The following is a 218,232-nucleotide window of genomic DNA, read 5'->3' on the forward strand; positions in this document are numbered from 1 at the left end:
GCTACAAAGACAGACAAACAGAGGAAGAAGGGGCTGAGCACAGGGCTCCCGTCCACACTCGGAAGCCGTGAGGACTCAACCTCGGCCAGTTCAGTCCAGTCCAGTCCAGTTCAGTCGCTCAGTCGTGTCCAACTCTCTGCGACCCCATGAATCGCAGCACGCCAGGCCTCCCTGTCCATCACCATCTCCCGGAGTTCACTCAGATTCACGTCCATCAAGTCCGTGATGCTATCCAGCCATCTCATCCTCTGTCGTCCCCTTCCCCTCCTGCCCCCAATCCCTCCCAGCATCAGAGTCTTTTCCAATGAGTCAACTCTTCGCATGAGGTGGCCAAACTACTGGAGCTTCAGCTTTAGCATCATTCCTTCCAAAGAAATCCCAGGGCTGGTCTCCCTCAGGATGGACTGGTTGGATCTCCTTGCAGTGCAAGGGACTCTCAAGAGTCTTTTCCAACACCGCAGTTCAAAAGCATCCATTCTTCGGCACTCAGCCTTCTTCACAGTCCACCTCTCACATCCATACATGACCACAGGAAAAACCATAGCCTTGACTAGACGGACCTTAGTCGGCAAAGTAATGTCTCTGCTTTTGAATATGCTGTCTAGGTTGGTCATAACTTTCCTTCCAAGGAGTAAGCGTCTTTTAATTTCATGGCTGCAGTCACCATCTGCAGTGATTTTGGAGCCCCCAAAAATAAAGTCTGACACTGTTTCCACTGTTTCCCCATCTATTTGCCATGAAGTGATGGGACCGGATGCCATGATCTTCGTTTTCTGAATGTTGAGCTTTAAGCCAACTTTTTCACTCTCCTCTTTCACTTTCATCAAGAGGCTTTTTAGTTCTTCACTTTCTGCCATAAGGGTGGTGTCATCTGCATATCTGAGGTTATTGATATTTCTCCCGGCAGTCTTGATTCCACCTTGTGCTTCTTCCAGCCCAGCGTTTCTCATGATGTACTCATGGTCAAATTTACACACATATAAATAAATCACTCAGTCTATCCACCCATAGGCCAACTACACCTCCTTCTCCTATTATATGTTGTTATACAACAGCAATCACCTAAAATTGTGCCAGGTGAAGTTAAGGTGTTAGGAAACCAAGAAAACCTACAGTCCCACCTTCAAAAAGTCTACAGTCCCACCAGTGCAACGATGATAAAGAAAGCTTACGTAAAGAAACCAGTCATCAAAGTACAAAGTAAGTGTTCTGACAGAAGACAGGGTGCCCGGAGTCAGAGGGGCTCCCTCAGAGGCCGCAGACCCCGGCGCACCGCCTGTTGCTGGAGAGCCTTAACGCCAAGGGTGGCTCCGTGTTCTTAAATGCAGTAAAGGCCACGTGAGACTCAAACCCAGGACCCACACACAGCAGCGCACAGCCAGCTCCCACGCCAGACGCACCTAGGGCTGCCTTCATCGCAGGCAGAGCTCAGCAACAGCAGGCAAACGCCTCCCGCCGAGCGCCACCGGGTCACCACGCCAGCTGAATTCATCATGTGAACACGAGGGGAGGCGCGGCTTCAAACACCGAGCCCCAAGCTCCAATCCCTCGGTCGCTGTGTGTTTCTTGCAAAGACATTAGCCAGGGTGAAACAGGGCAAGGCACACACCACAAAATTCACAACTCAAAGGAAAACAACCAGAAAAACCAGCAAATTCAAGAAGCGCAGCAAACTCCAAATAAGATACACTCAAAGAGATCCCCCCTTAGACACAAGATCTAACTGCTGAAAGCCAAGGCAGAGAACCCCAAACGCAGCCAGACAGAAGCGACCCCACTCTGTGCACAAGGGGCCTCCACAAGACTGCCGCTGACTCCTCAACAAAGCCCAGAAGGCAGTGAGATGACTTCTAAAGTATCAGAAGAAGAGACTGCCAACCAGGACTTCTACACACACCAAAGTCTCTTCATAAATGAGACAGAAAACGAAGCGCGCCAAGATGAACAAGAGGGAGTGCGTCACTAGCAGGCACACCCTACGTGAAATATTAAGGAGTTCCTTCACACTACACAAAAGGACTCAGGCAGCAACACAAATCCACACGGAAGAGAGGGAGAACGCCACACGGCACCCACACAGGCAGGCGTGAAGCCAGCATGCGCGCACTCCGAGCTGCCGCGCTTTGCGCCCCCACGTGACTCAGAAGCCAACCGTGTGAAGCAGTCGCCGCCAGTCTGTGCGGATGGGGATGCAGAGCGCAGAGCTGCGGGGTGCATGACAGTGACAAAGCAAGGGCGTAAGAAACGGGGCTGGAGGACGGTGACGAAGGCTTCCAGTCGCTCAGTCGCGTCCGACTCTTTGGGAACCCAGGGACGACGCAGTCCATGGGATCCTCCAGGTCCAGAATACTGGAGTGGGGAGCATTCCCTCCTCCAGGGGATCTTCCCAAACCAGGGATCGAACCCAGGTCTCCCGCACTGCAGGCGGATTCTTCACCAGCTGAGGAACCAGGGAAGCGCACTTTTCCTGTATCTTATTTTTTACTGGAACAGCTGATTGACAGTATCGTTAGTTCCAGTTATATATCAAAGTGATTCGGTTATACACATACATGTGTTTATTCTTTTGCAAATTCTTTTCCCAACTAGGTTGTTACATAACACCGAGCAGAGCTTCAGGTGCTGCGCAGCAAGTCCTTGTTGGTTATCCAGTCTAAACACCAAGCAGAGCTTCAGGTGCTGCGCAGCAAGTCCTTGCTGGCTTTCCAGTCTAAACACCGAGCAGAGCTTCAGGCGCTGCGCAGCAAGTCCTTGCTGGCTTTCCAGTCTAAACACCGAGCAGAGCTTCAGGCGCTGCGCAGCAAGTCCTTGTTGGTTATCCAGTCTAAACACCGAGCAGAGCTTCAGGTGCTGCGCAGCAAGTCCTTGCTGGCTTTCCAGTCTAAACACCAAGCAGAGCTTCAGGTGCTGCGCAGCAAGTCCTTGCTGGCTTTCCAGTCTAAACACCGAGCAGAGCTTCAGGCGCTGCGCAGCAAGTCCTTGCTGGCTTTCCAGTCTAAACACAGCAGCATGGCCATGTTGGTCCCAACTCCCTAACCATCAGTTCTCCATACCCCTAGGAGCAAACTTTTTGATATCTACTATTTTAATAGCACTAGTATAATACAAAGTAGATTGTTATAAGTTAAAATATTAAATAATAATCCTCAAGGAAATAAAGAAGAACTACAGTCAGACAACAAGGGAATTAAAACAGCACACTGGAAAATACCTAACATCAAAAAAGAAACCGATGGAGGGAAAGAGGAACAACAGATGGAAGACGTTCAGAAAACAGGCGCCGAGCAACGCAGACCTGCCTGTTCAGCGACTGTGATGGACGCACACAGACTCTTTTAACGGAAATGAACTTGTTCATTCATTTGGCTGTGCCAGATCTCAGCTGCTGCCCACGGGATCCAGGCCCCTGTACTGGGCAGAGCCCCAGCCACGGACCGCCAGGGAGTCCCCAAAACCGCCTTCAAAGCGAGAAATGCTGCCGGAGCCAAAGAGGGACATTCCACACAAAGACAGGCAGCAGGCAGATGTGGCAGCGTAAACGTGCGCACAGCTAACAGCGAAGCGAGAGCGCGCCAGAAACACCCCTACTTCTGCTTAGTGACTATGCTAAAGCCTCTGACCGTGTGGACCTCAACTGCTTAAAGAGACAGGAATACCACACCACCCGACCTGCCTCCTGAGAAATCTGCATGCAGGTCAGGAAGCAACAGTTTGACCCGGACATGGAACAATGGACTGGTTCCCAATCGGGAAAGGAGTACATCAAGGCTGTATATTGTCACCCTGCTTATTTAACTTCTATGCAGAGTACACCATGTGAAATACCGGGCTGGATGAAGCACAAGCTGGAATCAAGACTGCTGGGAGAAATATCAATAACCTCAGATATGTAGGTGACACCACCCTTATGGCAGAAAGTGAAGGAGAACTAAAGAGCCCCTTGATGAAAGTGAAAGAGAAGACTGAAAAAGCTGGCTTAAAACTCAACATTCAGAAAACGAAGATCATGGCATCCAGTCCCATCACTTCATGGCAAATAGATGGGGAAACAATGGAAACAGACTTACCATTTTGTCTCCAAAAATAAAGTGACAGAGTTTATTTTGGGGGGCTACAGAATCACTGCAAGATGGCTCACTGCAGCCGTGAAATTAGAAGACGCTTGCTCCTTGGGAAAAGAGCTATGACCAATCTAGACGGCGGATTTAAAAAGCAGAGACACTACCAACAAAGGTCCGTATGGTCAAAGCTGCGGTTTTTCCAGTGGTCATGTATGGATGTGAGAGTTGGACCATAAAGAAGGCTGAGCGCCAAAGAATTGATGCTTTTGAACTGTGGTGTTGGAGAAGACTCTTGACAGTCCCTTGGAGTGCAAGGAGATCCAACCAGTCCATCCTAAAGGAGATCAGTCCTGGGTGTTCATTGGAGGGACTGATGCTGAAGCTGAAGCTCCCATACTCTGGCCACCTGATGCGAAGAACTGACTCATTGGAAAAGACTCTGATGCTGGGAAGATTGAAGGCAGGAGGAGAAGGGGACGACAGAGGGTGAGATGGTCGGGTGGCATCACCGACTTGGACATAAGTCTGAGCAAGCTCCAGGAGCCGGTGATGGACAGGGAGGCCTGGCACGCTGCCGTCCATGGGGTTGGAAAGAGTTGAACACGACTGAGCGACTGAGCTGAACAACAAAGTCTCAGAATATGTGATGCGAACCCTGACATAACTGAAAGGAAAAGCAAGGCCAGCAGGAACAGTCGGCGACTCCAAAACCCTGCTGTCAGTAACCGACAGAACTGCCAAAGGAAAACGAGGGCGTGGGGAGAGAGGGTGAGGAGACTCGAGACTGGGCACCCCCACCCGACACAGCGCAGCTGCCTGGACAGCGCGGGCCACGCTGAGGAGGGCAGAGCAGACTCTGAGCCATTCGGAGTCTAGCAAATTCAAACAGACTGATGGGAAAGTTCATCCTCTGGCCACAATGGAACTAGAAATCAAGAAGACGGGGTAGTCCAGGAAATACCTAAACACTGAGAAATTAAACACTGCAATTCTAAACAGCCACGGGTCAAAGCAAACAGAACACATTTTGAGCTACAAAAAGAGAAACCACGATGCATGGAAGCTCACAGGAAGCGTCTTGCTCGTTTCCGAGGGCTGCCATAACCGGACACCACAGACTGGGCTGGTTATGACACGAGAGACTGTCTCACAGGCCTGGAGGCCAGAAGCCCAGCTGGGCCACGCCGGCTCTGATGACTCCAGGGGAGCTGCCTCCTGCCAGCCAGAGATGCTGGGCACTCACTCCGGGCAGACAGTCGCCTCCCCCAGGACTCCCCCCGCCCCGCCCCGGTCCTCGCTCCGCGCAGGCCTGTGCTGGCGGCGCACTCTCCTCTCTGAGGAGACACCTGGGCCCGCCCTGCTCAAGGCCAACCTCATCTGAATTCACTTGCTATGACCCTATTTCCAAACAAGGTTGCATTCTGAGATACTGGGAAGTCAGGACTTCAATATACCTTTTGAGGAAACTTAAGTCAACCCAATAACACAGGAAAGAAACACTTTGAGGGAAATGATACAGTTTTAAACCCCTGTATCAGAAAAGAACTCATGCCAAGATCCTAAGCTTCCACCTTAAGAAACTAGAAACAGGGGGCCCTCCCTGGTGGCCCGGCGGCTGAGACTGAGCTCCCAGTACAGGGGGCCGAGGTTCAGTCCCCGGTTAGGGAGCTAGATCCCTCATGCTACCACTCAGACCCAGAGCAGCCAAATAAACAAATAAAATTTTTTTAAAAAAAGAAACTTTCTAGTTTCTGGGAAAACGAATCCCAGAACAAGCAAAAGGAAGGAAATCAAGACCAGAGCGCAAGTAAAATAGGGAGCAGAGCGACAGTCAGGAGCCAGTAAAATCCGGAGCTGCCTCCTCACACCTTCGACCCACTCACACCTCTGACTAGACTGACCGAGAAAGCAAGAAGCCTCAGACACTGAAGTCGAGCAGGAAAGCGGGCAAGAACCCACTGCCGATGGCGGGGACGTGCGCCCCTCCCCGGTCTGAAGGCCCCATGAGCCACGAACTCTGAGCCCGAGGTCTGAGCCCGTGCTCCACACCGAGAAGTCCGAGCGCCAAACCCAGGGCAGCGGCACTGCCACGACGAGGGAAAGGCCACAGCAGCCACGGAGACCCGGCACAGCCAAACAAGGCAACAAGTAAGACCATTTCCTTACAAAAAAGCAACTGGAGACTCAGCAAACGGAAACATCACCCGAATTCATGGACTGGAAGCCTTCAGATGGACACACGCCAAGCTGACCTACAGTCACCACAGTCCTGATCACAGTCCCACAAGGCTCTTCTGCAGGCATCAACCTGCTCCGAAATTCATAAGGAAGCAGGAGTCTGGAAAAGGCTGAAAAGACCTTGAAAAAGAAGAACTAGGTCAGAGGACTCACCCCTCCCCATCTGTTTCACTTATGACATGAGCACAGAGGTCAAGACCAGGTGGCACCAGCAGCAGGGCAGACACACAGCTGTGCAAACCAGGCCTGAGACGCCAGAAACGAGCCTCACATCTGTGGCCAACAAGGACACCTCCACAACTCAGTGGGGAAAGAAGAATCACCAATGAACAGCGGGGGACCAACTGAGAGCCACACACGAAAGAATCAAGGTGTGCTCCTGCCTCGTATCAGATACCAAAGCACCCCCGAGTAAAGACCTAAACGCCATAAAACCCTTAGAAGGCGACAAACGGCAAGACACGATTCTGCAATTATATGGTGCCAAAAGTTCAAGCAAATAAGGAAGAAAAGATTAACTGCACTTGTCAAAACTAAAACCTGCTGTGCTTCCAAGGACACCAAAAAAAAAAAAATCAGAAAATGAAGACAACCATAGAATGGAAAAATTTTTTTGCAAATCATTATTACTCAGTAAGAGACTTGGGTCAGAATACAGAAAATCTCTTACAACTCAGTAAGTGAAAGACAAGCAAACTCAAAGTGGGCACAGGGTGTGAAGGCAAGGACGTGGAGACCCGGGATCTGCCCTCCGCTGCCGGGAAGGAAGTGCAGTCAGACAGCCAAACGCTGAGTTACCGCCTGACCCAGCAACTCCAGCACTAGGCACCCAAGAGGGCTGAGTGAAGAGGTCCACCGCACAGAAACGTGTGCTCAGATACGCACAGCAGCCAAAAAGTGGAAGCAGACCCAAAGCCCACCCACTGCAGACCAGCAACAAGCGCGCTACACGCACACAGCGCCCCCTTCCTCGGCCGTCAAGACGGCGTCCGGGGCCAACACAGCCCGCATGGCGGACGCCCCTGTGCTGACGAGGAGGCAGCCACGCAAGGCAGTCACGCATGATGCCATTCATAAATTCCCGGGTAGCTCAGCTAGTAGAGAATCTGCCCGCAACGCAGGAGACCCCGGTTCAATTCTTGGGTCAGCAAGATCCCCCAGAGAAGGGACAGGCTACCCACTCCAGTACTCGTGGGCTTCACTGACAGCTCAGACAGTAAAGGATTCTCCTGCAACTGGGAGACCTGGGTTTGATCCCTGGGTGGGGAAGATCCCCTAGAGGAGGGCATGGCAACCCACTCCAGCGTTCTTGCCTGGAGAATCCCCATGGACAGAGGAGCCTGGCGGGCTGCAGGCCGTGGGGTCGCAGAGAGTCGGACACGACTGAGAGCGTAAACACAACCACGTATGATCCCATTCACGTGAAGCCCCCAGAACGGGCAGGTCCGCAAGGACAGAGAGCAGCGCAGCAGCTGCCAGGACTGTGGAGAGGGAGCAGGGAGTAGCAGCTCATGGGTGCAGGGCTTCCTTTCAGAGTGACAGAAACGTTCTGGAATTAGTAGCAATAGCTGCAAAAAGCAGGAAAAAGTGCTAAACAATACACTCTTCTAAACAGACATTTCTCCAAAGAAGACATACGGATGGCTAACAAACACATGAAAAGATGCTCCACGTCACTCATTATCAGAGAAATGCAAATCAACACCACAATGAGGCACCACATCACACCAGTCAGAATGTCTGCGACCCAAAAATCTGCAAGCAATAAATGCTGGAGAGGGTGTGGAGAAAAGGGAACCCTCCTACACTGTTGGTGGGAATGCAAACTAGTACAGCCACTTTGGAGAACAGTGTGGAGATTCCTTAAAAAATTGCAAATAGAACTACCTTATGACCCAGCAATCCCACTGCTAGGCATACACACAGAGGAAACCGGAATTGAAAGAGACACATGTACCCCAATGTTCATCGCAGCACTGTTTATAATAGCCAGGACATGGAAACAACCTAGATGTCCATCAGCAGATGAATGGATAAGAAAGCTGTGGTACATATACACAATGGAGTGTTACTCAGCCGGTAAAAAGAATACATTTGAATCAGTTCTGATGAGATGGATGAAACTGGAGCCGATTATACAGAGTGAAGTAAGCCAGAAAGAAAAACACCAATACAGTATACTAACGCATATATATGGAATTTAGAAAGATGGTAATGATAACCCTGTATGCAAGACAGCAAAAAAGACGCAGATGTGTATAACGGACTTTTGGACTCTGTGGGAGAGGAAGAGGGTGGGATGATTTGGGAGAATGGCATTGTAACATGTATACTATCATGTAAGAATCGAATCGCCAGTCTATGTCCGATGCAGGATACAGCATGCTTGGGGCTGGTGCACGGTGATGACCCAGAGAGATGTTACGGGGAGGGAGGTGGGAGGGGGGTTCATGTTTGGGAACGCATATACACCCGTGCTGGATTCATGTCAATGTATGGCAAAACCAATACAGTGTTGTAAAGTAAAATAAAGTAAAAATAAAAATTAAAATAAATAAATAAATTTTTTTTAAAGTCAATAGGATTCCAGCTAAAAAAAAACAAACAAACAAACAAACAAACAAAACAATACACTCTTCAAATGTGGAGCTTACGGTACGAGTAATACCCTAAGTTCAAAAAGATCATGTTTCTGGACTGACTCTGGCATCTGGCAGAACCTACCAGCATGGAGACATTTTCGAAGATGAGGAACAGAAAACAGATCTTTGCTCAAGTTCAGCATCAGCCGATGAGCATTTCCGACAGATCCTGATGACAGGGGACCAACTCCAAACCCAAGCGCGTAAAACATCATCCAAAACGGTCACTGTTATGGATCACCAGGAAGGCAGAGAGAAGCAGTCAATCATCAATATCGAATTTTGACTTTGGTCAATAAAAAATTACGAAATTATCTTTGATTTTGCTCCGTGGTGCCCAAAGCCTAAAATATTTACTATCCAACTTTTCCAACCTCTGAAACCAACCATGCCTGGAGCTGACCTCAGCCCTGTCCGTGCCTGTTTCAGTGACTGGCACCACCCTCCAGTCTGGAGCTCAAGAGGAAGCCAGCGTCCGGCGCAGGCCTGGGGCCCAGGAACCATCCTCGGCCACCTCAGCATCCAAGGAATCAGCTCTCACAGGGAAGGGCCTCCCCATCTCCCCAGGACTGCTGCCCCCACTGCTGCGGCTGCTCCACAAGCCCCTCTGCGCACAGCGGCCAGGAGACCTTCCCACCACGCACACCTGCGCCCGCCACCCACTCCCGAAGCTCGCCACCGCCCTTGGGACAAGGACAAGAATCCCTCTGGGCTTCTGATCGTGGACCAGCCACCTCGACTGCCCGTGCGCCGTGCTGGGCTGTGCCCAGGATGAGGAAAAAACTCCCACAAGGCATTTACACGAGTGTCTCGCACCATACACACTCGTAACTGCCCAGCTGCTCCCAATTCACCCCGCTATTCCCACACAACGTCTTGCTGGATTCTCAAAACCAGAGGGCAGAGCACCCTGGCCCCCAGTGAGGGCTGGCGCCGGGGTCAGGAGGACTCCCTGCCCGCCCGCAGCAGCTCTCTGAGCTCCACCGCGGCAGATTCAGTTTCGTCCTGGTGACTCAGCTTCTCTGTGTGTTCCAGGACCAGGGTGGAGGGTGACATCCCGCTGGCATCTCCAAAGTACCCTCTGCAATTTCTTCTTGACCTTGGGACGCCCTGCACAGCACCTTCCCACATGGGCAGAAGAGGCTCCAACACCCCCAGTCACGTGGGGGAGTCCCCGAACATCCAGAGCAGGTGACAGGCAGCACCCGCCACGCACAGGCAGCGCCGCAGCCGCGCCACACTGTGCGCCCGGAGCGCGCCCAGACCACGCCCACCCCAGGGGCCCAGCGCGCGCGGCGGCCCCGCAGCCCGGCCGCCCATCTTTCCGCGCCGCTGCAGCCCCGCCCTGGCTTCCCGGCCCGCAGCCGCCTCCGCAGCAGGCCGGCCTCTCTCCTGGACTCTGCACCACCGTCCCGCGCCCGACCTTCCCCTCTCAAAGTCCAGCAGGCACCTGGCCCTCCTGTCTCAAGAAAGGACAACTGTGCTCCTGTGGGTGCTCGCTTCCTCCACACTCCCTTCCTGCTCTTCTTCGAGACGCACACAGTCGGGCCTATTCTTAGCACCTCAGCTGTTCCCGCCCTCGCCTGAGCCCTACCGCTCACCAGCCGCCTCCAGCGTCTCCCGGCTGCGCCGCGGCCCCCACCCCAGCCCGCCCCAGGCCCCCCGTCCTCCTCCCGTCTCTGTGCCCCAAGGCCCCTCCAGAGAACATCTGGCTACCGAAGGCCTTCAGGACGGTGAACAACGAGCCCCGTCGGGAGCTCACATCGGCTGCTACACGGAAGGGCCCGCTGCCCAGAAGTGCTAAGCTCCTCACGTGCCGTCCACACTGGAGCGAACAGATGGCAGCGCCGCCTGCAAAGTGTTCACCGCCTGGATGTGGCAAAGAGCATGAAGCAAGAGCAGGCCAGCAGCGCTCCAGGGCAGAGCGCGCGCAGACCCACGGGGACAGCTCATTTGCTGACTCCCTCAACACGCTGGCAAACACTTCACACTCGTTCCTGAACGTCAGGATCTGGAAGTTCTGGTCTTGATCTTAAAGTCCACGCCAGGAAGTCCTACCTCCACTGGGGCACCCAAGAGTCTGCACGCGTTGACTAACTGCTCTTAAGTTGACGCAGGTCAGAACGAGGCAGTCCTTACATCATCGACGCTGCCAACAGAGCTTCTGTCCCGTGAAATCCACGGCGTGTGCACACACCAGGCGGGCAGTGTTCCACGGCTCCAGGGTCCATCCTAAGACACGAGGCAGGGAGGCGGACCTGGTCCCGCACGCCCAGCCAGCCTCTGTCCGTCCTCCCTTCTGCTGACCAGTCCCTGAAGCCTCGGGGCGGACGGAAGGGCCCCTGCCTTCGCCTGGGCAGTGGGAGGGGTCAGGCGTGCTCCCCCTCAGCCCACTGTCCTAAGTCCTCGTGAGACCCCCAGGTGCCGGGCCTCCACTGCACTCCAGGGACAGCGAGCCCCCACCACTGGGGGCTGGGCACAGTCCTGCTTTGGGCCTGAAGGCTCTCGGACCCCTGGCTCTCTGCCCAGCAAACATGGGTTCTTTCAGGTCCTGTCCAAACGACACCTCCCAGCAAAGTCCTTGCTCACCGCGGCGTCCAGCACCCCCGTACAGAGGACACACATGACCCCTGCCCCCTGACCCTCTGGAACACCCGCCGTGCCGCTCCGCCCTCAGGTGCCGGCGCCCACAGGGAGCGCCACACCAAGCCAGGACTCTGAACCAGGCGGGGAGGCCGCCCTAAACCTCAGTTCAACACGACGAGGGATGACGGACAAAACCTACAGAAGCAGACACACACCCAGAGCAGAGGCCTGACCCAAGCCAGGGGAGGCGGCCCACACAGGGCAGGAGAGCGAAGCGGCCACGGGGCGGACCGCACCCTCACACGGGGGCTCTGCCCAGCCCGCCTCAAGGGCCCTGGGTACTGCTGTCCCACCTCCCCACAAAGAGCCCAGGCTGGGCACAGGCAGGAGGCACCGTGACTCTGCAGTCACAGCCATGTCCACCACCAACGGGGCTCCCTGAGCAGAGACTCAGGCCAGCTTCTCATGGTGGGTGCTCCGCAGAAGCTTCTCTGCCCCAGAAAGGGGAGAGACGAAGAGACGAGAGCCACCCATTTCCTCCACACAGAGGTTACAGGGCCAAAGTACGTGATCTGAAACAAGAGACCCAGAAACATAGCAGGGATGGATAAAGGAGAAGCCTGTGTCTGACGGCACCGAGTACCGGGAGCGCTCTGCACGAGGCTCAGACAGCTCCCGGCTGGAGGCCAAGACACAGCCAGACACGAGGAGACAGACACGGGGCAGCAAGGTCGGGGCGCTGCCACGCGTGCAGGCCCTCACCCCGCGTGCAGCGACACGCACGGCACGGACTGTGCCCCCTCCGCTCCACGCGGCTAGGACAGCGTGTGAGCAGGCAACTTGGATTTAACTGCTTCTCCAAGCTTCAAAGAGGTCTCACCGTTTACTGACCTTTGACCAAACTCCACAGCATCTGGCAAGACGCACAGACAAGACTCCTCTGTGAAGTGGAGAAAGTGGGACAGTGGCCCCAATCTGACGAAGAAGCCGTTGGGACGGAGTGGAAAACCCCACGGAGCTACTCAGTAGAGGCTGAATTCCTAACGCACACTAGAAAAACAATGCTAGACACTGCCAAAACGTGTCCCCTGCTTCGTCCCAACTAAAACCTTCTGAAAAGGTCAAAGTGCATTCACGTGACCAAGTAGACCCTTGCAGGCTCAATGACAGGACCCACCCGATCACACAAGACTCACTTCCAGGAAACAGCAACTCCACCACTGCTGGCACCTGAGACGGGCCAAGTTGCCCCACTGTCCACTGGGCCCACCAAGCAGACATCCACTGCGAAAATTCCCACATGCCACAGCCTCCTCCCAGCCCTACCGCCCCCTCCTATGGGCACCTTAAGGCCAGGGTGCTTCTCCCACAGGCGTCTCTTCACCAGAACACCCCTCAGCCCAAGCACTGGGCCCTGCACACTGCAGGGAAGCAAGCGCCGTGTGTGGAAGGGCAGACCAGAGGAGGGGGTGTGATCGTCCACACACCTGCTCTGAGCCAAGTGCCTGGCACGTGCAACCACCACAGACCCCGAGGGGGGGCTGTCCCACGTGGCGGGGACCAGACGGCGGGGGCTGTCTCACGTGGCGGGGAGTGGAAGGCAGGGGCTGTCCCACGTGGCGGGGAGCGGATGCCGGGCTGTCCCACGTGGCGGGGAGCGGACGGCGGGCTGTCCCACGTGGCGGGGAGCTGTCGGCGGGCTGTCCCACGTGGCGGGGAGTGGAAGGCAGGGGCTGTCCCACGTGGCGGGGAGCGGACAATGGGCTGTCCCACGTGGCGGGGAGCGGACGCCGAGCTGTCCCACGTGGCGGGGAGCGGACGGCGGGCTGTCCCACGTGGCGGGGAGCGGACGGCGGGCTGTCCCACGTGGCGGGGAGCGGACGGCGGGCTGTCCCACGTGGCGGGGAGCGGACGGCGGGCTGTCCCACGTGGCGGGGAGCGGACGGCGGGCTGTCCCACGTGGCGGGGAGCGGACGCCGGGCTGTCCCACGTGGCGGGGAGCGGACGGCGGGCTGTCCCACGTGGCGGGGAGCGGACGGCGGGCTGTCCCACGTGGCGGGGAGCGGACGGCGGGCTGTCCCACGTGGCGGGGAGTGGAAGGCAGGGGCTGCGCCGTGCGCCAGCGGTCAGCGTGCCGCTGGGGTGGCCACCAGCCACCTGGCAAACAGCCCACCATCCCCACACGACATGGGGCCTCACTCCTGGGGCGAACACCCACAGCACCATGCAGGTGGGGCCGTGAGCGGCCCATCCACCTTCCCTGCCTCTGCACCCCATTACATGGGGGGGCCTTCAACCCTGGAGAGGTGAGCATGGCGGAAGGCACGAAGGAGGTGCTGCGGGAGAGGCTTCAAGAGCCGCACAGCTTGCTTTTCCTCATTTCTGCCAAGGCGGCCGTGGGCTACGAGGAGCACAGGGTGGCCTTCCCCGTAGATGGCGCTGTTCCCGTGCACAGCCACACACGGGGTGAGGGGTCCTGACCCCTACACGTCACATGTTACACACGCAAAGACAATTCCACCAAGGGCAAGCTAGACCCGAAAGAGGCAGGAGTAACAAGGGTCAGAGTGAAACTTCGAAAATAGAGGCTACCAAAACCGACCGGGTTCCCTGGCGGTCCACTGGTCGGGATGCCGAGCTTCCCGTGTCCAGGACACGGCTTCGGTCCCTGGCCGGAGAGCTAGGATCCCACATGCTGCACGGCAACCGCCCACCTCCCCCCAAACAAAACTAGAGAAGAAAATCGGAGACTGTCATCAAAATCAAAAGCTGATTCTTTGAAGAGATAAAACTGACATAAATTTAGCTAACCTGAGGAAAAAAAAAGACTGGAAGAAGATAAAGACCTAAACAGACGGAAAGACGCGCTGTGTTCACGGACTATCAGACTAAGTATCAGGAAGCACCTCCCTGACGTGAACCACAAAGTCCAGGCGATCCCTACAGAGCTCACGGGAGGCCTTCTGCATCTGTGGACAAGCTCACCCTAAACTCACAAGGGACTGCAAGGGACCCAGAGGAGCAAGAACCGAGCTGGTGGACCCACGCTTCCAAGGTGCAGTACGCAAGACGGTGCGGTACTGACATACAAACCAGTGAACAACCACTCAGAGTCCAGAAAGGAGTCCCAACGTCTGTGGCCCGCCAACTCACAGCAGAGGTGTCCAGACAATCCTGGGGGAGGATTCCAACCGCTGGTTCTAGGACAGTTGCATCTCCACTGGCCAAGAATAAGGTTGGACACGCTCCCTCACACCATGCACAGCGTGTAAGTCAGAATGGATCCCAGACCAAAGTCTAAGCCTTAAAACTACAACAGAAAACTCAGAGGAAAGCGCAGCGCTAACGTCCTTACCATGGATCTGGCAATGGGCTCCCAGACACGCCACCAGAGAGAGGCAGCAAAGGGAGGGAACACAGACTCACCTCCCGCAACAGCGAAGCCACCTGCACCTCAAGGAGCCCTCTCAAGGGGCTGCCCTGCTGGCCCAGGGTCGGGGTCCGCCTGCCAACGCAGAACACGTGGGCTCGGCGCCCGGTCCTGGAAGAGTCCACGTGCCCCGGGGAGCTAAACGCAGGAGCCACACTCCCGAGCCCACGTGCCCACCGCCTGTGTTCCACGCGCGAGGCCACCGCGATGCAGAGTCCACGCGCGAGGCCACCGCGATGCAGAGTCCACGCGTGCACCAGAGAGGAGCCCCGCTCACCACACCAGGGGAAGCCCATGAGCTGCAGCAAAGGCCCAGCGCACCCACAAATACACACTTTTTCAAGAAGATACCTACAAAATGGAGGGAAGCGTTTCCTAGTCGTTTATCAATAAGGGGTTTGTATCCATAGTCTTTAGCGTATAGGAAATGTTTACCACTCACCACGGAAACAATCTAATTGAAATGGGCAAAGGATTTCTGCAGATATTTTTGTGAGGAAGATAACACAAACGGGGAAACCCAAATCAGTAGCAGCGTGAGAACCCCCACCAAATCCAACAGGGTAGCCGTGATCAGAGACAGTTAACAGCAAGTGTCTGCAGGCACGTGGAGAAGCAGCGAGCCTCGCACACTGCTGACAGCAATGACGGTGCCACAGCTGCTGTGTAGCACAGGTGAGCGGTTCCTACCCAGAGTGACCCCACGCCCAGCAATTCTGCTCCTCGACAGACACCCAGAACAAGCACACACATCCACACACACACACTTGTTCATGACCATTCGTGGCAGTGCTAGTCACCACAGCAAAGAACAGGGGCAACGGGTCAATGCATGAACAGAACATGGCTCACCCCTACAGTGGGGCATCACCCACCAGATAAAGGGACAGAACATGCCCCAGCAGGAAAAAGTTTACAGAGGCACATTCCAAAAGCGTCTCAGCAGCACAATTACCAAGCATGCGGGGACCAGGACCACCCTAAGAAAGTGCCTGCCAAAGGAGGGGACGCGGGTGCAACCCCTGGTCCAAGGACAAGGAGTGCGGAGGGCTGCATACTGTCACCCTGCTTATTCAACTTCCATGTAGAGGACATCATGAGAAACACTGGGCTGGAAGAAGCACAAGCTGGAATCAAGATTGCCGGGAGAAATTTCAATAACCTCAGATATGCAGATGATACCACCCTTATGGCAGAAAGTGAAGAGGAGCTAAAAAGCCTCTTGATGAAAGTGAAAGAGGAGAGTGAAAAAGTTGGCTTAAAGCTCAACATTCAGAAAACGAAGATCATGGCATCCGGTCCCATCACTTCATGGGAAATAGATGGGGAAACAGTGGAAACAGTGTCAGACTTTATCTTTTGGGCTCCAAAATCACTGCAGATGATGACTGCAGCCATGAAATTAAAAGACGCTTACTCCTTGGAAGGAAAGTTATGACCAACCTAGATAGTATATTCAAAAGCAGAGACATCACTTTGCCGACTAAGGTCCGTCTAGTCAAGGCTATGGTTTTTCCTGTGGTCATGTGTGGATGTGAGAGTTGGACTGTGAAGAAGGCTGAGTGCCGAAGAATGGATGCTTTTGAACTGTGGTGTTGGAGAAGACTCTTGAGAGTCCCTTGCACTGCAAGGAGATCCAACCAGTCCATCCTGAGGGAGACCAGCCCTGGGATTTCTTCGGAAGGAATGATGCTAAAGCTGGAACTCCAGTAGTTTGGCCACCTCATGCGAAGAGTTGACTCATTGGAAAAGACTCTGATGCTGGGAGGGATTGGGGGCAGGAGGAGAAGGGGACGACCGAGGATGAGATGGCTGGATGGCATCACGGACTCGATGGACCTGAGTCTGAGTGAACTCCGGGAGATGGTGATGGACAGGGAGGCCTGGCGTGCTGCGACTCATGGGGTCACAAAGAGTCAGACACGACTGAGCGACTGGACTGAACTGGATTGAACAGGCGTAAAGAAGAGGCCATGTTTTGTCCCCAACTTGAAATAAGAAATCCGATCAGTGACTGAGCGTTTACTGCCTGAAGGAATACTTGCTCTAACTGAAAGAGTCACATATGAGATACAGCTAAGAACTGCTTAAAAATACTTAAGGATGGACTCGGGGGTGCTCATGAGGAGACGACAGCTGACTCAGGGGACAGGAACATGGGGTGTGTCTGACCACCACGTCTACATCTCAGCAGGTCGGAAAAAGGTCCACAACAGAAGTTCTAGCGTATCGACGTGTGCACGTGTCTGCATACACAGTAACTGCAATGCTGGTGGCCTGCCAAGAGAAGGACCGAGTGCCTGGGGGACAGGAGAGTGGGGTGTCTCACTCCATACTTCTAGAATCGAACCATGAAACCTACTCAGCTACTCAGAACAAACTCAAACACATGTGCCTGGACTCCACCCACCCCGGGGCCAAGCGTGCTCACTGGCCCCCTGCTCCCCTCCAGCTTTCACCCAGCCACTCTTCACCCAGCAGCCAGGGTCGTCTTTTTAAAACATGAGTTCCTAAAACAATCCCCCGCTGATGTCTACAGCACTCCGGACACCACCAACATGTCACCACAGTGACAAGGCCCTCAATGACCCAGCCCCCGCCTGTCCAGCTTCAGCTCATGCCGCTCGCCCCTTCTGACCAGTAGTATCACCGTGAACAAAGGCTGCAGACCCACCCAGCTCATAGCCGGGGAAGCTGCGCTGTCTACAGAACAAGCACCGCCTGGCTACGGAAAACGCTAAGCGGCACAAGCCCACGAGATGGTCTGTGAAAGGGAAGTGCTCACGACACACACTCACGGATCACCACCACTCGAGGCACAAACTCACACACTCAGACCAGAAGCAAACAGACGGCAAGCGTCCGGCACCCGTGTGCTTCCAGGCCTCAGCTTCTCTCGTCGCTGCTATTGCTGCTGAGTCGCCCAGTCCTGTGAGACGTGCTGCGGCCCCAGGGACTGCAGCGCGCCAGGCCTCCCTGCCCCTCACCATCTCCTCAAGTTTGCCCAAGTTCACGTCCATTGCACCAGTGGTGTCTTCCAGCCATCTCATCCTCTGACGCCCTCTTTTCCTTCTGCCCTCAATCTTTCCCAGCATCGGGGACTTTTCCAATGGGATGGCTGTCTGCATCAGATGACCAAAATACCGGAGCTTCAGCTTCAGCATCAGCCCTTTCAACGAGCATTCAGGGTTGATTTCCCTTAAGACTGACTGGTTTGATCTCCTTGCTGTCCAAGGAACTTTCGGGAGTCTTCTCCAGCACCACAGTTCAAAGGCATCAGTTCTTTGGCATTCTGCCTTCTCTACAGCGCAGCTCTCACCACCGTATGTGACCACAGGAAAGGCCGAGCCTTGACTATACCGACCTTTGTCGGCAGAGTAATGTGTCTGCTTCTCAACGCGCTGTCGAGGTTTGTCAGAGCTTTCCTGCCAAGCAGCAGCCGTCTCCTGGTTTCCTGACTGCAGTCACCGTCCGCAACGATTCTGAGCACAAGAGGAGGAAATCTGTCGCTACTCCCACCTTTTCCCCTTCTGTTTGCCATGAGGCAGTGGGGCCGGATGCCATGATCTCAGTGTTTTCAATGCTTGCTTTCAAGCCGGCTCTTCCACTCTCCTCCGTCATCCTCATCAAGCGCTTCTTTAGTTCCTCTTCGCTTTCTGCCGTTACAGTGGTATTTTTCTAAGTTTGCTAAAACGCCTATTTTTTTTTCTTCCGAGATGTACAGCCGCACTTTGCCCTTCCATTTCACATCTCACCTCCTTAGGACCTTAGGCGAGCTCGTCTTCCTCAAGGAGCTTCTCCCAACCAAGTCTGCCTCCGGCAAGCAGCACACAGCCAGGCCTTTTCTTGTTTACTCTCAACTGACTCCACCTCACTTCCTGTTTGGTATTTGCTGTTACACTGCTAAATTTTGTGAAATCAGACACCAACCTCATCAACTTGCATGTCCTCTTACACAGCGTCTAGACGAGCACCTCACGGCTCAGCACTGCCTACAGGCCCCCTGGAAACAGCACTTTAAACACGCCCTGATCAGAACTTACAAATCCATTAAGAGTGGGATGCAGAAAGCAGTCCAAAAACTGTTCCAAAGTAAAGTATCAGCTGACAGTTATGTTAGTGGCAAAGTGACTTATATAGGAAATGCCACCTTCAAAGAGTTAAAAGAACCACTTCAGTTTTTGTTCTTTAAAATCCAAAACCACTGAAGAGTTTTTTGTTTCTGTTTTAATAAAGGAAAATACCAGAAGTTAAGTAAAGTGGGATGGCAAGTGGGCAGCTCTGGAGCTGATGCCCTCTGCAGCACACCTGCGAAGCCGGAACAACTGGGCCCCCCTCGCCACTGCCTGTGTGGTCCGCTGGGAGCAAGGCCAGCTGGACCCAGACCGCCCGCCCACCGAGACAGCGGCATCCATCACACGTGGAAAGTCCAATGAAAGGCAGAGAACGTAACGTTCCTAAATGGTTCCCATAAGCTAAATTATTCTAAAAGGCGAACTCCATTAAAACGTGGTCAAATATACAAACCGGCTTTGTGATACAGCGGGAAGCAGAGGCAGGAAGCAGGGCTCTGGCCCTAATGCAGTGCTGACCACGGTGGGGTCTCCAACAGCTAAGCCACCCACAGACGCCCTTCTGGGCCTCGGGGCTGGGGTACGTGCACTGCCCGTGCCAACCTCTGTGATGACCCAGAGCCGCAACCTGCACAGGAGGACCCGAGACGGGCAGCCCTTTCCGCAGGAGAGCGGTGCTGTTAGTGCAGTGGAACTTCTCAAGACTGACTGTAACTGTTTCTGGCTGCTGGATGCAGAACAGACGCCCCACTCCTTCTCTTATCAAAGACCACCAGAAGACAAGAGCAGGAAAGAGAAACATGCACCCCACCTAGGGGACACTTGGAACCGCTACACAGAACATGGCTGGGAAGAGGACGGAGGCAGCAGGAGCCGGAGCCACTCCCCAGAGCAGAAGAGGGGGACCCGCTGCCAAGGGGCAGGCTGGCCGGCGGAGCTGCGGGAAGGGTCTGAGAAGGGGTACGGCGCAAGCCTCCAAGTACAGTCCGCAGCCCCTCCGCACATTCAGACGAGCACTTCTGCACAGCCACAGGCACCAGACGGCACCACACTTGGGGTGAGCGGCACAAGCAGAGGCAGCGGTGGATGCCTCAGGGAAAGCAGGGGCGTCAGGCAAAGGGAAGCCCCTCCCTGCCTCCCTGCCCCTTAATCTGGCTGCAACAGCCATCCAACCAGGCAGACAGAAGGCTCCCCTCTAAGGAAACTAAACCAGAGGACAGCAACGTTTGGAGAAGAGCCAACAAAAAACATTAGTCATCACCCTCCAGTGAAAGCAACAAGGAAACAAGCCCCCCGGTAACTCAGGTTTCCATTTTTAGTATTTTATTCATAAGGACGAGTAATCAGCCAAGGAGCACCAGAGACTGGGAGAGGGCTTCCAGCACGAAAGAAAGAAACCAGGGCACACGGGCTCAAAGAGGAGGGCACGGCAAACAGAAGACGCGCAGGGCAGTCTCTTTAGCTTCCAGAATCTTACCTGCAGTTTTAAAAACCAAAATTAAGAGATAAGCAAAGATGCTGTATACACAAAACAAGAACAGGAGGTATTTAAAAAGGAACAAAAAACAGGAAAGAACACGATAACATGAAAGAAGTTAAAGATTTTTAACAAATTGGAAAATTGTCAAAAAGACTCTCAAAAAGAACAAAAAGACCAAGATATGATGAAAAGATTTTAAAAATTAGAATATGAAGTACAGGAAGTCCAACGTTCAAAGAAACTGGAAAAAGAGAGCTGGTAGAGAACTATCTCAAACACATAACACAAAAACTCCTGTCAATTCAAGGACCTCGGTCCCCAGATCCCAGGCCTACTGAGTGCTCTGCAAGGTGAATGAAAATGCACTACAACGAAGGCATTTCATGAAAACGAGGAAAATCAAGGACACAAGGATCCTGAAGGTTTGATGTGGGGATACGCTTACGAACAATCAATAACCAGGCTGGCGCGTTCCCCGGCAGTCAGGACTGCATGCTCTCACTGTGGAGGGCTTGGGTTCAATTCCTGGTTGGGGAACCAAAATCCCACAAGCCATACAGTGCAGCCAAAAAAAAAAAAAGAACCAAACTACAGAGTTCTCAACAGCAACAACAAAGACGATGAGATACTGAGACGCCAAGCCCAGCCAGACTGACTCTTTAAGTGCGGCGGCAGAATGGAAGCACTTTCAGACAGGCAAGTCCCAAAGTCTTGGTCCCAGCAACTACTTACTGGAAGGTCCTGCAGACTGCTCACCGCCTCAAACAAGTGGGCGCACAGGGAGCGCCAGAGGCAAGGAGGTGGGCAGAGCCCCAGGGCGGCGGCGGCGGCGGCGGCGTGCAGGCCCGGAAACAAGGCCCTCGGCTGGGCTGGAGCGCTGTGGCAAGGGCTGCTGAGCCGCCAAGGCTGAGGGGTAACAGGTTAAATTAAGGAGCACTTTACAGAATGAAAGGAAACGCGGACTGAGCCACAGCTAGACACACTGCACACCTAGGGAATCAGGCAAGTGAAAAGTCAAGCGATCATTAACTCCAAGGAAATAAAAATGTCTGTACAAGGAAAGAGATCGAATTGTGTGTGGTCCACCGTCCAGCTCAGCAAGGCACAAGAACCACCCGAAGATCCTGACAGGGATTTAACCACAGCTGTGCGTCACCTAAACCAGAGAGAGTACAAGGAAACTGAAACCTCAGCGGGAGCCAGCAGATTACCCATAAAATCGGTGAAAAAAGATAAGACAACACAAGCGTATTGCTTAGTAACACAAAGTGAAAGTGAAAGCCGCTCCGTCGTGTTGACTCTGCGAACCAGAATTCTCCAGGCCCGGGAATGGGTGGCCATTTCCTTCTCCAGAAGATCTTCCCAACCCAGGGATCGAACCCAAGCCTCCCACACTGCAGGCAGACTGTTTACCAGCTGAGCCACCAGGGAAGCCCCATAAGGTAAATGCCACAGAGAGTCAAGGGGCCGCTGCCTCTAGAGGGGACGCAGCTTCTTTGCCACCTTCAGGCACTACCTGACTTTCAACCATGCACGTGTGCATATCTCTTAAGAAACACAAGAGAAGAGACTCGCAGCAGCCACCCTGCTAGAAACGCAGAGGATTTTCCTGGGAAGGCCCTCCTGCTGAAAGGCAGCATCTTGCTGGGTCAAAAGCCTGAGGTGACCCTGAACACACACTAAACCGAAGGAGCACCCACTCAGTGATCCACAGAATGGAAGACAAATTCCAAAAGCGCGTTTCAAAATCCACAAAACGGGGGGGCCTCTCTTCAGTGTGAGAAAGTGACCTTTTTCCAGGTCGAGGAAAGAAGAAAAAGCAAGCATGCAGGCAGATAAATTCCAAATGCCCACCTTCCGGCGTAATCATCTGGCCATTAGAGAACCCTGACACAGTGCCCATTTCCCTGAGTTAGTGGCGACACCTGACCCCATGCCTAGCCACTGTCCAGCAGTCCCTCCCACCTCCACAAGAAGCTCTGAGGACCACCCACCGAAGCCGAGCTTTGATCAGCTGAAAGTGACCACCACAGACACAGCCCACGGGGCTCTGCAGCCAACACTGCGTCCGTCTTCTGCACAAGCGCTGTGCCCTGGGGCTTCACCGTGCCTGTTCCCTACTGTGCCAACGGGCATGTAACTGTACCAACCTCAAAGATGACTGTCAGACTTCAGTGAAGGAATTCAGGCAGCTAAGGCAGGGCTGGACACAGGTAAGGGCCTAGGAAACACAGGCTTGTCACTGCCACTGACTCAGGCAAGCCCTCTAGTCAAGGCTGCCTTGACTAGAATCAGTGATGTCTGGGCCAATGTGTTCATCAATTATTAATTAAAAACCTACTATGTGCCAGACACCAAACAAGGGCTTACTGGAAAACTGGCTGGGCCAAGTCACCCAATCGCCCCAAATCTCGCTTCCCATGCCAGTTAAACAGGAAATGGCAGCACCAACTGCACAGAGCAGAGAAAGCAGGAGAGGACTCACCTAAGGGCCTGCAGTGCCTGGGACCCAGAGGACGCTCAAGCGGCACCGCGATCACTGCCCCTCTTCTCTCCTGCAAGTGACTGGCGGCTATCTAACTCACCTTCTCCGTTTTGCTCAGCCTAACACACTCCTTGAGTGCTGCAGGTGCTGACAGACACTCTTCACGTTTAACTCAAGAACTTTCTCGCACGTTCTCAGGTTACTTACATCCACACCCACCAAAAATGCGAGAGAGAAATAAAGAAACGTTAAAAGACTGTGCATTACCTGGATAGAAGTGCAGGTCCTACACACCAGACTACTGTAACAGAGTCTCGTCACACACCTTGGCTGCCTGATCTGTAGAAGTCCCCGCGGTTCTTACTACACAGAAAACCTGGAGTAATTCCACAGGAAAACTGCTAGGTCATCACTTTCTTCCAAACTGGTCCCTCGTGTCAGCCCGGATAGCGCCGTCCCTGCCTTTCCCCAAGGAACACCGCCTCCCGCCGGCGTCTCCCTTCTGCGGGAAGCTAGTGGCCCATCTTAGAGTTTGCTTTCTCTGCTGCCACGAGCCAGGGAAAACTATTCTCGAGAGCGAGCAAAGGGGAGGCCAGAAACATTAACAAAGGGAGGGCAACTTTTTACATCCAAAGCCCGCGTGAGCGGTTTGCCTGGAAATCCACCGAAGTCGTGCGACCGTACTCCTGACAGCCACGGAGCCGGCAGCTTTGTCCGGGGGGAAGCGCGCCGGCCCGGCCAACTTTTCCTTCAAGACCCAGCCATCCTCCCCGGAACAAAGTGAAAGGTCAGCGGGCGCAGGAGCGGCGCCGGGAGCGCACGGCTTCGCGTCGCCCGCGCCGCCAACTTGGCGGGCTCGCCCCACTTTCCCTTTTGTCCTCCGCCCCTCCCGCGGAGCTCCCGGTCGCGGCCCGAGGCCCGGGGTCGCGGCGCGCCGGGCGGCGGCCCTCCCCGCGCCCCCGCGCCGCCCGCGCGCGCCCCGCGCCGCCCGCCCGCCCGCACAAAGCGCGCCCCGCGCAGCGCGGCCCGGACGCCCGGCCGCCTCGGCCCGGCCTCGGCCCGAGGCGCGGCGGCGGCGGCGGCGGCGGCGGCGGCGGCGGGGAGGCGCCCGCCCGCGCGCCCCGCGCCCGCCCGCGCCCCTGCCCGCGCGCCCGCCGCGCCCGCCGCGCCCGGCCCGCCGGCCCGCGCCGCCCCCGCCGCGCCCGCGCCCGCCGCCGGCCCGCTCCTCACCTCGGCATCGGCGGCGGCCATGGCCCGGGCCCGCAGCGTGGCCCCGCCCCTCCCGCGCGCCATCGCCCCGCCCGCCCCTCGCGGCCCGGGGCGGGGCGGGGCCGGCCGCCCGCGTCTGCGCCTGCGCGCGCCCCCGCGCCTGCGCGCTGCGGCCCGGCAGCGGCGTCCGCGGCGCGGGCCTGTGCGGGCCGGAACCGGGCGGACGGCGGCCGCGGGGGCGGGGCCGCGCGGAGCGGGCTTCCGGGGTCGGCGCGGCTCCGGACGCCGGCCCGTCGCGGTCCTCCTGCCCGCGCGGTCCCCTTTCGCTCTGCGTAGGCGCTCTGGCGGGCCGGCCGGGGGTGCGGAAGGACCCCTGACCTCTCACCCCGGACACACATCGGTTCCGTCGGCCTTCGCAGAAGGCGGACCCCGGCTTGCGTCCTAGGGCGGTGCCCGCGCAGGGGGTTGTGCACGGGTGGGAGGGGTGCCCCAGTTGCGGCTGCGTCCGGTTAGGGAGAAGCGCCCGGCTCCGGGCCGGGGGTGCTCCGGTGGCGGGGCGCGCCTGTCCTGACCGCGAAGGCGGCCCTGAGCGGGAGGGATGAACGCCCCCTGGGGAGGGCTGCCCCCGTTGGCGGTGCTGCCTTGCGGGAGGCGTCTCAGTTAGTGTGAATGCCTTTGCGCCGGTGCTCGGCCGGGGGCATTTCCGGACTCTGGGGAAGATTCCCTGATTCAGGAAGATGCCCCGTATACGGCTGCGCTTTGGCTGGGGACAGTGTCCCATTGCGGGGGGGGGGGGGGGGTGATTGTCTCTTTGGAGGGCGCCTGGTTAAGGAAAATGCCTGGCTTGTACAAGGGAAGTGGGATTCTCCAGTGTGGAGGTGGTCCCGGTTGGGCAGCCTCTCGGATCACCCTAGCCTTCCTGCAGGCCACCCAGCTATGCACAGGGTGAGACCTTTCCCGCGCACCCAAGCAGCCTTCACTGGACAGCGCCCCACAGACTGGCCTGGGCCACCCGCTCCGCATGGTTCCACCCGTTTCTTCCATCCCTTGGGAGTTGAGAGAAGACTCAGACTGAAATTGCGGTTCTCTGGCCGGGCTGCACGACAGGAACTGAGGAGGTCCCAAGTCAGAAGCTAATCTGAGTCTGGGCCTCGGGGCTGTGAGGGTTCAGTCTCGTGGAAATCTGGCATTGAGAGGACCCACAGCTGCAGAGGAGGCAGCGAACGACCCTAAGTACCAAGGAAGCCTTCCCCAGGTTTAGGGGGTGGGGGGCGACCTAAGCCAACTTCTGACAGGCCGGGAACCCCAAGCACTGTCTGGAGCCTCAGGAGAGGCGGCTCAGGGCTGTCTTCTGGCCTGCACAGCCAAGCTAGCCTTCGCCTACACCTGCCTATCTGGTGCCATCTCCGTCTCCACTCCTGCCTTGGGCCCTAGTCTGCCCCTTCTCTGAAACACTTTTTTCTCAGCTATCTCACTTGTTGACAATCCTTAGGTCTTAAATACCACCTCTTCAGGGAAGTGTATCCTTGCACCTGCTTGAAAATACTACTGCACCCCAAAACTTCCTTATTTCACTCCGTAGCATTCCATTGCCATATTGTCTGTCTTCCCCACTAGAATTCAAGTCCCAAAGGTCAGGGATTTTTGTTTGGTGTGCCCTAGTACCGAGAACAATGTTTGGCAGGCAGGAGGCAAATATTTGTTCAAAGAAGAAAAGAGTTAAGATGTGGGAGAAAGTCTCTTACCAGGCAAATATCGACCGTAAATGAATGTGTCAGAAGTAGGCAATGCTCCCATTTTGCAGGGTCAGCCCAGCCCACCCTAGGCTAGTATTATCCCTGCTCACTGATGATGCATTACGTTTTGTCCCTGTGACTATCAGGTCAATCCTGAGAGGTGGATGTCATTTTTATCCACGGTCTTGTCGGTGTGCAAAATAAAAGGGGGTGGGGGTGCCTTCCACGTTACACGACTGTCAAGAAGCAGAGATGGGATTTGAAACAGGCTGTCTCGACCGTGAGGCTGCAGCTTCTAGCGGATTTTCACAGGCCACCCTGCCTGCAGCATGCTTCGTGCTCTTCTCCAGTGTGCATTTTCTCCTTGTCCCACAAAGAGAGTCAGGTTTTAGGGTACATGGCTGCCTGCACATTCCCAGGTAGGGTGGCCAGTGGGATTTGCAAAAGCGATACTGCTGTCCCCCAGAAAGTGGGAGGTGCAAGCCTGGCGACCCGGATGGCAGAACTGCCCGCCTGAACCAGCCTGAACAGGTGTCGCCCCCGACTTGAGAATGACAGCTGTGCCATCTCCGGACTATTAAATGTGCAAGAAATAAACCTCTTTCATGTTCTGGCGGGGGGTGGGGGGGGGGGAGGCACTCGACTTGTCCCCTTATAGTCCCATGAGCTTATCATAAAGTTAACTGGCACACCTAGCCAAAGTGACTCCTTCACCACACGGCAGAGCTGGATTTTGAACCTGAAGTCATAACACCACCTCCAGGGTCTCCCAAAGCACACCAGGATCCTGGCCCTGCAAGACTTTTACAGGTGCTCTGGAACTCTGCAGAATGCCTCTTTGAGAAACCCTGCCTTTTTATTTGTCCCTGGGTTCCTTGCATCCTAGACGACAGTCCTTTGCAGACCTCGGGAGCAGGCTTGTGTGTTCACACATGGATGCGAGTGGAGAAGCTGAACCCCTCCGAACTAAGACTTGGCTGTGGTGCCAACAGGGACAGATTTTGAGGGCAAGGGACTTGGGGAAGCCTCACCCTGACTGGATTTCCTCTTGCGCACGAGGTCTAAACTGCATTGCCTGGAGTGATTGGTGCTAACAAAATGGAACAGGGGTGGCCTTCTCGCCTTATCACAAAGCCACTTTAAGTTAACGCTGAGGCTCCAGACATGTAAGCTGCCTCCGAAGTCACATCCTGAAGTAGAACCGGGAGGCCAAACGCCAGCCCCAGCCCTTGTTAATCGCCACTGCTGCTTAGCCCGAAGCGACCAACAGCCACCGTCTGGACCAAGACGCCCGGAAGTATAAGTGACCCAGAGAGGAAAGACGGGGCACGGATGGCGAGGGTGGGGCCAAAGAGGGGCGTGTCGTGCATGGAAAGACAGGTGGGCGGACCCGGGGGGAGGCGTGGTGACGAGGGGCGTGTCCAGCGGGAGGGGCTGGGCACACCCCCCAGGTCCGGGGCAGCCAACTCTTCACGACCCTGTATACTAGCCCACCAGGCCCTTCTGCCCGTGGGAATCGCCAGGCAAGAATACTGGAATGCGTTGCCACGCCCGCCTCTAGGAGATCTTCCCAACCGAGGGATCAAGCCCATGGCCTCTTGGGTCTCCGGCACTGGCAGGTGGTTCCTTACCGCTGGAGCCGCCTGGGAAGCCCGATACCCGCTGCTGGCGGGAAACACAGACCCCACAGAGGAGGGCCCCGACAGGCACTGTGCCCAGCGCTACAAACGAAGCACTTTATTTACACCGCGTCTCTCTAGGCCTCCACCCCTTGGGAGAGGCCGACTGCTGGGGAGCTGAGGAGGCTGGCCGGGGCAGAGGCTGGTCCAGGGGTAGAGGCCGCGGGAAGAGCGGGCAGCAGCGGGTCCTGAGTGGGCCGGGCCAGGCCAGGAGTGAAGGCACGAGGTCCTGGGCGCCCAGTCCCAGGGCAGAGGGCCGCCCGTCCAGAGGAGCTGGCGTGGGGTCAGCTCCCCGGGGTCAAGCCGGGGTCCACACCACCACAGCTCTGCTCATAGGACGGCGGGGCCTCTGCAGGGAGACAGCCAGGTCTGCACAGGGCCCGGGGCACTCCCTCCCCACCAGGCCCCAGGCCCCCACTCACCATAGGGGTAGCCCCACGAGCTATACTCCGGGGGGAGGATCAGGGTGCTGGAGGTGGGCACCGGACCTCCAGAACCCTCTGCAAAGTAGGGCACAGTGGCACCTGTGGAGATGCACAAGGGAGGTGGCAGAGGGTGCGGAGCAGGGCTGCCATCCTGAGGACGGGGTTCTGGGGCACCGTGGGGCACAGAGCCAAGGGCTGCATGTGGCTGCTGCTGCTGGGAGTGGCTCTTGGTGGAGAGAGAGACAGGATCCGAGAAGAAGTGAGGGCCACTGGCCACAGCCTCCGCCTCCTCCTGGGGCGGCGCCGAGGGTACCACCAGGCCGGGGCCTGGCCGGGGGCTCAGTGGGACGTGGTTCACAGCGATGTTCCCGATGAAGACCGGGAGCGTCACGACAGCTTCCGGTTGTTTCAGGGAGACCTAGGGAGGTTGTGCATGTGAGGAGCCAGGCCGCGGCCCATCCTCCCTCCCCACCCCTGAGCCCTACCACCTGCAGATAGTAGTCCACGTGGATAAGGCTGCAGCCCGGCAGGGCGGACTGGGGCAGGGCGGGCACCAGAACCTGCTCCTGCCACTGAGCCCGCCGCCAGGCCTTGACGCCGGCCCCCTCCACCTCGGCGATGGTCCGCACGTCGTAAATCCAGCGCTTGGCCTTGTAGGACACTTTCTGGGGAAGGGCCAGCGTGTGAGCCTGGCAGGCCAGCCACCCGCCCCTCCTCTGCCCCATGGGGATGGGGCCCAGCAGCCATGGGGACACTGACCTGCAGCAGACTGGCCACCACCGGGCTGGTGTCCTTGCCGGACTGGTTCTCAATGTCTGCCTGCAGCCGCAGCACCTGCCCTACCACGTAGCCTCGGAGGTCGGTGCTGGCCGTGAGGACCACGCTGCCCGTCTTCACCAGCTTGTAGGAGAACTTCTTGGTGGTGGAGGCCACATTGGGTTGCTTGGGAAGAGAGCAGGGAAGGGGTTTGGCGGGTGTGAGCAGACAGGATCCCCAGGGTCAGCTCAGAACTGAGGCTGCTGCCTCCACAGGCCGCCTCACCTGTGCTGGGGACAGGGCATCAGACAAGGGTGGCAGCCACCCGGGAGGCCACTGCCCCAGGCTCACCTCGATGTCTGGGATGCTGTTCAGATTCAGGGGACTCAAGATGTAGAACACGCGGCTGCACTGGTGATCCTTGGAAAAACGTGGTGTGTCGATGGTGGCCCGCACCTGGTGTACAATCTTCCCGAAAGGGCCCTCAAAGGACGTGGGAGCCGTGGCTGGAGAGAGAGCAGGGACTAAGGTCCCACTGTCCCCCACCTCCCACCCGCCCTCACCAACTGCCACCGCCGGGCCGGGGCGGGCTCTCACCAGGAAGCAGGAACTGGAAGGGGAAGCTGTGCTCTCCAGCAGGCAGGCTCCCTGAGGACACGAGAGAGGTGGGGAGAGGGGACAAGGCGCCATCACAGGGCCCAGGGCAGAAGCAGGCCCTGCAGCCGACAAGCTCCCACTGCACCCGTCCAAACCTGGGAGGAACTGGCCCCTTCAGCCCCAAGCCCCCAGCAGGCAGTGCCCTGTTCCTGCCACAGAGAGAAACCCTGGGAGAGGGCGGACCAGCCACGGGGAGGCCAGAGGCAGGTGGGAAAGTAGGGGGACAGACAGACCCATCTCAGTGGGAGGAGGTGAGGGGTGGGTTCCAGACTCACCCTTGTCGGCCAGAGACAGGGCGCTGTTGAAGTAGCTCTCCTCCACCGCCCAGGCCGAGTCGTTGGCCTTGTTGGAGACCCTGCAGGACCCCGTGCAGGTCACGCGGATGGCTGCAAGGCGGGGACCGTGTGAGTCCCAGGCAGGTGCTGGCGCTGGGCCCTCCCTAGCCCCAGCACAGGCATTCAGGCAGGACTGATGAGACCCAGGATCACCCAGCTAGGCTCTGGGAAGGCCAGTGCGCAGCCGGCTGCCCTCCAGAGGACACCGCCTGCCTCTTCCACTTCCCGCGGTGCTCCCACCGAGCCGGGGTGCTGAGGCACAGGGCTCCACCGGCCTGCAGTCCAGAACAGGAAGTCCCTGACGGTCACCCAGTTGACCCCTGGGCAAACCCCGGCCCCTTGACCCTGCACCAGACCCTAGAAAACCCCTTCCCTACAAGGGAAGCTTAAGAACCCTTTGGTGGACAGAGGCGGGTGGGGCAGCTGACCTTCAACCCCACCTTCCTGCTGCCTCGCAGGCATGTCAGTGAGGCTGGGAGGCACCCCTCCAGGCACCAGGAAGCTACCTATTAGCCCTCATGCTGCAGGAATGTGGTCAGACTCGCCTGAGAAAATAGGAGACCAGCAGTCTGGCACGCCAGAGGGTGGGGACACCTTGGCTCCTGGGCCAGAACTGCCCAGGAGCGCTGATTTCTGCATTGAGGTGGCTGGGCCTTCCCTCTGCTCCCAGGGGAAGCCCACAGACGGGAACCAGGCAGCAGGTCACTGCCCCTGTCCAGGCCATGCTCAGGAACTCAAACTGCTCAGTCCAGAGCCCCCTACCTCAGTCAGAAGGCTGTGGCTGGACCTGCCGCAGCCAAGGCTGGTCACCGGAGGGGGCACCACAGCTGGAGGCCCGCAGGCCAGGGGGTGGGGACACCATGACAGGTAGCCCCACGGCTCCCTCCTTTCCTTCCTCTCCCTGCAAGCTGAGTCAAGACCAGAGATTTAGCCTGTCTGCCAGCCGCCCTTCCTCCCCTGAACTGAGGGATTAGTGAAGGAAGGCAGCTCGGAATCTGATACCTTCCTGACGTAGCCACCAGGCAGAAGGCGGTGTCTCGAGTGCCCGGGCTGGGGGAGGCAGTGGCACCAGCTCTGTCCCCGGCTCCCCAGGTGGGCCCCACCTTGCTGACAGGGGACAGGCCTGCTGCGGGTCACCCACAGTGCGCTGGGCTGCCCTCCACGAACCCCTGGCTCCCCCTCCGCCCCGTCGGCACTTCCAGTGACTGGCCTCAGCCTCCATGCCAGCGCAGAGTCACTGCCAGGACCTCAGCCCTAATTTCTCATCTCTGCTCCACCGGCCATCCCCTCCGAGGGCCAGACCTGGAACTGTTCCCTCTGGAAGTCCGAAGGCGCACCAGCAGCGCGCCTGCAGACCAGCACGGCCCAGGAGACGCAGCAAGGAACAGACAGAAAAGCGGAAGCCGGCCTGGAAGACGCCCTAGCGGAGTCCAGCCACTGTACTGCTTGAAACTCCCCGTGGAGAAGGCGTCCCCCCCCACCGGCAAATCAGGCTGCCCTGGAACGGTGGGGACGGCAGAATATGCTGGAAGAAGTGCAGTGGTCCCTAGGCTGGCCTGGTGCCGGCCGGGCACTGTCAAGTGACCCCAGTGGATGGACACGGAGCTGAAGAACCACCCAAAGACTTCGGCCCAAAATCTTGACTCACAACAGCATGAGTTAAAATGGTTGCTTTAAACCACTTAGGTTAGGGGTGATTTGCTACTTAAGGGTGACTGTCGCATAGCAGCAGATAAAGGAATAGCTGTCTAACCTCACTAGAACTCAAGGAAACTCAGGTGACTTCCCATTCTAACCCATCAGGTTGGCAAATGTTTGACGGGTTACAGACGGGTCTAATAGAGAGACCTTTGCTTACGGCGGTCAGACTGTCGGCCAACACGGGGGCCTGGAGGCGAAGCCGACAGATCTCTGCAGATTTTACACACAGGTTCCAGGGCCCAGCAGTTCCCCTTAGACTCCCACCCTGTTTACTCAGGTGCCCCCAGCAATGCTCCTCATAACGGCAAACCAGCTAGGCACAGCCTCCAGGTCCAACAGCAGGGCGGATAGACCAGGCAAGTGCTCAGCCAGAACCCAGCTCCAGCATTAAGGTGAACAAACCACGGTGGCACCTGGCCCCAGAAAAACAGACCGACCCTTGGTTATCCCAGGCGGGCATGAACTGCTCAACCTTCCCCATGATCGGGCCACAGCCTCCTCTGCAAACAGGCTGAGCCCTCTTCGGGGACCCTACCTGTGGGAGCCATCACCAGCCTGGGATCAGACGGCCCAACCCTGCGCGTGCTCTCCTCCGCAGGGGAGCGGTGGAGACGCAGGGAGAGCCTCAGGTCTCCTCGGTCCTCCAAGGAGGACCGTCACATGGATCCTGTGCCAGAGTGACCTCTGGAACTTCTTGAGCCAGCACGCTCACCTGCCAGCAGCCCTCCTCCCAGGCACCACCTGCAGTCTGACCATGACGATCTCTGTGTCCCCACCTCCGCCAGCTCCCACAGACCTGGGTGGCCCAGCCTCCGCCGCATCCTCTCACTGCGGCTCTGGCTGGAGAGCTGCTTCCTTCTGTCCCGTTTCCAAATCTGTAACACCTGAGGAATGACGACGCCCACCTCCCAGTGTTCCCGGGACTCAAGGACTCGTGGGTTGGTCCTTGGGAAGTGGGAAAGGCCTCTGGCCCAGGATGAGAGCCCAGTGAGTCGCCAGAGCCAGGGGCTGGCTGCTGCTGTCGTCCAGGCATCGCCCTCCCCTGTTGAGAGCAGAACACAGGCCAGCCCCGCCTGAGCCCCACCTGACCCCCGCCTGACCCTCGGACTGGGCTGGACCCAGGCTCCAGGGAAGCACCTCCTTCCCCAGCTCTCTTCCACATGAGCCCCCAGGGCTGACTGCAGATCAACAGGAGTCTCCTTAGCCAAGTGCTTAGAGGCCTGCCGCCTCCCAGCCTCCGTGTCCTGCTGGGGGCCTCCCTGCTGCATCACTGGCTGGTTGCAGGAGCTCAGTTCAGTTCAGTTCAGTCGCTCAGTCATATCCGACTCTTTGCAACCCCAGGGACTGCAGCATGGCAGGCGTCCCTGTCCATCACCCACTCCCGGATCCTACCCAAACTCATGTCCATTGAGTCAGTGATGCCATCCAATCATCTCATCCTCTGTCATCCCCTTCTCCTCCTGCCTTCAATCTTTCCCAGCATCAGGGTCTTTTCACCTGAGTCAGCTCTTCGCATCAGGGGGCCAAAGTATTGGAGCTTCAGCTTCAACATCAGTCCTTCCAATGAATATTCAGGACTGACTTCCTTTAGGATGATTCCGTTTAGGAAGGAAACCCTAGGGGCCCTGCTCCTATGGATGCTGGAGCGCAACAAGTATCTTTTGGGTGAAAGTTAAAAACAGCCATGGGGGCTTCCCTGGTGGCTCATCTGGTGAAGAGCTCACCTGCAAAGGCGGGAGACGAGGATTCAATGCCTGATACAGGGAGATCCCCCCTGCCTCGGAGCAACAAGCCTGAGCACTGTGACTACCAAGCCTGCGCTCTAGAGGCCGGGAGCTGCAGCCCGTGTGCCCCCGGAGCGTGCGCCCCCAAATCCTGCGCCCCTGGAGCCTGCGCCCCCTGGAGCCTGCGCCCCCGGAGCATGTGCCCCCGGAGCCTGTGCCCCCGGAGCGTGCGCCCCTGGAGCCTGTGCCCCCGGAGCCTGTGCCCCCTGGAGCCTGTGCCCCCGGAGCGTGCGCCCCTGGAGCCTGTGCCCCCGGAGCCTGTGCCCCTCAACAAGAGAAGCCGCCGCAGTGAGAAGCCCAAGCACCGCAACCAGGGCGCAGCCGCTGCTCGCCACAAGCAGAGCAAAGCCCGTGCGGCAGTGAAGACCCAGCACAGCCACAGACCAACACGAAAGTCAAAATTAAAAACTCACCCTGTCCTCTCTCACCCCTCGGCCTACCCCTGGGGGCAGCCTGGATAAAGCCCTCTCTGGCCCAAGGCCCCCACTCCGCTGGGAGCACCTTACAGTCACGACCATCAGCAGGGTCTCCAGCCTGCTGCGACCCAGCTGTCCATTTACCCACATCCCACCCACCATGTGGAGGCTGGAAGGCTCTGCCCAGCCCAGGTTAGTCGTGCACAGCTCAGGCCACTCCTCCACTATAGTTACCCTGGACCCCAGCTACGGGGGACGACAGGTCAGCAGGCGGACAGCAGGCGGTCAGCAGGCGGTCAGCAGGCCAGGTGGGGAGCTCCGCGTGGAATCTCATAGGGTCTGTCTGTCCTCAGGCCTGCCCCTCCTTTCTGTGCCCCGCCGGCTGCACTCACCTCTCACCACCAGCTTGTGCCCCAGAGAAAAGATGCGCCAGCTGCGGAGCCCCTGCCAACCACACCTACCCAACCAACTCAACCCCAAACTCCAAGTGTGGAGACATTAAAAGGGGGGGGGGGCCCACCTGTCCAGGATGAGGCAGTAGCTGCCCAGAAAGGAGGACAGTGGCTCTCTGTCCTCAGGGGCACCCCATGTGCTGGACGGTCAACCCCACGGGCGAGCCTGGGGGTCCAGAAGGAAGCGCCTGCAGCTATGGTTCTGGCCAATCAGCCCCGAGGTAGAGAAGCGCCCCAGGACGGACACGCCACACAGCCTCACTCACCCTTAGCGCGGGGGCTCATGAAAGAGGCCCAGCCCCTGACTGCGTCCTCGTCCACCGCCCGGGTGTGAGGTCCCCCAAAGTGCCCCGTCCACACCTCAGGCAGCAGACCAGGCTGGCGCCGTCAGGGAGACCTAGCAAGGGCCGCCGCAGCAACCGGATCCCGGGTCTCAAAGTCCCAGCTGTCTGCGCCAGCAGAGAGACCGGATCGGAGGGCTCAGGTTCGGGTCCCAGATGCTCCCTGGGTTGGGCCCTGCGGCGCGCGGTAATAAGCAAGACCCTCTCAGCCCTCAGGGCCTGGCTGGGTATCAGCAGGGCCCCGCGGCCCGGCCGGGGACCCGCACACTCGGGGGGCTGCCTGAGTGTCTGGGGGAGAAAGCGAGCGCGAGCCGGGCTCGAGGGGAGGGCCCAGCAGGTGCGGGGCGCAGTGGATCGGAGACCCGACAGGGAAAGTCAGGTCGGAGGCGTCGCGGGTCCAGGTCAGAGCGGCCTTCGGCAAACCAGGAGGGCTCGAAGCCGCGGCCCCGAGTCTGGCCGCCCCTTGGCGGAAGGACAGGAAGGGCAGATGCGGAAGGACTGGGCCACCCTCGCTTCCCTGCTCCGCCCCGCCCGGCGCCGGCCTCCCACCCCGCGGCCCGCCGCCCGCCCGGCGGCCCCAGAGCCCTCCCCCCAGGTCGGACGGGAGCCCCCGGCCTCAGAGGTCCCGCGCTCCGCGCCCGCTCGGCCGCTCCGGGGCGCCGCCCGCTCGCCGCAGGTGCGGCCCTCCCCGGACCCCGCGCCCACCTCGGAAGGGCAGCGGCGCCGCCAGGCGCACGCGCACGGCCCCCACCAGCGGCTCCCCCGGGCTGTAGACGACGCGGCCGTGGTTCAGGCGGACCTCGAAGAGCTGCACCCGCCCCATGCCGCGGCCCTGCGGGGCGGCCGCACTGAGCCTCCCTCGCCCCCGCCCCGCCGGCGCCGCGGCCGCCGCGCTCCCAGCCCCGCCCTCCGCCAGCCCCGCCCCCGCCAGCCACACCCCCCGGCACGCCCCGTTCGTTCAGGCCACGCCCCCACCGCCCCGCCCCGCCCCCTCCAACGTTCGCCCCCCGGTCCGCGCGCCCCGCCCCTTAGCCGGCCCGGCCACTCCCCGGCCGTTCCCCCTTCTGGTCCCCAGCCCTCCCTCCGCCCGGGCTCCGCAACGCCCCCGCCCGCTCCAGCCGTGCCCCCAGCCGCGCCTGGGTCGGCCCGCCCGGCCTCTCCCCGCCCACCCCCCGGCCCGCCCAGCGCCGCTCCGGCGCCGCTCGCGGGAGCCCGGCGCACCTGCGCCCCCTGCCGCCCCACCTGTCGAGGGGCGGCCCGGGCCGACCCCCATCCCAGGCTCCGCCCAGGGGTCGCCCCCGCCCCGCCGGAGGTGTCCAGGCTGGGCTCGTGTCCCGGGCGGTGGGGCGCTTGGTCGGCCGCGAGGAGCGGGGCGTGGTGAGGGGGTGAGGACGGATAAGGCGGTGCTGGGCGCCTCCTGGCTGCGTAAATACCGGGTTGCTGTAAGGAGGGCGTCAGGATGATGCCAGGTGTTTGTCCAGAACAGCTAGGCGGAACGGGTGGCATTTTTTGATGGAGACACCGGCCTCGGTACAAGCTATTTTGGAAGAAAATCATGACCGGCAGAGGCAGAGGCGCCCGTCAGGCACCTGAGTGAACTGGCACTTCTAGGCATGAGTCGGGGGGGCACGAAGGACGAAAGATTTGTCAGAGACATGTTTGTACCTGGTGACTCTATTCAAGACGCTGAAGGCATCAGAATCGGGGTTGAGAACCGCAGAAACCTAATCTAGGCCTCCAGCGACAAACAGAGGCCTTAGTCTTATAGGCTGAGGGGTCCCGGAGGCCAGGGCAATCCTGAGACCAGGGCTCTCCAGGGCTCTCTCAGGCTCCAGGCCCACCTGGCCCACCTGAGACTCTGATGAGGCAAGAGGGAGCCTCTGATTGGCTGGTCTGACACTTTGCTGTCAGGGGCGTGCAAATGGGGGAACCTCTGAACCAGGAGTTTGGGATGGTGAGGAATTGTGGGAAGCCCTAACATGCTGAATATCCATGGCAGAGATCAAAGAGGAAGTGTTTGAGGAAACAGGGCGAGAGAGTGTGCTGGCTGCTGCAGAGATGGAGGCAGAAACAGGGGCCTTTATCCCAGGTCACCTCTATTTCCCGCAGTTGGCCCCTGGTAGGGCTCTGCACACGCCTTACTCCGACCCTGCCCCACCCGTCCCCCTCCAGAAGCTCTGCTGCTACGTCCTCCTGTCCGCCGTCACCACCTGACATCCCATTTCTCTAAACATTCCTTTCCTCTTGTTCTCAGAACCCAGGCTTCTCCTGGCAGCTCTAAAGTATAAATGCTTATTTGCAAACAATGCGTCTACCCCTGGGCCTGCAAGTGGGGTGAACTCCTGGCTCTTTATGACTGCCTCCAGACCATTTGCCCCTTCACCCGACTAACTTCCAGCTGTAGCTCCCATTTTCCCAGAGGAATATTCCATCCCCCACCCCTAGCACTGTTACTGTTACTTTCAGAGTTGAGGCCCACCTCCCCTTACTCTTCGGGGAGTTCAGCGCCTGACTCACTCCCTGTCGCTCTCTCCCCAGTACCACCGGTGCTGGAATTCTGACCTCAGAGTCCGCATAGCTTCCCTGCAGTTTTCATTCCTGGCCTATATCTGAACATCTGGGATATGTTGTAATCAGCTATGGTAAGGTGACAGACACAGAGCCAACTGCCTTGAAAGAAGAATTCAAAGCTTACACTTCCCAAGAGGGGCAAGCCACTCAATGCAGGGCCGCCTGGGGAAGCACCAGTGTCAGCTGGGAGCGGGAGGAGGGACGAGAGCTTGGCCAGAGCCTTGCCTGTGTTTTCAGTGGGCAGGAGGGAGGCGGGCAAGTTTCCGCAAGCTGAGGATTGGGTAGTGAATAATTTCAGTGATCTACTGTTGTCCAGTACCTGGCCCTGGGTGATTGGCCTGGTGTGCAATGAAAGGAGGTGGTTGGGGTGTGGGCTCTGGACCGGTCGGTGTGCATGTGAAAGCTGTGTTGGCAGGTGAGTTGTTTGCTGTCTCTAGGAATTAGCCAGCCTGGGAGGGGCAGTCTCTCCCCAGCCAGCAAGGCCCTCAAGATGTCAAAGCATCAAAGATACAGAAAATAAAAAGCATGATCGATGCAGTGCTCATCCCCCCGAGCCTGTCCTCCGAGAGCCCTCCCCAGCAGCCTCTCCTGCAGCTTAACTTTTGTCTGAACAGCGTCTCCCAACAGCTCCCCTCACCCCTTCCCACTCTCACTGTGGCTCCCGTCAGCAGGTGGATTCCATCGCCTCTTGTTGAATGGGTCCGGCCCCTTGACTTGCTTGAACTGCCAGAAAGAGAGATGCCGCGCGACTTTCAGGCTCTAAGGAGGGCTCGCAGCTTCCGCTTTCATTCCCCGAGGGTCCTGAGGTCCACGTGACACTATCTGGCTACTGCTCTGGAGTGATCCCCTGGGGGTGGGGGAAGCCAGGACGTGAGAGTCAGACTTCCCATCTCACTCACACACCCTGACTGAGGCTGCAGCAGGGACCCCGACTGTCCCAGCCGTCTAACGAGCCACCCCAATTCACTGCTTACTCTGGAAACGAATGGTGGCCTCCTGCAGAAGGTCCCAGGCATGCGCGACTGCACTCAGGGCCCCGACCCTGCAGCAGGCCAGCGCACGCCCACAGCTCCTGCTGGACCCACACAGGTAAGCCTGGGTCCGTCTCCTGTGGGGTCACGGCCTCTTCCTCCCGGGGCCTGGTGTGCACAAGCGTTTGTCTGTGCCTCCAAGAGACTGTTTCCGAGTCCTGTGTAAGTTCTGTAATCAAATCCCACTGGCCTCTAAAGTCAAATTCCCTGGGTGTTCTGAGTCCTTTGCCAGATTCCCGGGTTGGGAAATCTGTTGTGGGTCCTAGAACTTTCTGAACAGTACGAGAATTTCTTCGCTATAATTGTTCTACAGTTTGTGGGTCGTCTGCTCGGTGGCTCCGCGGTGGGTTAATGGTGACCCCCCGCAAGAGGCTTATGCCACAGGCCGTCTGGCCCAGGGCTCCGGCACCCGGAGCCCCCACCCCTGTGGCAGGCCACTGATGACCTGCACTTCTGCAGGAGACACTCAAACACAGTTCTGGCTCAGTCTCTGGGGTCTCTGGGTCCTGGTGCGCATATGGTTTTGTTTGAGTCCTCCGAGCGTCTCTGGCGGATATGGGGTTTGATTCTAAATGAGATTTCACCCTCCTATCATCTTGCTGGGGCTTCTCCTTTGCCTGTGGATGTGGGGTATCTTTTTTGGCTGGGATCCAACATTCTCCTGTTGACGGTTGTTCAGCACTTCAGCTCAGTCGCTCAGTCGTGTCTGACTCTGTGCAACCCCATGGACTGCAGCAGGCCAGGCCTCCCTGTCCATCACCAACACCCAGAGTTTACTCAAACTCATGTCCGTTGAGTCTGTGATGCCATCCAACCATCTCATCCTCTGTCGTCCCCTTCTCCTCCTGCCCTCAATCTTTCCCAGCATCAGGGTCTTTTCCAGTGAGTCGGTTCTTTGCATCAGGTGGCCGAGTATTGGAGTTTCAGATTCAGCCTCAGTCCTTCCAATGAATATTCAGGACTGGTTTTCTTTAGGATGGACTGGTTGGATCTCCTTGCAGTCCAAGGGACTCTCAAGAGTCTTCTCCAACACCACAATTCAAAAGCATCAATTCTTCGGCTCTCAGCTTTCTTTATAGTCCAACTCTCACATGCATAATGACTACTGGGAAAACCATATCTTTGATTAGATGGACCTTTGTCAGCAAAATAATGTCTCTGCTTTTTAATATGATGTCTAGCTTGGTCATAACTTTTTTTCCAAGGAGCAAGTGTCATTTAATTTCATGGCTGCAGTCTCCATCTTAGGTGATTTTTGAGCCCCCCAAAATAAAGCCTATCACTGTTTCCATTGTTTCCCCATCTATTTGCCATGAAGTGATGGGACCAGATGCCATGATCTTCGTTTCCTGAATGTTGAGCTTTAAGCCAACTTTTCACTCTCCCCTTTCACTTTCATCAAGAGGCTTTTTAGTTCCTCTTCACTTTCTGCCATAAGGGTGGTATCATCTGCACATCTGAGGTTATGGATATCTCTCCCGGCAATCTTGATTCCAGCTTGTGCTTCCTCCAACCCAGTGTTTCTCATGATGTACTCTGCATATAAGTTAAATAAGCAGGGTGACAACATACACCATTGACGTGCTCCTTTCCCTATTTGGAACCTGTCTGTTGGTCCATGTCCATTTCTAACTGCTGCTTCCACAGTCAGAACTGGCTCTTCAGCACTGAGCCGTAATTGTGGCATTCTTGCAGCAGAGGACGCGCGCAGCTCCTTCTGCTCTGCCGCCTTAAGGGTTAACCTCGCCTCCACCACAGTTTGGTCTCAGGTCAGACAACAGGGAGGGACACAGCCCCGCCCATCAACAGAAAATTGGATTGGAGATTTACTGAGCAGGCCCTGCCCATCAGAACAACACCTGGTTTCCCTTGAGTCAGTCTCTCCTAACAAGAACCTCCTTTATCTTAACCCTAAGCCTCTTATGGGGTTCTCAAGGCAAGAATACTGAAGTGGCTTGCCATTCCCTTCTCCAGTGGACCACATTCTGTCAGGCCTCTCCACCATGACCCGCCTGTCTTGGGTTGCCCCGCGGGCATGGCTTGGTTTCACTGAATTAGACAAGGCTGTGGTCCTAGTGTGATTAGACTGTTCAAGTCTATACCCCAACCAGTAATGCTGAAGAAGCTGAAGTTGAACGGTTCTATGAAGACCTACAAGACCTTTTAGAACTAACACCCAAAAAAGATGTCCTTTTCTTTATAGGGGACTGGAATGCAAAAGTAGGAAGTCAAGAAACACCTGGAGTAACAGGCAAATTTGGCCTTGGAATGCGGAATGAAGCAGGGCAAAGACTAATAGAGTTTTGCCAAGAAAACGCACTGGTCATAGCAAACACCCTCTTCCAACAACACAAGAGAAGACTCTACACATGGACATCACCACATGGTCAACACTGAAATCAGATTGATTATATTCTTTGCAGCCAAAGATGAAGAAGCTCTATACAGTCAACAAAAACAAGACCAGGAGCTGACCGAGGCTCAGTTCATGAACTCCTTATTGCCAAATTCAGACTTAAATGGAAGAAAGTAGGGAAAACCGCTAGACCATTTAGGTATGACCTAAATCAAATCCCTTATGATTCTACAGTGGAAGTGAGAAATAGATTCAAGGGATTAGATCTGATAGAAAGAGTGCTTGATGAACTATGGAACGAGGTTCGTGACATTGTACAGGAGACAGGGATCAAAACCATCCCCATGGAAAACAAATGCAAAAAGGCAAAATGGTTGTCTCATGAAGCCTTAAAAATAGCTGAGAAAAGAAGAGAAGCAAAAAGCAAAGGAGAAAAGGAAAGATATAAGCATCTGAATGCAGAGTTCCAAAGAATAGCAAGAAGAGATAAGAAAGCCTTCTTCAGCGATCAATGCAAAGAAATAGAGGAAAAGAACAGAATGGGAAAAACTAGAGATCTCTTCAAGAAAATTAGAGATACCAAGGGAACATTTCATGCAAAGATGGTCTCGATAAAGGACAGAAATGGTACAGACCTAACAGAAGCAGAAGATATTAAGAAGAGGTGGCAAGAATACATGGAAGAACTGTACAAAAAAGGTCTTCACGACCAAGATAATCACGATGGTGTGACCACTCACCTAGAGCCAGACATCCTGGAATGTGAAGTCAAGTGGGCCTTAGAAAGCATCACTACGAACAAAGCTAGTGGAGGTGATGGAATTCCAGTTGAGCTGTTTCAAATCCTGAAAGATGATGCTGTGAAAGTGCTGCACTCAATATGCCAGCAAATTTGGAAAACTCAGGAGTGGCCACAGGACTGGAAAAGGTCAGTTTTCATTCCAATCCCAAAGAAAGGCAATGCCAAAGAATGCTCAAACTACTGCACAATTGCACTCATCTCACACGCTAGTAAAGTAATGCTCAAAATTCTCCAAGCCACGCTTCAACAATATGTGAACCGTGAACTTCCTGATGTTCAAGCTGGTTTTAGAAAAGGCAGAGGAACCAGATATCAAATTGCCAACATCTGCTGGATCATGGAAAAAACAAGAGAGTTCCAGAAAAACATCTATTTCTGCTTTATTGCGTATGCCAAAGCCTTTGACTGTGTGGATCACAATAAACTGTGAAAAATTCTGAAAGAGATGGGAATACCAGACCACCTAACCTGCCTCTTGAGAAATCTGTATGCAGGTCAAGAAGCAACAATTAGAACTGGACATGGAACAACAGACTGGTTCCAAATAGGAAAAGGAGTACATCAAGGCTGCATATTGTCACCCTGCTTATTTAACTTATATGCAGAGTACATCATGAGAAACGCTGGACTGGAAGAAACACAAGCTGGAATCAAGATTGCCGGGAGAAATATAAATAACCTCAGATATGCAGATGACACCACCCTTAGGGCAGAAAGTGAAGAGGAGCTAAAAAGCCTCTTGATGAAAATGAAAGAGGAGAGTGAAAAAGTTGGCTTAAACCTCAACATTCAGAAAACGAAGATCATGGAATCCGGTCCAAACACTTCATGGGAAATAGATGGGGAAACAGTAGAAACAGTGTCAGGCTTTATTTTTGGGGGCTCCAAAATCACTGCAGATGGTCACTGCAGCCATGAAATTAAAAGACGCTTACTCCTTGGAAGAACAGTTATGACCAACCTAGATAGCATATTCAAAACCAGAGACATTACTTTGCCAACAAAGGTCCATCTAGTCAAGGCTATGGTTTTTCCAGTAGTCGTGTATGGATGTGAGAGTTGGACTGTGAAGAAGGCTGAGCGCCAAAGAATTGATGCTTTTGAACTGTGGTGTTGGAGAAGACTCTTGAGAGTCCCTTGGACAGCAAGGAGATCCAACCAGTCCATTCTAAAGGAGATCAGTCCTGGGATTTCTTTGGAAGGAATGATGCTAAAGCTGAAGCTCCAGTACTTTGGCCACTTCATGTGAAGAGTTGACTCATTGGAAAAGACTCTGATGCTGGGAGGGATTGGGGGCAGGAGGAGAAGGGGACGACCAAGGATGAGATGGCTGCATGGCATCACGGACTCGATGGACGTTGAGTCTGAGTGAACTCTGGGAGTTGGTGATGGAGAAGGAGGCCTGGCGTGCTGCGATTCATGGGGTTGCAGAGAGTCGGACACGACTGAGCGACTGAACTGAACTGAACTGAAGCCTCTTATCCTTCTCTGTCAGAGGGCAGACAGACAGAATGAAAACCACAATCACAAAACAACTAATCAAACTGATCACATGGGCCACAGCTTTGTCTAACTCAATGAAACTATGAGCCATGCCATCCATGTAGGACCATCCAAGATGGGCGGGTCATGGTGGAGAGGCCTGACAGAATGTGGTCTACTGGAGAAGGGAGTGGCAAACCACTGCAGTATTCTTGCCTTGAGAACCCCATGAACAGTATGAAAGGCAAAATGATAGGATACTGAGAGAGGAACTCCCCAGGTCAGTAGGTGCCCAATATGCTACTGGAGGTCAGTGGAGAAATAACTCCAGAAAGAATGAAGGGATGGAGCCAAAGCAAAAACAATACCCAGCTGTGGATGTGACTGATAATGGAAGCAAGGTCCAATGCTGTAAAGAGCAATATTGCACAGGAACCTGGAATGTTAGATCCATGAATCAAGGCAAATTAGAAATGGTCAAACAGGAGATGGCAAGAGTGAACATAGATATTTTAGGAATCAGTGAACTAAAATGGACTGGAATGAGGGAATTTAATTCAGATGACCATTATATTTACTACTGAGGCAAGAATCCCTTAGAAGAAATGGAGTAGCCCTCATAGTCAACAAAAGAGTCTGAAATGCAGTACTTGGGGCTATCTCAAAAATGACTGATTTCAGTTCATTTCCAAGGCAAACCATTCAGTAGCTCAATAATCCAAGTCTGTGCCCCAAAGAGTAATGCTGTAGAAGCTGAAGTTAAAAGTTTCTATGAAGACCTACAAGACCTTCTACAACTAACACCCAAAAAAGAGGTCCTGTTCATCATGCAGGACTGGAATGCAAAAGTAGAAAGTCAAGAGATACCTGGAGTAACAGGCAATTTTGCCTTGGAGTACAGAATGAAGCAGGATAAAGGCCAATGGAGTTTTATAAAGAAAATGCACTGGTCATAGCAAACACCCTCTTCCAACAACACAAGAGAAGACTCTACACATGGACATCACCAGATGGTCAGCACCGAAATGAGATTGATTATATTCTTTGCAGCCAAAGATGGAGAAACTCTATACAGTCAGCAAAAACAAGACCGGGAGCTGACTGTGGCTCAGATCATGAGCTCCTTATTGCCAAATTCAGGCTTAAATTGAAAAAGGAGGGAAAACCACTAGACCATTCGGGTATGACCTCAATCAATCCCTTATGATAACACAGTGGAAGTGAGAAATAGATTCAAGGGATTAGATCTGATAGATAGAGCGCCTGAAGAACAGTGGACAGAGGTTTGTGACACTGAACAGGAAGCAGTGATCAAGACCATCCCCAAGAAAAAGAAATGCAAAAAGGCAAAATGGTTGTCTCACGAAGCCTTAAAAATAGCTGAGAAAAGAACAGAAGTGAAAGGAAAAGGAGAACAGGAAAGATACACCCGTCTGAATGCAGAGTTCCAGAGAATAGCAAGGAGAGACATGAAAGCCTTCCTCAGTGATCAATGCAAAGAAATAGAGGAAAACAACAGACTGGGAAAGACTAGAGATCTCTTCAAGAAAATTAGAGATACCAAAGGAACATTTCATGCAAAATGGGCTCAATAAAGGACAGAAATGGTATGGACCTAATGGAAGCAAAAGATATTAAGAAGAAGTGGCAAGAATACACAGAAGAACTATACAAAAAAGATCTTCATGACCCAGATAATCACAATGGTGTGATCACTCACCTAGAGCCAGACACCCTGGAATGCACAGTTAAGTGGGCCTTAGGAAGCCTCACTATGAACAAAGCTAGTGGAGGTGATGGATTTCCAGTTGAGCTATTTCAAATCCTAAAAGATGGTGCTGTTAAAGTACTGCACTCAATATGCCAAAAAATTTGGAAAACTCAGCAGTAGCCACAAGACTGGAAAAGGTCGGTTTTCATTCCAATCACAAAGAAAGGCAATGCCAAAGAATGTTCAAACTACCGCACAATTGCACTCATCTCACACACTAGCAAATGCTCAAAAATCTCCAAGCGAGGCTTCAGCAGTACGTGAACCATGAACACCGAGATGTTCAAGCTGGATTTAGAAAAGGCAGAGGAACCAGAGATCAAATTGCCAACATCTGTTGGATCATTGAAAAAGGAAGAGAGTTTCAGAAAAACATCTGCTTCTGCTTTATTGACTATGCCAAAGCCTTTGACTGTGTGGATCACAACAAACTGTGGATAATAGCAGACCGCCTTACTTGCCTCCAGAGAAATCTGTATGCAGGTCAAGAAGCAACAGTTAGAACTGGACATGGAACAACAGACTGTTTCCAAATCGGGAAAGGAGTACGTCAAGGTTGTATATTGTCACACTGTTTGTTTAACTTATATGCATTATATATCATGAGAAACACTGGGCTGGATGAAGCACAATCTGGAATCAAGATTGCCGGGAGAAATATCAATAACTTCAGATATGCAGATGACACCACCCTTATGGCAGAAAGTGAAGAAGAACTAAAGAGCCTCTTAATGACAGTGAAAGAGGAGAGTGAAAATTTTGGCTTAAACCTCAACATTCAGAAAATGAAGACCATGGCATCCGGTCCCATTGCTTCATGGGGAAGCAAATGGAAACAGTGAAAGACTTTATTTTGGGGCTCCAAAATCACTGCAGATGGTGACTGCAGCCATGAAATTAAAAGATGCTTGCTCCTGGGAGGAAAAGTTATGACCAACCTAGACAGTGTATTAAAAAGCAGAGACATTACTTTGCTGACAAAGGTCCATCTAGTCAAAGCTATGGTTTTTCCAGTGGTCATGTATGGATGTGAGAGTTGGGCCATAAAAAAAGCTAAACACCAAAGAATCGATGCTTTTGAACTGTGGTGTGGGAGAAGACTCTTGAGGGTCCCTTGGACTGCAAGGAGATCCAACCAGTTCATCCTAAAGGAGATCAGTTCTGGATATTCATTGGGAGGACCAATGTTGAAGCTGAAACTCCAGCACTTTGGCCACCTGATGCGAAGAACTGACTCCTTGGTAAAGACCCTGATGCTGGGAAAGATTGAAGATGGGAGGAGATGGAGGTGACAGAGGAGGAGATGGCTGGATGGCATCACCTACTCGATGGATGTGAGTTTGAGTAGACTCCGGGAGTTGGTAGTGGACAGGGAGGCCTGGCGGGCTGCAGTCCATGGGGTCCCAAAGAGTCGGACAGGACCGAGCGACTGAATGAGCGGAGAACTCGGCTGCGTTCAGCCAAGAGGCTCTTCTACTTTGTGCGGTGTCTGTCCAGGTTAAAATGACCTAGATATCGCTTTTGCTGGTGCCTGACACCTTGACCCGTGTGGCTGGGATGGCGGTGGCTGGTCAGGTTCCCCTTCCCTGAGGCCTCCCCATATGATTTGCTTCAGGGTCTGCACAGAATGAGGATTTCCAGGTAGTGAGACTGTTTACCTGTGGGCAGGCCCCCGAGAGGGAGGAAGATGCAGCTGTCAGTCCTCAGACCTGGCCTCTGAAGCCCCAGACCTTTCTACCGGTTTATGTGTGTCAGAACAGTCAGAAGAGGGAGATCCCTGGCCGGGGTTCAGTCCTGGTCGGGGAGCTAAGATTCCGCAATCTGTGAGTCACAGCATAGGACTGTTACAGGAGGGAAGGAACTGGATTGACGGTGACGGTTTGAGACAAACGGGCATGCCAGCCTTCAGCAGGAGAGTCAACCAGCTGAGCCCGATCTCACCATGGAGTCAGAAAATCAAAGGCTGTGTTAGGCCGCTGAGTCCTGGGGTTGTTTGTTACGCAGCAGCACGCATCTGGGCCAGACAACCCTGAAATGTGGCTCTTTGGAGCCAGGCAGCAGGCGAGCCTGGTAGTGAGGACTTCCATCCCCAGTGAAGGACAGAGAAGGGCAGGGCTGGGTCAGGATCGGTGGGGAAGTGGAAGACCACCGGCTGTGCTAACAGGGCAGACAGAGGCCAACTGGTTTCTTTCAGTCATTTATGCGAAAGTAAAATAAAGGAAAGACAAATGAACTAAACAAGTAATGTCCCATGTCCCACCAGAAGCTGGAGGAAGTATTTCAAGTCAGGTCTTACAACTGGAAAATAAAAATATTTCTCAATCCCAGTCTTTCCAGGTAGCAACTGTCCTCAAGGTAAGGAATGGCATGCTGCGGAAGATTAAACCCAGGGCACTGCCAGCAAAGCACAACTTCAGGGTTAGAAGAAATCAAGGATGTGGTATATGACCCTTTGTTAAAATTGCTGAAAGAGCCCCGGGGGAGTGGGCCCTCACATACGCTCTGAGCCACACAAAAGGGCTTCCAAGTGTCTTGAGGGACGGAGCGCACGGCTCGACCTTGACGTTCACAGCAGAAAGGAGCCTCTCAAAGATATTTGCAGGGTGGCTTTTGTCTAATAAAATCTGTTCTAATTTGATACCTAGAAAATCTGCAGTTTTTTTTTTAAGAGTTGTATCTGCTTAAACTAAAATGGATGATGTTCAAAATAAAAGAGGCTTCTGGGCCCTCAACTTTCTCCAGAAAAGAAGCAGGCTGAAGAGACTACTTAGGCTGCAAACATTTCCCCGTGGAAGAGGGTGCCCGAGGGGCAGGGCAAACAGGCAGAGAGAGAAGCCCACCCCAGGAGAGGGAGAGGGAGGGCATCACTCGCCCTTAAAGGAGCATTGTGTCTGCTGCGTTTCAACCCTGCCGCGTGCGCGTGGCTGCAGGGAGCACGCGCCCCTTTTCCTTTTTGAACCGGGTGTCTATTTACTTTTCCTGTGCTTCCCCATGGAATGTGGGTCTTGCAGGGGCAGGTAACTTGCTCCTGGCTTTGCTGCATGTCGTAAGCCAAGAGCAGTAGTAAGGTGTGGTTCTGGGGTCTTCATGCAGGAGGAACTTGAATCATTAGGGGCCAGAGTGTGGACCGGTGGCGCCTGACCCCCACCCGCCATAAGCTGTGCTTTCCAGAACTCGTGCTGCTGTGCACACCCTTCCCACACGGATTCCAGGCCTGCCTGCAGGACTTGCTGTGGCCAGCGGATACTAGCAGGAGAGATTCAGGCAGATGTCCAACAGGACCTGTCACGTAGAGTAGAGCCTCCACGCGGTGAGCGGTGCAGCTCTCCTGGCTAAACAACAGGACACCCCGCCCAGGGCAGGCCACAGGGAAGAGAAATGTGCCCCAGGTGAGTTCTCAGCTGGCTCCAAATGAAGGAAGGGCCCCTGACACTGGGTGGCACAGAAGATCCCCTGTCAGTCACACAATTGTGCAAAGTAATAAGCTGATGTGGTTGGAAGCCAAGAAGTGTGTCACACAACAGCAGATCACAGAGACGTGAGCGTCCCCGGCACCTGTAGCCTCTCGCGAGTCTGCGCGGCTCTGAACCCCTTTCCATCTTTGCTCACCCCTAGATCAGCGGTCCCCGAAGCCCCCTGAGTGCCCTGGGCAGGCACGGGACCAGACTCTTAGGCGTCTCCCTCTGTGCCCGCACCTCTCCACACTCGCCGGGGTCGCCTCCGTCTTGGCTGCACCCAAACCCTCTTTCGCCTTGCTTTCTCAGGAGCAGCCTGAATCGACTGGAGAAACGCAGTTACCCTGACTGGGCAGATGACACTGCCGGGCCCGCTGCTGTCTTCTCCTAGCTCCATCCTCGTCCTCTCTCCTGGGACCAGCTCCGTTCTCACCTTCAGCCGATGGCCTCCTTCTCATCAGAGGAGAACCCCCCAGCTTCCTACATCCACACTCCCTTGCCTCAGACTCCCCTTGGAGCTGGGGCTGAGCGAGCCGCCTGAGCAGTTCGGGGCCAGCCCTCACACTCTCCTCTCGGCATGGCTCGCCTCTTTCTCCTCCACGGGCTCGTTCCCGCTGGTGGGAAGCCTGCTGTTCCCTTCCCACTATAAAACCAACAGTTTCTCCGGACTCGCCTCTTCCTGCACGCTTTAGTCGCTTCTCTGCTCCCTTTCAGCCAGAACACCTTGAAGAGTAGTTGGCCCCGAGGCATCCCCTTCCATTCCCCCTCAGCCCCCTCAGTCTGGCTTACTCCTCCGCCACGGACACGTTAAGGTGGCGGGCGCCCTCGCTGTGCGCTCTGTGCAAATCCGGGACCTCTCAGCAGCACTGGGCAAGGCCGATCTCTGCTTCTCAGCCCAGCACTGTCATCACTGGGCCCACTGCCCTCTCCCGGCTTCCCTCCTACCCGACATCCTCATGCTCTGGACCAGCTCCTCCTTCCAGCCTCCCTTCCCCCTTAGCACGAGAATACCCAGGGCTCAACCTTTCTCTCTCTATTTGCATTTCCTCCTATGGTGAGCTCGTCCAGTTGTACAGCTTTAAGTAGGAGAAATATGCTGGTGAGCATCAGTCTATACTCAGGTATCCGATTGCCTTATAACCTTAGCCTGTGGCATGAGGAAGAAATATATTTTTATCTCGCTAAGCCGCTGAGAATTTAGGGTTGTTTGTTACTGCAGCATAACCAGGGCTATCCTGACTGCTACAAAAGACTGCCATCAAAGGTGGCCCCAACACCATCATTTCTTAGTTGGGTAAGCTTGCATTCGCTTCCTAAACATCCTGCCTGCTCCCACCCTTCCCTCACTGTCTGCATCAGCTGCCATGATGCACTAAAAAGCTCTTCCTCCTTTCCTATCCTCCAATGGCTCCCTTTTCTGAGTGTACAAGTCACAGTGCTCCCCAGACCCCGCACCCTTGCCAACCTCCACCTCTCTGGCGTGTGCCCTGTTGCTCTGATGCGCTCATTGGCTCACAGAGACCGCCTCCGCTTTTCAAAAACGCCCAGCTGGGGCCAGATTAGGGCCTTGGCACTGGGCTCTCCCCGCTGCCGGGGATGCTCTTCCCCTGGAGCCCGCGTAGCTCACTCCCTGTCTCCCTCCCAGTTTGCTCAGGTTCCTTGGCAGTGAGATCTGCCCCGCCTCCTTTCCCGGGGCCTCCAACTCCCTGATGCTGGCCTACTCGGTTCCCCACGGCGTTGATCACTTTCTAACAAGGCGAGTAACTCGCTGGTCATGGGCCTTTTCTGCCTCCCTCGCTAGAACAGGAGCAGGGGTTTGCTTGGTGCACTGGTGTAGAGCGGTTTCATTGGGGGTTGGGAGCGAGAGCCAGATGGAGTGGTTGCCAGGAGACAGGTATACCCCTCAACCCCCGACCCCGAATCGTCAGGTCTGGGAGTTCCTGTTCAGGAAGGATTTGGAGCAGGCTTTTCAGCGCCCCTTCTCGAAGCCCAGGGAAGGATCGTGTCACACAAGCATGGGCTATGGGATCCTGATCCCGGCCCATGCGCGGAGGCGGCCAGGGAGAAGGGCCGGCGCAGTTCCCGGTCAGCCAGCAGCGCTCGCTGGGCTCCCACGTTCCGAGGGCACTGGACCCAGCCACGGAGTCATAGGAGCCCCGGGACTCCGGATCCGCGAATCCACCCCGACCTCCAGCCCTCTGTCCACGGACTATTCACAGGGAGCCGCAGCCAGCCCCGACCTGCAGGGCCCGGACGGCCCAGGGTGCCGAGGCCGGGCTCGGGGGTCCGCGCTGCGAGCGGGGGGCGCACCCTCCCGCACAAAGCTTCCCGCGAAACTGACGTAGCGCCGGGCGGCCGCGCAGGCTCCGCCCCCGGCCGCGCCCCTCCCCCGCGCGCTCGCCGCGCCCCAACGCGCCTGCGCACTCGCCCTCCCGCCACTGGCTGCGGCGTGGCGGCGCGCGCCGGCCGGCGCCCTGCGCGCCGCGCGATTGGCCGGGCCGCGGCGGGCGGGGGTGTGTCCGCCGCGTGCCCCGCCCCTGGCCCCGCTCGCGGAGGTGCGCGCGGCGGCGGTGGTGGCGGCGGCTGCGGCGGCGGCGGCGGCGGCGCGTGGCAGGTCCGGCGGGCGCCCGGCGGCGGCGGCGGCGGCGGCCCGACCCCGGCCCAGCCTCGTCCCGCCCGCCCGCCCGCCTGGCCCCGTTCCCGGCCCCCACTCGCCCGCCCGGCGCGCCGCGGCCCCGCCCCGGCACCTCCCGAGGGAGCGGCGCCGCCGGCCGAGCGCAGGCCCGGCCATGACCGACTTCAAATTGGGCATCGTGCGGCTCGGCCGGGTGGCCGGAAAGGTGCGCGGCGCGGCTTGGGGCCGGCGTCGGGCGGGAGGCGTGGGGCGCCGGGCCGGGGCCGAGGGCCGGGGCTGGTGTGAGGCTAGGGGCTGAGCGGCGCTGGGGGTCGCGGGCGCGGGCTGGGAGTCGGAGTCGGAGTCGGGGGTGCGAGGCTGGGGGCGCAGGGCCCGGCCAGCGCGGCGGGACGCACGGGCACAGGCCCGTAGGTTCGCCGGCGGCCTGGTTCCCGGGGCAGCCTTGGTCCAGTGCCGGCTCCGGCCGTGCGCCGTGGGTCGGGGGCTGCGGCTGTGCCTGCGGCCGCGGGGAGCGCAGGCCCTTCCGGGGCAGCGCGCTCGGTCTCCGTCGGCCCCTGCGGGTCCGTAGTGAGCTTCGCGCAGGGCTCGGGCTGCTCGCGGCGGCCCCGTCGGGCTGAGCCTCAGTTGGCCTCGGCCGAGCGGGGCCTCCCTCTGCTTCTCTCCCTTACCGGGCCCCGCCCTCCGCGTGTTCGAGGCTGGGGCTTCCTGGCACCTGTGGGCATTGAGGCTTGGCTGTTTCCAGGAGCCGGCCGGCCGTGCAGCTGAACCAGCCACGGACCTTACCCTGGATGGGAACCCTGTTCCCATCACCAGCGGCGGAAGCTTCTGGTGGGAGAGAGGAGCAGAGGCAGTCAGATGAAGGTAAAGCCGGTTCAGATAACTAGTAAAAAGCTCTCCAAGCGAAAGTGAGACTGGTCCATTTCGGGGACCGTTTCCTGCCCTCCCGCAAAGGGCAGTCACTTTCTAACTACGGAAGGGTGGGCTCCTTATTAGCCTTGCGATCTCTGCAACTCAGCGGTTGTCTGCAGTAATGCTATCCTTTAAAACTTTAACTTGGAACGTGTTAGACGAAGAGATAGGAGAGACAGTTCCGTGAGGACCTGTGTGCTGCCTGCCTGATGGTTGGAACCTTCCAGATATTCTGCTTCAATCCCGGGGCCCTGCCTCTATTCTTGTGACACCGTGGTCTCGGACTGGGCTTATCGACACATTGAAACGCACAGCTTAGTGGATGAGCAGTTCTCAGGCACTTCTCATGGCTTGTCGTGAGCAGACGGCAGGTGGGGCCTGGTGCCACAGCTGTGCACCGTGCTAAGTGGGGAAAGAGCAGCCTTTGGCACATCTGCCTACCTTCAGGGTGGATTGGCCTCTCTGAGCCCGTGAGGGCTGCTCCTGCTTACTGTTAGTGCCCTGTGCTGATTCCAAATGTAACGTCTTCAAACGTTAATTTCCAGACCAAGTATACGCTGATAGATGAGCAGGACATCCCGCTGGTGGAGGGCTACTCGTTCGAGGTAAGGATTCTGTTCCTTTGCTGGCCTGCCTACGGTCGTGCCAAGGGGGGTCATGAGGGGTGGGTTTTCACCCCTGTGATGTGAGGCAGGCCCTTGCATGTGAGCTGCTCAAGCAGGCCGGTGAAGCCCTGTCCAGGACCCTGGCCAGTCTCCAGGGAACCTGTCTGTCAGCGTGGACCCCCCCCTCCCCACCGCCTCCGTGATGCTTGCTGTCTTACTCACTTCGACGTTGCTTGCAGGCTCTTCCCGAAAAAGAGACAAATGGTGCCATGTCTGTGATTGAGTTCAGTCGGATAAACTGCTGTGCCCCGGGAGACTGTCCAGGGCTGCCCCACCTCCTCTCCAGCCTCGGCCTCCTGCAGGGCCGGGTGCCTTTGCTCTTACCTGGCTGTTTGGGCTCCAGTCGTCACCTGCCTGCTGCTCCCTCCACCCTGTAGACCCAGCCCACTCCTGTCTCACCCTTCACCCTTTGATGCTTGCTTGTTCCAGGGCTTACCTTCTTTTTACTGGATTAGGGACTTTTTTTTTTTAAGGGTAGGGAGATTTATTTCCCTGTGTCCACGTCCACAGTATTTTGCAGAGAGTGGTTCTTAAGTGTGTCTTGCCTTCATGTAGGCGGGTACTTCTCCATGCCACGTGTCTCGAAGCCTCCAGAGACCACCAAGGTCCCAGGAACAGGCCTGGCCTTTGTCCCTTTGGCTTGTTTGTTTCCTTCATTTTTCTGAGAGGAATTTGGAATGTTGTGGAGAATTGCAGGCTTTTTAACAGAGCTTTTTCTTGTTTCTTCTCAGGCCCGGATGGAAGTAGATGCAGATGGAAATGGTGCTAAGATATTTGCATATGCCTTTGACAAAAACCGAGGAAGGGGGTCGGGAAGGCTCCTTCATGAGCTGCTGTGGTAGGTGTTTCCAAGCTGCTGCTTCCCTTTCTGGGTTAGCACCAGCCTTGTGGTGCGAGGGACTTGGGCAGCCAGAGACCCTTCTGCCCTCGTCGACAGATAATACCTTGCCCAGGCCTCCCAGTCACTTCTTTGTCATTGCCACTACCTGGGAGGATGGCTGCTCTGCGTCCCCTGGCACTGGCAGGGTGGCCTGAGAGTCTGTAGGCCATGTGCCCTTCCTGCTCCCAGCACTCAGGCCACAGCGCCTCTGGAGGCGGGTGGAGTCTGGCCCCTTCTAGGTCCTTTTGAGCTTGTCGGTGGGACCTGGGGAAGAGCCGTCCTCCCTTCTGTGTGAACGCTGAGGTTCCGAAGTACTTGGGCCCACTCGGTGGTGTCCCCCAGGCTGTGTGCGAGGTGACTTGGGGTTCCACCTTGGCTCCTGGCAGCCTAGCGCTCAAGTCCAGGGGCTGGCCTGTCCCCTTTGGGCCACAGACCGGCAGACTTGGGTTCCCCTCAGCAGCCATGCTCCCGATGGGCCAAGGGCCATTCAGTGCGCATGGCTGAGACGAGAGGTCAGGGAGCCTGTCTGGAGCACTGTCTGTTTCCTAGGGAGCGGCACAGGGGAGGCATCGCCCCTGGGTTTCAGGTGGTGCATCTCAACGCCGTCACTGTGGACAATCGACTGGACAACCTGCAGTTGGTGCCGTGGGGCTGGCGGCCCAGAGCCGAGGAGGCCTCCAGCAAGCAGAGGTAGGTCTTCCTGGGGCCTGGCAGTGCGGCCCCGCCAGGCTCGCTGCCAAGGGAGGCCGGCTCGGCTCTGGCTCTGCGGCTTCTGTGGGTCTGGGAGTGCTGGTCACCTCCCTCCAGGTGTGCAGGCAGGACAGTGCCTCCGAGGTCAGCTGGGCAGTCTGCGCCCCTCCTTGGTCCAGACTCCAGTGTTAGAGCCTGATCCTGACTAAGAGGTCCTCACACGGCTCTTGAAGGAGGCAGAGCCTCCTGACAGTTAGGGTTCTTATCCTCCTGGGGATTACGGTAGTCTAGACTTGTGGTTGCAAGTGACAGAAACTGAGCCCAATTTGGCTGAAGCAAAAATAGGACCCTTGCTGGCTCCCCTGCTGAGATGTGGCAAGCCACAAAACCACCTGGAGGTCTCAGGAGCGGCCGCCGGGGCTGCACACTGACTGCTCAGCAGTGGCCGGTGGCACTGAGGAGTTGCTTGTTTCGAAGCACTTTTCTGCTCTGCTGGGGATAGGATGGTTGTTTCATCAACAAAAAGGAAGGTTGGGGATTCTCTGGTGATCCAGTGGTTAGGACTTGGCACTTTCGCTGCTGTGGGCCCAGGTTTGAACCCTGGTTGGGGAACTTAGAACCCGCAGGTTGCGTTCTTGTTGTTTACTCGCTAAGTCCTGTGTGACTCTGTAACCCATGGACCCCACACGCCAGGCTCCGCAGTCCTCCGTTGTCTCCCAGAGCTTGTTCAAACCCACGTCCATTGAGTCGGTGATGCCATCCAGCCATCTCATCCTCTGTCGCCCCCTTCTCCTGCCTTCAGTCTTTCCCAGCATTGGAGTATTTTCCAATGAGTTGGCTCTTTGCATCAGGTGGCCAAAGCATTGGAGTTCAGCTTCAGCATCAGTCCTTTCGATGAATATTCAGGACTGATCTCCCTTAGAATGGACTGGTTGGTCTCCTTGCAGTCCGAGGGGACTCTCAAGAGTCTTCTTCTGCACCACAGTTCAAAAGCATCAATGCTTCATTGCTCAGCCTTCCTTAGGGTCCAACTCTCACATCCATACGTGACTATTGGAAAAACCATAACTTTCACTACAGACCTTTGTTGGCAAAGTAATGTCTCTGCTTTTGAATATGCTGTCTAGGTTGGCCGTAGCTTTTCTTCCAGGGAGTCAGTGTCTTTTACTTTCGTGGCTGCAGCCACTGTTGGCAGTGGTTTTAGAACCCAAGAAAATAAAACCTGTTACTGCTTCCACTTTTTCCTCTTCTATTTGCCATAAAGTGATGGAACCGGATGCCATGATCTTAGTTTTCTGAATGTTGAGTTTTAAGCCAAAATTTTCACTCTCCTCGTTCACTTTCGTCAAGAGGCTCTTTAGTTCTTCACTTTCTGCCATAAGGGTGGTGTCATCTGCATATCTGAGGTTATCGATATTTGTCCCAGCAATCTTTCCAGCTTGTGCTTCCTCCAGCCCAGCGTTTCTCATGATGTACTCTGCATATAAGTTAAATAAGCAGGGTGACAATATACCGTCTTGACGTACTCCTTTTCCTAGTTGGAACCAGTCTGTTGTTCCATGTCCAGTTCTAACTGTTGCTTCGTGACCTGCATACAGATTTCTCAGGAGGCAGGGAAGGTGGTCTGGTATTCCCATCTCTTTCAGAATTTTCGCGTTTGTTGTGATCCACACAGTCAAAGGCTTTAGCTTTAGTCAATGAAGCAGAAGTAGGTGTTGGTTTGAAATTCCTTTGCTTTTTGTATGACCCAGCAGGTGTTGGCGATTTAATCTCTGGTTCCTCTGCCTTTTCTAAGTCTGCCTTGAACATCTGGAAATTCTTGGTTCATGTACTGTTGCCTCTCTTGAAGGGTTTTGAGCATTACCTTGCCAGCATGGGAAAGGAGTGCAATTGTATGGTAGTTTGAATATTCTTTGGCATTGCCTTTCTTTGGGATTGGAATGAAAACTGACCTTCTCCGGTCCTGTGGCCGCTGTTGAATTTTCAGACTCTGCTGGCATATGGAGTGCAGCACTTTAACAGCATCATCTCTTAGGACTTGGAATAGTTCAGCTGGACTTCTCTCACTTCCACTCACTTTGTTTGTGGGGAGGCCCACTAACTTCACACTCCAGGATGTTTGGCTCTAGGTGAGTGATCACACCATCGTGATTATCTGGGTTGTGAAGACCTTTTTTGAATAGTTCTTAGGCGTATTCTTGCCGCCTCTTCTTAGCCTCTTATGCTTCTGTTGGGCCCTCGGCGTTTCCGTCCCTTATCGAGCCCCCCTCACACGGATGTTCCCGCGGCGTCTGCAGTTCCCTTGCCCAGCTCTGCAGTCCCTGCCGTTTTGTTGGGTTCCTGTTTCTTTGCATTGTTCCCCTAAGAAGGCTTTCTTGTCTCTCCTTTTCTCGGGAACTCTGCATTCAGCTGGGTGTATCTTTCCTTCTTTGCCTCTCACTCCTCGTCTTTCCTCAGCTCTCCGTAAGCCCTCCTCAGACGACCACGTTGCCTTGCTGCATTTCTCTTTCTTGGGGATGGTTTTGGTGACTGCCTCCTGCGCAGCGCGGCAGACCTCTGTCCATGGTTCTTCAGGCTCTCTTGTCTATCAGATCTGTTTCTCACTTCCACTGTACTATCATAAGGGATTTGATTTAGGCCATACCCGAATGGTCTAGTGGTTTTCCCCACTTTCTACAATTTAAGTGTGAATTTGGCAATAAGGAGCTCGTGATCTGAGCCACAGTCAGCTCCCCATCCTGGTTTTGCTGTCTGTATAGAGCTTCTCCATCTTTGGCTGCAAAGACTGCAGTCAGTCTGCTTTCAGTGCTGACCGTCTGGTGGCGTCCATGTGTGGGTCAGCCTCTTGTGTTGTTGGAAGAGGGTGTTCGCTGTGACCAGTGCGTTCTCTTGGCAAAACTCTGTTGCCCTTTGCCGGGTTTCATTCTGTACTCCAAGGCCAAACGTGCCTGTTACTCCAGGAATCTCTTGACTTTCCACTTTAGTACTCCAATCCTCTGTGATGAAAAGGAGCTTTTTTTTGCTATTAGTTCTAGAAGGTCTTGTAGGTCTTCCTAGAACTGTTCAAATTCAGGTTTCTTCATCATTCCTGGTTGGGGCATAGACTTGGATTACTGTGATGCTGAGTGGTTTGCCTTGGAAACGAACAGGTCATTCTGTTGTTTTTGAGATTGTACCCAAGTACTGCGTTTCGGACTCTTTCGTTGACTGAGGGCTACTCCATTTCTTCTAAGGGATTCTTGCGCACAGTAGTAGATACAATGGTCATCTGCATTCCATTCGCCTATTCCTATCCACAGGTTGCGTGGCACAGCAAAAAAAAAAAAAAAACCCCAAACAAAAGGTTGTGTCATCAGGACAAGTGTAGGGGCGGCTGAGCGGTCGGCAGGCAGGTGGCTCAGCACTCGCACGAGACCAGGGTGGGCCTGGGCCAGCTCTGCCGCAGACCACTGCAGCCGCCGGGGGACGGCCCCATTCTGCCTCACAGCGCTCTGGGGCCCTGCCCCGAGGGCCCTCCCTGTTGGTCATCCCAGGAACCAGCTGGTCAGGGTTGCTGTGGCTCGCCAGCGGCGATCAGCCTGTCCGCAGTCCCGCCCGTGCTGGGGCCCCGCTGTCCTGAGGGCGGCCTGAGCTCCCCGCCGCCCGGTGCCACGTGTCCTCCCACCTCGTCCGTGGCCTCTGCCCGGTGGCTCGTGGTGGGAATCGGCCCGTTCGACTCGGGGGTCCCCGGACCCCTGGTTGCTGCCCCGGCATCACCCCGGTGGGCACAGGGTGGCCCAGCCAGGTGGAAGGTGCTCTAGGCAGAGGGGCAGTGTCCTCCCTTCCCGTCTTCAGACGCGGGCTGGGGCTGAGCCTCCCCTCCTGTCGGCCTTCCAGGGCCTCTGAGGAGCTGGGGAAGCACCAGCGTTCTCCCCCACCCTGACTCTCACCCCTTGCGTCTTTAAAGAAACCTTTGTATTGTGGTGGAACACGGATGACGCCGTTTAACCACTTTCGAGTGTGTTTCTGTGGCGTTGAGCACACTTGCAGTGCAGTGCAGCCGCCGCCACCATGGCCTCCGGAGCCATCTCCTCTTCCCAAAGGCAGCTGTGCCCTGACAGAGCGCTGCGCCCCCCGCCCCCAGACCCCCGAGCCCCGCCGCTCCGCCAGCCGCCGGGCCTTGATCTCGGCTGAGCGGGCTGGCGGCACTCGTCCTCGGGGCTGGCTCCCTCACGCCTCCTCACTCACGTCCTCAAGGCTCGTCCGCGTCACGGCCTGGGTCAGAGCTCCCTTTCTAAGGTTAGGTAACACTCCACTGTGTGTGTGTGTGTGCGCGCGCGTATGGGTGTGTGCACCTGTGTGTGCGTGCACACACTCGGTTTATCCACTGCCCCTCGTCGGGCACTTGGGCTGCCTCCTCCCTCATCTGCTGTGGACCCACTTGCACAAAGAGCTCTTCTGGCCTCTGCTTTCGGTTCCTGAGAGGGCGCCCAGAAGTGGGATCGCAGGATCGGGTGGCAGTTCCGTGCCCTCTGGAGGAGCCGCCAGGCTGCTGTCCGCGGCGTCTGCGCTCTGCCCCCTCCCACCGCGCGCGGAGGCCCTTGGCAGCACGTGGTGCTCTCTGTCGCTCGATAGACGCCGTCCCAGGAGTGCGAGGTGGCCCCGCTGCAGTTCTGAGCTGTCTTCCTGATGGTCAGTGACGCTGAGCGTCGTTTCACGTGCTTTTGGGGCCTGTGTGTGTCTCCTGTGGAGAAATCTCTCTTCAAAACTCGGCTTTTCAGGTGAGCTGCCGAGCTCTCTGTTCAGGGTGATAACAGGGTCTGCAAATGCTTCCTCCCCTCTGTAGATTGTCGTATTCTACTGGTTTTCTTGATGCACAAGATACTTGCATTTTCACACCTTTTTTCACAAAACCTTTTCTTTCTTCCGTCACTGTGCCCTTGTTGTCGCGTCCCAGATCATTGCATGTCTGATGCTGTGAAGCCCTGTCCTGGGTTTTCTCTGAGAGTTTTGTTGTTTAGGGTCTTACATTTAGGCCGTTTTTTTTTTTTTTTTTTTAAACTCTTTTTTAAACTGAAGTATAGTAGGTTTACTGAGGTGGTTTAGTGGCAGAGAAACCACCTGCCAGTGCAGGACACACAGGTTCAGTCCCTGCCTGGGTCAGGAAGACCCTCTGGAGGAGGGCCTGGCAACCCACTCCGGTATTCTTGCCTGGAGAGTCCCATGGACAGAGGAGCCTGGCGGGCTGTAGTTCATGGGGTCGCAGAGTCAGACACGACTGAGCGCGCGGGCATAGCAGATTCCCAGTGCTGTGCCAGACCATTCTGTTTTTATCCAAGTCCCTCTCGGCCTGGCCTCCAGAGACAGCAGGCACGTTGGAGGGGATGGAGTACCCACCCCATTGCTTTCGCGGGGCAGCAGGTGCCTCCTCTGAAGGCCGGCCCCAGGGGTAGGCTGCTCCTTGCTTCGGGTTTGACCTGTCCGCTGGTACCTGCGGTGGTGGGGCAGGTGTGGGCAGCTCTGAGCTTCTGGCCCCGTCCAGGCAGAGGAGCAGTCGGGGGGTGGAGAGTAACTGCAGCACCTAGAGGGTGGGTCACCCAGATCCCCAGATCTCCCCAGGGGCAGATTTGCGCACCTCTGGGGCTGCGAGCAGGAAGAGAGGCGGCCTGGTGTTGCCCAGGCCGGGCTGAGCCTGCAGCTGAAACCACGTGGTCTCCAAGCCTGTCGTGTGCCCGGCTCTCACGGTGTTGGGAAGACTGAGGGGCAAGACACACACAGCCCTTCCTGTGCCTTTTAGTGAGAAGAGGAACAGGCTGAATCCTGGGTGTTACGGGGAGGTGAGCCAGTGGGCCAAAGGACAGTCAGACTGCTGGTCACAGTTGGGGGGGGTGTCCTGCGAAGGGGCGGCAGCTGGTCCACCCTGGGGTCACCTCCTGTAACCTCCGTGCCTTGCCCCTTCCTGGCCAAGGGGACCTGAAACCCCGTTTCTTTTGTTAAGGGAGCAAAGCTTATACTGGCTGGCGATTCAGCAGCTGCCCACAGACCCCATAGAGGAGCAGTTCCCGGTCCTGAACGTGACGCGGTACTACAACGCCAACGGGGACGTGGTGGAGGAGGAGGAGACGTCCTGTACCTACTACGAGTGCCACTACCCCCCCTGCACGGTGATGGAGAGGCAGGTGCGTGCCGGCCGCGCCCGGGGCGGCGCTGCTCCCCGCGGGCCGCCCGGCCGGAGCCGGGCCCTCCCGCCTCAGCGCGGGCGCCCGGGGCCCCCGGGACCGTGTGTGACCGCACCGGGCTCCTCTGTGTCCTTTCAGCTCCGGGAGTTCAACATCTGCGGGCGCTGCCAGGTGGCGCGCTACTGCGGCTCGCAGTGCCAGCAGAAGGACTGGCCGGCCCACAAGAAGCACTGTCGGGAGAAGCGGCGCCCCTTCCCGCACGAGCTGGAGCCCGAGCGATGACGCGGCGGCCGCGCGGCTCCCGGCTCCCCAGCGGGGGCGCAGCAGCCGGCCGGCGGGCCCGGGGTTCACCCTGCACCGCCCCTGCCCCCGTCCGCAGCCAGAGGCTCCCCCGGAGCAGAGACAGCTGGGAGGGCCTGCCGGACGCTTCTCATTATTTATATGTTAATATGTTTGTAAACTCATGTACAGTTTTTTTGGGGGGGAAGGCGGGAGGGTTCAGAAGTACAAATAGGGTCGTTTGCTGTAACGCTCACTGGGCGGCCGGGCCAAGGCGGGCGGGGGACAGCAGGCACAGTAAAGTGGGGCCGCCCGCACCCTGGCCGTGCTCTGCTCTCTGCCTCAGGCGGCGTCCGTGGGCACAGATGGCGAGGCTGCCCCCGGGCTCGGGAGACACAGACCCGGCGGCCAGCAGGGGCCGCCGTTGTCACCCACACCCCTGGGCACTCAGGGCGGGGGCCCCCGTGACTTGAAGCTTGCCTGGGCGCCCAGCGTCCTGTACACCTTGCTGAGCCCCCCCAGGGGCCGCACGCAGCTGTGGCTGCACCCTGGACTGCCCCGGCTCACCCCCAGCCCCACACGGCCCCCCAGGCTCCCCGCTGTCTGCCGGGACGCTGTGCGCGTGCCTTCCTGACCAGGGCCAGCTCCTGGGTGGCCTTTGGTCTGTGAGCTGAACTTTCCATGGCTGCCTTTGCAGAACTTGGAGGCTTCTTGGACAGTGTGTCTGGAGAACAGGACTGAGGAGATGGGGAGCAGGCGGGCACCTCAGTCCCAACACCGAGGGAGGGCTTTTCTTTAAGGGAAGGGGCCCAAGTGCCCACGGGTTTTTGCTGAGAAGACCTGGCTGCCGTGGAGGTTGGCCGTGGTGCCTCTTCCAAGTTCAAGTCTTTGCTGCGAGGGGGTCTGCTCCAGGTGCCCCAGACCGCCAGGGGGCTTAGCAAACTGTTGGGGAAGAGGATATCTGTGATTCTGAGAGGCAGTCCTGCAGACCACAGCTGGCCTGAGGTCCGCTCTGGCCAGGGCACAGGGTCGGGGAGTGCTGTGCGGCCAGCATCCTGGGGTCATCCTGGGGCCGCATGTGCTCGATTCACCTTCAGAACCAGGCTCCTGGGATGAGCGCTGGTCTGCAGGCTGTGTGTCCCACCTGTGTGCCTGGGGGAGTGGCCAGCTTGGCCCTCCAGCTGGTCTCTCTTTCCCGACCAGCACTGACTCCCCTGTGGTTAGCTGCTGCTGCTGCTAAGTCACTTCAGTTGTGTCCAACTCTGTGTGACCACATAGACGGCAGCCCACCAAGCTACCCTGTCCCTGGGAGTCTCCAGGCAAGAACACTGGAGTGGGTTGCCATTTCTTTCTCCAATGCGTGAAAGTGAAGTCACTCAGTCATGTCCAACCTTCAGCGACCCCCATGGACTGCAGTCTTCCAGGCTCCTCCGTCCTTGGGGTTTTCCAGGCAAGAGTACTGGAGTGGGGTGCCATCGCCGCCTTGTGGTTAGCTAGTCCTCAGAAAATTCCACTGGAATGGAAGTGCTGGAGTCTGCTGACCTGGAGGGCGTCATGCGGGTGTTGACCTCGGGTGCTCGTTGCTGTGACTCCTGGCTCACCTGGAACTGCCGTGCTCTGGGGCTCGCTGGCAGCTGTGGGGGGGTGTCGGGGGTGCGGCGGCATAGCTGGTGGCGGTCCCCTCCTGGTGGTGCTGTGTCTTGTGTTGCTTGGCAGACTCAGTCTGGGCTGGTGCAGGGCCCTGGGTGGAGCGGCTTGCTCTCACTGCCACGGCCCCTGGAGCGGCCGCCCCAGGAAGGTGCCCCGGCACCCACAGGCTGGCTGTGTCCCCTTGCTTCCCCTGCCCTTTATTGGGTATCTGGCCCCTGGCTCTGTTCTGACGGCCCCGACCTCTTGACTTGCAGCCACACGTCTGAGAGCGACTGAAGGTCCACCATCGACGGCTCTTGCCTGTTAGGAGTGAGGCAGGGGGCTGCCTGGCCTGCCTTCTGCGCCAGATGAGATCGAGGCGCGCGGTCCAGCCACTTCAGGGCGCCCTTCCGGGTCCTGACCGGCCTTTCTCCTCTGCTTCAGCGGCCATCTGAACAGCTGACCTTTTCTAGTCACAGAAACCACCTCAGAAACCACAGGCTGACCACCCAGGTCTCCATATGGATTTCAGTCTTGTCCCATTTCCTGCAGCTGCTGTAACACAGGAACACAAGCTGGGTGGCTTAAAACAATGTAGGGTCTAGGTCCTGCACACCAGTGTGTGGGCAGGGTGGTGCTCCCTCTAAAGGTTCCAGGCTCTTCCAGCTTCCAGTGGCCTCAGGCAGCCCTTTCCTTGTAGAGGCTTCATGCCTTGCCAGGCTTCTCCTGTGGGTGTCTGTAATAGACCACATCTCCTCTTAAGGCTGCTAGTGAAACTGAATTAGGGGTACACTAATGGCCTTAACTGGATGGCCTCTGTGAAGACCCTGTTTCTGAAGGTCACATTCTGTGATGTTGCAGATAAGACCTCAGCATATCTTTGGGGGAGGACACAATTAATTCAGTCTGGGAGAGAGTGAAGGACAGGGAAACCTGGCAGGCTGCAGTCTGTGGGGTCGCAGAGACACAGCTTAGCCACTGGACAATAACAGCATTCAGTTCATAACAGCATCTAACACTTGCCTTCCCCAGACTTGTGCTGTAGAGTTAGGTTTTGTTGAATGGTGCCAGCACATAACTCAGTTTTCCAAGTCAGAGAGTGAGTGTGCTGGGTGCCCTCCCCTATACCGTGTGTCTAACGGGCACGGACCCCACCTGCCCCTGGGGCTCAGACACTCTCTGCTCCGCGCCCTCTGTTCACCTTCCTGCTCGCGGCTGGGCCCTGGCCCACCCTGTCTCCGTTCTCTGCGGTCCTGGCAGGATTCTGCGTGCGCGGATGCGCTGCACTTAACTGCCCACAGGCAGGTAGCTCCCTGCGGAGGACATGACCAGGGAGAGGGAGGGCAGCCTGTGCCCAGGCTCTTTGGGTCAGACCCTGGACTCTGCTCCCCTTTCACAGTCCGGCCCTCAGGTGACTCCGTGCCGGACGCTCGGGTGCCCGATCCCGGGCCGGCCTCGCCGCCGCGCGGGGCACGCGGGGCGGGTTGAGTCTGCCGGCCAGCAGGGGGCGCGGGAGCGTGGCCTCGCGAGCGTGTCATTGGGGCAGGAAGTCCCTCCCCGGAAGAGGCCTGGCGTCGGCGGCGGAAGTGGGAGCCGCGCCGTGCACCCGGCTGGGCGGCCCGCGTCGCCGAGCGCCCGCGCTCGGTGCTGTCAACGTGGCTACCTTACTCAGCCTCTGCCGCGCGCTGCCCGCCACCACGGCCGCCGCCGCGTCCTCCGGGGGCGCGGGAGCCGACGGCCGAGTCCAGCTGTTGCAGGCGGTGGACACGGAGCACACCGTGGACTCGGTGGAGTGGTGCCCGCTGGCCGGCTGCAGGCACTTGCTGGCGTGCGGCACCTACCAGCTGTGGAAGCCGGAGGGCCGGCCCGCCGACGGGGCGTGCCAGGTGCGCGGGCCTCCTTGCTTCGGGCCTCGGGCGGTCTGTGGCCCCAGGTGGCCGTTCCCAAGCGGCTCGAGTCCCCGACTTGAGCTTCTCTCGAGAAGGGCGAGGAGAGGCTCCTGAGAGGCAGAGCCGACCGCAGGCATCGAGACCTCTCTGGTCTGCAGCGGTGAGGCTGGAGTGGAGACATCTCGTGTGGAGCCACACGGGGTGGACGCGACCTTGGCCTGTGGCCGGAATGTCAGAAACGGCGTCCTGAAAGCGGGATGTCGTCTGTTTGCCGGCGTGGCCCAGGTTGTGGGTGAAGTCTAGAGCAAAGAGAAAGGGGGATGTCATAGGAGCTCTACCTAATGCCTTGAAGGCATCCGCTTATGCAGATCCAAACCTAAGCATTTTTAAGAGTGAAAGCTGGCACTGGGACCGTCCTAGGCAGGCAAACTGTGTCCCAAGGGAATCCTAACCACAGCTCCTTTCTGTCGGCCCCTTTAGAAGAAGCATTGTATCCTAATCCACCTACTCGTTTATCACATACAAGAGATAAGACATTTCTCCAGCTCAGAAAATCAGTTCCCGAGTGTTGGCAAACCTCTTCTTTCCCTGTCCCTTTTGCCATCCTTTGGGTTCCTCAGTGTCTGTTAAGGTATTCAAAGAACACGTGCATTTTTTTGTAGAGTGAACTGGGTGTTGCCGAGCCTCCAGTTCGTTTCGGCCGTCTCTACCTGTACAGTTGCAATGAGGACAGGTCTCCCTGCCCCCTGGTTGAGGTCCAAAGAAGAGACACTTCTGCGATCCTGGACATGAAATGGTAGACATTTGGTAACAGTCCCCCTTGGGTGGAATTTGTCATGAAAACCTGATTGTTTAGTCAGAGGAGCCTGATGCCTGGTGGCATCCGACAAGACGGGGAGGCATCTTCGTGAAGTTGGGGTTCATTTCCTGTCCTGTCTTTCCTGCCTGTGGAGGCTGCTGTAAACTTGGGGTTCATTTCTTTTTTCAGTTTCCAAGCCATACAGGTACTGTCGGTCTGTTTGGGAAGCAGTGCTGATTTTCTGCTTCATAAACTGGAGGACCTTGTAGGAACAGAACTGTAGGCTCCAAACTGGTTTTGGAACTGAAAAATCTGTAACAGTGAGTCACGGGGTGCCTGTCGTTCCCCTGCACTCCGGGCACATCCTGTGTTCTGACTGGCACGTGTATTCTCTCCTAGGTGTCACATTCCAGTGGCTGGCCATCCCATCTTGGGTGTGGCGGATGCTTCTGGGTCCATAGAGCTCCTCCGCTTGGTGCCCTCTGAGGTCAGTGACTGGGCCAGGCTTAGTGAGGGGTCCAAGGAACATGGAGGGAGGCTGTGCTGAGGCTATCTTTTTCTAGGATGATCTGTTCGGTGGTGAACTTTATCGTGAAATGTTCTAAGGTAGCACACAGTTCACGGGTTTTAAGTTCACGGGTTCTACGTCTAACTCCCAAGAGGAAGACACCTTGTGTGTCGCCAGCAGAGGAGCTGAAGTGACAGGCAGGCCCTTTAACCTGACAGGGGGCCTGAACGCCCTGTTAGGGAAAAGCCTGGGCAACATTCTTGGGCTGGCAGTGCTGGGCAGGAAGAGCAGTGTTTCCTGGGGCGAAGTGGTGTTTATCATCAGTAATTAAGAGAGCATAGGGTTCCTCTGGGCTTCCCCAAACATGGCACAGTGGGTAAGAAATCCGCCTGCAATTCAGGAGATGTGGGTTTGATCCCTGGGTCAGGAAGATCTCCTGGAGGAGGGCATGGCAACCCACTTCGGTTTTCTTGCCTGGACAATCCCACAGATAGGAACCTGGCAGACTGTACTCTGGGGCCACAAAGCGGCAGACACGGCTGAGCAGCTTAGTGATGTGTTGTCCCCCGGGCGTCTGACAGCAATCCCATGTCGCGCGTCTGTAGAATGCCCGCATGCTGGGGGCGGGGGCAGGTGAGAGAAGGAGCCCTGACCACGTCTTGGCTCAGCGGGCGAGGGGAGTGGAGGGGGCGGCGCTGACGCCGGCAGTGCGCGTGGGCCTTGGGGCGGGCCCAGCTGGCCTCGGGCCCACGGCGCTGAGCGCTGGTGAGGACGGCCTTGCTCCAGGCACGCCGAGAGCGGCAGCCCTGTCTCAGGAAAGACGGCAGGGGTTCCTGAGGAGGGCTGCGCTCAGAACCAGAGTTGCAGGCAGGGGTAGGAAGACCTGGGAGGCAGCATAGCTGCCCTGCAGAGAGAGCCCAGCCCAGAGAAGCGGCGTGCCCATGGCTGCCTGTGTCCGGGCGAAGTCCCCTTTGTCCTGTCCCTGGCGGCCCTGGGCAATGGGAAGCCGCAGCGGCAGCGCTTCCAAGAGGCTGCGCGGGCGCTGTGCTCGTCCCAGGAGGGCTTGGGCAGCAGAGAGGCCCGCTTCCCCTGAGCTCTCGTGTGTGGGCAGGCCCTCCTTCAGCGGTGAGGGCTCCTGGAGTGGGCTTGGCAGTGTTGCCAGGCTCTGCTCTGCAGGGTGCCTGAGGACACGTCCACCGGAGTAGACAGTGGTCTCCTCGGGGCGCCGGGGCCGCTCGCCCCCTGTGACGTCTTCCTTCTCTCTAGCAGGACACTTGGACGCTACAGCCCTGCTCCCGCTTGGCCCTGGAAAAGCAGTGCCTCGCCTTGTCCTTGGACTGGTCCACTGGGAAAGCTGGAAGGTGAGGGCCAGCGGAGGTGGGCCTGAGTCTTGGCTACTTCGTGTGAGAGACAGAAGGAAAGCCACCTTGCCGGCCGTGACTGTGGCTCTCACGCCTGGGAGTGTCACGGCCAGCCCTTATCCTGAAAGAGAAAGGGGGCATGTTTTCACCAGGCGAAGCCGACCCTAGTTTATGTTGACAAGCTCATGGCAGCTTCGGTTTCTGCCCAGGCACGTCTCTTAGGAGGCTTGTTCACATACCAGGGCCTGGAGAGCCTCTCTCTGCTGTGTCTTGGGGGCATAACGTGTCCCTGCTTGGGAACCACAAGAGGTGAGGAGTTTAGGGCAGTGAATCGATTTCAGCCAGATTCTCCATTGGTTCCCTGTGTCCAGGGCCAGTGACCAGCCCTTGAAAATCATTAGCAGCGACTCCAAAGGGCAGCTCCACCTCCTGAAGATCAGCGAGGCAGGGCCCGGATTGCAGGCTGTGGTCACGTGGCAGGCCCATCAGTTTGAGGCCTGGGTTGCTGCTTTCAATTACTGGCAGACGGAAGTCGTGTACTCAGGTTGGTATCCTCCCTTGAAGACTGGCTGAGGGTGAGGGGCGGGAGGGAGCAGAGGAGACACGGGTCACCGGGCGATTCCTCTGGCCGTTCGTGGAGAGCGTACTTTGGGGCGGAAGCTGAGCTGGTGCTCACAGAGCTGTCCTTGTAGAGCGAAGCGCGGTTTGCCCGGGCACCGTGGGCTCTTGGGGGGCGCTGCTCCCCCGTGGGAGCCCCCCGACGCTCGTTCCCCGGGAGGGGTCCTCGCCGTCCTCCAGAAGTCCGCTCGGAGACGCTTGCTGCCTGATCGCCTGGGTCAGTGCTGAGCGGTCCTGTTGGGTCTTAGGCTTGCATGTCCCCTTTCGGAATGGCTTCCTTCCCAGGGCAGGCCGGCGGCAGGGAAGGCCGGCTTCCTGGTGGTGTACGTGGCGCGTCTGGACGGGGTGGTGACGTGGGCACCGGGAGCCCCTTCCACCCTAGTGGCCGCGGAGGGCATGGGGCTCTGAGAGAAGACAGCTGAGGGCTGCAGAACCCGCAGAGGCTGGAGAGCGGCCGAGGCCTCGTCTCCTGTCTGGGTGCTGGTGGCGTGCCATGCTCACCGCGAGCGGTGTGGCCTGGAGCCTCGTGTGGAGGAACAGCGCGCCGCCCAGCCCAGGGGGCAGGTCCACGGGCCTGTCTGGTCGTACCCTGCGTCCCTCCCGGGCATCAAGGCTGTGCGATCCGAGCGCCGCTTCTCCCTGCGGCCACGCACCCTCCGCCCCGCAGGCTCGTCCCCGCGCCAGCCCGCCCTCTGCCCAGCGGGCTCATCCTGCACCAGCGTGCCCTTTGCCCCGCAGGCTCGTCCCGCGCCAGCGCGCTCCTGGTCCCGCCCGCGTCCTCTTCTCGCTCCGCATCATCGCTCTCCTGACTCTGTTACTGCGTCTCCACAGACACTGCGCTTTGCTGGTGGGAGCAGACCTTGCTTCTGAGCTCTGGCTGTGTTGTCTTGCCAGCTCCCTGCGCTCACGCTGGGGTGCTCGCCAGTGCTTCCCTCTGCGGGCTCCGGCCATGCCTGGGTTCCCGTGTGGCCCTGCCCCGCCCTGTACTCCGGGACAGGGTCTGGGCACCCAAATCAGGTGTCTCTGTCCGCTCGCCCCTCCCGAGAGTCTGTGTCTTGGTTTTGTCTTCTGAGCATTTCTTGGAATTGGCTGTATCTCTCTTACTCTCTTTCCACTTGTCACGACCACAGTCCCACTCTGTGGTCACGGCAGAGCGCCGAGCAGTGGCCTGCGTTCTCCGTGGTTATAGCAGAGCGCCGAGCAGTGGCCTGCGTTCATGCTCAACCTCTCCTGCCCAGCCTCCCGTTCGAGGAGAGAGCAGGCGGTTGAACACGCGAGCTTCTCACTCGCGCGGTCCTGAGCCTTCTGCAGCTCCCACCCAGGGTACCCAGCAGGGCCCCGGGTGTTCTGTGACTGGGTCTGCGCCTTCCTGGCTGGCCCTGTTTTGAGTGATTTCTGGGTTTGAGTGGTGACTGGGTCTGTGCCTTCCTGGCTGGCCCTGTTTTGAGTGATTTCTGGGTTTGAGTGGTGACTGGGTCTGCGCCTTCCTGGCTGGCCCTGTTTTGAGTGATTTCTGGGTTTGAGTGGTGACTGGGTCTGTGCCTTCCTGGCTGGCCCTGTTATTTTGAGTGATTTTTCCTTGCTCTGTCTTCTTTTCCTCAACTCTTCTATGTTTCCTCTAATCTTAGTTAAATTTTTCACGGGTTAATTCTACTTTTCTGGCAGGGCCCAGCTTAAAGTCTCGTCTTTAGAAACACTGTACGCTCAGTCCCTCGCCGTTGGCCTCATGGCGCCCTGTCCTCTTCCTGTTTATTAATTTTTTGCCACATCGCAGGGCACATGGGCTCTTAATTCCCCGACCAGGTATCGAACCTGCATCCCCTGCATTGCAAGGCAGATTCCTAACCACTGGACGGTCAGGGATGTCCTGAAACCACTTTTGATTTTGTGTTTAATGCTTATTTTCCCCTGAAAGGGGATCTCTTCTGGAGTTTTTGCTGTTGCACCCTTGAACAGACTCAGGGAGAACAGTAAAGACTTGATTTTCTGAGCTCTCGCTCATGGATTAATTCTTCTGCTTTGAGGCTTAGCTAATTCAAGCCACAGTGGAGTGAGACAATGTTTTAACAATTCGAGATCAATTCATTCATCCAACAAGTGTCTGTTGAGCACCAACCACGCGCCGAGCACTGTCCCAGAGGCTTGGGAGATTCCTGTGAGGAAGATAAAGTCCCTGCTTTCACTGAGCTTCCAGCGCTTGGCGGAGACAGACCAGGAATGCCAAGTGTAACACGCTTGGTGGTGAATACACTTTGGAAGAAGGGAGGTCGGACAGGCAAGGGCATCGGGTGCCGTGGGCGGCACAGACTGTCCTGTGGAGCCTTGTGTGTCTCGAGCAGTTAGTGTGGAGCAGGAGGCGAGGGGTCACAGAGACAGGGCGCTGGGCTGAGGCCCCAGGAGCGCGCCGGCGTTTGCTCAGAGTGGAAGGGAGCCGTTGCGGGGTGTTGGACAGAGGAATGTTTTCTGGCTTAACATTTTAAAATTTAAGAGGATCCTTATCATTCTAATGAAAGAAAATGAAGAGGAACTACAGAGGCTGTTGATGAAGATGAAAGAGAAGAGTAAAAAAGCTGGCATAAAACTCAGCATTCAAAAAGCAAAGATCATGGCCTCTTGGCCCATCGCTTCCTGGCAAATAGATGGGGAAAGGGGACTCGTGGCCCATCGCTTCCTGGCAAATAGATGGGGAAAGGGGACTCTTGGCCCATCGCTTCCTGGCAAATAGATGGGGAAAGGGGACTCTTGGCCCATCGCTTCCTGGCAAATAGATGGGGAAAGGGGACTCGTGGCCCATCGCTTCCTGGCAAATAGATGGGGAAAGGGGAGCAGTGACAGACTTCATTTTCTTGGGCTTCAGAGTTGCTGCAGACAGTCGCTGCAGCTGCAGAATTAAGACACCTGCTCCTTGGAAGGAAAGCTAGGGCAACCCTAGACAGCGTATTGAAAAGCAGAGATGTCACTTTGCCAACCAAGGTCCGTGTAGTCGAGGCTGTGATTTTTCCAGTGGTCATGTACGGATGTGAGAGTTGGACCATGAAGAAGGCTGAGCGCCAAAAATTTGGTGCTTTTGAACTGTGGTGTTGGAGAAGACTCTTGAGAGTCCCTTGGACAGCAAGGAGAGCCAACCAGTCCATTCTAAAGGAAATCAGTTGTGAATATTCATTAGAAGGACAGATGTTGAAGTTGAAACTCCAATACTTTGGCCACCTGATGCAAAGAACTGACTCATTGGAAAAGACCCTGATGCTGGGAAAAGCTGAAAGCAAAAGGAGGGGGCGGCAGAGGATGAGATGGTCACACAGCATCACTGATGCTGGGCATAAGTCTGAGCAAACTCCAGGGGATAGTGGAGGACAGAGGAGGCTGGCGTGCTGCAGTCCATGGGGTCACGGAGTCGGACACGACTTGGTGAGTGAGCAACAGCCTTAGCTACTGTGTTGAGTGTAGGCTGCAAGGGCTGAGGGTGTAGGCTAGGGGACGGTGAGGGGTGAGGTGGGGGCAGTGGAGAGGAGGAAGGGTGGGAAACTGCTGCGTGCAGGCCGATCAGTAGGAGCTCCTGGTGGAGCACGTGGAGTGTGAGAGAAGGGAGCCCGGCATGTAAAGAAACCACAGCCGGCTCTCTTTATGGCCCTGCCACGGAACGGCAGCTTGTATTTGAGGCTCACCTGCAGCTCAGTACCGGGATGGTGGCTTCTGCTGGTCCAGGGACACAGGTCGCGTTCACGGCCATCCCCGTCTGCGGTGCGCCCAGGAAGTGCTGGCGGGCGGGTGCTGGGAGGCGGGGGGCGGGTGGCGGCACGCGCTCAGCGCGGGTGGCTCTGCGGGCAGCTTGCTCCTCTCTGCCCTCTCTGCCCGCCTCCCTTGGGACACTGTGCCCGTCGACGGTGCTGCTTCTGCAGACTGGCTGTGCGCCGGGGCACCGACTCCCCTCCCGCTTCTGTCGCTCCAGCTTCCTCAGAAGAAGCCCTTCTGCGAGGTCGCCAGGGACCTTTCTCTTTAGAACCCACGGAAATGTGTTGCCAGGTGCAGGCGTCTGCGGAGCCTCCTGCAGACACGTCTGTTCCGGGCGCTCGGACGCGGCCATGCTGGCTCCTGGCTGCGCGAGCCGGAAGGGCTGAGTGTGTGGCTGGTCGCTCTGCGCCCGTGCCTGTCTGCCCTTCGGGTGAAGGCACGGTGGCGGCACAGCTGGCTGCCTCTGGGGCTTGCGTGCCTGTGTGGAAACACCCTCACAGACGTGACTGCGCCCTGAGAAGCAGCTGGTGCCCGTCCTCAGCATGCCTCCTGGCCAGCGGGGGTGGTTTCCATTTCCATGCAGGTGGGGACGATGGCCTTCTGAAGGGCTGGGACACCAGGATGCCCGACTCTGCCACCTTCAGCAGCCGCAGGTGAGTCCTCGTGGGGCCAGCCCCGCCCGATCCCATCCCCGTCCCGCCCTGGCTTCTGTTGGGGAGCTGCGGGGTGCCTGCTCAGCCCCCCACCCCACTCTGGGCTTCTGCTGGGGAGCTGCGGGGCACCTGCTCAGCCCCCCGCCCCACCCCGGGCTTCTGCTGGGGAGCTGCGGGGCACCTGCTCAGCCCCCCGCCCCACCCCGGGCTTCTGCTGGGGAGCTGCGGGGCACCTGCTCAGCCCCCTGCCCCCCGCAGACACTCCATGGGCGTGTGCAGCATCCAGAGCAGCCCCCACCGTGAGCACGTCTTGGCCACAGGAAGGTGAGTCCCAGCTGTGGTGTCTGACCAGCCCGCTCTTTGAACCAGAGTGTGGGCGTTGAGGGCTCAGGGAGGGAATTTGTCCTGGAGGGGCAGGTCTGGGTCTCCTGTGAGGGGTGCCCTGCCTGCGGAGCCCCCGTTTCCCGCACGCTGGCTGAGATCTGCGGGTTTCAGCTACGACGAGCATGTTCTCCTCTGGGACATGCGGAGCCTGCGGCGGCCGCTGGCGGACGTGCCCGTGCAGGGCGGGGTGTGGAGGCTCAAGTGGCACCCGTTCCAGCGCGACCTGCTCCTGGCGGCCTGCATGCACGGCGGCTTTACGATCATCAACTACCAGACGGCAGCAGGTGAGCGGCCTGCCCACCAGGCTCCTCTGTCCTGACACGTTCCCGGGTTACCCGGCCTTGCCGTGAGGGCGACTCCAGAGTCTCAGCTTCAGCCCCTGCTCTCTAACTGCGGTCCTCGCCTGACCGGCTCTGTTATCTGGGTGCCTCTGCACCAGTGACGCCCAGCCCCACCGGGGCCTGGTCACTGCTGCAGACAGTTTGGGCTCAGCGGCCTGCACTCCAGACACGCTTCAGCCACTGCCCCGGTTCTTTCTCCTGCTCCAGGCAGAACCAGCAGGCGGACTGGCCTTCCTCTCATCAGGGGTCCCTCACGTTTTCTTCTCTTGAAGCCCCACCCTGCCTCTGCCCCCATCCCCCCTCCCGGGGTCGTGTCCCCTCCTCCGTAGGAGCAGGTGGCCGCCTCACCCTCACGCATTCCCGACCGTCTCCGCCGGCGGTGGCCTCCAGGCTTCCTTGTCTGAGCCCTGGGCTCTGCTCCTGCCGTGTCGCTGCCCTTTGTCCTGTGGGTGCTCTGGCGGTTCTCTGGCCTCTCTCCTCTCTCAGTGTCGGCTTCACAGTGATAGGGCGCCTTCTAAACTCTGCTCTCACTGTGTCCCATGAGTTTGGTGTGGTGCATTTTCATTCATCTCCAGCAGTATTTTCCAGCTTCTCTGCGATTTCCTCTCTGACTCACTGGTCACCGTGGAGAGTGCTGTTTAATTTGCACATTTTCCAGAGCATCCTGAATTTCTGTTACTGATTCGAGTTTTGGGGTCACTGGGACTCACTGTGGCCCGTTTGCGGTCCGTCCGGGGAGGACCGTGTGCTCTCCCCGTCGGGGGCGGGCACCGCCTGTTCTTGGTGGCTGTCTGGTCGTTCATTTCTGAAAGTGGGCAGCCAGTGTCTGCGGTGCTGTTCATGTTTTAATTGGACCACAGTTGCTTCAGCGGCCTTGCTGGTTTGTGTCTGTGTCCCCCCTCATTTCTGTCAGCTTTTGTTTCAGAGACGGGGGGGCTCGTTAGCTGCGCGTGTCCGGTCGTGCTTGCGTGTGGTCCTGCTGTGTCGACTCTTCTCATCACAGGACGACACTGCTCGTCTCCAGTAGCGCTTGCTTCAAAGCCTCGGTCGTCTGACCCCAGGAGAGGCGCGCACGCCTCCTCCTGGGTGCTGGGTGCTGTCAGCCTGCCCGTGGCTGCGAGTCTGTAGCGAACGCACCGTAGCTTACGCGCTGCTGTCGGGCCTCCCGGAAGTGGCGCTCTGCCCTCCGAGTGGGGGGCTCAGCAGCCACGAGGTGCCGCTCTGTCCCTTTATTGCCGATGTTGCTTTTGGGCTTGTGGTTGAGGTGGCGCCTCCCTTTCTGGTCACTCCGGGCTCGTTTTGGGCTCGCCCTCTCCCATGCCCTGGACAAGCTGCTTTTCCAGGAAGTCCTGGATCCTCTTAGTAGTGAGTGCATGTACACATATGTGTCTGCGTGTCTGCATACCTGCACGTACACGTGCGTGTACACATTTGTGTGCACACGTATGCTCATGCCTGTGTATCTGTGTATGTGGCTTTCCGTGTGCACACACGTGTGTGTCAGAACCTGAGTTCATGCTGACACCTGTAGCTCATTCCGGCAGCACAGCTCTCCCTGCCGCCCCTGTTCTGCGCGTCCCTGGCTGCCAGCAGGTCCTGGCTCTTGTGCCTGAGCCTGTGGAGCGCTGTCGGTGCCACGCCACAAGCAGCCCCACGCACCTCAGGGCTCGGGACGCTCTCGCCGTGCTGTGTGTTCGTTGGCTTGGTGCAGGATTCACTGGACTGTGTTCAGGATTCACTTGGACTAGAGCTGCTTTTCTTGCTGTGTGGCAGTCATGTGTGAAACACTGTTCGGTTTGTTTCTTTTTTTGAAGGATGTTTTTATTCATCCTCATTGATTTAGTTTTCCTTTTGAATGTGTGAAAACATTAACAGTGTTCTAGAAATGAAAATTCCGTTAGGAACTTCCTGGTGGTCCAGACTCCATGCTTCCACTGCAGGAGGCGTAGGTTCAGTCCCTGCTTGGGGAGCAGAGGCCCCGCACGCCATGGTGCAGCCGAAAAGAGAAAAGGGTGTGTTAGAGGCGCGCTCAGCCTCCGGGAGGCGGCGACGGGCAGGGACGCCCGGGGCGCTGCAGTCCGGGGGTCAGAGTCAGGCGCGACTGGGCGCCTGGACAGCAGCAGCAGCAGAGAGGCCCGGCCTCTTCTCACGCTGCTCCCACTCGCCTCTTGCAGGCAACCTGTCCGTTAGGTCGGGGTTACAGTTCTGTGTCTCTTCGCAAAAAGTAGCATGTCTGTTTACATATCCATGCTTCTCCTTTGGTACAGAAAAGATGTTCTGCACGGATTCATGTTTGTTTACTTCACTCTTAAAGCACACCCTGGAAATCACTCCTTATGGGTTCACAGAGTCTTGGGGTTTTTTGAGTTATATAGCACTCCACTGAGTGGGTAAACTCTAGTTTCTTCCAGTTTTCTATAGGTTATTTGGGTTATTTCTAATATCTTATAATTACAAATAATGCTTCATATATGTTGTTTTGCGTATGTGTTTCTGCTTGTTGGAGGTGTATCTTTAGGGTTAGTGCCTAGATGTGGGATTGCAGGGTCCACAGACTGATATCTGTCTGATTTCATCATCTCACCAGCCACGGATGAGAACCCTGCTTCCCCACAGCCTTGCCAGCAGAATGTGTCACCAGCTTTGGAATTTTGCATCTGATGGGTGTGAAATGACATTGCACAGTAGCTGAGATTTGCATGTCCCTAATTAGGAGTGAAACTGAATACATTTTCGCTTGCCTGAAGGGCTGGTTTCATATTCCTGTTTTTCTGAGCTCTCTTTGGCTTGTTTTCTCTCTGACTCCTGGTCTTTTTCTCCCTTGGTTTAAAGAGTTCCTGTATTAGCCCATGTATTAGTGTCATCAGCCCTTAATGTGTTTTATGTTGGAAATAATTTTTCTGTTTCTTACCTTGATTTTGCGTATAGTGTTTTTCCTCCCATACGAAAGTTGGGGTTTTTTCAAAAGTGCAATCAGATTTATAGGTTTTTTCATTGAGTCTAGGTTTTTGAATCTCAGTTAAAAAGACAGCCAGGTTCTAAAGGAATTCATCACTGTTTTCTCGTATTTGTCAGACGTCATCTTTCTATAATTAGGACTTTGACCCGAGTCCTCCTGTGTGACATGTGGAACTGTCCCGACGCTGTTCCTGGAGAGCCCGTCCTCCCCCCGCCCCCACCCCTGGTGACTCGAGACGCCAGCTCTCGTGTGCAGGCACCTCCCGGACGGACGCTGCGCTTTGCGCCTTCTCTGCTGCCCCCCAGCTGTCTCAGTGTGCTCACACCTGCTCTTCAACCACGGAGGCATTCAGGGCGTTTGTTAGAGTGGGCTGCCTGCCCCCTCTAGGTCTTTCTCAAGGGCTTCCTGACTATTCTTTTTTTTTTTTTTTTTCTGACTATTCTTACGTTTGAACTTGAGTGTTGACTTAGCTTGTCCCAGAAAAAATTGTTTATTGGTTTTTTATAGGGATTGCATCAAATACAAACTAACTTTCCAGCTGACTTATTTGTCATCTGGGATCTTATTCAAGAAAAGGGATGCCTTTCCGTTTGTTCAGATCTGTTCTTGCATCCTTGTAGCTGTTCATCCTCTAAGCCGTGTCTGATTCTGCGACCCCATGGACTGCAGCACGCCAGGCTCCTCTGTCCTTCACTGTCTCCCGGAGTTTGCTCAAACTCGTTCATTGAGTTGGTGATGCCATCCAACCGTCTCATCCTCTGTCATCCCCTTCCCCTCCCGCCCTCAATCTTCCCAGCATCAGGGTCTTTTCCAGTGAGTCAGCTCTTGGCATCAGGTGGCCAAAGTATGGGAGCTTCAGCTTCAGTCCTTCCAGTGAACATTTAGGGTTGATATCCTTTAGGATTGACTGGTTTGATTTCCTTGCAGTCCAAAGGACTCTCAAGAGCCTCTTCCAGCACCACAATTCAAAAGCATCAATTTTTTGATGCTCAGCCTTCTTCATGATCCAGCTTGACTACTGGAGAAACCACAGCTGTGACTGTATGGGCCTTTGTTGGCAAAGTGATGTCTCCTTTTAATACACTGTTTAGGTTTGTCGTAGCTTTTCTTCCAAGGAGCAAGTGTCTTTTAATTTCATGGCTACAGTCACCATCAGCACTGATTTTGGAGTCCAAGAAAATAAAGTCTCTCACCGTTTCCATTGTTTCCCCATCTATTTGCCACGCAGTGATGGCACCAGATGTCATGATCTTAGTTTTCGAATATCGAGTTTTAAGCCAGCTTCTTCACGCAGCCCTTTCACCTCCATCCAGAGGCTCTTCAGTGTGTCTTCACTTGCTGCCTTTACAGGGGTGTCATGTTCACACCTGGGATTGTTGATATTTCTCCCAGCAATCTTCATTCCAGCTGGGATTCATGCGGCCCACCATTTCGCATGATGCACTCTGCATATAAGTTAGATAAGCAGGGTGACAGTGTACAGCCTTGATGTGTTCCTTTCCCGGTTTTGAACCAGCCCACGAGAACTAACTTTTCTTCTGTCAGCATACATCGTACATTTCTTGCTAACTGTATTCCTCAGTAATCTAACGTTTTTGTTGCTCTTGTAACATTCTCTTCATTCTATCTTCTAACTAAATTGCTGTCTATCTGAAAGTTGTTGGGTTTTTGTCGGTAGGTTCATATTCTGACAATTATAAACACGTGTTTCCATTAGTCTTGCTATTGATTCCTTGGGCTTTGCAAGTAAACAGGGCGTCATCTGCAAAAGATCATAGTTTCGTTCTTTATTTTCCCAACTGAATGCCTTTAGTTATCTTCTCATTTAGCTTCATTTACTGGTGTCTCCAGTACAACTTTTAAAAAGAGTGGAGGACATCTTGCCTTATTCCTGACCTTGAAGAGGAGCCCTGCTAGTTCCCATGTAGTTTGATGATATATAAGGACTAAAGTGTGTCCTTGGAAAGAAGGTGAAAGCGTTAGTCATTCAGTCGTGTCTGAATCTTGGCGGCCCCATGGTCTGTAGTCTGCCAGGCTCCTCTGTCCATGGGATTCTCCAGGCAAGAATACTGGAGTGGGTAACCATTCCCATCTCCAGGGGATCTTCCCCACCCAGGGATCGGACCCGGATCTCTTAATCGCATGCGGACTCTTCACGTCTGAGCCACCTGTCCTTAGTATTCATCAATTTCTGTTTTCTTGAGTATTTTTTAAAATCAGGAATTGTTGATTTTTTTTGTCAAATGCTTTTATACTATCTGTTGAACTGTATTATTTTTCTCCTTGGATACATTTATATAGTAAATTTTGTTTATGGGTTTTCTAATATGGAATATATATTCCTGGAATAAATCACGCTTGGTTATGGTTTCGTTTTTAGTTGTCAAAGTAGTTTGTTTTTTTTTTTAATTAAAAAAATTTTATTTTATTGAGGTATAGTTAACTTACAATATTATGTTTCAGATATATAATATAGCCGCACTCCAGTCCTCTTGCCTGGAAAATCCCACGGACGGAGGAGCCTGGTGGGCGGCAGTCCATGGGGTCGCTAAGAGTCGGACACAGCTGAGTGACTTTCCTTTCACCTTTCACTTTCATGCATTGGAGGAGGAAAGGGCAGCCCACTCCAGTGTTCTTGCCTGGAGAATCCCAGGGACGGGGGAGCGTGGTGGGCTGCCGTCTACGGGGCCGCACAGAGGTGGACACGACGGGAGCCACTTGGCAGTGGCAGCAGCAGAGAATGCAGTGACCCACAGCTCTAAGAGTTGGGCCTCGTTCACAGTTGCTCTGAAACTTTGGCTTTATTCTCTGGGCTGCACAGTTCAGCGCAGCCGCTCAGTCGTGTCCGACTCTTTGCGACCCCGTGGACGGCAGCCCTCCAGGCCTCCCTGTCCATCACCAACTCCCGGAGTTCACTCAGGCTCACGTCCATCGAGTCAGTGATGCTGTCCAACCATCTCATCCTCTGTCGTCTCCTTCTCCCCCGCCTTCAGGGTCTTTTCCAGCGAGTCAGCTCTTCGCATCAGGTGGCCAAAGTACTGGAGTTTCAGCTTCAGCATCAGTCCTTCCAATGAATATTCAGGACTAATTGCTTTTAGGATGGACTGGTTGGATCTCCTTGCAGTCCAAGGGACTCTCAAGAGTCTTCTCCAGCATCACAGTTCAAAAGTATCAATTCTTGGCTCTTAGCTTTCTTTATGGTCCAACTCTCACATCCATACATGACCACTGGAAAAACCATAGCTTTGACTCTGTGGACTTTTGTCAGCAAAATAATGTCTCTGGCTTTTAATATGCTGTCTAGGTTTGTCATAACTTTTCTTCCAGGGAGCAAGCATCTTGTAATTTCATGGCTGCATTTGCCAACTGCAGTGATTTTGGAGCCAAGAAAATAAAGTCTGTCATTGTTTCCCCATCTATTTGCCATGAAGTGATGGGACCAGATGCCAAGATCTTAGTGTTTTGAGTGCTGAGTTTTAAGTCAGCTTTTTCACTCTCCGCTTTCACTTTCACCAAGAGGCTCTTTACTGCCTCTTTGCTTTCTGCCATAAGGGTGGTGTCACCTGCGTGTCTGAGGTTATTGATCTGTCTCTTGGCAATCTAGATTCCAGCTCGTACTCTATCCAGCCCTGTATTTCACATGTATGTTTTTTGAAGAGATCCTTTTCTGGGGCGGCTTTTGTTACACGTCATGCGGGAACTTAGTTCCCCTACGAGGGATCGAGCCTGCACGCCCTGCGCTGGAAGCGCAGTCCTGACCGCTGGACCGCCAGGGAAGCCCCTGCACAGTTATCCTGGTAGTGCATTTGCTTCCTCTGTGATAGTGTAGCTGTGACTCGGCTTACCAGATTGCACAGTGGGAAAGAGGGATCGAACCCGGGTCTCCTGCACTGCAGGCAGATGCTTTATCCTCTGAGCCACAAGGGAAGCCCCTGTACGGTATATCCTGGTGGCGTATTTGTTTTATATGTGATAGTTTAGGTTATGACTTGGCTTACCAGATTGCACAGTGGGAAAGAATCTGCCAGTGCAGAAGACGGAAGAGGCGTGTGTGGGTTCAGTCCCGGGGTTGGGAAGGTCCCCTGGAGCAGGAAATGGCAGCCCACTCCGGTATGCTTGCCTGCAAAATTCGCCTGCACAGAGGAGCCTGGTGGGCTCAGTCCAGGGGGTCACGGAAAGTTGGACACAAAGGATGCACATTGCTTGTATCTTTTAACCCCCTCTCCTCCCGCCTTCCCTCTCCTCACTGGTAACCACCGTTCTCTGTGCTGTGCTTAGCAGCTTAGTCTTGTCTGACTCTTTGCAGCTGTAAATAATGCTGCTGTGAACATTAGAGTGCTTCCTCGGTGGCTCAGATGGTGAAGAATCTGCCTGGAATGCGGGATATCCAGGTTCAATCCCTGGGTCGGGAAGATTCTCCTCAAGAAAGGAATGGCACCCCACTCCAGTATTCTTGCCTGGAAAATTCTATGGACAGAGGAGCCTGGCAGGCTACAATTTGTGGGGTTGCAAACAGTTGGACACGACTGAACGAATGTCTGCCTTCTGTCTGAGCATTAGAGGGCTTCCCAGGTGGCAGAAGCTACCTGCCAATGCAGGAGACACAAGAGGCGTGGGTTCCATACCTGGGTCGGGAGGGTCCCCTGGAGGAGGAAATGGTCACCCACTCCAGCATGCTTGCCTGGAAAACTCCATGGACAGAGCAGCCTGGTGGGCTGCAGTCCATGGGGTCTCAGAGTCGGGCATCCACACACATGGACATTGGGGTGCCTGTATCTTGAATTTTTTTCACTTTCTTAGGAATAGAATTGCTAGATCATATGGTGGGTAGGTCTGTGTGCAGTTTTTTGAGGACCCTCCGTACCATTTTCCAGCGTCTGTGCCGGTGTTCATTTCTGCTGACAGTGTAGGAGAGCTCTCTCTCTTCCACGGTCTCCCTAACATTTGGCATTTGTGGTCTTTTGGACGATGGCCATTTCGACAGGTGTCAAGTTGTCTCACTGTGACTTTTATTTGCATTTCTCTGATGATTAACAATGCTGAGCATCTTTTCAGGTGCCTTTGGACCATCTGTGTGTCCTCTTTGGAAGACAGGTTATCTTTTCCAGTGTAGTCTTGCATTCTGGTGCAGACCTTATTTGGGGCTTTCAATAATGTTCAAAGATGACACAAATTTTCTTTTATGCTATTTTTCAGCACTATGTTTCGTTCATGTGAAAATCAAAACAAAAATGTGAAAAAAAATTTTTCATCGTCTCGAATAATTTATATGTCATTTGGGTTATCGTTATATTCAAGATGCGGTGAAAATTCTCCTGTGACTATCTGGGCCTGATTTATTTTTGAATGATGATTCTGTGTTAACTTTCTCTGTATTTTTCTGTGAAAGTTGCTTTGTTTATGCTTTATGTCTCTACTGGGGTCAGAATTTCCTAACAGGTATTCGCTGTATCGTGTCTCCCTTTGTATAGCGATACAAACACACAGACGTTCACCCTAGTTAGCAGTGTGTGCACTTTGTCTCTTTTAAGAAGCCACTTTGCTTTCTCGTTTTCGCCGTGTTGTCGCTGTTCCCCACCTCGTCAACTTCTGTTGCCTTTGCTGTTTCTCTCCTTCTGCCTCCTTAGTTCTTTTTTTAGCATTTTGAGTTGGGACTACAATTCACTTACGCTTGTTACTTTGCTTTGTATTAAGTATTTTTATGTCTGAATTATTCTCTGATTTAAGCATAGTTTTAGGTTCTGATACATGGTGATTGTGCTTTCATTTTTATGAAGAACTCTGTGATTCCAGCTTGTACTTCCCCGTCTATCCGAGTGTGGTTTAGTAGGTGGTTTTAAGCTTCCAGCTGGAGACGCTTCTTGTGTGTTTTGACCACATTACTGACTTTGTTTCGGTGTGTTCTGATCAGCGTTGCGTATACTCTCTCCTTCATGGAAGCTTCCGGCCGCCTGCTGCCCCGCGTGCTTGCTTAGCACTTGCCGCAGTGCCCTGAGCAGCAGGCGTGCTGTGTTACCGTGTGGAGCTGCCTGTGGCAGGAGGCTTTGTGTCCGCCTGGACCACGAGTGGACACTGCCTGTGGTTGTTGGATGTGAAAGTATCACTATGCCAGTGACCCTGCCTCCCAGGCCCCCAGATGTTCACAGCGAGGGGCAGGCGGTCTTCTTGGAGCTTCCTTCTGTGGTGGTGCCAGGTGCCTCTCTGTGCTCCGGGAGAGCCCAGCACCGGGCTTCTCTCTGGAGCCCCTTCTGCTCAGGCAGAGCCCTGGCTTGGGGAGGAGGGTCTCTGGTGCGTCGGTTGTGTCCTTGGTCTGTTTCCTGACGCCGGCTTTGGGCTCTCCTCTTCACCGCTCACTCTGGTCACGGTTCAGAGGCTGATCACGACTCACTGCTGTCGCTTTGATCCGTGCACCAGGGCCACCGCTGTGGTGTCCAGGCGACTGAAGACCGAATGGCTGGGCCGTCCAGCTGGTGAGTTTTTCCACCCCCAGCTCACTGGCCAGTCTTCTGCAGCTGCTTTTACCAGCCTCAGCCTTGGCCTGGACCCTTGACCAGCTCAGGTTTGCTGACACCGCGTCATGTTTATTTTTATAATTTCTATTTATCCATTTTTGGCTGTGCTAGGTCCTCACCACAGTGCAGGCCTCTCTCTGGTTGCGGAGAGCAGGGCCTTCTCACCGTGGCAGCTTCTCTTTTTGCGGTGCACCGGCTCTAGGGCACGCGGGCTCAGTGGTTGCAACGCTCGGGCTTAGCTGCTCCACGGCACATGGGGTCCCCCAGATCAGGGACTGAACCAGTTTATCCCGCACTGGCAGGCAGGTTCTTCGCCACAGACCACCAGAGGGCCCCTCGTCATCTCTCTCCCTGGTCACGGGTCCCTTTTCACCCTTTCTCGGCCGAGGCCTGACATTTTCCAGTCTTGCCCTTCATCTTCAGAGTTGCCATAGCAACTCACCACAAGGACAGCTGCTCAGGCAGTGAATGACTCCTTTCCCAGTCCAAATCCAGACTCTCTAAGGGAGCTCTGTGTGCCGGGACACTTCTGACATGTTGCCAGTTCCAGATGACAGCTCAGCCACGTCCACGCTTGTGGTTTCTCACACACACCAAGCTTCCCTGTGGTGTGCTTCACGTGTTCCTGTTCCCTTCATTTCTGATGCGCCGCATTCCCTCTGTCTGGCTCACGCTGAGTCCTCAGGCGCCCTGGATGGGAGCTCCGTGGCGCAGGCTGCCTCCTCTCGCAGGCACAGAGTGCATTCACTGCAGGATGAAGGCCTGCCCTTCTCTGCCTGTGCCTCAGCAGTCCTCTGCGTGACACACGGTGGTTGTTGGAAGTTTCTCTTTGAGGGTGGGCAGGGTCTGTTGGGGGTGGGTGATGAGAGTAACTGGCTAAGTTTCCTGTGTCCTCCCATCTCGCTCCAGAGGAAGAGCAGGACGCAGTCTCCCTGTCCTACCCCTTGCCCAACTCGCTGGTGTATGGAATCGACTGGTCCTGGCTCCACTTGTGCCGTCTGCCACAGACCCAGCTGTCCTTCCCTGGCGGCGACCCAGAAGCCAGAACAGCAGACCAGGACCCTACCATGAAGGCTGCAGACCCATCACCAGCACCCTCTTCAGAGCGTCTAGCTGACAGTGATGGAGTGGGTGGCACCACACACCAGAATGGGAGCAAGCTAGAGGCTCCTCTGCAGACAGAGGACGAGGATGGCCGGCTGCCCACTCCAGGGGTCAAGATCTGTGACTGCGACCAGGATCTGGAGGCAGCAGGCTTTGACACCAACCTTCTGGCCACTTGCTCTTTTTATGATCATGTTCTTCACCTCTGGAAGTGGGAGGACATCTGAGCTGGGGAAGACCTTGCTTGGTTTGACGTGGTAAAGACAATTTCCACAAATAAAACCTAGAGTACATCTTTATCTTTCTTGAGAATGAAGTGACCCCAGACTATCTCACTGTATGGGGCTCAGTGCATCTGTGTAATTTTCTCAGTAAATAGAAAACCTCTTGGCCTCTCAGATAAACCTTATCTGCTGGGCCCTTCAAAATGGTGTCTCTGTGGCAGCAGGGGGTGGGGTGGAGGAAGGGCTTGGTTCCCAGCTCTCAAACTTGTCAGTTTCCTGTGTTTTGACTTTCAGTTCTTAGGACTTATATAAGCAACTATTCACATTAACTAAAGATTTTAAAGCTACTTTATAATACCAAAGTTGTTTGTTTTTGTGTTATATTAGTAGTTTTATGTGAACATTAAAAAAAGATCATGGCACCAGAAGTGCTTGCATAGCCTCCTGTGCAAATAACCAAAAAGAAGGGTGTATTGCTTTAGCATACCATAGACTGGAAATGTTAAGTCGTATGGTGGATTAGTCACGCTTCCTCACTGTGGCGTTAAACCTGGACACAGCTTAACTCCAGAAGTCCTGGGCTTGTGACTGATTGACTCCCACAGGCCATTCCTCCTCTCTCCGGAGGAGCAGATGTAGAACTCCAGGCCACTGTGGACTCTGTCAACTCCGCAGCACCCACTGATAGGATAGGTAGGTGTTCTGAATCAGAAAACACAAGCTTCTGCTATTTCCTGATAGAACTGTCAGCACAGGTTAGAATGTATTAATGTTGAACCCTCCTCCAGTTTGTTTTAGGATATTTCACTTAAGGATCAACAGAATTAGGATCTGAGGAATTATGCGCTGAAACAGAACATAAAGAGAGAGGCTACAGATTATTAGGGAAAGAGCAGTTTGGCAGCAACTTCCCGTGTGGCCTCATCTTTAGCTTTGCCCCAAGGCGGGGAGGTTCACCAAAATAAACTGCTTTGGGACCCATAAATGTGCTCATTGGTTGTTCCCTGGGGTGAACTCGGGGTGAATGACCTAGTGCGGTCACGTGGCTGGATCTGCCTTGTGAACTCCCTCCCTCCTGCAAGCTGAGCCACAAATTCTTGCCTGCTTCCCTCTCGGTAGGGGTTCTGGTTTGGCTGGAACCTGAGAACGTCGCCTAGGTCTCTACGCCTTAACCTCACACGTGGCGTGCTTCCTTTACACAGTGGCCAGATGCCCAAACCAACACGATACGGTAGGCAAGGTCTTTAATAGAAGCGAAAACGAGGGAACCGCCTCTCCACCCGCCACCCCGGAACTAGGCTGGGCGAAGAGGGTCCAAGTCCTCGGTCGCAGGCACATCCGGCGCGGCCGCCGACCACTCCTAGCGCGGGAAGTTCTTGGGATACAGCTGGAAAAGCTTGCCTTCCTGCGTGGGCTCAAAGCCGTACCGTTCTAGGTGCTCGGGGTCGAAAGTCCCGGCCCTAAAGTCCTTCTCGATAGCCGGCGCCGCCGTCTCCAGAAAGAGCTGCTTGGCCGTCAGGGGAACGTCTGTGCCTTCCGGGGCGCGGTAGTTCACGTAGGGCTTGAGCTTGAAGCCGGCCAGCTCGGGCACCACCAGCTCCGGGACCATTTCCTTGACCAGCACGAACCTGCCGCCGCGACCGTGGAAGCCGACGCCCTTGGCACCGCGGCTCTTGTAGAAGGTGCGCGGGCCCCGCTTGCTGGTCCACTTGCTCATACGGTCGGCGCCCCGCACCAGGGCGCGAGCCGCCCCGCTCAGGAGGCCCATGGCGAGGCCTGCGCACAGCCACCACGCCGCTGCCGGTTCCGGCCGCCTCGGATTCCGGCCCCGCCGCGCTGCGCTTCCGGCGCCTTCGGCAGCTTCCGGCCCCACCGGTCCCCGCGCCGCAGGAAGAGCGGCTCCGATTGGCTGCGCCGTGTCGAATGTGCAGCCTCGGCCCTGGGAGGGGGCGGGACCGGCGGTGCCTCGGCCAATGCGCGGGGAGATCCCTCGTCCGGGGGTGGGGCGCCAGGAGCGCGGCCGTCGGGGGCGGGCTTCGGGGAGGCGGGACGGGAGCGCGCGGTGCCGGTGAGTCGCCGCCTAGCGCCGCGAAGTGGCCAGCTTAGGGGTCTGAGTCTGTGAGGAGAGGTAGCCGTCGTCTCCCCCAGCCCGCGCCGCGACGACACTGCCCCCTAGGGCCGCCGGCGCCCCCAGCCCGACGTCCGTCATCTCGACCCCCGCTTAACTCGACGCCTCCCAACCCCGACGCCCCTCAGCTGGACGCCCCTAAACCCGATGCCCCCAACCCGGGTGCTCCTCAACCCGACACCCCTAAACCGAGTGCCCCCTCCACCAGACGCCCCTTCAACCTGAGAGCCTTCAACCGGACGGCCCCTTAACCCCTACCCTCCAACCCTACGCCCTCCCTTAACCACGCCCTCCCTCAGCTCCATGCCTTCAGCCCCGCTGCCCCCGGCTCCCCAGTTCTCCTGGACTTAACCACCTTCCCTCTGGCTCCACGCTGTGGAGCAAGCGGAGCAGCTGAAGGCGCTTCCGTCGTGTGGCAGGTGCTGGGGGCTTGAGCTTTTGTCCCCCTTGAGCCTGGTGGGCACCGGGAGATGGGACTGGGCAGGGCTGGGCGGTAGAGCTGGGGCCTAGGAGCTGCTGGTCCTTGAAAAGACGTCTGAAAAAAAAGTTTCCCACAGGGCACAGACCAGTGAGCAAATGCAGGTGACTCTGCACCTGCCTTCTGCTCCCTGACTTGTCTGGGTGGGATTTTGGAAGAGATAAACCCTCCCTTGCTGTGGCCCGTCTAAGAGAGCTGGGAGCCACAGGGTGAAGGCCCTAGACATGGCTCCTCCTCCTGGCAGAGAGGTCAGGTGTGCAGGGCTGCTCCTCTCGTTCAGCGCAGCCGGGACCAGCACACCCACCTCCAGGGTCCACCACCCTGGGTGGAAAACCCTGTGCCCAGCCCACTAGGGAGGGTCTGGCGCACAGCCTGCGGTGGCCACACACCCCTACCCCTACCCAGCCTCAGCCTCCTCGCCATGGTCCTGGAACTCCCGCCTGCACTAGGCCTTTGCCCAGATGCCCACACTTGTCTTTGACTGACTGGGAGAGGAGCCCCGGGCTTGGCTGCAGTTCCCGGTTCCTTGGGCAGCCACGCCAGGGCTGTTTACAGGGAGGCAGGTGGCTCCCTTTGTTTTCTCCATGGAGAGCACAGTGCTTCATCAGAGTTTTCCTGTCAATAGACGTGTAACGTAACGTGGACAGGAATTCAGGGAAGGGCTGGGAGGCACCGCATTGCACGTGAGCCTGAGGTGGGACAACCTGTGCCCTCCTTGGAACCAGTCTGTCTTCTTTTGTTTCACTTTTTAGCCATGGAGCAAGAGGAGGACACTGGCCCAGAGGTACAGAACCTGAGGAGTCCAGTGAAGAATCAGCCTGAAAATTCCCAGTGTGGCCGCTTCTGGACAAGGAGAAAGCTGCCCTGCAGCAGCTCCTTGAAGTCGGCTGCCTGCGGGAGTGGCGTGCGGGCCTCTCTTCCCCTGTCAGGACTGAACCCCTCCCTCTGTTCCTCAAGGTCACACTTGTCAGTTCCTGCTTCCTTTTAGGAAGCCTGCTTGCTTTGAGGTAGGGCCTTTTTCCCGGGGAACATCTGTAGCCACATCACAAAGACTTTTATTCCTAAACCAGAAAATTAGATGCATTAAAACAGCAGTGAAAAGCTGACAAGTCGGGGACGTCAGCCACTAGAGGCTGTATGAATAGGTCTGGGTCACTCTCCGGACTGTCCCCCTGGCTCCTCCCCTCCCCCCGCCTCCGGGGGTGGCTGAGCTCAGCGGACACACTTACGAGGAGGGTGCTTGTCTGCCACCCAGTGGAGGTGGTCTCTTGCCAAGCACACAGCCTGGGCCAGGAGGGCCTGGGCACCTCACTCTGAGGCAGAAGCTCCCACTGCTTCCTCTGCTTTCTGAGCCAAGTTCAGGGGGTTGAGTCTTTGGATCACTTCCTTGTTCTGTCTTGATGTAACATTCTGCTTTTGAAACGCTTTTCTGAGTGCATTGATCTCCTCGGGTTTTCTGGCATCAGCACTGTCTGTGATCCTGGCTCTGAAGGATCAGGCAAGCTGCTTTAGTCCTTGGCACTTGTGTAAAAGCTTGACAGAATTCACACACACACCGCCCCCCTCCCTCAATCCATCCTGTTCCTGACTGCTTGGAAGGATGTGAGTACCGGGACGAGTGGAGCGTAGTTGCTTGTTTGACTGGTTTCTTGTCTTTGCAGGGAACCTGCCAGCATCCCTGTATAGGAGATCCAGGCCGTCTGCCCACTTACCGTTCCACACTCACTGTTCTCTCTTGCATCCCTGTCTTTCTCCTGGGGTCTGGCTTCTGAATCTCCTTGTTAACTCCCTCCCTGGGAGCCCTTTGCTGTTCTGTGCTGGATTTAATGTTCTCAAGATCCAGCTGGCTCGTTAGGGTTTCTCAGCACTGCTGCTGTGTGGGCGTGCGTCCGCCCTTGGGCCAGCAGCATGAGGTCCTGCTTGTGATGCACAGGCACTGGAGAGGAGGCCTTTGCACGCCCCCGCCAGCCAGGTTTGCTCCTCTGGACTTGCATCCCGAGGAACGGGGAGGCTGAGAATGCAGGGCTCAGATGCCCGGAGCGTTTGCGGTCAGTGCAGCGCAGCTGCTGGCCTTGCCCAGCCGTCCTGTGGGCGCGTAGCCCTTCTCCAGAGCAGAGCGGGACCCGGGCCCCCTGCCTCCCGAAGGTCCACTTCACTGGGGAGGTCTCCAGGGCTGCCAGCGTTTCCCTGACCCACAGCTCTGTTCTTGCTCCCTGAGAAGCCGGGGCTGTGCCCGTCCTGGGCCTTCCTGACTGCAGGCTTCTCCCGCAGGTGGGCTTCTGTCCGGCCGCCCTATGGTCCTGGGGTCTGGAGCTGATGGAGCAGCATTCCCAGTCCACCGCGGTAACCACCTCACTGCTCCCGGGTGACGGGCGGGCCCAGCATCTGTGGCCCCCTTCACCCTTGGCCGCCCGGGGCCCTTTGTGTCCAGCCTGTGTTTGGGTTTGGGGGGTCTTGGTGCCTTGCTGATGGGTGTGCTCTCTATGACCTCGCCCAGCTGCTGGGGATTGTGATTGGCGTCTTCCTGGCCCTGGCCCTCATCGGCACCGCCATCTTTTTTGTGTACAGAAGGGTTAGCCAATTCCGTGAGTATCTTGCATGAGGCTGTGGCTCCAGTGGGGGAGGGAGAAGAGGGCTTGAGAGGGTGGTAGGTTCAGGTGACTTTCCCCATGTTTTAAGCTCCCACAAATAGCTCTCAAGGCATAGTGCTTTTGTTGAAAACTTCCGGCCTGTCAACAGCTCGTCAGACCCATGGAATTTAACTGTCCTGACCTCTCTCGGCTCTCATTTGAGACCCATGGAATTTAACTGTCCTGACCTCTCTCGACTCTCATTTGCAAGAAGAGATGAAGTCCCGCTTCCTCTGCCTGGGTGTGTCACAGCCCAGGAACAAGATGCTGTGTGGCACAGGGTGGGCAGGACGAGCTCAGTGTGCACGGTGCTGGCCCCCCTGTGCTCAGGCAGCCCCTTGGCGCCCCTTGCAGGACAGGTGCAGCCCCGTCCTCAGTACAGGTTCCGGAAGAGAGACAAGGTGATGTTCTACGGCAGGAAGATCATGAGGAAGGTAACTCACGCTGCGGGCCCCTCCTCCCCTAGAGGGGTCGGCCTCAGACTGTGCCCAGGGCCACGCAGGGCCCCGGGGCTTGGGGAAGGCCTGGGGCGGGCACAGCACCCGGAGAGGAAATGAGCCAGGAAGGAGGGCAGAAGCCCCTCCCAGGAGCATCCCCGAGTGGAAGGTCCTGGCTCCGGTGTAGATTGGTGGGCCTCCCATGACTTGGGGCCGGGCCCTGCAAGGCGGAAACTCCCAGGCCTCACTTGCCAGTGCCACAGCCGTCTTGGGGATGAGCAGCCTTTGCTGGCGGGCCCCATCCCCTCCCACCCACTGAGGACAAAGGGCTCAGCAGGCTCCCAGAGGCTTACTGTGCCACAAAAGCATGCTGGAAACATTTGCTGACATGTAAAAATATTCTGTTTGTTACTTTTCTCTAGATACACAGTTAGTGTGTGTTCTTTGTAGAACTTCTTGAACTGTCAGACGAGGAGTCATGGGCGTCCCTGGGTGGCTCCTTCTCTTCAGGGTCAAGTGCTGTGAGAGGGAGGTTGGTTCAGGCTGCCGTGTCTGCCGGGGATGGCCCTGGGACGTGGTGTGCAGGCTGCTACAGTCTCGTGTGGGGCCGCACAGAATGACCTGCAAGCAGGTCTCAAGGCAGTCGTCTGTGGCTGGACCTGGGGCTGTCCACGGATGACCCCACTGAGGACTCTGTGGTGGCAAGCTGGATTTGGTCTGAGGAAGACAGGAACGTGGTCTGGTGGGGCCGGAACCCCTTGGGGGCAAGGAGGAGTCACGGTGACAACACCGACAACCGCAGCCAGCACCTCGGGGCAGACACGGCTTGGGAGCTGCCCAAGGGGGTCGGCTGGCGCCTGGGTAGGAGCCAGGCCCTTTGTACTCCTTGGCAGCGCTGTTTGTGGCGGTCTGGTGGGCCTGGACTGTGAGGGGGACAAAGAGCTGTCCAGGCCGGGAGGGTGTGCAGGCGCTGGGGCTGCGTGTGCCAGCGTGACGGGTGTGAGGAGGAGGGCGCCGGCCTTCCAGGAGAGGGACGCAGGGCCGAGGATGTCGGAGCTCTCGGGGCACCGGCTGTCTGGGGGTGTGGCCCTGTGTCCTCCCTGTCAGCAGCGCCAAGGAGGTTCCCTGTGTCCTGGGCAGGCGAGCAGACGGGGCCAGGCCGGAATGCTGGGGTCAGGCCTGCAGGGGCCACATCCTGAGGGCTGGAACCGACCCTGAGACTGGGAACTGGATCCCACAGGTCTCAGAGTCCAGACTTAGCCGCCCCCTTTCATTCTGCAGGTGACCACGCTTCCCCACACACTTGTGGGGAACACAGCTGCCCCCCGGCAGCGGGTGAGGAAGAGGACCAAGGTGCTGTCTTTGGCCAAGAGGTACTGGGAATGCCCTTCAGACCAGTCAGGTCCCAGCTGCCCTCCCCAGTGGGCTGTCTGTGGCTTCCCTGCTATGGGGCTCACAGCCTAAATGCTCTCTGCTTTATTTTTTAATTTTAAAAATATGTAATAGCTTAATCTGGCTGCATCAGGTCTTGGTCGTGCCACTCAGGCTTTGTTGCTCTGTGCCATGTGGGATCTTAGTTCCCCAGCCTGGGGTCAAATCCGCATCCCCTGCATTGCAAGGTAGATTCCTAACCATTGGACCACCAGGGAAGTTCCTTGCTGTCTGCTTTTGAACCCCTCTGGGCCTCTGCTCCAGGTGTGTGCTTCTTGGCTTTGTAGGATCCTGCGGTTCAAGAAGGAATATCCTACCCTGCAGCCAAAGGAGCCCCCGCCCTCCCTGCTGGAGGCTGACCTCACAGAGTTTGATGTGAAGAATTCTCACCTGCCGTCAGAAGTTCTCTACATGCTGAAAAACGTCCGGTAAGAGAGGTGGGCCTGGAGGCTTTCTGTGTGCTTGCCTGGCCTCCGAGGTGTCCTTTCCCTGCGGCCACCAATGGTTGTGTCGACAAAAAAGAGTCAGTAAACAGCCTGTAACAGGAACAGTAAAGAGTTTTATTTGAGCCAAACTGAGGACTGTGACCTGGAAGACAGCCTTTCAGACAGCTCTGAGGAGCTTCTCCAGAGAAGCATGGTTTTCAGCACAGTTTTATATCTTGTCTGAATGAAGAATGTTAAACTAGTAGGGATGCGTTCCTTCAGGGTATCAGAAAGAAATCAAAACCAGGTCCGCACGCGCACGGCGAGTCAGTGTGGCATCGGCACCTGGGAAAGGAGTCTCGTCGTGAAAGGAGCACCAGGATTGGCGGCCCAGGGTGGGAGGCACTGAGCCCTGACTTTTAGCCTGGGCGTTCCTTACTTCTGCCAAGTGTTCAGTTCAGATCAGTCGCTCAGTCGCGTCCCCTTGGACTACAGCACGCCTGTCTGTCACCAACTCCCGGAGCTTGCTCAAACTCAGGTCCATTGAGTCAGTGATGCCATCCAACCATCTCATCCTCTGTCGTCCCCTTCTCTTGCCCTCAATCTTTCCCAGCATCAGGGTCTTTTCCAGGGAGTCAGTTCCTCGCATCAGGGGGCCGAAGTGTTGGAGTCCCAGCTTCAGCGTCAGCAGTGTGCCCTTCAGTAATTAAAGCGGATGCACAGTGTGTGTTTGATCAGCCACAAACAGGATGCTCTGTCTAGAGAGCATAAAGCGGGTGTTCACACATGGAGCAGTCGGAGCGGCCTCGCATGTGATGACCCCTTTCGTCGCTCGGCAAAGCGTCTGTCCTCCGGCTGTCACTGCCCCCCTGGTGGTGAGCAGAGCCTGCTCGCCGGTTCCTTCCCATGTGCGTCTGCCTCTCAGAGTCTCTTCCTTCAGGACGATGCAGAGCGAGTGTGGGAAGTGAGTGGCCGGATGGAAGATTGACAGTCTGGCTCCCCGTCTCTCCCTGGAAGCCCCAGCTCCTCTTTGCAGCCCTTCACTCACTGCGCTTGGTTACAGACCTGCCTGAGAGTTCTCTGAGCTCCTGGGACAGCAGCTGATGGCGATCCCTAGACCGCGGGCTCCTGCCCTGCTGGCGACCAGGCGCTAGTGCCGCGGGCTCTGCGGCCCTTGGGAGCTCTCCCTGTGGTCTGGCCAGCAGGGACAGTGGCCTCTGTCCCTCCCCCCCTTCCTGAAGGTGTCCCACGTGTTCTGTTTTCTGCAGGGTCCTGGGTCACTTTGAGAAGCCGCTATTCCTGGAACTTTGCAAACACATGGTCTTTGTGCAGCTTCTGGAAGGGGAGTACATCTTCCGGCCGGGGGAGCTGGACAACAGCATCTATGTGGTGCAGGACGGGCGGCTGGAGGTCCGCGTCCAGGACTCGGTGAGCGCCCTTGGCGGGGCGGGGGCGCTGCTGTGTGGGCACTCAGTGGTCTGCTCTCTTGAACATTTCTCAAGTTTTCCATTGAAAAGTTAGTGCAAAACGTGTTTTATGTAGATAGGAGAGTCATATGTTATTTCCCCAGCAAAATATATACAGTTGAATAAAGTTAAAGGCCAGCTTGCACAGCAAAACCGGGTCCTTTGGGTGGTTCAAAGAGCTAAGGCCTTCAGCTGGCTCACATGAGAAGTGTCCACTCCTTGGCCCACCTTTTGGGATTTTTGCCAGTCCTGAGTCCATCAAAAACTTCTTCCATATTCTGAGGTGGCAGGGCCTGTAGTGGTTGCCGTTGAGTGGGACCATTGGTCCATTCATACAGGTCCCCAGACACTCCAACTAGGAGTGAGAGGCTTGTCATGAAGCCGTCCCCCTGCCTTTCTGCTGGGCATTCCCGAGTGATCTGCAGGATGCTGGCGGAGTTTTGAAGCGTGAAGGTGGAGTAGTGCAGCCGTGAACACGGCACTCTGCAGCTGGCTTTCGAGTCTGTGTTGTGTGAGCAGCTGCTGCTTCACGTACTCCCTGTGGCGGCGCTTGTGAGCCTCTGCGCCTGTCCACAGTGGGGCTGCGCAGCCCCCCTTCTGTCTTCAGGCTGGAAGCGGAGCTGTTGCTCTTTGCCCTTCCGGGTAGTTTTCTACGGTTGCTTCTGTCCTTTCTAGTTTTTTTCTGGTGCAAAATCCAATGGAGCATCCGGGTTATTCTCAGGAGTGCCTCTGGGCAGACTGAAGGCCTCTCCAGCTCCAGTCTGCACAGCTGTCTTCTGCAAATTCCTTCACGCCTTCCCCACTGGGTGGTGAGGCTGGCTTTGTGGGCCAGAGCACCTCAGAGCGAAACGCGGAGGGCCAAGCTGAGGGCCTTCGGAGTGCAAAATCTCTTGAGTTGTTCGGAGGAAGACACATTGGACCACAGCTGCCCTTGACGCGGCATGTCAGCCTCCGGGACGCAGGGGCTGCATGGTGGCTCACAGCACTCCCACTGCCTGAGGGCCCCTCAGTGGGTAGGCACTGATCTGTAAGCTCAGCTGCGTGCTTGTCTTATTTTCAGGTTTCAGGCTATAAATAATTTTAACTGTAAGAAAATAATTAAGGTATTAATTCAGCTGGAAGCTAACTCCTTGCTGCCTGCCTCTGTTGAATTATGTGCTTAAATCACAGTTGCCGGGTGAGGGGGGATCTTTAGACCAAGACTTCTGGGTACTTGGTTTATTTGCCTGGTGGTAGGTGACCCAGGCTTCCCACCATAGACAGTGAGCCCTGGACTACATGGGGTTGTCCCCATCCCTGGCCACGTGAACTTCCCACCTGTTGGGCCCTGGGTGGACCTGACCTAGGACGGCTCCTGCATGTCCTTCCAGCTTTTAGATCACAGTGTTGTCGGGGTACAGGTCTCATGTGTAGCTTTGTCTGTGAGTGACCTGGGGGGATAATCAGAAAGGACATGCTTTCATCCAGTCTCCTCTGGTGGCGGGGGGGCCTCCATGTCATCTGCCTGGCAGGCCTTCCCAAGAGGGCCAGAGCCTTTGGCCCAGATGGAAGGGCTCCTGGACTGTGACCTGTGCCAGGTTTGAACAAGTTCCAAGGTATTTTTCTGGGTCACCCTGAGATGAAGTTCCTATCCTAAATCACCAGCATTGCCTGGTTTCCTTTCTCCTTTAATCCAGTGGGGAAAAAATATGTCAAAATGCTATCATTTATACTGAGAATAACTGCGTTTGGTTCCCACAGCCTTTTAGTTAGGCCCACCAGCTCTCTCAGGCAGATCGTCCTGGTGCTGACAAGACACAAGGCTGAAGGCCAGGCTGGGCCTCCCTGCTCCTCTTAGTCACCCTCGTCTTCCTGCTCTCGTTCCGCACTTCGACAGGGTGCAGCCTCTGCCCTGCACGCCCAGTGGTGGGTGGCGGCTTGCCTGGCCGGCCTGGCCCCGCCATGGGTGGCTCTCCTCTGCTCCCCAGGCGCAGGACGGCACTGAGGTGACGGTCAAAGAGGTTCTGGCTGGAGACAGCGTCCACAGCCTCCTCAGCATCCTGGACGTCATCACCGTGAGTGTCTCCTCTCCCCGGGTCTGCCCGCACTCGCTGGACGGCAGGTCCCTGGGCGCCCAGGCCAGCTCTCCAGTGACGGGAGGGTCCCCCTAGTGGGCGGGGCCGTGCCTGGAGCGGCCTGGGAGCGGCTCTGACTAAGGGTCTGCGGGGGCTCGGTGTGGGCTTGTGGGCTTTGGTGTCTCTTGCGTGGTCAGTTTTTGGCCTGAGCAGCATGTGCTCGGGCTCCAGGCGTCACAGGCATGAAGGCGACGTCTCCTGTCTTCAGGCCCTAAGGCCCCTTCCCAGGAGAGGCCCTTTCTGGATCTTCTGTGCTAACGCGTGTCCGTCAGTGATTTCTTCAGCTCTTGTGCTCTTCATCAGAGCCGTGAACGGCCTTGTGTGGACACTGTTTCCCGAGTTTGAAGGCCAGTCTGTAGGGCGGATCCTTAGGAGACTCACTGGATCCGAGGGCGCTGCCTCCAGCCACAGACACCGGAGCCCAGGCCCGTGAGGGCGCCTCCCCGCCAGTGAGCGTCTCACAGCTGGTGCTTGCTGGTTGTCTCGCTGTGTCCCACGGTTTGCTGGACCCGGGGTGGGCAAGGTGCAAGCGGGGAAGCTGAAAGAAGACGTGAGGAGGAACTGCAGACTTGTGTGTTCTCTCTTGACCGGCGTAGGTGTAGCAGCAGACATGCTGTACTCCTCTTTTCAAGGTTGGCCCGGGGGACCCAGCCGTAACGCACCATAACACGGACATGATGTGGCCTTAATGCTGCCTCAAGGGCTTTTCAGGTGGAGCTTATGTATGTTTACAGGACAGAAGTGGCCTGTGGCCAGGTGGGTGCCTCGTGACGTGCCCGCGCAGTGCTGTAAGTGATCTCAGCTGTAGCACAGCCGTGCCCTTACAAACCGTGGGGCGGGAGTGAGAGGCCCTGGGCGTGAGAGAGCCTGAGCCCCGCCATCTTGGCGAATCGGATCTTTCTTTACATCCCCCCTCTTCAGGGTCTCTCCCCTCGTAGTCTATGCACAGTCGTCTTCTGCAACATTCCTGTGGGTGAATAACACTGACTCTTGGTTTATATCTTGCAACAGTAGTAGGGGCTGCCACAGGAAACAGCGCTTGTCACCCAGGATACAACCTGGAACTCACATTACTTGTAAAACCCCCACAGGCGCCAGGCCATCCCCTTCAAGAAGGAGGTTTCTGTGGCACTCACAGTCCACCCTCATGATTACACTTCTGTAAATCTGAGGACACAGCCTTTACAGCACATTGTTCTGAATCTACAGCGCAGGACACAGCCTTTACAGTCTGCTGCCCTAAATATACATCATTTGGCCACCAAGCCATCGGTGTATGCACTGGGACCAAGAGACTGCTCCAGCTTGCCGTGAGTAAGGCTGCGCTCGGCACCAGTGTCAGCCAGGACCAGTGCTCTCTGTACACTAGCTGGTGGCCAGTGGATTGCAAGCTCTGCATGGGGCCTCCAGTCCCTGCTTGCGCTCTTTGGGTGGGCAAGATGATTTGAGCCCTGTTCAGAGCACAAAAGGGCATCTGAAGGAACACCCTCGGGTGCCATACAATCTTCTGAGCCGCCCATGTCTCTTGCTGTGGGCACTTAGACTGCTGTCCACTCTCAGTTGCACGGGTGGCCTTGCTAACAAGCAGGGACCTGAGTCTCAAAAGTTCGACACCCTTTGTCTCAGTGAGGGGTGAGGGGTTATAGATGCCAACTGTTCTATTTCGTCCCCGGAACAAATGATACCATCCACCCCTGTGTCCCAGAGTCGCAAAAGCCGTGCTGCCAAGGGTTCCCCTTGCTTCTGCTAAAGCTGCTTCCCCAAGTCCAGCACCTCGGCCTGAGTGTATGGTGGATGCATTGTGAACTCAGTCACACTGGGGGCCCCTGACGACGCCCCCGCCGGGCCACAGGCTGCTCATGTTTCACTGTCTGCTGCACACCGGGCCTTGCTGACACGCAGGGGCCCGTGGTCTCATATTGCTCATCGTCACCACCTCTTCTGTGATTGTGGCTTTCATTCTGTCTTATCTCTGATGGATGAGGTTAAGAGGCTTGTGAAAGCTTCCTGGTGGGAGGGATTGGTTGTGGGTAAAACTGGGTCTTACTCTGGTGGGCAGGGCCACGCTCAGTTCAGTTCAGTCGCTCAGTCGTGTCCAACTCTTTGCAACCCCATGGACTGCAGCACGCCAGGCCTCCCTGCCCATCACCAACTCCTGGAGTTTACCCAAACTCATGTCCATTGAGTCAGTGATGCCATCTAACCATCTCATCCTCTGTCAACCCCTTCTCCTCCCACCTTCAATCTTTCCCAGCATCAGGGTCTTTTCCAGTGAGTCAGCTCTTTGCATCAGGTGGCCAAAATACTGGAGTTTCACCTTCAACATCAGTCCTTACAATGAACACCCAGGACTGATCTCCTTTAGAATGGACTGGTTGGATCTCCTCGCAGTCTAAGGGACTCTCAAGAGTCTTCTCCGACACCACAGTTCAAAAGCATCAATTCTTCAGCACTCAGCTTTTTTTATAGTCCAACTCTCACATCCATACATGACCACTGGAAAAACCATAGCCTTGACTAGACGGACCTTTGTTGACAAAGTAATGTTTTCTGTTTTTTAATATGCTGTCTAGGTTGATCATAACTTTTCTTCCAAGGAGTAAGCGTCTTTTAATTTCATGGCTGCAGTCACCATCTGCAGTGATTTTGGAGCCCAGAAAAATAAAGTCAGCCGCTGTTTCCACTGTTCCCCCATCTATTTGCTGTGAAGTGATGGGACCAGATGCCATGATCTTCGTTTTCTGAATGTTGAGCTTTAAGCCAGCTTTGTCACTCTCCTCTTTCACTTTCATCAAGAGGCTTTTTAGTTCCTCTTCACTTTCTGCCATAAGGGTGGTGTCATCTGCATACCTGAGGTTATTGATATTTCTCCCGGCAATCTTGATTCCAGCTTGTGCTTCTTCCAGCCCAGCGTTTCTCATGATTACTCTGCATATAAGTTAAATAAGCAGGGTGACAAGATACAGCCTTGACGTACTCCTTTTCCTATTTGGAACCAGTCTGTTGTTCCATGTCCAGTTCTAACTGTTGCTTCCTGACTTGCATACAGATTTCTCAAGAGGCAGGTCAGGTGGTCTGGTGTGCCCATCTCTTTCAGAATTTTCCAGTTTATTGTGATCCACACAGTCAAAGACTTTGGCATAGTCAATAAAGCAGAAATAGGTGTTTTTCTGGAACTCTCTTGCATTTTCGATGATCCAGCAGATATTGATCTCTGGTTCCTCTGCCTTTTCTAAATCCAGCTTGAACGTCTGGAAGTTCACGGTTCACGTATTGCTGAAGCCTGGCTTGGAGAGTTTTGAGCATTACTAGCGTGTGAGATGAGACATAATGTAGCATTATTGCAGCCACAGGGGCTTTCCAGGTGGAGCTTATATATGTTTACAGGCCAGAAGCGGCTGGTGGCCAAGTGGGTGCATCATGACACACGCGCGGTGCTGTCGGCGGTCTTAGCTGCTCCATGACCACGTCACAGAGTGTGGCGTGAGAGCGAGAGGCCCTGGGCTGGGAGGCCGGACCACCGCCATCCTGGCTGATTTGCTCTTTCCGTACACTACTCCAATAGGTTAAAAAAATAGCATCTCGTGTTAGCTTATGATTTTTAAACTTTGTATCATGGAATATTTCAAACATGTTCAAAAATGGAATAGAAAAATTAGTTTATCTCTGTCACTGGCTGCAAAGGCTAAGCTCAGTGTGCCCCATTTCCTCCCAGCTAACTGGAGTTGCGTGTTTAATCTTTTCTTCTGGTCAAAGCCTACTTACAGGAAGCAAACCTGCCGCGTACGCGGCTGCTTTGATAGATGCGTGCACCTGTGCCACTGGAAAGGTGTGTTTGATTTTAATCCTATCCTTGGAAGTTACATCTTTTGCTCTTTTTAGCTGTGTACTGAGGCAACCGTGCTTCAGTTTCCCCAGACACTGCACAGAGGGGTCTCGGGGGCAGTTCAGCAGAACCGTGGCAGGGCTGCTTCTGTGCGGGCCTGGGAGTCTCGGGGCTTGTGTGATGCTGGCCCAGCCCTAAGCTGTGCATGGTGAGGGTGACAGGCTCCAAATGGAGGCTCCAGGGGTGTCCGCTGTGCTCAGCCTGCCCGTCAGACCAGTACACATGCGTTGAGCTATTTGGGGCCGGGGGGGAGACATGCGTGGGACCCGGGTCTCTGTCTGCTCCCAGGACCTGACCTGCCTTTAGCACATGCTTGGCCAGGCCTGAGAGGGACCCCACCCACTCTGAGCAAACCTGCCTGCTTCCTGCCTGGGGGCAGCCCCTGCCTGGAACCTTGTGCTGGGAGAGGGCAGCTGGGTGTGCCCGTTGGGCCATAGGACGGTGGTTCTGTGGGGTTCGGGCTTGAGTGTCTGAGTCTGTGAGGTGTGCTGTGGGCCTGGGAGGTCTAGACAGGCTGGCTGTCATGTGAGGGGGGCTCCTAGATAAGAATGGAAGAGGGGCGCTGGAGGCTCATGTCTTACCTCTTGGTCTTGATCCCGATCCCATTGTGACTTCTGGGCTGAGCACCCTCTGTGGCAGCTCCGCAGGCTGTGTGCTGAGAGCAGGGCCAGGCACCTGCTGTCTCCCAGGCGCTGGGTCCCCTCGGCCCGGGCCCCCGCGGGCTGCTGTCCTGTCCGCACAGTGCCCCTGGGGCAGAGAGCGGGGAGGGGAGTGTTTGGAAAAAACACGTCTGTACTGAGTTAAATGCTCATTTGGAAGGACATCATTTTCACCTCACCAAATGTGTATTTGTGATTTAAAATTCTTTTTATTTGTTCTTATCAAAATAACCTGAACAAATTCTAAGAATATTGCTGATGTTTTGTGAAGTGCAGCTGTCCGCTCCGCCACCCTCTCCCAAGAAAGGCCGCCTCCAGCTCTTTCAGTCCCCTGGGCACAGCTGCGGCTCTTGCTGTTGTGCGATTCTTCTGTCTCGATTTTGTTCTGACTTACTGCTGCAGGAAATGTCCTGCTTGCCTCACCGTCCTGCTCCTCTCATCACACCTGTGGGCGTGGTTGGCAGCTGAGCCTGTGGAGCCTGGAGGTGAAGTTCTTTTTCGTTCCCCTGGAGTTGACAGTCGCCTCACTGTCGGTCACTTAGTTTTCTGTGCGTGGCGTGCGCTGCTGCCCTTGTCCAGGAGTCTGTGAGTCGGGGAGCGACCTCCGGGTCCGCAGGCTCTGTCCCCTGTGAACTTCTGGGGCACTCGGCCCAGCCCCCGCCCCGGGCAGGGCTCCTTCCTTCCTGGGCAGGGCTCCCACCTCCTCTCCTGAGCTGCCTGTTCAGGTGGAGCAGACCCTCTGTTGCTTCCTGAGAAGCGTGCAGGGAGGGTGGGCTTCGAAACCTCACAGACCTAGAATTGTCTTTATTCTGCACTCCCTTTATCTTTCTATTGTACTTTTAAGGAGATTTTGTTAACTTTACTTTCCAGATTTTCCATTGAGATTTTAATTTCTGTCATCATTTTTTATTATAGAAGTCTAGTTGACTTATAGTGTTGTTTTAATTTCACATATACAGCAAACTGATTCAGCAATACATATATTTTTTTTTTCAGATTCTTTTCCATAATGGTTTATTACAGGGTATTGAATGTACTTCTCTGTGCTATAGAGTAGGTCCTTGTTGGCTACCTATTTTAAATATGTTGTTGTTCAGTTGCTAAGTCATGTCCAATTCTTTGTGATCCCATGAACTGCAGCACGCCAGGATCCTCTACCCTCTGCTATCTCCCAAAATTTGCTCAAATTCATGTCCATTGAGTCGGTGATGCCATCCAACCATTTCATCCTCTGCCTCGCCCTTCTCCTCTTGCCCTCAATCATTCCCAGCATCAGGGTCTTTTCCAGTGAGTTGGCTCTTTGCATCACGTGGCCAGAGTATTGGAGCTTCAGCTTCAGCATCAGTCCTTCCAGTGAATATTCAGGGTTGATTTTCTTTAGGATGGACTGGTTTGATCTCCCTGGAGTCCAAGGGACTCTCAAGAGTCTTCTCCAGCACCACAATTCAAAAGCATCAATTTTTTGGTGCTCAGCCATCTTTACGGTTCAACTGTCACACTCATATGTGACTGCTGGAGAACCATAGCTTTGACTATACAGGCTTTCATTGGCAAAGTGATGTCTCTCTGCTTTCCTTCCAAGGAGCAAGCGCCTTTTAATCTCATGGCTGCAGTCACTGTCCACAGTGACTCTGGAGCCCAAGAAAACAGAATCTGCCGCTGCTTCCGCTTTTTCGCCCATCTGTTTACCACGAAGTGATGGAACCAAATGCTATGATCTTAGGGTTTTGAGTGCTGGGTTTTAAGCCAGCTTTTTCACTCTCCTCTTTCACTCTCATCAAGAGGCTTTTTAGTATCTCTTTACTTTCTGTCGTTAAGAGTGCTATCATCTGCATATCTGAGGTTATTGATAATTCTCCCAGAAATCCTGAATCCAGCTTTTGGTTCTTGCAGTCTAGCATTTTGAATGATGTACTCTACATATAAGTTAAATAAGCAGGGTGACAGTGTATAGCCTTGAGATACTTCTGTCCTAATTAGGAACCAGTCCATTGTTCCATATTTGGTTCTAACTGTTGCTTTTGGACCTGCATACAGGTTTCTCAGGAGGCAGGTACGGTGGTCTGGTATTACCATCTCTCTAAGAATTTTCCACAGTTTGTTGTGATCCACACAGTCAAAGGCCTTAGCATAGTCAATGAAGAAGAAGTAGATGTTTTTCTGGAACTTTCTTGCTTTCTCCATTATCCCGCGAATGTTGGCAATTTAATCTCTGGTTCCTCTGCCTTCGAAACCCAGCTTGAACGTCTAGACGTTCTCAGTCCATATACTGCTGAAGCCTGGCTTGAAGAATTTTGAGCATAACTTTGTTAGCATGTGAAATGAGCGCAACTGCAAGGTGGTTTGAGCATTCTTTGGCATTGCCCTTCTCTGGGATTGAAATGAAAACTGACCTTTTCCAGTCATGTGGCCACTGTTGAGTTTTCCAAACTTGCTGGCGTACTGAGTGCAGCACTTTCACAGCACCATCTTTAAGAACTTGAAATAGCTCAGCTGGAGTTCCATCACCTCCAGCAGCTTTGTTCATAGAGGTGCTGCCTCAGGCCCACTTGACCTCACACTCCATGGTGTCCAGCTCTAGGTGAGACCACGCCACTGTTCACCTGGGTCATTGAGGCTCTTTTTTTTTTTTTTTAATAGTTCTTCTGTGTGTTCGTGCCACCTTTTCGTAATCTTTCCTGCTTCTTTTGGGTCCCTACTGTCTCTCTCGTTTATTGTGCCCATCTTTGCGTGAAATGTTCTCCTGGTATCTCTAATTTTCATGAAGAGATCTCTAGTGTTTCCCATTCTATTGTTTTCCTCTATTTCTTTGCATTGATCACTGAGGAAGGCTTTCTTATCTCTCCTTACTATTTTTTGGAACTCTGCCTCCAGTTGGGTACATCTTTCCCTTTCTCCCTTGCCTTTCGATTCTTTTCTTTTCTTAGCTGTTTGTATACTCTCCTCAGACAGCCACTTTGCCTTCTTGCATTTCTTTTTATTTGGAATGGTTTTGGTCACTGCCTCCTGTTCAGTTCAGTTCGGTCGCTCAGTCGTGTCCTACTCTTTGCGGCCCCAGGGACTGCAGCACTCCAGGCCTCCGTGTGTTAGCACCAACTCCCGGAGCTTGCTCAAACTCATGTCCATTGAGTTGGTGATGCCATCCAACCATCTCACCCTCTGTCGTCCCCTTCTCCTCCTGCCCTCAATTTTTCCCAGCATCAGGGTCTTTTTAAATGAGTCAGCTCTTTGCATCAGGTGGCCAAAGTAGTGGCGTTTCGGCGTCAACATCAGTCCTTCCAGTGAACACCCAGGACCGATCTCCTCTAGGATGGACAATCTCACGAACCTCCCCATAGTCCTTCAGGCACTCAGTCTGCCAGATCCAACTCCTTGACTCTATTCGTCACCTCCACTGTGTAGTCATAGGGATTTGAGTTAGATCATACCTGAATGCTAGTGATTTTCCCTACTCTTTTCAGTTTAAGCCTGGATTTTGTAATAAGGCGCTCGTGATCTGAGCCACAGTCATCTCCCAGTCTTGTTTTTGCTGACTGACTGTATACAGCTTCTCCATCTTCAGCTGCAGAGAATGTAATCGGTCTGATTTCAGTCTCGACCATCTGGTGATGTCCCTGTGTAGGGCCATCTCTTAGGTTGTTGGGAAAGGATTTGTTATGACCAGTGTGTTCTCCTGATCAAACTTATTAACCTTTGCCCTGCTTCATTTTGTACTCCAAGGCCATACTTGCCTGTTATTCCAGGTATATCTTGACTTCCTACTTTTGCATTCCAATCCTCTGTGACGAAAAGGAAATCCTTTTTTTTTTTGGTGTTAGTTCTAGAAGGTCTTCTTTGGCATCAGTGGTTGGGGTATAGACTTGGATTACTGTGATGTTGAATGGTTTGCTTTGGAAACAAGCAATCATTCTGTGGTATTTTAAGTATAGTAGTATGTATATGTTAACCCCTGGCCCTAGCCCTCCGCCTTTTCCCTTTGGTAACTGTAAGCTGTTCTCTGTGTCTGAGTCTGTTTCTGTTTGTGACTGAGCCCGCCTGTGGCATTGTTTGGTTTCACGTGTAGGTGATGCCGTGCGGTGCTTGTCTCTCCCGCTGACTCACTGAACCTAGTATGATCGTCTCTGGTTCAACTGTGTCGCTGCTAATGGCAGTGTTTTGTGCTTTCTTGTGACTGAGCGACACTCTGTTCGTGTGTGTGCGGACACGCCACGCACCGCGTCTCCTGTAGCCGTGCATCCGCTGATGGACAGTCAGGCTCCCCGTGTCTCGGCTGTCGTGCACAGTGCCGCTGTGAGCACTGCGGTGTGTCTGTCTTTGCTGACCAGAGTTATCTCCGGGCCTTTGGCCAAGAGTGGGCTTGCTGGGCCACATGGTAGCTCTATTCTTAGCTTTTTAAGGAACCTCCATACGGTTCTCCATAGCGGCTGCACATTTACATTCCCACCAGCAGTGTGGGAGGGCTCCCTTTTCTCCAGTCATGTTTTTTATTTCGAGAGCTTTTGTCCTCTCAGTATTTTTTACGGATGAAGTAAGACGAGATTTCCCTTGCTCCCTGTGTCACCTCTGGCTCCGCTGAGTGTCTTGTCTCTGCTCATTTGTTTCCGTCTCTCGGGGCTGGGCCTGTCGTGTTACCAGCAGTCCAGCTATGTGAGAGGGAAGTCCACGCCTGACCTGGCCGCACAGCCGGTGCGCGTGAGCTGTGCGGGCGTGTGCTGCTCGTTGGCCGTGTGTCTGGAGTTTTGTCCCTTTTGAACACTTTCCTGCAGTCCTACCTGCCCCATTGTTGTAATTTTTACAGATTTGTTACGAAATATTTCAGATATACAGGAAAGCAGGCAGGAAGCAGACGTGTCAGCTGTGAGCCGGGTGAGGCAGCAGTGGCCCTGTCGCTCAGGCTGGCCGTGGGCTCCTGGTGCCACCCCGCTGCCCTCCACCCTTTCCGAGGAGGCAGCTGCTTTTCTGCCTTTCCTCTGATATTCTGCAAAGTGTGGCGCCATTGCTGTGGCCGGCTCGTCCGTGGTGTCGCACCCTGCGCGGCTCTGCAGCGCCCTGCTGTGTGGGGGTCACCGGCACGAATCCCTCCATGGAGGCGTGTTGCTGCAGTTCCGTTGTCCACTCGCTGCCCTTTGATCTACTCGTTGTTGGCTGACAAGTTTTTGTGATTGTTTGCTCTGGTGGCCAGGGCCACAGAGAGCATTTGTAGGCGTGTAGGTGTGTGCCAGGCCTGTGCACACCCCTGCAGCTGTCGCACCTGCGCTTTCAGAGTTTCTTGGTGAGGTTGAGGGCACTATTTTCCTAAGTAAACAAGTGCGTCTGAGCTGTTTTTATTGTCAGCTGTTGAGTTGTCATTTTCTCTTCCCACCCTGCCCTTAAACACACAGACATACTCACAGATACAGACACACACACGCTTTTCTCCCCGATTCTGGAACTGATGAGAGTTGCTGTCTGTCAGGGCTTCTGGGGTGGGGTTGTGGGGGTGTCCACCCCTGTTTCTCCCGGGGTCTCCTGGCCGCGTGGCTCCCTGGTGAGCGTGAGACATACCGCCAGCACAGGTCTTGTAGAGCTGGCCTGGAAGCGGAGTGGGGTCGTGTCTGAGAGCGACCCTCACCCCTGTCAGCCCACGAGGAGTTCGCCCGCGCCCCACAGAGCAGCCGGGGGTGCGTGCGCATCGAGGGCCGAGCCGTGACCTGGCTTGGCCTCCGCCTCTGCCTCCCGGGGCCTCTGGAGCTGGCCCCCAGGCCCTGTGTTGGGCGCCTGGCAGGTGGCTGCTCTGTGTTGCTTGGGGCTCCTGCTTCTTGTGGTGTGGTCGTGGGTCTTGTATGGATCCGCCTCCTCTCTCTTTTATTGTTTTGAGCCGAAAACTTTTTGGCTGTTAGGGGTTTCAAACGTTGGATTGTAGTTAGTTGGTTCACAATGCCACGCTAGCTCTAGCTGTGCGACAGAGTGGCTGGGCTACACGCAGACGCGCCGCTTTTTCTGGGGCCTCGCTCACAGGTTATTGGGCCGTTTGAGGACTGCTCCCTGCGCCACAGAGCCGGGCATTGGTTTGTCTGCTTTATACACAGGGGCGTGTCCGTGTTAATCCCAAAGTCCTGATTTATCCCTCCCTCCGTTTGCCTTTCTGTGATCGTAACTTTGTTTTCTATGTCTGTTTTCTGTGAGTCTATTTCTGTTTTGTAAACAAGTTCATTCGTATAATTCAAATAAAAATCCCACATACACGCGGAATTCATTCACCTGATTAATTCCGTGGCCTCTGTCTTTGACTTACTTCACTTAGTAATCCCTATGTCCATCCATATTGCTGCACGCGGCATTACTTCCCTCCTTTTCATGGTTGAGTGGCATTCCATAAATGCTTCCCAGGTGGCTCAGTGGTGAGGAATCAGCCTGCCAAGCAGGAGACGCAGCTTCACTCCCTGGTCTGGGAAAGTCCTTGTCAAGGAAATGGCAAGTCACTCTGGTATTCTTGCCTGGGAAATCCCATGGACAGAGGAACCTGGCAGACTACACTCCATAGGGTTTCAAAGAGTTGGACATGACCCAGCAACTAAACAGCCACAGTATCGCATTGTGTATGTATACTCCACTGTGTATATATGCTCCACATTGTGTATGTATACTCCACTGTGTATGTATACTCCATTGTGTATGTATACTCCATCGTGTACGTATACTCCATTGTGTACGTATACTCCATTGTGTACATGTACTCCCCTGTGCATATATACTCCAGATTGTGTATGTATACTCCACTGTGAACATATATTCCACTGTGTACATGTACTCCACATTGTGCACATGTACTCCACTGTGTATATATACTCCATTGTGTACATATACTCCTCATTGTGTATATATACTCCACATTGTATACATATACTCCATTGTGTACATATACTCCATTGTGTATATATACTCCATTGTGTATGTATACTCCATTGTGTATGTATACTCCATTGTGTACATGTACTCCACTGTGTATACATACTCGACATTGTGTATATATACTCCACATTGTGTATATATACTCCATTGTGTACACATACTCCATTGTGTATGTATACTCCATTGTGTATGTATACTCCATTGTGTATGTATACTCCATTGTGTACATGTACTCCACTGTGTATACATACTCGACATTGTGTATATATACTCCACATTGTGTACATATATTCCATTGTGTACATGTACTCCGCTGTGTGTATATATATATATATATACACTCCACATTGTGTATATATATTCCGTTGTGTACATATACTCCACTGTGTACGTATACTCCATTGTGTACGTATACTCCATTGTGTATGTATACTCCATTGTGTACATGTACTCCCCTGTGTATATATGCGCCACACCTTCCTTATCCATCCATTTGTTGATGGACACTTAGGTTGCTTCTATGGCCTGACTCTTGTGAATAGTAATGCCATGAACATTGGGGTGCATGTATCTCTTTGAGCTTTGGCTTCTCTGGATTCATACAGGGACAGCCTTCTCAGTATAAAGGATCTGAAGCAGGCAGAAAGGACTTCCAGGCAGGAGCGATATAACTAAGCCCAAAACACACCGAGGACCCCTTGAGCGGGAGCCCAGTGTTCCCAACAGGCAGGGCTGTTTGGAGGAAGGGGCATTTTCCATGTTCACTCATGGACAGTCAGGTCAGGAGACTGGACATCCACTAGGTTTTATCTGTGTGAGTTCTCTTTTGCAGGGCATTGCATACAACTAAAGCAGGGCTGTCCAACAGCAGCAACAGTGAGCCTCACCACACAGGCGTGCTGCTCTCTGTGGCAATTTAGTAAGCTTCTTCATTCTGGCTTTCAAAGAAGAGAGACATTGAGATTTTATTTTTAATAAGAATGAAATAGAATTCCTGTTCTGCCGTGGCAGAGTGATGCTACCATAGCCTCTCTCTCCTGCTGGTTACAACAGAAACTTTGGGTAGAATGCAAAGCAGTTACCCAGGAATCTGAAAATAAAAGTGGGCAGATCGCGGATGGGAGCTGCAAACAGGAAGAGCAGCCCAGGGACGGTCGCTTCCCCTTCCGTCTCAGTGCTCTGTCTCAGGGCAGCCCGATCCCGGGCTCTCGGTGTGGGAGAGAGTGGGGGTGGCTCTTGAGAGTCTCAGGGCGGATAGACAGCAGCATGGCACAGGCCAGGCACGGCCGTGAGAACCCGGCTGAGATGCAGCCTCAGCCCAGGTCTCGGACCGAGGGGCATTGGTGCCAGCAGAGCCAAGCACTTAAGGCATCAACCCAAAAATCAGAGATGCGGGCCCCCCCAGCCCCACACAGCAGTGGGATGGGCCAGGGAGTAAGACAGAACTCATGGTCTGAACCCAGTCAGCTTGATAACTTGCTAAAAATTTCAACATTCCCCAGAAAATTGGAGCCTAACCCTAGATACATCAGTAATAATGTTGAATGCATCAATTAAATGGTGATCAGTTTAGATAGAAATACCAATATCCAGCTACATGCTGGCTTCATAAAACTACTATAGCCATAAAGACTTAGGTAGATTAAAAAGAAAAGAATATGATAGACTATATCATGAAAACTCAAAACCGAAAGGCTGCATTAATGTTAGACAGAGTAGGCTTCAGACCACAGAATGTTTCTGGGGTGAGGAATACCACTCGTCAAGAAGATGGAGCAACCCCACATGTGTATTCTCCTAAGAATGGAATTTCAAAAGTGGAGCAGAAACTTATAGATGTGAAAGGAGAAATGGATCCCTAGTTATAGCTGATGACTTCACTCTTTCAGTGATCAGTAGGGTAGGTAGACAGAAAGTCTACAGAGATGTAGCGAAGCTCAACAGCACCATCAGCCTCCTTGCTTAATTAATTAATTGAACATTTATTGAACACTCATCCCAACAATAGCAAGTACATTCCTTTCATGTGGACATGGGGCACTCACAATACATACGGTTAATATATTCTGGGTCTTAAAGCAAATGGTAGTAAATGTCAGCAAATTTGGAAAACAGTAGTGACCAAAGGACTGGAAAAGGTCAGTTTTCATTCCAATCCCAAAGAAAGGCAATGCCAAAGAATGTTCAAACTACCCTACAATTGTGCTTATTTCACACACTAGGAAGGTAATTGGAGAAGGCAATGGCACCCCACTCCAGTATTCTGCCTGGAAAATCCTATGGACGGAGGAGCCTGGTAGGCTGCAGTCCATGGGGTCGCTAAGAGTCGGATACGACTGAGCGACTTCACTTTCACGTTTCACTTTCATGCATTGGAGAAGGAAATGGCAACCCACTCCAGTGTTCTTGCCTGGAGAATCCCAGGGACAGGAGCGCCTGGTGGACTGCCGTCTATGGGGTTGCACAGAGTCGGACACGACTGAAGCGACTCAGCAGCAGCAGCAGGAAGGTAATGCTCAAAACCCTTCGAGCTAGGCTTCACCAGTACATGAATCAAGAACTTCCAGATGAACAAGCTTTATTTAGAAAAGGCAGAGGAACCAGAGATTAAATTGCCAACATCTGTTGGATCATAGAAAAAGGGAATTCCAGAAAAACATCTACTTCTGCTTCATTGACTATGCTAAAACTTTGACTGTGTGGATCACAAAAAAACTGTGGAAAAATTCTTAGATAGGAATACCAGCCTACCTTACCTGCCTTCTGAAAAACCTGTGTGCAGGTCAAAAAGCAACAGTTAGAACCAGACATGGAACAATAGACTGGTTCCAAATTGGGAAAGGAGTACATCAAGGCTGTATGTTGTCACCCTGCTTATTTAACTTATATCCAGAGTACATCCTGTGAAATGCTGGGCTGGATGAATCACAAGCTGGAATCAAAACTGCTGGGAGAAATACTAACAGTCTCAGATATGCAGATGACACCATTCAAATGGCGGAAAGTGAGGAGGAACTAAAGAGCCTCTTGATGAAAGTGAAAGAGAGTGAAAAAGCTGGCTTAAAGCTCAACACTGAAAAAACCAGGACCACGGCATCCAGTCTCACGACTTCATGGCAAATAGAAGGGGAGAGTAGAAGCAGTGACATATTTTCTTTTCTCGGCTCCAACACCACTGTGGATGGTGACTGCAGCCATGAAATTAAGAGCCACCTGCTCCCTGGAAGAAAAGCCATGCAGATCTAGGCTGTATTAAAAAGCAGAGGCGTCCCTTTGCCAGCAAAGGTCCGTGTAATCAAAACGACGGTTTTCCCGTGGTTGTGTACCAATCTGGGCTTCCCTGGTAGCTCAGCTGGTAAAAAATGTGCCTGCAATGTAGGAGACCCTGGTTTAATTCCTGGGTCAGAAAGATTCCCTGGAGAAGGGAACAGCTCTCCACTCCAGTATTCTGACATGGAGAATTCCATGGGCTACGTAGTCCCTGGGACACGACTGAGCAACTTTCACTGTCATGTACCGAAATGGGAATTGGTCCATAAAGAAGGCTGAATGCCAAAGAACCAATGTGCTTGAACTGTGGCACCAGGGAAGACTTTTGAGAGCAAGAGTCTTGGACAGCAAGGAGCTCAAACTAGTCAATCCTGAAGGGAATCAACCTTGAGTACTCATTGGAAGGACTGTTGCTGAAACTGAAGCTCCAATACTTTGGCCACCTGATGCAAAGAGCTGACTCATTGGAAAAGACCCTGATGCTGGGAAAGATTGAGTGTAGGAAGAGAAGTGGGCAACAGAGGATGAGATGGTTGGATGGCTTCAATGGACTTGACTGACTCAATGGACTTGAGTTTGAGCAAACTCCAGGAGATAGTGAAGGACAGGGAAACCAGGCAGGCTGCAGCCCATGGGGTCGCAAAGTACTGGAGCTTCAGCATCAGTCCTTCCAATGCATATTCAGGGTTGATCTCCTTTAGGATGGACTGGTTGGATCTCCTTGCAGTCCAGGGGACTCTCAAGAGTTTTCCAGCACCACAGTTGGAAAGCATCAGTTCTTCCATGCTCAGCCTTTATGGCCGGAGGATAGGTAGAGGCAAATTCCCATCCAAAATGCAGGCAGAGGCTTCTTCCTCTTTCGGGTAACTGACAAGGGTGGTAACTGACATGGTGGTATGTGTGAGTGCTCCCCCTTACAGGTCAGCCCCCACTCCAACTCCAACTCTAGCTGCGGTTTTGGTAAATAATTCCACAAAATTTAGCAAGGAAGATGAAAACTTTGTTCACACAAAATCCAGTATGGAAATATTTAGTTTTATCTGTAATTGCCAATACTGGGAACAGGCCAAATGTCCTTCACCTGCTGGATGCATAGGGCTTCCCAGGTGGCTCAGTGGGTAAACAGTCTGCCTGTGAAGTAAGAAGCGCAGGCAGGTGGGAGCTTGATCTCCAGTTCCGGAAGACCCCCTGTGGGAGGACAAGGCGATCCGCTCCAGCATTCTTGCCTCAGAGCCCTGTGGACAGAGAATCTGGCGGGCTACAGTCCATGAGGTTGCGGAGTCAGACATGGCTGAAGCAGCTGAGCACACAAGCACGCATATGCCAGGTGCACGAGGAAACTGTGATGCATCTGCAAAACAGGCTGGTTCCCGCCAACAAACAGCACAGACTCCTGGCATACCAGCAGCAGGGTGCCCCTCAAGTGTGCTGTCTCAGTGGGAGCAGCCTGGCCCAGTGTGATTCCGCTTATGTGGTACTTTGACAAAGGAAAACATCAGTTCAGAAAAAAGCTGGTGGTTGCCTGGAAGTGGCTCTCAGAGGAGAGGTGGTGGCATGACTCAGAACTGCAAGCCAGAAGGGGCCAGGCCACTGCCTGGGAATGATAACAGGCTGAAAGGGGCAGCCTTGCTGCCGCACACCCGCCAGTTCTCAAGTGCCGCCCAGCCGGTCCTCGGCCACCGGGAGCTGCGCTGGTGGCCAGGCAGGGCTCAGCGGGCTCGTTGGGTGGGTGATCCTGGCTCCTCGGCCTTGCCAGAGGCCTAGGAGAGCGGGGAGCTGAGAGCTGTGATGCTTGAGGCCGCACGCGGGCTGAGGGAGCCAGGCTCCGGGCCTCGGGGCGGCCAGCACGGGCTGACCGGGGCTGTTGTTGCAGGGCCATGCCGCACCGTACAGAACAGTGTCCGCCCGCGCTGCTGTCCCCTCCACCGTCCTCCGGCTCCCGGCTACGGCGTTTCAAGGAGTTTTTGAGAGATATCCTGAAACTCTGGTGAGGGTGGTGCAGGTGAGCCACTTTTCCAGGCAGTCTGTCTGGTGCCCTGGCCGTCTCAGGGAGGGGCCCAGGGTCGAGGCCCTGAGTATCTCATCATCGGTGTACTGTGTCCCGGGGCCACGAGGCATGTCCCCAGTAGTGGAAGTGCCTTCACCGGCAGGACTGAGTGCTGGCGACGTGGGGCTCATGGTGGGTGTCGGAAGAACTAAGATTTTTTTTAAAACCTTGTAGTACGTATTTTGCTGTAAAAATTAATATTGGTAGCTTCAATGCCGTTTTCAGATTGCCCACCATGTCCCAAAAGAACTCTTGTTATTATTAAATGTCTTGATTTGAAGTAATTTTAGAAACTTGCAGAAGCAATGCAGCTTCCTTCTGCCCCGTGCCCACACCTTGTGTGCAGGCTGGGTTGTCTCCACCAGGGGCTCTCCGGCTCGCGAGGTTGGCAGGCTCAGCCCCTGGGGAGGCCCGTCCTGCTCAGCTGGCTCGCCTCTCTGCAGATCATCATGGTGCGGCTGCAGAGGGTCACCTTTCTGGCTCTGCACAGCTACCTGGGCCTGACCACGGAGCTCTTCAACCCCGTGAGTGTGCCAGCCTCCCACCATGGGTCCTCGGGACACCCGCTTCTGCCTCAAGGGGCGGGCCAGCAGACAGGCCGGGGTGGGGTCTCCTGGGACCCAGTGCTGAGCCTGTCCTGGGGACACGCTGCCTGTCTGCGGGCCCCGTGTCCACACGGCTCCCCTCTGGGAGGGCCTGTGGTTTGGCCAAACTCCGCTTCTCTGGTCCCCCTGTTCTGTGCACGTGGTTGCCTTCCCATCTTCTACCTGACCTGTGCCGAGCCGACACCCAGCAGCGGAGCTGTGTCCCTGGCCTGCCCCTTGCCCTGGGCCCCTCTGAGGGCACCTGGGGCAGCGTGCCCTGCCCTCGACCCTGCCTCAGTCGAGGCCAGTGGATTGAGCTGATGGCTGTGGGGTGGGGGAAGCTGCTTCACCCCCTCAATTCTGGTGAGCGGTAAGTGCCGGGGTCCAGCCCCAGTGATTCCAGGGAATTCGAAGGTGGGGACAGCGTCGGCGTCCTTAGAGATAACTTATTTAATTACAGATAGAGGGGGATTAGAAGATGAGCAGAGAAAAAGAGGCTGAATAACTTGGTTCACATGGGATACCAATCACCGGAGAGGAGGCACTGAGGCCCCCCCGCCCTGCCCCGGTCCGATCTTAGAAGCCCAGGCAAAATTAATAGGCTTGGTGGGCACCCATGCACCAGATGAGAATTCGGCCAGAAAATAGTAGGAGAGAAAAAGAGGCTGAATAACTTGGTTTACATGGGATACCAATAAAATTCCAAGACACGGAATTTGCACCATCTACGTTGGGCCACCGGTGCCACTTGAATATCGGAAGGTGCCCCTCCTTGGGCTCCTCCTCGCGTGGGCTTGAAAACCGGGGCAAGTAAGTAGACGTGGTGAGCACCCACACTCCAGATGGGAATTCAGCCAGGAAAACGGGGAGCAGAAAAGAACGACATGGGGGAATCAGTCTTTCCGGAAACTGATCCCATTTCTTTATTTTTGGGTTTGCTTATATGCCTTTTGTTACACATAGGGATGAATACAGACACACGGGGGGGTCAGCAGTCCTGACCTTTATCAAAATCAGGTGCTTCACACAAAAAGGTCTTAGGGATTTTACATCATCTTCTCGCCATGAGGCCTGCTGACATTTTACGACCCTTTCTTTCTGATAACCAAAAAACTGATTTCTTCCAAGGGTGTTTTTTTTCTTAAACCAGGCACCATCCTCCAAATAAAGTTACATTCCTATAGGGTGAGGGTGTAGTGAGTTACAATCAAGAAAGGAATTTACTTAACCCAAGGTTAACATGATTAATCTTAAAGGTTAATACTTATTTCTCCTATATGCTTAAAGGTTAATACTTATTTCTCCTATATGCTAGTTATATTCATTATAAGGGCAGGGAACATGGAGATTTAGCAGCAAACATCAACCCAACAAATGAAAATCCTTTCACCAATGTTCCCCTTAAGATCTATTTAGTCTTAAGATAGTGATAAAGTTACATTTTTACATAGCAAGGACACAGTGATTTATAACAAAGTACAGTGATCTATTCCAAAAGAGAAAATTCATTCACTCAAAAAGTCTAGTATTGCTAACCTTAAAAACTACTATATTTCCTTTTCTATATTCCAAATAGATTGATTAATATATTCCCAGGTGCCTAAGGATATGGTGGCCTGGTGGCAATCATTGACTCAACAATGAGAAAAGCCCTATGCTAATTAAGACTTTAAGAATACTCCAAAACTCTCTGTGCTGTTTATGGTTGAGAGGTAGTAAACAATCATGTGGGTAGTGGCAGGAGTATGGATAATCCTGTTACGCAAGCTAGTCTGTCAGCAGAGAGGTTTGTCCTAAGACACCCTTGTCACACCCAGGGCAGGGAATTGGCAGCAATTATTGGCACAAAAAATGAAAAACCCTTCACCAATATAATTCCTAACCAACCCACTATACTAATAATTTCCAACTCCCCAAAATAATTTGCCTTCAGTAAGAATAAAACATCTCGTGCCTCTCAGATTGGGAGGCTGTAAACGATCACATGTGGCCGGACGAACCTATACAGGCGGGCTAGATAACCTTCAGAGGAGTCCGTGAGCTGAAACACTCTTGTCACGCCCAGGAATTTTTGTTGCCTTGGAGCTGCATGTTTACTCCTCCTCCGAGAGAAACGGTTATGGGGGAGAGCCCCCCGTAAAGTCAGAGGTGTAGGTGAGAGCATAAAACACACTCTGGTTTTGGGGTTAGATGCTCGGGAACAGGGGCTTTCCTGAGGCTTGATCACACCTTTGCGAATGCCAAGCCTCCTTCCTCATGACCTTTGCCATGGGCGGAGTTCCTCACGCTGGCTCCCGGCAGGTAAGCATGATGTGGGGGCCAGGAGGGCCCAGAGCCTCATGAGCCACACTCCAGCGGGCCTGAGGGCCTGCAGGCTGAGCGAGTGTTCACTCAGCCTCCGCACCACGCTTGGAGCGCTCCCGGGTCTCCCGTCTTCCTTTGCTGATGCTTTAGGGCATGTCCTGTGTTTCCTACATTGCCTCATCTTAATGAAGTATATTGAGGTTCTGACGGTTTTGACCGCTATTTAAACCTGATGGAGTTTGCAAGACGACAGCAAGCTGGGCCTTTCTTGCCTTAAGCCCTCCTCTTTCTGAGTCCCCGGTGCCCTAGTAGGTCACTGCCTCCCTTCCAGTTGCCGAAGCCCGGTGTCTCCCCGCTCAGGGTGCTGCCCCAGGAGCGCTCCTGAGGCAGCCCTGCTTCTCCCCGTCTCAGGAGAGCCAGGCCATCCCGCTCGTGTCTGTGGCCAGCGCGACTGCCGGGAAGGCCAAGAAGCCGACGTGCTGCAGTCTGGAGGAGAGGCTGGAGAGGCCACCTCGGTCCCAGGAGCCCTGCGGCCCAGGTTCTGCCCGCCCCGGGGCCAGCCTCCTGCCCTCAGTCACCAGCTGTCCCCCCACACACATCCTGCCCCTACTCCTCCTAGGAGAAAACCAGCCAAGGGCGGGCCCCCAGCTTTGCCCTCTGCGTGCACTGCTCTGAGCACTCGGGGAGCGTGGGTTTGGGGAAGGAAGCTGTTGACTGGGCTTGTCTCCTGGGAGTCCCCTCTGGGATGACGGTGACACACAGGCACACTGACTGCCCTGGGCTCTCCCTATCCGTTTAAGAATGAGGAGCGGGGGCTGGGGAGCAGGCTGGCCAGGCTTTTTGAGGGTGCTCAGAGCTGGGCAGCAGACCTGGGAGGGCAGCCGGGGCTGCTGCTCACTTGCCACTTGCCTGAGCAGGCGGGCACGGGTGATGGGCCAGACAGGTGCAGGTGACGAGCAGCTGGCCTGTGGGGGCAGGTGGCAGGGTCCGCCGGGAGCTGTCCCAGGCCTCCAGTCGTGCGGCCTGTGCTCTCTGGGAGCAGAGACCTTGCCTCATTCTGGCTCCTCCCAGCAGATCGTGGGGGCAGCCGCGCCGCGGTCTGTGGGCCTCTGCCCAAGAGGAGCCACCCCGCCCTGCTGCCTTCTGTCCACGAAGAGGTGGCGGCCAAGCTCAGCCAGGCCCAGGCTGGCATCCAGGCCTCTTCGGCTCCTGCAGGTAAAGGGGCCTCTGACCCACCCAGATGGCCAGCACGCTCTGGGTCTAGGGGCCCCTGCACCTGCGTCCTGGCCTCCGTGGAAGCCTCAGTGGCCCTGCATCCCTGCCCCAGCCTCCGTGTCCAGGGCGTTTCCCCAGCTGGGCCCCGCGCAGCCCTGCTGTGATCGCTGCCTGCTGCCCTCCCTTTGCCCCTGAGCCGGGCTGTGCTAGCAGGCTGCTGCCTCTGCTGTCTCCCTGGCACCCCAGCCATTGCCCAGCTTTCCTCCCTGTGAGGTGCCTGCACCGGCCCTCCCTGCTGTCTGCTTGGTCTTCCTGTCGGGTCTCGGCTGCAGAGAGGGCTCCTTGTGACCTCTGGTCAGGTCACAGCCAGCTCTCTTCCCTCTCCCGGGCACCTCCCTGACGGGGACCTTTGCTGTGACCTCAGCTGGCCAATGAGACCTGCAGTGCGTGCTTGCCCTCGGTGTGTCCCGGCTGTGGGACGCTGTTGGTGCCTCCCGAGGACGGCTCTGTCTTGTCTTCACCTGTGTTTCCTGGGTTGCTGGCAGGTTTAATCGTCTGGTGTGCCCGAGAGCTGTGTGGGTTCCCTCTTTAAGAATTACCTGCTTATATTCTTTGCCCATTTTCTGCAGGGTTTCCTGAATTTGTTTTGTTGGTTTGCATAAATTTTTCGTATGCTCCAGATAGAGATCTCCCATCAGTTTTAACGTCCACGTCCCTTCTCCCGGCCTCTGCTTTTGGGACAGAGACCCTTGGTGTCCGTATCGAAACCAGCTGTTGCCCTGTGGCTATGTTCTGGGTCTCACTTGCTTCTCCTTCTTATTGGATGTTAACACACTCTTCTGGATTCTTGTCTGGTGGCTTTTCAGCTTCACTTTCCATGTGGAAGTCTTTCTTTCCTCATGGCTCCCTCTTACATTATATTCAGGGTAGGAAATTCAGCTTTTTCTTTCTCTGTCTAGTGGTAATTTACCCAGCACCACTCACAAAACAGTCTTTCAGTTTTCTGGTGCATTTTCTAGGGCTATCTTCATTCGGCATCACCTTTCCTTTCTGTTATCTACATAGATTTTTTTTTTAGTCAACTTTCTTGAGGTCAAATTAACTCACCATAAAATCCACCCTTTTAGTTATTTAGTTTGGCCGTGCCACGTGGCTTGCAAGGTCTTAGTCCCGAGCCAGGGGGTCTGAGTCTGCACCCTGCGCAGGGGAGCGTGGAGTCCTGAACACTGGAACGCCAGGAACGTCCCAGACTGAACCCTTTTAAAGTTCACAGCTTTGTTGGTTTTCAGTATTTTCACGGAGTTGAACGTCAGCCTCCACTACCTGATTCCAGCACATTTTCGTCACCTGGTAGGGAGACCCCCGGCCCATCAGCCGTCACTCCCCAGCCGCTTGCCACCACCTGCTTTTGTCTGTGGCTATGCCTGTCCTGGCTGTTTCATTACTTGGAGCTACTGCTGAGGGATCTTTATGTCCTGTTTGTGTGTTTATCTGTTTCTTCCCAGTTAGCAACCAGCAGTCATTCTTCATCTTCACAGACTGTTCACGGTTGTGTAGTGTGCATACAGAACGTGCGAGCCCTCGGGGACTCCGGATGGATTTGCATAAACCGAGCCCCCCGTGAGGCCAGCACCCAGAAGGGACCCCGGCTGGGCGCCCCGCAGTTCCTGTCAGCAGTGGTGCGGTTATCATCCTGTGCCCTCGCGTTCCCCTGACCTCTGAACCCTGAGACTGGCTTTGAGTCTGGCTTCTGCTCAGCCTTGTTCGTGGCCTCCAAGTGCCATACGGCAACACACCATTCTCGGTGTGAAGCGTTGTCTCACTGTGAGCATACACGGCACCCGTGTGTCTGTGGGACGCGTGTTATCTGTGTGGAGCTGCCGAGTGACGAGGGCAGGTGTGTTGTGTTTAACTTGGGAGGTGCTGCGGGGGCTTCCTAGTGCTCGCCTGGTTATACCCTCACCAGAGTCACAAGACTGTCTGGTTGCTCCAGTCCACACAGTCCAGGACACGGCCACCTGCCACGTGTGGTTGTTTGTATTTAAATTCCAGCAGTCTGATTCTCAGCCCCACTCAGGTGCTCACTGGCCTCGTTTGTAGGAGGGTCACCACACTGGCACGCCCCTGGGAGCCATGCGGCTCGGCGGCCCCGGCGCCCCCAGGAAGCCTTCCTCTCTCGTTCGGCCCCCGTGTGCCCTGCACCCAGGCCTTGCTGTGGCTGTCGCCCCGTCTTTCTGGTGACTTGTGAGCCTGAGGATCCTCCATCTCCTTGGGGGTGGGGTTTTTATTGCCTTTTGGCCTTTTTCACTTAGTTTTCCTTTCATTTTCTTATGGATTTGTACGAGTTCTTTAGATATTCTCTGTATGAGCTCTTTGTTGCATGTATGTATTAAAAATATTTTCTGATCACTTTTCTCTCTCTCAATAGTATCCTTTGATGAATAGAAATCTTTTAAGAATCCCATTGATCAGATTTTTCCTTTTGTGGTTAATATATTTTGTGTCCTGTCTAGGAAATCTGCCTGTAAGATTTGACATTTTTTCTTTCATGTGAAAGTGAAAGTTGCTCATGTCCGACTCTTTGCTACCCCATGGAATTCTCCAGGTCAGAATACTGGAGTGGGTGGCCTTTCCCTTCTCCAGGGGATCTGCCCAACCCTGGGATCAAACCCAGGTCTCCCGCATTGCAGGTGGATTCTTTACCAACTGAGCCACAAGGAAAGCCTAAGAATGCTGCAGTGGGCAGCCTATCCCTTCTCCAGCCAGTCTTCCCCACCCAGGAATCAAACCGGGGCCTCCTGCATTGCAGGCGGATTCTTTACCAGCTGAGCTACGAGGGAAGCCTTTATCTTTCATACTCACCTAGAACTGAGTCTTTTGCCTGAAGTGGGTGGGGTTGGGGTATATTTCTTCTATGTGTTATCCATTTGCTCCACCATATTAAAAACGTGTGTAGTGATTTTTTTCAAATAAAATAAATAACAGATAACTAAAAATAATAGCAATCCATATATAACAAAATCTGCGTGTGACGTATCCAGTTACATGAATATATCTAGTTAACATCCACATAGGGACAGACTTACCTTTCCTCTGGTCTGTACAGATAATGCTCTCTTAGAGGACATGATTCTGGCAAAAATCTGAGATATACTCAGTCATCCCTTGGCTTTCATAGGAGATTGGTTAAAGAACCAGCAGTGGGTAGCAGACCCAGGGCCCTCATAGGAAAGGGTGCAGTGAGGTCAGATGGCCCCTCAGATGGGCCCTCAGTTTCCACATCCACAGATTTAACCAACTGCAGATCGAATTCCATAAACTGGCAAGCTGTACTCAACATTTTATCTGTATTTTTTTATTTTTATTTTTTTATTTGGCTGCCCTGGGTCTTAGTTGGAGCACGTGGGATCTAGCTCCCTGACCAGGGATCAAACCTGGGCCGCCTGCACTGGAGCTCAGAGTCTCGGCCACTAGACCACCAGGGAAGGCCCTATACGCAGCGCTGTAAAGTCTCATAGATTGTGTGAGTGTGACAGCAGGCCAGTGAGGAAGTGTATCACTTTCCGTATATGCATGTGTTTATCACGGGGAGCGTGGTTGGATTTTTCAAATAGATACTGGTATCATAATGCTTTGACATTAATAATAATAATATAATAATATAGCATATTGGTATATATATAATATTATAATAAAATATTATGAGTGCATATTTCTTAGGATGGACAAAAGTAGTTATTAACTGCTGTGTTTATTTTAAACATTTCAAAACCTTATTAATATAAGAAAATCTCAATACAGATTTAAATATTTTCCTATGAAACATAATGTTTAAAAAATTAGTGGATATTGGTCTTTGTAGGGGGCTTCCCTGGTGGCTCAGATGGTAAAGAATCTGCCTGCAATGCAGGAGACTCGAGTTCGATCCCTGGGTCAGGAAGATTCCCTGGAGAAGGGAATGGCTGGTTCCTGTTAATAATCCATTTTCTACTTTTTCATACGAGTACAAACTGCATTCATTTGCCCCATGAAGGGCGGTACTGAGGCAAAGTGAAGGTGAAGTTGCTCAGTCATGTCCGACTCTTTGCGACCCCGTGGACTGTAGCCCACCAGGCTTCTCCGTCCATGGGATTCTCCAGGCAAGAATGCTGGAGTGGGTTACCATTTCCTTCTCCAGGGGATCTTCCCGACCCAGAGATCGAACCTGGGTCTCCCGTCTTGGAGGCAGATGCTTTAACCTCTGAGCCACCAAGTTGCTCTCAAACTGTAGGCAGACCCACAGCTGCTCCTTCCCGCCTCCCAGGTTCCGCTGGCCCCATGGGAGTGGCCCGCCGTGCTCCTCCAGCTGTGCCTGGGACTGGGCTTGGCCGTCCTCTGCATGGCGTGCGGCTGTGGCCGCAGCTTTCTGCGAGTGCCTGAGGCTGCTCTGTGTCTAGGGTCACCTACGGCCGTGCACTCAGCCAGCCCTGCCCTGGGTGGGTGCTCAGGACCTGGTGTGCACAGGGCACCAGCGCGGCATCCTGAGTCTCCCCTCCATTTGCAGGTGCCACCTCAGACCTGAGGATGGTGTGTGACCGAGCCCGGGTCCCGCCACCCACAGAAGAGCGCCCCGGTGGCGCGGTGGCCAGCAAGGTAGGCAGCTCCCTGCCCCACCCCTGCGCTGGAGCTCCCTGCTGGCCCGTCTTGGGTCAGGTCCCGGGCTGGCCAGCTACCCGCACCCTTCTGATCACGCTGCCTGTGTTCTTCTCCAGTCCAAGAAGAATGTGGTTGTTGCAGAGACCCCATCGGCTGTCTTCCCCAACTCGGACGGTACCTTGGACGAGTCTGTTGCCAGCAAGAAGACAGACTCCATCCTCAGAGCTGCCACACAGGACCTGCTCACCCTGATGAAGCTGGATGTGCGTGACCCCGCTGCCTCCTCTGGCTGGGGTGGGATCGGGGAGGCTTCTGCCTGTCCTGGAGACCCTGTCCACAGAAGTCCCGCTTCTTCAGGTGACCCCACTGCCGCCTCTGGCTGGGGTGGGATTGGGGGGGCTTCTGCCTGTCCTCGGAAGTCCCGCTTCTTCAGGTGACCCTGCTGCCGCCTCTGGCTGGGGTGGGATCGGGGGGGCTTCTGCCTGTCCTGGAGACCCTGTCCTCAGAAGTCCCGCTTCTTCAGGCAGCTGTTCCAGGGTAGGGGTGGCAGTGGCTGCCCCTTCCCCCGGGCAGGGCTCAGGACGGCATCCTGATGGTCCTGATGCTGGTGTTCCGCAGACCCCCTCCCAGGGCAATCTGGGGTCCTTGCCCTCTGGGTGTCCACAGGGAACAGGGCGCCACTCAGGATGCTAACAAAGGGTTAAAAACGTGCGTTCATCACTTTCATGGTTTTATTGGTCTTTTCCCTTCACATAAAGAGTTGTGCATGCCTTCTAAACAGAAATGTATGAAGCCACCTCGTCCCAGACTAGACTGTTAGTGCTCCCAGCCACGACCCCTCTTCCCCACATGTGCGCTGGGTAAGAGGGACGCGTCGTGTGTGTCTTCCGAGTCTGCGCCCACACTGCTGCCTGAGCCAGAGGCTCCGTCCATGCCAGTGCTGAGCTCAGTCACACGCAGGTCTGTGTCCCCTCCAAGCTGGTGGGTGAGGGCTCTGTGCCAGCAGTCAGAATTTGGGGGCTTTTCCATTTTAGAGAAAAGCAGGGGTGTGGGCTTGGGTTTCAGCGTTAATGCGATCTCCTTGGTGCTGGTGGGACTGCGTCTCACATCTCACTGTCTCTGCCTCTGGTGGGGGAGCATGTGGAGCCTGCTGCCCGTCTGTCTGTCTTTCACTGGTAGGCGTCTGGGGTTTCTTTCCAGTTTCTGAACGAGAGTCCCGTGCTGCGTAGGTCTTGCATGTGGCCGTCTCTGGGATTTGCCTTTCTGCCTTCTGAATGGTCTCTGGTGGACGGAAGTTTGTAACTACAGTGCAGTCAGCACCGCTTTTTTCTTTTATGGTTAGTGCTTTCTGTGTCTAAGAAACGTTTCCTTACTTTGGGTTCATAAATATTTTTATATATTGTCTTCAAAAAGCTCTGCTGCTGCGCCTTTCTCAGGTTTTAAAGCGGATGGGATTAATTTTTGTGCGGGATGCAGGGAAGGCCTGGATTGATGTGCTTTTGCTCACGACTACCTGGCTGGCTCAGAGTCATGCTGTCTCCAGTGTCTCTGTTGGGATCTGGCCTGACTCCTCTGCGGTTTCTGTCTCACTTCTGGCGCCACGCAGGGCAATGTAGCTCTGCAGGGCAATGTCCTCCTTGAGCCCCAGAAAACAGGGATAGATGGGGCCTCCCACACCCCTCAGCTCATGGGGCCTCCCTTCCTGGCCTCCCAGGGCGGGAACTGGGAACTTTCATGAAGGTTTTGCCATCGGCACCCATGCACAGCACAGCCCCTGAGTGGGGCAGCTTTTGGGCCAGCATTGGGGCACACGGCGCCTCCGCCAGACTGGTCCAGATGCTGCCGCGTGCCAGTTCCCGGGCGGGCAGAGGGAGGCCACGGCTGGCGTGCGACTCCCCCCTCCTGCGGGGCTCAGCCTCCTGAGGGGCAGCTCGCGGCTCCTGGGCTGAGTCCCGGGGCAAGGCAGCGGCAGTGCTCTGCCTCCGGCCTGAGCGTCTGCGGAGGAGGGCGTGCTCGTCTTCCCTCCTTTGAGGAGAGCTGTCTCCTTGGTGCTGTCAGGATAGGCTCTCTCGGATCACGCGGTGTCGCTGACAGAACTGAGCACGGGTTTCTTGTTACCCGTCTTGCACGAGACTCTGTGGGCTTCTTTGGTCTGTCCCTCTCAATCACTGTAGGCAAATTATCAGCAGTATCTCTCCAAGTATTGCCTCTGTCCATTTCCTCTCTTAGCCCTCAAGACTCGAACGAATGTATGTTCTCATTTACCCATTATGAATCTTACCCTTTCTTCTGCTGCTGCTGCTGGTAAGTCGCTTCAGGCGTGTCCGACTCTGTGCAGTCCCACAGACGGCAGCCCACCAGGCTCCCCCATCCCTGGGGTTCTCCAGACAAGAATATTGGAGTGGGTTCCATTTCCTTCTCCAGTGCGTGAAAGTGAAGTCTCTCAGTCGTGTCTGACTCCTAGCAACCCCATGGACTGCAGCCCACCAGGCTCCTCTGTCCATGGGATTTTCCAGGCTAGAGTACTGGAGTGGGGTGCCATTGCCTTTTCTGCTTTCTTCTGCATTTTCGTTATAAAAGTCTTTGAAAGAAACATAAATGTTGATGTTTTTATTTAAGTTCTAACAGAAGCAGGTCTGCTGTTAAGCCTGGGACTGAGTTCTTGAGGCTGGCTCTCCCGTCACCATGCTGGCAGGCCTGCTTCTTGGCTCTGCTGTCTCGAGCCCAGCTGTCACGCGCCTCGCCCGTGTGCATGCCTGTTGCTGTGGAGTCCCTCCCTTGGGGTCGCTTGGCCTCCTCTGTCCCCTCTGGCCCTGGCTTGGGGTGTCTCACCTCCAACTGGACCTGGTTTTCCTTGGCAGCTGTGTGCTGTGTGTAGTGTTTATTTGTGGGAATTACAGGAGACCAAAGGTGGCTTTATTTCCTTCAGAAAGGCGTTCTCTTTCCTTTTGCCAGAAGTCTGGGCCAACCAGATGCCCCAAAGCTGGACTTTAGAATTCCTCAGTTATGCTTAAAAGTTTATTTATTCTATCTAATCCATCAATAAAATTTTCATATTATTTTAGTTGATATTTTCTTAGTCTCATTTTAATAATTTTAAACAAACTTATTTGTATTATTTTATTTTTCCTATTCAATAATTGGTACATCCAGGATTTATTTTTTATGCTCTTATTCATTATAGAAAGCTGCAGACATGTAAAAAGGTAGTGGAAATAACCTTATGCACCCCCATGTACCTGTCACCCAACCAATAATCCTCTGCTCACAGCTGGTCTCTTTACTACTTTGTTCCTAACCCCTCCTCCAGTTATCTTCTGCCTGGAAAATTTCAGACACTGTATTGTTCCACATTGTCCCTCTCTGAAAGTTAAGGACCCTGTTTCAAAACAGACCCATATCATCCTCACAATTCAAGTGTTGAAAGGCCTCAAAACATAATCCACTCAACCAGTGTTCATGTTTCCTCAACTGTCGTCATGAAATGTTTTTTTTTCCACTATTAACAGTTTTTTAAAGCGGATTTTATTTTTTAGAGAAGAGCAGTTTTAGGTTCACAACAAAATGAAGCAGGTGCAGGGGCCTCCCGTGTCCCTGCTGCCCCCCGAGAGCGCGCACCACCTCCTCTGTGATCACCGGCCGGGACACCCGTCACAGTTCGGGACCCTGCCTGGCGATGTCGGCACCAAGCCCAGGGTCTCCCATGGGCTCACTGCGGCCGTGCCTTCTGTGGGCTTGGACACCGTGGGCTGACACGTGCCCACTGTTGCGGCTTCACACGGAGCGGTGTCGCTGCCCCGAGGCCCCCGTGCTCTCCTGCTCATCCTCCTCCCCAGCCTCCAGCGACCCCTGCCCTTTTTCTGGTGCCGTGTTTCGGCCTTTCCCAGAAGGCCGCGGAGCTGGAATCCTGCCAGGCACAGAGCACGCAGCGTAGGGCACCTTTCCAGATGGGGTCCCCTCCTTAGGAGCTTGCATCCGAGCTGCTGCCGTGTCTTTTCATACTTCGACGGTTCACGGCTTTTCCGTGGTTAACAGTGTTCCATTGTCTGGACGGGTCAGAGGTCATTTGTCCATTCATCAGCTGGAGAACATCTTGCTTCCTTCTAACTTTAGGCAGTTACGAGTGAAGCTGCGGTATGTGCCTGTGTAGACCTGAAGTTTTAAACTCATCTGGGTAAACACTTGGCGTGTGGTGGCAGGATCGTGTGGTAAGAGTGTATTAAATGCTTAGTTTTGTGAGGAACTGCCGCACCGCCTTCCACACTGGCTCTGCCGGGGTCTCGTTCCTGCCAGCAGTGAGTGAGTGGCCCCGCTGGTCCTTCCCCACCAGCTTTCGCCGTTGTCAGTGCTGCAGATCTTGGCCGCCTCTAGTAACCGGGTAGTGATAGCTCACCGTTTTAATTCACATCTCTCTGATGACATATGATGGGGAGAATCTTTCCACGTGCTCATTTGCCATTTGAGATTCTTCTTTGGTGAGAGGTCTGTTAAGGTCTTCAGCCCCTTTTTAAAACATATTGTTTCCTTATTGTTGAGTTCTGCGTATTCTTTATATTTTTACATAAAAGTCCTTTATCAGATGTGTCTTTTGCAAATGTTTTCTCCCCGTCAGTGGTTTGTCTTTTCATTCTCTTGACAGTGTCTTTCACCAAGCAGAAGGTTCTAATTTCAGTGAAGTCCATCTCATGAATTCTTTCTTTCATGGACCATGGCTTTGGTGTCACACGTGTGTTGCCCATCACACAATCCCAGGTCGTTCAGATTTGCTCCTATGGTCATCTCCCTAGGGTTTCTGTAGCGTTCGATTTTACATTTAGGTCTATGATCCGTCCTTTCACGTTCGCTTTCGTGACCCATTCTGAGCTAACTCTGTAAAGAGTCAAGTTCCGCTCTGTGTCTGGATTGGTCTTCGCATGTGGATGTCCAGGTGCTCCAGCACCATTTGTTAACAAGGCTTTCTCTTCTCCATTTAACCGTTGCCATTGTTCTGTGTCGAAGGCCACTTGCCTGCACTCACTAGGGGTCTGTTCGGGGCTCTGTGTTCTGTCCCGTTGACCTCTTTGTCAGTGTCTCCCCAGTACCCCCAGTCTCGGTAACTAGCTCTGCAGTAAGTCTTGCAGTTAGATGGTGTCAGTCGTCCAGCTTTGTTCTCCTTCAGTATTGTGTCGACTGTTCTGGGCCTTTTGCCTCATGTAAACCTTGCAATCAGTTTGTCAATATCCACAGTATAACTTTTCCAGTGAGTTGGCTCTTTGCATCAAGTGGTCTGAGTATTGCAGCTTGAGCTTCAGCGTCAGTCCTTCCAAGGAATATTCACAGCAGATTTCCTTTAGGATTGACTGGTTTGATCTCCTTGCTGTCCATGGGCAGGAGGAAAAGAGGGTGACAGAGGATGAGATGGTTGGATGGCATCACTGACTCAATGGACATGAGTTTGAGCAAACTCTGGGAGACGGTGAAGAACAGGGAAGCCTGGCGTGGTGCAGTCCATGGGGTCCCGGAGTCGGACGTGACTCAGCAATTAAACAGCAACGATAGAATAAGTGATTTCAGTTGAGATGGCACTGACCTACAGAGCAAGCTGGAAGAGCTGACGTCATGACAATATTGAGTCTTCTTTTCCATAAACGTGAAATATTTTTCCAGTGATTTCGTTGTTCTTGGAGTTCTTTCATTGAGTTTTAGTTTTCTTCATAGAGATCTTGTACGTGTTTTGTTAGATTTATACTTAACTGTTTCATTTTGAGGCATGCTAATATAAATGTTATTGTGTTTTTAATCTCAAATTCCACTTATCCATTGCTAGTATATACAGAAACAATTGGCATTTGTGTGTTAACTTTGCATCCTGTAACCTTGCTAAAATTGCTTATTAACCTCATGCACAAAATTCTTAGTTATAAGAATTTTTTGTTGTTGTTGATTCTTTTTAAAACTTTTTCCTGTAGACAATCACATTATCCATGAGCAAAAACAGTTTTTATGTCTTCCTTGCCAGTCCTTATGCCTTGTATTTCCTTTTCTTGTGTTACAAGAAATGTTGTATACTGTTGGCAAGGAATGAGCAGAGAGGACACCCTTGCCTTACACCTGATCTTAGTGGGAAGGCTTTGATTTTCCCACCAATGAGCATGCTGTTAGCTGTAATTTTTTGGTAGATGGTCTTTATCGAGTTGAGGAGATTCTCCTCCATCATATTCACTGGGAGTTCTTACCATGAATGAGTACTGCATGGGTGCTTGCTCAGTCGCTCAGCCGTGTCTGACTGTGTGCGACCCCATGGACTGTAGCCCACCAGGCCCCTCCGTCCATGGGGTTCTGCAGGCAGGAATGCTGGAGTGGGCTGCCGTGCCCTGCTCCAGGGGGTCTCCCCACCCAGGGGCTGAGCCCGCGGCGCCTGTGGCTCCCGCACTGGCAGGGGCGCTCTTCCCCACCAGGGCCACCGTTCATCAGATGCTTTCCCTGCATTTACTGAAAGGATCTTGTGATTTTCCTTCTTTAGCCTGTTGACGTGATGGAGTCACTGATTTTTGACTGTTGGACCAGCCTTGCGCACCTGGGATAACCCTGCTTGGTTGTTGTGTATAACCCTTTCTGCGTGTTGTTGGGTTCGCTGTGCCAAACGCTCTGCTGAGGACCTTTGAATCTGCTCATGAGAGAGCTTGGTCTGTGGTTTCCTCTTCTTGGGACGTCTTTGTCTGGCTTTTGTGTGAGGAAATGCTGGCCTCATAGAATAAGCTAGGTGGTGCTCCTCCTGCCGCTGTTTTCTGGAAGAGTTTGCAGGAACTGGTGTAATTTCTTCCTCGAATGTTTGGTAGAAGCTGCCAGAGAACCCTTCTGGGCCTAGTCCTGTCTGGTTTTGAAGGTTATTAATTATTGACTTAATTTCCTAATAAATATAGGCCTACTCAGGTTGTCTCTCTCTTCTTGTGTGAATTTTGGCAGATTGTGTCTTTCAGAGAATTGGCTGATTTGATCCAGGCGGTCCGCATTGTGGGCACAGAGCTGCTATGGTGTCCTTTACGGTCCTTTAATCTCCACGGCATCTGTAGTGATGCCGCTGTTTCGTGCATGAGGTTAACAATTCGTTACCAATCTCTCTTTTTCCTTGGTTAGCTGAGATAGAGGTTGTCGCTTTTTTTGGTTGCCCCACTTGGCATGTGGGGTCTTCATTCCCCAGCCAGGGATCAAACTCGCACCGCCCACATTGCAGGTGCAGAGGCTTAGTCACCAGAAGTTTGAGGCTTCAAACTCCCAGGGAAGTTTGAGGCTTATCAATTTTATTGATCTTTTCAAAGAACTAGGTTTCAATTTTGTTGATTTTTCTCTATTGATTTCCTGTTTGCAGTTTCATTGATTTCTGCTCTCATTTTTACCATTTCCTTTTTCCTACTTACTTTGGATTTAATTTGCTTTTCTTTCTTTGGTCCCCTAGCCGGAAGCTTAGATTACTGACATCCGCTCTTTCTTCTTTTCTGGTTTGTGGTCAGAGCTGTAAATTTCCCTCTAAGTATTGCTTTCGCTGCATTGCACACACTAAGTTGTGTTTTCATTTTCATTTAGCTCAGTATTTTAAATTTAGCTCAATTTTAAATTTCTCTTGAGAGGTATTCTGTGACCCATGCGTTACTTGGAGCTGTGGTGTCTAACCTCCAAGTAATTGGGGGTTTCCCAGCTACCCCTCTGCGCCTGGCCTCTAGCTCACTTCTGTCGTAGCCCAGGAGCAGACACTGCATGACTTCTGCTCTTTTAAGTCTGTGAAGAGGTGCTTGTGGCCCAGAACGTAGTTTCCGTTGGTGAGTGTTCCATGTGAGCTTGAGAAGACGATATAGCCTGCCGTTTTCGCACGAACGAGTCTGATGATCCGTGGTGTTGTTAAGCTCGGCTGCATTTTTGCAGATTTCCTGTCTGCTGGGTCTGTTGCTGGTAGCAGCTGTGGAAGACTCCCGCTGCATAGTGGATTCATCTGCTTTCCTTACAGCTGGATCAGTTTTTGTCTCATGTGCTTTGATGGTCTGTTGTCAAGCATTTATGCATTATGTTTTGGACTGTTACACAATGGAGATAGTGACAGACTTTGTTTTTTGGGGCTCCAAAATCGCTGCAGATGGTGACTGCTGCCATGAAATTAAAAGATGCTTGCTCTTTGGAAGAAAAGCTGTGACAAACCTAGACAGCACGTTACAAAGCAGAGACATCGCTTTGCCAACAGAGGTCCATGTCGTCAAAGCTGTGGTTTTTCTAGTGGTCATGCCTGGATGTGAGAGCTGGACCATGAAGAAGGCTGAGTGCTGAAGGATTGACGCTTCTGAACTGTGGGGCTGGAGAAGGCTTGACAGTCCCTGGACTGCAAGGAGATCCAGCCAGCCCATCCTAGAGGAGATCAGTCCTGAATACTCATTGGAAGGACTGATGCTGAAGCTGAAGCTCCAATACTTGGGCAACCTGATGTGAAGAGCTGACTCATTAGAAAAGGCCCTGATGCTGGGAAGGATTGAAGACAGGAGGAGTAAGGGGCCGACAGAGGGTGGGATGGTTGGATGGCATCACTGACTCAATGGACACGAGTTTGAGCAAAATCTGGGAGAGAGTGAAAGACAGGGAGGCCTGGCGTGCTGCAGTCCACGGGGTCAGAAGGAGCTGGACTCGACTGGGGCCTGAACGGCAACATTGGGTCGTTATGTCTTCTTGGAGAACTGACTCCTTTATCGTCGTATTAATATCATACCCTTCTTTATCCCCACAACGCTCCTCTTCTGAAGCCTGAATGTTCCTGCCTGCAGTTCCTGTGGCTCCTCCTGCTCTCTTTTGACGAGTGTTAGTGTGACGATCGTTCCCTGCCCACCCACGTTTCCTGTTTTGAGTTCACTTTTGTATCTGGCTGTGTCGGGTCTTAGTTGCAGCGCTTTGTGTCTTTGGTTGTGGCGCGTGAACTATTCGGTGCGGCCTGTGGGATCTGCTCCCTTACCAGGGCACAGAACGGACCCCCTGCATTGGGGGCACGGTCTTAGCCACTGGCCCACCAAACAAGTGTCCCCGACCCACTTCAGTCCAGTGCAGCCGCTCAGTCGTGTCCGACTCTTTGTGACCCCGTGGACTGCAGCACGACAGGCCTCCCTGTCCATCACCAACACCTGGAGTTCACTCAGACTCATGTCCATTGAGTCAGTGATGCCATCCAACCATATCATCTTCTGTCAACCCCTTCTCCTCCTGCCTTCAATCTTTCCCAGCATCAGGGCCTTTTCCAATGAGTCAGCTCTTTGCATCAGGTGGCCAAAGTGTTGGAGTTTCAGCTTCAAAATCAGTCCTTCCAGTGAACACTCAGGACAGATTTCCATTAGGATGGACTGGTTGGATCTCCTTGCAGGCTAAGGGGCTCTCAGGAGTCTCCTCCAACACCGCAGTTCAAAGACATCAGTTCTTTGGCACTCAGCTTTCTTTATAGTCCAACTCTCACATCCATACATGACTACTGGAAAAACCATAGCTTTGACTAGATGGATCTTTGTTGACAAAGTAATGTCTCTACTTTTTAATATGCTGTCTAGGTTGGTCATAGCTTTTCTTCCAAGGAGCAAGCATCTTTTAATTTCATGGCAGCAGTCACCATCTGCAGTGATTTTGGAGCCCAGAAAAATAAAGTCTGCTACTGTTTCCCCATCTATTTGCTGTGAAGTGATGGGACCAGATGCCATGATCTTAGTTTTCTGAATGTTGAGTTTTAAGCCAACTTTGTCACTCTCCTCTTTCACTTTCATCAAGAGGCTTTTTAGTTCCTCTTCACTTTCTGCCATAAGGGTGGTGTCATCTGCATATCTGAGGTTATTGATATTTTTCCTGGCAATCTTGATTCCAGCTTGTACTTCTTCCAGTCCAGCGTTTCTCATGATGTATTCTGCATATAAGTTAAATAAGCAGGGTGACAATATATAGCCTTGATGTACTCCTTTTCCTATTTGGAACCAGTCTGTTGTTCCATGTCCAGTTCTAACTGTTGCTTCCTGACCTGCATACAGATTTCTCAAGAGGCAGGTCAGGTGTTCTGGTATTTCCATCTCTTTAAGAATGTTCCACAGTTTGTTGTGATCCACACAAAGGCTTTGGCATAGTCAATAAAGCAGAAATAGATGTTTTTCTGGAACTCTCTTGCTTTTTCAATGATCCAGCAGATGCTGGCAATTTGATCTCTGGCTCCTCTGCCTTTTCTAAAACCAGCTTGAACATCTGGAAGTTCACGGTTCACGTATTGCTGAAGCCTGGCTTGGAGAATTTTGAGCATTACTTTACTAGCATGTGAGATGAGTGCAATTGTTCAGTAGTTTGAGCAATCTTTTGCATTGCCTTTCTTTGGAATTGGAATGAAAACTGACCTTTTCCAGTCCTGTGGCCACTGCTGAGTTCCCCAAACTTGCTGGCATATTGAGTGCAGCACTTTCACGGCATCATTTTTTAGGATTTGAAATATTTACTTTTTCTTAAAGATTTTTTTGGGATGTGGACCATTTTTTAAAGTCTTTATTGAATTTGTTACAATATTTCTTGCTTTATGTTTTGCTTTTTTGACTGTGAGGCATGTGGGGTCTTAGCTAAGAACATGCAATAGCGTTGCACATGAGAACATGTCAGGGCCACGGGGCAACTGCTACAGGTGCAACACGGGTAATGGGGGTGCCAGAAGGAAAAGCGACGTTCACCGTCTGTGTCCACCGTATCCACCCAACCGCAGATCATGTAGTATTATATGTATTTATTGAGAAAAATCCACGTACAAGTGGACCTGTGCTTCAAAGCCATGTTGTTCAAGGGTCAGCTGTGTAATGACCTAGTAAACATTAGTGTTTTCCTGAGTTACGTGAGCCACTCTGGCAAATTACACTTGTGGGAACTCCTGGTTTGTTGCCAGCTTGGCGGAACCGTGGGCAGCCTGAGGACCCTCTGCTTCTGGTTGGTGTCTGGAGAGGGGGCAGTCTGGTGGGACTGAGCGCTCGCCCTGTGGGTCTGGTGACAAATGCAGGTGGTTAGTGTCCGAGTTGAGCCGGGACACTTGGTGTCTGAGGAGTTGGAGGAGGATTTGGTGTCAGAGGCATTCAGTGTGCAGCCAGAAAGAGTTTCCCTTTTAGGCACTGCACTGCTTTGTGGATAGTGTGAGTGCCTATAACAAAACAGTCCCGCTCTCCCTCGCACCCCTGTGCGTGTCCCGGCGGCGTGCATTCCACGCTTGTATGAGCCACGTCATCGAAAGCACTGTTGCCAGTGTCACTTTAAACAAGCTTCCCTGTGAGATGAAGAGCGACTCGGGTCTCGTTTTGCCTTGACTTTTCCTCTCCCAGAGCTCTCCCTTCTGTATTTCGCAGGTCTGAGTTTCTGACCTCCATCATTTAACTTCTCTCTAAGGAGCTTCTTCCAGCATACCTAGGTCTACAGGTGACACGTTCCCTCAGTTTTTGTTTCCCGAGAACATCTGCTTTTCCTCACTTTTGAAGAACAGCTTCGCAGGGCACAGACTTCTACGTTGATGGGTTTTTCTCTCAACACTCTACCTTTCTCTTCCTGCCGGCGTGGTTTCGGAGAAGTCTGAAGTCAGTCTCACCTTTGTTCCTCTGCGCATCCAGTGCTGCCTCTGGCTTCCTCCAGGGTTGTCTTCTTCTTGGTTTGCTGTAGTTTGCGTCTGGGATGCCCAGTGTCATTCTTTGACGTCCATCCTGGTCGGTGTCCTCTGAGCTCCCTGGATCTGTGGTCTGGCCTGACACTAGCTTCATGCACCGTTGCTCCAGACGCTTCTCCTGCCCCTTTCTCTCCCTTCTGGCGTCCCCGTCACGCCCGCCGTCCCTTTCATGGCTGCTCCCTGGCCCTTGCATGTTCTGTCCTGTTTTCATCAGCCGTTTCCTGTTCCTCTTCTGTTTGGAGCTTGCTGTTGGTATATCTTCGAGCTCAGACTCTTCCCTCAGCTGTGTCAAGGCTGCTGATAAGCCCAGCAGAAGCACCCTTGGTTTCTGTTACAGTGGTTTTTGCCTCTGGCGTTTCCCTCTGTTCTTCCTCACAGTTTCCATCTCTCTGTTGACAGTGCCCATCTGTTTTTACATGCTGTCTCCTTTTCCATTAGAGCCTTAGCATGTTCAGTTCAGCTCAGTCCAGGTGCTCAGTCGTGCCCGACTCTTTGCGACCCCATGAATCGCAGCACCCCAGGCCTCCCTGACCATCAGAACTCCCGGAGTTCACCCAGAGTCATGTCCATCGAGTTGGTGATGCCATCCAGCCATCTCATCCTCTGTCGTCCCCTTCTCCTCCTGCCCCCCAATCCCTCCCAGCATCAGGGTCTTTTCCAGTGAGTCAACTCTTCACATGAGGTGGCCAAAAGTATTGGAGTTTCAGCTTTAGCATCAGTCCTTCCAGTGAACACCCAGGGCTGATCTCCTTTAGGATGGACTGGTTGGACCTCCTTGCAGTCCAAGGGACTCTCAAGAGTCTTAGCATAGTACCCATGGTTGTCTTAAATCCCGGTCGGATAATTCCAGCATCCTCGCCATGTCTGGCCCTGGTGCTTGGTCTGTCTCTTCACATTATTTTTTCCTGTTAGCATGCCATGTGACTGTCCCTTGATAGAAGGCACGTTGTGCCAGGCCTTTGGTGACGAGGTGCTGAGGCGTGTGGGCCTGGATGAGGTCGCGGTCTTCGTGTGTCTCTGCTTCTGGACTGTGACCGTCCCTGGTGCGTCTCGGCTTCACCCCTGAGCTCTCAGGGAGACGGGGTGGTGGGCGTAGGCTGGCACTGGCGTTCTCCCCTCACCGGCGGTGAGGCTTAGGTGGGCGCCAGCACGCGGGGCTCTGGTTGCCTAGTTCCCCCTGAGGGCAGGTCTTGTTGGCCAGCTCACAGTGGTTCCTTTCCCCTCCCCTACTGGAGGCCCAAGGCAATTTTTCTCGGCTGTTTTCTGGGGAACCTGGTCGAGCGCCTGGAGGAGAACCTCACAAGGCTGAGGGCCTGTGACCTATGCGTGGAGTTTTCATCTCTCAGACTTGTTCCTTCAGCCTCCACACTTGGGGCCCATGGAGGTTTCCCTCCGTGGGTTCGTTACTGCACCCCCACCTCTCCACAGGGAGAGGCGAGCACGTCTCTCGTGGGTCTGAGAGCCGTTGACAGGAGAAGGCAATGGCACCCCACTCCAGTACTCTCGCCTGGAAAATCCTGTGGACGGAGGAGCCTGGTAGGCTGCAGTCCATGGAGTCGCTGGGAGTCGGACACGACTGAGCAACTTCACTTTCACTTTTCACTTTCATGCATTGGAGAGGGGAATGGCAACCCACTCCAGTGTTCTTGCCTGGAGAATCCCGGGGACGGGGGAGCCTGGTGGGCTGCTGTCTCTGGGGTCGCACAGAGTCGGACACGACTGAAGCGACTTAGCAGCAGCAGCAGCAGCAGTTGTTAGGAGGAGTGGAGTCTTCCCAGCTCCCTCCTAGCTAGACCGGAAGCAGCGGAAGCAGCGTGTCTCCGAGTCGTCTCCAGCCTCCTGTTCCTGGCTGCGGGTCAGGGTCTGCGTGAGTCCACGTGCTGCTGGCGGTGCTTTCTCTTCAGTCTCTCTGGAAAAACAAAAAAACGCAACCGAATTTTATTATGACATCGCACAGGACAGGGGCAGAGGAGAGCAGGGCGGGCCGCCTCCCGCAGAGCCGGGAACTCGCGCAGCCGTCTGCCCCCACTGCGCCCCCTGCGCAGCCACGCCCAGCGTCCCTGCACAGCCACGCCCAGCGTCCCGTTTAGCAAGGCTTCGGTATTTCCTCCCGAAAAGACACAGGCTGCTTTTAAACGCAAGGCAGTGTCCTGTCCCCGCCCCCAGATGCAATAACAATTCTTCAGTCTTTTCCTGTCCAGGTTGCTCCTGAAGGTGCCGAGTGGTGGGGGCTGGTGGGCTCTCAGGCCTCTTCCCTAAAGCCCCTGTCGTCCTTTATCCAGAGACTTCGTTGTCCTCGTGTCTGACAGCTGGGCTGGCCCCCGCCCCCCATGGTGGGGGAACCGGGGCGCAGGTCTCGCTCTTGGTCAGGAGGCACGTGGCATCCATCTTTCTCTGTGGGTGTCGGCTGGCAGCCCCAAAGCCCGGGCTTAGACTCCCGCCACCTTGGCTTTGCAGGGCTGGAACTAGTGATGTAGGTACCGTACCCGTCCTCTTCCCAGGCGGTGCTAGTGGTAAAGAACCCGCCTGCCCATTCAGGAGACATAAGAGACGCAGCTTCAGTCCCCAGGTCGGGAAGGTCCCCTGGAGGAGGGCGTGGCACCCCACTCCAGTATTCTTGCCTGGAGACCCCCACGGACAGAGGAGCCTGGCGGGCTATGGTCCATAGGGTTGCAGAGTCGGACACAACTGAAGGGACTTCACACGCACGCACGCCTCTTCAGAGGTGACTAGTGAGTTTTCTTGACGTTTCTGTTCCATTGTGGCTGTGAACTGTAAACACAGCTGGTGTTTCCACGCCCTTGGAACTCACTTTGCGGGTTTTTCTCCTCACAAGACCCTGGGTGTGCTCCTGGGTGTGCTGTGAAGAGCCCCTAGCGCAGCTAGCAGGGAAAGGGCGCCCGGCCGGGACGCTTGCCCGCCAGGCCTGCGCCCCGCAGCCAGCCAGCCGCCCCCTCGCGCGGCTTCGCAACGTGGCGCGCGCGTCTGCGTTCTGCTCTTGCACTGATTCCGTCTGTCCTGTGCCAACGGTTCCAGCTTGTCGCCACCCTCTAGGCCTGTCTCCACGGGTGGTCCTCCGAGGGCTGGCGATACCCTGAGGCTGTGCGCCTGCCTGGGGGGCCATGTGCAGCCTCCTCATAAGCTTGTCTCTCTGCGCTCCCTGTCCTGACCCCGTGTTTCCGTTTTTAGGACCCTTCGCTGTTGGATGGCCGGGTGGCACTTCTCCATGTCCCAGGGGGCACAGTGGTGTTGAAGCAGGGAGACCAGGTGAGGGAAGGCGGAGTCTGCAAGAGCAGCCCACCCAGGACCCAGACCACCCACACCCCAGACCACCCAGACCACCCAGGACCCAGACCACCCAGACCCAGCACTGGCGCTGGCACTGGGCAGACTCAGAGCAGGCAGCCTCCGTGTGGCCCTCTGGGCCCAGTGGACACACGGCGTGCGTCCCGCTGTCGCAGAGCGCGGAGGGGCTCTTGCCCTCAGGCCTGTGCAGCCCTCTGCAGGCCTATTGAGGGTCAGTGAGCCCGCCCTCTTCCTGGGGTGGCTTTGTCCAGCCCAGTATGGGCGCGCCCATCTGCGCACCCACGTTGCTGTTACCAGTCTCACTCAGGAAGTCAGGTACAGGCGGAAGCACTGTGTGTGCCCAGTGCTCAAACCTGATACAGATGGAAAATAATTTTGTTTCTCATAAATGAACGTGGGGCTTCCCAGGTGAGGCTAGTGGCTGGGTCAGTGCAGCAGATGCAAGAGACCTGGGTTCAGTCCCTGGGTCGGGAAGATCCCCTGGAGCAGGAAGTGGCAACCATTCCAGTATTCTTGCCTGGAAAACCCTATGGACAGAGGAGCTTGGCGGGCTACAGTCCACGGGCCTGCGAAGCGTCGGACACGACTGAGCGACCACAGATGCGTGTAGTTTCTGATCTCTAGAGCCCTGCTCTGCTGGGTGGCAGAGGCCGTCTCTCCGGCCTCCTGTGGTGAGGCCCTGTGCCGGCTGGGAGCAGGAGCCCTTCGTCTGCTGGTCGCGCAGCAGTGGTGAGGAAGGCCTTCCCTGCTGTGTGAGCCACTGGCCTGGGTCCCCTTCCTGGGCGGGCTTTCCCTGGAGCACGGCCCCCCAGGCCAGCGCGGAGGAGGGAGACCGCCTCGCAGCCTGGAGGGCTGGGTCGGGGGCAAGGAGAGCCAGCCTGGTGGGGACCCTCCCAGGCCTCTTCCCCTCCCTTCTGTCCTTTCTCTAATTCTCTGGGGACAAGACAGGGGAAAGGCCTGTCCTTTTCCTGAGGGAGGCGGGCTGCTGGCTGGCCCCCGGCCATCGGGCCCTGTGGGAAAGCCTGTCCTGGGCCTGCCACAGCACCCAGTACCCTCAAGAGGCTACGCTGGAGCAGGGGCCGCCTCCGCCTGCCCCCAGCTCCTAGAGCCCTGCGGGGCCTGGCACAGCCTGCTTTTCACTCTTTCCATTTCTGACACACTGACCCTTTTCTGCTCAGACCAGGGAGAGGGTCCCACGGGGTGGGGTGAGCAGATGAGGCAGGGTCCTGACGGGTTGCATCAGGCTGGTTCCGCAGGCACATCTGCTGGATGCTGGGCCCTGAGAATCTGTGCTGTGTGCCGGGGGAGGGGGGTGGGGGAGGCTGTACCGCAGGCTGCAGCCGCTTTCAGGGCCGAGCGCGTGTCTCCGCCTTGCGCGGTGCTGAGCTGCTGGTGTGTTTGTGTGAAACAACTCGAAGTGTAGGTGCCTCCGGGGCTGGGCGGCTGCCGTGGGCCGGAGGCGCAGAGGGGGCTCGTGCCCTGTGGCTGGTGACGAGTGACAGGACACTCCCAGCGAGTCTGGGCCGGGGCCGGTTGCCGGAGCCGTGCAGGCGAGGGCAGCGCGGCGGCCTGCCCACTGCTGGCCCGGGCTCGGGCGCTCTGCCAGCTCCGCCAGCGTCTGCGTTTTGTCAGGACACGAGCATCCTCTTCGTGGTCTCGGGGCTGCTGCACGTGTACCAGCGGAAGATTGACAGCGAGGAGGACACGTTCCTGTTCATGGCACGGCCTGGCGAGATGGTGGGCCAGCTGGCGGTGCTCACGGGCGAGCCCCTCATCTTCACCATCAAGGCCAACCGGGACTGCAGCTTCCTGTCCATCTCCAAGGCGCACTTCTACGAGTGAGTGCCCCACTGGCCACGGCTCCGCGTGGCTCCCTCGTGGTCCTCGAGCGTGTGGCCCTCGAGTGTGTCTGTAGTGCGTGTGCACACCTCCGCGATGTGATGTTGTCTGTGCCATGTGCCTGTGTGTCCTTATGTGTCTGTGTGTGTCCGTGTGAGCGTCCACGTGTGTGCAGTCACAGTGGTGCCTTGGCTGATGTCGCGAGGGACCCTGTGCACTAGTCCCTTCCCTCTGAATGTGAGGCTGGTGTCAGCTGCTGTCCTGACATCCCCTGGGGTCCTCGGGAGCTCCCACATGCCACCCGAAGCAGAACTTTATGTTTCCCTGACCTGTCTCAGACACTGGTGACCTCACCTGCCCATTGCTTGGCAGAGTCTCAAGCCCCCCAGGCCAGCATGCTCTGTGGCCCAGTGCAGCCAGGAGCTGAGCACGCCCCTGGCCCTGCCCTCCAGAGGCCACCACACCATAGCGGGTACCTGCGTGGCTCCACACCCCCAGCCTGGTTCACAGTGGCATCAGGAGACAGTGGCTGACGTTTCTGCTGGACCCGGTGGCTTTCTGGGCTCCAAGCCTCCACGGTCTCTGCCACTGACCCCTCAGCCACACCCTCCCCGTGCACCCTCACTGCTCTAGTCTTCTGGCACATCCTGGGGGGCTGGGGTTTTGACCCACTGCGAGCACTGGGCCCTTACACGTGGCATGTGCCCCCAGGACACTGTGGGCGGTGACGACTACTGTGGAGGGGTTCCGACAGCCCTCCCAGGGTCGCTGGCCACTGAGCGTACCCAGGGGGCTGGGGAGCAGGTAGCTGACCAGGGTCTGCGCTCTGGCTTCACCCTTGGCTCAGTGGGCATTGTGATAAGTGGGGACTGGGGGCACCCACGGCCTGGAGTGAAGGGGTGGAGGCCGGCGGGACCAGCCGGGGAGCTGGGGCAGGGAATGACTCCGGGATGCCCGCAGCATCATGCGGAGGCAGCCAGCCGTGGTCCTGAGCGTGGCGCACACCGTGGTGAGGCGGGTGTCCTCCTTCGTGCGGCAGATCGACTTTGCCCTGGACTGGATGGAGGTGGAGGCCGGCCGCGCCATATACAGGTGAGGCCCGCCTTCTGGCCACACCGTGTACAGGCGAGGCCCGCCTTCCGGGCGCACCACGAACGGGCGAGGCCCGCCTTCCCGGCGGCGGGTGCAGAGAAGGGCCGCTCTGCTCTGCCTCGGGGGTGACAGAGGCAGAGGCCTCGCGGCTGCTTCCTGACGTCCATGCCCACGCTGCCCTCAGGCGCGCGCCCCCTCTTCACCGGCACAGTCTTCTGCAGGGCCCAGCGGAGCCGCGTGGAGACAGCGTCCGTGGAGATGTTTGTGTGCCAGGTGTGGGCTCAGATGGGCAGCCTCAGGCCCGTGTCCTAATGGCTGAATTCAGGCGTCCACGCTTGCTGGGTCAGACCTGGCTTCGGTTCAGTTCAGTCGCTGGGTCGTGTCTCTTTGCGACCTTATGAATCGCAGCACGCCAGGCATCCCTGTCCATCACCAACTCCCGGAGTTCACTCAGACTCACGTCCATCGAGTCCGTGATGCCATCCAGCCATCTCATCCTCTGTCGTCCCCTTCTGCCCCCAATCCCTCCCAGCATCAGGGTCTTTCCCAATGAGTCAGCTCAGACCAGGCTTAGAGCTACCAGTCTTGATGGTAAACTAAGATCATTATTTAAAGTCGTTTATTTAAAAATCACAATAAACCCTTTACATGTTAGTCTACATATTTTTAAATGGAAAATAACGATTTTCCAAAACAGAAAAATGTAGTGAGAAGAATAGATTCCTTTTTTTGTTTTGCTAAGTTTCCCTGGTGGCTCAGACGGTAAAAGCAGCGTCTGCCTGCAATGCGGGGGACCCAGGTTCTGTTCCTGGGTCGGGAAGATCCCCTGGAGAAGGAAATGGCAATCCACTCCAGCACTCTTGCCTGGAAAATCCCATGGACGGAGGAGCCTGATAGGCTACAGTCCATCGGGTCCCAAAGAGTCGGACACGACTGAGCGACTTCACTTCACGTTTCTGTTTCGCTGCCTCTGGTGGCCAAGGGCTTCCAGCCAGGTCCCCCGCCCGCCCCCACAGCCTCTGTCCCGCAGGCAGGGGGACAAGTCCGACTGCACCTACATCGTGCTCAGCGGCCGCCTGCGCTCTGTGATCCAGAAGGACGACGGCAAGAAGCGCCTGGCGGGCGAGTACGGCCGTGGAGACCTCGTGGGCGTGGTAGGGCCGCCCCGCCCTCCTCCTCCTCGCCCCTCCCCTCCCCTCCCCGCCCTCCTCTCCCCTCCCCGCCCCGCCCTCCTCCTCCTCGCCCCTCCCCTCCCCGCCCTCCTCTCCCCTCCCCGCCCTCCTCTCCCCTCCCCGCCCTCCTCTCCCCTCCCCTCCCCGCCCTCCTCTCCCCTCCCCGCCCTCCTCTCCCCTCCCCTCCCCGCCCTCCTCTCCACCTCCCCTCCCCTTCCCGCCCCGCCCTCCTCTCCCCCTCCCCTCCCCGCCCCGCCCTCCTCTCCCCTCCCCTCCCCGCTTCTCCCCTCCCGTCCCCACCCCTCCCCACACCGTGCCCTGCTCCTGTCCCTCCCCGCCCCTTCCCTCCCCTCCTCTTCTTTTCCCTCCCCCTTTCCTTTCCTGCTCACGCTCCTCCTCCTCCCCACCCCTCCCCCTCCCACACACCGCCCCCTCCTCCCGCCCCGCCCACGCCCCTCCCTTCCTTGCTCCTCCCCCTGCGCCCCGCGCCCATCCCTCACACCCGTTCTCTGCCCGCCTCGGGCGCCCATCTGGGCAGAGGCACAGGCAGCAGAATACACAGGAGTCGCTTCCCACAGGCCGCCATCCAGGAGAGCAGCCCTAGGGTGGGTTCGGCAGCCACCTTTCTGACGGTGGTCCCTCTGAGACCCCGAGGCCCTCGCGGGGAGGATGAGGCCCTGGCCTATCTGGGCTGCTGGTGGCAGGCCCACAGCTCTCGCTGATGCTTTCTTCCCCAGCGCAGGGTGCTGGGCGAGCCCCGTTTCCTCCTGCTCTGGAGGGGCCCTGGGACCCTGCTCTCAGGCCTGCCTCCAGGCCCTGGGGTCAGCCTGTGGCCATAGCACCAGCTCCCGTTCCCAGGTGGAGACGCTCACCCGCCAGGCCAGGGCAACCACAGTGCATGCTATTCGGGACTCAGAGCTGGCCAAGCTTCCTGAAGGGGCCCTGAACTCCATCAAGCGCCAGTACCCGCAGGTGAGGGCTGTGCAGTTGTGAAGTCAGAATGCCAAAACCCGGTCAAGACCAAGACTGCTCCCATCAGGCAGGCTGCCGGAGGGGGGCCTGCCCCCGCTTCCCCAGACAGCCATCCCCGCCGGCTTCAGGGCAGGACCGCAGTGCCTGGCAGTCAGCCGGGAGGCAGAATGAGGGCAGCCTGCCCTGCTTCTGGTTCCTGATGTCACTTCCCTGCTTCTGAGTCATGAGAGTGCAGACAGGGAGTGGAGAGCCTGCGCCTTAGCGCTTTGGAGGGAGAGGCAGGGCTGCTGCTGGAGGGTCACAGGAGTGGCCTTTCTGAAGGCTCAGGCCTGATCCATCCCCATGAGCCCATATGTGAGCAAATGAAGCAGCCCCCAGGTGATGTATGAAGCTACTGGGACTTTAATATCAAAACATGATAAAAATAACACAGAAAACGGATCATTTCTTTTAGTACCATAGTTATAGCAGGTCAACTATTAATGCGATAGATATGTGATGGGGTAAGCTGACAACAGCGTCTCTTTCCAAAACTGACTCTGCACGGTGCGCAGGAGCCACAAAGGCAGGTCTCCTGCGCGGTACCTCCTCTGCCGCCTTGCCAACTGCAGCAGTTAAAACCTTCAGCTGACTTTATCCTCACACAAAAGCGCTTAGAAGTGAATTATACATACTTTGACATTTCAACTTTATTTACTTGAGTCTGCAACTCAAAAAAATTAGAATTAATATAACCAAAATAGCATTATTATATTTAAAAGGCAATTCTTCATGGATATCAGGTAATACCAGCCCATGTCAGGCCAGAGCCGGCACTCAGCACCGCACAATGCCCCTTGGCTCTGGGGAGGCCCCTTGTGGTCTGCCTTTGGGGACTGTGGCTTCCCCATTTGTCCTGTTTCCTGCCTGAGGAAGACAGGGGCAGCCAGCCCGGGCAAGGTTGCAGGCCACGTGCCTGCCCACCTGCCTGTGACCAGACAGTGGCTGTATCACCATCTGCTGCCCAGAGCAGTTTACAGCCGAGGCAGTTTTGAAACCATGGGTCTAAAGTGCTTGGCTTTATGGTTTACAGTGTGTGGTTGAAGCCTCTGTTCTTTCTCTGCCCCCAGGTTGTGACTCGACTGATTCGCCTCTTGGGTGAGAAGATCTTGGGCAGCCTCCAGCAGGGAGCTGCGGCAGGTGCGTGCCCAGGCCTGGTACCTGGGAGCCCCCTCTCCCCGCCTGGAGCCCCTGCCTACCTTGAAACTCCCCCTCACGCAGTGTTAGTTAGAACTTTTGTTTTCAGCTGTCAGACAGGATGTTTGAAACTATTCCCTCGTCCTGGTGTTCCAGGCTTCCTCCTGGTGTCCTCTCCTTTCTGTGTAAAGAGTTCCTTTAATAATGGTTCTTAAATTCTCTGAATTTTCCTACATCAAAGGATGTCTTTAAATTGCCTTCTTTCTGAAGAATACAGGTTGCTGGATGTACTATTCTGTCTTAACAGCCCTTTTATTTCAGCACTTGGAACATTTGCCACTTCCCTCTGGCCTCCGTTATGTCTAAAGAGAAACCCAGACTTCAACTTGCTCTCAAGTAGCCGTGCGTTGTTTCTGTCTGACTGTGTTCAAGATTTCCCCTCATCTTCAGTGTTTAGAAATTTGATTCTGGAACGTTTGGGCATGAATTCCTTTGAGTTTATCTTGTTTGGGGGTTTGCTCATCTTCTTGAATCTGCAGGCTTATTTTATATACATATGTATGTATGTGTGTTACTGCCACGTTTGGGAAGGTCTCAGCCTTTATTTCTTCAAATGCTGTCTCAGCCCTGTATTCTTTCTTTTCTGGAAACTCCGAGATGCAGATGTTAGACACCTTGTTATCATCCCCAAAGTCTCTGGGGCGTCACTTGTGTTTTAACTGTTTTTCTCGTCTGATGCTCAGACCAGGTGGCTTCTTTCGATCTGCCTTCAGAGCCTTCGGCTCTCTCCTCTGTCTTCTTGACTCTGCTCCTAACCCACCCAGAGAGGTTTCTGTTTCAGTTGTTTTATTTCTACATTTGCTTCAAGACTGCCCTGATGGCTGCTTCTGGCTAGCTGTGAGCCCCTGTTTCAATGCCTTGTCAAGGGCCTCCAGAGTCTGTGCCCTGTTGTCATCTTTGTCTTCTCCTGTTTAAGTCGCTGTCTTCCTGGCTTTTGGTATGCCTGGTCATTTTGGATTGCATCCCGTACTTCTGGTATTATGGTGATCTGGTTCACTCTTGCAGACTCTCAGTGTGCTTGCATTCAGGGCACGTCCTGGCCCTCCTCCCGGCTGTGTCTGAGTGCTGACCTAGTTCCCCAGGCCTCTGCCTCGCTGCACTGGCCTGCTGCACTTGTGTGCTCCCCCGAGCCAGCGTGAAGGCTGGCGGGTGCGCCGCTGCCTTCTGTCCTCAGAGCCTCTGCCGTGCGCGTCTGGCCAGTCTCCCGGGTGGGCTCCTTGGGGGTGAGCCCAGGGCCTCGCCCAGGGTTTAGAGGGCTCTGTTCTCCATGGCCCCTCTCTGGGCAGGCTGCTGCTTCTGCTTGCTAGTGCTGGTCTTGGAGAGTTGGGGCTCCACCCTTTGTGTCTAGAGCCCAGGCAGGGTTTGCTTAGGGCAGAGAGCCCTGGAAAGTCTGCTGGGAGGCAGCCCCATTGGGGAGGGGAAGAAGGTCTCGTGTGGCGGTGGCTGGGTCAGGGCGTGACACTGCCACTCTACCCCTAGTGGGGTGGTCCTCCCACAAGCTGAGGTGTCCCTGGCCAGTTTGCCCTCCTCTCAACGCTCCTCTGGGCCTCCTAAGAGCTGCGTCCAGGGGCTTCTCGTAGCTGGTGGCTGCGGGTAGGTGGGATGTGCTGGCTCCATCCCCTTGGCCAGAACCAGAGCATCTCGCAGCTTTTCTTAAAAGCTAGACGAAAGCTATCAGGAGCTGGCGATAAATTCCTCCTCTGGGCCTATTGCAGATGGAAGGTTCTGATGTCACAGGTCACTGGGAAAGAGAGAGAGGAAGGGACTCCCCACAGAGAAGCTTCGGGAAAGCCAGGGACGGGCCCTCTGCTGCCTTGCGTGCAGCCAGCAGTGGGCTCACAGCTCTCCCTCCTCCTTCCCTGTCCCACATTAGCTCTTGGGAGCCCTGTCTCTGCCTCCTGAGCCTCCACGCTGGCTTCTGGGTCATGCCTTGTGGGGGACCCACCCTCCTCCCTAGGGCCAAGACCAGCAGTCAGAAATGGACAGAACTGGGCCTTCCTGCATGGCCATGCCCTGCCTGGTGAGGTCTGTGTGGGAGCTGGGCTATGGCAGCGGCCGGGCAGGGGAGCCAGGAGGAGAGCCCTCAGCGTGCCCAGGCCCCAGAAGACTGGAGCCTGGCTGGGGTGTGGCCGGCAGGAAGGGGGAAGCTGCCCCCTCAGCCACCTCCAGGAAAGCAGGAGGTGCCGCCAGCCAAGAAGTGCTTGGAAATGAGCCTCAGCCAGGGATGCGCTGGTGGAGGGTAGTGACCTCGTGCACATGCGTGCCTGCGGGTCCATCGCTGCTGCTGCGGGGCCTCCTGGCCTCGCGACTAGAGAATGGGGAGCCTGTGGCCCTGAGGGCCCAGCCCTGGCCTCCGGCGGGCGGTTCTGTGCCTCACCCCTGGGTCTGGAAGCCTGTGCAGACGAGGCAGTAGGAAAGGGTCGTTCTCTGAAACTCAGGCCGTCGCTGCCTCTGGAGGAGGTGGTGGGAGAACTCCAGGAGAGGGTGCGGCCAGAGGACGGGTCCTCCCCTGGCCCACCCTCCACCCCTTTGCATTTTCTCTGGGCCCCACAGTCTTCTCTGAGTCTGTTCCTGTGTCCCCTTCAGGGGGCCAGTCCTGATGTGTATGAGACGCAAGGGCGCCGCGGTGCGGTTTGCTTTCGGCAGGAAGGCCAGGGCTCTAGTTGTGGAGACCAGGGCAGACCTGGGTGCCCGAGTCCCCAGCCAGGCTGCTGGGGCCACACCATCACCTGGAAACACTCAGGGGCACCGAGGCTGTCCCGGCGGCAGCTGGCTCCTCAGGCTAGCGCACACCCCTGTGCTCTGCAGGTCACCAGTTTGGGTTCCACACTGTGGGCAGCAAGTGGGACTCGGGGAACCCTGCCAGCAACCTTTCCACAGTGGCCGTCATGCCAGTGTCGGAGGACGTGCCCCTCACTGCCTTCACCCTGGAGCTCAAGCATGCCCTCAGCGCTATCGGTAAGCCCTGCCCGAGACCACCTGAGGTCCCCTGGGCCCCCTCCTCCTCCTGCCTCTCAATCCTTCCATGTTCTCCCGAAAGAGCGCTCAGCATTGCCCGCAAGGCTGATAACCCTGGGTGGGGCTGGGGGGTGCGGCACTGGGGAGGGGACCGTCACAGTGAGACAGAGCCTCCGGACAGTCTTGATGGGGAGGCCCGACGCTGCAGGAGAGGGTATGAGTCGCACTGCACTCCTCCCAGCTGACCCCGCAGGGGCCCCTGAGCCCCGCAGAAGCCCGCCTTGAGGTGGGTGCCTACCACTGCCCCGCCGCTTAGAGAGCACACTGCAGTGGCTGGGGGTGGCTGACAAGGCGGGGCACCCTCAGTTAGGGTCCGGCAGCTTTCGTCTTGCCTCCAAGCTCCTGACAGCTGGGGAGTTTGGGGCTCAAGAACAAGAAACTGAAACCCTGGAGAATTCTTAGGAATTCTCCAAATCATAAAGCATTCCATATTCTTAACACTTTGCTCGTGTTTTACGTAACTGTGAGTGATCTTAGTGACAGACACAGGACGATTTTCTGAGACAGGGCTATTTTAATGGCTTCAAGGGTAATAGAAGGCGTTGAATCAATGCCAAACAAAAATGATTTACAAAATTAACTATTACAAACATTCACTGTTTAAAAGTAATTCTCCAAGTGAAAATTTAAATCACAGAAAGCATTAATGTCCATTCGTCTTGGTCTCTGTTTCATAACAAATGTTCTGGATCTGGAAACCTCCATTTGTTTTCAGTGAGGTCGGTCAGACTGTCCAGGGCGCATCAAAAGACCTGCAGTTGTACAGGACAGATGTGCTGATTCATAATAATAGCTTGTTCCCTTTGGAAAAAACTTTTATTTTGAAATAGTTATAGACTCATAGCAAGTTATAAAAAGAGTAAAGAGGGAGCCATATGCCAGCCCCCACCCCGGTTATGTAACCACAGCACAGCCTCCAGGTCAGGAAACTGGTGTCCGTGCAGAGCACTCACGCGACTGCATATGTGTCCCTGTGAATTCCCATTTCTGCGCGAAACTGGGGTCATAACGGTCTGCACTGAACTGTTGGTGGCGTTGGGTGCCAGTGACGTCCCAGTGATGTGAGGAGGAAGCAGCCTCCTGCCTCGTTCCTGGTCTTGGGGAAAAGCTTTCAGTCTTTCGTCTTTGAGTAGGGTGTTAGCTGTCAGCCTCTCACGGATGGCCTCTCAATATGTTAGGAAGGTCTCTTCCTATTCATATTTTGCTGAGAGTTCGTATCATGAAAGATGTTAGGTTTCGTCAGTGCTTTTCCTGCATCAGCTGAGATGATCATATCTCCCCCTTTGTTCTGTTAGTGTGGTCTGTTACACTGGCTGAGACTCATGAATTGAGTCATCCTTGCACTCCAGGAGTGAATCCCACTTGGTCTGCTGTGTAACCCTTTTCTACCCGCTGAGTTTGGTCAGCTCGGCTCTCATGGAGGGTTTTGCACTGTCGGGGTAGCTCGTCTGTAGTTTCTTGGGGTGTCTTGGTCCCACCGTGACTTTGGTAAGGGAGTACTGGTGCTAGCCCCATGGAATGAGTTGGGAAGTGTTCCCTCGGAATCAGTATTTTGGAAGACTTTGAGGAGGACTGTAATTAATTTTTCTTTTAATGTTTGGTAGAGGATTTTCCCTGGTGGTCCAGTGGTTAAGAATCGGCCAGCCAGTGCAGGGGTGACAGGTTCCTCCCTGGTCCAGGAAGACTGCATGTGCTACAAGGCAGCTCAGTCCATGCGCCACAACTACGGAGCCCAAGCTTGGGCCTCAGTGCTGCAGTTCCTCCAGGCTGCGTCCCGCAGAGCCCAGGCTGCTCAGCAAGGGAAGCCTGTGCCCCACAGCCAGAGAGTGGGCCCTGCTGGACAAGGCCTGTGCCCAGGAGCGCAGCCCCCGCGTGGCTCTGGGCATGTGTTTAGTTTGAGATTCTTCTGGTTACTTAAGGTACAGGGCCAGCTGTTGATCAGGGGTCTTCCTTCGTCCTCAGAGGAGGCTTCTGTAGCCATAAACTCCCCTCCTAGCAGGGCTTCCGCCGTGTCCTGCACATCCTGGAATGCTGTGCTTTTGTTTACATTTGTTTCAAGATGTTTCCTCATTTCTTGGTGATTTCTTTGACTCATTGGTTGTTTAAGCATTTAATTTCCATATGTTTGTGAATTTTCCATTTTTATGCCATTGTGATCAGAAAAGATACTTTATGTAGATCCCATCTTTACCTGCCTCCTGAGGAACTTGTATGCAGGTCAAGAAGCAACAGCTAGAAGAACTGGATGTGGAACAACTGACTGGTTCAAAATTGGGAAGGAGTGCATCAAGGCTGTGTATTCTCACCCTGCTTATTTAACTTGCATGCAGAGTACATCCTGCTAAATGCTGGGCTGGATGAACCACAAGCTGAAATCAAGATTGCCAGGAGAAATGTCAACAAACTCAGATATGCAGATGACACCACCCTTATAGCAGAAAGTGAAGAGGAGCTAAAGAGCCTCTTGATGAGAGTGAAAGAGGACAGTGAAACAGCTGGCTTAAAAGTCGCCATTCAGAAAACTAGGATCACGGCGTCTGGTCCCATCACTTCATGGCAAACAAACGGGGAAAAACTGAAAACAGTGACAGGCTGTAATTTCTTGGGCTCCAAAATCACTGCAGATGGCGACTGCAGCCATGAAATCGAAAGACACTTGCTCCTTGGAAGAGAAGTTATGACCAACATAGACAGCATATTAAAAAGCAGAGACATCACTTTTCTGACAAAGATTCGTCTAGTCAGAGCTATGGTTTTTCCAGTAGTCATGTATGGATGTGAGAGTTGGACCATAAAGAAGGCTGAATGCCCAAGAATTGATGCTTTCAAATTGTGATGCTGGAGAAGACCCTTGAGAGTCCCTTGGACTGCAAGGAGATCAAACCAGTCAAACCTAAAGGAACTGAACCCTGAATATTCATTGGAAGGACTGATGTTGAAGCTCTAATAATTTGGCCACCTGATGGGAAGAACCAACTCCCTGGAAAAGACCCTGATGCTGGGAAAGATTGAAGGCAGGAAGAGAAGGGGGCAACAGAGAATGAGATGGTTGGATGGCATCACTGACTCAATGGGCTTGAGTCTGAGCAAACTCCAGGAGATGGTGGACGATGGGGCAGCTTGCCTGACATGCTGCAGTCTGTGGAGTTGCAAAGAACTGGACCCAACTTAGTGACTGGACAACAACAACAGAAGGCCTGTGGCCCAGCAAACAGCCTCTTCTGGAGGAAAGGGAGCGTGCGTGGTGTGTTGTGCTGTTGGGCATCTGCGACTGTGAGGCAGTGTCCCATGTAGCTTGAATCTGCATTTCCCAGCAGCTGGAAAGTCTGTCTTGCGGCCACTGGGGTCCCTTCTTCTGAGTGCCTGTCAAGTTGCCCACTGTTTTGTGGGGCTGTCATCTTTTCCTTGTCAGTGGGCAGTCTGGATACAGTTGCTTTTTTCGGATGAAAATGCAGATATGTCTCCCTCTGTGGCTTGCTTTTTTACTCTTTTACTGATGTCTTTTGACGAATGCTTCCGAGGTGGCACCCATGGGAAGGAATCCCCCTGCGGTGCAGGAGACACAGATTCCAGCCCTGGGTCTGGAAGACGCCCTGGAGGAGGAGACGGCAGCCCGCTCCAGGGTCCTGGCCCAGAGACGCCCGTGGACTGGCGGGCTGCAGTCCACGGGGTTGCCAAGAGTTGGGCATGACAGCACGCGTCTAGTTCACTGACTTTGACAAATGCAAGTTGTTAATTCTAATATGGACCAATTTATTCATCATTTTTTTCCTATATTGTTACTGAATTTTGCATTTTATTGCAGAAATTTCATCCTATCCCCAAGTCATGAAGAGGTTCTTTTAAAAACATTATGGTATTACCTGTCAAGTTTACGATCCACTGGGGATGGTTTTGATTATGAAATGAGTAGTTAGGATGCATTTTTCTGTAGGCTCCTCAGCTGACCCAGAGCCCTCACTCAGAACCTCTGGACCCTGCCCTGAGGGTTCCTTTGCTGAAAGGTGATCACATCTATGAAGGGTGTTTGTAGAGAGAGGATCTCGGCCGATGGCCTTGTCTTCCAGCTTCAGGGTGTCAGCCACTTCCTCTGGCTTCCGCAGTTTGGAGGAGAGGCTGTGTCACAGCCAGGCTGACAGTGACTCTCCAGGCCTGAGCAGCCCCCACAGAGCCGACTCGGAGGACCTGGGAGTCACCCTGTATCCATGCACTACCCTGGTCCTGTCCATGGCCTGGGCCTTAGGCAGACCCTTCCCAGGGACAGGCTGGTCACCACATTCCTAACTGGCCAGGGCTGTAGCCAGCACCTGGCGAGCCCAGAGCACTCCTAGGGGCTCCACACTTTCCCAGGGGCCTCCTCAGAACCCTCGAGTCCAGGCAGAGGCCTAGAGCAGATGTGCACCGAGGGTCAGAGAGAGCAGCCCCATCCCTAGGGCCTCAGGCAGGGCTCCTCGGTGTTCCCGCAGCAGACACGGCTTGCCTGTCCCGTCTCGTCCTAGACTTCTAAGAGGTGAACCCAGGAGTGCCCGCCCTCGCCAGCTGAGAGCCCCTCCAGCCCCGAGAGGGCTCTCTCTCTGTCAGGCCCTTGTGGGTGCCTGACCCCCGAGGCAGGAGTGCGGCCTCAGTGGGACCAGCACCCTCTGTCCCGACCCCCAGAGGAGTTGCTCCCCGACTTCCACAGGCTTCTGCCTTGGAGTCAGAGCTGCTGCCCTGCAGGTCAGACCAGTGTCCACCTCACAGCCGCCACCCTGTGGTTCAATCCAGTCACTCAGTCGTGTCCGACTCTTTGCGACCCCATGGACTGCAGCACGCCAGGCCTCCCTGTTCATCACCAACTCCCAGAGCTTGCTCAAACTCATGTCCATTGAGTTGGTGATGTCATCCAGCCATCTCATCCTCTGCCCTTCCCTTCTCCCGCGGTCTTTCCCAGCATCAGGGTCTTTTCCAGTGAGTCAATTCTTCACATCAGGTGGCCAAAGTACTGAAGTTTCAGCTTCAGCATCAGTCCCACCAATGAATGGTCAGGACTGATTTCCTTTAGGATTGACTGGTTGCATCTCCTTGCTGTCCAAGGGACTCAAGAGTCTTCTCTAGCACCACAGTTAAAAAACATCAATTCTTCGACACTCAGCTTTCTTTATGGTCCAACTCTCACATCCATATGTGACTACTGGAAAAACCATAGCTTTGACTAGACAAATCTTTGTCAGAAAAGTGATGTATCGCTTTTTATGGTCATAACTTTTCTTCCAAGGAGCAAGTGCCTTTCAATTTCATGGCAGCGGTTACCATCTCCAGTGATTTTGGAGCTCAAGAAAATAAAATCTGTCACTGATTCCATTGTTTCACCATCTGTTTGCCATGAAGTGATGGAACCGGATGCCATGATCTTAGTTTTCTGAATATTGACTTTTAAGCCAGCTTTTTCACTCTCCTCTTTCACTTTCATCAAGAGGCTCTTTAGTTCTTCCTTGTTTTCTGCCATAAGGGTGGTGTCATTTACATATCTGAGGTTATTGATATTTCTCCCAACAATCTTGAGTCCAGCTTGTGCTTCATCCAGCCCAGTGTTTCTCATGATGTACTTTGCATGTGAGTTAAATAAGCAAACTGACAGTATACAGCCTTGATGTACTCCTTCCCCGATTTGGAACCAGTCCATTGTTCCATGTCCGGTTCTAACTATTGCTTCTTGACCTGCATGCAGATTTCTCAGGAGGCAGGTCAGGTGGTCTGGTATTCCCGTCTCTTTAAGAATGTTCCACATTTTGTAGTGATCCACATAGTCAAAGGCTTTGGCATAGTCAATAAAGCAGAAGTAGATGTTTTTCTGGAATTCTCTTGCTTTTTCTACATTCCAACGGATGATGGCAATTTGATCTCTGGTTCCTCTGCCTTTTCTAAATCCAGCTTGAACATCTGGAAGTTCTCAGTTCATGTACCAGCTTGGAGAATTTTGAGCATTGTTTTGCTAGGGTGTGAGATGAGTGCAGTTGTGTGGTAGTTTGAGCATTCTTTGGCATTGCCTTTCTTTGGGATTGCAATGAAAACTGACCCTTTCCAGTCCTGGGGCCACTACTGAGTTTTCCAAATTTGCTGGCATATTGAGTGCAGCACTTTCACAGCGTCACCTTTTAGGACTTGAAATAGCTCAGCTGGAATTCTGTCACCTCTACTAGCTTTGTTCGTAGTGATGCTTCCTAAGGCCCACTTGAATTCCCGCTCCAGGATGTCTGGCTCTAGGCGAGTGTTCCACCCTGTAGAACACGCCCTTATTTTGTATGCTGTCAAGAAAGCAGACACTTCCAGCTAAACACAGGCAGTGACTTCCTGTCTCTCCCCTTCTAAGTATAAGCCCTCAGGGAGGCCAGATGCCGCTGCAGGGGAGCCTGGGCTGCTCCCGCTGCAGCAGGGCTTCTTCACTCTCAGGGCGGTCCAGCAGCCTTCCTGACCCTGAGGGCCACCGTCTCTCAGCTTTTGTCCCCACCCCTGGCAGCCCTCCTGCTTGAGCAGATGTGTCTGTGCGGACAGCAGCTCCCTTCTCCAACAGATCTTCCTGACCCAGGAATCGAACCGGGGTCTCCTTCATTGCATGTGTGTCCTCTACCAGCTGAGCTATCAGGGAATCCCAAAGGGAAGGTGAAAGTCACTCAGTTGTGTCCAGCTCTTGGCAACTCCATGGACTATACAGTCTGTGGAATTATCCAGGCCAGAATACTGCGTGCGTAGCCTTTCCTGTCTCCAGGAGATCTTCCCATCCCAGGGATCGAACCCAGGTCTCCCACACTGCAGGTGGATTATTTACCATCTGAGCCACCCTATAGATGGAAGAACAAGCTGACCCCAGAGACAGCGTGTGAAAGCATGCGTCTCCATCCTGGTAAACCGCATCTGCTGGAATCCAGCCAGCTGCTGACTTGGGTTGGGAAAGTTGTCTGATTTCGCATTTTACAAGCTTGTGCTTCCCCTGCCCCCAACACACACACAGTTACAGAGCTGCAGAAATTCAAGCCCAGTGTGTACAGAGGAGGAGACTGAGGCTCAGAGAGGCTGCCCGTCCCTGCACCTGGCGCAGCCCTTCCCTTGGCACACTGCAGGAGGGTCCCTGCCCGGAGGGTCTCCTCAGGGCCACAGGCACTTCCTCGAGAGCTGTGAGAGGTTTACTGCTTTCCCGAAAAGCAGATTCCAGGAGGAGGAAGGGCCTCGCCTGTCCTCCAAGGTGGGCTGCCGGCAGTTTTCTGCATCTGGTGGTGGTTTTTAGGCCCTGCCCTGCTGCTGACCAGTGACAGCATAAAACAGCGCCTTGGCTCCGCTGCTCTGGACAGGTACGAGGCCTCCGCGTGGGAACAGCCTGGCCGAGCCCGGCCTCCTGCTCTCAGGGGGCCCTGCCCAGCCATGAAACACACCAGGTGTCTGTGCCTTCCAGTATCCACGAGTACCGGCTGTCCAGCTGGCTGGGGCAGCAGGAGGACATCCACCGGATCGTGCTCTACCAGGCGGACAGCACGCTCACGCCCTGGACCCAGTGCTGCATCCGGCAAGCGGACTGCATCCTCGTCGTGGGCCTGGGCGAGCAGGAGCCCAGGGTCGGCGAGGTGAGCTGGGGTCGGGAGCGCGGCAGTGGGCAGGGCTTCGGCGGTGGGGCTGGGGAGAGGGGGCGTGGTCTCTCGGCAGCAGGCTGGGCAGGTCCTGGCTAGCATGGCCCTCTCTTTCCTCAGACCCGGGTTGACTTTTTTTTCTTTGGATGAAGTATTTCAAGAACTCAGGAAGGGGTGAATAGTAAGAGCAAACACCCAGACATTTGCTCTGCACATTTCGAAACCATTTTGCTGTGTTTACCCCTGGTGGTGTTTTAGCAGGAGCAGGCAGGTAGCTGTGATTTTTCCAGTATCATGTATGGGTGTGAGAGCTGGACTGTAAAGACAGCTGAACGCCAAAGAACTGTTGTCTTTGAACTGTGGTGTTGGAGAAGACTCTTGAGAGTGGACTGCAAGGAGATTCAACCAGTCAGTCCTAAAGGAAATCAGTCCTGATTATTCATTGGCGGGACTGATGCTGAAGCTCCAATCCTTTGGCCACCTGATGTGAAGAACTGACTCATTGGAAAAGACCCTGATGCTGGGAAAGATTGAAGGTGGGAGGAGAAGGGAAGGACAAAGGATGAGATGGCTGGATGGGATCACCGACCGATGGACATGAGTCTGAGTGAGCTCCGGGAATTGCTGATGGACAGGGAGGCCTGGCATGCTGCAGTCCGTGGGGACACACAGAGTTGGACACGACTGAGCTGATGGACAGGGAGGCTGGCGTGCTGCAGTTCACGGGGTCACAAGGAGTCAGACCGACTGAGTGCCTGAGCTGGACTGAGACAGAGGCCGTGAGGCAGCCAGCAGCAGCCCCGGTGGCCTCCTGTGAAGCCAGCGCCTCGTCTCACTCTGTGTGTATACGGCACTGTTTTTATGTGAATAGTGTTCTACTTTATGCCATCTTTGTTGGCTGCTTGTTCAGTCACTAAGTTTTTTGTTCAATCACTAAATTAAATCAGATCCTTTGCAATCCCGTGGACTGCAGCATGCCAGGCTTCCCTGTCCTTCAGTGTCTCCTGGAGTTTGCTCAGATTCATGTCCGTTGAGTTGATGATGCTATCCAACCATCTCACCATCTGCCACCTCCTTCTCCTTTTGCCGTCAATCTTTCCCAGCATCAGAGTCTTTTCCAGTGAGTCGGCTCTTCCCGTCAGGTGGCCAAAGTATTGGAGCTTCGACTTCAGCAACAGTCCTTCCAATGAATATTTAGGGTTGATTTCCTCTATGATTGATTAGTTGGATCTCCGTGCAGTTCAAAGGACTCTCGAGAGTCTTATCCAGCACCACAATTTGAAAGCATCAATTATTCGGCACTCAGCCTTCTTTATGGTTTAGCTCTCACATCTGTATGTGACTACTGGAAAAACCGTAACTTTGACTAGATGGACCTTTGTTGGCAAAGTGATCTCTCTGCTTTCTAATGCATTGCCTAGGCTTGTCATAGCTTTCTTTCCAAGGAGCAAGTGTGCTTTAGTTTCATGGCTGCAGTCACTGTCTGCAGTGATTTTGGAGCCTAAGAAAATGAAATCTGTCGTTGCCTCTAGTTTTTCCCTTTCTGTTTGCCGTGCAATGATGGGACTGGATGCCATGATCTTAGGTTTGTTGAATATTGAGTTTCAAGCCAACTTTTTCACTGTCCTCTTTCACCCTCATCAAGAGGCCCTTTGGTTCCTCTTCACTTTCTGCCATTAGAGTGGTATCATCTGCACATCTGGGGCTGTCGATGTCACTCCTGGAAATCTTGGCTGCAGTGCAGCATTTTGCATGATGAACTCTGCATATGGGCTTCCTGGCTGGCTCAGAGGTAAAGAATTCGCCTCAGTGCAGGAGCTACGGGTTTGATCCCTAGGTCAGGAAGATCCCCTGGAGAAGGGCACTGCAGCCCACTCCACTGTTCCTGCCTGGAGAATCCCATGGACAGAGGAGCCTGGTGGGCTATAGTCCTTGGGATCACAAAGAATCCACACGGCTAAAGGGGCTTGGTAAGCACGCATGCACGCTGCGTGTAAACTAAATAAGCAGGGTGACAACACACAGCCTCGTTGTATTCCTTTCCCAACTTGGAACCAGTCAGTTGTTCCACGTAAGGTTCTAACTGTTGTTTTTTGACCTGCATACTGGTTTCTCAGGATGCAAGTAAGGTGGTCTGGTATTCCCATATCTTTAAGAATTTTCCGCAGCTTGTTGTGATCCACACCATTAAAGGCTTTAGTGTAGTCAATGAAGCAGAAATAGACGGTTCTCTAGAATTTCCTTGCTTTTTCTATGATCCAACGGGTGTTGGCAATTTGATCTCTAGTCCCTCTGCCTTTTCTAAGTCTAGCTTGTAAGTCTGGAGGTTCTCAGCTCACACACTGCTGAAGCCTGTACCATCTCGAAACCCCCTTTTCCCTCAGTGCTCACACTCCTGAGTTTTCTCCGTATTGTTTTCCTCGTCTTATGGCTGTTTAGTCTCTATTTGTGAACGCCCCACCATCTGTCTGTTCTGTCAGTGGACTGTGAAAGTTCTTTACTACACGCGTGTGCAAGGGTGTCTTCAGGGCGCCACCTAGAAAAGCTGCTGAGCCAGAGGCTGTGTCTTCAGGTCCACAGAGCTGCCGAACCCCACTGCAGTCAGCGGTGCTGCCAGGCAAGGCCTGGGGCCCCTGCTCGTCGCCCTGCACCCGAAGTCCCACCGTCTCCAGCTTCCCGGGCGTCAGGTGGCATCATCACCTCTTTGCTTTGTGTCCGTCCTCTGTTCTCACCTCACGTTCCGCCCCGTCCTGGGTCAGCTACAAACTTGTCATCTCTGCTGCGGGTTCCAGTTCTGCCAGGAGCGGCGCCCCTTTGCCGAAGAAGGTTGCAGCGTGTGTTCACGAGGCCATGTTAGAGAAGCAGAGGGCGGTGCCCTCCCTGCCTGCAGGCCCCCAGAGCTCGGCGGGCACGCAGCTGCAACCCCCTGGGCCCGGCTTCACAGAGGAAGGGCCCAGCACACTACAGCCAGGCCGGTGCCACAACCCGTGTGGGCTGATGGGCAAGGGGGTGTCCAGCCTGGGGCCGCCATCGGCCGGGGCTCTGCTGGGCTGGCTGACTCGCGCTCCGCTCTCCCTCAGCTGGAGCGGATGCTGGAGACTTCGGCTGTGCGCGCCCAGAAGCAGCTGGCACTGCTGCACCGGCAGGACGGGCCCGCGCCGGCCCGCACCGCGGAGTGGCTCAACATGCGGGGCTGGTGCTCCGGCCACCTGCACCTCTGCTGCCCTCGCCGAGTCTTCTCCAGGAGGAGCCTGCCCAAGCTGGTGAGCTGGGGCCCCGGGGCCTGCCTCCGGCCCTCCCTCCACCTCTGACCCCAGCCCGCAGCACTGATGGGGCTCTCAGTTCTGCTCGAGCCTGACTGTTGTGTGGCGGCACTGCTGATGGAGGAGCCCCTACTTGGTGCCAGAGCCGAGCCCAGGGGCCTCAGGTTGGCCCTGCCTCCTCCTTTGAACAGAAAAAGCCGCGAACCCTGAGGCACCTCTTCCTTGGGGTCCTCACCCTGGAGACTGGGCACGGGCCACAGTGGGAGCAGGGCCCCGCAGCACGGTGGACACAAGCTGACCGTGGTGTCAACGCCCAGACATCCAGGCCCCGCACACCCTCTGCGTGGGGTGGCGGTGGCGGTGAGGCCCAGGGCCATGGGGCCCTCCCAGGCGAGCCCAGGCACTGAGGTGCTGGGCTCAGCTCAGAACCACCGGCGTGTCCTAGAGACAGCTTTGGGTCAGGAGTTGGGGAGAGCAGCGGGTCAGGTTGGCTCTCTCTGCTGGCCTCTCTTATAGGTGGAGCTGTACGAGCGGGTCTACCAGAGGCCTCCGGACCGGCACTCGGACTTCTCCCGCCTGGCGAGAGTGCTGACCGGCAATGCCATCGCCTTGGTCCTTGGGGGAGGGGGAGCAAGGTGAGTCCCTCTGCTTCCCATGCCCTTCCCTGGATGTGGGTGTGTGGATGTGTGGCTGTGTGTAGGAGCATGGGCAAGAGTGTGTGTACATGACTGTGTGTGTGGGCATGTGTGTGTGTGCGCATGGGTGTGGCTGTGTGTGCATGGCTGTGTGTGTGTAGGTGCAAGGGCGTGTGTGTGTGTACGTGGCTGTATGTGTGCATGGGTGTGGGTGTGGCTGTGTGTGTGTAGGTGCAAGGGCATGGGTGTGTGTGCGTGGCTGTGTGTAGGTGCAAGGGTGTGGGTGTGTGTGCGTGGCTGTGTGTGTGTATAGGTGCAAGGGCGTGGGTGTGTGCATGGCTGTGTGTGTGTAGGTGCATGGGCATGGGTGTGTGTGCATGGCTGTGTGTGTGTGTGTGTGCATGGGCATGGGTGTGTGTACATGGCTGTGTGTGTGTGTGTGCAAGGGCATGGGTGTGTGCGTGGCTGTGTGTGTGTGTGTGCAAGGGCATGGGTGTGTGCGTGGCTGTGTGTGCATGGGCGTGGGTGTGTGCGTGGCTGTGTGTGCATGGGTGTGTGTGCATGTGTGTGTGCAGGGGCATGGGTGTGTGTGCGTGGGTGTGTGTGTGTGCATGGGCATGGGTGTGTGTGCATGGGTGTGTGTGCGTGGCTGTGTGTGTGCATGGCTGTGTGTGTGGCTGTGTGTGTGTGCATGGGCGTGGCTGTGTGTGCGTGGCTGTGTGTGTGTAGGTGTGCATGGGCGTGGGTGTGTGCGTGGCTGTGTGTGTGTGTAGGTGCATGGGATGGGTGTGTGTGTGTGTGCGTGGGTGTGGGCATGGGTCCCTGTGTGCTTCCCACGCACAGCTGTGACCCTCCATGAAGGCCGCAGGAGAGCGTGTCTCTTCCTGATGGGCCCCTCTTTCCTCTGGCCTGCAGGTGAGCCTCTCTCCGCTTTACGAAACAGGGATCTGCTCTGCTCACGACCCTCTGAAGCAGCCTTTAGCTCCTTGGGCTGGTGGGTGGGTTCCTTTAAGGATGTTGAGCCCAAACAGCTTGAACCCTAGGTTGTCCTGACACTTGCTGCCCTTCTCCTGACGTGTGTTAAAGAGAAATTTACACCCGGGGCAGAAATGGCGCGGCAGCTGTGTGGTGAGCGTGCGACAGGCCCAGGCCGCCGGCTGAAACAGCGGTGCGCGGAGGGGTAGGGCAGCATCTGTGCTGGACCCCTGCCCCCCGAGGGCGGGTCCCAGGGCCAGGGTGCCCTGCAGGCTGGAGCTCACGCCCCTGGCTGCGATGGGCATCAGGGCACTCCCTGGGCTGGCCGCCTGTCCCTGGGGCCCACTGGAGGGGCCTGGCTCTCCACCTCCCTTGGCCAGAGGACACCCCTTCCAGAGTGAGCTGGAGGAGAGAGGGGCCCAGAGGGCGGACGCCCTGCTCGGCTCCTCCACCCCTCGGCTAATCATAGCTGGATGAGGTCTAAGAGAATGCAGGTGAGCCTCAGAACTGTCTGTCTAACTGGACTCAACACTCCTCGCTTCCTTAGGACTGGAGATGCTGGGGCTCGAAGCTCTGGCCTGAGACCGTTAGGGAAGGGATGGACCCTCAGGGAACAGATGGACCCTTAGGGAACGGATGGACCCTCGGAATGGATGGACCCTTAGGGAAGGGACGGACCCTTAGGGAAGGGACGGGATGGGCCTTTAGGGAAGGGACGGACCCTTAAGGAAGGGAAAGTGGGGCGAAGTGGTCTGCTGCTCCTCTGGGGGACCCTGCCGCCCACTCCAGCTTCCTTCCTGGTTCCATCTTCCTTCACAGCGCGTGTTGCTGCCTGTTGCCGCCTCGCTCTAAGGGCTGGGCTGGGATTGGGACCTCAGGCTGGCAGGAGGGACCCCATACGGTGACGCTGGTGCCCTGAGTGCGGCCTGGACTGGGGTGGGGCTAGTGAGTTCTGTGTCTGTTCATCTTCGGTAATTCAGAGGCAGTATCAGTGCCATGTTTTTACGTGAAAGCTGAGCTAGTGGGCCTGGAAACCAGGCAATTTGCTTAGAGTTGCCAGGTGAGGGGGCATTCGGGTGCTTTCTGTGGGCTGGGGCAGCGAGGTGCCTGGAGCAGCTGGTCTGCCGCAGCATTTTTAGTGAAATTTACTCAAAGTGACGTCTAGTAAGGCGCTGTAGTGTTTCTTATCTCTTCTTGCTATTCTTTGGAACTCTGCATTCAGACGCTTATATCTTTCCTTTTCTCCTTTGCTTTTCGCCTCTCTTCTTTTCACAGCTACTTGTAAGGCCTCCCCAGACAGCCATTTTGCTTTTTTGCATTTCTTTTCCATGAGGATTGTCTTGATCCCTGTCTCCTGTACAATGTCACGAACCTCCGTCCATAGTTCATCAGGCACTCTATCTAACAGATCTAGGCCCTTAAATCTATTTCTCACTTCCACTGTAGAATCATAAGGGATTTGATTTAGGTCATACCTGAATGGTCTAGTGGTTTTCCCTACTTTCTTCAATTTCACTCTGAATTTGGCAATAAAGAGTTCATGATCTGAGCCACAGTCAGCTCCTGGTCTTGTTTTTGCTGACTGTATAGAGCTTCTCCATCTTTGGCTGCAAAGAATAGAATCAATCTGATTTCAGTGTTGACCATCTGGTGATGTCCACATGTAGAGTCTTCTCTTGTGTTGTTGGAAGAGGGTGTTTGCTATGACCAGTGCATTTTCTTGGCAGAACTCTGTTAGTCTTTGCCCTGCTTCATTCCGCACTCCAAGGCCAAATTTGCCTGTTACTCCTCTAGAAATTTCCTTGAGAGCCGATGCCGGGAGCGTGCTTGCAGAGCGCGTGCTGGCTCTCTGCACACTTGCAGGACAGTCTGGTTGTGGGACTCTGGGTGGAAGTGGTTTCCCCGGGAGTTCTTTCTATTGTCCGTGTAGCTTCTAGGATTGCTGTGAAGTCCCACGTCATTTTGTTCCCAAGGCCTGTTCCCTCTGGGTCTTGCAGGCAAGTCTCTTCATTCTTGTGTTTCTGAAAGAACTTGAAGTGCCTGGGTCTCGCAGTTTGAGCCTCTCTGAGCATATCGGTGCTCGCCTGCTGAGTTTTCCTCTCTGCTGGCCTGTGTCTCCCCGGCCCGTGAGCTGTGTGCCTCGTGCTGTTTGTGTGCCCCGGCTGCACCGGCAGCATCGCTGCCTGGACTCTGGGCTCCTGTCCGCGGCGTCTGGGTTGTGTGCTGGGTTTGGTTGCTATGCACAGGATGGCTGCCGGCATTTGCACACGAATCTTCCTTGTGGGATAACACCTAGGAGCCCGCCTCTGCCTGGAGTAGTTGAATGTATCCAACACCCCAGAGGCTGTGAGGGCCCGGCCGCCCACGCTCCTGTCACCCTTGGCCTTGTCGGCGCGAGCGTGGCCACACTCCCGGTGCCGCTGGGGCCGGGTCTGCATCCCTGACTCGGGCTCCGGGGCCTCCTTTCCCGGCGGCGTGTCCTCTGCTGTGTTGCTGGAGGGGCTGTGTGTGGTGTGGATACGAGTCTTCTGCCAGATGTGTTTATTACTGATACCGTCTCCAGTCTGTGACTTTTGTTTCCTAGTGGCTTTTTTTGAAATTTATTTTTAATATAAATTTATTTATTTTAATTGGATGTTAATTACTTTACAATATTATATTGGTTTTGCCATACATCAACATGAATCCACCGCGGGTATACACGTGTTCCCCATCCTGAACCCCCCTCCCTCCTCCCTCCTCATACCATCCCTCTGGGTCGTCCCAGTGCACCAGCCCCAAGCATCCTGTATCCTGCATCGAACCTGGACTGGCGATTTGTTCCATATATGATATTATACATGTTTCAGTGCCATTCTCCCAAATCGTCCCACCCTCGCCCTCTCGCACAGAGTCCAAAAGACTGTTCTATACATCTGTGTCTCTTTTGCTGTCTCACATACAGGGTTATCGTCACCATCTTTCTAAATTCCATATACATGCGTCAGTATACTGTATTGGTGTTTTTCCTTCTGGCTTACTTCACTCTGTATAATAGGCTCCAGTTTCATCCACCTCTTTAGAACTGATTCAAATGTATTGTTTTTAATGGCTGAGTAATACTCCCTTGTGTATATGTACCGCAGCTTTCCTAGTGGCTTTTTTTGATGAACTCATTTTAACCTGGTGAAGTGGGATTTCCCGGGTTCTTACAGTTTAACTTCTGGGGCTCGGGGGGCTCTTGCCGGGGCCTCATCTTCTCGAAGTTTGTGGTTCTGGGCCTGCGATCCGCCCACAGCTGCCGCCTCTGAGTGGCGGAGCTCTCGGTGGGTGAGGGTCTTCTCCCTCACATCACTCCCTCCCGGCTAAGCTGCCATGGCACCCGGCTCAGATGCCGGCACCTGCCCAGGTGTGGGCTGCGCTGGGGCCTGCTGTCCTGACCGCACCGTGCGTCCTCGCCCGCGCCCTGGCTTTGCAGGCGCCTCTGTAGGAGACCGTCAGGCAGTGTGACCCTTCGCCCTCCCTCTCCTTGAATGGTCTTGGTCGTCCTTACTCCTCCGCACCTCCGCGTAGAGCTTAGAACCATCCAGGTATTTTATGGGTGTTTGCTGTTGTAAGTGGTCTGCGTTAAGTTTCATTTACACTGTCTGTCACTGGTATGTAGAAATACAAGCGATATTTGTAAATACGCCGTCTTACAACCTCGGTGAATTCACTTCTTCTGTTTCCTTTTCTGTAGCTCTTTTGCATTTTTTATACATACAGTTACGTCTTCCAAGAATAAAGAAAGTATTTCCTCTCTTTGCAAAGTACGTACATGCCTTCGCTTCTCTTCTCATTTGTTGCCCTGGTTAGAGCTTTCCGCAGGTCTGAGCAGGTGTTGAGCGAGCCGTTGCCTTGCCCGCAGCGTCAGGACCGCACCCCCTTTAATGGCTGAGTGCCGCGCAGCTGCTGGTCTCTGAGACGCCCTGTACCAGACTGAGGGCGTGCCTTCTGTTCTTAGCCGACCGAGCTTTTATCACGGGGGCGTGTGTTTCTGGGTCTGTGGGATTCTGTGATTGACTCCTTTATTCTGTTGATACGATGGATCACACTGAGTGATTCTAGCGCTGCCTCCTTGGGACAGACTCCGCGGCCTGTGGCCCTACCTTGCCGGCCAGGCCCCCGGGTCCGTGGGAGGCGGGCTGTGCTTGTCCTCAGCTGAAGTGCAGGCAGGCTTGTTTGCCGCCTCCTCTGTTGTCTGGAAGGTCTTCTGTGGCTCCTGCTATTCGTCCTTATGTGGAGTACAATTCACTAGTAAAACCGTCTGGAAGTGAAATTTTGTGAGGATTCAAGAATTAAAAATTCACTGTTGTGATGGTTGTAGGGCGATCCGGGTTCTCTGCTTTTAGGGTCGGGTCTGGGAAGCTGTGTCATTCATAACTTGTGTTATGAACGTGTCCATTTTATCTGATTTTTCCTACTTAAGGCACAAGGTTATTATTAACTTCTTAACTGGAGCGTCTGTACGATGTTCCCTTCTTCAGTGCTGAGGTTAGTTACGACAACCGCCTGTCTCCCTCCTTCCCTGCCCCACCCCCACGTCTCTCTCCCCTACTTTTACTTTTCTGGATCAGTCTTACCAGGAGCTGTCAACTGAATTCATCTTTTCAAAGCACCTGCTTGTAGCTCTCGCTCCTGTCTATTATATGTTGTTTTCTGGTTCATTCATTTCTGGTCTTTGTTATTTCCTTAATTTTCCCCTCTTCGATTTAAGCTGTTATTTCTTTCCTGACTTATGGGCCAGCAGACGCTGTCTGAGAAGGGCCGGGTGGCAAGGCCGCAACCTCCCAGCCAGCGCGGGCAGGCCGCAGCTCTGGGTGCTGCCCCTTGGAGGTAGCATGCCTTTTCGTTCTCAGTCTGTTCTAAAGTTTTCTTCACCTTGGGTTTTCAACGTGAAGGAATGCTATTGCTTTCTGAATTTGTGCTCTGTGTTTAGAATGCTTCTGGAACCCAAGGCTCGACGTCAGTTGTCAGTTCTAGGCCTTCCCGCCTTCCCTGTCTCTCAGGTGTCGCTCTGTCCGCTCCTGCCGTCTGTCCCCACGCCCGCTGCAGTCCTGGGGCCTCTGCTCCTGCCAAGTGCTGTTTCTGGCTGTGTGGTGGGCACCCCACAGACGTGGAGAGATGAGCCTTTGCCTGACCCAGAGCCAGCCCCAGCGCCCCCACAAGGAGGCTGAGCGCCGGCTGCTGTTCAGGAGCGTCGCTGCCCCTGTCCGAGTTGCCACCATTGCCCCACTTCCCACGACGTGTGCAGGACGTGGGCGCTGAGGGGTGGGCAGGACAGGACGGCCGTCCTGGGTCCTGGTGGGCAGAGTGGGCGCTGATTCCTGCTCCTGTCAGTGTAGGGGCTGCGCGCAGGTGGGCATCATCCGGGCCCTGACGGAGTGCGGCATCCCGGTGGACATGGTCGGAGGGACGTCCATCGGGGCCTTCATGGGCGCCCTGTACTCGGAGGAACGCAGCTACAGCCAGATCCGCATCCGGGCCAAGCAGTGGGCGGAGGTGAGGCCCTGTGGGGGCAGGGCGGCCCCTGCAGCCGGCTCTGCAGCGTGGCTGGCCAGCGAGGGCTTCGGTGCTGGGGGCGGGGGCTCTGGCGCCTGGTCTTGCAAAGGTGACTGAGGCTGTGCACCCATGGTACACCGTACTTCCACGCCCACCGGGGCACCAGTGCTGGTAGGCAGGCGGGGGAGGCCTGGCCTGGGGGTCTGTGCGGCAAGGGCAGGGCAGGGCTCACAGCTTGAGACCTGCCCGCTCCAGTAATTCCTGTGGACCTGGGGCTTCGGGGCTGCCCTCTGTTGCCTGGCATCTGGCCCTGAGGTGTTCAGGCTTGGCGTGTGCAGTAGATAGAGGGGGTTGGGGGTGGACTCCGGAAGGGCTGGGTGGGCCCTGGGCTGTCTCTCTCCCCGGGTGTATGAGACCCCAGATGTCAGAGAGTAAGAAGTACACGTTGTGGACACAGTGGGCCCTGTAGTGAACAGGCACCAGAGGACAGCCCGGAATCCGGGGCCCGGGCGGAACAGAGGGGCGCGTTACCCGCCTCCTAAGAGCTCTGTCTGGAGAGGGGGAGCAGGACGGAGCCCAGGCTGAGGCCGTGAGAAGGCTCAGAAGTGCATTCTCATTTTTAAAAGAAAAGGAGCCGGTCGCGCTCTGTGCAGAAGCTCTCAGAGCGGGCCGTCTACCCAGTGCACATGTCCCCGAGGCTCCTGTCACTGAGGACAGCCCTCAAGGGCAGTGGCCCCAGCGGACACTGAGGGTCCATCCTCAGTGAGGGACCAGAGACCGCTGGGCAGGCCTCTCCCTTCTTGGCCCTGCTGGTCTGGGGCTGTGGGAACAGACATGGAGCTTCAGGCCTGATGGCTTGCCGTCCTGAGTGTGTGCTGAGCCACGGGCGCTTGCTGGGCAGCCCTTGCGCGGGTGTGGGGCTGGAACCCATGGGCTGCCCTGCGGCCCTGCCTGTGGGCCCGTGGAGGGGCGTGGCGGGGCGGTGCTGAGCAGGGGCTTCCTCAGGAGGGAGGGCCTGGGGATGATGCCGGGCCGCCTGGGTCCCTGTCCTCCAAGAGCACGTGCGCTGCTGCTCATCCTGGTCCCCACGTGAGTGCCTGGGCACCTGCCCCCTCCACCTGCAGCCCCCGCCCGAGCTTTCCCCTCCCGGGTCTGTCTGGGGAGGGAGGAGGCCCCTTCCTCCTCGCCCCGAGCCCTGAGGGGTCAGGCGCTCCTGATCCTGTGCTCACAGGCCGAGCTGTCCAGCCTCACTGAGGAGGGCGGGCCTCTGTTCCCCGGTGTCCCAGGGCTTTGGCAGTGAGGCCCTTGGCAGGGCCCTGCTTCTGTCGGGGGGATGGAGCGCCTGCCCTGGCACCCAGGCTTGGGCAGCGGTGGGCATGCAGCCAGCCCTGGGCCTGGATGGCCTCATCCCAGTGTGCCCAGAGCCGGCCCTTCTGAGCAGGCAGCAAGGGCCCAGTGGGTCAAGCCTGCCAGGGGTCAGTGGCTGCTCCCCTGGGACCTCCAGGCCCGGCCCCTCAGGCTGCAGTGCTTGCTCCCCCCAGACCCTGGGTGCCTCCAGGAGGCCCCTGTTCTGCTTGCAGGAAGCAGGGGTGCCCGTGTGCCCACTCCTTTCTCCTGACGCAGGTTCTTGGTGGTCCCGCGGGGCTGGCTGCTGCCTGTGCCTACAGGCAGGGGTGTGCACCAGTTCTCCCTTGCGGGGGCCTCACTTGTCCCCTGTGTGCCCCCCCAGGACATGATGTCGATGGTGAAGACCATGCTGGACCTGACCTACCCCATCACTTCCATGTTCTCGGGGGCTGGCTTCAACAGCAGCATCTCCAGCGTCTTCAAGGACAGGCAGATTGAGGTGCGGCCCTGGCAAGGACTGCCTGGGAGCCCTAGCAGACTCCATGGTCTCCGGCTGCCTGGGTCTAGACGCCCTGGGCCCTGAGAATCAAGTGCTGGCAGCCTGGGTTGGTCTGTCTGAGTCCTGTCTCCTCACAGGACCTGTGGGTCCCGTACTTCGCCGTCACCACAGACATCTCCGCCTCAGCCATGCGGGTCCACACGGACGGTGAGTGCCTCCTCCCTGGACGCACGTTCCCAGCCGGGGCGGAGTGGCTCCAGGGAAGGAGTGCCCCCCAGACGAGGCAAGGGACTCGGGGAGGTCTGAACAAGATGACTCTGCTGAGGGCCCGAAGGCTACAGGGTCAGTGGAGACGGGGGCCAGAGTGGGGCATGAGGGTCATGGCAGTGTACAGATTGCACTCAGGGTCTGGCATTGCTCGAGGGGGGTCCCTGGGAAGGCTGACCCATGGTGGGCAGCTGAGGGCCCTTTTCCAGGCCAGAGTGTTGGGGAGCCCTTGAAATGAGTCTGGTTGGAAGTGAGTGGGGTGGCAGAGCCGGCAGAAGGTCGTAGCCAGGGGAGACGTGGGGAGCCCGGAGCAAGTCCAGCCCCGCCAGCTCCTCCCCCTCCGAGGGTGCCCAGGAAGGGTGTCCTCTGCCCGGCCTGGCGCCCTCTGCCGGGCCAGGTGTGCGGGGGGCTCAGGACCTGTCTGGGCGAGGCTCTGAGCTGCTAGCAGCGGAAGTCTGCTTCCCTCTCCCGGACCCCTCTGCGCGCCCTTCCAGGATCGCTGTGGAGGTACGTGCGTGCCAGCATGTCCCTGTCGGGTTACATGCCTCCACTCTGCGACCCCAAAGACGGGCACCTGCTGATGGATGGGGGCTACGTCAACAACCTCCCAGGTACTGGGCGGGAGGGAGGGGCGCCCACCTGCCTTGACCCCATGGCTCCGTGTGCCCGTCGGCGGGGCAGTGCAGGAGGCACGCAGGCCCGCTGCTGGCAGATGGCTCCGTCGCCGGCTCTGCGGCGCTCAGAGCTCAGAGCAAGGCCAAGTGGCGGTCGGTGCAATTAGGGCCCATCTGTGCCCACAGCGAGAACTAACAGCCTGCAGGTGTCGCGGCTGCTATGGGCACAGCCCCTTCTGGGGCACGCCGGCCACCTGTTGGACAGCTCTGCACTCGCCAGCCCCTGCACAGGCCCCGGTGTGACAGTGGAGAGGAGACCCGCCCCCAGGCCCGCGTGCTGCCCCAGCGCCTCTCAGGCAGGCTCTGCCCCCACCCCTAGCTCTACCCCAGCCTCCTCTCAGCTGTGCTCCCACCAAGGGCTCTGCGCACCTGTCCCCACTGGTCACCAGGCCACCTCCTCCCCAGCGGATGTGGCCAGGTCGATGGGGGCAAAGGTGGTGATCGCCATTGACGTGGGCAGCCGGGATGAGACAGACCTCACCAACTACGGGGACGCGCTCTCGGGCTGGTGGCTCCTGTGGAAGCGCTGGAATCCCTTGGCCACGAAGGTCAAGGTGGGCCCAGCCTTGCCTGCTCTGGCCCCTCCTCCCCACGCCCTGGTGCCCATGTCCCTGAGACCCTGAGACGGGCAGGGAGGGAGTAGTGTCTTCCAGGCTCTGGGCCCAGCGAGGGATGGTCCCTGCCTGCCTGGGACCAGCTCTGGGGAGGGGGACATGCATATAGGCTCCAGACCCCCTGGTGGATGCCCAGCCCCCTCCCCGAGGTCCAGCAGAAGTAGTCTCCCCATGGGGAGGGCGGGGATGGAGGGGCCAGGGAGGACACAGTGGCTGTGCCCAGACGGAGGCCAGGAGCCATGTGGGGACAGGACAGCCACACTTAGTGTTGCGGCCTGGCAGGTGCTGAACATGGCTGAGATCCAGACACGCCTAGCCTACGTGTGCTGTGTCCGGCAGCTGGAGATGGTGAAGAACAGCGAGTACTGCGAGTACCTGCGCCCCCCGATTGACGGCTATGGCACCCTGGAGTTCAGCAAGTTTGATGAGATCTGCGTGAGTGTCCAGGCCGGCTGCGCCCCCGGGCCTCCTTGCGCTCCCACTCCCATCATGGGGTTCCCGTGTGTGTGCAGGAGGTGGGGTACCAGCACGGCCGGACAGTGTTTGACATCTGGGGTCGCAGCGGCGTGCTGGAGAAGATGCTGCAGGACCGGCAGGGGACGAGCAAGACGAAGGCGAGCGACGTGAGTGCCCGAGCAGGCGGCCGCGCCCCCGCCGAGGCCCACCCCCTGGTGCCAGTCCTCCCCCTGCGCCACCTGGCACCCCCGCTCAGCCAATCAGGAGGGCAGGTGCCCCCTGTCCCTGGCAGGGGCCTCTTCTGACTCTCCCCCGGGAAGTGCTCTGCTGGGAGAAGGCTGCTGGAGTGGGACTGCTCAGGACTCCACCATCGCCCACGCAGGGTCGCAGAGAGGGCGGGTGCAGTCAGGAGCAGGTCAGATGGCCTCTTCGCCTCCGCCCCCAGGTCCTCACCTGCCCCAACGCCTCCTTCACGGACCTTGCTGAGATTGTATCGCGTATCGAGCCTGCCAAGGTGGCTGCTGGGGACGGTGAGTTGGATCCCGAGACATACATGCCGAACAGCTAAGGGTGGTGGTGGCAACGTCCCCTCCTGACCCTCAGTCTCAGTAAGCTGCCCTGGGCACCAGGCTGCCTCTGGCAGCCCCTAGACCTGGTTGGCTGCACAGCAGGACCCCTGCCTGTGTATGGCCCCTGCCCCTGCTCTCAGGAGGTGGCACACATGGCCCTGCTCTCTTCCCAGATGAGTCTGACTACCAGACTGAGTATGAGGAGGTGCTGCTGGGAGGCTCCAAGGACGCGTACGCTGACTTCCAAGGCGCCCCAGCCGACCAGGGCTCTGACTTGGTGAGCTGCCTGGACACCCTGTGCCCCTTGGCTGAGCCACACGCGCTGAGGGCTCCAGAGCAGACCAGCTGCTCCCTCCCTGCTGCCCTCCAGGGTTGCCCCCACCTTGACCTTGACCATGTGCTGTTTACTAACAGGAGGATGAGCCCTCACTTCGGCATCAACACTGAGGTCTGGCTTCCCCCCAAATACCCGAGGACTCCTCAGCACCCCAGCTCTCTGACTAAGATGGGGAGAAGTTTCCACCCTGAAGCACCGTGAAGCCAGCACCTCCCGTGGCTCCGTCTCAGAGTGCCTAGCTCCTGCAGCTCTTCAGCCTGCCAGGGAGACCCGCTGGGGCCCAGTGTGGAGTGCCACTCTGGGGCCCCTCTGCCCTGGCCTCTCCTGGAGGGCCACTGGCCCTGGCATCCCCTGCACACGCAGCAGTCGTCAGGGCTGTGTCAGCCCTTGTGGCCCCTCGTGCTGGAGCCCTCGTGTTTCTGCTTTGCCTATCAATAAAGGCAGATCTGATTATGCGGGACATGTGGTCCCTGTGCTGAGGTCCCTGGGCCGGGGCCCCACCAAGGTGGGCAGCTCACAGTCCTGACCCTGGAGGGTATAGTGTTGCCTGCCTGCCTGTGAGGTCACTGCGTGGGACCCTGGGACCCGAAGCCAGGCAGGCAGGGCACCCAAGGTCAGGATAGTGCTGGTATCCGCCTAACCGGGCATGAAGCCCCCCGGAGCTCTCAGGCGTCGTTCGTACTTTGTACACACGATTCTTCCCTAAGATGACCTGGGCACTTTGCTTTTCAGATCATTAAATAGCGCCAGGGACTTCTTTTGTACAAAAAAATAGATGTCAAGCCTTTGACTTTGGGATCCACGGTCCCTGCAGGTCTCCGAGCGGGGCACGTGGGTCTGCGAGACCAGGGAGCCCCTTGACCGGAGGGCCTGGGACCCTGTGCCCCGGGGGTCCTTAGGCTTCGGTTTCCCGGCTCGGGAGGCAGAGCCGAGAGGGCAGAGCCGCGGTTGGTCCCGGCCCCGCCCACGGCCGGCGGGGCGGGTGGGGCTTCACTGGGCCCCGCCCCGCTCTGACGCCAGGTGGGCGGGGTTTCCACCTCCCTGACGTCGCGGTGGGCGGAGCGCCACCCCCGGGCCTGGCCGTTCAGTCCGGTGCGGCGGGGCGCGTGGAGGGCCCCGGAGCTGCCATGCGGGTCCCGAGCCCGAGCCCGAGCCCTATCCTGATCCCAGTCCTCGGCGCGGCGCGGCACCCTCGACGGAGGCGGCGGGCGCGGGGCGCGCTCTGAGGCCTGGGGATGCGCCGCCGCCTCGACCATGGGCGCCGTCGCCTCCCGGAGGAGGGCGCTAAGAAGCGAGGCCATGTCTTCGGTGGCGGCCAAAGTGCGGTGAGTGCGGCGGACCGCCCTCCGGGGCCAGCGCCGCCCCCGCCCCGTCCCGGTCCCTGCAGCATGCGCGTAGCCGGCGCCCGCCCCGACCTCCGTTCGGCTCCCCTCTCTGAGGTTGCGGTGGGCGAGGTGCCCGACCTCACGACCCCCACACGCACTGGGCGGCCGGGGCTGGAGGGAAAGCAGACCCAGGCCCCGCCTGCAGGTCTGGCCAAGATGCCCGGGACGCCAAGGGTCCCCGGAGCTGCGACCTGCCAGCCCTGGGCGGTCTGAGGTGGGATGGGAGTGCTTGCTGGGGACGGCCCCTGAGCCCTCCCTTGCGGGTGCAGAGGGCGCGGGTGGGGGCGTGGGGGCGCCAGAGGGGGCGGTGTGCCCTGACGGCGCACTCCGCTGTCCACCCCCTCAGAGCAGCCCGAGCGTTTGGCGAGTACCTGTCCCAGAGTCACCCCGAAAACCGGAATGGCGCAGGTAGGGGCACGCGACCCGGCCCACCCACAGCTGCCAGTCTGGGGGAGGGTGTGCTGCCTCCTGCCCCGCAGACACAGCCCTTGCTCACTGTGTGCTGTGAGCGGGCAGCTACCGCCCTGCTGGGCTGGCTTCCTCACGCCCCCTGCCCTCCCTGGCCCAGAGCCCCAGGAGGAGCTGCGAGTCACTCATCACCATGGCACCCACCCAGCCTGGGCCGTTGGCATGGCAACAGGCCTCCTGGCACCCCCCAGGGCTGGCACCACTGTCTCTGGGGGCCAGCTGGTGAGGGGGAGGGGAGAAGTTGGCACTGGGCACACGGGTGCGGTGGCAGGCTGGGAGGTGGCCTGCCTGTTCCTGCCCCCCCATCACCGACATGCACAGAAGAGGGGCTTGGGGCCCCGATGGAAGTGAAGTATGAACCTCTGGGGTACGGCACAGCTCAGAAAGCCCTTTTGTGAAGTTGTTAGGGCCCAGGGTTTGGTCAGCGGGCCAGGCACCCGCTGGGTGTTCATTCCCTGCCTCCAGAGCACCAGGAGACGGGAGGCAGGACCAGCAGGCTGCAAGCTCACCTGGCGCCTCTCCCCCAGACCACCTGCTGGCTGACGCCTACTCTGGCCACGACGGGTCCCCCGAGATGCAGCCGGCCCCTCAGAACAAGCGCCGCCTCTCCCTCATCTCCAACGGCCGCTATGAGGGCAGCCTTCAGGAGGAGGCTGCCAGCGGGAAGCCGGCCGGCGAGGGCCCCCAGCCCCGCGTGTACACCATCTCAGGGGAGCCGGCCCTGCTGCCCGGCCCGGAGGCCGAGGCCATTGAGCTGGCTGTGGTGAGGGGGCGGCGGCAGCGGGAGCAGCGCCCCCACCACCACAGCCAGACCCTGCGCGCCAGCCCGGGAGGCAGTCACGAGGACGTCAGCAGGCCCTGCCAGAGCTGGGCGGGCAGCCGCCATGACTCCAAGGAGTGTCCCGGATGCGCCCAGCTCGCCCCCAGCCCGGCTCCTCAGGCCTTTGGGGTGGACCAGCCGCCTCTGCCTGAGGCTCCCAGCCGCCGCAAGAAGCTAGAGAGGATGTACAGCGTTGACCGAGTGTCTGGTGAGGGGCTGATTGGGGGTCCGGGCAGCCTCCTCTGCAGCAGCAAGCGCCAGGAGGCCCAGACAGTGCAGGGCCCCCCAGGCACCGCCCGCAGGTGGCGTCCTGCCACCACACCCCATGCCCAGCTGGGCTTCACGGCTGGCTTCAGGCTTGCTGGCACCAAGTCATGCCAAGCGTGCTTCCTCCCCAGCGAGGGGGCCGGGAGAGTCTTAAGGGTGGAACAGGCAGCAAGCCTGGTTGAATGGAAAGGTGGGGCTGCCTTCCGGGAGTCCTGGGGGACAGTCCCTGCCCTGGCACCCACACAGTGAGACTCCCGCTCACCAAGGGGGCCTGGCCAGCTAGTGGGGCTCCCCACCAGGATTGTCGAGCAGTGCGCATAGCTGAGCAGCCCTGGAGGCCTGCTGTCAGGAAGAAGCCGCCTGGGACATTCAGGTGGCCCCATGCTTCTGGGCTCCAAGCCCGTCATTTCCGGAAGAGCAGAATTCTACCTGGCAGACCCGCCATGTGCTCTCCGGGCACCTCTGGAGCCTCCAAATCAGCAGCCCAGTGGGGCATCAGGGCACAGGCCAGGGGTGCAGGCATCGCCAGGCCCTCGTGCTCCTCTGAGGAACACAGGCCAGGTTCTGGGACGGGGTCAGGGAAGAGAATAGGGTGGCCTTCGCCAACCCTGTCTAGGGGCTATGGGGCCCCTGGGAAGGGTCAATCTCCCCGCCTGATGAGGGCCTCCACCAGGAAGGTCTGGGAGAGGGAAGGGCCGACCACGTGGACCCCAGAGTGTCTGGGTGGCAGAGAAGGCCCTGGAGCCCCAGGAGAGCCTGCAACCATGGTCCCTGCTCCGCCCCTCCGGCTGGAAGGCTACGAGTCAGTGCTTTTACTGGGCATCGTGGAGGCCGGCTGTGCTTTCCGGGGAACACGTGTCCGCTGTGGGCAGCAGGGGGAGAGCCAAGTGAAGACGAGCGTTCTGAAGCCGCTGAGCTGTTTCGGCTTGAACAGCTGAGCGGGCCTTGGAGCCTGCTGGCCCAGCGCCAGCCCCACTGCCCCGGGATAGGTCTAGGGAATCCTGTGCTCAGGAACACCGCCCCCCCCCCCCCCCCAGGCAGGTGGGGAAGGACTCAGGAACTCCTAAGCCACCCTAGTCACTGCCCCCTTGGCCTCTTCCAGATGACGTCCCCATCCATACCTGGTTCCCCAAGGAAAACCTCTTCAGTTTCCAGACAGCAACCACAACTATGCAAGCGTGAGTTGTGTCTGCTGTGCGCGGGGCCCAAGCCGGGGCCTCTTCCTGCTGTTCAGGAGCTCCTGCCTGGAGCCCACCTGGGCGGCCGCTCCCGAGCGCCCCCGTTCCGCCCGCTCTGTCTGAGTGTCAGCCTGCAGGAAGGCAGCCCGGCTGCTCGCACCCCACCCCCACCCCGTCCTGTCTCCACTGCCCTGTCCCGCGCTGTGCCATCTCCTGGGGAGCGGGTGGGGGGCTGCGGCTGATGCAGTCACCAGCAGGGGTGTTTCTCCCGGCCTGCTGCCCAGCTCTGCCCTTGCACACGCTCCAAACAGCAGCCTCCTTGCATTTCCACGCACCGCAAGCGATCACAGCTTAGTCCCCTGGGGGGCGTGCCCTTGACCGTCACCCAGCTGGGTGTTCTGTTGAGGAGTTCCCTCCGGGGCGGCACTCTGCTGCAGGGTCCCCAGCTCTGAAGATGCTCCCTGCAAGCTGCCTTGGGGCGTGCACTGCCGCCCTCAGGCTGAACGGGGGCCACTCTGCTGCGGGTCCCAGCAGAGACAAGGCACACAGTCAGGCCTCTGAGCAGCATCTGGTGGCCTGGGCCACTGTGACCTCAGCATCTGCTGCCCTTTCAAGGATTGGCCTGTGGCATAGCGGGCACCCTGGGGTGCCTGTGCGGGACCCTTCGAGTCAGTGACAAGAAGGAAACTAGCCCCGTGGGGTCAGAGGTCTGAGGCTCTCTGCTCACTGTGTCTTCTCCCTCACGCTGCCATTTCCCGCTGCGACTCCAGCATCTCGTAAGTACCGGGAGGACCTTGAGCCTGAGGGCATGGTGGTGGTCCCTGGGGAACTCTCCCACCCCCAAGTAGGTTGGGGCAGGCCAGGGACCTGGGCCTTGACCAGGAGGGCATGCTGGGTCCTGGCGAGCACCGAGCTGCACCAGGGCCTGCTGGGAGCTGGGCTGAGGACAGGGCAAGGCAGGCTGGGACCCTCTGTCTGGCCCAGGGCCCTGGGTGCCTGCGGGCCCCACACTCGAACCTCCGTCCCCACGTCTCTGTCCCTCCCGCCTGCGGCCAAGGGCAGTGCTGACTCGTGGCGGTTTCCCAGGGTGTTCAGGGGCTACGCGGAGAGGAAGCGCCGGAAACGGGAGAATGATTCCGCGTCTGTAATCCAGAGGTAGGGCCTGCCAGCCACTCGCCACCAGGGTCTGTCTCTTGTCTGTTCTGGTCGAGCCTGGGCCCCCCAGTCCAGCGGACCTGATGGGGAAGGGCGGTGGCGACCACTGGCCTGGCCCTGCTCTGGGGACGCGGCAGGCAGGAGGGGTCACGTGGCCTGAGCTCCCAGGCCTGTGTGTTGGGGACGCACTGAGCTGAACTGCAGCCACCAGGCCCGCTCGTGCCTTTCTCGGGCCCTTCAAGCCCAGAGCTGTGGGATCAGCAGGCAGGCTTTCCCTCCTAACCCCCGCTCACGTGTGTCCAGGAAGCTTGACTGTCTGTCTTGCAAGTGGGGCCTTGGCAGGACGCAGAGTTTGGGGTTCAAGAGACCTTCCTCTGAGGCGGCCTAGGGACACAGCATCAGGGTGGGGGCATCTGCTGGCCTCAAGTCCCCCTCGCGGTGGGGCCTGCCCTGCTGCCTTGGCGGTCGTGCACAGGAAGCAGGAACTCTTGACTTCTTAGGAAGCGGGGCTGGGGGTGGTCGGGGTGTGCCTGGGTGCCCAGAGGGGAGGGAAGGGTGGGCAGCAGGGGGTAGGCGGACAAGTGCATGGGGCCACCAAGGGGGCTGTCCTGGGAGGAGGGTGGGGGCGGCAGGAAGCGAGATGACCTTGCCTGTGTCCCGGCAGCCAACAGGCCGGGAGGCTCGGGGAAGAGAGGGACCCGGTGGGATTGGCCTGTGAGAGAGCTGGGGACGCCGGGAGGGCACCCCTCACAGAAAGGGACGAAGTCGGGGAGGGGAGCCGGGGGGAGCACGCCCACCCCTCCTGGCGGCCCTCACCAGCACCCCCGTGCTTCCACCCCTAGGAACTTCCGCAAACACCTGCGCATGGTCGGCAGCCGGCGGGTGAAGGCCCAGAGTAAGGCGGCAGGGTGGGGGGCGCTGCTCTTGGCCGACTGGGGCTTGGCGTGCTGCTCTCTGCGCCCCCAAGGCGGGTGTCCCCCGCGGGCACCTTCCCACACCCAGACTCCGCCCAAAGGACAGGGCCCCGCCCCTTGACGCAGACTCCGCCCCTCTCCTCCCCGCCCCGTTGCAGCGGCATCCTGCACCCTCCAGACCCCACCGGCCTGTGTCCTGCCCAGCCCCCGGCCCCAGCCACCTCGCGTGGCTGCAGGCCATGTCCCTAACGGGGTCTGCTCTCACTGCAGCGTTCGCCGAGCGGCGCGAGCGGAGCTTCAGCCGGTCCTGGAGCGACCCCACCCCCATGAAAGCCGACACCTCTCACGACTCCCGAGACAGTAGGTGCCCGGCGCCGCAGGCCGGCCCACCTTCCCCGGAGGCTCCCCTAGGCCCCCAGCCCCGCGCTTCCAGCACCCGGACGGCTAGGCTTCTGCGCTTACGCTGGACTCAGTTTATCGGGCTGAGGGGGGCGCTCTGACATCTCCAGTCTTCTGGGTAGGGGTAGCTAAGGGCCAGGGCTCGCTGTCTACCCTGCCTGGTGCCCCTCACGCCGGAGACCTGCAGTACCTGATTTCTCCCTGGCCCAGACGCCAGGCACACCGGGCTGGAGCTGACACTTGCCCCCCGGCTCCCACTGGCCTTGCCCTAGGGCCCTCAGCCTTCCCTGCCAGGCAGCCTCCAGCTGGTGGCAGCAGCCCGGCTTGCCCTCAGCTTGGCTCTCTTGCCCACCCTGGATCTCTCGCTGCCCTGGAGGACCCTCTGGGACCCAGCTTGCTGGCTCTGTCCCCTGCCCATCTCTGGGGTTGTAGCCAGGGCGGGTACTGCAGATGGTCCTCAGCCTGGTGGCACGTCCTGCCCTCCAGGTAGTGACCTGCAGAGCTCCCATTGCACCTTGGGCGAGGCTTTCGAGGACCTGGACTGGGAGACTGAGAAGGGCCTGGAGGCTGTAGCTTGTGACACTGAGGGCTTCGTGCCACCCAAGGTCATGGTGAGGCCCGGTGCAGCTACTGCTCAGCGGTGGGGGCGGGGTGGGGGCTCCAGGACGGCCAAGGCCCTGAGTGCCTCCCCTGTCCGCAGCTCATCTCCTCCAAAGTGCCCAAAGCTGAGTACATCCCCACCATCATCCGCAGGGACGACCCCGCCATCATCCCCATCCTCTATGTGAGTGCTCCTGTCTCAGGGTTGCGTGGGGGGGCACTGTCCCCATCCTCTATGTGAGTGCTCCCGGCCCATTTCAGGGTCGGGTGGGGCGCTATCCCCACCCTCTATGTGATTCTCCCAGCCCCGTCTCGGGGTCGGGTGGGGACACTATCCCCATCCTCTGTGTTAGTGCTCCCAGGCCCATCTCTGGGTTGAGTGGGGGGCACTGTCCTCATCCTCTATGTGAGTGCTCCCAGCCCTGTCTTGGGGTCAGGTGGGGGCACTATCTCCTCCTCTTTGTGAGTACTCCCCAGCCCCACCTCAGGGTCAGGTGGGGGCGCTATCCCCATCCTCTACGTGAGTGCTCCCAGCCCCGTCTCGGGGTCAGGTAGGGGCGCTATCCCCATCCTCTACGTGAGTGCTCCCAGCCCCGTCTCGGGGTCAGGTAGGGGCGCTCTCCCCATCCTCTATGTGAGTGCTCCCAGCCCTGTCTCGGGGTCAGGTAGGGGCGCTCTCCCCATCCTCTATGTGAGTGCTCCCGGCCCATTTCAGGGTCGGGTGGGGCGCTATCCCCACCCTCTATGTGATTCTCCCAGCCCCGTCTCGGGGTTGGGTGGGGGCACTATCCCCATCCTCTATGTGAGTGCTCCCAGCCCTGTCTCGGGGTCAGGTTGGGGCGCTATCCCCATCCTCTATGTGAGTGCTCCCAGCCCCGTCTCGGGGTTGGGTGGGGACGCTATCCCCTCCTCTGTGTGAGTGCTCCCAGCTCTACCTTGGGGTCAGGTGGGGGCGCTATCCCCATCCTCTACGTGAGTGCTCCCAGCCCCGTCTTGGGGTCAGGTAGGGGCGCTCTCCCCATCCTCTATGTGAGTGCTCCCAGCCCTGTCTTGGGGTCAGGTGGGGGCTCTATCCCCATCCTCTATGTGAGTGCTCCCAGCCCCGTCTCGGGGTTGGGTGGGGACGCTATCCCCTCCTCTGTGTGAGTGCTCCCAGCTCTACCTTGGGGTCAGGTGGGGGCGCTATCCCCATCCTCTACGTGAGTGCTCCCAGCCCCGTCTTGGGGTCAGGTAGGGGCGCTCTCCCCATCCTCTATGTGAGTGCTCCCAGCCCTGTCTTGGGGTCAGGTGGGGGCTCTATCCCCATCCTCTATGTGAGTGCTCCCAGCCCCGTCTCGGGGTTGGGTGGGGACGCTATCCCCTCCTCTGTGTGAGTGCTCCCAGCTCTACCTTGGGGTCAGGTGGGGGCGCTATCCCCATCCTCTACGTGAGTGCTCCCAGCCCCGTCTTGGGGTCAGGTAGGGGCGCTCTCCCCATCCTCTATGTGAGTGCTCCCAGCCCTGTCTTGGGGTCAGGTGGGGGCTCTATCCCCATCCTCTATGTGAGTGCTTCCAGCCCCGTCTCGGGGTTGGGTGGGGACGCTATCCCCTCCTCTGTGTGAGTGCTCCCAGCTCTACCTTGGGGTCAGGTGGGGGCGCTATCCCCATCCTCTACGTGAGTGCTCCCAGCCCCGTCTTGTGGTCAGGTAGGGGCGCTCTCCCCATCCTCTATGTGAGTGCTCCCAGCCCTGTCTTGGGGTCAGGTGGGGGCGCTATCCCCATCCTCTACGTGAGTGCTCCCAGCCCCGTCTCGGGTCGAGTGGCGGGCACTGCGCAAGAGGAGCTCTGACCTGGAGTCTTGTCTCCCCCAGGACCACGAGCATGCAACCTTCGAGGACATCCTGGGTATGTGCCCTCTGACCGCTCTGCCTTCTGATCTCCAGGCGGCGGGGGGGGGCGGAGGGGGGGCCGCAGACAGACACTGGGGGCAGCACTCACACCCCTCCCTCCCCAGAGGAGATAGAGAAGAAGCTGAACGCCTACCGCAAGGGGGCCAGAATCTGGAAGATGCTGATTTTCTGCCAGGTAGGGCTCAGCCCTTCCTTCCCGAGAGTGGGACAGGGGTGGAGGGTGCCACCTGCAGGGGCGGGCACGTTTGCGTCTGCACGTGTTGGCAGAACAGTGCGCCCCCAGCGTGCAGTCCCATCTCGCTAACCGCAGACTCTCACAGGGTGGCCCAGGACACTTGTATCTGCTCAAGAACAAGGTGGCCACCTTCGCCAAAGTGGAGAAGGAAGAGGACATGATCCAGTGAGCAGAGCGGGGCAGGGGGCAGGGGCGGTGTCTGCTGGGGTGCCATGCACCCTCTCACTTGCGGGTCGGGCTGGAGGCCACCGGTGACCACCCCTTCCCCACCAGCTTCTGGAAGCGGTTGAGCCGCTTGATGAGCAAAGTGAACCCTGAGCCGAACGTCATCCACGTCATGGGCTGCTATGTCCTGGGGAACCCCAATGGGGAGAAGGTACAGCGCCCCACTTCTCTGCAGACTCCCTTTCCGTCTCAGCTCTCCCAGAGAGATCCCCGTGCCTGGCCTCACGCCCTGGGGCTCCTTGCTCCCCAGCCCCGCTTCTCCCCCGCTCTCTTGCTCTGCCTGCCCTGAGAGCCCGCTCCCTCCTTTCAGCTCTTCCAGAACCTCAGGACCCTCATGACTCCCTACAGGGTCATCTTCGAGTCGCCCCTGGAGCTGTCGGCTCAAGGTGAGCGCTGGGCTGCCCCGCCGCGGGGTGGCATGCCCCCCGGGGGGGTGATGTCCCCGCGGGCGCGGGGCGGGGCGGGGCGGGGCGGGGGTGTCCCGGAGGCGGGGCTGAGCGCGCCCTCGCCCCTCCCGCCTCAGGGAAGCAGATGATCGAGACCTACTTTGACTTCCGGCTGTACCGCCTGTGGAAGAGCCGCCAGCACTCGAAGCTGCTGGACTTTGAGGACGTTCTGTGAGGGGCGGGACCGCCGCCCGGCCGCTCCCTCAGGCCGGCGCCAGGCTGGGCCGCTGCGAGCTGCCCAGTGCCGCGTGGGTCCCGGTCTTCACGGCCACTTCAGGGCATCTCAGACGTCGCTCAGGTTCCCTCCCAGGGCTCCGGTCCTCACGGCACCGCGGGTCTCAGCGGCCACCGTCCCCGCGCGCCGGAGGAGCCCCCGCGGCTGGCGGATGCTGCCCGGGCCTCGCCTGGAGGCTCAGCACTGGGGCGGCGCCTCTGCAGGTTCATAGAAATAAGTGCAATTTTCTACAACCCCTGAGACAATTCAAAGGGAAGCAGCGCTACTAGTTAACTAGTTAAGTGCTACGTTACTAGTCATGGCATAGATCCCCCGGCTCAACGTGTGTCCAGGACCGTCTGCCTCAGCTCCCCAGCCCTGCCGTATCCGATCACCAGCACCAGGGCGGCCGTCTGCCCGGCCTGGCTCCGGCCCGGCCGAGTCCCTGATGGTCTCTGCTTGCGCTGCCCTCGCCCCTGCTTCCCTGACCGCGGCGCCGGCCCTCGGCGGTACCCGGGGGCAGCGGGGACACGCCTTCCTTTCACTCGGAGGGTGCCCTGGGTCGAGCCAGGCTCTGCCTGCTCCCCGGTCCCCTGCACCTACCCGGCTCCCTGCTGCTGTCTGGCTCAGCTTTTGGCGGCCGAGCTCTGAAGGCCTCTCCCGGTGCAGGGGCCCAGGGTCTTGGCGGGGCCTGCCAGGGCTGGGTCCTGGCTGGTGAAACCCCTGCCACCTGCTGCATGGGGGCCTGGACCCAGCTTGGCCTGAGCGAGGGTGGGGCAGCAGCTGGGCTGTGCGCACACAGCCTGCCGTGGCCCAGTGGGCGGGCCCTTGTACATAGCTGGCGCTCGGGGGCTGGCCCCCCTGTGCAGAGTCTGGTCTGAGACACCCGGCTGTGCCCCCCGTCGAGGGGAGTGGGGGCTCGTGCCGGGCTCTGAACAATGTACGACACCCCGTAGAGTGACATTAAATCTGACCCTCCGCTGCGGCCACTGCGTGGGTCTTCTCTGTCAGCGCCATCCACTGCCTCCCTGGACCCAGAAGATTCTGGGCCTGCTGGTCTGAGCTTGTTGCTGCGGTGGCCGCCTGCCCCTCAGTCCGGGCTGGGGGCTGCTAGGCCTGCCCCACCAAGGGCATGCTCCGTAAGAGGTCTAGGGAGGAGGCTCCCAGGGCTCTGAGAAAGACTGTGGGGAAGAGGAGGTCCTTGAGAGGCTGCCGGCGGATGAGCGGCCTGCAGATGAGGGCAGGGGCACTGCACCCCACAGCCTCTGCCCCGCCCCTGCACACAGAGCTGAGGGCCACGTGGTCAGCAGTGCGGCCACAAGGGGAATCCCAGGAAGTGACCACAGGGCCGGCTGGCCACCCCCACGCGTGCCCTGTGCCCCCTGTACCCAGTGACCAGGATGTTGTTGGGTCCAGCCAGGCCTGGCTTCCCTGGAGGCTCCTGGTCCAGCTGCCTGTGGGCAGATCAGCAGGCGCCAGGTGGGTTCATCCGGGCTACCAAGGGCTGGGGAGGGTGGGAGGCTGCCCATGCAGCCCGAAAGAGGGCTGGGGGGCCTGGAGCCCCAGGGACCTGGAGGCTGGTGGGCCGGAAGCGGGTGATGTCGCCAGGAGAACTCACGTCCAGATGAAAGTCTGGGCAAGGGACCAGGCGGATAGCCCTCCAGTGCGACCTGCCCACCTCACCCTAGGCTTAGGAGGCACGATGGCCGTGTCACCTGCAGACCTGACCCGGGGCTGCCAGAAGCTTTGTCACATGCCCCGCCCCTCTCCCGACCTCCCACTGGGATGCTGGAGTCGATCTGGGCTGCTTCAGCAAGTAGGCTTGGCCCACAGTCTTCAGGGTCAGCCTGGTGGATCAGGGCTGGCAGGGTCTGCCCTCGGAAGACTTGAGGTCTTGCATTTGGTCCACGAGCTTCCCTCCCTCACGCACAGAACCACCAGAAGCGTGATGGGGAGGAGGCATCACATCTAGAAGGTACCCAGGAGCAAAGCGGTGTAAACAGGGAAAGCATTGTGGGAAAAGAACAGGGAGCGGGCGGCAGACTTGGAGGCAGGCTGGGTGAGGGGTGCCGAAGCAACCTCAGGTCTGCAGCCTCCGCACACCCACCACAGCTGGGAGCAGCCGCCGCCAGGGGGCGCTGGGGAGAGGTAAGGGCTCCCCTGGGGGCTCGGTGGGAGTCCGCCTGCCAGGAGACGTGGGTTCGATCCCTGGGTTGGGAAGATCCCCCGGAGTAGGAAATGGCAACCCACTCCAGCCTTCATGACTGGAAAATTCCATGGACAGAGGAGCCTGACAGGCTCGCGTCTGTGGATTGCAAAGAGTTGAACATAGGTGGGCAACTGAGTCTTCGTGCACAGGAGAGATTAAGGTCCTTCCCATGCAAAGGGGTTTATATATTAACAAAGAAAGAGACACAAGCCAATAGGGGAAGGGAGTGGAGGGCTGAACTGACAGCTAACAGAGAAAGAAACCAAATGGCCTATAAAAAGCCAGAGAAGGGAAAGAGACGTGTCCTGCCTGCTGGTTTTGCAAACATTTTAAAGGGTCTGAGTCACCCTGGGCTGGTGACTGTGTAGGGAGGAGATCATGTTAATTGCTGTAGACTTCTTGGAAAGCAATCTGACAGTAGCTCTTAAAGCGTCACTGGTGAACATGGAGCCAGCACCCCCCACTGGGGCCTCCTGCATGGGTGTCCATGCGCCGCAGCTCGTGCCATCGACGGGGCCGGCCAGGTCTCGGGGACGGCTGCCCTAGAAGCACACCATTCCCAAGTGGTGTTTTGAGGGAGAAGGATGGGTGGGCTTGCAAGAGACCGAAATGTTCTCCGTTTAAACTGAAGAGGTCAAGCTCACACAGATGGGGTGTGTTCCTCTCACCTCCTGGGACACGTGGGCCTTTTTAATTACTCGGGCAGGCCTGCTGTCCAGCCGTCACCTCCTGGGACAGCATGGGCGGAGGTGGCCCTGGCCTGCCCTCTCTACCTTCCTGCTCTCTCCAAGCCTTGCAGTGTGCACACCCCAGCCCACATGGCCACACTCACCCCCACAACCCCACACAGTGCCCCCCACCCGCCCGATGCCCTGCTCTGGATGTGTGCCCCAGGGCACGGAGCCACAGCACATTTGCCTTGTTTAGAACCTTCCATCACCATCAGGATGAGACTCAGACCCACCATCTGCCGTGCTCCCAGAAAGGACACGCTGTGCCAACAGCTCCTTCAGTAGGTTTGTGTCCAGAGTCTCACACGAATTCCCAGGGAAGAGACAGAGATCAGGATTAGGAAGGCAATCATCAAAGCCATGGTGCGAGGCACCCTCCGTTGGTCCCAGCCCTTGCAGTGGTCACTAGACTGGGCCAGGTCTGACAGAGAACCAGGAAGACTGTCATGTGGACTAGACATGCTGTGTATATCAGACAGGGCTCAAGGGCTGGGAAGAGAACTGTCGGTGGGGTTGGGAACCAGGGATCTGTAGAGCACAGGGAAACCACCTGCAAAGGTATTTATGAGTCGCTGGCCTTGCTCCCGGGGCTGTGTGGGCTGGATCCAACCAGCACCTGCAGCAGCGGCCCAGCCCACTCCCAGACCCACCCCGAGAGTGTGGCTGAATCCCCAGCACTCTCCACAGGCCAGAGACAAGACCTCAGTCTCATAGAGGGTGCTCGGAACATTACAGACGGGAAGAGCCATGAAGATCCTGAGCAGCAGACACAGGCTGCCGGCAGGTGTGAAGAGAAGCCGCGGTGTTGGCTTTATCTGCGGAAGACTTGGAAGAGCTGCTGTACAGATGCTCAAATAATAAAACAGCCCGTTGTTGCCGGGAGCCAGCATGGGGAATCCCGCCCATGGCAAAGGTCAGGAAAGGGGCCTGACAAAACGCAATGTGGGATCAGGCCTCAGAGGTCCCCCTGGACTTTCTCGAGCATCTACCCCCAAAACCAGAATCTGCCTGCCTTACTGCATTATGTTTTCCACCTATCCTTCTGACATTACAGGGGGCCTATCCCCAACCACCCTTCTCTGGAAAAAGTTAATGTAGAGCTCCAGTTAACAGTCTCCTGCATATGAAAGCAGTGTCTCAGCTCAGACCCCTCTGATGGCTTAGAGCTCCAGTTGACAGTCTCCTGCATATGAAACTCCAGTTAACAGTCTCCTGCATATGAAAGGAGTGTCTCAGCTCAGACGCCTCTGATGGCTTTCTAGCCTGCCTGACAGGTTTGGCCGGACTCTTACAGCTGTGCATGTGGGAGGCACAGGAAGCTTAAAACATCCTAGGAGTGTAGGGGCTTCCGAGGAGTCAAAATCATTAGAATAGGACTGATTAAGGGTTTCATTGTTGAGCCAATACTTGCTGCCAAGTTTTCATAGCTTTTATTTGTTGATATAGTATAGTTGATATATAGGAAAAACAAGTAGCACCATAGAGCTTTGAGTTAAGTACCTTCTTTGTTATCACCAACTGTACCTTTGTTCTACAGGGATGTAACTTTATTTAGTGCTTCGAAGGGGATGCAGATTAAAGAAAAACACTTCAGGGGAAATGCGATTAACAGTCATTAAGGAAGAGAGCCATAACGTGTTACCAGGCCTCCTGGCCAGAAGAGAATCTAAGTCACCGGAGAGCTTTTGTATACGGGAAGACATGCAGAAGGAAAGCCTGGTATCGATATGATAAGGGTCAGGACTGCTGCCCCTGCAGGACTCTGCATCTTCCGTTATGTAAAACTTAGGGTATGTAAGCACCTTTTGAAAATGACGTTATGCGGTTTTTTGCACAAGCTTGGCCTCCCCCATGTCGACTCTCTCTCTCTCTCTGTTTCTCCCTCTCCCTCCCTCTCTTTTTCAGGCTGTTCCCTTGGAACACAGAGGCTCGCCGTGTCTACTTATTTCCCCGGGCTTCTAAGACCCGCGGGAGAGGGAGCCCAAGGCGGGGCACCCTCCGCTATTCAAGCGGGCGCCAGTGGCCTACGTAGACGGTGCGAGTTCCTTGTCTGGAGACTTTATTAGCTTTCCGTGTAAACCAAGGAATATCAGCCTCTTTTCTCCTCTATTTTTTCACTACATTATTCTTTCCTAATCTCTCTTTAAATTTCTAATCAATCTCTCTTCGCCGACTCCGTCCCCGCTTCGATTTCCCTGGATCCGCCAGGGCAGGACCCCGGCAAGTTGTTATCAGCAACGTGGGTTTATTTGGGAACAGGAAATAATTGGAATGCAAGACGACCAACTAAGGTGAGCAAGTACCGGGAACGAAAGGGAGAACGCTCTCTCCTAGAGGGGAAAGGGGGTGGGAAGGGCTGTTCTAAACGGAGAGCCCATTGGAGGAAGCCGGGAGCCGGAAGTGTGGCGGCTTCCCATTGGTCGCACTGCGACAGCCTCTCATTGGCTGAGCTGTTGCCGGGCGGGGAGAAAACCTCCCTCCCGCCTGGGGCACAGGTCCGCACCTTCCCGTGGGGTCTGCGATCGAGGCTGCGCCGCAGGCCCTCGGGGCTTCCCCCGGCGCTGGGGGTAGAGAGTCCGCCTGCCGGTGTAGGAGACCTGGGTTTGCTCCTTGGGCGGGAAGGTCAAGGTCCCCACCCGAGTTCTCCCGCCTGGAGAGTCCATGGACCGAGGAGCGGACGCCGGTCCGGGGGTCGGCGAGGGTCTGGCGTGACTGAGGCCGACCCTCGGTAGGGCTGAGAGCGCCCCCTTCTGGCCTCGCGGTAAACAAGGCTTCTGCTGGCTAATTTTCCCACTTCCCCTCTGTGATGAAGATTTCTCTCTAAAAGCGTCATCAACACATTTTTTAAATGGATGCAGCGACTTTTTGTCAGTCAGTGCCAGGGAGGACCTTTCCTGGATATCATGTCCCTCTTGGAAGAGAGGTTGGAAAACTCTGGAGGGCACATTCAAGTAACAGAGGGGGAGGCCAGAGCTCTCAGGGATTTCCCTTCTGAAGTCTGTCTTAGAACAGTGGATACAGCAGGGGCGCGTTCGACACGGAGAGAAATAAGCACTTTGAGAAGGCACAGAACAGGAGTAACCATGAAGCAATAGCTGATGAACTTTTCCCCCAAACAGGGAGACTTCAAGGACTTCTTATTTATTTAAATTGAAGTACAGTTGTTTACAATATTGGGTTATCAGGGACTTTTTCATTCGAAAAAGACTTTGTCAGTCATACAGGCTGCAGGTTACAGATCCAGTCCCTGAAGCTTGATAAGATTGCAGAGTTCGTTAATAGTCCAGATGAAAGAGAGAGATGTGTGTGAATTTCAAACCATCTAACAAGCCGGACTCTGACATCTGCTCAGATGTGGTCTGCTTCAGTTCTGGGAAACTTTTACTTTCAGGTCACCAGTTGGTGTGCAGCCTCATTCCAGGGTGGATACTCTCTGGGTGTGTCACTTGGATCCAGAGTCTCTTCCCTGGAGCCTGGCAGCACAGGCTGGTGAGCAGGGCCTGACTGGGGCCTTTCCAGAGAGGCTGAAGGGGGTCCTTCTGGGTTGCAGGCGTGATACTTGAGCTCTTCATCTCCCAGGAACAGCTGTGAAAAGATGGCCCTTCCAGAGCACAGTTGTTTTCAACAGAGGCAGTCAGGTCTTTGAAGCATTGAAGTACATTTCCCTGTATCAGCTCTGGGTCAAAAGAGGCCGGTCTCAGGCACACCTGAGGTCTAGTGACTGTCTCAAAGGGTGAGGATTCATGAGTTCCAGCAGGAGTGGGTCTGAGAGGGGTACCTGGCGGTGCTTTTAGAACAGTAGTTGGAGAGTCTCTGGAAGTGTTGCCGGTTGGGTTTAAAGTGACGTTAGTGCCCTGGAGTCACCCTGTGAACTGGAGAGCGAACGACAGTGAGAGCGAAAGCCGGCCAAATGGTGCAGAGTAGTCACTTCCAGACTGGCGACATGGGTGCCCCGGCCACTGTGAAGTTAGAGAGGGGTTCCCCAGGGAAGCATCATCTTTCCTAACAAAATGTTAGCCTGGGAAGAAGCTGTGGCCTGTCTTCACGGCAAACCTTTGGTCCAGTGAGGAAGCAGACAGATCGTGACAAACATGTTTGAATCAGTGAGGAGAGGGAAACAATATGAAATACATTTGCCAAACCTCCAAATGGTCCATGAGGCAATTCAGTCTCTGGGAGCGAGTTTCCCTGGATTGTATTTGGACAGGTGGGACAAGCCAGGCAGGCGCTTTCTGAGGCCTTATTAGCACCCCCATCAGTGCTGGCTCGTGACGGCCCTCATCCTGTCAGCGGACCTGAGGTCTGGTGCACGTACCAAGGAATGCGAGCCTTAGAATTCCTCATGAAGCTGGATTGATGTTTGGCCCAAGCTAGAGTTCTTTTTGGAGAAGGCAATGGCAGCCCACTCCAGTACTCTTGCCTGGAAAATCCCATGAACGGAGAAGTCTGGTAGGCTGCAGTCCATGGGGTTGCAAAGAGCTGGACACGAGTGAGTGACTTCACTTTCACTTTTCACTTTCATGCATTGCAGAAGGAAATGGCAACCCACTCCAGTGTTCTCGCATGGAGAATCCCAGGGACGGGGGAGCCTGGAGGGCTGCCGTCTGTGGGGTCGCACAGAGTCAGACACGACTGAAGTGACTTAGCAGCAGCAGCAGCAGCAGCAGAGTTCTTCTCGTGGAACCAGCAGTCACTAGATATCCAATGTTGTTCGTCTCTTTCTGAGGCCGGTTGTTACGCATTTCTAGTCAGTCTCCTCAGACTGTCATTTTGAGGAGCATCTCTTCAGACCGTAACAGAAGTCTGGCCAGTGGTTCCTCTAAGATCAGTGTCGTTGCAGGAAATATCAGTGAGATGCATTCTTAGCCTCTGGGGAGTCGCGTCCGGGGTGAGTCGCGCTCAGGGTCTTGATGATGGCCAAGGCGGCGGCTGAGGGTGTGCCATTGCTAGCGTTAGACAGAAGAGCCGTTCTCAGTCTCGCCCCAGTAGCGGAAAGGCGCCTCACGCCTTCCCTGAGCACCCAGGGCCCTGGGCCGCCCCAGAGACGCGTGGATGCGGGCGTGGATGCGGTGGGCTTGCCTCGGCCGCAGCGCGAGCCTGACTAGAGCCTGTAGCTCAGCCCGTGGGGCCCAGGCGGCCGGAAGGGAAGGCGCTGCCCCGGCCGCCTCAGGAGGGGAGGAGGCGCCCAGCACGGCCTTTGCTGAGTCGTCTCAGGCAGGGGCCGCCGCGAGCCGGGGCCAGCCTGCCCTGGGTCGAGGAGCCCCTGTGGGCCCCCGGGCAGTCGGCAGTGACCGGCGGGGCCACGCAGGCCTGAGGTGTTTGGTCAGAGAAGGAGGGGCGGAGTGCAGCGCTGAGGGCCGTTACAGCGTGAAGGAGCTGCGCGCGGAGCTGCGGGCAGCAGGGTCTCACGGAGCTGGGGCGGCCAACCAAAACGCGCGGCCTGCGTGACAGTTCGGGGCCTCCTGCTGCCTGGGGTGCAAAGACGGTTAAAGGGGCCCCGGGACTATGTCTCTGGCGGCCGTGACCGGAAGGACAGCGGGAGGAGCGGCTCGGAGACAAGGGGCCGTCCCCGAGCCACAGGGCCCGGCCGTGACACTCGACGGGGCGGTGACTGTCCCCAAGTCCCCGAGGACGCTCTCTCCTCACATACAGAGACGGACAAGGGAAGCTGATCACCAGGGCGTCAAGGGCCAGTAGTCTGTTAAACTTCTCTTCAAACTCTCGAAGGAAGGTCACCTTGATCTTCCCAAGTAACAGTCAGCTTTGCACTCGTCATAGAGCACACAGAGGCTGGCCATAAGACAGAAGTTTGGTGGGTGAAACCGGAGCCAATTATGCAGAGTGAAGTGAGCCAGAAAGAAAAACACCAAGGCAGTGTACTAACACATATATACGGAATTTAGAAAGATGGCAATGATGACCCTGTATGCGAGACAGCAAAAGAGACACAGACGTGTAGAACAGACTTCTGGGCTCTGAGGGAGAGGGCGAGGGTGGGATGATTTGGGAGAATGGCATTGAAACATGTATACTATCATGTAAGAAACAAATCGCCAGTCTATGTTCGATACAGGATACAGGATGCTTGGGGCTGGTGCACGGGGATGATCCAGAGAGATGATATGGGGTGGGAGGTGGGAGGGGGGTTCAGGATTGGGAAGTCTTGTATACCCGTGGCTGATTCATGTCAACATATGGCAAAACCAATACAGTATTGCAAAACAAAATAAAGTAAAAATAAAAATTAAAAAAAAAAAACAATACAGAACAAAGTAAAAAAAAAGAAAAGAAAATTACGGTTAGCAAATGTTGTCGATGGGTGAGAGGCCAAAAGGTGAAGGCTGGAATAAACATATATATAAAAAAAGCTCAATTATAACCTCAACATAAACATAAGTACTTTTTTGAACAATGAGTTTTAAATTCTAAAAAAAAAAAAGAGAGAGGGAGAAATTTGGAATTCGATTTCAAGAGTATCCAGCTAACCCAAGTAAAACCTCATGACTGGGGCTTAGTTTTTGGCTTGGGAAAGTTCAGGATGCCACAAAGTGTACCTGGATCCAAGTGCTACCCTTGTTTCAAGATCAGGTTCCCTAAATATCTATCCTGAGTTTGAGGAACCTCAGTTTTTCCTTGAAGACTTTATGTCCCTTTAAGACCAAAAGTTTTAACAGGGGGATGATGGCTTCCTGTGAAGACGTTTGAGGAGAGCAGAGAAGCAGGTTTCCTGTGTAACTGGCCCCTGAGAGATGGGGTTTGGGGCACCCACCCCCTGTGCAGTTGAAAATCTGGATGCAAGAGACCCAGGTTTGATCCCTGGGTCAGGAAGGTCCCCTGGAGAAGGAAACGGCAACCTGCTCCGGTATGCTTACCTGGGAAACCCCGTGGACAGAGGAGCCTGGTGGGCTACAGTCCACGGGGCCGCACAGAGTCAGACACGCGGGGGAATGGAGCACAACCTTCCGGTCGGCCCTCTGCCTCTGTGCTCACAGCAGGAGAGTCAGTCGGCTGCAGGGTGTGTGGCACAGCAGCACAGTGGTGTTTATTGGGAAAAAATACATATAAGAGGACCCACACAGTCCAAATCCATGTTGTTCAGAGGGCAACTGTGTATCACAGCAAAGTCAAGCCTTCAAAAAGCAGTCATCTTTTAAGATTTATGGGAAAAAAGAGGGTTTTTTGGTGACACCTGGGGCATCACTGTCCAGGTGCGGTATCATCCCTCCCGGGTGGAGGCGGGAAGGCGCTGGCTGGCTGCACCAACTGGAACGCTGGTGTGAGCACTGCGTAGGTCGGCCATGGTGAAGGTTTGCTTTCAGCAGGAGTGGGTGCTTGCAGAGCGTGGGGGTTGAGGACCACGGGGCGCTGAGGGGCAGCAGCGCTGATTACGGCCAGACCTCCAGCCTCAGCCCCTGGGCTTTCTCACAGGTTCTGCTTAGCAGTGTGCGCGGGGTGGGGGGGGGGGGCCCTGAGCCCTGGAAGCCTGTCACGGGCCTTAAACCTGGAGGGGCTTCTCTGCTTAAGGGTGTTGGTTTGTTCTGGGGAGAGAATTTGAGGAAGTTTAATTTTAGTGTTGACTGAAAGAGCTGTGGGTTTTGCCAATATCTTTCGGAGTTGTTGCCCGTAAGGAGGGTGGCAGCTGATTCAATAGGGACAAAGGGCCAGTGTCTCCAGAAACAGCTCCAGGGCCGTGAGAGGCGAAGCGAAGGCGATGGAGGGCCATGTAGTCCACCTGGCTGACTGTTTTGATCGTTACTGTGACATCCTAGAATCATTTCCCTTTCGGGCTACAGTGTGATATTTTCTAAGACATCTCAGCCTAATGAATGGATAGGGCCACAAGCCTGACTGTTGCGCCCATCAGCTGGCTCGGGGCAGGCTGCTGCAATTACTCAGTGGAGTCCTGTAGTGACCACTCTAGCCTCTTGCCAAAAGTCGGGGATTGCTTCTCTAAACCCTTTCAGGACGTTCCCATCAGGCAATTTCATCCAGTGTCTGGCTTGTGCCTGCCCGCAAGCATATGCCCCTAGAGTGTTCTTGCCCGGAAAATCCCCATGGACAGAGGAGCCTGGTCGGGCTACAGTCCATGGGGTCGCAAAGAGTCGGACACCACTGAGTGACTTCACTTTCTTTCTACAAGCACATGGATCTGGAAACCAGGCTGACAGGTTTGGGTAATAATGTTAAATTCTTGAGCAAACCTGTGGGGCTCTGCCGCGACTTTAGGGGCATCTGTAGGGCTCACAGTCTGGCCTTAGACCAGGGAACACCAGCTTGGGATTCGTTTGGATCCTCAGGAAACTTAACTTGAAACGAGCATGTTCTGAATTCATGGCTACAAGCGGGGAAGGAGTGGAAGGGTGAATTGGGCGTCTAGAGTTGGCCTGTGCACACTGCTGTATTTAAAGCAGATGTCCAGCAGATGACCGAGGACCTACTTGTAGCTCGGAGAATGCTGCTCAGCAGTCGTGATAGCTAACTGGGAGAAGGATTTGAAAAAGAACGACACCGGTGCATGTATTCCTGAATCACCTTGCTGTGCCCTGAAACCAACACAACGCTGTCAATCAACTATGTTTCAATGTAAGACAAAAGCTAAATAAAGGGGCAGATTCTGATAGGTTCAGAGGAGGAGGAAGTGGGGAGAGGTTTGTGTAAACAGGCAGCTCAGTGACAGAATTAGAAAGAGGCAGCGGAGGGGAAGGAGGTGCAAGCGGAACAGAAGGGACCGAAGAAGGCTACTGAGCACACAGGGCGGCTGAGCACACGGGGCTGAGCACGCGGGGCAGCTGAGCACGCGGGGGGGCTGAGCACGCGGGGCTGAGCACGCGGGGGGGGGGGGGCTGAGCACGCGGGGCGGCTGAGCACGCGGGGGGGCTGAGCACGCGGGGCTGAGCACGCGGGGGGGGGGCTGAGCACGCGGGGCAGCTGAGCACCCGGGGCGGCTGAGCACGAGGGGGGGCTGAGCACGCGGGGCTGAGCACGCGGGGGGGGGGGCTGAGCACGCGGGGCAGCTGAGCACCCGGGGCGGCTGAGCACGCGGGGGGGCTGAGCACGCAGGGCTGAGCACGCGGGGGGGCTGAGCACGCGGGGCGGCTGAGCACGCGGGGGGGCTGAGCACGCAGGGGGGCTGAGCACGCGGGGGGGGGGGCTGAGCACGCGGGGCTGAGCACGCGGGGGGGGGCTGAGCACGCGGGGCAGCTGAGCACCCGGGGCAGCTGAGCACCCGGGGCGGCTGAGCACGCGGGGGGGCTGAGCACGCGGGGCTGAGCACGCGGGGGGGCTGAGCACGCGGGGCGGCTGAGCACGCGGGGGGGCTGAGCACGCGGGGCGGCTGAGCACGCGGGGCGGCTGAGCACGCGGGGGGGGCTGAGCACGCGGGGCTGAGCACGCGGGGGGCTGAGCACGCGGGGGGGCTGAGCACGCGGGGTGGCTGAGCACGCGGGTGGGGGCTGAGCACGCGGGGCGGCTGAGCACGCGGGGGGGCTGAGCACGCGGGGGGGGCTGAGCACGGGGGGGGGGGCTGAGCATGCAGGGTGGCTGAGCACGCAGGGTGGCTGAGCACGCGGGGCGGCTGAGCACGCGGGGCTGAGCACGCGGGGCGGCTGAGCACGCGGGGCAGCTGAGCACGCGGGGCAGCTGAGCACGCAGGGCTGAGCACACGGGGCTGAGCACACGGGGTGGCTTTGTCCAGAGGCAGAGGAGGTAGGAGGGGAGAGGCCTCAGGAGCCATTTTGCATTCCTCAATTATCTGTTTGCCTCAGTTAATTTTAAAATTGTATTTTGCTAAGAGGCAATTTTATAATCTTGATAATACTTAGAAACCTCAAAGTACCAATAATAATAGGAATTCCATATAGTTCTGAAAATTTTTAGAGCATGGCTGTCCAATTTATCTTTAAGAAAAGTAAGCTTGGGAAATTTAAGAGTTCCCCCTACTGACTGTTAGTGTTCTAAGTTACTTTTGGTAAAGTTAGTCCATTTAATTAGAAGTGTGCCTGAGGAGGAACCACAATTTTTAAACATAAAGCTGTCTGAAGGAGTCGGAGGGGGCACCATCAAAACATTTAAATGGCGAGAATCCCTTATCTTAGAGATTTTTCTCTGCAGCAAAGGAAAAACATTTCTGAATAGCACAGTTCCAGTACGGATAGCTCAGCTCCAGTAGGGATAGCTCAGTCCCAATAGGAATAGCTCAGCTCCAGTAGGGATAGCTCAGTCCCAATAGGAATAGCTCAGCTCCAGTAGGGGTAGCTCAGTCCCAATAGGAATAGCTCAGTTCCAGTAGGGGTAGCTCAGTCCCAATAGGAATAGCTCAGCTCCAGTAGGGGTAGCTCAGTCCCAATAGGAATAGCTCAGTTCCAGTAGGGGTAGCTCAGTCCCAATAGGAATAGCTCAGCTCCAGTAGGGGTAGCTCAGTCCCAATAGGAATAGCTCAGTTCCAGTAGGGGTAGCTCAGTCCCAATAGGAATAGCTCAGTCCCAATAGGAATAGCTCAGTCCCAATAGGAATAGCTCAGCTCCAGTAGGGGTAGCTCAGTCCCAATAGGAATAGCTCAGTTCCAGTAGGGGTAGCTCAGTCCCAATAGGAATAGCTCAGCTCCAGTAGGGGTAGCTCAGTCCCAATAGGAATAGCTCAGTTCCAGTAGGGGTAGCTCAGTCCCAATAGGAATAGCTCAGTCCCAATAGGAATAGCTCAGTCCCAATAGGAATAGCTCAGCTCCAGTAGGGGTAGCTCAGTCCCAATAGGAATAGCTCAGTCCCAGTAGGGGTAGCTCAGTCCCAATAGGAATAGCTCAGCTCCAGTAGGGGTAGCTCAGTCCCAATAGGAATAGCTCAGTCCCAGTAGGGGTAGCTCAGTCCCAATAGGAATAGCTCAGTCCCAGTAGGGGTAGCTCAGTCCCAATAGGAATAGCTCAGCTCCAGTAGGGGTAGCTCAGTCCCAATAGGAATAGCTCAGTCCCAGTAGGGGTAGCTCAGTCCCAATAGGAATAGCTCAGCTCCAGTAGGGGTAGCTCAGTCCCAGTAGGAATAGCTCAGTCCCAGTAGGGGTAGCTCAGTCCCAATAGGAATAGCTCAGCTCCAGTAGGGGTAGCTCAGTCCCAATAGGAATAGCTCAGCTCCAGTAGGGGTAGCTCAGTCCCAATAGGAATAGCTCAGTCCCAATAGGAATAGGTCAGTTCCAGTAGGGGTAGCTCAGTCCCAATAGGAATAGCTCAGTTCCAGTAGGGGTAGCTCAGTCCCAATAGGAATAGCTCAGCTCCAGTAGGGGTAGCTCAGTCCCAATAGGAATAGCTCAGCTCCAGTAGGGGTAGCTCAGTCCCAATAGGAATAGCTCAGTCCCAGTAGGGGTAGCTCAGTCCCAATAGGAATAGCTCAGCTCCAGTAGGGGTAGCTCAGTCCCAATAGGAATAGCTCAGTCCCAGTAGGGGTAGCTCAGTCCCAATAGGAATAGCTCAGTCCCAGTAGGGGTAGCTCAGTCCCAATAGGAATAGCTCAGCTCCAGTAGGGGTAGCTCAGTCCCAATAGGAATAGCTCAGTCCCAGTAGGGGTAGCTCAGTCCCAATAGGAATAGCTCAGCTCCAGTAGGGGTAGCTCAGTCCCAGTAGGAATAGCTCAGTCCCAGTAGGGGTAGCTCAGTCCCAATAGGAATAGCTCAGCTCCAGTAGGGGTAGCTCAGTCCCAATAGGAATAGCTCAGTCCCAATAGGAATAGCTCAGCTCCAGTAGGGGTAGCTCAGTCCCAATAGGAATAGCTCAGTTCCAGTAGGGGTAGCTCAGTCCCAATAGGAATAGCTCAGCTCCAGTAGGGGTAGCTCAGTCCCAATAGGAATAGCTCAGCTCCAGTAGGGGTAGCTCAGTCCCAATAGGAATAGCTCAGTCCCAGTAGGGGTAGCTCAGTCCCAATAGGAATAGCTCAGCTCCAGTAGGGGTAGCTCAGTCCCAATAGGAATAGCTCAGTCCCAGTAGGGGTAGCTCAGTCCCAATAGGAATAGCTCAGTCCCAGTAGGGGTAGCTCAGTCCCAATAGGAATAGCTCAGCTCCAGTAGGGGTAGCTCAGTCCCAATAGGAATAGCTCAGTCCCAGTAGGGGTAGCTCAGTCCCAATAGGAATAGCTCAGCTCCAGTAGGGGTAGCTCAGTCCCAGTAGGAATAGCTCAGTCCCAGTAGGGGTAGCTCAGTCCCAATAGGAATAGCTCAGCTCCAGTAGGGGTAGCTCAGTCCCAATAGGAATAGCTCAGTCCCAATAGGAATAGCTCAGCTCCAGTAGGGGTAGCTCAGTCCCAATAGGAATAGCTCAGTTCCAGTAGGGGTAGCTCAGTCCCAATAGGAATAGCTCAGTCCCAGTAGGGGTAGCTCAGTCCCAATAGGAATAGCTCAGTTCCAGTAGGGGTAGCTCAGTCCCAATAGGAATAGCTCAGTCCCAGTAGGGGTAGCTCAGTCCCAATAGGAATAGCTCAGTCCCAGTAGGGGTAGCTCAGTCCCAGTAGGAATAGCTCAGCTCCAGTAGGGGTAGCTCAGTCCCAATAGGAATAGCTCAGTCCCAGTAGGGGTAGCTCAGTCCCAATAGGAATAGCTCAGCTCCAGTAGGGGTAGCTCAGTCCCAGTAGGGGTAGCTCAGTCCCAGTAGGGGTAGCTCAGTCCCAATAGGAATAGCTCAGTCCCAGTAGGGGTAGCTCAGTCCCAGTAGGAATAGCTCAGCTCCAGTAGGGGTAGCTCAGTCCCAATAGGAATAGCTCAGCTCCAGTAGGGGTAGCTCAGTCCCAATAGGAATAGCTCAGTCCCAATAGGAATAGCTCAGCTCCAGTAGGGGTAGCTCAGTCCCAATAGGAATAGCTCAGTTCCAGTAGGGGTAGCTCAGTCCCAATAGGAATAGCTCAGCTCCAGTAGGGGTAGCTCAGTCCCAAAGGAACTGGACGGAAGACTTAGCAGCACAGTTTCAGCAGGAACAGCCTGGTTTCAAGAGATAGAGGCCAGAGCACCAGACAAGTGCTCTAAGAAAAGATGAACCTTTTAAAGACAGGATGAAGGCTTCAAAAATGGTATATCTCAAATAACTCCTGGAGAGCCTCAAAACAGAGAAAGAGCCGAACTTGAGTCCAGGAGAAAACTTACCTTGAACTCTAGGGTCAGCACGAAAGCAGTGAGCCCCGGGGCTCTGTGAGTTCACACTGGTCTGCTCACTGCATTGGAGTTACCAGGGGTCCTTTCTGGATCCCACTTCTGACACCAAGTAATGTTGACCTAAAACAGTCAAACAGCCAGTAATTTTGCCAGCAAAAATGGTTTGTTTGGGAATAGCAAAGAGTTACAATTCAGGGTGTACATTCTATGGTGACCATAGGTCATCCCAGAGAACAAGGAGAGGGACTACCTTTTACAGAGAAGGGGACTTGTGAGAGGCTGTTTAAAGCGAAGAATCCATTGCAGGAAGCTGGGGTTGAAAGTGAGGAGACGGTGGAGTACAGACAGCCTCAGATGAAGGAAAGCTGAGAGGATCTGAAGCCAGCAGAGCTGGACTGAAGAGGCAATGAAGGGAGGCTCTTCAGACATGAATCAGTCAGCTCAGTCGCTCAGTTGCGACCGACTCTTTGTGACCCCATGGACTGCAGCGCACCAGGCCTCCCTCTCCTTCACCATCTCCCAGAGCTTGCTCAAACTCATGTCCATGGAGTTGGTGATGCCATCCAACCATCTCGTCCTCTGTCGTCCCCTTCTCCTCCTGCCTTCAATCTTTCCCAGCATCAGGGTCTTTTCCAGTGAGTCAGTTCTTTGCATCAGGTGGCCAAAGTATTGGAGTTTCAGCTTCAGCATCCGTCCTTCCAATGAATATTCAGGACTGATTTCCTTTAGGATTGACTGGTTTGATTTCCTTGCAGGCCAAGGACTCTCAAGAGCCTTCTCCAGCACCACAGTTCAGAAGCATCAATTCTTCGGCACTCAGCTCTCTTTATGGTCCAACTCTCACATGCATTCACGACTACCGGAAAAACCAGTGTTCCAAGAAGGAGACTTGGAACACCGGGATTAACAGGAGCAGCAGGAGTGATGTTTCCTCCTCTCAGGGTCTTTCAAACACGTTGAACGATAAGAGCAAAAGTTGCGGCATTGTTCCGGGGGAATCTCAGGGTCAGTTAGTGTGATGTGCAAGGCAACTGCAGCCCGAAAGGTGGCAGGGAAGGCGGCTGAAACACCACACGAAGCAGACACAGCCGAAGCCACAACAGGAAGATGTGACGGGCACGCTTAGAAGTGCGCCTAGCAACCCAGATGCAGGCAAGAAAGCAGGGGCGGGGTGGGGAGAGACCACCAAAATAGTGAAATGCTAGAGTAAGTTCAAGTTACTGTCTTGAATTGAATTCCAAATGTCAAGTGGCTTGCCTGATAGCTCAGCTGGTAAAGAATCCACCTGCAATGTGGGAAACCTGGGTTCGATGATCCCTGGGTTGGGAAGATCCCCTGGAGAAGGGAAAGCTACCCACTCCAGTATTCCCATGGGGTCACAAAGGGTCGGACATGACTGAATGACTTTCACTTTCTTTCACTTTCTTTCACTTTCAATTGACTTACCAAACTAAAGTTATCCGTAATTACAGCAGGTGTGAATGGATTTCTCTCATAGCCTAGGAAAACGCAGGGTTTAGGAACTGAGAACCAGAAACAGATGGAGACCAAGCATTTATTTCTCATTATAAATTACAATTTCTAAATCTTACTTCAAATGTAATGATACATAGATTAAAGTGAAAGGATGAAAGGTGACAGCGTGCAAATACTAATCAGAAGAAGATAGAAGCGAGTGGTTTTGTTAATGCCACACAACAGAAACTTTGGAACAAAGAGAATTACCAAGGATAAAGAGGATTATAAATTGTTGAAACTGACAATTCTTCAAGCAGCCATAACGATTCTAAAAGTATGCACCTAAAAAGAGAGCTTTAGTAGAAAAAACTTTTTGAAGCAAAAATGGGCAGAACTAAAAGTAGAAATAGGGACTCCCTGGTGTCCCTGGCTAAGGCTCTGAGCTCCCAGCGCAGAGGGCCTGAGGCTGATTCCTGGTGTGGGAACTGGATCCCACAGGCTGCAATCAAGAGCTTGTGTGCCACACTGAAGACCCCACGCGCCACAAGGAAGATCAGAGGCCCCGCACGCCGCAGCTAAGACCCAGTGCAGCCGGAGGAGTAAGCGTTAAAACAGAAAGAAGAGATAGACAGCTCTGAGACTTCCCCCACGGCCCAGCCGTGGAGACCCAGCTTCCACTGCAAGAGCCGTGGGTCTGATGCCTGTTCAGGGAAATACGATCCCACATGCTGTGCGGTGTGGCCAAGAAGTGAGAAAGAAAAGGAAGTAGACGAACTCTCAGTCGTAGTTGGAGTCAGCAGAACTTTGGGCTTCCTCAGTGACTCAGCGGTAAAGAATCTGCCTGCATTGCAGGAGACTCAGGACACGTGGGTTCAATCCCTGGGTCGGGAAGATCCCCTGGAGAAAGGCTTAGCAACCCACTCCAGTATTCTCGCCTGGAGAATCCCATGGGCAGAGGAGCCTGGCGGGCTACCGTCCAGGGGGGGTCCTGTACACACAGCAGTGCTTGTCTCTCAGTAAGAGATAAAGCTTACAGACGGAAGGTCAGCAAGGACATGAAATAAGCGAATAATACTCTGACCAGCTGGACACAGTGTCATTCACAGCACAAGCCACACAGCAGCAGCAGAGTGTGTATCCTTCCCAAGTGCACAAGGAGCAGCCAAATAAAGCATGTCCTGATTAAAAAAAAAAAACCTGAGCAAATTTAAGATAATCAAAAACATAAAAGCGTGTCCTCTGACTATAATAGAATTAGAATAGAACTCAGTAAGATAAAGATGTCAGAAAACTCTTTAATCAGCTGGGAATTAAACACCGAAATCCTAAATAACCCATGGATCAAAGAGGAAATCGAAAGGGGAACTTAAAATATTTTTAACTGAAGGCAGTTAAAATGCGGCATGTGAGAAAATTAAGAGACGCAGCTGAAACTGTGCTTAGGGGGAAATTTCTAGAACAAATGCTTACATTAGAAAAGAAGTCTCAAATCAGTAATCTAAGCTTCCACCTTGAATCAGAAAAGAAACAGCAATGTGAACCCAAATCATGCAGAAAAGAGGGAATGAATGCCGTCCTGCTCTTCGCAGAGCCAGGGCCTGCAGCGCACCGGGCTCCTCTGCCTGCCAGTATCTCCCGGGGTTTGCCAAGTTCGTGTCCACTGAGTTGGCGATGCTTTTAACTATTTCACTTTCTGTCGCCCCCTTCTCCTCCTGCCCTCAATCTTTCCAGCATCAAGGCCCTTTCTCCAGGTGGCCAGAGTATTGGAGCTTCAGCTTCTGTCAACAACCAGTGAATATTCAGGGTTAATTTCTTTTAGGACTGACTGGTTTGATCTCCTTGTAGTCCAAAGGACTCTCGAGGGTCTTCTCCAACATCACAATTCGAAAAGCATCCCTGCTTCAGCACTGAGCCTTCTTTATGGTCCAGCTCTCACATCTGTGCACGACTGCTGGAAAAACCATATCTTTGACTATGCGGGCCTTTGTGGGCAACGCGACGTCTCCGTTTTTAACACACTGTCTAATCCGTCACGGCTTCCCTTCTAAGGCTGCTGCCACTGCACACAGTGGTCTTGGAGCCCCCCCAGAATAGAATTTTCCGGTTCCTACTTTTTCCCCATCTATTTGCCATGAACGATGGGACCAGATGCCGTGACCTTAGTTTTTTGAATGCTGAATCTCAAGACAGCTTTTTCACTCTCCTTTCTCACCCTCATCAGGAGGCTTTTTAGGTCCTCTGCACTTTCGGCCATTACGGTGGTGTCATCTGCATATCTGAGGTTGTTGCCATTTCCCTCGGCAACCTTGATTCCAGCCTGTGATTCATCCAGTCCAGCATTTTGCGTGAGGTGCTCTCCACACAAACTGGACGGGCAGGCGGACAGTAACACAGCCTCGAGGCACCCCTGCCCCGATTGTGGGCCCGCCTGCTGTTCCGTGTCTAGCTCCGCTCCCTTCTGGCCTGCACACAGCTTTCTCAGGAGATGAGTAAGATGGTCTGCTTTTCCAGCTTTAAAGACTTTTCCGCAGTCTCCTGTGATGCTCATGGTCAAAGGCTTTAGTGTAGTTAATGAAGCAGAAGTAGATGGTGGTTGGAACTCCCTTGCTTTCTCCGTGATCCAAAGAATGTTGGCAATTTGACCTCTGGTTCTTCTGCCTTTTCTAAACCCAGCTTGTCCATCTGGAAGTTCTCATTTCACATACTGCTGAAGCCTAGCTTGAAGGATTTTGAGCATAATCTTATTAGCATGTGTAAGAGCAGAAATCAAAAGAATGTGGAAAACAAAAAAAAAGAAAGAAAGAAAGAAAAAACTGTGAAACAAAAAAAAATTGATAGACCTCTAGCAACAGCAACAGCAAAAACAATTGCAGGCCCAAAGACAGTATCAGGAATGAAAAAGGCCTGTCACTACAAACATGGCAAGCAGATAGGAAAGGAAGGCTCTGGATAATTCTGTTGACACAAAGTCAATAACTGGAGTGACGTGGACCAAGTCCTCAAAAGCCACAAACTACCTAAACTCACTCATCACGAACTGGATAGCTTGAATAGCCTTATCACCACTAAAGAAACTGAGTCTGCAATTAAGTATCTTCTGAAAAGGCAAGTCTCAGATGGTTTCACTGGAAATTACACAAAACATTTAAAGAAGGAAGACTAGAAATCTCTTCCAGGAGATGAAGGGGGAGGGGACCTTCCCGATCGGGTCAGCATCAGCCCAGCACTGTGAACACAGCTGCAGAAATCCTCCAGGTACACTCACTCTTCTGCTCTGTGGAGTCGCTGCAAGCCCCAAGTCAGCCAACACTGAACCACTGCTCCCGGGGGAAAGACAGGCTCAGATTTCTGAAAGCACACAAGTACAAACAGGTGGCTCGAAACTGACCGTGAAAAGGACATTTGTTTGCAGCGGGAGCTGAAACAAGAAGGTAGCGTCGCCTTGTTGAACCTCGGCTGAGGACGCGCAGGTCGACTCACTCACGTGTCCGCTGCTCCGCTCGTGCCCACAAATGCCCACTGAGGCAATTACAAAAGCAGTTTGAGGTTGTAGGCAAAATTGCAAGTACAAAATCCTCAAATAATGAGACCCGACTGTTAGTAAACAAAATCCAGTAATATAAAAAGAAAATAGTGCACCACAGCCAAGTGACGTTCATCCCAGCTCAGCAGTCAAGAAAATCAACGCAATCCACCACACCGTGCTCAAAGAAGTCACAGGAACGTACGAATGGATGAAGACAAGCCGGTGATGAAGTACAGAACTCCTTCGGGATGAAAACTGGCAAAGGAGACCCCTGCAACTAATGCCGTGCCTCAGGGCGCTTCCGGCTGGGAAGCGGCTCCCGCCTCCACGCAGCGCGGTCGGCGAGCAAGGGCAGGAAGAGACGCGCACGAGGGCGGAGGCGCCGCTGTCCGCTGTCCGAGTCCATGCCTGCCACGTCTCAGGGAGCTACAGACCCCTGTGCCCAGCAGGTGGGCTTGCCGAGGCGGTGGATGCGAGGTGGACTGCAAAACCAACTGCATCTACCTACCGCTGACAAATGATTAAAAACTGAATTTCAAAAGGTGCCGTTTACGTAAGACAAAGGCTCCCCACAAAGATGGGGTACTTTGGTGTAGACCTAACAAAACGTGCTGGATCGGTATTCTGAACACTAGGAAAATGCTGATGAGACCCTAAATAGAGAGAAGATAAACTGTGCTCGAGGATTGAAAGGCTCAAAATTGTAAAGATACCAACTGTCCACAAAGTGATCATAGATGTTCCTCGTAACACCAATGAAAGTTCCAGATTGTTTTGTACTTAATGAGGGGCTGACTATAAAGTTTACATGGAAGGGCATAGGAACTACATGTTTCTTCTTTCAAGCATGAAGAATGTTTATTTCCATCCTATTACCTCCAAAAGAGGGGCTTCCCTGACGGCTCAGCAGTAAAGAATCCCCCGGGAATGCAGGAAGCCCGGGGTGCGATCCCTGGGTTGGGAAGATCGCTTGGAGGAGGAAATGGCAACCTGCTCAGTATTCCTGCCTGATAAATCCCGTGGACAGAGGATCTTGGTGGGCTACAGTCCCTAGGGTTTCAAAGAGTCGTACACAGCTGAGGAGTAAGCATGCAGGAACTGGAATAGCTTAAACCATTTTGAAAAAGAAGGTTGAATTTGGAGGACTCAGACCGCACAGTATTGACTGTGGCTGCATAATCGAGGCAGCATGAGGGACAAGAGACACAGAGGAGAAACGGGCCCTCAGCGCAGGGCCGTCTACACGGAGGTGCAGAGCAGTTCACAGAGAAAGGATGGTTTCCTTAAATTCTATTGAAGTATTGTTGTTTATGATGTTCCACTGGTTTTGATGCTGAGTACTACGCTGTGTTATGTTCACCCTGACAGCTCAGTTGGTAAAGAATCCATCTGCAATGCAGGAGACCCTGGTTCGATTCCTGGGTCAGGAAGATCCCCTGGAGAAAGGAAAGGCTGCCCACTCCAGTATTCTGGCTTGGAGAATTCCAGGGTCACAAAGCGTCGGACATGATTGAGCGGCTTTCACTTCACTCACGTGGTTTACATTTTCTGTTACTTTCTCGTGAACAGCAGCGTGACTCTGGTGAGCACATGGACAGCCTTGCTCACACTCTTTCCCATTCTGGCTTATCACAGGGCACTGAATATAGCTCCCTGGGGTGCACAGCGGGACCTTGTTGTTCCCCTGTCCTGTAGATAAGAGTTTGCCTCCTCCGACCCCAAACGCCCAGCCCTTCCCTTCCCCTTCTCCCTCCCCGCTTGGCAACCACAGTTCATTTCTGCTTCACAGGTTGATTCGCACCGTGTTTTAGACCCCACACGTGAGTGGGGGCATATGATACTTGTCTTTGCCTTTCTGACTTACTTCCCCTAGTATCGAGATCGCCAGGTCCGTCCATTTGCTGCGGACGGCATCATTTCCTTCTTTTGGATGCTGGGTGCTACTCTACCGGATACATAGATATGTGCAGGCAGCACAGCTTCTTTGGAAAGGATGGTGCCAGTGCCTCTGCCATCCACACGCAGAAGAGGTGGATGTGGCGAAGTCACACCTCTTACAGAGAATGATTCAGAATGGCATCGTTCGACGAGGAGACTTAGGGAGAAAGAAATCTCATGACCGCGGTTAGGCAAAGAGTTCTTGGTAACAACACAAAAAGACCATCCACAAAAGAGCACGCTGATAAATTTGACTGCATCAAGAAGTTAAAACTTGCTCTGTGAAATGCACAGCTAAGACAAGTTACAGACTGAGTGAGAGAAGGCATTTTGCAAACCTCACGCAGGAGAAGGCACTGCACCTAGAATATACAGAGAGCTCCGAACACGGCAGGAAGTAACCGACCAAAAGGCGCGACACTTCGCCAGATGTGGGGAGGCACTCGGCCCCCAGCCCCCTGTGTGAACGGAAGCCGCAGGAGGCCTGACTACACATCGGATCGGCTGAAAGGAAAAGCTGTGACGTGAGTGCTAGACGGATGCAGAGGAACCGCAGAGGAACACGCTCTCAGCTGGAGGTATCCGGGCAGGGCCTTGAATCTGTTCATCTTCGTTTGCTTGGCTGCGCTGGGCCTCTGTTGCCGCACGCGGGATCTTCACTTTCGGCGCACAGACTCTACTCGCTGCCTTAGCTGCCCAGTGGCGTGTGGAACCTTAGTTCCCTGACCAGGGATCAAACCCACGTCCCTGGGGTCCGTGGGAAGTTCTGAGGTGAACCCAGCGGTCAGTCTCCAGGTGGGCAGTGAAGCACAGGTGCCATGAAGCCTGCGTGTGCTCGCCCACGGCCGCGCCTCGCAGCTGGGGAGTGGGATCCCGTGGCTTCCAGCGCTGGGGGCTCAGCTCCCTGGGGCAGCCCGGCTCCTCGCAGGCCTCGGGAGCTGCCAGGTCTCCCCTCGAGCTGAGGGAAGACTCCCTCACAAGGACAAAACATCAGCGAGCGGAGCCGAGAGCGGGGGGCTGGGCCGGGCTGTAGGGAGTGCTGGGGGACCCTAGCTGGGCGGCTGTGGTCACACGAACGAACAGACTCGTATGCACAGAGAAGCGGCAGCGTCACTGCACGCGGGGGAGCAGCCTGACCCTCCCCCTCCTGCCTTCCAGCCTTTGCTCGGATTGAGTCCTGGGCCTCAGGCCTTTGCAGTCACCTGACTCCGACCTGCCCTTCGCCCAGTCCTGGCGCCGTCCTCTGCTGGGGAAGGGTGGGGTCAGCGGGCAAAGTCCGAGCAGCTCCCAGGAGGGACCCCTCTGGGCGGGGGCCAGGTGGTGACCCTGGGTGGGGGCAGGCGGCAGGGGCCGTCACCTGCCCAGCGGTGACCAGGCTGGGGGGGCGGTGACGGGGGTGGGGTGGCAGCAGGCGGACAGCGCTGGGCAGGTGCCGGAGAGCCAGTGGCCGGCCCAGCTGCCTCCTCGCGGCCTCCCACTGCTCATCGACAGCCCAGGTGAGGGGCGCTCAGGCAGTGGGGGTGTCCACCCAGCTCCTGCCCACCCCCGGGAGCTCAGGGCACTGTGCGCCCTGGAGGTGGGGGTGGGGTGGGGTCCTGGTGTCCCTGGTTCCTGCCCGTCTCTGACGTGGCCTGCGGCTTGGGGACAGAGGCTGGGTCCTGTGGGGACGGCGACTTAGGCAGGTCACCCGCCCTCTCTGAGCCTTGGTCTTCCCCCCTTAAAACGGGAACATGACCTCGCTCGGAGGCCCCACTCCCACGCTGGCTGGGGGCCCGGGGCCCAGCGATTGGCCAGGAGGAGGAAACCTCCGGGAGCATCTGTGTTCCTGCAGACACGGACGCAGCACAAAGTCCGCGACCTCAGGGTACTGGTGACCTGACCACTTCCTCTGGCAGCGCAGCCGCCGGCCCAAGGCTCCCGGTGACTCCTGTGCCTGGGCCCCACTCAGGGACGTGGGGTGGGGCTGGCGAGGCCTCGGATGCTGAGCCGGTGCTCAGCCCCGGGCAAACCTCACTGCTGGGTCAGCATGGGCCCGCTGCCGAGGGTCAGTCGTGGGGGCGGGAAAAATGTCAGAATCAGATCAGAGAGGTGCAAGGTCGGGCTTTTAAACAGAAACCAGGTGCCTCCGTTCAGAGCTCTTCGGCCCTTTGGGAGAGACAACGCACTTCCCAGAAGCCTCCTGACCTCAGTCACCAGGCTCCACGCGGGCAGCTTGGCAACAGTGGGACGGCCAGGCAGTTTCCTGTCCCAACCTGGTTCAGGCCTGACCTCAGGGCTCTTAGAAAACACCCTGGGAGAGGCCTGGGGTGGGGGCTGCAGGGAGGAGCCTGGTAGATGGGGGAGTTGGGGTCCTGGGTCCCTGAGGTCAGTGTGGAGCTGGGAGTCCTGCCCGGTGGGGGATGGGAGGGGAGCGGGGTTCTAGGGGCGGGGGAGAGGGGCTCCCAAACACTGGGGTGGCTCTCTGGCCCCTGGTGTGACCCCAGCGCCCCCTCCGCGCTGTATGTGGCTGGCTAGCTTGCCAGACCGGGCATCCTGGCGCCTGGCCCCTGCAGCCCGTCTGATGCCATGCACGGGGCGGGCACCCTGGCTCTACAGTGTGGTCCTTGGCCCTGCCCATTGACCAGCAGGAGTGGGCCGCCTGAGCCCCGGGGAGGACGAGAGGCGTTCCAGCCAGCAGAGTCGGGGTGCCCCCCGCAGCCCCACGGGTGCCAGTGCTGCCCCCACCATGGGGCTGACCTGGAAGCAGCGGGTCTTCACGGCTCTACTGGGCGCCGCAGCGGTCTCAGGCCTCACCGCTCTGCTCCTCATCCTGGTGGGGACCATCACCGTCCTCCTGCCTCCAGACACCAAGGTGTGCCCCGGGCGCTCCCGGAGAGGCTGGGCCGGGCCGCACCTGCCCCCACGCCCTCCTGACCCCGGTGTCACCCCCAGTTTGGGATCGTGTTCGACGCTGGGTCCTCCCACACATCCCTCTTTGTGTATCAGTGGCCGGCCAACAAGGAGAACGACACGGGCATGGTCAGCCAGGCCCTGGCCTGCCAGGCGAAAGGTCAGTGGACAGTCTGCCAGTGGCGGGTGGGGCTGGGAACTGCCGGCCGCTGCCCGCCTGGGCTCTCCGCTGGACGGGGCTTTGGGAAGCGGCGGTGCAGGCTGGAGCCGTGCAGCAGGGAATTGAGCTGAAGGAAAAGGGCCCAGAGAGCTCCGTGAGTCACCCGAGGGGCCCAGCTGGTCAGTGGGTGCTGGGCCAAGGCTCCGGCGCGGGCCTACCTGAGCCTCTCCCCGTGTGCCTCCAACCCCCCTCCTCCATCTCTTGTAAGGACACTGGTCCTCGGGTTTAGGGCCCACCCAGGGAAGCCAGGCCATGTCGTCTTCAGGCCCATAGCTTGATTGCACCTGCAGGGACCTTGTCGCAAACACAGTCCCCTTTGCAGGCTCCGAGAGTGAGGACAGGGACTCGTCTTTGCAGGGCGACCTTTCCACCACCCTCAGGCCCGCTCAGCTCCGCCAGCCTTGGGGCCTGGGGCCTCAGCCTGGGTGCTGTGTTCCAGGGTCTGGAATCTCTTCCTACGCCTCCAACCCTGCGCGGGTCGGCGAGAGCCTGCAGGGCTGTCTGGAGGAGGCGCTAGCACTGATCCCAAAGGCCAAGCATCACGAGACACCCATGTTCCTGGGGGCCACTGCCGGCATGCGGCTGCTGAGGTGAGGGGCTGGCGTGGGGTCCACGTGCCCCTGGGGCTGAAGCGCCACCCAGGTCGGAACAGGGGCAGCTCCCGCCAACTCTGCCCCACCCTCCCTGTGCAGCCGCAAGAATCGCTCGCAGGCGGAGGACGTCTTTGCCGCGGTCAGACAGGCCCTGGGCCAGTCACCGGTGGACTTCCGGGGCGCAGAGCTCCTGACGGGGCAGGACGAAGGCGCCTTTGGTTGGATCACCATCAACTACGTCCTGGGCCTGCTGGTGAAGGTGCCACAGGGCGGCCCCAGGGGTGAGGGCGTGGGGGGAGGGGCCGTGGCCTGTGCGGCCGGGCCGGGACTCAGTGCCCCCGCCTGTGCCCAGTACTCCTTCTCTGGAGAATGGACCCGGCCCCTGGAGGAGACGCTGGTGGGCGCCCTGGACATGGGTGGGGCCTCCACGCAGATTGCCTTTGTACCCGGAGGCCCCATTCTGGACAAGACCGCCCAGGCCACCTTCCGCCTCTACGGTGCCGACCACACCATCTACACCCACAGCTACCTCTGCTTCGGGCGCGACCAGGCGCTGAGCAGGCTGCTGGCCGAGCTGGTGCAGGTGGGCTTGCGTCCTGCGGGGAGGGCGGGGGCCCGGCCCGGCCGGGGCTCCGAGCGGATCTGTCCTCCTGCAGGCCAGCCCGGGCCTCCTGGTCCGTCACCCCTGCTACCACAGCGGCTACCGGGGCACGCTGGCCCTGGCGCCCCTGTACGAGTCGCCCTGCGTCCCGGCGGCACCCCCAGACCTCAGCCAGAACCTCACCGTGGAGGGCACGGGGAACCCCGGGGCCTGTGTCGAGGCCCTCCGGAAGCTCTTCAACTTTTCCAGCTGTGACGGCCGAGAAGACTGTGCCTTCGCCGGGGTCTACCAGCCCCCCGTGCAGGGCCAGTTCTACGTGAGCCCCCTGAGCCTGCCCTCGGGGCCCAGCTTCCTCCTGGAGGCTAAGGGTCCCAACCCCCAGCGCCCTTGGGGAGCCTGGGACCCCGGGTGGGGAGGGTTAGGGCTGAGCCCGGCTCGCCCTGGGCCCCTGGGCCCCGCCCACAAGGGCACATTGCCCCTCCCCACAGGCTTTCTCCAGCTTCTACCACACCTTCCACTTCCTGAATCTCACCTCCAAGCCGTCACTGAGCGAGGCCAACGCCACCATCTGGGAGTTCTGCCTGCAGCCCTGGAAGCTGGTGGGTGGGCCCCGGGCTGCAGACTCACCAAGGGGGGCGGGGGCGCCTCGAGCGGGACCTTCCCGGGGTCGGGGGGGTCAGGAGAGGGGCTCACTGGGCTCCTGGCCCCCAGGTGGAGGAGAGCGCGCCCCCGGACCAGGACCCCTGGCTGCGGGACTACTGTGCTTCGGGCCTATACTTCCTCACACTCCTGGTCGAGGGCTACGGGTTCAGTGAGGAGACCTGGGGAGGCATCGAGTTCCGCCAGCAGGTGCCAGCTGGGGGGTCTGGGGGGCCAGGGAGGGGTGGGGCTCCAGGGCTGAAGCCCCGCGGCCCTGACCCAAGCCCCGGCCGGGGTGTGGCCCATAGGCCGGCGGCACTGACATCGGCTGGACGCTGGGCTACATGCTGAACCTGACCAACCTGATCCCAGCTGAGGTGCCCGCCCAGTGGCGGGCGCAGAGCTTCGGCGTCTGGACGGCCGGGGTCGTCTTCGTGGTGCTGACGCTCGTGGCCACACTGGGGGCCGTGGGGGTGCAGCTCTTCTGGGTCCAGGACTAGGCCAGCGGCCCCCGACGCCGGCTGCCGAGGCCCAGAGCCCAGCCCGGCCACCTGGGCTGGCCCGTCCCCGTCAGGAGCCTCGGCCCTCGTCCCGGGGGCTCCGGCCGGCCATCAGACGGCCCCCTTCTCCCTCCGGGGTAGCCCTGGCTGTGGGGGCTGTGGGGGCCCCGACCACAGCCCCAAGCTCCCGGCACCCCAGCCTGTTTCCCGGGACCCTCTGCACAGAAGCCGGGCGTCGGGACCCGTGCGGCACCTGGACTGCTGGCGGGAGACGGGCGTAGGGCCAGCTCGGGCCTGGGGCGGGGGTGCCTGCCAGAGCCAGAGCAGCCCGCGCTTTGTGGGGGCTTGGCTGTGGGCCATGGAGTCTCCGGCAGAGCCGGTGTCCAGCTCCGTGGGGTTCTCCCGAGCGGTCCACCCGCACCCCTGGAGGCCCGGTCAGGCTGAGACGGGTCGCACGTGGGAGGCAGATGCCTTTATTAAACCCTCCTTGCCACAGCCTCCTCCGCCGAGCTGCTCAGGCGCGCCGCGCGGCCGGGACAGTGAAGCTCTTGGGGAAGATGCCGATGCGGCCATCACAGTGGCCCTCCAGCCAGGCCTGGTCCACTGCGGGCATCGGGTCGTTACTGCATCTGCGCGCCGACCCCGGTCGGGCACCCCCCAGCCCGGGCAGCGTGGGCGCTACCTTCGCACAGGACATCCACAGTGTCGCCTGGCTGCAAGGCCAGATCCTCGGGCCTCTGGGCAGAGTAGGCGTGCTGGGCCACCACCTGGTAGAGGACCGGCCGGCCGCCCACTCCCTGTGGCAGGGCGAGGGCTGGAGGGTGAGCTCAGCCCCGGGAGAAGGGCCGGCCACCCCGAGCCCACCCCACTCACCCGGCACTGCAGATGCAGACCCCCGGGGCCGGCCGCGTCCCGCCAGGCCCTCCGCAGCGCCTCCTCCCCAGAAAGGGGCACCCAGCGCCCGTCCTCGCTGGGGTCTTGGTAGCTGCAAAGAGACACCTCAGAGGGGGCCGCGTGGGCGAGGGGCTTCAGGGGGTGCTAACCTCTGACGGGCCCAGCCCTCCTGCAGGGCAAGGCCGAGAGGTGGCCATGCCGGAGCCCCCTTCCCGCCCCGCCACGCCGTCCCAGCCCACCTGAGCTGGGCACGCTGGGCGTGGCGGGGCAGGGCCTCGCTCATCAGGGCCCGCAGCCTGGACAGGTCAGCTCCCCTCGGGGCCGTCAGGCTCAGGGTGAGAGCGCACTGCACGGTGACGGTCACCAAGGACTCAGGGTCCCCCGGAGCTGCTCCCTGGGTGCAGGAGAACGGTGGCTGGGCCCCAAGGCCCCAGGTCCAGCCAGGGTGGGCTTCAGGCCCCGGGGGCAGGGCAGGGGCGGAGTGGGGGGCGGGGGCCACGGACTTGGGAGGCTTCCTCAGCTGGATCGGAGCGGGGCCTGGCCTCGGGGCCCTCACGTCCCTGGGGAGTGGGGGTGACGTGACAGCTGCTGGCTCTTACCCCTGCGCCGGTGGGCTCCTCGGAAGAGCCAGGGCTGGGCTCCCCAGCTGCCAGCAGCCCTGCAGGGAGAAAGGAGGGGGGAGCCAGGGAGCCAGGTGACTGCTGTCCTCTGAGGGGAGCCAGTTAGAGTAGGGGCTGCTGGCACCCTGTGCCCGGGAACCACAAGGTCACCAGCTTCCGCTGTGGAGGGCCCAGCAGCTCCCAGCACTCCCCACAGATGCCTGCCTGGGCCCTCGCAGCCCGCCCGCACGGGGCCTCACCTGGGGGGGCCTGCTGGCCAGCGCGCTCCCCGTGGGCACTCTGCAAGGAAAGCCGCAAGCTGGGGCTCTGCTGGGCCTCAGGTCGGGGCAGAGCGTGGGGGCGGGAGCTCTGCTGGGCCCAGCAGACCTGGGGGGTGAGGGGCACAGCTTGCAAGATGGCCCGGCTGGGCAGGAGGCCACCAGCCCAGCCCTGTCACGGGTAAATCTGGAGCATGAACCAGATCCCTACAACCGGAGATGACAGACCGGCCGCCACGCCTGTGGGCGCGGAGCTGTCTTCCCCTGGCCCACCAGGAGGTGGCAGCTGCAGCTGAGACCAGCCCGGGTGGCTGGGGCTGAAGCCAGGGACCCGCTGAACATCACTCTGCGCCGGGACCGCAAGCCTCGGGCATGCTGCGGGCGGGATGACACAGAGCCCCCAGCCCAGGCCGCCTGACCCACGGGTGGAGACCCCAACTTCAGGGTGGATTAAGTGGGCTGAGTTTGCACATGAAGCATTAGGATTTCTATCAGATTTACCGGCTGCCGGAAGCAGTCAGGGAGCTGCTGCCCTTCCGTCTGGAAGGCCTAGCGCTCAGCACAGCGGTGATGAACCGACAGCTTTCAAGAGCACTGATCAGCCCAGCGAGTGAGCCGGGCCTCAGTGGACGAGGAGGGGGAAGGACAATCTCGTTCTCACCCGAGCCCCTTGATAACGTGAATGTGCGAGGCTGCTTTCTCTGTGGTTAACTCTAACTTCCTCACGGCGGCCTCACGGCCCCTGGCACCCCACCCCTCAAGGCACACCTGCCCAGCACACCTGCCCTGAGAAGCCTGGGCCGACCCCTCCTCAGCTGCACGCAGCCCCTGGGGCATCTCGGAGAGTCCCGCGTCCAGTAAGGAAGGCCGGGCACCCCAGCTGAGGGGCGGAAGCCTCACGGCTCTGAGGCACGCACTGCAGCCTCTCCCGGGTCCAGGGTGGGGAGTACCCCCAGCTCCCCTCGGGGCACCTATGAACGTCCGTGTGTCCCCGACTCCTGGCATCTGGTTGCAGCGGCTGGCTCCCACCCGGCCCCTGGCCTGCCTAAGGAAGCCGGAGCCCTGTCCCCAGCAGGTGATGAGGCAAGCTGCCCGGCCTGAGATGCCCTGCTGGGGCTGGTCCCCAAGCCCAGCCTGGGGCGGGGGTCTTGCAAATGCTGTGGCCTCTGCCTGCCCCGCCGGGGCTCACCCACCTCTTGGGTAACCAGCGTGCTGTGGTCGTGCTGCCCAGCCTGGCCGGAGCTGACCTCCAGCTCCACGTCAGCGGGTGTCCTGGGGCTGCAGGGGATGTCAGCTCTGCCGGGGGCAGTGTCACGGGCCCTGGAGAGGAGGGGCCCTCGTTCCCAGGCCTCCCCCACGGGCAAGGCCTCGTGAGGGGTGGGCCTGCAGAGCCCCAAGCTGGAGAGGAGCACCCTACTCAGAGGGCCGCCTGCAAGGCTGCGTCTGATGGGCTTTTCCTGCAGCCTGTGGCCAGCTGCACCCCACCAGTGCCTCTGGTGCCCCCCGGCCTGAGCAGGGGTGGGCTCTCCCCCTGGGGGCAGGATGGGCTCAGGACAGGTGGGAGGGCTGACCGAGGCGGGATGCCCCCCACCACACTGGGACCCTGGACAGTCTGGAAAGGGGACAGGCCACACTGGCCCCCGGTCCCTGGCCCTGAGTGGCCGCAGCGGGTCTGCCCAGGAGCTCCAGCATCAGGCCAGGAGGCAGGCCTCGCAGGGCCCCTGCTAACAGGAGAATTGGGAGCCAACCCCTTCCTACCATGCAGCAGCCCTGGGCCTGGCTTCACCACGCACGTCCAGAGCCTGTGGGCACACACAGCTCCTCCTCAGGACGCAGACCCCCAGGAGCCCCGGGGGCCAGGGGGCAAGGCTGCAGGATTTTCACCGGCTCTCACCAGAATGGGCTACCCCCTAAATTTAGATCGGAGGGACATGGGGAGCCCCGGGGAGAGTTCAGGCACCCTTAAGGGTAAAGAATCCAGGAGGCCTGGACCTGCCAACGCCAGAGGACACACGGGGGGCGGGAGGCGGCTCGCCTACCTGTGGCTGTGGCGGGGCGACCCCGCGTGAGCCGGCGGGGAGGGCGGAGGCCAGCACCTGTGAGCGGCAGCAGGGGCGGCGCCTCAGGGGTGCCCGGCCTGCTGCCCACCTGCACCCCCGAGTCCCCGCCTGCCTGGTGGGCCTGCCGGAGCCTGGCTTATCTGTGTGACTTATTTTCAGTACCGCTTTTAAAAGGTTCTTATTTCGCAGCAACAGCCACGACCTGCAGTAAGGGCTCCGAGTGGGTGGATTAATGCAGCTCAGAAGCACCTCCTCCAGGCAGCCCTCCAGCTAAGACACCCAGTGCCTGGCCCTGGGTGACTGGGGTGTCAAGGGCCCGGGCCACAGCTAGAGACCAGAGTGAGCCTTCCTTTGTGCACAGGGAGCCCTCTTTCCCCGCACACCAGCCCAGCCTGGGGCAAGCTGCACCCCATCAGCCGGCGATTTTGCTGGTGCCACTTGCCCGGACCCCGGGCTGGGCAGAGGTGGCCAGGCCAGACCTCCCTGTTCCTCCAGGTTCCTGCCCCCTGAGGCCGAAATGCAGGGCGAGGTTGAAGCCAGGAGAGCGAGGCTGCGGCTGAGGCAGGCAGGGCTGGGCCGGCTGGGGGTCCGCAGCGGCTTTCAGTAGCTCCGCCTCCAGGTCCCAGGACTCACCCGTGGGCACTGCTGCCCCGGGAGCCTTGTGCCCCCTCTCACCCCAAGGCCTCAATGGCCCCAGTGCTCAGGACAATGTGAGCTCAACAGGGCCCGGCCGCCCGCCCTGCGGCCTGCTGGAGCCGCTGGCCCCGAGGCCTGGGCCCGAGCAGAGAGAAGCCGCCTGCTTTTACCTTGGCCTTGCCCAGGAAATCCACAGGCTCCAGATGCTCCACGTGCCGCCTGCGGGGCCGGAAGACCTCACCCCTGGGGACCTGCCGAGGCTGCAGGGGGGCCTGTGTCTGGAGGGGGCCGGATCGGGGAGCCCTGAGCGCTGGGAGCCGCCCGGAGCCTCAGAGCAGGACGGCCCACCCCCCAACTCTCATGGCCTGTGGGAGGCCCATCCCCCGCAGGGCACACAGGCCCCCCACCTCCAGACTTTTCTTTATCTCATATAGTTAGTCTTGGGGGGCTGGATGGATGTGAGCCCCAAAACTGCAGGCTGTGGGCCTGGCAAGCCCCCCGAGTCAGCTCAGGAGCCTGGCTCCCCTCGCCTGCCCCCTCCCCTGTCCCTTACCTGCACTTGGCCCAGGGCGATGTCCAGGTCATTGCGGACCCCTTCTGGCCCCTTGGAGATGGCGTCCCGCAGGCTGCAGGCAGCCTCTGCCCAGAGCCCCAGCTGGCTCTGCACGGCAGCCACATTGAACAGCACCTGAGGGCAGGGGGTGCGGGTGGGGGGCAAGGTGACGGCAGGTCCCCTCCCCCGCAGGGCCACCATCTGGCCCCGCGCCTGGCCCTGCTCTGGTCCAGCCCCTGAGCTGCCCAGACACAGGGCCCGGGGCTCTCCCAGGTGCCCCCTGGCCCCCGCCCCGGGGTGGGCTCTGCCTGGCTGGTTTCTCTCTGGACCCCCCCAGCCAGAGCCAACCAGCCCTCACTGCTTCTCCTCTGCTCTGAACGTCAGGCCATCTCCCGTCTTCGGAAACATCCGCTCAGCCTTCACGCCTGTCCTGAGTTTGGCCTGACCCCCTCCTGCCCGTGCTGCCCTGTTCCCTGAACCCCCAAGAGTCTGGGGCACTATCTGAGGGGCGCCTCTTGTCTGCCCCGCCCCTCCCCTCCCGAGCTGGGGGATAGCAGTCAAGTCGTCTAGCGCTGCTGGGAGGACGGAGCGCCGCCCGGGACAGCCCCGTCCCCGCGCTCTGCAGGGACTGTGCGCTCCTAGGCCCGCTGCCACGGGTCTGCCCGGGCCACGGATGCCAAGCCCACACCCCGCCCTACAGGCCAGGGCTGGGGCCTGGCCCACCCTGGTGGGACTCCCCGCATGGCTGACCTACCGGACGCTGCAGCTCCCAGAGGCTGCAAGGCGGCCTGCTTCTGGGAGTGGTGGGAGAACCTCCCAAGCCTTTCTCTCAGTGCCAGCTACTTCCCAGGAGGTCAGGAATTGAGCCAAGCACCAAGCCCAGGGCAGGGACGCCAGGGCCCACTGCCAGGCCAGCTCCCTCCCTACCCACCGCGCCACCTCTCGCTGACCTCTGACACTGCCCTCTCCTGCTGGGATTTTGGGGGTCCTCTGGCCAGAGGGAGCACCTCACTTAACTCGGGCCCACCTGCACAGTGACAAGATGACAGGGCCCAGAGGGTGGGGCCAGCCCTGGAAGGACCCCCCGGGCTGCCCGCCCACAGACAGCCCCCAGGGCCCAGCCACACCGCCTCCTGGTGGCCCGCTCCCCGCACGCTCACCTCCCAGGCTTGCAGCTTGAACCGCAGGCCCAGCTGGGTGTAGTCAATAGTGGTGTTATCCCTCAGCTGGGCCAGGGTGCGCTGGAAGTCGGACAAGGCCTCCTGGAACCTGTGGGGAGTAGGGGAGCCTGGTGTGGGGGCCCCGGGCGGCCCCAGGGCAAGGGCTCCACCTTGGCCCGGACCCGCCCCCCACCCCAGCCCCTCCTGCAGCACGGGGGCAGCGGTGGTTGGCAGGCCTCAGCACACGGGGGCCACACAGACGGGCTGTGCAGCACGTGGGCTCCTCTGCCTGCACCGCAGGCCCTCTCCCGAACCTCGGGGTGCAGAGTGCCCTGCCTGCTTCCGGAGTCTCCGTCCCGCAGGCCTCCCCACCCAGACCCCGGCTGGATGCCCCAACCCCAACCAGGATCCTCATTGCCCCCGGGGAGGCTTCCGGGCTGATGAGAAGGAGGTGACCCCAGAGCCCGCCCACCCTGTGTAGGGCCTTCTGTGGGCGCTGGGCCTGCCCTGCAGCTCTGATTCCTTCTCTGGGAAGGGCCTGGCACAGACAGCCGGGTGGGCAGAGGACCCCCCCGCCAACCCCGCCGAGTCCTGGGATGCACCATCCCTCCAGCCTTGCCCTGGGTTTCCCGAAGGCAGAATGGGCAGAATCATGCAGTCCCTGCAGTCCAGGGTACAGGAACGGAGGAGGGGAGCCGGCAGAAGCGGTCTGTGACCCTCTTCCAAACAGAGCCCAGGGTCACTGTGCAGCCCGGCGTGGGGACAGAGACACGCCCCCACGTGGCACGACCCTGTCCCCGGGCTCCATGGAGCAGCCCGGGCAGAGCTGGCCAGAGGAGGTGGCCATGGGCAGAGAGGACCACAGGCAGGACTCTGCAGAGACGAAGGGCCGTCAGAGAAGGAAGAGGGCACGCCTGTGTTCACCTCTCCAGCTGGAAGTTGGCCACTCCGCGCTGGAGGAAGCCGACAGCCAAGCAGGCATCCTTAGTCACCGCCTGGTCCAATGCCTGCGGACGGAAATGTCTGCGGACTGCTCAGGCCTGTAACCCCGTCACCACCGTGTCACAGATGGGGATGCCCAGCAGTGGGGCAAGGAAGCCCGTCGGCCACATGACGGTCACCTGCAAGAGAAAGCCTCCCTCGCCTGCCCAGGGGCCTCTGGGTCCAAGGGGCGCAGGCGTCGCGGCTTCAACGCAAACCTGCCTGGGCTCCCCAGGTGTTTTCTGATGGCTGCTCGGGGGCTAGTTAGATGGCGGCACAGACCAGCTTGTTAACCACGAGGACGAGGAAACGCTCCAGCACGTTGATAATAGTTACCTCCACGGAGGGAGTTATGTTAAGACTGTTGTCTCCTTCAAGCCCTAGCTTTGGTAGTTCACACAAAAAGACACATGTTTCATCCATTAGAATCAGAAGGAACGACAGCATGAAAGCCTTAATATGTGTGTGGAGCCCAGCTCTTCCTGAAACTGAACTCAGAAATGATGCCGTCTGTTCCTAAGGACAGCAGCCATCAAGTTAAATGCAGGCAACTGGAGGGTGTCACGGTCCCGCTCTAACAAACCTGGCTGAGTGCGGGCTTGTCGAGCTGAGTCTGACCGAGGTTGAGGGTCAGCACTCGGGCACTGATGTGGCCGCTCAGCACAAGGGAAACCCTTTTATCCTGCCACATAGAGTGGCCGGATAGGAGCTTCTGGGGGGCTCCTGCCAGAGACGGAGCCCCAGCTCCCCTCACCCTGTCCAAGTCAGCTTTATTGATTGTAGCCGTTCCATTTGCTTTTTAAATTTTTCCAACAAACATGCGTCTGCTACTCCATCTCCGATTAGGGTGGAGGAGAATTTAACGTGCACACCCTTGGCCTGGAACCTCTGTCCCCTCTCTCTGATTAAATCGAGGTTTAGAGGAGGTAGTGACTGGACTGGCCTCATTCCACTGACCCCGTGGTGTCCAGGGATGACATCCCCATCGCTGGATAACATTTTAACACTGACATTGCTGCTGAGATAACTGTAGATTCGAACACATATGTGGGGAACGACAGGGCATGCCCCTTGGACATGTTTTCGGTTGACGTCGCCGTTGGCCTGGACAACGCGGGAACCTGGCTCTTTCTGGGGGCCCTTGGGGACCCAAGCAGTGAGCAGGGTGCTACTGCTTTTTGTCATCACCCATGGGATGTGCACCACTGTGATGAACCTGGAGGCTTGAAGGGCAGGGATGGCCCTGCCAGGCCCTCAGCAGAGGCAGGTGTGTGCGTGCCTGTGCATACATCTGGCTCTTGGTTCTGCTTTGGGGAGTGGGTGGGGGACAGGTGAGCACACAGATCTGGGGTTTAGGCCCCAACCAGAGACTGTCTCCTGGCCATCGCCACGGGCACCCGTGGCAACCCTCCGGCCCCATCCAGCCTCGAGCCTTTGTAGGCACCTTAGCACCTCCATCAAGAACACCTGAGCCAGGGCTCACTCGGCCTTTCCACAGGACCGCAGAGCAGGGCAAACGGTCCCCACAAGTGGAGGCTGTGCTGGAGCCTTGCGACCCCATCCTGGCCCTGACGCAGCTCAACAGGGTCCCCCCTGGACACACACAGGTCCCACCTGCTTAGGTGTTCGCTGCAGCAGAACGCTGGGGTGGGGGGAGTCTCCGGGTGGCCATCAGGGAAGAAGGGTGGGGGCCTTGGGCTCACCCCTGCAGCTATCGCACCACGCATTGCCACCCCACCCCTCCAGCCCCGGCCACCAGGAGCAGAGAGCTGCATCCCCTGAGGGGGGGTCTCTGCGACAAAGCCTGGGGTCCCCCTGGCTCACCCGCAGCGCGGCCTCCGGGTCCCCGGCCAGCAGGTGCACGCAGCCCACGTTGAAGCTCACCCTGGCGGGCGGCTCCGAGACGCTCGAGAAGAGGCGCAGGGCGCAGTCCCAGTCCCCGCGCGCCACAGCCTGCGCGCCCTGGTGCCAGTCGCGCAGCAGGTCCCCGAGCGAGGCCATGGCGGAATGGAGCTCGCCTGGCCCACGCGGAAGTCGGCGCTTCCCGGCCGGATCGCGGGAGGCGCAGGGGGCGGCCGTGACGGTCTTGCCGCGGGCCCGGGGGTGCTGGGGGCAGAGGACCGCGGGGCCGGGGCCCCGGAATCCGGAGACCAGCGCGGGCCGAGGGAGCCCTTCGAGGCGGACAGAAGGGGCGAGGGCACCTCCGGCGCCAGGTACCAGGTGCGGGCGGGGCGGAGCGCGGAGCGCCAGGTGCGTCAGGTGCGCCAGGTGCGCCAGGAAGGCCCGCAAGCGCCGCCCCGCCTGACCACGCCCCCACCGGAGGCCCCGCCCCGCCCCGAGTCGGCCCCGCCCCTCTGGACTTCCGCCCCGAGCTCCCGCGCCGGCGCGCTCCCGCCGCCGCTGCCGGCTCGGAGTCGGCTTCGGTGCGCTGGGGAAAGCCATCCGGGCCCGCCTCTGGCGCCGCTGCCGCGGCCGCGCCAAGGTTCCGGGCGGACCCTGCCGTGTCGGGTAAGAGGCCCCGGGGCCGGGCCCTGAAGCGGTGCCGGGGGCCTCGCGGGCCGGCGCTGGACGCGGGCGCCGCTGGGAGGGGCCGGCGGCGGGTCTCCCGTGGGCCCCGGGTCGGCGCCGGAGGGGCGGCTGGGCGCGCGGCGCGGACGTGGGCCGCGGCCCCGGGCCGACGACCCTGTGGAGGCGTCCGTCAGGCCCTCAGCCCGCCGGGCGCGGCCCGCCGGCGGGGACGCGTGGGGGCCCCGAGCCCGGCCCGCGTCGGTGCCACGCCGTGAACCCCGGAAGCCCCGTCCTCCCCGCGGCGAGAGCGGGAGCCTCCGGGGCTGTGCGCGCGCCCTGGGGCTGGCGCGGGCTGACGCGGGCCGCCCTGGGGCTGACGCGGGCCGGGCTCGGGCTGACGCGGGCCGCCCTGCGGCGCTGGGGCTCTGGCCCGGCGGCGGCCGCCCGGCGGCGCCCGTGGCCCGCGGGGCTCCCCCTGCGTCTCGCGCGGCCCACCCTCAGCCCCGCGGTGCCCCAGGGCCTTCGCAGAGCGTGGCCGGCGAGGAGGACGCGCCCCTGCGGCTGCGGGGGCTGCATCTGCCTGAGGCGCCCACGGGCTGGGGGAGCCGCAGCGGCCCTCCTCCTCGGGGGACCTGTCTTCGCTCTTTCGGCCTTCAGCTGACGGGATGAGGTCCACCCGTGTCACGGGGGGTCTGCTTTCTATCGCTTTGTCTAGTGTTTTACATGTTGATCTCATCTGAAAAATGCTTTCACTGCAACATGTGACTCTGACCAAACACCTGGGCACCGCGGCCTTTCGAAGCTGGCGCAGAAACGTTACCGTCAATGCACGAAGCCTGGAAACTCTCCCGGACACAGGCTCTGCCCGTATGCCCGAGCATCCTCCAGGGTCTGGGGAGGTGTGTGTCCTGGGCGGCTGGCAGAGAGCCACCTGCCTCCGATCTGGGCACCCTCCCTGCTCAGTTGGGGCTGTGACTCTGCTTCCTTCCCTGAGGACAACAGTCGCTGAGGACAAGCCAGCCGGGCTGTGAGACGATTCTTGTCAACTGGGAAGGCCTCCTGGGCCGTGCAACCCCGAGGAGGCTGCTCTCTCACCAGTGGGGCGCTGAGGTTCCCAAACTGCTGGCCTGGAGGTGGGCAGAGCCCCCACCTCTCACGTGCTCCTCTCCTCCCCGAATTCCCGTGTGGCCGCTCCCTTCCTCAGACCAGACCTCCTGGCCGCCGGCCTCCCACAGCGCTGCCACAGGTCCTCAGGAACCTCACAGCCCTGAGGATTCCTGAGCTCAGCTGCGCCCTCCCACCTGCCCACTTGGGCCTCCTTTTTCCTGCAGCCCCCTACCCACACCCATCCTTACAGCTCGTGCCCTCTACCCACCAAACCCCCACCCACCAGTTCAGTTCACTTCAGTCGCTCGATCGTGTCTGACTCTGCAACCCCATGGACTGCAGCACGCCAGGCCTCCCTGTCCATCACCAACTCCCGGAGCTTGCTCAGACTCATGTCCATCGAGTCGGTGATGCCATCCGACCATCTTTTCTTCTGTCATCCCCTTCTCCTCCTGCCCTCAATCTTTCCCAGAACCAGGGTCTTTTCCAATGAGTCAGTTCTTCACATCAAGTGGTCAAAGTATTGGAGTTTCAGCTTCAGCATCAGTCCTTTCAATGAATATTCAGGACTGATTTCCTTTAGGATTAACTGGTTTGCTCTCCTTGCAGGCCAAGGGACTCTCAAGAGTTCCTCCAACACCACAGTTCAGAAGCATCGATTCTTCAGCGCTCACCTTTCTTTATAGTCCCGCTCTCACATCCATACGTGACCACTGCAAAAACCACAGCCTTGACTAGACGGACCTTTGTTGGCAAAGTGATGTCTCTGTTGCCAAAGTAATATGCTGTCTAGGTTGGTCATAACTTTTCTTCCAAGGAGTGCCCCCCAAACTCTTGTCCAGTCCCTGGTCCCTCTGTCCGGGCAGGAGAAGCCTGGCCCCGCTGGCCTGTCTCTGTCCACAGTGGCCGCGAGCCTCAGGTGGGTCCCGTGGCTCCTGCCCTGGGAGCTCGCCCTCCCCGGGCCCAGTCCCTTCCCTTCCCTCCTTGGCCTCACCTCCACCCATCCTGCCTCCCAGCTGGAAGGGGTCCCCGGTGCCTGCGCCCCAGATCTGCCTCCTCCCTCGGAGCACTGCCCTGTCCCCAGGGTGTCTCCCTGGGCTGCCCCCCCAGGTGTCATTTCCCCTCTATGCAGACGTCCTGTGTTTCTTCCCACCTGAACAGAAAGTCCCCGCCCTCAGCCCACACGTCTCCTTGCTCCTTTACAGCCAGACTCCTTTTAAGAATTGGCAGGACTCAGCGTCTCCATTTCCTTTGCCGGGTGCTCTTAGATACTGAGATGTGCTTCACAAATCATAAAGCTCATTTTTAAATGTGCAGTTCCATGTTTTTGTCAGATTCACAGAGCTGTGCCACCGTCGCCCCTACGCATGCCCCGCTGCAGCCCCCCGCCCCCATCATCCCTGCCCCAGGCAACCAGCCATCCAGTGTCTGGGTTCACCTCTTCTGGACCATTCGTACGAACAGAGGCACAAAGCGTGCAGGTTTCTGTCTGGCGTCTTCCCCTCAGCATCGTGCTTGAGGTCCGCACACGTTGCAGGAGGGTCAGTGCTTCGTTCCTTTTCAGGCTGAGTCACTTCCACTGTGTGGATGGACCCATTTTGTTGATCAAACGGACCCCCGTGGGGGCGCCCTGGGCGCCCGCTGTCTGGCTCCTGTGAGTCGCACTTGTGTGTGGGTGTTTCTGCGGCCTTGTGCTCTTGGGTGCACCCCCAGGAGAGGCGTTGCTGGGTCAGGCGCTCAGTCGGCGCAGCTCTTTGACCATCTTTCCGTAATGCTTCTTATTCTTGATCCTGCCGGGGTGCCACCCAAACTCCTGCCGGGGTTTCTGGCGGCCTCCTCGTGACCCCTCCCGCCTCGGCGCCTGGCCTCTGGGACACATGCCCTTTGGGTCTCCTGTATTCCCTGCCCCTTCCAGCTCCTCTGGGCACCTGCTCCCCCAGGTCCCATGAATTACCCTCTGGCTGTCCTCTGTGCCCACTAATCTCGTGTTTTTCTATTTTCACAATAAAAGAATGAGAAAAGGGACTTCCCTGGCAGTCCAGCGGTTAAGACTCCACACGTCCAATGCAGCGAGCACAGGTTCAGTCCCTGTTCGGGGAACTAAAATCCCACATACCCTGAGGCACGGCCCCCCCAAAATAAAGATGAAAGAGGTACCATTGCTGTGCCTGCCCCTGTGGTACTGTAGCTCTGCCCCCTGATGGCCCAGAGCTGGAAGCAGCCTAGATGCCCCTCGGGGGTGCTAGCCAAGCAGCCTCTGCGTCCACACCGCAGGAGCCCACTCTGCAAAAGGGTT

The 218,232-nt window shown here is 56.6% G+C and overlaps 8 protein-coding genes across 16 annotated transcripts; 5 read left to right on the forward strand and 3 right to left on the reverse strand.

Moving 5' to 3' along the window:
- Window positions 1-27,704: 27,704 nt before the first annotated feature.
- ARRDC1 (arrestin domain containing 1) lies at window positions 27,705-35,309 on the reverse strand. 2 transcript variants are annotated; one of them, XM_068978108.1, is made up of 8 exons: window positions 35,192-35,309; window positions 29,733-29,843; window positions 29,398-29,448; window positions 29,152-29,306; window positions 28,804-28,986; window positions 28,533-28,709; window positions 28,042-28,462; window positions 27,705-27,968 (listed from the first exon to the last, which is right to left on the reverse strand). In XM_068978108.1, exons 1-8 carry the CDS (start codon window positions 35,307-35,309, stop codon window positions 27,904-27,906), a joined length of 1,281 nt encoding a protein of 426 aa, XP_068834209.1. In that variant the 3' UTR covers window positions 27,705-27,903. The 2 variants fall into 2 exon arrangements, with proteins under 2 accessions (XP_068834209.1, XP_068834204.1); XM_068978103.1 differs by having other exon boundaries at window positions 27,705-28,462.
- A 15,404-nt stretch (window positions 35,310-50,713) lies between these two features.
- ZMYND19 (zinc finger MYND-type containing 19) lies at window positions 50,714-60,241 on the forward strand. Its single transcript, XM_068983996.1, has 6 exons — window positions 50,714-50,794; window positions 52,044-52,103; window positions 52,895-53,001; window positions 53,593-53,733; window positions 59,711-59,891; window positions 60,030-60,241. Exons 1-6 carry the CDS (start codon window positions 50,744-50,746, stop codon window positions 60,171-60,173), a joined length of 684 nt encoding a protein of 227 aa, XP_068840097.1. The 5' UTR covers window positions 50,714-50,743; the 3' UTR covers window positions 60,174-60,241.
- A 1,483-nt stretch (window positions 60,242-61,724) lies between these two features.
- On the forward strand, window positions 61,725-83,688 carry DPH7 (diphthamide biosynthesis 7). Its single transcript, XM_068987639.1, has 11 exons — window positions 61,725-61,968; window positions 63,199-63,262; window positions 63,346-63,685; window positions 64,351-64,484; window positions 64,887-64,974; window positions 66,265-66,356; window positions 66,728-66,900; window positions 71,290-71,359; window positions 71,618-71,683; window positions 71,855-72,027; window positions 82,465-83,688. The coding sequence occupies exons 1-11, from the start codon at window positions 61,725-61,727 to the stop codon at window positions 82,884-82,886; spliced, it is 1,866 nt and encodes a 621-aa protein (XP_068843740.1). The 3' UTR covers window positions 82,887-83,688.
- A 361-nt stretch (window positions 83,689-84,049) lies between these two features.
- Window positions 84,050-84,694, reverse strand: MRPL41 (mitochondrial ribosomal protein L41). The gene has a single exon (XM_068983695.1). It carries the CDS (start codon window positions 84,649-84,651, stop codon window positions 84,244-84,246), a length of 408 nt encoding a protein of 135 aa, XP_068839796.1. The 5' UTR covers window positions 84,652-84,694; the 3' UTR covers window positions 84,050-84,243.
- Window positions 84,695-86,243: 1,549 nt separating this feature from the next.
- Window positions 86,244-167,463, forward strand: PNPLA7 (patatin like phospholipase domain containing 7). 2 transcript variants are annotated; one of them, XM_068983418.1, is made up of 36 exons: window positions 86,250-86,496; window positions 87,761-87,832; window positions 87,987-88,074; window positions 88,474-88,553; window positions 89,838-89,929; window positions 90,275-90,415; window positions 91,681-91,840; window positions 93,846-93,932; window positions 110,572-110,700; window positions 111,189-111,269; window positions 114,045-114,171; window positions 114,708-114,848; window positions 119,392-119,480; window positions 119,600-119,746; window positions 134,341-134,418; window positions 136,090-136,295; window positions 137,257-137,388; window positions 138,419-138,542; window positions 139,419-139,532; window positions 140,642-140,711; window positions 143,577-143,726; window positions 151,048-151,111; window positions 151,213-151,381; window positions 154,465-154,647; window positions 155,164-155,282; window positions 161,285-161,521; window positions 161,621-161,777; window positions 163,507-163,623; window positions 163,761-163,830; window positions 164,385-164,501; window positions 164,691-165,118; window positions 165,461-165,613; window positions 165,691-165,801; window positions 166,080-166,164; window positions 166,377-166,480; window positions 166,618-167,463. In XM_068983418.1, exons 2-36 carry the CDS (start codon window positions 87,806-87,808, stop codon window positions 166,648-166,650), a joined length of 4,410 nt encoding a protein of 1,469 aa, XP_068839519.1. In that variant the 5' UTR covers window positions 86,250-86,496; window positions 87,761-87,805; the 3' UTR covers window positions 166,651-167,463. The 2 variants fall into 2 exon arrangements, with proteins under 2 accessions (XP_068839523.1, XP_068839519.1); XM_068983422.1 differs by lacking the exon at window positions 161,285-161,521 and having other exon boundaries at window positions 86,244-86,273; window positions 93,852-93,932; window positions 164,970-165,118.
- Window positions 167,464-167,656: 193 nt separating this feature from the next.
- Window positions 167,657-177,693, forward strand: NSMF (NMDA receptor synaptonuclear signaling and neuronal migration factor). 5 transcript variants are annotated; one of them, XM_068987211.1, is made up of 16 exons: window positions 167,657-167,865; window positions 168,272-168,333; window positions 168,921-169,421; window positions 170,583-170,658; window positions 171,429-171,434; window positions 171,745-171,813; window positions 172,656-172,708; window positions 172,998-173,087; window positions 173,613-173,737; window positions 173,827-173,910; window positions 175,576-175,609; window positions 175,719-175,789; window positions 175,935-176,014; window positions 176,123-176,225; window positions 176,385-176,460; window positions 176,598-177,693. In XM_068987211.1, exons 1-16 carry the CDS (start codon window positions 167,795-167,797, stop codon window positions 176,693-176,695), a joined length of 1,599 nt encoding a protein of 532 aa, XP_068843312.1. In that variant the 5' UTR covers window positions 167,657-167,794; the 3' UTR covers window positions 176,696-177,693. The 5 variants fall into 5 exon arrangements, with proteins under 5 accessions (XP_068843312.1, XP_068843344.1, XP_068843327.1 ...); XM_068987243.1 differs by lacking the exon at window positions 172,998-173,087; XM_068987226.1 differs by lacking the exon at window positions 171,745-171,813.
- A 23,472-nt stretch (window positions 177,694-201,165) lies between these two features.
- On the forward strand, window positions 201,166-205,682 carry ENTPD8 (ectonucleoside triphosphate diphosphohydrolase 8). Of its 3 annotated transcripts, none has more exons than XM_068986619.1 (10): window positions 201,166-201,214; window positions 202,346-202,569; window positions 202,650-202,767; window positions 203,267-203,417; window positions 203,520-203,679; window positions 203,773-204,003; window positions 204,077-204,337; window positions 204,510-204,620; window positions 204,733-204,870; window positions 204,969-205,680. In XM_068986619.1, exons 2-10 carry the CDS (start codon window positions 202,444-202,446, stop codon window positions 205,158-205,160), a joined length of 1,488 nt encoding a protein of 495 aa, XP_068842720.1. In that variant the 5' UTR covers window positions 201,166-201,214; window positions 202,346-202,443; the 3' UTR covers window positions 205,161-205,680. The 3 variants fall into 3 exon arrangements, with proteins under 3 accessions (XP_068842720.1, XP_068842727.1, XP_068842736.1); XM_068986626.1 differs by having other exon boundaries at window positions 201,188-201,214; window positions 201,550-202,569; window positions 203,854-204,003; window positions 204,969-205,682; XM_068986635.1 differs by lacking the exon at window positions 201,166-201,214 and adding an exon at window positions 201,561-201,738 and having other exon boundaries at window positions 202,343-202,569.
- On the reverse strand, window positions 205,667-214,322 carry NOXA1 (NADPH oxidase activator 1). Its single transcript, XM_068987847.1, has 14 exons — window positions 214,146-214,322; window positions 212,265-212,347; window positions 211,341-211,449; window positions 210,181-210,315; window positions 209,798-209,905; window positions 208,971-209,027; window positions 208,690-208,733; window positions 208,125-208,251; window positions 206,914-207,040; window positions 206,654-206,712; window positions 206,294-206,448; window positions 206,034-206,145; window positions 205,843-205,957; window positions 205,667-205,763 (listed from the first exon to the last, which is right to left on the reverse strand). The coding sequence occupies exons 1-14, from the start codon at window positions 214,320-214,322 to the stop codon at window positions 205,675-205,677; spliced, it is 1,497 nt and encodes a 498-aa protein (XP_068843948.1). The 3' UTR covers window positions 205,667-205,674.
- Between the last annotated feature and the right edge of the window lie 3,910 nt (window positions 214,323-218,232).

The sequence above is a fragment of the Capricornis sumatraensis genome, chromosome 1, assembly GCF_032405125.1.
Source record: "Capricornis sumatraensis isolate serow.1 chromosome 1, serow.2, whole genome shotgun sequence".
Taxonomy (NCBI): Eukaryota; Metazoa; Chordata; class Mammalia; order Artiodactyla; family Bovidae; genus Capricornis; species Capricornis sumatraensis.

What these genes read in the sequence shown, in the direction of transcription:
- MRPL41 (XM_068983695.1), bottom strand. Translation starts at nt 84,651, where the DNA reads ATGGGCCTCCTGAGCGGGGCGGCTCGCGCCCTGGTGCGGGGCGCCGAC.
- ZMYND19 (XM_068983996.1), top strand. Translation starts at nt 50,744, where the DNA reads ATGACCGACTTCAAATTGGGCATCGTGCGGCTCGGCCGGGTGGCCGGA. An exon ending in TCGGCCGGGTGGCCGGAAAG is followed by an intron (nt 50,795 to 52,043) that starts GTGCGCGGCGCG and finishes GTTAATTTCCAG; the next exon opens with ACCAAGTATACGCTGATAGA. An exon ending in TGGAGGGCTACTCGTTCGAG is followed by an intron (nt 52,104 to 52,894) that starts GTAAGGATTCTG and finishes GTTTCTTCTCAG; the next exon opens with GCCCGGATGGAAGTAGATGC.
- ARRDC1 (XM_068978103.1), bottom strand. Translation starts at nt 35,309, where the DNA reads ATGGGGCGGGTGCAGCTCTTCGAGGTCCGCCTGAACCACGGCCGCGTC. An exon ending in ACAGCATCCCAGACATCGAG is followed by an intron (nt 28,987 to 29,151) that starts GTGAGCCTGGGG and finishes TCTCTTCCCAAG; the next exon opens with CAACCCAATGTGGCCTCCAC. An exon ending in TGGTGGCCAGTCTGCTGCAG is followed by an intron (nt 28,710 to 28,803) that starts GTCAGTGTCCCC and finishes GCCCTTCCCCAG; the next exon opens with AAAGTGTCCTACAAGGCCAA.
- NOXA1 (XM_068987847.1), bottom strand. Translation starts at nt 214,322, where the DNA reads ATGGCCTCGCTCGGGGACCTGCTGCGCGACTGGCACCAGGGCGCGCAG. An exon ending in TCGCCCTGGGCCAAGTGCAG is followed by an intron (nt 209,906 to 210,180) that starts GTAAGGGACAGG and finishes GGCCCCCTCCAG; the next exon opens with ACACAGGCCCCCCTGCAGCC. An exon ending in ATTTCCTGGGCAAGGCCAAG is followed by an intron (nt 209,028 to 209,797) that starts GTAAAAGCAGGC and finishes TGCCGCTCACAG; the next exon opens with GTGCTGGCCTCCGCCCTCCC.
- PNPLA7 (XM_068983418.1), top strand. Translation starts at nt 87,806, where the DNA reads ATGGAGCAGCATTCCCAGTCCACCGCG. An exon ending in CCAGCAGGGAGCTGCGGCAG is followed by an intron (nt 140,712 to 143,576) that starts GTGCGTGCCCAG and finishes TGTGCTCTGCAG; the next exon opens with GTCACCAGTTTGGGTTCCAC. An exon ending in CCGACCAGGGCTCTGACTTG is followed by an intron (nt 166,481 to 166,617) that starts GTGAGCTGCCTG and finishes GTTTACTAACAG; the next exon opens with GAGGATGAGCCCTCACTTCG.
- DPH7 (XM_068987639.1), top strand. Translation starts at nt 61,725, where the DNA reads ATGCGGGTGTTGACCTCGGGTGCTCGTTGCTGTGACTCCTGGCTCACC. An exon ending in GCGATCCTGGACATGAAATG is followed by an intron (nt 64,485 to 64,886) that starts GTAGACATTTGG and finishes ATTCTCTCCTAG; the next exon opens with GTGTCACATTCCAGTGGCTG. An exon ending in TCCACTGGGAAAGCTGGAAG is followed by an intron (nt 66,357 to 66,727) that starts GTGAGGGCCAGC and finishes CCCTGTGTCCAG; the next exon opens with GGCCAGTGACCAGCCCTTGA.
- NSMF (XM_068987211.1), top strand. Translation starts at nt 167,795, where the DNA reads ATGGGCGCCGTCGCCTCCCGGAGGAGGGCGCTAAGAAGCGAGGCCATG. An exon ending in CGAAAACCGGAATGGCGCAG is followed by an intron (nt 168,334 to 168,920) that starts GTAGGGGCACGC and finishes CCTCTCCCCCAG; the next exon opens with ACCACCTGCTGGCTGACGCC. An exon ending in CCTGGAGCTGTCGGCTCAAG is followed by an intron (nt 176,461 to 176,597) that starts GTGAGCGCTGGG and finishes CTCCCGCCTCAG; the next exon opens with GGAAGCAGATGATCGAGACC.
- ENTPD8 (XM_068986619.1), top strand. Translation starts at nt 202,444, where the DNA reads ATGGGGCTGACCTGGAAGCAGCGGGTCTTCACGGCTCTACTGGGCGCC. An exon ending in TCCTGCCTCCAGACACCAAG is followed by an intron (nt 202,570 to 202,649) that starts GTGTGCCCCGGG and finishes TGTCACCCCCAG; the next exon opens with TTTGGGATCGTGTTCGACGC. An exon ending in TCCTGGGCCTGCTGGTGAAG is followed by an intron (nt 203,680 to 203,772) that starts GTGCCACAGGGC and finishes GCCTGTGCCCAG; the next exon opens with TACTCCTTCTCTGGAGAATG.